Raw genomic sequence first — 217,842 nt, 5'->3', positions numbered from 1 at the left:
CAATTTGGGTGGGCATGGGAGGGAAGTCCTGTTGCGCAAGCAGAAGTCTGATGAGACTTGTCAGGTGAATCCCACCTAGAGCAGACCCATTAAAATTAATGGGGTTAACTTAGTCATGTTCATGAATTTCAGGGGGTCTGAGTAAAAGTTAGTTCAATACCATTCATAAAAAGTTTTTTGTACACATTAAATTATAGCAGTGGGCACAAAGTACAACAGAAGCTTGCTTTCAAATGGATTTACACCCTGTAAAAGGAGTATGGATCAATCTTTCATGGCCTCTTATGTCTCTCTGCACCCAATGGAGATGGAGAATCTTGGGATGATGTTTTGTGCTTTTCCAGTTCAATGTGTTAGTGTTGAATTATGCTGTGTTGTATGTAGTAGCATTTTGAATATATTTCAGACATTTAAAGATAATTCTTTCTGTCATATTCACTTATCTTAATTTCATTTTAAGTATATTGGTTTGGATTGAGAATTAATGCTCCACTGGGTTCTTGTGCTGGAGGAAGCAGGGTAGCGGGGGGCAGGGAGGTGATTTACACCAATGCCATCTTCCTACTGTAGCCCCCTGAAAATTTTCTCTGGAAGACAGGGAGACCCTCTGGAACAATCCCCTTCTTCCTCCAGTGCTCTTTATTCAAGTTTCCTTCAGCTGTCAGGGGAACAAGTCTGGATCCAACCCATTATCTTTTACAAAAATACTTTTCAAAATGGTTCAGAAGCACAAATTGTCATTACTTCTAAATTCTAGGGTCAAGTACCAAAGAGTTCTGTTCACACACTGAGACTTTGTTGATTTCGCTGCTGAAGCTTTGGACTGTATTCTAGATAGCCTCCAATTTCTGGGGGAATGAGGGGCTGCAGTGGGAGAACAGGCTGCTCCACACAGTGCATGTTTGGCCCTCAGGATCTCTGCCTTGGTCTCCCTTTTTTAAATAAAGAGACATGTCATGTAGGATTAGCATGGTGATAAATTACCTGATTTGGGCAAAGGAAGGCTAGTTTAAACATTTGCAATAAGAACAATGACTACTAATACGAACCTGAAAAATAGGAGTGACATATGACTGGGTTCATATTATCCAAATAACTGTTTATTTGGTGAACATATAACCTTTAGCTCTCAGAGAAATAAGATATTTTTAGAAGTGAACTTGCAGGAAGATACTGGGAAGTAACATCTTGTGCTGTTCAGAAATTTCTCATGCCAACTTAATTGATTATTGAATGCCAAGATGTGCAAATAAAATTTTCTTAACAAGAAATGCAATGTTATAAACTATAGAGCTATTTTTCACCTGGAGTAGACCCACTGAAATTAATGAACATAACTCAGTAATTTCTAAGGTCTGCTCTTGAGTAAAACTTAGTTACAAAGTGGAAAAGGAGTTCAAAGGCAGAATTATCTTTAGATTAATTTATTATAGGTAATTTTCCAGCTGGGAAGACTTTTCTCTGTCCAATTTCTATAACTGAAAACCAGTTATTCTTTGATATATATTGTCTCAAAACTGTAAAGAATCTGCTAGCTACTAGCAGTTTCACAAATACGGTTCTTGTCTAAAGTTTCTGAATCTCTCCATGTTGAATAAATATCCCACTGTTCCTTAAGGACCAAAGAACAACATTAATTTGTGTTCAGTGATCCTTTTAGCAAAGCAGCAAAAGAAAGATTAAGAAATAAGTGGAATAGGCATTTCACACCCCACCCCAAATATTTATGAGCAAAAATCTATTTTGTAAATAACTGACATGTTCTCTTCCATGAAGATGGAACATGTGCAGGGTTCTTTATATTTAAGGGACACTTACATTTATCACACAGATTTTCCCAAACAGTAAAAGGGCTCTTGTTTTGTTGGTAGTTTTCCTACATGTGAGGATGTAGCTGCTTATCAAGAGATAGGAGAGTTCATTTATTGCTAAGAGCCTATGGCTGGACATAAATGTTTTCTCATGCTGCCATTCACATGCTTGACTATATTATGAGCAGTAAGCTCTTTTCACATGGGGCACAATCTAGCCAAGGTTAAGCACTTTTAAGTTCCTTTGATTTTTTTTTTAAAGGGAGATAAGCTGGACTTTCCATTGGAATCTGTGAAACTAAATGTGTTTAATGTTGGCAGGATTGCACTCTCATTTCTTTTATAAATGCTGAGTATTTATAGCCATATTGGTTGTGTTTGAAGGTTGCTATGAGTGGGGTTGCTTCAGTTCCTGAAAGCTTTGTACTGTAGATAAATTTTATGTTGGTCCAATAAACAACTTTCCAATAATGTTATGGCCTTCCATTGATATACATAATAGTTTTAGGACCCAACAGCACATGTAGTTGAGAAGGGGCTTCTCTTAATATAGCACTTTCAATTCTGTCTAAGCAAATACTTATCTTTACATGTTGTATAAAATAGATTTGTGTAGTGTTTTGTGATTAAATTCAGTTTTGATTGGCAGCCAAGATATTTTTCTGTGGTTTTAATATATCTAAGGTCTTTGCATATAGAGGATATGTACAATTGTCTGGAAGACTGTTTTTTTCTTTTTCTTTTTTGGCTTTGTGTGGCCTTAGTATATTTATTGACATTTAGCAAGTGTTTTAAAGAGGTTTTTATAATAGTGTAAACTGATGGGAAAATTTTAAGCCTCTCTGTGAATAATCCTCTAACGCAGTGCATTTCTTTTAGTAGCTGACTGTACAAGCGTATCAAACTGTTAAAGTTATTTCTTTGTAAAACAAACAAATAGTACAATGGAATGCATAGATTTTCCCCCTGTAAAGTATTTTTTTAATAAACAGAAGTCTGATTTGTCCTTAATGAAAACTGCTGTTTGGCAGAAAGACTGTTAGAATATTGGGCAGGGGCAGGGATGGACTTTGGTAATCTTTTGTAATATGGTGCCTTGTGTGACCCCAAAATTTGGTGTCCCCAAGTGAATCTTCTCAGTTACAGATCTTCTCAATTTTTCTCCCCTTGGCTCAGCACCCTGTGCAGGGGAACCACCTGCACTGCCCTAAATCTGGTGCTGACAGGGTGGAATAAACCATTATACTTTAGAACTTACTACTGGCTGCAAATTAGTCCTGACTAGACTGTTCCACTGACAGTCATATTGGAAACAAGCAATATGGGAGGGGAGGGTAAATACAACTGAATCTTTCTGTACGTAGGTATATTTGACACATTCAATAATAACATTCAATAATGAGTCTTTTATAAATCTGAAGAGCACAATGTTTGCTTTTCAATGTGGTTTTTTTTTGGGGCGGGGGGAGGAATAGAACGGTCATCACAACCTTGCAATCTTCCTATACTGTATACCGGTACATTTGAATGCAAGAGATAATGCAGTAGTTAAAGAGTCTCTACCCTTTGTGCTTCCCGCTTACTAAGGGGGAAATCATGACCTATCTACACCTGCCAGTGGAGGAATGGAACTGTCCTCCTGCCTCAACACTGCTAAAGAGGTGAACTTCCCAGATTACCGTACCTGTGTGAACCCTTAAGCCAAAAGCAGTGCCAGGAACAGCACTGAGGAGCCTATATGGAACGTATAGAGCTACTGTAGGGATTGGTTTTTTAAAAATCTCACGTAGTCTGATCAACTGCATTGATCAGGCGCTTATAACAGCTGTGCTTGCATGATCTTTTTGCCGAAATGGAGATTTGTCAGAGGTGCAGCACTGGGTTAGATACGAAGTAGTCATGTAAATGCTTACAGGATGGGCTGTTTAGCCACGCGCCTATGAAGCGGATATTTCTCCCGGACGCTACGTGCAAGGTCCTTGTCCCCCGCCCCCTTTCGCCCGTTTGCTTCTAAGTGCAGTAAATACTTCTTTAAAAACCCATCGGAATGTCAACAGCTACAACTTTTTTGCAATTACAGAGTGGTATTTAAGTTAACAGATCAACTATTATTTTTTTGATGCAGACAAATGATAATGATGAGTAACTTACTACATCTGCATGTATAACTAATTTGTGCTGTGCACCAACAAGGAACCTGGCGGAGTCCAGATGTTGACTCCGCTTTCTTTATCTCGCTCCCTACCCCCCCCACAACTGGCCAGTGCCCCACTGCCCCTCCTTTCCCCGCTCTCACGGAGACCTTCGCCCCTCTTGCGTTTAACGCGCAACTTCGCGCTTCGCCCCCCCCCCCCCGCTTCTGCTGATCCTGGATTCGGCGTTCGGCTGCCGCTGCCTGCTGCCGACGTCCCTTTTGCCGAACGGCGAAGAGAAGATCAGCGGGGGCAGCAGCGCTCGGCTGGCGCTGCCTCGCCCGGAGCAAAGATGTCGGCTGCGGCCTTTCCCCCGATCGGGCCGGGAGCCTGGTCTCTCCCCTGGAGCCGCCGCTCCGCGTTTCCATGGTAACGGTGAGAAGCCACTGAGCGGCGGAGGGCAAGCGCTAGGCCTCGGCGGAGGAGCCACGGGATTAGGGGTGGAAACGGGCGGCTGCGGGGCTCCTGGGGTAGGAGAGAGGCGGGGTGAGTGTGTTGCGGGGTGGGGTAAAGGGTGAGGCTCGGAGGGGCAGGAAAGGGATGGGGGGGGGATAGGGCTGGGCGTCGACGAGGTGAGGCGAAGGAGGGATGGAGAAGAGGAAAAAGGGAGCTCTGCAGCCGCGTGTGGAAAAAGGGAGGTTTTAAACAGAGGAGTGGTTGGGTTGGCTGAAGATTGCGGCTCCCTGCGTGCAAAGGAGAAGAAAAGTCTGGGAAGGGCTGCGTCGCAACCTGATCGATTCTCAGTATTGGCTCGGGAATGCGCATCTCAAAACCCTCCCGAGAGGAGGTTTTTGTTTTGTTTTGTTTTGTTTTTTGCACCGGAGCATCCCTGTGCCATCGCGGCGGTGATTCCTAAGCCGAATCCATCTGTAAAACTTCTTAAGTTTTCCATTAAAAATACAAGCAGCAGCAACCCGGGAGGATTATGATTTAAACGGGTTGGAAAATTAAAACAAGCTGTTCTTCTAAAAGCAACACCTGCATATGTTAATGCAACAGAAAAGATTAGAGCCACCAGCCCAGCTGGACTGTTCTTGGCTGGCCTTGGACCAAGTTGGCCAAGGGCACCGGCTTCTGATGCCACCCTCAGGTTGTCCCCTGGATGATGCTTAAGATCCTAGGCTTGGATAATGAGCTCTCTTTGTTTTATTCAGGTAATTTGATTATTGATTTTGGAGATGCCAGATGGCCTCAAATGGTGAAGATGCCATTGCTTGGTACCAAAAAAAGGTCAGTCTTGAGGCTTATTTTTGTAATTACTTTTGTCCATTGTACAGATGTGTGTGGGTTTTCCCCATTCTGTAGGTTGTAATTAAAACTGTACCTGAAGAGGGGAAAGGAGGAGCATTCTAAAGAATATTCATGTTTGTTTTGAACATGGTACTGCAGACTACATTTTTTGGTGCCTGCTACAAAGTTATTGTAGATAGTTTCTGTGCTTGAGGCTGCAATCCTATACATGCTTACCTAGGCATAGATTGATTTCTTAAGATGGGTGTGTGAAAATTATTATGCACAAAGTATAATTATGTATCCATTTTCCTTGATTATCTTCTTTGATGTATGATGAATTCCAATTCCCCTTGAGTCAGTATTGCCTTTAACTTATAAAATATTTAAAGGTTTTTGGAGGCTTTCTTCATAAGTTAGTACTGTATTGTTTAAGTTTTGGAGATGGCAATACTCTCCTAAATTTCTGGAACCAGGAAAGCATTAGAATTTAACTAAGCCCCATGCTGGATGCAGCAGGGATTCAGTTGCTGAGAATGGCTGTGTCATTAGGCAAAGGCAGGGATATGGGCCATTAGCAGAGGCCCTGCCAGACAGCAAGAGGGTGGGGCTTCTTCTTCTGCCTCCTTCCACTGAGAGATAGTTAGCAAAGACAAAGGCCAGTAGTGGTAGAAGGATTAGAATTATGGTTTTGCCTGATTCAAAATTGAGGGAAAAGGTGTCAAATCTGTAAGCAGCAAGCTGGGACAGGGGGAAAGAGGGCTACAGCTTATTTCTGATGGGATCCACAACTGGTCATGGGAGAACCAGGACCCTCTTGTAGTGTAATGCTGGAAGCCCCTGTATTGTAGGCTCAGGTTGTATATACAGGTGATACTCAAAAAATTAGAATATCGTGGAAAGGTTCATTTATTTCAGTAATTCAATTTAAAAGGTGAAACTAATATATGAGATAGACTCATGACATGCAAAGCGAGATATGTCAAGCCTTCATTTGTTATAATTGTGATGATTATGGCGTACAGCTGATGAAAACCCCAAATTAACAAACACTTGTATGTGTAAATAAACTATACATCACGAAGACACCACTGTCTCTACTGTGGAAATATGAACACTGGGTAAGTGCCTGGGCCCCTGGAATCTCACTTGTGGATATTGGGGTGGCATGGAACAAATATTAAAACATACAGTTTGCCCCCCGCCCCGCATTCCCACAATGCTTTTCATGCCCATAGCTTTAAATAGTGGGATCCTGGGTAATAACTTGATAAATTACTTAATGTCTGTATTGTTAATATTTTGAATTTGGAGATGGAAGTAGAATACAGGAAGCAGTTTAGTTCCCTAGACTCCTCTTTAGCTAACACAACTCTTTTTCAGATTGGAGCCTATGATCAGCAGATATGGGAAAAATCTATAGAACAAACTGAGATGAAGGTAAAAATCTCTTTTGTGAAATGACAGAACTCAAAAGTACATTGCATTTTGACAAATAGATACGCATGTGAAATAAGCATGCCCAAGAGGATTGTGTAGCATGTGATATTTCCTAATTACAGTTGCCCTGATCTGATCCAAGGGCTACTTGTGGTTTAGGAAGTTCTGAAGGTGCACACAAGCTTTCTACATGGAAAGCAATGGCTTTCTAGTTCACTGCAACATTGAAGACAGCTTTGCAGATGCAGCCTCATTGCCATAAGTGATGAAGTCTGTGGTTGCTGGGAATTTGATCCCAAAGGGTCAGTGGAGCTCTAGGTTCAGATTATAGTGTTATGAGAAACTAGAAAGAAGCTGTACTATGCTGAAGAACTGGCAAACTAGGTGTGTTTCATTCTGACAGAAATGAATCACAATAAAGGATCTGATCTGGACGAGAATGATATGAAGATTGTGACCTTTATATTAATAACTGTGTTTTGTGGGAGTTTGCTCATTTTCTCCTGGTTTTATCTTGGCCTGGCTTCTTTTGTTTTGAATAATTGTACTCGGTCAAATAACCTGTGACTGAGAGATTTGCATATCTTTGGCAGATTAGCTAAAGATTGAAATTGCCTATACTTTAGTCTTTTTGAAATACAACGGAATTGTAGAATTAGAAGGTACCCCAAGGGTCATCTAGTCCAACCACTGGCAAAGCAGAAATCCTGCCCACAGCATAATGTTAGTACACAACAAAGTACTAGCTGTAACTGTACAATTTCATAGGGTTGCCATACACCCGGAATTTCCTGGACATATCTGGAATAATTTGGTTGTTAGCAGTGTCCGGGTGGAAATTGGGAAATGTCCAGGAAAATCTGGACATATGGCAACCCATGTCAGCAGTGTAGTTTTTGCCGATTTTCCATAAAAATAGCCAAAAAAAGTCAACAACTTTTCTGTCCAGACTTTCACTGTTTGAAATATGGTGATCCTAAATTTCAGCTATGTGACTGTTGGCCTGAAGAGCCTAACAAAAATGTATATGTGGCATATTTCCCTGGGGGATCATATGAACATAATGAAAACTCTGCTGGATCCGACCAAAGTGCCATCTAGTTCAGCATCCAGTTCTCTGAGGGGCCAACCAGATGCTCATGGAAAGCCTGCAAGCAGGACATGAGTGCATCTATTACATATTTCATATTTTTATTTATATTTCACTGCTGTTGACAGAGAGTTGTCCTTTACACTCACAAATACAAACTGATTCATTGAAGAACTGTATTATTTGCCTTTAGTTATTTTGCAGATTAAGCATAAATAGGCAACCTGAATTTCTTTAAGTGTTTAATTACTAGGTTTTTATCTACAGTAGTGCTGAAATTTTGCAGGAAAGTTCTGGATGGTTTTAGACATTACATGGAAGGGGATAGTAGGTTGTAAAATATGATAGGCTTGAGGTACTGTAGGAAACAGGAACTAGTGCAAGGCACAAAAAAACTCATTTCATGCCCCATGACTCCCACCCCAATGTTCTCAGGTCTGTGTACTTTTAAATATACATTTCTCTCATATTTTCATATAAAGAGTGAGCATAAAATTTGCTTTTTTAAAATAAATAAAAAGCTAGATAAATAAGTAACCTCATCTCAGAAGTCCTGTGACAGTACACAGCCTCTGTGCTGCATATACACGCATAAGTGTAAGGAATTCAAATACCCAGAGGACATGAATGATTATTTATAAGCCAGTCTCTTTGCAAATGAGATTAGAACTAGGAGATACAAGTAGACAGCCTATTATATTCACCACAAAATCTACTCATTCTTTATGATTAAATTTATAGGGCTTCAAAAACAAACCCAAAAAGAAAGGCCGCATTCAGCCTGATCTTATAGATGTTGATTTAATCAGAGGTAGGTATTGTGTGAATAACTGCATTTGTGCTCATCATCACTATTTTACATGAGTCTGGGAGGTCAGGTAATTATTTCATCTTTTGGATAGGTATGACATTTAGTACAGTTTTAATTTTATTTATCCACAAATTTCTGTCCCACCTTTCGGACCAGTGGCCAAAAAAAGCTGCTTATAATAATTAATAAAATAAAATAAAAATAGTAAGCAAATAATAGCAGGAGAGAAATCATAAAAGCTCAACACAATCAAAAAGTGTGTTGAAATCATGATTTCATGAAAACTGAAAGGAGTGGTGGGACCATTAGTGTAGGAAGATGTAGGCACAGTAAAAAATCATTTTGCAGCATCTCTGCACTTCTGAAGTCAATAGGACCAGTGATGAATGCAGTGTACAGGCTGGATTAGGTTGGGAGAAAATTGCCCTGTAAGTAAACTGGTCCCAAACTGTTTTCAGATTTATAAGTAATAAAAAGTGTTGTGAATTGGTTCCGCAAGCCAATTGGCAGCCAGTATAAATTGCTTTCTAAAGTGTATTACTCCAATCTTGTTCAAGTGATAAATAATGGCCAGGCTGCTCCATTTTGCATCAGCTGAACTTTCCAAACACTTCTCAAGGGCAACCCTATGTAGAGTGCAGTTCTCCAGGAAATGGCACTCCTAGTGCACCAACCAAAGCTGTGCAAAAACTCTCCTAGCCCCAGCCGGTATCTGACGATCCAGCAGCAATGCTGTGTTCAGGAGCACACTCATAAGGATCTGTTTCTTCAAGGGGTGTGAAAACCTCAACCAGAACAGACTAGACACCTAATCGTATCTTTGTTTTCCTACTTACTGATAATAGCTTTGATGAAGCCTCGCTTTGTTAGCTTGCACCTATTCTGATGTAATGGAAAGGGAAATGTGGGTGAAATCAGCATGTTGATGGCATGCAGTCCCGGTGTGATCTCCCACTTCATGTAGATCAGCCTTCCACAGCCTCTAGATATTTTGAATGCCAATTCCCATCAGCCCCAGCCAGCATGACCAATAGTCTGGGATGATAAGTATTGTAGTCCACAACATATGGAGGGTACTACGTTGGAGGAAGTTAATCTATATGTTAAATAGAGTAAGATGGAACCCTTCAGGGACCCCGTTGGCTAAGCAGGTGAACAACAGCCTCCCAATAGTATATCCTTGAACCACCCTTTCAGATAGGATTAGAACTGCAGGAGAGCATTCTAAACTCTGCTAGCAGAAGAGGTTTACACTTTACATCTTGCTGTCTATAGCAGGGGCAGGGAACTTTTTAATTTTTATTTAAGAGCTGCATTCCCATTTGGCCAACCCTCCAGGGGTTGCATGCCAATGCTTGACATGGCCACACCCATACAACCCATGCAGCACACAGGCACATGTTCACTCTCCCTGCTAAGCAATTGGCATGGAAAACCTTTCAAGCCAGATTGCTGGAGGGTGGGTGATCTTCCTAGAGATTGCAGTGGGGGAGGGAGGGTTAACTGCAGAAATGCTACCCTTTAGCAACAATTATTCAGTTACATGAGCTCCCACTTAGTCTGAAATGATACTTCCCTGGTGCAGGTTTCACACTTTATCTATGTATAAGAACTAGTCCTGAGCGGCCATGAAGTTTTGCAAATATTTTCCTACATCCACAATTTTAAAGGGAGTCTTGGACTGAGTAAGGGAGGAAAAAAGGTCTAATGGATTTTCCCTTAATTCCCAGATAAACTACCTGTGTTTTTCATGTATGCTTTCTAGGTTCCACATTTGCCAAAGCTAAACCTGAAATCCCTTGGACATCTCTGACAAGAAAAGGGCTTGTGCGGGTGCTTTTCTTCCCCTTTTTTAGCCAGTGGTGGATACAAGTAACTTCCTGGCGTATTTTTACATGGCTGCTAGCTCTCTATCTCCTACAAGGTGAGTAAAGATTGAGATTATGTTAGAGTAGCTTGAAGGGAAAAAACAAGATGACCTATTTTAGGATGGTATAATCAATCTGATCCATCAAATTTAACAGACCTGCTCCAGGCAAATAGTTGGAGGAAAACTTTTGTAAGCAAAAAGTCAGGAATGAATCGTAAATCATTCTTCACTTTTACAGCTTGGTGGTGCATTTGCTCCTTAACATCTTGGAAAAGAAGTGGTTTTAAGAGAGAATCTGTCCCTGTAGCTCATCTTCACAGACTTGGCCTGGTAGAAATAGCAGTCTAGGATTCTTGTCTGCTCGCTTTTGAGCTTGCTTTGCAACACTCTCCTCATTTCTGTCTCCCCTTCGTATCATTTCCCTTCTATTTACATTTTCTGTTTCCTTTCACTTTCCTCTTTGCCATCACTGACCAGCTTTAAATGGACTTTGATCCAATGAGGAGGAAAGATCAAAGCCGGTCATGGGGTAACCTTATGATTGCAGAACCCAAGCTTTGTTGTGTGGACTGCAACAGCACTTGATAAACACATTGTTACCTGATTTTCATCATTTATCCAGTTCTTTTTAAAGTGAGAGAAAAGTCATGGAAATAATTTTGTTGTAAATTATCCGTCTTAATAATACACCAGCCATGGTGGGAATTATGAATTAGAAGGAATCTTTATTTAGTTGGGAGTCTTTTTCCTAAACATTGTCGTCGTACCAGACTCTACTCCATTCAGGGATTCCACTGATAGAGTGTAATGCTTCAGAGTGCTTATCCCAGCTAGATTAAAGGTTTAAGTAAACACTTTTGTGGAGAGCATGTTGTCAGGTATTTGCTTTTCCATTAAACAATTCCAAAGCTGTGTGCTGTTTGTTTGAGACTTAGTTGAGAATATAAGCTTGTTATATTATGTGCCATGTGAATGCATATATGTTAGAACTGGCTAAGATTAAATTTTAATTGCCACACAATTTGTACAGCCTGTGGTAAGATATATTAATAGATGTTTTGTGGTATAGCTAAGATTATAGGATGTGATTTCACATATAAAGTTCCTATATGGACATTGCAAATGATTCAAGAACAATTAGGATTATATCAGGTAATTACTCCCATTTTGTTAGGAAATGATCTTACAGATTTACAAGATCTGCTATCATACCCTACATTTCAGAAACAACTAGAAGTTAAGAAGTTGGGAGAACAGGCCACATTAGAGGTATACTATAGAAACCACATTATGACCAGCTAACCAGGTGAGGGTAGCCAATGGGTCTCAAACCTTCGGTGAGTTAGGGACTTCCCCTGTTTGCAAGTATCTATGCTTTCCATTCCCACTTGAAAAGTAGTCACTGCTTTGCCTTGCAGAAGTATTCATGTTTAGTTGGCTGGAGAGAAGCTAGTAAAGGATTTTTTCCCCTTCCTTTTGAAGGATGAAGCCATCCCTTTAGCAGCACCTTGTTATCCGTTGTGTGCTCAGCCAAAATGAGCAAGTTCAGGTGTGAGAGTTTCCTAGAGAGAGCTCTTCCATGTGCTTGAACCAAGCAGGATTGGCCCCCTTTTGCATCAACTGCAGTGGGGGGAGATCCCCTGCTAAGTGCTGGCTTTGGATGTGTGTGAGAGCTCCCTGTAGATAGTCACCAGTCTTCTAAATCTTCAACCCAGTCAGATGGGTGGTATATAAATTATTATTATTATTATTATTAGTAGTAGTAGTAGTAGTAGTAGTAGTAGTAGTATTCACTTGATTATGGCTCCCAGCATTAACAAAGAGGTGTTTTTATGTTGTATTACTAAAATAAAGGTTTGCCTGGCAGACAACTTACATACATTTTTTCTTCTTCAGTCATAGCAATTGTGTTGTACTACATGATGCCAGTTGTGAGTGCAAGTGAAATTATTGGGCCATTGTGCCTTATGCTGCTGATGGGGACTGTACACTGTCAAATAGTATCTACACAGTTATCAAAGCCATCAGGAATTGATGGAAGCGGTGTTGGACGGAGAAGGAGGTGAGAGAGCAAAGTCAGTAGATTGGAAAGGGTCTCAGTTTTTAAGGTGCTTGCTGGAATTAGAACATATGGTTAGGCACTACAGCGGTACCTTGGTTCACGAATGGCTTAGCTGACAAACAAATTGGCTCCCGAATGCTGCAGACCCAGAAGTAAGTGTTCCAGTTTGTGAACGTTTTTTGGAAGCTGAACATCCGATGTGGCTTCCGCAGCTTCCGCTTGAGTGCAGGAAGTTCCTGCAGCCAATTGGAAGCTGTGTCTTGGTTTTTGAATGGTTTTGGAAGTTGAACAGACTTCTGGAATGGATTAAATTTGAGAACCAAGGTACCACTGTACTTAAATGTCACCTTTTTGTGTCCTTGAGTGTATGTGTTATATAAATTCTCCCTTCCATGTTGGCTGGGACTCCTAGCAGAGGTCATAGGGTCGGCCTTTACCCTTGTTGTGATTTGATTCCACTCTTAGAGGTTCAGGCAGAACATGATGACATGAACTCTAGGGTGGATGTATCTGTCATTTCTTGAATGAAGCAGTGCATTTGTATTTTCAGTTCTTACTGCTATTACAGGCATTGTTGGGGATTTAGAATTCTCTTTGAACCCACCCTGCTTCCAAGTTCAATAGGACTGGGAATTGTTGGAAGGAAATGAGATAGGATCATATAGGTGAAGAGTGATATGTACTGCGATAGGGCATATACAGACGAAACAATGTTCATCATTCCAGCCACAGTGGCATTACCAAGACTTCTTGGAACTGGGAATTCCTAAGAGCACATCTTGCTCCTTTGCAAGTATTTCTTTTTAAGAACACTGGAAGGAAATCTGGTATTTTTATGGTTCCACAGAAATGCCAGATTCAGCAATACATGGCTAGACCCTTGGTATTGTCTCAGCCATATCAATCTACTGCTGGGAGAAGGCAGAGAGAGAGAGAGGAAAAGAAGATTTCATATATAATCAGTTCATTATAGTCACAATGGATTATCTCCACTCATTCTCCCATGTGTTTATCTGACTCTACCCATGCACACACAGCCACACACAGTAAGTTCACACTGGTAATGTTTGTCTTCCACCTATGTAATATGTGTCAAGGATTCTGCAAGGAGTGAGAGTTTGACCATCTTACAAAACTCTGATCTGTTGCTAAAACATTTTTTCTAATGTAGGAAAATGCGAAAATTTGCAGGAGGCGATGGCAGCATTCCATACTCTTCCTTAGACAAACTCAGCAGATCTGAGGAGCCGTCAGAGTTTTCATCCAGAATCAGCAGCTTCTTTGACTCAGTATTGCGGAGAAGGAGCAGGGAGGGGTACGGTTGGTAGTGTTGGCTTGTTCAGGAGGTAGCAATTATATATATATATTATCTAATATTTTTCTATCTGCTGACCTTGCCTCTGTTACATCATATTCTAATTTTATGGAATGTTGTCTTTTGTAGGCGATTTAGTTGTTTTTATTTAAATGATGTAAGTTGGCCTTGCTTAGGCATGAGAAGCATGACACTCAAGAGAGTGCAAATGGTTCTCCTCTACCCAGTGCTATTTTTCTAGAAAAAGAGGTGCCTGGAACTCACCATGAACACTTCCCTTGTTCTATTCTAATGGCAATGGCGCATAACCTGAGAGGTGCTGGAACTGTGTTCTGGTGAGTTCCGACTGAAAAAAGCCCCGCCCCTACTGTCATACTTTGCAATCACCCTGTCAAGATAGATTAGGCTGTGGCAGTCCCAAGGCCCTTCATGGCCGAGCAAGGATTGAAACCTTCATCTCCCCAGTGATTGTCTAATACTCTAGCTACTGTACCACACTGTGATTTGCTTCTGAAATGGAGAGAGTTGCATTGTTTTTCTATGTTCTCTTTGGGATAAAAGATGAGGTGTTATTGAGAGGAATTAATACTCTCCCAACTGTTTTTCAGTCAGACAGAGGAATTGTTTTGTTCATCTTTTTTAAGAGTCCTCTTTTCAGTAGATTTTAAAATAGAAATGGGAAATTTCTCTTGTACATAATTATGTCTGGCCTGTTGCCCGTGCCTTCTCCAGGGATTTGAAACTTTGGAACACTTTCTTTTAGTTCCAAGAAAAAGAAAGAAAGAAAGAAAGAAAGAAAGAAAGAAAGAAAGAAAGAAAGAAGCCAGTGAATGTGTGTGTTTATTCTTTTGATAGAAAAAGAAATGGATAATTCTGTAATCCCTCTGCCATTTCTTGATTTTATTATTATTTCTATTATTTCATGTATGGATCACTTCCTATGAAGCATCTCAACTTCGCTTTAAAAATGTGTAGAAAGAAGACATGCTATCTGTAGCATTTCCTTCCTTAGGATTAAAAGGGGAAGACGGGTAGCGGATAAAGGGACTGAAACAGAACATAGCAGTGGCTTGAAACGCCGGATTTCCAGATCTGAGCATAGCTTGCAGCGGTCCAAGGAAACGGTCTTACCTAGTGCAGAAAAAACCCTGGTAAGATATGATATGAGTTTGATGCTTTAGTTTTCCAGATGCAAATGTCAAATGGGTTTTGTAGGAACAATGATATATCACAATCCCCCACATATTTCAGAAAGCGTGGAATACAACTTTGTAAAATATACTTTGTTGCTGCAAGCATGGATCATTAAAATGATTAGCCATATATTTAATCATGGAAATAATATACTCGGCAAAGCAATTTCATCTTGCCTAGATATTGCTCAGAAAGTCAAAAACCACGCAGAGTCTTTTTTTCTTCTGTGGAGTTTAAATCTGTAAATTCCCTCAAGGGAAGAGATTAGATTGAGGCTGCCATCAAACGGCCTTCGGCCCGCGCTTTTGGATTGAGACTTCCCCCTGTTGCAAAATCATCTAGGAAGCTACTTTGGATGAAGAATTGTTTTTGTTACGACATATTCTTATTACTAGGGACACTGGTGGCGCTGTGGGTTAAACCACAGAGCCTAGGGCTTGCCAATCAGAAGGTCGGTGGTTCGAATCCCCATGACAGGGTGAGCTCCCGTTGCTCGGTCCCTGCTCCTGCCAACCTACCAGATTGAAAACACGTCAAAGTGCAAGTAGATAAATAGATACTGCTCCGGTGGGAAGGTAAACGGCGTTTCTGTGCGCTACTCTGGTTCGCCAGAAGCGGCTTAGTCATGCTGGCCACATGACCTGGAAGCTGTATGCCGGCTCCCTCAGCCAGTAAAGCGAGATGAGCGCCACAACCCTAGAGTCTTCCGTGCCTGGACCTAACGATCAGGGGTCCCTTTACCTTTACTTTATTCTTATTACTTACTTTATCATTATTCATTACCTCTCCTTTTTTAAATTGCTTTATTGATTGTAAAACAAACAAACAAACAAAAAGAAACAGTCAACAAAAAACCCAAAGGTTAATACGAATTACAAAAGATAAGTTAATTTTGTACAACACAACTTCTGTTATGACTTATATTACCTCATTATCTCTTTTAATCCTACCTTTCCTCCAAGGATCAGAGGGTGGCACATGTGGTCCCCCCCCCCACAAACTTTATTCTCAGAACACACCTGTAATGAGTGATGAAAGATGAAAGTCAGTTAATGACCCAATGTCACCCAGTGTGTTTCATGACCAAGCTGAGATTTAAAGCCCCTTGATGGTAGGGATACCTGCATTGCATCCAAACTCCTTCAACATGGCAGATTACTTTGCCATGCTACCATGTAGGAAATAGCAATGCAGATTCTTCTGACAGCAACTTAGCCCTCTGTCTCACAGCCTGGAGCAAATGGCAGTGCTTTTAGGAGAGTAATAACCATGCTGATAACCATATGTCACAGAAACTAAAGTTTTGGTTGCAATTCCTCTCCTTTCAGTTGTTTGCTTGTACAGTGGTACCTCAGGTTAAGTACTTAATTCGTTCTGGAGGTCCATTCTTAACCTGAAACTGTTCTTAAGTTGAAGCACCACTTTAGCTAATGGGGCCTCCTCCTGCTGCCGCTAATTTCTGTTCTCATCCTGAAGCAAAGTTCTTAAACCGAGGTACTATTTCTGGGTTAGCGGAGTCTGTGACCTGAAGCGTATGTAACCCGAGGTACCACTGTAGTGTTTAGTTGGTACTATTAACAAGCAGTTTTCTACTTACTGGTAACTATTACACAGATTATGCTACATGAACATGACGAGTTCGATCTGCATGATGTTGACTAGCTTTCATTCTAACTTGTACTCTTTTTAGGTTAATGCCAGGCGCTCTGGGGTTTCTGATGAGCTGTCAAGTGAGGAGGATACAGATGCTGTGAGTCAGAACGTTTTGTTGCGCAGAAGTGTAGAAGGTGCCCCTAGTGAAAATCAGAGCAGGAAACCTTCTGTTACTACTTCTGCTTCTCCAAACCAATCAGTATCACAGGTAAGTTACAGTTTCTGTAACAGTGATTGCTGTCTTAGAGAAGTAATTACTCCACTTCCACAGACCCAGGTTGGGTGTCATCTTTGATCAGAAGCAGCTAGAAAATAAGCTGTTAAATTTTATTTGATCCTAAAGCCCTGGATTAAATGCTGCCACGTTGTTAAATGTATTTCAACTCCTCAGTACTTGGGGATGCCTGAAAATGAAATGAATAATGCTTATTGGGAATTGACATAAAATGAAAGCCACTTTTTCTAGTATATTTAATGTATTGATACGGTTTGTGTTCTAGATGGACATAATAAAATATAAAATAGAATCACAGAACTGACACTGACATCTAGGATGACGCCTTTCTGTTTTGGTACCCTTTGGTACCCAAAGGCCTTTTCTGACTCTCTATCCCTGTAGACTCAGTAGTTTTGCTTGTTCTAGAGTAAACCCAGAACGAAACATGAGTTTAATGGTACTTAAAGAAAATAAAGCGTAAGGATTTTAGACATGAAGATAAAAATAAATCTATTAAAAAGCACTTCTTAGATAACAGTATTTTCAGATGTTAAGGATAGGAGTAAGTAGTTCAAGATTAGAGGCTTCACATTTCTAGCTATCTAAAGTTAATTTTAAAGCAAAACTCATTTGCTGTTGATGAAAGGAAATAACTGTTCAGAAAAGTTATATAAGAAGGTCCCTCTTCTTATATAACATCAAGGTGCCTGCGGTGGCAGCAGAAAAACAAGAGGTGATGGTCTCCTAAGTGGCAGCTAGAGTTTGCAGTTGTCATAGGCTTAAGGGAAATCATTTGGCTATTTAGATGACTTCATACACCTGCATTTTTAAAATTAAAAGTCCCAGCTATTGGAGCCTTATGCACAAGGAAGTAATGCAAAAGTACCATTTGATATATCAATGCTGTTAGCTACTCTTGCCTTTTCATTGTACACTTCAGAAGTATGGATGGCAAGATGTATCTATCTATGGTGGCTCCCCATGGGTTTTAGAACCCTGATTTTCCAGCATTCTACAACTCGCATAAAGACCCCACTTCACTTTCTGCAAGTTGGAAGGCAAGAAGAAATGGCAAAGTGAGGTGGTGATGGAGCAAGATTAGGACTAAGCCCCCACCTCTGGTTATGTTTATGTAGGGGTGTGTGCAAGCACACACACACTTTGGACAAGAGAAATGGGAAGATAAGAAATAGTATGTTCATTCCCACATGTAAAAGTTCTGCACTTACTGTCTTTTGTGGTCTGAGGCAGATCAAGGAGGTCGTGAAATCTATGCAAGACTCTGACAGCATAGAGGAATCGGAACTGGACACAACAGTTATTCATGAGGTACCAGTTTACCAAAAATTTTAGATTATTACAGTATGTCACGTAAGTTGAAGAGCCTGGATGCAGATAATCACCCTTTTCGAATTTGTGGTTATCTTTAGCCCTATGCAAGGAAGTAGTTGCTGATGTTTTTTTCTTAAATGACATGACCCTTTCAGTGCAACTTTAATTGGGTAGGTGATGGTGGAAGATGAAATGAATGACATCTGTTTCCAGTTGAAACATACTACTTTATCTCAATGTCTGCTCCTTGCTTTGTCTAAAAAGGTACACTGAGCAGAATGTCAGCAGAATGGGAATAAATATGTGCTCCTTACTTGAGTATTGCATTTTTTTGCTAAATATCTCAAATATTCGTCATGCTTTGCTATACCCAATGTGAGACTCAGAATGCATTCTTGTTGTAAGGGTAAAATGTTCTTCTGTGATGTACCACTTCTATTTAAAAGTGAACAAAGAACTGGCCAGTTTATTTTTTAGGAATACAAGATTCTAAGGTGTATAGCCCACTTAGTTTTGGGGGTGAAAAGGGAGATCATGACATTTTATATAGCATCAGGAACTCTTCATTATGAAGGAAGGTGGAGAAATGGGAGAACTTTGTTGAACTTTGAATGACTTTTTTCATTGACTCTTCAACAGTGGGGATCTATTGTTTTCACCGCTTAAAAATTGGTTTCTACTGAGAAACTCCATTTTGTTAAAGCTCTCCACTGACAATAAAAATTCACCCCAAAATATCACACAGTGCTCTGTGACTGGTGTTCTTTGGACACTGATCTCTTGTGTTAAAGCAAATATGTTGCTCTTTCCTTTCTAAAACCAAATTTATTTTTGTATGAAATAAAATTTAAATCTCTACCAATCTGGAGAAAATCTTCTTACCTGCTTTCCAGCACTGGCAAGTCATAAAAATGTTGACTTCACTGGTGCACTGGAGCTCCAATGAATCTATTAAAGCAGAAAAGTAGCACATAAACTGGTTTATCTAACACTATTTTTTCTGTTGCAAAATTAAATTCTGGGTAGGTGTAGTCTCCCTGTTCTTCTTAGCTTGTCTCTAGGGTCCTGCATTACATATTGCAATGCTTCTGGATGAATATAGGACACATTTGTCTATTACGTTTGTACTTTGTGGTAGTGCCCCCCCCTCTCCCCCCAGCTTTCATTTTATCCTCACCAAAACCTTGTCAGCAGCCAGTTTGGGAAAACATGTGTTTACCAGGAAACTTGAAGAAGAGCAGGAGAGTGTTTTCAGTCACAAGTACACCACTTGAGAAGCTAGTGATTGTAGCAGTTGCCTGGTATGCATTTCTGCAATCTGTGATTGAAATGCATGCCCTTTCTTACCACTGAGAATACTTATGCTTGCTATCAGCACCCTGTTCAGTATAAGTACATGAGTTCAGCATGATTCTCTGGTCCCTGGAGGGCACGGTTATATGATTCCCTTTGCAGGGGGACTTTGTAGAAAATGCTAAGCTAGCAGACCCAGTGAAAACATATGGCAGACAATTCTAAACAGAGGAGGAATCTGTACATTTTTCTTGCTAGGAATAGGATTGGGCTTGTTTGCTGTGTTGCAGCTTAAATCAGTAAAGCATTGTACAGGGGCAATTTGGGCCTCATTGAAGTGGCCATTTAGTGACTGGTCTCAGCTGAATCAGTTGGCATGACGTTTTCTTGTAGGAGTCCAGATCCTATCATAGTAGTGGATCTCGGAGTGGCAGTGCATCCCACAGAGACTCATCCAGCACCCGCCATGACTCTGAGACGGAAGATGTGCTGTGGGATGATTTGCTTCACGGGCCTGAGTACCGCTCCTCTTATACCAGTGACAGCGAGGGAGCCAAAGGAAAAGAACCAAAGGGAAGCAAACGTGATCTGAAGGAGGATGTTTTCCAGCAGGTCTGTAACATGTGGAGTGTTTCCCCCGTGACTGTAAATTAAGTGAATGAAAATCTCCCCCTCAAGCAACAGGACATGAAACTCCTTTGTCAGGAGTTTCTGTGCACAAAAGTCACTTCTCTTTGCCATTTATCTGGGAGTGTAGCTGGGTTTGTGGTTCAGTTCTGGAGTATTCCCACTCGGCAGGAAACAGAGTGTTAGCTGAAGCACATTCTGCTAGATGGCCTCAATGATACAAGGGCAGGGCTAAGGAGAAGATTTCCATGAATGGTGTGGGAGACTTGAATCCTGGTGCATGGCAGTGATCTTTCAAGTGCCAGAGTCTCAGCAATGGCTGTGGGGCATTGCAGGGTTATATTCCCTGAAGCCTCCTACTAAAGAGATTCATCAAAGTGAAAGGAGTTTTGTTTGTCAAATTGGGGGGAAATTCTGTTATGTACCTGTGACATTAGCACAATTTACATAAGAAATAAATGCACTCTCTGGGAAAGCATAAGTATACAATATTGTGTCCTTCAAGTGCTCAGGAAATGTGGTACTATTGGTGGAAGCCATGCTGATTCAAGGCAGCAAATGATAAAACAAGCGTGTCTTTATTGCGCAAAAAAGATTTTGAGGAGACTCAGCTTATAGGGCCTCATAGATATGGTGAAAGCTTCTTGTTCTCAGAATTACTTCGCCCTTCAACCTGCATAATGTTAAAGCCATCTGTATGTTATTAGAGGCAATGATGGCATCCAAAGTGTGCAGTAAGGATAGAGCCTGGGGCCTTGAAGGGTGTTCATGCATATTCAAATAAGGTCCATCTCTTGAACAGTGAAGTTTGACGTCTTAGTGGCAAAGTGTTTGCTAATGTGTCACTAAAGCTACTGTTTTGAAGCTATTTTTCCCCATGTTAGAGACAGATTTTCCAGAATGTGGCTCCAAGATGCGTTTTCTTCCTCAGAACCACTTGTTCTGGCTACAGAACACAAACCCAGCCTCTACCAAAGTGAGTGCCCTCATCTGGGAGGGGAATGAGTGCAAGAAGGTGGACATGTCTGTGCTGGAGATCAGTGGGATCATCATGAGCAAGGTATGGGTTATGTGCATTGTGTATTTTGGGAGGAAAACGTGACATTTATTTTCTGTGCATTTTGGGTCAGGTTTAAGATGCTATCATATACAAACAATTAAAATTGCTCCAAGTTGTCCCCCACCTTAGCAACTTCTGCTGAAACATGACAGGTGGACTGTGATATGGACATTCAAGGCTGGGGGAGACTGCATCAGCCATTTAATTGTAAGGAGAAATGTGGTCAACGAAAGCTTAACTATAATATATGTGTTCATTTTCAAGGTGCCACAAGACACTGCCCCCCCAAAAAACAGATTAATGCTGCTACCATTCTGGAAATTGCTATGGGGAGAAATGTTGTTTTTTTTTGGGGGGGGGGGGTTAACTGTTACAATGAAACATTTATTGCAGGCTGTGAAATTTTGCTCTTGCTTTCCCTAACCAATAGGTCAATGCCTATCAGCAAGGAGCTGGTTACCAGTGGCTGGGAAATACTGTTACTATTGGCTTAGCTTTCCTTCCATTCCTCTATCGACTCTTCCACTCCAAGACCCTGGAGCAGTTATGGTCCCTTTCTTTAAAAGAACTTTTATATATCTTTTGCGGGGCTCCCACCATCCCTCCGGTCGTCGCCCTTTCAGCAATCATCTTCCTTGAGCGCCTGTGCCTCACCTGGATGTTTTTCTTCATGATGTGTGTTGCCGAGAGAACATACAAACAGGTTGGTCTGAACAATCAAGCCTTGGGGCAACTAGTAGGCCAGAAATGCCATGGCAGTGAAATGGTTGCCACTGAAAGCACCAGCCTAATAATAATAATAATAATAATAATAATAATAATAATAATAATAATTAATAATTTACTATTTATACCCCGCCCATCTGGCTGGGTTTCCCCAGCCACTCTGGGCTGCTTCCAACAAAATATTAAAATACAATAGTCTGTTAAACATTAAAAGCTTCCCTAAACAGGGCTGCCTTCAGATGTCTTCTAAAAGTCTGGTAGTTGTTTTTCTCTTCGACATCTGGTGGGAGGGCGTTCCACAGTGCGGGTGCCACTACCGAGAAGGCCCTCTGCCTGGTTCCCTGTAACTTGGCTTCTCACAGCGAGGGAACCACCAGAAGGCCTTCGGCGCTGGACCTCAATATCCGGGCAGAACAATGGGGGTGGAGGTATACTGGACCAAGGTTGTTTAGGGCTTTAGCACCAACACTTTGAATTGTGCTCGGAAATGTACTGGGAGCCAATGTAGGTCTTTCAAGACCGGTGTTATGTGGTCTTGGCGGCTGCTCCCAGTCACCAGTCTAGCTGCCGCATTCTGGATTAGTCGTAGTTTCCGGGTCATGTTCAAAGGTAGCCCCACATAGAGCACATTGCAGTAGTCCAAGCGAGAGATAACTAGAGCTTGCATCACTCTGGCGAGACAGTCCACAGGCAAATAGGGTCTCTGCCTGCGTACCAGATGGAGCTGGTAAACAGCTGCCCTGGACACAGAATTAACCTGCACCTCTATGGACAGCTGGGAGTCCAAAATGACTCCCAGGCTGAACACCTGGTCCTTCAGGGGCACAGTTACCCCATTCAGGACCAGGGAGTCCCCCACACCCACCCGGCCCCTGTCCCCACAAAACAGTACTTCTGTCTTGTCAGGATTCAACCTCAATCTGTTAGCCACCATCCATCCTCCAACCGCCTCCAGACACTCACACAGGACCTTCACTGGTTATGATTTAAAAGAGAGATAGAGCTGGGTATCATCCGCGTACTGATGAACACCCAGCCCAAACCCCCTGATGATCTCTCCCAGCGGCTGCATGTAGATGTTGAAAAGCATGGGGGAGAGGACAGAACCCTGAGGCACCCCACAAGTGAGAGCCCAGGGGTCTGAACACTCATCCCCCACCACCACTTTCTGAACACGGCCCAGGAGGAAGGAGCGGAACCACTGTATGACAGTGCCCCCAGCTCCCAGCCCCTCTAGGTGGTCCAGAAGGATGTTATGGTCGATGGTCTCTTTCCCTTTTTTCACCCAAGCTTCTCGTATCACAAAATGAGTGTAGTGCTACTGGGTTGCATCTTTCCCCTCTGCATGCAAGTGGCAGCTTGTTGAAAGAGTCTAAATGGGTTATGTTTTCCTCCTCATTTGACACCTTGCAGTAATGTGTTTCCTAACCTGCAGAAATGTTATTGAAGGGTTCCTTAGCATATTGTTTATTAACCTGACTGCAGTAATGGTAAGAGGAGGATCTGGTTGTGAGTCCCAAGTGACAGCAAAGTGCAGTTTGTCATGACAGAAACTTACTTTTCTTTTACAGCGGTTTTTGTTTGCAAAACTTTTTAGCCATATCACTTCTGCTCGGAAAGCCAGGAAGTATGAAATCCCTCACTTTAGACTCAAGAAAGTTGAAAACATTAAGATCTGGCTATCACTCCGGTCCTACCTAAAGGTGCGTCAAAAAGCATTGGCATCTCAGCCTAAACAGAAGATTCCAATTGCTACTGTATGTTTTCAAAGGAGTGAGACTAGCCCTGCCTCCTTTGTACAAAAACTATGAAAGAGCCTGCTGCCTAGGACTGTGCGGCTGTTTTCAAGTGAGTGCTTGTTCCACCAAGCACAGAGTGAGATCAGCCCCATCTCCCTTGCGGCAAAATCTAAGAAAGGACCTGCCACAAGGGATTGCATGTTGCACTTGGTGAAGAGGTCTCTTCCCGGAGAGAAGGCATCAGCTGGCAATGGGCTGGTGCTTAGCAGCAATTTTTGATAGCTTTGAATCATGAGTCAGTTTTGAACTGCATTGTTTGCTGAGTTGTTTATATGCTATTGTGTTTTTATGATTATGTTGATAGAAAATGTATGCCATTTTCTCAACAATTTTGAGCTCAAAGCAGCTCACAATAACAATAGCACTAAAATTAGCAAATACTGAATCAAATTGAACTGTTTCTGTTCTCTTTCTTGCACACTTTCCTGCTTTTATAATTCAATTTTTTTGTTGTGGCAGAGGCGAGGCCCACAGCGATCTGTCGACGTGGTTGTATCTTCCATCTTCTTATTGGCTCTTTCCATTGCTTTCATTTGCTGTGCACAGGTAAGATCTCAATAATTATTTGAAGATACAATGCTGATAATCGAATTTATATATCAATACAGTACTAATACAAGCATCTGAATTTGGGTGTATGATGCAATGTGAGGAGTGTTCCACCTCAAAGGGAAGAGTTTGAAAATTTTCTATTTAAAGAACTTGAACTAAAAAGCTGGACCTGAATTTACTTGTTTCTTCCTCCTTTTCAAACATTTTTTCAAACATCACTTAAAAAAATTGTAATCCAATGGGCAGGAGTCGTCGTCCCCCCAGTGATGTGTAAGCTGTTCCAGAGGAGTTCTTTGACTGAATAACAGGATAAAAACAGTTCTCTCTTTTTTTAAAAAAGTAGGTTTATAGCTAAAATTTCTTTTTGATTTGGTACATTTCCTCTCCACAGAGGAACGACCTTTATAGAGCAGGTGTGGGGAATCTCTGGCCTGTGTGCCTAATTAGGCCCAACATACATCTTGTTAGCCTGAGAGGCAGTTTCCCCCAGACCCCGGCCACTTGTTCCACCCTGAAATTTTATGTGATGTCAGGTGAGTGACAGGTGAAGACACAGTTGCCTGTGAACAAGTAGGAGCCTTGCCACCCGACCCTACCCCACTCACCATTCCCCCTCCCCCCTCTTTTCTTCCTAACCTAACACTGTATGTAACACAACAAATAAAACTAATCTGTAGAAAACGCATCTTGAAAAAAGAGACAATGCACGTTTTTTCTTAAACTAAGAAATCTTTAATAAAAATATATTTTAAAAAACACAAGTGGGAGCCTTAAAGTGGCAATGCACTCCCAGTGGTGACACCAAGCCTTCCTTACCAATGTACTACCAGTCAGCTGGGATTGCTTATGCTAATAACTTCCCCATGGCGGAACTCCATAGTACAGCTCATCCTAGCAGAAAACACAGGTTGAAGTCAGTGCCTATCAGCTCCCTGGGAACTCTGTAGTCAGCTGATCCTTCCAGGGGCTTGCAAAGAGCAGACCAGGGCTCTTTGGAAGCTCCTTTCACCTTGCAAAGTGCCCTGTTTGGTGCTTTGAAGAGCCCATAATCAGCTGATTGGTGCTTCAACTATGCAGGGTTTTTTGTATACTCCCATCACCTTACATGTGAGGTGGTGGCTTCACCCAGGCTTAGGGGAGTTAAGGATCTGGCCTGCTAGCCTCATCCAGTTCTCCACCTCTGTTACAGTGGCTGCTTTACATGCACTGGAGAAGAACCGAGCTGTTCTTTTATATAATGCACGCTGTTCTAAATGACACTATAGAGAAGGTAGCATCTAAACTCAGTTACAATAATTTCAGCTTTTTGCTTCCTTTAATAATCTATTTCACAACTGACAAGATATCCCAATACAACTGAACACTGAACTCAAGTGACCAAGCATGGTTTAAAGCACCAAGTTTGTCCAGCTAACAACTTAAGTCTTTGGTGCGGACACTTCCCACTCTGTCAGCTTTTTCTCTTCCCATAGTTTAGGTTCCTTGCTAGACTGGAGACAGTCATCTGTTGCAAGATACAAACTCACAGGGGCATAATTCTGCCCTTGCTAAGCCCTCCGCTGTGACATATGATTAATTCAACTGAGAAATAGGACAGGGAAGATGCTATAGAAGCTAATGGGGCAGGTAGGAGGAGTTATTTACATTTTCCTCACCTGCTAATTCTTTCCTACAGCCCCCTTGCATTTCTGTTACTTTAGGAAACATGTTCGAGATTATTTTTTGCTTTTGTGTGAATGATAGTGGTGTTCTTGCTGTGCAGGCTCTTTAAGTGCCCTACAATTTTTTCCCTAAAGATAATCAGAGAAATATTTAAACAGGTACACAATAGCATTGTGAGAAGAAATAAACGAAGTCCCCATTTTGTGCTATAGCAGCTATAGTAAAGGGCAGTTTGCTGATTTTGTTTTGTTTCCCCCCCACAGGTTTTAAAAGGTCACAAGACATTCTTGAATGCTGCTTACAACTGGGAATTCCTAATCTGGGAAACAGCCCTGCTTCTCTTCTTGTTGCGTTTGGCATCCCTGGGCTCTGAGACCAACAAGAAATATAGTAATATTTCAATTCTACTCACTGAGCAGGTATTTTGCCTAACACGTACCCTTCTTGTGATAATAGGCTATCAAATACATAAACTAAAATTGATAACCTGGGGTCTGTTCACTAGAAATTATTTGCCACTTTCAGTTTGCCATTCATGCCTGTAAATTGTTAGAATTCCTGCTCCATGATTGCAGTCATGGGATTTTTGTCTATCACATGACAGTGTATGTTTTGACTCCGCAGAGTGGGAAGCGACGAAGACAGGATGTTTGTGTTACTGTGTTCCGTGAAGTGGGACTACTGTCCTTTGTTCTTTTTCTCTTTGCTGTCTGATGCTAGAGAGAGAGGGAGCCATGTTGCAATGCTCCGTGTGTGTTTATATGTAAATAAAGTAGATTAGCCAAAATGCTGAGTTGCTGAGGTCTGTCACGCAAGGTGCGCAAACTCTGCGGATCCCTAAGTGTACTGGTGTCGGTTGGCATCGGTCGCTGTGATGTTCGGGCTGAAGAAAGCTTTTGAAGCTCCCGAACAATCGACCAGGAGGGAGGGAACATGCCAGTTGGGCATGTTTCTCTGCCAGGGTACTACTTGAGTGTAGGCTGAACTTCTGACATAAATATCCATACTCTGATCTAGATCTTTGCACAGTTCACAAGTTAGTCTGTTACTTACCAACTTAAATCTATATAAAATGAATTTATTAGTTTTGAAGAACAAGCTGGTTTTCAAGCCAGGTGCTTGAAGATACTGGGGTCATTTTGTTAATGGCTACAAAGTGCCACACTTGCACATTTAAAATGTAACAAAATTTCAGTGTTTAATTTTCATCTTTCAGACCCAGTGCATGGTCTGAAGGCTCATGAGGCTACTGCCTTGCTGAAGCTAAGCAGGTCTGGGTCTTGTCAGTGCCAGGATGGGCGAGTCCTAGGGTACCAGATGTATGCTGCCTTTAGTTCTATAACAAAAGGCAGGATATAAATGATGCTGTATCCAATTCCTTGTATTCCTGCCCCACTACTTTTCCTGCTACATGGACTCTTAAAACATACCCTTCATGAAGCACCTGTCTATGCAGCCAGGATTTGTTTAGACACCTGTCTTCTAAGTCTATCATCTCCCTTTCTCTGAGGTACCCATGTTTCTGGTAGAGAGACTAGCTTGTCTCTCATTTTGGTGCTAGGGTGTATTGTAATTTGCTGACCCTCCTTTGGTATGCAGGCAAATGGTTGATTTTTTTTGGGGGGGGGGTAACTTCAAGCATTTTGTGGACTGCATCTAGGTTTGTGTGTATTTTAAAGCTCCTTGTGGGGGCCTGTGTTTCTGCTGCTTTGCTTATGAGTTGATGAAAAGCACCATGCTAATAAAAGGGCAAGTATTAAGTTACTTCCGTTAATAGTGCCTAAGGCTAAGGATGGGTGAAGGAATGTTGCTTATGCTGAGCATGCCTCCTATCTCTCCTATAGGTGAAGGACAGACTTGGATCAAAAAAAATGTGAACTGTTGTTTTTTTAAATCTGTTGCAGATAAACTTATATCTTAAGATGGAGAAGAAGCCAAACAAGAAAGAACAGCTCACACTGGTGAACAATGTCTTAAAACTTTCTACCAAACTCCTGAAGGTGAGCAGTTCAGAACTATGTAACTCTTTGCCTATTTAATACTTGATAAAATGATGTTTGACCATTTGAAGGGTATTTTTGTGGTGCCCATTTGGGAAGGGGCAGAGCACATACTTTGCATGAATGTCTCAGGTTCAATGCTTGGCATTTCTAGGTAGGGATGGGAAATGTTGCTGTCTGAAACCCTGAAGGGTCAGTGTGGACAGTACTGACCTAGATGGTCCACAGCGTAAAGCAACTGTCTATGTTCCTAAGCAAGACTAGCCCGTTAACTTTCCTTTTCTGATGGCAGGAGTTAGATACTCCATTTAGACTGTATGGCCTGACAATGAATCCCTTAATCTACAACATTACTCGTGTGGTGATCCTGTCTGCAGTCTCTGGTGTTATAAGTGATCTACTGGGATTCAACATTAGAGTAAGTATTGATGTGTCTGCATGTAGAGTGGCTAGTTCAGTTCGGTGTTTTTCTGTACTCAAGTTCATACACTGAAGTACAGCCTTCCCTTCCTATGGGCTTGGTGATGCTGCAATAGATACTGTTACCAATGAAACCAGTAATTGGGCCTCACAATTCTGGACCTTCAGTTTGAAAACAAACCAAACCAAACCAAATCAGAGAAGGCTGCTCAGTTTAAATCATTGGTTTCTGCTTCTTCATGTGTGTAGCCTGCAAATGAACAATGATCTGACAGTTGCTTGTATATGCTTTAAAAGGCTTAGTTTTGAACTATGAAACTACTGTTTTTTTAGATTGATTTTTAAAAATTCAGTTGTTAAGCTACTCTCCTGATATAATGCCTACTTAATTTTTTAGCTGTGGAAAATCAAACCGTGACTTGAAGAAGGAAGAAGCTTGGGCCCTTGTCCAGTGCCACAAGAGTTATCAGCAGTCCTGCATGGGCTTGGAATGGCATTTGAAGGTGCTTCTCTCATTTTAGTAGTCGTCACATCTTATGTTTTTCATACATTCTGTCAAGACCAGAATAAATTAATTTTATTCTCAGTGAGGCCATGGCTTGAAGAAATGGTTAGATAAACCTTAGTAAACGGGCTTCTTAGAATAAAGTTATCAGACAAACCTGCAGCTCCCATGGAGTGCAGTAGTATGAAATCATACAACAGATATTTGTTGCATAAACAAAACCACTGCATCAAGCCAGTCATTTTCCGACCTGAAAAGGCTTGCTGTTAAGTCATCTGTAAGGGGAACAGAACTTAATGCATACTACGAACATGTTAAGGGACATGTTTTTAAAATGAAGCGGCTGAGCATGGTGCTATGTTCTAAGTTCAGAGAGGTGCTTGTTTTTGGCAGAATCGCCTCCTTTTGGTAGCTTGCTCTTGACCTACTTTAAAGTGCCTCCAATAAAATTTTCTTGAATGACACTAGACTTAGCAGCAGAAGCTGCTGGAGGCCTTGCCTACTGATGTTGATTTATAAGAGAAGGAAATTATATACTCAACTTGTGGTGATGGATTTTTATCTCCAGGCATGCAGCGGTTGCTTAGGAACACACAAACAGCTCCAGAAGGTGGTTTACAGTAGGCCTGCCACACACACCAGGAGAGATGATAGTTTTTATATGATTAGCATTCTTCAAATAACTCATTATGTGAACTCAGACTGATCTGAACAAGCAAAGCAATCTCTCCATGAGAGAATACAGCAATGTTTATATGCTTCCAGAGAGAGCAGATATTCTACAGTATTTAAGAGGCAATTAGAACCAAATTTCTGCTGGGATAGATTACAACACCCATTGCTGGCATTTAGCTGCACGGAAAGTGGGTTGGACCTGAAAATTTTCCCACTGCAGGGAGCTATTGATTAAAGAACTTTACACACAATCCTTCCCAAGTAGGGCAAGTATTAGGGCTGTGGACAGCTTCACACAAGAAAATTTTCTATAGCTGTACTGATTTTCACATATGGTATACATATGGTTTACCATACATAAATATTTAGAACCTACATGGCAGCTTCTGAATGTACATGGCAGCAAACCCATATTTCTATGTTTTTCTATATGTGATACTATAATTTTATTCCTAAATCCACATGCAACTATGTGAAGTAACTCTAAAAGGGCTTACCAAATTATCACTGAGTGGTTGGTTGCTGTCACTAGTATGTATGGAATAGTTGAATATTTTTAAAATCAGCACTGCCTGTAGCATCTTAAGCAAGATATACTTTGTATATGATACTGTTTATACAAACAGCTTTGTACGAACTGTTTATTGTCATACAATATTCTTCAAGTCCAACTAAATGTTAGTAATCTGGATGAATAAAACAAGTAATGTAAACATTGAAGTTTTGCTATGTTCTTTTCTGATGACAACCACTGTGTTTACAGGTAAAAGGGCCATTTGTGAGAGATTTGTTGGCTGCAGGTGGAAGGTTAATTTTACATTGTGCTACAGCGGTGAGAAAAGTAAAATTAAACCTTTGAGATGTTTCCACACAAGCAGAAGCATGAACAATGCTATTGAGCCTATGTATTTTAGAATTTTTGAACTTGTACCATCCTGCTGTTCATGATCTTTTACATCCAATCTAGAGTTATAATGTAGCAGGTGGCTAACACAGTCTGACTCTGCCCAATAGTTTTTTGTGGCCCTGCAATCCCTCCCAACCATTTCTCTTACTCTACATAATTTGATTCTGCAATGCCAAACAGTTTTGTGATCTCCAAAATTTCCCCCTTTTGAAAAATGGTCATGCCCACGTTTACAGTGTTAGCTGGGGCCAATGCAGCCCTTGGCCTGAAAAAAGTTATATACACTTGTTCTAATGCATAAAATACTGAAGAGGTGATATTTTCATAAAGTACAGTACTCCAGAAGCCATGAACTAGAGTCTCTTTTTAATGTATCTATATAAAAAATAATGAGCGATTTACAGGTCTCTTTCTAATCAGAACCTTAGAAGTATATATAAAGGTGCTGTACAATATATAAACATTTACATCCAGTACAACCATAGGTTTCTCAACATTCCAAGGCCACATTGCTAAAGTCATTTTATGCAGTTAAGTACAGATACAAAGTCTCTGGGTAGAAGGGCTCACATCAAACAGAGGACAACAAATTAGGTCACGCCATTAAAGGTTAAATTGCATATGGATAATGATTACTTACTGAATAATGGAGGGGGGAACCATTTTAGTTTTACTAAGTCATCTTGATATTTCTGCAGTTTTCATTCAACGCTATTCTGTGACAGAGTATAAGAGAATCTTGAAGGGATGTTTCATGATGTTTGTCAAGGTATTTAAACTACATAGGCTAACTCAAGTATTAAATATTTTCACAGTAATTTTCTACAATATTTGCACATACGTCCTACAGCAACTTGAGTTCTTAAATGAGAGAACAAAAGACACTTCAAAAAACAATTTTCTTAATATTAAGAGTTTAACCAGCTGTCTTTTAAAAAACAATTTCCTCAAGAACTGGTTTGTCTTGGTAGCATCACACCACAGAAATGCTTAGGAAAACCAAGTCCAAAGAATATAGGGCTTTTAAAAACCTCCTGTTCAAAACAGGAATTCATTTGAGCCACATTAAACTTTTAAAAACTCAGGGAAATTAATAAGCAACACAGATATTGTTGGGATGGGAAAACACCATTTAAAAATAAAAAGCACAAACCCATGTGGAACTGTAAGATACTGTAAATTCACAGCCAACATACATACACCTTGCACAAATTTTTAAAAAGGTGAACAGATGTTCTGACATAACTTAAATGTGCATCATCACACCAGTATATGTTTCTGGGTGCCACATGAGCAAATCCATCATGAAGGTGCAGGACTATTGCACAATAGACAACCTTGCACCATGCAATTTCCCATTCTGACCAATGCCATCAGGCATCCTTTTGAGGCTCTGATTACAGGTACGTTTATGCTTTCAACTTTTCCTTCTCAAGCATTTTCACTGTCATTGCAATGGTCAGCTTGAGAGGTGGTGTTGAGGAAAGGGCTAATCAACAGCTTTCTAGAGACCTAGTGCTTTTAAATGGGCAATTGGATGTCACTTATGTCAGTTGCTTCTGATCAAGCTAGCAGGATAAGCACAGCAACCACACAGGGATAGTCATACAAAACCAGTAACAATAGCACCAAGCAAGTACACCTCTTGAAGTAGTATTCCAGGCTTCAGTGAAATCATATCTCACACAGACAGCATCTAAGGAATTTCATTCTTCAGCAATCAAAGTCCATTTCAAGAGTTCACAGGATTACCACTATCCTAGATATCTTCACCAATCTATTCCCCATCACACTCAAAGCATTCGGACCCAGCAGGGCTAGGTGAAAAGGGTATGTCAGCAATCAAGTTGAATGCAAAGCAATAATCTTCTGAAAGTGACATTGCTAAAGCCCTCAGTGGCAAGCCTGTAGTTACTACGGCACAATGCCAACTTCAGCTGTTCTCCAGAATAAGGCTGAGCAGTATCATGCAAAAGTGAAAATCGAACAGAAATGGTAAAACCTTGAGCAGATAGATGGGCTCTATACATATAAATATTTCCAAACAGCAATGGGGATGACTTTTCTCTTCTTCCTACTGGCTCAGGGGAAGTGCCACAGTAACAGTAGTTACTGCACATGCAAAGAGCTACACATGCAAAGGAAGTGGAGAAGCTTGTCTCATTCAGTTCAACAAAGCAGTAAAACTGACTGCCAGACTGCCTAAAGTAGAGTGCAACTGATAAAAGGAAAGGGTTAATATGTCAGCAAAACAGGAATGCCACCATTAGATTTTCTTAAAAAAATGCTTGGACATTACTGTGCAAGAAAAATAGTACTGTGCATTTCTCCCCCCCCCCCTTTAGTAGATAGGGATTTCACAAAATAGAGGGGAGAGGAAGGGAGAAGAATGTTAGCAGTAGTAGAGTTCTTAAATGGCAATATTAACAATGTGTCCTTAATTTGCAGACATCCATTTGCCACAATGCTGCTATGCTGGAAGGAACTTGTTTTGTCCCATCTCAAACACACACACTCCCGCGCAAAAAGCAAAACAAGCTTAAAACACTAAAGAACTTGCAGAACTTATTAACCAGACATTGCATTAAGACATTCCCAAAATGAAAACACTCACACACACACACACACACACACACACTGAAAGTTCCATTACAAAACATTCTGCATGTTTGAGAAATCATCACTTATACACTGTAACTAACAGAACAGGTAAAAAAAGGACTGGAAGAGAAACTAATGGATGAAGGAAAGAAAGTAAGTTTGAGAAGAAAGGGGAAAGAATAAAATATGAGTTGCCTGGGTGGAACCAGAAAAAGTCTTGTTAAAAAAATAAAACTAGAGAACAAGACTTGAAAGCTGGAAGAAAGAAGTCTACTACAATTAAACAGCCTACTGGAAGAGGAAGCTCCCTGACAAAATGTGGAAATCTTTGATTTAGGGTAACATAAGGGATCAAACTCTTTGCTGAGATGGATCAAACTCACAAAAGCTTATTCAGAGGCTGCCAAATCCATTGCTAGAATGATGTAAAATTCAAAGTCTCCATTCTTGCAGCTTGCCATCTCCTGAAATCCCATCACAATTAACTATGTGTCTGAGGTGCAAATGTGCTCCACTGTTAACATTCCTCACTATCATATTTACACTCACACAGAAGTAAGAGAGGTACGTAAAAAAAATGGAAAACAAAGTGAGGTCTTCTAGTAATAGCGATAAGCAAGGACAATTGTTGAGAATTTGACTTTGGTGGATCGGTTTACTCTGCTGTGTTTTAAGATCTTGAATTTTGAGCCAAGGCAGGAAATATTCAAGTGTTTAGACAGCATTAAGCAAAAAAACAAACAACAGATGGGAGATGCTGACAAACAGCATGGCAGTAAGCTTGAAAGCATATGCACACTCTGCATGTTTAATAACTAATGTTAAAAGTGCTTGTTAAAAAATAATAATCAGGATATAATTTCATGGCAATCCTGAAGCCACTTACTTCAATATAATCACGCTGAAATTAAGAGAACTGTTGTGATTTTAAAACTACTCAGCTTTCAGATTTAAATTTGTATCACATATTTTAAAGTTGGAATGGACAACTCAAACAAGGTAGTGAAGAGAGCAAATGACAAAAAAGCACATATAAAGGGGCACTGTCCTGTTTAAAGTTATTATGCTGGTATTGACAGGTTTGAGGAGGGTGGAAGAGAGCTTTGTGAAAAAAGGCATTTGGGGCATGTTTGCTCCCTGACTCCAGAGAGCCAAGAAAACCAAGCACATCTAACTTCTTGCTTGAGCAGCGAGAACTCAGAAATATTCCCTATGTAAACATGCAGCATGCTTGAGTAAATACTCATTTTTAAACTTTTTTTCCCCTTTTCTGTGGCAGTGGAAAATGCAGAAGATTCAACAGGATACAGTAGATAACTTGGCACAAGAACAAGAGTAGTGAGTCATGATTACACTGATAATAGGCATTAAATAATTTTGTTCATTATCTCACAATACTATCAGAAAGCCTTAGCAGTGCAACATCAGGAGCAGCAGGACACCACCTTCAAAGGGACCAAAGGACAGCAGCTTTTGAAGAGTTTCATATATGCAATCCAAAAGGTCCTTCATGCAGCCTAATTTAACTTCCAATCAAATGTACTTTCTGTTCATCACAGTGTCTGAAAAAATGACAGTTTTGTGAAAAGAAAAACTGTTTTAAGTGGCCACATTAGAAACCTGATTAAAATATGTTCTAAAAAAGTTTGTCAGTCAAACCCGTTTGTCAGTCACACCTGTTGCTTTTGTGACTCTGCTTGCACTTGGTACCTTCCAAGGTCCAGGAGTTATAGCTTTCTTTACAGGAGATCTGCTCTCAGTTTTGAAAATTCCATCCTCTTTGGTTTTATCAGCTGACTCCAAGTCATTGTCTCTGTATTTGTTCAGGACAACAGGCTCTTCTGCTTCAAGCCTAGTGTTGTTATCTCCAGAAAGTACTGAATCATCAGGAAGACCTGCCATTTTTAATTGGTTAGAGCTTTTGATTTTTTCATCTTCCAGTGTTTTCTTTCTAAGTTGACTAGCCTCAGAAAGTGAAAGAGACTGCTCCTCTGACTTGTAATGTGCTGTCTCTGAAGGGCATTTCTCATCCTTCCCAGATATGTTTTGCTTTGTGACTTCTTTTATGCCTCCTAATTTCACTTTTTCTATTGGTAGCACAGTTGTGTGCTTTTCACTAACAGGTGTTCCACTTTTAAATTCTGTTAATCTTTGCTCTGTGTTCAGATTATCTCTGCTTCTTTCTTTCTTTGGATATTTCTGGGGACTGGCAGATCTGCCTCTCTTTTCCTTGACAGGGACTTTCCCAATATCTGCACACTCAGTGGTTCCCGGGTGCTTGTTTTCGCATCTTTTGGGACTTTCTGGCTGGTCTAAGCAACCCTTGGTGGTTTTTTTAGGTTCACCCATTCGAGGGCTGTTGCATGGTGCTTGATTATGGCCTTTGGAAGTACTATTGCTCAACTTTTTTGGGCTGGCTGATCTGCCTCTGCTGGTTGCATTGCCCACTGCCAACTGTGCAGTACTGTGTACCACCTTATCACCTTTACTGGAGGGGTGGTCCCGTTTGTTCACATTCTTTTGTGCAGAAGTTGCATTCTTAATCTCCAAGTGGTTTTCCATTAAAGTGCTTTTCTTTTCAGGCACAGTTTTCTTCAGCTCTTCCAGTTTCTCAGGCGTCTGGACTTTCACTAAAGCTTCTTCTGGTCCTGGCAAATGAGATGCTTCAGATGTGGAAGCAGAATGTGAAGATGAGGGAAGTGGTGTCTGTTCACCATGTGTTACACTTGAGGATGTTGGATTCAAACTATCCAGATCACCTGCATCAGAACAAGGACAAATATGCCGCTAAGCAATAAGGATGTGTTCTTGACATTTAAAGCCCTTCCAGTTTTAAGCTATGTAAAAACACAACAACTCATACAATGAAAAACCAACTTATGTCTTTATATGGCAAGACAACAAATTAGGTTTTACAGACTGCAGGTCATGTATTCTTTTGCTAATAACTGTATTTAACAAGTGCTGCATATCCCCCATATGTGCACATCCTTCCCTGCTTTGCAAACCTGATTTCTGTGCATGCTCAACTCTTCCACTACAACAACAAAAAACTGCAATCTACATTAACTCACTTTCCTGTTAACCACAACACTGCACGATAATTAAAACAAGAGTCTTATTATTCCTTTACATTTCAGGGAAAGAATTTCTCCCACAGGGTCTAGGGAAGTGTATGCATGGGGTTTGCAGAATGGGCTGGAGAGAGAATAAATGAAAGGGACACAAATCTTCAAAATCGTGCTGAGTATGTAGGGCACATTTAATTCAATGTAGCTTATAACAATATTCATAAGCCACCAATTCAAATAATAATAATTCATGGTGGTATACAATAAAACCATGAAATCACAAAATACACAATTTTAATAAAAGAAACAAAATGTCCAATGCAGCTTGATTTCAGCCTTTCTCAGAGGCAAATACTATAAATGAGTAGAGAACTTCAACAAAGCATGATGCCTTTAACCAGTTATAGTCCTTGACCCCAAGGAAAGTTGAAACTGAAATGTGCTGAGTATTTCACATCTTTCTTTAGAGTACCCCACATACCTTTGCACTGTTTTGAGGCTTTACCTCTTTTTGTTTGTTTGTGTTTTCATGCTGCCCTCTGCTGTTTTTCTCAAGAGAGAGTAACCACCATAGTGCATGTTACATAGAACAGTTGGGAAAAATCACTGATTTGGAGGATGTGCTAGGAAGGACAATGATCTCTGCTGACACATGGAAAGGCTTTGGGATTTATTTAGCTGGTAAGACTTGTGAAATGCAGGACTCCTAAAACTTATTCTTCTGCAGCAGTGATAGACTACACTTAAGCAATACATGCCAAAAGAAAACTGAAAACAAGGAGAGCGAAAAACTACTGTTTGAAGCAAATAAAAAGAGGTCAATCACAAGACATGCAGATTTACCAAGTCTTTAAGGAAAGACCAAGAAAAGCACTGAAAGCTTTAATGCTGCTCAGGTTTCACGTAGGAGCACAAACTGGAAGGAGCCAAACCTGAGGGAGGAAGAGAAAAAGCCCAGGACTATATACCAAAATCACAGCACACAGCAAAAGACTTCATCAGAAATGTACGATTCACAAGCAGAGTGCAAGAGCTGGCATAGTGAGAATAAAAAGAATCACGCTATTCCTTACTGTCCTGTGCTTGCAAGACCTGCTTGAGTACGCTCCACCAAGGAAGCCTGGTAGTCACAGTGTCTTAAATAAACAGACCCTCAGGTCTCTGTGGTTGCTCTTGTATGTGTGTCCTGAGAGAAAGTGCTGAAAGATGCTGAAGTGTCCCTTCCCCCCTTAGCCACTTTCTCAAGTTCCCATGTCTGTTTAGAATGTTTGCGCCCCAAAGGGATCACCTCAATTTTCTTAGGGTTATTCAGTTAAGGGGCGAAGTCTGTTGCAAACTGCTCCACTCTTGTGGAAAGTTACTTTCAGACTAATACAGCTCAATATAACCCGTTGATTGATGTCGCTTTCAGAGACTATTTGGCACAAATTCCTGTAAAGTAATGAAACAAAGGGGTCCACTCATGGGAAAATAGACTGATCTCACAAGATCCTCTGGGAGCTGAGACTTCTGTGTCTTTTATCAGTCCTTCCAAATATAGTACCCAACATGTTTCTTTTTCTCTAGTGCTGCCTTCCCTAACCAGGTAAAGTCCAGAGCTTGTAAGACTACAGCTTTCACGATCCCTGACTACTGGGCTATACTGAAGGGGTGCTGGCAGTTGTAGACCATCTGGAAGGCACCACATTGGCTACCCTTGCTCTAGTGCATTTGAACATTATTTACCTTTGACTGGGGGAATTTAATGCCTCTACATTATTCAAGTCAATTCCCTCTCTCTGTGTGTCTGCCTGTATCACCTCTGCAAAGACTTCAAGGACTGGTGGGTGTGGATGGCAAAGGACCTACATCACTGTTTCTCTTGGGGGATTGCTGAGGAGGGAGAACAATGCCTGGGCCTTGGGGATATACCTCATTTTCCTCTAAGTGATACAGGAAGACAAGGAAGAAAAAGAGCATACAGTCAGCACAGAAGGAGCGGGAAATGGGGAAGATTATTTCTAGGCAACTAGCTGACTCTGGCAAACAAAGCTCTCATGAAACTCTGATCTGCCTTCAGGTATGAAAGCAGATATAGATGTAAGTCTGCTTGACCTTGTCTCTGGAGGAGATAGCAGAGTTAATGCTCTTCTAACACTGAAGAACAGCAGCATCTGCAACATACAGAACAGGCTAAGACAGTCACTCCCTCTCATTCATCAGATCCATAAACAGGACAGAAGTACCATATTACCATGATCTGGTATTAAGCCGGTTCCTGGTCGCAAAAGGAGGAGAACTTTATTTCCTCCAGACTGAATCAATTCAATGGCTCGGGTATGGGTGATTCCTTGGGTTGGCTCCCCATTGATCTCAACAATCTGGTCCCCAACCTGAGGAAAGAAAAGCATCCATATTAAACACAAAGGGCACTTCAAATTCTTGCCTTATACATAGAACCTGCTTAAGCAAATCCTGTTTTGTCGCATATTCAATTCAAAGTGGCTAACAATATTCATACTGTTATAAAATCTGCTGAACTCACAGCACCACCCATGAATAGCATCCCAATTATCACCTGGAATTCCAGGTACTGACCTACTCTAGATAACTTCAAAACAGCTTTACATTCTGTGAGCTGGCACCTACATATGACTGCTGAAGGACAATGCTAAAGGCCAGCTGTGGAACTGGGGGCAGAGAGAGATGGAAGGGTTGTCATTGAGGTGTGAAATGCAGCCCAAGAATTACAAAGTGTATATTGCAGTGTTGTTAACTGACCAGCAGATGGCACTGTTATATACAAGGTGCAGTCATTCCACACAATGCAGGGCTGGATAGAGCCTGACACCTCGGGGAGTAAAAGGGGGAGGGAACAGGTTCCATTTAAGGTGGGGAAGCAGCGTCGCATTCTAGTCGTTTGGAGCAGTTTCTTGCTTGAAAAATAGAAACAACTCACAGTGCTGTGAAAAACTCCCTCTAGATATTTACTGTGTGGTTGAAAAGACATTTTGAAGGAGAAAGTTCAGTGAGAACATTCATTTAGGCAAGAAGATCTACATTAGCAGGAAAAAGCATGGGACAGCTCTTGAGGCTCCGATTTGTAACTGGTTTCAAGTTTTATTAGCTTATGTGTATTTTGTCCAATTACAGGCAAATTCATCACTCCCTTAGACTTCTGCAATAAAAAGTGTGGAAGCAACGCCTTAACAGCCATATACCACAAGCAGCACAGCTGCATCTAGGTTCCTATAAACAAAATATACCGTGGGCCACAAGAAACATCCTTGCAGATATAATTTTATGGTTTGCAAATTGATTCTAAAATGAAAAGTGGTATACTGCAGTAATAAAATTTACATCATTAAATTCGTTTATAGCATACATCTCAGTGAACACTGTAGAGTCTTGAGAAAGAGTCTGTTCAAAACTGCAACCAGCAGGGAAGAACTGTAAACAAAGTCTTCATTTTTCTCAGTATTACCAGGTGACCAATGAGGTTACTCTGGGCAGATGGGCCTTATAGAAAATGGAAAGTATTTGTTTTATTTTATTTGTTTAGAAGTGTAAAGAAGAGAGTATGATCCAATGAATAGTGTGTTGGAGCTCCAGTGCCCTGGAGCTACTTTTAGAGGCTCCTGACGCACACCCTTTGTTAAAAACAGTATGCCAATATGCTAAGCGGGACATATGCTTGGTAGTAGGAAAGACATGGCTGTTGAGGTCGAGACTCTTGAAAAAGCAGCACTGACAAAGTCATATAAGAGCTCACTCACCTGCTCATCCTCCAAAATAATATATAGCAACCTCTGTCAACATTGCCCTTCTGTTTGTCACTAATTCATGCATCTGCTCATATGCTTTTGACACCTACTTTGGCATTTGCCAACATAAGCTACTTATTATTTCATGATAATAGAGGTTATGTCTCCCTTTTCTACTGAGTCACCATTAGATATATTAGCGTCTGGGTGCAACTGTATAAATTCAAGATTAAAGGGGGCGGGGAGAGAGGAAGGCGGGAAACATGAATATGCGATTCAGGTTTGGGGCTCTAGTAAGGGACACTACTTGAGATGAAGCCCATGGCATATTTCTGGAAAAAACAAGTACACCCTTAGAGCAGGGACAGACAACACAGTGGCCTCCAGATGCAGTTGGACTACAATTACTATCATTGCTAATTATTGGCCATCCTGGCCAACAACTGGAGACTGCCACATTGGCTATCTTTGCTGAAGAGCCCCAGCAAATACTCTGGTAACTATTTGGGAGTTGATGCAAACAAGGGAGAGTGGCAATGACAATACTTACTCTGTATAATAATAATAATAATAATAATAATAATAATAATAATAATAATAATAATAGGGCCTGAAACACCAAGCAAGGTCAGCCAATTTAGTCTTTAAGAATCTTAGGTGATTAAGCCCACCCCCACCCCCAAAAAACACCTATTAGATACTCACATGAATTCTCCCATCTTTAATGGCAGGGCCATCTTCAGCAAGCCGAAGAATAAACAACCCCATGTTATACTCCTTTCCTCCACGAAGGCTAAATCCAAAACCTCGAGGACCTCTCTCCAATTCTACAGGATAACATCCAGGGATCTGAGCAGAAAACATAGAGCAGAGTTAGATCACATTGGAGAGAGACCTTCCTTACTATATTGTTAGAGAAAGCTTCAATTTCTTAAATTCAAAGGATGATCTAAGCAGAAATGAAGTTCACATATCAGGCAACGTACACCGCCCCCCCTTCAGCAATGCACCCAGGAAGAGCTCAGGCACAAGCTTAAATTTCTTCATTCAGTGAGATCATGAATTTGGGGTCTCCCACTTCTGTTCTTTACTTCTCCATACAGTGAAGAAACTGGGGAAGAAAGTGAGCCTAAGACAGATCCTGATCTCTCAAGCACAAGCTCAGGGAGAAAAAGTTGACTCAGGCAGATCTTAACGTAAGATTGCAAATGAAAAGTGGCTTTCCTAAAGATCATCCTGATTTTTATTTTGACTGAGAGCCAATCTCCCATATAGGGGCTGCTGCAAAGTGCTTACCCCACTTTGGTCTCCATGCTGCAGATGTAGCATTTAAAAGTGTTTTGCCCTGTATATTAGCTGATATGCATGCATATATTTGTGCCAGCAATAGCCAATGACAGGGATATGCAGTATAGTTCAATGCTTATTTAGTCATATTGGGTGGAATCCAATGAAGTGCTAAGTGAACAGTCTGTCAGCACAAGGATTTCTGCTTGTGCAACGGAACGTTCTTTCCCTCTCCTCACCCCATATCCCCTACGTATATTCTAGGGTTCTCCTAATCCTCTGGTGCAGATTTAGTAATTCCTCAACTAATTCTACATGTAGACTCTATTTACTTTAAAACTTACAAGGCCAACATAAGTTCCGAAAAAGGATTTCTTTAGCACCAAGTCTAGGTCAGAAACTCTGCACAACTGTAATAGCTATGCCTCCCCCCCCTCTGTTACTTTTAGAAGTATGAGGATTTAGTGAGAAAATTATTATGAGTCCCTGGAAATACAACTATTCTAGCTTAACCAGTTAGGGATAAACTGAAGTTGCAGTGACATTTTAAGTTCTTTATCAAAAGTAGCCAAGGCTTCTACCACAGATGTAACCCAGCAAGCTTTATGTAAAGCATAGCACTCCATCCTTAAACAGACTACTAGATCTTCCAAAAATATCCCAATTTCCCACTTCATATTGATTCTAGTCACCTGAAGATTTTAAAAACCCTGCTAGTTTAAGACCAGAGTTCAGACTGTCTCATGTTGGCTCAAGCTCTACAAAGCTGAGAAACGAAAAGCTAAAGTTGACAGTTTAACATAAATGATGCTGTGCAATGTCACAAATTGTGCTTTATTACAACTTACCACCCATGCACCCACACTTGTTTTTTTCAGGCCCAAATCCTGATGTGGAGGATGGAGTGCCTAGGACCAGCAAACACGTCCCATATTGTCCTAGTCCTGTATTGTCTTATGAAGCACCTGAGCCTTACTGTAATGCTAGAGGAATTCTTCTGCAAGTTGTGGTTTATTTTTAAACACTACATTTTGTTAAATGTGGTCATGCATAGTTGTGGGATGCACAGCTGCAGGGTGGCTGTTCATATGTGTTTATGGTGCCCATGGCAGTTTGTCAGGTTTCCAAATGTGCCCAGAAACCTACGAAGATTGGTGACCTCTGGTACCGTCAGTGTATTGCACTGCTACAAGCATTGCACATGGCAGCCACCAGGTGGCTCCTGAATTCAGAACAATACATTCTATGGGGTCTGCTTCCAAATTAGCCCATCTCCACCCTCAAAACCACCAATGGAGTTCCTGCACTTTAAATATTCCAATCAACTATGTGGAATTATGTTCTGCACAAAATGTGGCTGCTGCCTCTTTAATTTCTAAGCTCCAATACAGTACATGAAGCACTTGACATTTATAAAGTTAGAAGTGATGGTAACATAGAATAACAGAATCGTAGAGTTGGAAGGGACCTCGAGGTTAATCTAGTCCAACCCCTTGCAATGTAGGAATCTCCACTAAAGCATCCATGACAGATGACCATGCAACCTCTGCTTAAGAGCCTCCAAGGAAGGAGAGTTCACAATCTACCAAGGGAGTCTGTTCCACTGTTGAACACTTCTGCCTAAAAGTTCTTGTTAGATTTGAACCAGTCCTTGGAGTTCAAAGCAAGGAGTTTCATGAATGTTGCTGCTTTTATAGCGTTTGCAGAATATCCACTGCAGTGACTGTGACACAAAGTCTTACCTATCCCTATATTTGCTATGGGAAGTTTCGGCCTCAAACAATAGATACCAGTTTAACAGAGCTGTTCTCCAGATAAGAGTTTATACCTGAGATAGTTTGCTCCCTGTGACAGATGAAACACCTTCCGATGACGAGAAGTGCTTGAAACTGTTGCATTGTTCTTTTCCAGTATCAGCTTCTATAGCACTCCTGAAATTAAAGGAAGCAGAGGGATGTTTGTTTATTTATATAAACTAAGGCAACCCAGTCAGATGGGCAGGGTTGTTGTCGTTTATTATTATTATTATTATTATTATTATTATTATTATTATTATTATATAGATATATCTCTCAAGACAAATGGATACCACCAACAACAATTGTGGTCTTCAGTGGCAATGTAATCATGTCCTACATGCCACTGCTGAAATATGAAATAGCTCTAGATGAAAACTGGAGAGCATCCATGGCATCATTAGCTGGCAGGACAGTGGCTTTGGCAATACTGATTCTCTGCAGTGCTTTGAAGGGAATGGGGGAGAGTTTTTCCATGCTCTGCCTTTGCTTGCAAAATGCTCCCTTTAAGATCAGAGTGAGATGGGGACTTAGAGCAGGAGGGAGAGGGAGTCTTGCAAAGCCTTTTGAGGGTCTCCCCCTCTTCCCTTTTATGTCCCTAATCTTACACCAGCCTTTAATCTCCACTCATGGGTTGATGAATGGAGATTAAATCCTGCTGCCTACAGTGAGTGATTCTGTTCCCTGCTGAAAACAGGAACATGCAACCAATGTAGGGAGGTGCTGAAACCGAATGGTTCCTGGAAGTCTCCGACTGGCCATGTTGGAGGCTTCTTAGTGACAATAGTGTTCTGCTTAACAATCCTAACATACCATTGTCTTTTTTTATTGCAGCTTTTGCCTGCCTTCTAAATAGAGCCCTGGGGAAGGGAGGAAAGACAACAGAAAAAGCAAAGCCAGAAAGGGGGCAGGTTGGGGGGGGGGAGGGAGAAGAGGTTGGGGGGAGGGAGACTGACAATGATTTTGAACAAAGGGGAGAGTTTGATTCAGAGAAGCAATGTGGGGGGGCAGTCTGCAGAGACTGAAGAGGAATAACTGGAAGACAAAGCTCCATCTTGGGCAGGAAAAGAACTAGAGGAGGTATCTTGGGTTATATGGCTGACCCAGGAGACTGTCATGAGTTTCCCTGCTTTCCTAGGCATAACCTACCCAATGAAGAAAAACAAGCATGAAGCAACATACATACTGTATTTTCCTGTGTATTGGATGAGGTTTTTTGACTCAAAAATCACATCAAAAAACTGGGGTCGTCCAATACACAGATAGTGGCAAGGGGGTGGGGAGCAGCGCGCCGCCAGCCAGCTCGTTGGCGGGAGCACGGCTTCCCCCAATGCCGCAGCAAGCGGGGAGCGATCTGGGGGGTGTTTCCTGCCCACAGCTACATTGGGGGGGGGGGAGAGAAGCTGCTCGTTGGTGGGAACACACCTTCCCCTAATGCTGCTGCATGCTTCAGGCGCTCCGTGGGTCATTTCCCGCACACGGCGGCATTGGGGGAGGTTGCGCTCCTGGGAGCGCAATCTATGGAGTGTTTCCTGCGCGCAGCTGCGTGGGGGGGGGGAGAGGCTCAACAACTTTGGGCCATCTCCCCTCATTTTCCTAAAATTGAGTCCCCCAAAATAGGGGGGTCTTCTACAAGGGGGCGTCCAATAGGCAGAAAAATATGGTACTTCATATTTTATATAACAGGGTATGTTTCTCCAGTGCTAATTCATGCCTAATTCATTTGGCCCATGATGCTGGGATCTATGTCTCCTGGAGCAAAAAAGGTTTCCCACCCTTGGTGTAAACATAACCCTCAAGAAACCAAAGGTGAACAAGTCCTCTGCAATGGGACTAGATCAATTCCTGAGTTAAGAAAGTGTCCCAGAAAATTAACTTGTTTTGACCATAGATAGAAAAGACAAAAAAAGTTACCTTCTTGCTTCCCTTTTTTCTAAGTGGCCTAAAAATAAGAAAAAAACAAAAGTATTTGTACCTGTCAGTAGACAAAGAGCTGGCTGGCACTGTTCCCATCGGCCGATGCTGTAGGGCTGGACTCTGCTTGGCAGAGTTTGTTCCTGATGGGGGACCACGATGCTCTGATCAAGACAGAAGAGAGAGATTAGAAGTACCCTGCACATTTTGACAGTATTTAAAAAAGGGGAAAATATGTCAAATATACTATTTTGTGGCTTCTGGTTCTGCTCTGCCTTAATGCACTGAGTATAAAAGCACTTTGCCTGCTGAAAACCCTCTAACGCCGCCATTAAGAAGCAGAGGTTCTCCTTTTAATTAGAACTTAATTGGACCAAAGTACAGACATGTGCTAGAAGAGATGAGATCACAAACTGTGGAACAAACCAACTGCAAAGACTTTAAGGTTTGAACTTGAGATAAGACTTCATTTGGTGCAAAAGACGATGCAGGGAGGGAGCCTATGGTTTGTTTATTTAAAGTTTTCTTCTTTACATTTATGATTCGGCAACCCTCCTCTGAATGTTAGTCCAAATTGTATTTGTACAAGCAAGGATGGAAGAAATTGGATTATAAATATGGAATATAACATCAAACAGAACTGTCTCTGTAAAAAAAGGAAAGAGGGAGGAAAGCTCTATTTTGCAAAAGGTTTATGATGGAAACTTAGAGCTGACTCTTCCCCATCCTTTATTATTTACAAATTGAACTGAATAACACGAAGAGGACTTGGAATTCAATTTAATTGGAAGTATAATTGCTCATATATCTTCAGTTGGAAGGAAGGATGAAAGGTGTCTGTGAACTGCCAAGGAACTGATAAGGTTCTTTATTGAGTTATCTGCAGTTTGACAGACCGCTCTTCTTCCCAGGCTGAAAAAATGGTGACAAAAGGTTATTCACAGTCATGCCTTGAGTTGCGTTTGCTTCACGTTGCATTTTTTCAGGTTACGAACATGGCAAACCTGGAAGTGTTTACTTCCAGGTTCGCCGCTTTGTGCATGCGCAGGAGCGATCAGCGCACTGCCCTACATGAAAACCCCTGGATGGATCTGCTTGACTATTGGCAGGCTTAAGGACTCTGGAGGGGCTTGTCTGCAAATTTCATCTACTTATGTGAAAAGGAATAAAATAAGTTGCAGCAGTTCTTAAAATTCCACATTATATTAAATGGAGACAAAATAGGTTCAGTTTTAACAGATCTGATTTGGACATGGATAATGAATCAAAATGGAAATGCAGAGTGGATCCAAAGCAGATCAGGCTGCCTCCAAATGCTACCGACACAAGACCAAATTTTGAATCTTAGCAGAATTGTCTGAATAAGGCCTTACTGGTGCCTCTGCCTCCACCACAGCATACACAGTGATTAGATGAGGGGAGGCAAAACCCTCCAAATGTTGTTGGATTCCAACTCCCATCAGCCCCAGACAGCATGGCAAATGGCTAGGGATGATGGGCACTGGAATCCAGCAACATCTGGATTAATTTTCCTGGATTAGATGCTCACAGTAAGCCCAGCCACACTTACAAAAACAATGCTTTCTGAAACATAAGGCGCCACTCAGAAAGGAACAAAGCATATACTAACAAAACAATCTCCCTCAGTGAAAAACCTTAAAGAACAGATTTTAGCCCAGTATGAACTGGTAAATCTTGGAAGAAGCAAAAAGGCTTGGATAACTTTTAGTCTAATGACACTAGGTGTGCCGAGTTAATGCTTTCCCTCCTTTAATGCAAATTCATTCACATCTGCAATACTTTGTGGTAAGATTAATGGCCTTAACACTATTCCTTAACACAGAGTTCTGCATTAGGTTCCATTTTCCCAGCCATGCATGAAAACCCTGTAGAGTTCAGCACAGAATTGCTTGGCCTTATTACTATGAAATGCCTTGAATATCCCCGCCCCCATAAAGACAAATGTCAACATTTTCTCCTGTTTTACACTCAAGAGTTTTAATTAATAAGCACAGGTAGGGAAAAGGCCATCTGTCTGTACTCATTCCCCTCTCCACTGCTCATCCTCTTCCGCCTGCATTTCTACTTTCTACATGACTGGGGCTGACAAGCTTCTGTTTTGAGCAAAATGCTAACATAATGCTTTGTGGAGCATGAAGCACAATTTGTTTTTCTTTAAATTAAAGAGACTATGGGAACAAAAAAACAGAGAAAGTTACAAGTTGGCATTTCTAGATGCTAAAAAGAGTTTAATAGTGGGTTTTTAATTTCTAGTTTAGGATGTTTCAACTAATGGAAACAACAGGGAAAAGCAAAGCTAGTAGTAGTTAGTATGCTATGGTGATGCAGGTTCAAAAGCTGTTTTTCTTTCTTTGATTATAGTCCTACTGATCAGTTAATGGATGGAGGTATAGATCATCCTTATGAAACAGAACATAAGAAGAGCCTGCTGTATCAGGCCAATGGCCCATCTGGTTCAGCATCCAGTTCTCACTGTAGCAGGACCCATGCACAAGTCCACCCTCCTCTCCATCAATTTATTCCTACTACTGAACCAATTCCTGATCCACAAGGTCCTTTTATTCCATGGCTGCTATGCTTACTTAGGAATCTTTGGTGAACTACCTTGTCAAAAGCGTTTTGAAAACTGAAATACACTATGTCAGGCATCCCCAAGCTGCTGCCCTCCAGATGTTTTGGCCCACAACTCCCACGATCCCTAGCTAACAGGACCAGTGGTCAGGGATGATGGGAATTGTAATCCAAAACATCTGGAGGGCCGAAGGTTGGGGATGCCTGCACTATGTTAACCATTTCACTAATGCTTGTTGGCACTCTCGAAAAACTCTAATAGGGTTGTGATATGGGACTTGCCCTTGCAGAAGCCACACTGGCTCTGCTTCAGCAAGCCTTGTTCTTCTATATGCTTGGTTATTTAATCCTTAACAATACTTTCTGCCAGGTTTCCCAGGACAGATGTTAACTTAACCTGCCTATAATTTACAGGATCTCCCTGGATTCAGTTTTTAAAATTGGTGTTATGTTGGCTAGTTTGCATTTTTCAGGTATGGAGGCTGATCTTAGGGACAAGCTACTTATTTTTGTTGGAAGATCAACCATTTCACGGTTGAGTTCTTTGAGAACTCTCTGGCTGCTGCCATCTGGACCTGGTGACTTGTCAGTTTTTATTTTGTCCGTTAGGCCTAAAACTTCATATCTTGACACAACTATTTGCCTCTGTTCCTTAGATTCCTTTCCTGAAAAGAGAGATGCAAAGAATTCATTCAGCTTTTCTGAAATCTATTTATCCTCCTTTAACACACATTTGAATCTCTTGACATCCAAAGGTCTAACCACCTCCTTGGACTAGGGTTGCCATATTTCAAGAAGTAAAAATCCAGGTGACCAGCAGCTAAACAAAAGCTATTTAGCTTTTTTTCTTTTTTGGAAAATTTTGAGCTTTTTTATTTGTGAGATTGCTCGCAGGGCCACCGCCGTCTGCCTCAGCTGATTGCGCTAATCCCCCAACAGGGAAGAGGCAGAGGGCCAGGTCCAAGCACTTGCTGGGTTCTAGTAACCCCAGTCCCAGCTATCGTCCTGAGTCCCTCACTCTAGTGCTCCCAGCCCTGGCACTACTCACAGACTTTGGGCTCCAGGTGGCCCAAATGGAGCAGGAAGGGGAAGCAGCAGTGGTGGTGGCTTCCTTAGTGGCTGCTGCCAGCCCAGGCTGGGAAAGAGCCACGCAGGCCTGGTAGTGACGCTGGTAGCATGCGGGCCTCGCACACATTCACCTCCGGCCAAAGCGAACGCTTCCGCTTCTGGGGCACAGTTTAAAAATAAAATAAAATAAAGCTCCCCACAAACCCAGGTATTTCCTATAAAATGCAACCCCCCCAATGGGGATGTAGGCCCCCCCAAAGAAGACATGTCTGGGATTTTCAGACATACGGCAAGCCTACCCTAGACAGTCTACTATGGATGTATTTAAAGAGCCTCTTGCCATTGGTTGTAATATTTTCAGCAATGCACTCCCCCAGCATCCCTTACTGTTTGTTTGCACTCACCACCCCACAAAAGTTTGAGTTCACTTTTCTTTTCATTTGGACAAAACTTCTATTTTTTGAAAGAAGCCTAATAGCTTCTTCAATTCTGCTCTGTAACCACACTGGCATGAACACTAGCTCCTTCCTCAGTGATATAGTTGTAACCACCAAATATTTTGTGATCTGGATGCTTGCACATATTTCAAGTACACCTACCTGAACTCAACTTTATATTAAGCAATTTTCTATAAATCATTAACTTATGTAACCCACAAGAAAGTATCCTCTGAACCATGTAGATGTCTGACTGCCTAGTCTTTATTTTACAATCAGTTATTTTTTTTTTTATGTATTCTTGTGTCCTCATTTTACCTTCAATTTTATCTGCAAAACTCCAGGGAACAGAAAATTGGGTACATCTCTAAATTTCTGCAGTTGCCTCACTTCTCAAGCATTTAGAGAAAAAAGCAGATTGTGGTGGCAAAGATTCAAAGATCTCAGGGACGAGACCATCACGCCGCAAAGATCTCAGGGACGAGACCATCACGCCGCTCCTATCTGCCATCCCGGGCCACTCTTGTGAAGCCAAACTGTTCTCACTCCTAGCCGACCAGAACAGCTCGACAACAGAGAAGGTTGCCAAATTTATTGAGAGAGCAATGAGACTGAGAGCTGCTATCTGAATGACATTAGTGTCGTCACCTGGATTCCTCGTCTAGGATCTTATTATTATTATCATTATGTTTTACTACTATTATTTTATTACCTCTGCCAAGTTTTAAGTATTGAGATTATTGATCCACTATTTGACTATTGATTCAAAACCCTAAAATGTATTTTATATAATTGACTTTTTATTTCTATTCTTTGTATATCGTATTGTTGTTTTATTGCTATGGCCGATGGCTGACGCAAATAAAGATTCATTCATTCAAAAGGTGGCAAAGATTCAAACTGAAAGACAAAAGGGACTACCATGAGTTGTTTTAAACTGTTTTTAATGTTGTATTTTAAATTGTAGTAACCTGCCCTGGGGGCCTTAGGATGAAGGGCAGTAACAATAACAAGAAGAATCTCAATGTCATCTTCACTGAGTAACCATTCGCTCCCCTTTAATATAAAAAAAAATGAAATTGGGAGTGGGGGGAAATGTGAAAGCATTTCCTTGAAAATAATGGATGTTATAAGTATAAAAGCCTTGACAAGTAGATAAATTATGTCTTTGATATTCTGTCACAAGTCATAACATGTGAAATCAGTGGAATCAATATTGTGGCAGGTTGGTTTTAGGTGACTATTATTCAATATTGTAGAAAGCCATCTTTCTGGCAAAATATCAATAGCAAGTTTAATTACATGCACAGGCAGTAGTCTGGAAAAAAGCATACCAGTAAATTGAGCTAGAGAAGAGTTTCTTTTCAAGTGATTAGATTTTACATATTTATACTGAGCTGTTTGTGTTGGGAAAATACTATATGGGGACAATGCTACATCAGCAGATGGGATTTCAGAATAATAAAAAGTCATTTTGTTACTTAGAGGACTAGGTTGTTTTGATGTACAGTATGTTGCATCAGCCTGGCTGGTTTGAAGGGAGAAGTTAGATGTGACAGGAGGAGATTGCCACCCAATCCCTGCAAAGTGAGATGGGAAAAAATTAAAAACACAGCCCTATTCTTACCTCATTCTCTACCCCCTCCCCCAAAGTTGGACTCTATGAAGTAGCCTCTGCTAGAGGGATAAAAGTAACTTGGTGGGGACTGACAGCAGATCCGTGGTTTGTTTCCCACTCCTACTTACCCATGTAATACTTTAAAATCTTCCTTGCCCTGATTTTCACTCATTTTGTAAGGACTTAGCTAATGTCTGGGTAAGTGAAAATTTTGCCAGATGCAAAGGCAAGTTTCTTTGGTGGGGAAATTTCAAGTGCAAGCAACCACAACCCATCTAATTTCAAAATGGTGGTGGTGGGGTTAGAGGAGGGCCTTCAATGGAGATAATAAGGTTTGGGAAGACTCATGGGATAGAAAGCTCCAGGCAATCAGTCTCCAAACTGCTAGATGCTTTTTAGGTAATGGTCAAGTCCTTTGCCCCAAAATGGACTGACAACTAGTATGACCATTTAAGAACTGCGACATATGCATGCCACAGATGCTACCTGAGTCTACATGTAATACTGGTCTGGGTAGGAGCACGAAGTGCAACTCCATCTAAAACAGGTTGATCACCACCTCCCTGGCCTACACCACCTACAAAAAGCACCTCTGTCTTAGTTGGATTGAGTTGCACTTTGATGACCCTGATCCAGTTCATTACTGACTCTGGACTATGATTCAGTATCTCCACTGTCCCATCCCATTCTGAAGAAAAGGAGAAAGGGAGCTAGGTGTCACCGGTCTGCTTATGACATCTCAATGCAAATCCCCAAAATATTTAATTAAGCAGCTTCATGTAGATGTTGAACAGCACTGGGGACAATAAAGAACCCTGCAGGACATGCCACAGGGACCATCAGAAGTTCTTTCATACCACTTTCTGGAATTGACTGTCCAGATAGGAATGAAACCAGTGGAATACATGACCCTTCAATCCCAAACCCATTCAATTCATTCAGATACAGTGGAACCTTGGGTTGTGGACGTAATCCAATATGGAGGCACGTCCACAACCTGCAGCGTTGACATCCTGAAACGCCGTGTCTGCGCATGCGTGATTTGGCAATTCTGCACAAGCGTGATTTAGTGCTTCTGCGCATGCGGCAAAAACTGGAAGTAACCCGTTCCAGTACTTCCGGGTTTCCCACAGTTCGCAACCTGAAAACACATAACCTGAAGCGTCCGTAACATGAGGTATGACTGTAGGTAATATTGAAAGCAGCTGAAAAGATCCAGATTGTGACCAAGTGGCAGCTGAATCTTATTGTATCTAGAAAGTACAACAATAACATTCTTACCTTCTTCAGCAACAACAGTGAGTGTGACAGTGTTCCCTGCATCTTTGATTAACTGCACAATGTTTTCATGTGAGAGGTCTACGATTGACTGGCCATTCACTGCTGATATTCTATCTCCCACTTTCAGTTTTCCACAGTGATCAGCTGGACTCCCTTCAATGACACGCCCAATTTTATGCGGAATCACTGAAGAATGAACAAAAGTCATATCAATGTCTCTACTACACACTGTTATATGGGCACTGTTCATCATTATTTACACAAACCACTGTATGAGCACACAATGCTTAGTCTACGAACCATGAATCTAAAAAGTCTGTACCTTCTGGAAGGATTGGGGTTATAGGCAGTGCTGGATTACCCAAAATGCAGATTAAGCATGCGGTTAGGGAACCAGCAAAGATAGGGCAAAAATGAAAAAGAGAGGGTTAGTTTTGTTGGTGTTGTTTAAATGATATTTGATATTTCAGAAAAAGGCAGTTTGTGATGAACTCATTGGTCTAATGAGTGACGAAGTTCATTCAGCTGTTGTGGATGAAAAAAGTACTGCTGGGTAGTTCAATTTATCTGTCGACTCTACACCTGGTATTTCACCTACTGATCGGTTGTACTAAGACATGTCTCTCACACAGATGGAAAACCTTCCCCATGTTAAAGGTTGCTTTTAGAAAGGGGTTCGAAAGCTTTCTTAGCTGCAACCATGTCGGGCACAGGAAGGGGAATGCATGTAGGGCTGGTTCAAACGGGCCCAGTTCCAACTGAACCCAGGGGATATCCATTGAGTCTTTAATAATTCAAATCAATTGTTTTAATTCCAAGACCTCATAATAATATTTAAGATGCAACATCTCTGGGCCACCCCACTCTTGGGGGTCTATACAGTGCTATGTTCCCCCCTAGATATAAAACTTGAATAAGGCTTGCCACTGAATGAAGTAAGGTTCTCTTTTCTTATTCACTTGTTGGTCAGCTACACAAAGGGGAGCAAGATTCCCACTGCCATGTGGTGGAAATAGAGAAACTGCCCATTGAATTTGAAATCTCCTGTCTGGCAACTTTATCTTACTAGATCTTCCCTTTAACTGCTTAACTATTATTTACTATTCTCCAGTTTTTTGAGGGTGATCTTATTAGCTCTCCAATTATTTTGAAATGTATCATCAAGTGATTCTGAGTTGCCCTCCTGCTCAGCTTATGGGTCTGTGGGGGGAAATTATTAAATCTACATGCATCTGTTTATTTTGCCATTATTCCACTTTTCTGAAACCCTGAAGGTCTAAAGCAGAAAGAGACTGAATTCTGCCTAGATCCTTGCAGCTGCTCATACTCCCTCTGTGATTAGCTGCTCACACAACACTGCACATAGAGGCAGTTTTTGTTATGATTCCATTCCCAAGATCCCAAGTATCCATCCATTTTTTATGCCTGCTGCTTTTTCCCACACATGTTGTTAGCACCCTGGGTGACATCTTACATACCAAGTAAACTAGAATCACTTCAAACCTTGCGTGGTAGCTGGAAGTCTGAACTGCTTTGTATAGAACTGATGCTTTATTCTAAACTATGCATCACATGAAGGAAACAGATGGGACAGAGGTGTGCTGAGCTGTACTTAGCAAAATTACCAAATGGCATTTCAAACTATGACAGTAAATCTCATGCAGTTTCAGAAAGCCACCAGCAATTTGAGATTATCTTATTCAGGCTTGTAATTAATGAAATGGCTGTCACAAAGAAAATGACAGATATGGCTTCTAGTTTTTAACGCTATTTGATGTCTAACATGTTTTGTTTTGTTTTGTATTTCTTCTCAGTTTTAATCTAATTAATGTCATATTGTGGCTATAAATGAAAGAATAACGTGTCAATATAAACATACTACACATTGCAAAATCACTACTACTGTTAAGACTTTTAACTCAAGGTAACACAGAGTGGGCTAACTTTCAATTGTAAAAAAGTATCAAAGTGCAAATTGTAATGAAACGAACAATACTTTGAAAGTATTCCACAAACCCTAGGCCTGATATTATTGTCTTTATGATGCTGGAAAAAAATGTTCATTATCTTCCAGAACTTTCTACCAAAGCTCCCCATTTTCTGTGCCAAACGATACTTCTTCCATTGGGTCTGGGTTTTGGTTTTTTTTCACGGGGGGCACAAGAATGTTTTGCATTATGCAGCATCAGGATTACACAGAAAAATTGGCTTAGTTATCAAAAACAATTTCCTTTCTGATGTGGTCTAAGCACTGATTAGGCAGCATGAAAATAGTATTTCATATTTCTAACACAGGGCACATAATCAACTCAACAGCATCAGAGGGTGACAGCTCCAGTTCTAATAGTTTCCATAGCAACTGCCTTTTAAAAAAGAGGATGACTCTCAAAGTACTGACCTAGTACCATCGCAATAGCTATTTTTTACACTGCTCCTTGCTACTTCATGAAGTGTACTGTGAGAAAACAGTTTACATACAAATCATTCTTAAAAGCATAGTCTCAGACAAAGCAATCTGAAAATAACGATTATATTCTTGCCTTTTTTCTGTGCAACTAAGTGGGGAAAGAGTCAACTATGAAAATAATCCTAAGTGTCTCTTTCCCTCTCTCCCTCTCTCGCTCTCACACCTTAAAAAATCACTCCATTAACAGCAACCAAAAGAACAGCTATTGAGAAAATAACAGAGTAGGATTTATGGTCAATGTACCCAAAAGGAATCCAGAAATGAACATTTTTCAAAAAAAAAATTGGATGAGTTTAAACAAATCTGCAATTTCATTATCTGTATTTTGTTTTAATTTTATGAACAAATATTACTAAAACAATATTCTGGGAAATATATAGAATTTTTTGTCGTAGTTATTCATATGAGGTAGGGAAAATCTGAAGGTGTTCAGGAGAATATAGCTGAGAATTTGTTTTTAAATATATTCTTAATGAACATGAAATGAACATTTTATTGTTTTGGTACTAGAAGAATAAGGTTCCTAAATGTATTTTTGGTTGACATTTGACCAGAAAATGCCAGGCTTACCTACTCTTTTGCCTTTAACAGAAGCTTAATATTAATAAAACAGGTGAAACTCTTCACATTCACTATTCATCAGATCTGATCTGATCAAGTCTAAACATATCCAACATGTTAAGATATCTACAGTCAGTTTTACTGACAAGACTATCTTGGTTCAAGTGTCAAGTAAGGATACAAACCCACTATTGCACACATGGACTCCAGCTTGATTTGTTTTCCTGAGTTATGTCATATTTGTTGTTAAATGCAACACACTATGCTTTCCCCCCAAAAAAGAAACATTGCAAAAATCTTCCATCTATATTATATATGCCACAAATCTATGTCTGAGGCACAACTAGCTTTCTGAGACTGCATTTAATTTACATAGGGTTTTAAGATGGATAACTATAAAAACAGCCAGCAGGCTAAAACAATACTAAGAACAGTAAACTGATTAAACATTTCCAAGTTAAAATGCCATGGGCCTAAGCAATTAAAATGTTTTCACCTGATAAAGAATATTCATTGGGATTGGTTTTAGGAGGACTGCCCCCAGAGAACGCATTCCAAAATCAGGTGCCACAACAGAAAAGGGCAGATCATTGGTCACCACATGGATTAACTCAGTAAACTGAGATGCATGAAAAAGAGCCTTACCAAATTACCATAAAGAAGGGGGAACTCCTTGGGATACCTCAGTCCCATGCAACAGGGGCCCTGATAAGCACCTCAAATTAAGCCCAGAAAGATACAAGAAACTAGTACAGCTTTTTCTTAAAGCTAGGAAGATATGCTCTGAATAACCAGGGTCAGACAACAAGGCCAGCTGCTTGTTTTTGTACAAAATGAAGTTTCGGAGATACCTTCAAGGGGTAGCCCCTAACGCAACATGAAATAGTCAGTTATGGATATTACCACAGCATAGGTGACAACAGCTAGACCGTTATTTCTTTCCAGTTGACAGCACTGGTTGTACAAACACAGCAAATGTATTACTTCAGAGGAAACAACTCTTAGGCTGTGTATGCTACAGAACAGGGGTTGCCAACATGTTTTGACTCATGGGCCCTTTTACAAACTTGAGAAACTGCTGAGGGCTTTCTACCCATCCACCCATTGTTTTTAGGTAAGGAATGACTGTAAGGAAGGAGTGGGAAACCCTCTTCAGCCTGAGGGCCATATTCCCTTTAGGACAACCTTCTGGCAGCTGCATGTCAGTGGTGGGTGGCGTCAGAAGCAAAAGTGAGCAGAGCAATGACTGCAAATTACACCTTTGTATGCCACTTTGGCTGTTTCCCCATCCTCCATTCAGACCTTATCATGGTCCAGGGACACATTACGGGCAAAGCAAAAACAGGCAAGAAAGGTGCAATGCAGGGCTGGTGAGGGGTGTGGTCTAGAAAGAGGGGGTGACTCTGGGGAGGAGATGTGGCATAGGAAGAGTCTCAAGGGCCATATAAAAAGGCCTGGAGGGTTGCACTCAGCCTCTAGGCCAGAAGTTCCCCACTCTTGAGGTAAAGCCTTAAATTATTTGGGGAGTAAATGTTAAATGGTTCAGACAATGGAAGGATGCAACTCCAGCCCAACTCCCTTGATAAGCAAGGCAGACAACCATTTTTTTAGTACTTACCACCAGGTGGTGGCTTGTTTTTCGAGGTAAGAATCACAAAGCCAAATCCTTCATTCTCCTTCCGTTGCAGCACAACATCATAGGCTTCTGGGAATTGCTTGGTGTGTAGCTCTACTCGGTTTAGCCTAGGAGAGCCGTTCTGCGAGGAAATGGGAACTTGGGGTGATGATTCTTCTTCCAGTTGTTTATCTACTATTGAATACCACAGAAATAGGCAGAGGAAGGAATCAGGAATGATGCTCAGTATGTAGCTAGATGTATTAACAACATTTACATGCAACCAATACATTGAAAAGGTATGTGCAGAGCAGCTAAAAGCAAAAAATAGATTCAAAAGTGCACCCCAACACATTAATATTTCAGATCATTAAACAATTAAAGAACACATGCTATGTTACAACTAACAATATAAACATTAATTATGTGTTTAGAAGTGTTTCTCCATGTTTAAATCAACAGCAAACTGTGCTTGTAAACATACTACAGTAGGCACTGCCCCAGTTTTTAGCACAGAGAATGCCAAGAGGTTATTTTAAACAATTTTTTATTCATTCGGAAAATCATAATCAGGGCTGATATTGCATAAAGTGCTCTCCAGAAATGTAAGCTTTATAAGAACAATGATCTCATGTGCCCCTGAGTCCTGGAAACAAGGGAACTGCCAGCAAATTATTGTGCCTTTTGAATGGGTCCCATTCATGAGCAACTTAAGATTTCTTTTTCTTTAAGTAATCTCACTGAAACAATAAGCACTAGTACTGTAAAGTACATGCAGCACTGTCAAAATCTAGGCTGGTCATACAGGCTGAGGTTCAAAGACAAAAAGTGCTTTTCTTTGGTCAATCCATTCATACTTTTCAGATGGCCTCCCCACATTCTCAGTCAAACTGATCTTCTCATTCTATAAGAGAGGCTGAGAGCAGCTACCAGGTACAATATAAACCTATTTGTTACTTAACACATCTTCATTCTAAACAGGAGACAGAGAAGCTGCCTGTCATCTTTCTTTTCCCTTTCTTATCGCTGACTTGTGTCCATAACAGGAATCAAAACATATCATAATATTAATACATTAACAGCTTCCAGGTATTCGGAGTTGGGAGGGCAGGAATCAGCAAGATGCTGCTGAAAACCCAACTTTTGCAAATGCTGGAGGAAGGACTGGCCCATGACGATGGACAATATGAGCTGATCCCGCTAACCATACCACTCCCAACCTCTAGCTGTGAATTCAGTGGGAGCTCAGCCTTCTGTTTCTGTTCTAAGCCACGACCCTAATCTAGAGCTATAATACCAGTTGCAACAACATAACAGTAACTGCCACCATCACCACCAGTAAGAAAAAATACCATTGCCATAAGGAAGGCAACAGTCCACATGGCAAATTGCTGGCATTCCTAGCCACCTCCATCAACTGGATTTCTTTCTTTTTTTAAAAAAAGATTTGAATGCATATACATTGCATATAGCAATATTCAGCAGTACTTCTAATGTACCAGATACAAGAATGGCTGGGTAGGCAAAGAAATAAGTGAACTTCTCATGGGAGGTCTTTTTAAAAAACAGACTGGAAGCTGACTAGAGGAATACAATTCCCACTCGGGCTAGTTCAGCAAGCCCTACTACCAGTCTCTTAAATGATGTGAAGCTTTCCCAAAAGCGAATCAATATTAAATATATCATATTTCTATACTGAAAGCTAATGTGGGACTACTTAAAAAAACCCTGAGTATGAATTTCTTTAAAACCTCAATTGCGGTATTAATTCTGAAGCATTAAGAATCTATTAGTATCTTACATCGATACATGGTTGTTTTTACTTCATCACTTTGATTTCTTTCTCACAAATTACATAAAATTGATCATAAGAAGAGTGGATCATCCCTGTAAGAGACATGGAAACACACTTTGGCACTAAATCACTGCCAGGACAGGAGGCAATACCAAGTGCAACAGACAGGCTTGACAGATGTGGCACATACCACCAAAGAAGATCTTTCTGCGGACAGTCAGCAGCACCTGGCCATTTCGTGCAGCACTAGTCATTAAATCCAGAACCTGCTTGTGTGATTTCCCTTTGACCAGGATACCATCAATGCATACCAGCTCGTCAGCAGCACGGAGTCTACCATCTTTTTCTGCTGCACCCAGTGGGATGATGGCTCCAATGTAGATCTAACAGCAAAGCAGAATAGTTATGCAGGATAAGGAATGCACATACATCATAATATTTAATTGTTCTGGGTTCACCCCAAAATCCCATGTTCCCACAACACTTAAGGGTGAATGTGTGTGTAATCAGTTTTAACAAAAACGAAAGCACCAGGAAAAGTAACATCTGCATCTCGCATTGCAAAACTATGTCCTCTATGGCTGCCTTGAAGCACAGAAGCATCAGCTGGTGCAAAATTCAACAACCTACTTTCTGTCTGGGATGTGTCACTCTAAGCACATTACACTAGTGCATTAGAGTCTTAGATAATGTAAGAATGAACTCTCAAGACCTCATCCTAGAATACCCATTCAATTTTACAATCTATGTACCATCAAGACTTCAAGAACACGTAGAGAAGTTCACAGTTGCTGCATCTCCATTATGGAATACCCTTTCCCTGAAAAGACTGAGTCCTGAAGCTTTCAGAAACTGTTAATGTGCTTTAAGCTAAGTTAACTTAGATAGTGGCTATGGATAGGGAAAGACATGTTGGTCCAGGCACCACAATTGAGAGTACTACAGTTTTAACTCAGTTATCTACGCTTAATCCCATGGGACGTGGCAGAGTATGTCAAACTAAAAACAAACAAACGTGATCAATGGGAGTTTTGATTCACAGCTCTGCTTACTTGCCTTTATCACCACTTACAACCCTAAAAATGACAGGATGAAACATTGTAGTCACCCTCTCCGATGCAGAAGGGTCTTTTTATACTGAAGAAGGATCATGTGGGGTGTTCTGTGGGTGCATTATGGCTTTTCTAGCTTCCCTTTCCCACTGCAGCCCCTTATATCCAATGCAAAACTGTTCCTGAGCATCAGGAGACCTTCCAGACCAGTGTCTAATGCAACATGGAGGACATGCATTCAGAAAACAAACAACCCCAACTCCTCCCACACAAACGCACTGAAGTTATTTCTGCTCACGTACTGGGCTCTATGGATCCCGGCCCTAATGTAGGAAGCAGCCCAACAATAAGCACGTTTGGGTGTTCCCATGCAGAACAAGAGCAGGGGTGTCCAACTAGAGGAAACAAGGAATGCTTCAGAATTTGTCAATAAAAAGGGCCAAGACTGGTAAAGTTTAGCTAAAGCATACAGATGATGTCCTTCCACTCAGCATTTCCCTACTCCAGCTCCACTGGTTGCCACTTGTGAGGAAAGGGGCAGTGTGGAACATAATGACTTCACTACAAGTATATGCATGAATTCAACTTTACTGGGAGATGTGGATTGCCAACAAACAGGCTTTTAATTGAATCACACAATTTGGCCCTTCAAGACTTCACATTCCATCTGAAATTTAAACCCATCACATTTTCAGTGTAGCTGTTAGTTGTATTGGTACTGTAATCTAATCAAGACACAGTTTTTGCAATGATAATTTTTAAATATATATTTTCAAAGAAAATTGGCTTTTGCAGATAAATAAAGAACATGCTAATCGTTAAATATATTATGTACTTCTTGGCAGTTTTCTGCCTGGATAAAATAATATCGCCTTATTCAGATTTGACCTTAGCATGTCTATTCATATTGTCTCTCATCTATTGCTAAAGTTGATAAATATCACCTCAGTGAGGACTACATTGTTTTCTCAATTTCACTGTTCAGTTTTACTTGAAAAGCTATCTTCTGCCTTGTGGTTGGTAAATGATAAAACTCCTTCCAGAAGTCTTTTACACACAGTGGTATAGATACCCTTCTTCTGATTGCTTCGATAAAAAAATGTGTGCAAAACTTTAGGGCCTGGAAATTTGATGCCTTTCATATGGAGAAAGCCAATAGTTCTCACCCCAAATCATCTTCAGAGGTTTAATGAGTTCCCTATCAATGAATCAAGCCATAGGTAAAAGTATTTTTTTTTTAATTTTAGCCACTGATTATCAGAACTTCTGTAAAAATTCTGTTCAAGCACAGTTACACTAACATGAAAAAGAGCAAAATATTCTATCAGTGGCATAAACAAATTGCAACTGAGATACAGATAACTTAGTTACTTTATAACTGTGGATTAGCGAAGACAATATTAAGGACAAATAGGATTTACAACAGCTAATGTCTTTACTCACTGACTGATCTGGACCATCTCCTCCAAGAACACGGAAGCCAAAGCCAGACTCTTGCTTTCGAAGAAAAACATCCAAATCTTTTGTATTTGGAGCTAGTTAAGATAAGATGGGGAGAGTTATGTTTGCATTGGGCCATGCTTGCACATTGCAAAAAAACATAAGCAAAAATAAAAACTTAATCGTTTTATAGATTTTTTAAAAAAAGAAATGCTCATTTCTGAAAGCATTTAAAATGTTAAGACACCTGCAGTATTAACTCATGAATTAGACTAACACCCCAGCTGCGGAATATACATACAAAAATATACATACTGAAAAACACTTGAGCCCCAACTAATACACTCAGTGAACTAAACTGCCATGGGTTAAAATGGCAGCTTGGGTTAAAATGGCTGCAAACTATTTACAAATACTCTGTTAAAGCCTCAGAAAAATCAAAAGAAAAGTTCAGAATAATGTGAGTTACAAGATTTGGGTAACTTTAGTTTTAGGCCCTATTTAGATGTTATTACACCCTTCAGACTGTTACCTGAGAAGAGGCTGGGAGTGGACTCATCTGCTTCCTCCCCCTGCTCCTCTCATCATGGAGACAAGTGAATGGCCAAACAACTTTCTGGGTTCATTCACTTCTCCCATGGTAAGATGGACAGGGGAGGGAGTGTACAATCCTGAATCTTGCTCCCAATATTTCCCTTAGTAAAATCTGGGAAGAGAACAAGACCTCAGAGAGTGTAACTATAGTAGGCTCTGGTGAAGATGATATTTGAAAAAAGAAGAAGATAGGTATTAGCTTTTAGACAAATTCTTTATCCTTTTCACAAAGTTAGTAAATGGCACTTAGACATTCCAAAAGGTCTAGCAGCTATAAGAATCTACCTAAGAACTGCTAAGAACCAGCTTAAAACCAAACTCTTGGGGCACACTTTACCAACTCTCTCAAAACTTTCCCACTTAGCCAAATTATGTAGATCAAAAACAAATGTTAAGTCAGACAAGTGAAGCAGGTTCAGATTTAACCTTTTAACAAATTTTACCGTAAGCAAATTTCTTCAGCTGGTAGAGAACAGTGTCTTGCAGCACCTTACAGACTAAAAAATGTATTATGGCACAAGCTTTTGTGGACTAGAGAAGTGAACGGTAATCTACAAAAGTTTATGACATAATACATTAGTTAGTCTGCATTGTTTTTGCTGCAGCAAGCCAACATGGCTAACCCTCTGAAAATTCTAGTGATAAGCCAGTGATCTGGCTGCCTTTGACAAAGACTGCTTCCAGGTGACAGGGCAGATTTTTTTAACAAAGTTCTCTGTCTTTGAATCACAAATAACTTACCTAGGTAAGTGTGGGCAAGGTATGCTAGTAAACAACTGAATGACTGGGCTTCAGGTAGGACTATCTTCAAGGCAAACTTATCAAGGTTATTAACAAGCCTTCCAGAATTTACTGTAATTAAAATTATGTAATTCCTTGTAGGAATATGATACATATATTAGTATTAATCCAGGATAATTATGATTTCTGTAGCTGTCTTCATATAATTGCCACAAATTTTAATGGGAGTTCATACTTCCCAGCTGAATATTCTAAGCCAGCTTCATTGAGACTTTTTCTTACACTGACTGATATTATCTCTATATACAGGGAGTGTAAAGTGGCATGAAACAAGACCATATCAATTTATGTACATCTTTTTAAATATAAAATAACTATGATTTGAATAGGGACCACTGGGTGGTCAAAGAGAATATAACAGAACCTGCTTCAACTAGGTTGTCCCCTCCTGTGATCATCTACCACCAGCTGCCCTCTGGGAAGGAACTATGAGAGAGGCAGACAAAGATAACACCAGATGTCTATTTCTGCTTCAGTTGGACTATCCTGTGGGAAGGATCCTGAAGAGTTGTGCCTTTGTGATTTTCTTATTGTATTTTTATTTTTATTATTACTGTTAACAGCAGGATATAAAATATTGTAAATCCAATGTTTCCCCATAAATATTTACAAGCTGCACTAGGTTGTGGTGTTGAAGCACCACATTTCAGCTATCATTTTAATTCACAGTTTATAGTTAAAATTGGTTTTAATTGTCAAAAGAAATTTGTCTAATCACATAATAATAATAATAATAATAATAATAATAATAATAATAATAATTTCTTATTTATACCCCGCCCATCTGGCTGGGTTTCCCCAGCCACTCTGGGCAGCTTCCAGCAAAATATTAAAATACAATAATTCATCAAATATTAAAATCTTCCCTAAAGAGGGCTACTTTCCGATGCCTTCTGATAATATGCAAACCTGATGAAAACACAGCTTAAGGACAGAACTGGCAGAGTTCTATCATCAAGCTTCTATTGACAAAATTAGGAAAAACACTGCTGAAGATGGAATAGAAATGAGAAGTCCAACAAAATCTTAATGACAGTTACAAAACAGTAACTAGGTCAATGTCAGAAGCTGACTATGGATCTCCCCTGCTTCACATATGAAAATCATTGCTGGCTAATAGGTTTCTGAGGGGCAGTGTTAAGATATTTGCATTAGTATCATCTCTACTGAGAGAAAGAGTAGAATATTAACAGCATTATGAGACACCCTTCTTCTGAAGAAGAGATCTGTGTCTGTGGTCAGGAAGGGTAATCGCATGTGTTCCAATCCTCTATAGCAAGCATAGGCAAACTCGGCCCTCCAGATGTTTTGGGACTACAACTCCCATCATTCCTGACCACTGGTCCTGTTAGCTAGGGATGATGGGAGTTGTAGTCCCAAAACATCTGAAGGGCTGAGTTTGCCTATGCCTCCTCTATAGGTACCAGAGGAATAAATTTTAAGGTCCAAGCTCAGGTGGTTTAGAGAGATGGTGACTATATGGTGACCAAACTAATTTTATAATTCGTACAAAAAGAACCTTCTCTTCCACTCAGTTTGTACCATATCCCTGATCTTATCTATATGAAAGGATTTTAAACTCTACTGAAATTTATTGCATATATACTTGCCTACCAGTGATGCACCTTGTCTTTTCTAATGTTTTAGTATGAAATTTAAAAACAGAGGCAGGCAGCCAGCCATATAATTGCATCTGTTCATACAAGCTGTTTTAAAGCAACAATAATAAACAAAGATACAATAAAATACAAAATACACCTCTTGCTAAATTGAAATAAGTGTCTTCAAAAATCTTACTTTATTATTACATAAGTTTTCACTGGCTAAAGTCCTCTTTGTCAAATGCTGAATTGCAATGTCTAGGAACTAGAAGTGACGCACCAGAGCCTATAATAGTTTAGCTTTAGGTTCAGTTCTGTAATGCTATTACAGTGAGGGCAACATTTATTTCCTATTCCTGATGAGCTTTAGCTAGAGTGTGTTAAGACTTCTCAGCTGTTATGGTCGGGTGGTCCATCATCCTGTTTTTAACATACTGAAGCCTGGAATATCTTCCTCCTTTTGGACCATCCATATCTCCTCCACCACCAGGGCTAGTTTCTGCCCACAAGTCAGCTTTCTTTCCTATGTCATATACTTTCTTGTCATAGCTTCCTAATCACCTATACATTAGGGATGAAAGTGAATCTGCAATGGGTTACTAAAAATCCACATCCAGCTTCTTCTTACTTTTCAAAGGCCTGAAACATTTTGGCATTTTTCACACCACTCATTGGACATTTCAATAAATGATGGGCAAAATAGCTACTTTGAAAACAAATACAAACAGCATTAAATAATGCTGCTGGTTGCTCACAGCCGCTGTCTGCTGTAACAAGATGGCTGGAGAACTTACTCAAGAAAGTTCTCCTGGCTGCAGTGTGGTCTTGGATTTCTCTGCAACACCATCTCCTCTGAATATTTTAGTACTTGTTCTAAGTTACTTTTTTCTTGTCAGTGCTTGTATTTTATTTCATTGTCTCTGGATCTCTCTCTTCAATGATTTGTTGCTTCATTGTATGAGCTCCTACTATTTAGTTCCCTCTTCTTCCCTTTGCTTTCTTGGGCTTATTGGCAACTGCAGCCTACTTCCTCACTCACATCTTTGTTTGCTTACCTACATCAATTAAACTCCTGAACTGAAAAATGTGTATGCAGTTATTGATTCAGATAAAATGGCTGTCATCTGGGTGTTTCTGGTGTTTCCCATTTGGGGACAGGGGTCTTAGGTCCTTTAAAATTTGTTTCAGTTAAAATACAAAGGGCTCAATGTATGTGGGTATCTGGTGGTAAAAGCAGTGCCCTAATTTATAAAATAGGAGCTTTTGCTCAAGTGTACATGGTCAGTAAGTGACTCTGGAACTTAATCACCTGTTCTGAGAAACTATTTTACCTCTGTATTTATTGGGAGAGAAAAGCACTCTGTTAATGTTTAGAGATACTATTTTCTACTGCACCTCCTTTTAGGACTGAGCTTGACAATTCTCAGATCAGAATGCATTTCCGGTAGCTTTGCTGCAATATGTATCTTAAGTCTATGTACTCACGTTTTTCTTCAAACAATGTTTTAGACTTCAGGTAGACTTCTGAAGGGTCTAGCTTTGGGGACGCTGACCTTAGAACACTGGGTGGAAAAGGCATGGGTTGTGGGGCTGATTCACTGATGGTCTCTTGGCTTCCTGAATTTTCTTGCTTATCTAGTTTCTGCAGAGGGTGGGGAGAGAGAAACCAGAAATATACACTTGTACAAAGTTGCAAGAATATACCAACTCGCTTAAACAAGTGGGAGAAGCAGTAATGAGCACCGTAACAACTCAGATCATAACAAGCATGCTTCAATTAATGCTTTCTAAAAGGATTATTACTGCTTGTGGTATTTGAAAGTGTTTTCTAATGAAATGTTAATCTAGAACTGCAAGTTATTGAGTTTATGGCAGGGGTCAGCAAGGTTTATCTTGCCTGGGCCGGATCGGTCCTGCAGAGATCCCTCCATGGGCCGGATCGCGTGCGCGCCCATGATTTTCAGCGTCGGTGCGTGTGCGGACACGATTTTTGACACTGCAGAAGTGAGTCCCCGCACTGCAGTGCGCCAGTTTAGCGCAGCGGGAGAGCAGGCGGCTCGGTTTGGGGGCAGCTCGTGGGCCAGTCAAACGACCTCCGTGAGCCGCTTCCAGCCCATGGGCCTTAGGTTGCTGACCCCTGGTTTATGGTCTTGATCTGAAACTTGCAAGTTGTTTAGTTTATGGCCTTGATTTGAAACTTTAAATATGAGTACAGTGGTACCTCAGGTTACATGCACTTCAGGTTACAGACTCCGCTAACCCAGAAATAGTACCTCGGGTTAAGAACTTTGCTTCAGGGTGAGAACAGAAATTGTGCTCCAGCAGCGTGGCAGCAGAAGGAGGCCCCATTAGCTAAAGTGGAGCTTCAGGTTAAGAACAGTTTCAGGTTAAGAATGGACCCCCGGAACGAATTAAGTACTTAACCTGAGGTACCACTGTAGTTAACTCATGAGGTGAAAGCAGTAAAAACAGTGGAATAAAGAATGATAACTTCAGAGAACATCACGTGGCCATAAGCCCCTTAAGATTCCACTTACCAATGTCCCTAAAAAATTCATCACATCAAATCTACTTCTGCTTTACTCTCTTTAGATAAAACCTCTGCTGCAAGCTCAGAAAGTATGTGCCACTGAAGCTCACTGGATGGCATTGAGCCAGTCCCTTTTTCTCAGCCTAACCTACCACACAGAGTTGTGAGAATGAAATGGCAAGTGGGGAAACCATGGGCAAAATACCAAAATAATGGGTTGCATCCCACGAAGTTGTCCCTTTTGTGAAAGGGCTTCATTTGCACAATATGACTTCCCTTCCATCTCCTCTCCTCATGTGCCCCCAGCTTTGAATCTGCTCCAGAGGGTTGGAGGAAAACCCAGAAGGATTATGGATGGCCTGTCAAAGATTACCCTGTCCTTATCCTGTAATGTTTTGTCATGCCCTCCCCACAATAGGGGCATTTGATGCAGCATAGTTGTGAGTTAGGAAGTTCCCAAATCTCCCTTTAGCCCCGAGCTCACTATATGGCCTTAGGCAAGCTGGTATTTTCTCTGCCTCAGCCCACCAACTATAATACAAGGGAAATAATAGTACTGAGCTACTTTATAGAATCAAAGCTGTTGCAATAATTACTGAAATAACAGGTGTTAAACTGTTGCAATATTTTAAAGCATTATATAGTAAATGAAACCAGTTACAATACTGATAGCTTCTACAAGGGAAAAATATGGATTGGTTACAGTGGGTTGTAATGTTGACATTTTCATTTAACTAATTTACATGCAAGCTACGGCAGTTTGTTTTTCTATACAGTATACTTGTGTGAATAGCTACACAAGTTGCAGGTGTTCCCCTTGAATAACAAGGGGAAATCATTCACAAGGAATTAAATAGCTGAAAGTAAAAGCCCTCTAAAATTCCTCCTCACTCTGTGCAGAAGTGACCGCAAAAATGGCTGCTCCAGATCAAATGTACGTTTTCAGTGTTTCATAAAACTAGTTGATTTTAAGATGTTTGTTCTAGATTGAGACAAAGCCTGAAACGTGTCTGCAAACGAGCACATATTCATCTGCAGAAGCATTTGAATAGATTCATGGCTGCCAAGAGAAAATCCCTGAAGGATTTTACAGTTGGAAACTTTCCACATGTTTATAAGCATAAGAATTTGCCCTTTTAAAACCAATTAGCTGACAAAGTAGATGTCACTAAGCATTCAGTTTATGTTTAGTGAAGTTAAAACTGTCTGTGCATTTTAATGCATTCCTCCAAAGATTTCAAAAAGTGACCTTAGTACATCAGCTAGTGTGTTCCTGTTCTTCAGAGCTTTACTCAAATAAAATTAGTGATTCTTCTAATCATTTACTATACATAATTTCCTAGTTTTAAAAATAGTTGCCGAACAGTATTCTTGTGCTAATAGAAAATGAACCAAATGCATTCACATAAGAGGACAAAAACATAATTTTTGTTCATCATAACTCTGAAATTACTTTTTTGAGTATGAGAGAAAAGGCCCTATCAAGTACCATTCATGAAAGTAATCTTTCAATGCTTCTTACTCTAATTTCTGAGTAGATATAAGAAAAAAGTACATTTAATCAACCTGAAAGATATTGATTTTTGTGAAATTTAATCATACTCTTCACTGGATGAGTATTTTGCCAGGAGTGGTAACAATAAAAAATGGAGTCATGACAATTATGAAAGAACCCAGTCTCCCTACTTAAACTATATACTTGAGAGGAACAGTTTTTCATGTCTCATTCAGCACTTTCATTAAAAAAAGCAAAGAAAAATGTGTGCTTGTGCATGCAAGCATATCCTACTGAAAACCATAAACTGAAGACTATGGCAAAGCAAATATGAAGTATGTGTTTCAACATCACATCTTATCAGTTTGCACACAAATGAGATTCAGAGACAGGTAAAAAAACAATGAAGATTAATATACATGGTACACTGAAAGATAAAAGAAGTGCTCATAACTCTTTTTTGGATTAATCTTGGAGGGTAATCAAGCTGGATAGTGCTTGCATGAGTTATTAGACCACACTCTTCTACTAGGATGTTGACATATATTTTATATGTGTTAGGGCTGGGCGATGTTAGGTTTTCAACACTGTGATGTATCACCAGCCAAATATTGTGGTTTGGCGATAAACCGTGATGTTGAAAGAAGCTGTATTGGCCCCACATGGTGAGGGGTGAAACTGTCTCAGCTGTCACTGCAGTCTGTTTTTCCCTCAGTGCACTGGAGGCAGAGGGACTTAGGAATGGTGGTGGTTTCACCAGCAATATATTGCTGAGTGGAGCTGCCATTGCGCTCTGCCCTTCATACCGGTCCTGGGCGATATACTGATATTGCTAGGCCTAATATGTGTACCCAGAATTTTTAAAGTAAGAGTTACCACTGTGCACTGTAAAGAGTTCAAGAAGGGTTCATAATCTCTTTTTCACAAAAATTGTTTTAGCGATACAACTGTTTAAAACTTTGTCCTTAAGTGGCATAGCTAACATGCTCACCAACCCTTACCTGTGCTAGGCCTTTTCCTATTCTCTATCTTGAAAGGAAAACAACAAAGTAAAGGTTGTTTTCTAATGCAGAAAGGCAGCTCATTGATTCTATTCAATCTACACAACCTTTCCTTTGCTATTATCTACTCCAATGAATAACAGAGTTTGGGAGTTATTAATGCAGTTGAGGCAACAAGCAAAATTCATTCTCTCAAATTAATACCAGAAAGTAAGCCGATGGAGGGGATTTTTACTACACTCAGAAACTTAGGAATAAGTTGTCTTTTACAAAAGTTAAGGGAGATATATAAATAATTTCATCCAAATTTAAGAAACACCAGTGGAGGCTAGCAGCTATTGTACAACTTAAATTTTATGTAAGTCTTCCACCACAAATCCTGAGCAGAGAGAGATGTTTTTTGCTGCACACGAAAAGTGAGAGCAAAACTTATACCTCAAAAGGAACCTGGAGGCAGGGCCGTCTTACCCATTGGCGCTAGGGGTGCGGGACACCCGGGTCCTGGGCTCTCAGGGGCACCAGGCCAAGAGTTGAGTCCGGGGAAGAGCCCGCTCATCGGTCGGAGTACTGTGGCAGGCTCTTCTGCTGCTGCGAGTTTGGGGGTGACCGGGCCAGCGAGACGCTGAGGCAGCCGGCCAGCTCCGCCTTCCTGTGCACCTGGGACTGGGCAACCGGGGGTGGCACTGGGCAGATCTTTGCACCCCGGCACCGCATATGCTTAAGACAGCCCTGCCTGAAGGGCTCTAAAAGAGCTAATCTGAATTATCATCAACTTACTTTATGAACAAAAAAATTGCATTCAATTCAAACAACTCTGATCAATACTCACATTATCAATACTCACAACATTGGAACTTTTAGTAGGTGAGGAAGGGCCTAAAATAGAGAATAAATATTAATATAACCCATCACACCACTATATTCTACAGTTTTCTATATCCGGTATACTAATCTGGCGGGTTAGAACTCTGTATTCTAGAGGACTTGTCCAAGCATTCACAAATCCACTTGTAAGCTTGCCAAGGAGAAAGTGTTCCAGGTTTCTAGTGAGCAGGCCACCTATAACCTTACACATCCCTACCAAAGAGGTCTTATTTCTACTGCAGTTTTTAAGATGATAAAGAACAGCACAAGTTCTTTCCAAGAACTTGAAGATACATCCTCTGTTTTGGTTAATTTTACATTATAGAAAAATCCGTTCTATAACTTAATTTGTTCTCCTCACAAAAAAGCCTTCTAAAAGCCTACCACTAAAATCACAATAGTTAATGAATTCTACAGTAAATTCAGGTGTCCAGCTAGTATTATAACTTGAACCATGACAGTATAGCTCAGATAACAAAGTAGATTCCAAAAACAGGTCAACAGTAACATGGCTTAATTGCACTTTAGGTAGCAATTAATCCCAACTTCCTGAACATTTTGAAAACAGACATAAGAATCCGTGAACCTACAAACAGATGGCATTATAAACAGGTTGTTTTCAGTAAATCAGAATCTTTCAATTTGTTTCAAGAACCATGGAACAAGTTCATCTGCCCCAGACACAGTGATATAAATTAATACATATATTTTCCATTCTCACAGGGGAATTCAAAATCCTTTTATTCCAACATTTATTTTAAATGTTCTAGGTGCCTCATACAATTAAATACAATAAAAATTTGTTTATCTTCTTAGTAGTCAACCATTGAGCTGAAGAGGGACAGGGAGCATATCAGCTTTCCAACAGAAAGAAAAGCTTACAGGTATAGTAAAGGAAGAAAAAAGAATATTGTGGCACCTTTAATATGAACAAATGTATTAAGTTATAAGCTTTTGTAGACTAGAGTCCACTTTATTTGAAGTATCTAATGACGTGAACTTTAGTCCATGAATTTCTTAGTCTTTAAGAAGTCATGGGACTCTCAGATGTTTTTGCTGCAATACAGCTAAACCTCTGAAAAACACAATAAATAGAAATTGATATTTCCACTGGAGTGTTCCCTCTGCCTTCACCACCCACCCACCTACCCAAGGGTGGAGAGGACAACGATCTATAGTTAACATTAGTACCTAGGCTAACCATGTAACAGATGGCCAAAACATCTTGCAAAAAAGGAATTTTCCTTACCACAGGAAAAGTGAATCCTATCAGTCAGTTTTCACACTGAGGGCAATTCCAAATCTGAACTCCCCCAAAAGTTGTGTATAAATATATACAAGATCAATAGAGTGATTTGTATTATTTAGCCACTTTAACCAAGATCTCTTAGAGCTGAACTGACCTGGCAAGGTTAGTCATTTAATAGCCCAGTTGTACAAACTGATATCACAAATAGTACTTTATGACAATGCAGAGCCCACCAGTAAAAGAAAGCTTACACTTATGCTTAACACTTGATTATGTGACCCTCGGCAAGGTGGAGTTAAGAAGCCAAAATAAGCAACCAGAAAGGACAGACAATAGATCAAGACAAATGAAAGGCAAACCAGGAAACCACAAGTGAAGTTCTTATCTGGCAGTACTCAAGTATTCACCTTTCATGTATTATATCTGCAATATATTTTGGAAAGCTGTTTGTTCACTATACATTTGGACACCTCTTAAGATTGCATAATCAAATTTTGCATGTTGGCTCCTGAGAAGCAGGATTTTGTCTGTGCTTGGACAACTGCACTTCATTTTCAAGGTAGAATGAACCTGTCAAAACCACACTGATTTAAACATTCAACATGTATTAAGACAGTGTATGTTGAAAAAAAGATCTTACAGTGTTTCACAATTCTTAGTATTTTTTTTAAAAAAATGAAAAGAGAGAGTATGACATTTTCTACTTTTATTATCACCCATAAATATAAAAATACACAGTGCAAAAGAGTGATAAACTTACATTTACGCCATTACATAGTGCTTAAAAGTGACAGATATTTTAAAATACATAAAAATGTCATTACCTACCTCCCCTTAGGATAAGCAGTGGCACTTCTGCTCCAACTGGAAACTGCTTCAGTACTTCTACCACCTGAAGGTGAGTTAAGTTCTGCACATTCTGATGGTAAATCTCTTTAATTATATCCCCTTTCTGAAGACCATGGCACCACTGGCTATCTAAGATCATCTTCACCTTCTGCCCTACAGGGCTGTCAGCTATTGCAAATCCAAAACCTTTAGGTCCCTTGATCAGAGGAATTGTGACCAGTTCTGCTTGAGAGCATCCTGAAGAAGACACTGAGGCCCTCTGTTCGTTGAGGTCTGTGGATGGGCCATTCAAGCGTCCATTGAGTAAGATATGCCCTGGCTTTCCATTCTGGTCCAAAACCATTGTTCCAGGTATTAACTCTTGGTTGATCATACAAGTATCACCTTTTATTATTTGCTGACCATTTAAGACAGGAGTGGCTGTAACAATATCTACAACAGGGTCCTCATTTTCATCAGGAAGAGGGTATCCACGACACAGAGTCATGTTCACATACTGGTTGACAGGAACCAATTGAAACATCTGGACAACATCAGCATGGGTATGGCCCAAGACACATGTGCCATTTATGTCCACAATGACATCACCTGTTAAAAGCAAACAGGACATTCTTAATACAAATAAACATTATTCCCATACCTTAGCATGATCAGGAGGTTAGTAACCTCTCTAAGGAAAAAACCTGGAAACTACTCAAAATACTAACAAAGAAAGATAGCATTATTTCCTTTTGCTCATTTGCAGCACAAGGCAGGATTTCTCTTGCATGTAATCTGTGTTTTGGCTCTGATAAGATCACACAGTTCTAAATATATAAAGCTTAATCTGCAGCAGACTCTTGCAATTTCAAAAGGGAATCAGTGGGTTTCAAAATGGAAGCAGTGTACATGTAACAGTAAGCATATAGTTTACTTTACTTCATACATTCTAACACATTTCAAAAGAAATAGACTACTCTTCTAGCTTCCATGTATTGTCACTGAAAAAAGTCATACAAGTTTTTTTCCATATTAAACTTATTTCATAAATAATTTTGCCTTTTAAGAACACAAAAGCAAGTATGGAGAACATGCATCTTTGAACTCTACACAAGAAAAATCAGTAGAATCTGATAAATGCTATCATACCATATGCCCAGTCTGATGATGGACAACTTCACAAACAGCCCTCCTTGTAAGCAAGCCAGTAAACCAAATGAATTCTTACTGGCTTTTTTATCTATGACTTATTGCAATGGAATTTCACACGATTCAGATCTAACAATCTAAGACATCTGCCCAGTAATTAGATGTGTGTGGAAGTAAGGAAAATAGATTATAGAGACTAGAAATAAGGGCCACAACCTTCTAAACAAAATATGAAAGCAACAGCATGAAAAGGAAGAACCTGTCTGAGAAAAAAGACAAAAGGTGCTAATGTTCAATGTGGAGAGTGACTCAAAGAGAATATTCCATAAACTGCTGTTTTTGTGGTGGTCAGAAGAGAACTCTAGGAAGGCAGTCACTCTGCTCTGAGCAAAAACAGAGAAAACCAAGCTCTCAGACAGAGAGAGAAAAGTCTGGATCACAGATGTGAAGGTTGAGGGGGGCAGGAATGGGGTGGGTTTTCCTCATTTTTCTCCAAAGCTTTTTAAAGTTTATTTCCAAACAAATGAAAAAAAATGCATTATGGAATGTTTTCTTTTACAATGAAATACATGTTTAGGGCAAGGTGTTCATATGTTTACTATCCCCAAATGATTTCTAAAAACTATGTAGCAGGAAGACCTTTATGTAAGACTTATTAGAACATTACACAGAGGACAAGCAAGTCATAAATTGTACAAATGAAGAGTACAACTCTCAATAGATTTCTACCTCGAGAGGGCACTGTCGTTGCCACAAGAGAAGAAAGCCTTTTGGGTTGGTGGGCACATATGAAATTTTGAGAAAATGCTGAGGGTACCAGTCACAAATGACTGCCACCAAGGGTGTGGCCTAACACAAAATGGCTGCTGCTTCTGAAAGAATCAAATAATTGTAGAGTTGGAAGGGAGTGTGAGGGCCATTTAGTCCAACCCCCTGCAAGGCAGGAATCTTTTGCCCAATGTGGGACTCAAACCCACGACCCTGAGATTAAAAATCTCATGCTCTACCAACTAAGCTATTATACCCCTCTAAGTTCTACTTAGAGTAGACACATAGTAGGACTAACACTAGATACAAACTAATACAACCTGCAAGAAAAGACACAGGAACATAAAATTGTTCAAATATGAACAAATGGATTAAAAGTTCGAAAAATCTTTCTGCTTTTCCAGATGCTATTAAGTCTTGGTACTTATGCCGTCTGCTCCTGGTGTGCTGCTGTAAGTTAGACAGCAAATTAGAACATAACTGAATCCAGTAAACATATTCAATAGCTACAGCCAGCCATACCATGCATAGTCAAGAAAACAAAAACTAATGACCCCTTAATGATAGCTGGCAAGTATTTTTTTTTTAAATCTTTATGGAATAGAAAAGAATACAATACACCTAAAATACATAAAAGTCAACTCACCAGAATAGCAGCTGGCCAATAATAAGTGTGATATTAGAGGCAGAATGTCATATATATGCTTCTCAAAATTAGGGGTGTATGAGATTAAAACAAAATTAATGTTCTCGCCTTTGCACTGTGTTCTCTCCTCCCCAAACAACTTGGGAACAATCCCTCCTGGCAGGAGGAAAAGGTGATCTGAAATGCACCACCCTATCAAACAAAACAACTTGGGAACAATCAAGGAAAAGGAGCTAATGATGATGATAGTAGTAGTGGTAAGTCATAATGGTAATAATGATGGCGATGATAACGCCTCTGCTCTGCCCTGCCCTGCCCTGCCCTTTGGGAACAAGCCGGAAAAAGGTGATGATATTGATAATAATGATGCCATACCACACCCAAGAACTTTGGAACAACCAGGAAAAAGGTGATAATGATGATGGCGGTAATAATGATCATTATGCTCTACACTGGACTTCCGCCCTCCCCAAACCACTTTGGAACAAACAAGCAAGGTGGAGAGCTTAAAAGTTTTTTATGTGCTAGGTAACTCCAAGTGAGCCTGCCGCAAAAAGAGCTTTTAAGCTCTCCACCTGGCTTGGATTTATCTTGCACAATACCAACCAGCCTGCTTTCAACAATGTATGGTTAAAATCATGCAAGTTAAATGAGTGTTAGATGCAACTGTACACAATCTGTGGCTGTACTTACAAAATTATGACTATTCAATGAATGAACTGGTTCTAAAGATTCTGAACCCGTGTTTACCGGTCAATTATATAGAGAAGCATTTATACATTTTTTTAAAAAGTGATTCTTATGTAATTGTGAAACAAATAAATGATCTGGAACACTGGATGTACTTCCTAACAGAATGCACCAATGTTCAACTACTTATTTTGTGGTTCTCTATATTCATTCTAAACATGTATTAAACATCTGCAAAATGGCCAAAGACACAAAAAACCGATTAACAAAATCTCGCACAAGAACTCCTACACCACCAGAATAGCATGCAATAAGCCTGATGTTATGTCATGCATGGCTAAGAATGTAGCAACTAAATTTAGAAAATCCTGAAGGAATCTACAGCAGCTGCAACCTACCCTGGTCTTAAACTGGAGTCTGAAGAGCCAAAAGAATAAAAGACTGAAAAGCACAATTGTTAATCGTTTTAAATCTACTTTAGTCCTTTGAACAGAAGAGAGTAATGGCAGCAAACATAGTTAGATAAGGAGATGCAATACAGAAGACAGGAGCATCCTTTAAACACTTTGTTACTTCATTTTCACTGTTAATGAAACTTTTGAAACACACAGCAGCAAACTTCAACAGTACCATCACTGAATTGTCAGAACCATCTGTTTTCATAATCTTTGTATCGTCATTTGTCCAAACTGAAAAATAAATATGGAGGGGGGGGGGACCTTAATTCACCTGGTGCAATTTTGCCATCCTGTGCAGCTGGTCCATCTTTCAGTACATTCTTCACCTGCAGAAACTCATCTGGTCTGTCTCCACCAATGATTGTGAAGCCAAAGCCCATATTGCTTTTCTTCAATGATGTCCGTATGAGTGCTCCTATCAACTGCGATGGGTCTCGGGTGAAGAGAGACTTCACTGGTTCTGCAGCCAAGCAAAAGGGTTCCCCATATAGTCATTCAATAATTGGGGCTGCAGCTAAAGCTAGCTAATATAGCAGTAATACACAATTTAACAAGGAAAATGACTGCAAGAATGGTCAAATAAAAGCAACAAAGGAGGTGCAGGGGAAAATATAACACTTGGAATAAGATTAGAAATAAATCTTCATAGCAGAAATCAAATGTGAAGTCATAACCAATGAAATAGCAGCTCCAATTCCAGCTCGGGGGGTAGGGGGGTAGCCAAGCTAAGTATGGATTTGCCTTTATCTGGTTAAAAGGATAATGCTAAAAAAGAAAGGAACCTTTTGAGTTTCATGTTAACACAAAAGACAACTGGAGATTATGAATGTTCCAGTTATCCTGTGTTTGATGCCAGCAGTATGGCTGGGCCATAACTGTTTATCAAATGCTGTGATTAGAACTTAAGGCAGGAACCAGAAGACCTGAAGCCACACACTTGCTGGCTCCATCTTCATCCTGTGTCCAGATAGCCAAATCACTGTCTGTCCATCCACACTATGGAGTGGCCAAGCTGATTACACCAAATGGTTTTAGGATGCCTTAAGCTCATTATGCAGCTATAAGACCACCAATTCGTTTCAACTGCAGAGATTGCTTTAAATAAACAGCACAGCAATACTGTCTTATGGGTTACTAATGCTCACCTATGACAATGTGTGTATAAAACATAAAGTCTTCAGATGGAGGCAGTGTCATTTGCATATTTTGCAAATTGTCACGTGTGTTGAAAATGTAATTATTTCAATTTTAAAACATTTTACAGACACGTCATGTCTGTAGGAAACTCAATGTAGCACAAAGCTTCTAAATACAAATGAGGACCTCCAGATAATGTTGGACTCCAACTCCCAACAGTCCCAACTGAGGGGTATTTAGCATGAGGGATCTTTGAATGGGAATCCAAAGCAAGCCTCAGCTTCATCATTCAGCACGAACACTGAGATCCAGCGCCGAGGGCCTTCTGGCGGTTCCCAGTGAGGCTACAGGGAACCAGACAGAGGGCCTTCTCGGTAGTGGCGCCCGCCCTGTGGAACGCCCTCCCATCAGATGTCAAAGAGATAAATAATTACCTGACATTCAGAAGACATCTTAAGGCAGCCCTGTTCAGGGAAGTTTTTAATATGTAATGCTGTACTGTTTTTAACACTGATTGGGAGCCGCCCAGAGTGGCTGGGGAAACTCAGCCAGATGGGCGGGGTATAAATAATAAATTATTATTAATATTATTATTTCAAGCAGCAGTAATAGCAGCAGACGGCACATCCTGCATTCACCAACAAAAGCTTGGTGGCCTGCCTACTAATGGCCCTTAGGTATATAGTATTGCACATAAAGTGCACTATAAGATGGAAAAATATTTATGCTAATAGTTTCTGATAGATAAATAAATAAGCTACAAAAATAAACACAAACCACTCATTGGTGAGATTAATAGAGTAGTAGTTAATGGTTTGAAAATATTTTCTAAAATATCTGTTAAAATTAACTGACAGTTCTTTCCCTGTGTGACAATGAAAGCTAACTATGTTCAACATGTAGTTCTTGATTAATTTACTGCAGATTTCAGCAGAATCTACTAAAAGCTGCCATTGAAACTAATACCTGGATTTGAAGGGCCTCCATCCATCTGTCCTAGCTGTTTTTTCCGTTTGGCTTCCAAAACTGGATTTTCAAACTGGGTTTTCTGGTTAATATGACTGAAAAAATATACAAGACATCATTGAAAATTTAATTGTGAAATATTTTTCATAATTTTCATAAAAAGGCCAACCCAAGTGGCCCATTCCCCTATAGAACAATTATTTTGTTTCTGGAATCAACAATGAGAAGCAAGTATTGAGTATTAGCAATCATGAACCAAAGTCAGGGTGAACTGGTGAAGCTCAGAAGAGTTTGTAATATACTAGAGAGTGGAATAAGACTGCCCAAGTTTCCCTTGTGTTTGTTCTCTTCTTTAGCAATTGTTAGTCAACAGCCCTAAAGGGGGGGGGGGTAATAAATGGAATACAGCACAATGTTAGTGCTTTCACTGATGATATGGAACTTTTATTTAAAGACCCTTTAGTAGCAGTACTGGAAGCATTTGCTACACTTTGAAATTATGGCACAATAGCAGGGTTGCAGTTAACCATTTTTAAGTCTGACATACTTTATGTGAGAGTGAATCTGCTGATGCAGTATCAGATCAGACACCTATGAGGCTTCATGTCCATGGCAGATTAAATATCTCAGAGTTTACTTAACCAATAACTTGTCGCACTTAACAAGAGTCAATTTTGCACCACTGCTGAGTCAAACCAGGAAGAATCTTAAATCCTGGTTGAGGTTAAACCAATCATGGCTAGGGGGGGACATTGCAACTGTTAAAATTTCTTTTTTGCTACACTTCCCTTTCTTATTCCAAACCCTGCTGGTTCCAAACTTATTCCACTTTAAGTCTGACAGTTGTTGTTAAATAGATTTATTCATGGGGACAAGAAGGCAAGGATGAGGAATAAGGTGGATCTGCAATGTGGATCAAGAAACCAATTACATCACTATCAAATTAGAGAAAATTTAAAATTGTTTGTAGATCACCCCTTTAGAATTGTCAATATGAATTCCGGGGTGTGGGTGTGGGTGTCATTTATTCAGATGTAGTGGCTGTGTCTGGCAGTACATGTCTTTTTGGTTTCTGTCCATTCTAAAATAATGCGCATTTTAGGGATGACATGGGTAACGACTCTCCCTCTAGCTCTATTAAGCATTTTTGATGGTCCTAATCAAGATTTATTCTACAAAGAGCTGATACTGTTCCTGATTATTGCAGCTCAGTCAGAAATAGTCTATTAGTGGATTACTCTCTTAGGTATTGTGCTTAATAACTGCTATAACTGAGTGTGGACCATACTGATGGATGAAAAACTTATGAGTCTTTAAAAAACTCAAGGCTAAGCTAACAGAGATAAATTCACTTTTTTATTGTTTTTGTTTATTCCGTATATCAAAAGACAAAAGCAAGAATCAAGACCCCCTTGAACACATGGTCATTTATAAAAGGACTCAGACATTTAACTCATACATGGCTTACATGTTTGTCTTTCTTGTTTGTTATCTTAAAAGCTGTGATATAGGAAGCTGTGAAATTGTTCAGTTATATTTTCTTTTCTCTATTAGTTAATGTAATGATAAAATGTAAATAAAATGAATAAACCAATATTGACTTCAAGTTTAATATCTGCTTCTTCAGGTTTTTAAGGAAATTTAAGTTTTGACCTGGAAGCTGGCTGAATCTCATTATGATACTTTGGAAGCCTTAATCATGTAATTCAAGAGAAAACAGCTAGTGGTTTGCAAAATTCAAAGTTTACTACTTAGCAGTATCTGAATGCACAGTAAAATTATTACAGTAAGATAGCATCTTACACAGGGGTTTTGTTCCAAGGGTTCCACATATACCACATACCCAAACACTTGGAGTCACCCCATGGCTCCTGGGTGAGGGGGAGACAGAAGGAATTGCCAGTATTCCCAGAGTTTGTACACCAAGCGGGCCTTGCCCAGCAAACATGATGGAGAGCTTAAAAACTGTTTCTGCACCAAGTAACCCAAGCAGATTCTGCTTTGCTTGGGGAGCAAGGCCAACTCAATGTGCCAGCTGTAGGAAGCCGGGAATACTCTTGCAGCAACATAGGTGGCCTCGCAAAAGCATCACACAGCCAGTGCGCTGAGTGGACCTTGGAAGCAGGATGGAGAGCTTAAAAGCTCTTGCCACACTAGATAACGCCAAAGGGACCCAGCATAAAGAGTTTTTAAGAGCTTCACCTTGCTTGGATTTAACTTGCACAATTTCAACCAGCTTACCTTTAATTGAGGGTGGTTGAAATCTTGCAAGTTAAATGTGCACAAGATGCAATCGTACTGTGCTGAAGAACCAATGCAGATAATTATAAGTCTCATTGGCAGCAATAATAATAATCTTTGTCTGGAACAGTTATGGCTAGCTTTTATTGGCTTCTATTCAAGTTACTGCAGATTACGATCAATCTCTACCAGTCTGGGAATCAAGTCCCATATTTCTTAAGTAGAGGCATTTTCATGCTACTTTGTACCCGTAGCATACCATGTGCTCATTAAATATATATATAATTATCCTGACACATTAAATATATAACATTGGAAGGTATTACATCAGAACACTTCTCTGTAATTAAAGATAATAGAACTCTTGTGACCTTTTCCTATAAGCATTCAGGTTGAGAAATCCTAGTACCTTAAAAAAAAAGACCTATTGACTACAGATGAACTATTCCAGTCATATATTTAGGAGTGTAGATCACATGCTTTCATTAGTAAAACAAATGTTATAGAAATTTAATCACAGCTTCCTCAAAAGGTGCCATGGAAGCCAAATAAATGAATAACCAGACAATGCTTTCTAGTTCCCATTTATTGCTCCCATTCATATCTCATCCTTCCTCCAAAGACCACATGGTGACATACACATAGCAGTTCCATTTGTCCATACAACTCTGTGAGGTAGGTTAAGAGAGAATGAACTGACAAAGTGAGCCTTATGGCTGAATGTGTCCTGGAATTCATTGCCAGATGAAGAACTCAAACTCAGGATTATGTTCTGCCAAATTCTTAAATGCATACCATGGTTTATTTGAGAAGTACAGAGTCAAGGCAAGAATTAAAGGTACAGCAGGTGAACTGCATGGCTAACTACAAGCTGAAACATTGATCCAACAAGCTACACACACCCTGCCTCTTCTTTTTGAAGATAAGGTGAGCACAAGACTTAGCATGGCAAACAACAGTTGTTTGTGCTCTAGGCAAGCAAATGGGCACATCCGCTAGTGGGTTGGTCCTGTGGGGTTTGTTTCAATGTGCTTGGTGCCAGAGGTGCCAGTTCAGTATCCAACTTACTCTCCTGGAGGAGGCTCCTTACTGATAGGAGGAACCGGCAGCTGCATAGACCCTATAGGAGATGCCTGACTGATCACAGGGGTGAGACATTTCTCTGACAACCTGCTTGAACCTTCACCAGAATCAAACTCCTGACTCTATTGATCACTGCCCCCTCCGCCAGCTCTGACATTCTCAATTTCTCATCCTTTGGGTCATCTAGTTCCAATTCCCTAATTTCCTCACCTCCTCAGGATCTGCCCATCACCTCTGTGACATCTCCACAGGGCTCATGACAGAGTGAGGACATGAAATGTAAGCCAAAACTCCATCTACTCCACCATAACTTCTCTGAATCCTACAATAAAAATTAAATCTATGTCTATGTCATTGGCAGATATTGTTCATAACAGACAACTGCTGCTGTGTTACTTCTGATAACTAGCATCAAAATAAGACACAAAATAATCTGGTCTAAAGATAGTAATTCATAACTTAAAGCTTGCTATGCTTAAAAAGGCATCAGAGTATAATCAGAGCTTTCAAAACATCCTGGGAGAGCCTATTAAAAGATCAACCTCTCCAATGTATATCTCATTTGCTGCTTACAGCCCTTGAATTCCTATGCAACATATGAGTATATCCTAAATCAGAGGAAGTCGTTTGTTCTTGGGCCATGTGTGGCCAAGATCCGCAATCTGACATACACATGTCACCAAGCTTACATCTATGAAAACCCTATATAAACAGAACTCCCGCAACTGGAAGTTGAGATTTTCAGGATTCTTCCCAGAGCAATATATTTCATGCCAGATACTTGTTGAACACAACCACAGCCATGCAAAATCACACATCTTTAAAAGGCTTTTCTGCACTTATATAGCATATCTAATAGGATTGACAGTGACCAACCTTGCTTGATTTGCATCGGTTTATTATTTCTGAATGACATTAAGACTCAAGATCAGAGTTAAACCTTATGACAAATCTATAGATTTGTCCACTAACATTTTGGAATACCACCTAGGATAACGTTTAACAAAAAGGGTCCATTGAATGGATCCAACAAAACATGCCAGAACTGCCTCATTATTACCTGCATTTTACATTACTACATATTTGAGGAGACAGGGCACTCTGTTATGCCAATGACAGGACTAGATCAGGGAAGGGCTACAGGTCACTGGTAGAGCATCTGCCTTGCATGCAGAAGGTCCCAGGTTAAATCTCTAGCATCCCCAGGTACGGCTGGTGAATCTCCTGGCTGAAATCCTGAGAGCCACTGCCAGTCAGTGTAGACCATACTGAGCTAGATGGACAATGGTTTGATTTAGCACAAGGCAGCTTTCTATGTGTATGTGCTTATATTAATAATACTAGTAGCAATTTCATTTTTGAATCACACATACACACACTCTTATCTCTCTATCATGGACAAGGCCTTGTGATATTCTCTGAAGTACAGTACAATAATTAGTGCAATGATTCAATTTACCAAACACTAATCTTCCTCCAAAAATTGGTCTCTGCTCAAACTTTAGAACCTTCCAGACTCACATCTGCACTTCTAAACACAGGCATTTATGGACATATTACGGAAAACACGTTTCTTTTTCCTGTATGAAATAAAGTAGCCTCTAATTATCCTGAATGCTGTTATAGAGGAACACTTTTATAAGGAAGTCAAACTAGAGCTTGAGGAGGAAATATTAACTGTAATAAGACTAAAATGCCAGCATTTCTACATAAAACTCACAATCAGTTTTCCAGAACAGATTACTTTAAAACCGGGCATTAAGTGCTGAGGAAGAGTGACCTGGGTAGTCCTAATACGTCATCTAGCTTTGATTTTTGTTTGTTACTTACAGTGCAGTGGAGATATTGAATCAAGGACACAATAAAAGCATCTCACGATCTGTGCTAAAATAAGCCATGCTTTATCCAGGGTGCTTGTTGTATAACAATTGCAAGATAGTAAGGTGTAGTATTTTGTATTTAAATAGAAACATGCAGAACTATAAGGATAGTTATAAGAGATATTTAAGCTATTTTGAGAAAGACCATGTTTCAGAGAATCAAAATGTGCTTTGGAGAGTTTTAGATGTACTGAAGCAACCCTGTTATTCTTGCCTGATTTTTCAGTGGCTTTCAATGCCAAAATCTAGGGTATTCTCCTTAACTGACTTTGCTTTTCCAATATTGCTTTTGCTATATTTTTGTAGACCATTCAGATATATTTAAATAACAAGCAGTTTAGAAATGCCTTTAAATAAACTAAACCAAATAAGCAATTTAGCCCCCACACTGGAAGTTTCCCATCTCTGTCCTATGTAGTACTATTGACAAAGTAGGGTATTTGTTAAAAAAACAAAACAAGCACTCAGTTGTGGACAGAAAGCTAAGAACACACTACTGCTTCACTTGCTGTAGGAATGTATGTATCTATCCATCTATGGAACACGAATGCATACTATGTATGTGCAGATGTTACTCGATTCTTCTGGGAGATACGTGGATACATTAACTAAATATTGGCCTCCTAATCATGGTTTTTAAGTACAATAAAACTTAGGGAGTTTTTAATGTTTGAAGTTTTATTCTGTTTTTAATGTTATGTTGAAAGCCACCCAGAGTGGCTGGGGAAACCCAGCCAGATGGGCGGGGTAGAAATAATAATTGTATTATTATTATTGTTATTAAAAAACAAAAAGTAGAACTTTGCACTTATTTACATATCATGCTATGCTTCTCTATGGGATCATAAAATTGAGCTATGAAGAAGTGTGAGAAAACTTACTCAACGTAGTATGTTCCATACTGAGGATCTTCTATTTTCTCCCAACCATATGGAAGCTCTGTAATTGGAAAAGAACAATGGAGTTTATTAATTATAGATTATAATTACATTTAAATACCAATAGTTTGCTGTGGATTATTTATTTTTGCCTTATCTACTTCCATTTATCCAATGGGATTTCGTATTGCAGACCTATTTCTCATGCTTCTTACTTGCAAATACTGAAATAACTGTGGCTGGGCATACTGCATTTCCTCACAAATTTCATTGTAGGATTAAAAAAAACCTCATTCTAGAACAAAAGCAGTTCTTGTAGTCTCGCTTTAAAATAATTTATCATGACATAAGGCCACCCTCACGTACCTCCGGCCTATGCCGTCCTTTTATGCTAGAAAATGTTGCATTTATATGTTAATGGAGGAGGTAAACACAGCTGCTACATTACCACTTCCCTCTGATGTTACCAAAGGTGTTAACAATCAACTAACCAGTTCTGCCTTTGCCTTCAGGACTAAGCTTGGGTTAGAAAACGCTCCTTTTATTGTGCCTGGATTATCTTTGTACATATCCATAATGCCTGAGACTACACTGAACTGCATCAATGCTCTGAAGCCCAGGTTTTACACAGCCTTCTCTTATTACAAACTACACTAGGATGATTAGCTAGAACCAAGTTGCTAGATAGTTTTAATTTGTGGGTAAGATAACTTTTCTGACAAATTATATTCAAATGTGCAGTTTACTTGTATGGGCATTAAAACCAATAGCACTTTTGCAATTTCAACCAGAGCTGAACGGAACCCTACATAAGAAACAAGATTCTGAGTTTCTCACCTCCATCTTCACAGTCTTCAGGAGCTTTGGCTTTTTTACAAAGGCGAGGATCCAGCCAGGTGGTAGTTTTGGTGTTGTGACTGTGGGACGCAAAGGATCTAGTTAAAGATTGTTTACAAAAGTCCCCATCACATACAGATTCTTCCCTATTACGCAGTCTAACGTGGATGTGGGTTACACAAACATGCAATCACATAGGCAATATCCCTCACAGCAAAGTGCTAACTGAGAGCAAAAGATCCATGGCACACAGTTGCTCCATTTGTGGAACTGGAGCTTGTATGAAGATAAGTTTTATGGAAAAAAGATTCCTAAGGAATTAATTCCCACTTATACAAATATTCCAAAATAGAAAACTAACTGCAAAACGCAACTGTGTTTTGTAATTGTTTGAAAAATACCACCAATGTTATTTGTGATAAAGAGGCCAAAGAGGGAAAATGATACATTTCGACATGTTTGAATCAGGTTCTTTTGTATAGTTGTGAAGTAACAATTCACGCAAGGAATGAAATAATAATCAGCCACAAATGGTTTCAGGTTTATGTTTCATGGTCACAGATCATGCTGTTATTACTACAAAACAGCAGGCATCTTTTGCGTAAAGGTTAACCTAGGTTACAGTTGTCAAAAAATGCTGGTAACTCAGCATTCAATGCATGATGAATCTAGTGGTTCCATGAAACTGCGTGGGTGTATGTGTAAGTTCAGCAGAGAACAAACAGACCTACTGAAACAAAAATACACATGTCCCTTCTGGCTCTCTTGGAAACAGACATAAAAACATACTCTATTCATCTTGCTTTTAAGAACTTATACCTATGTAAAAATATATAATCTCTTGTGTCATTTAAGATATGGAATGGTGCAATTTTATACCATAAGGGCCAGAAAAGATAGAGATCTATTTTTCAAAATGCAGCACTGTGTTCTCAAAATATTTACATAACTGAAGGCTGTATGCAAGATCTGGGGTGACCTTACTATCTCTAAATTGGCAGACAGGCTAATACTTGTACTAAGAAGATACAACTTTAAGAATGAAAGCTTTAAATTATTTTTGTATGTTTCACTGATTAACTTGTCACATATTTAAATATGGATATTTACGGAAATGCCTCCTATAAAAGGAAGCTTGTCCTGAACAATCTACATAGACCTTCAATTTTGGGAAATGCATTTTTCAAAGAGAGAGAGAGAAAAAGTGTCCTTATAATAGAAAAACTGCAACACCATAATTACGCTTTCCTTCAAATTAACTTTTGTATTAGAGCATAGCAACATTATCTCTTGGGGTATGGGCATAAAAATCCAAGTCTCCCTTAATCTAAACTGAGGGAGTGGGGCTGGATTAGATAGAGGTGTCTCTTCGCCCAGTTCTCCCTCTTGTCAGCCACTGAACCCATGGGCGGTCCAATGGAAGGGGCCAGTGGAAAGTCCTAAAATGAGACTGAGCTCTCTCAGATTCTGCTGGGTCTTGAGTCAGTTTCACTGCCATCATATAATGGCATCAGGCCCAACAGGAGACTAATCACTGTGCCAGTATGCAGTGATCAGCCCCTACTGGGACTAATCATTCCCCCCTACATTTGGGCTTCCATGAGTTGTGGATGTGGTAGTAACCCATCTGCTCTACAAGGCTCCATCAGAAGGGGAGAAGTCAGGATTGTGCCCTAACTTGTAAGGACTGGTAACCCTTTAACAGGCAAATTAACTGGCAAAAATAATATCCTCTTAAACAAACAAAAAACCTTTAGTCACTTCAATCAATCCTAAATTGCACACAAGCATACCAAACTTGTACTCACTCAATGAAGTAGATCATGCCTGTGTCTGTGTATGCCATCTCCCAGTTCTTGGGTAGAGGCTCTAGGTTTTCTTCCCTTGATAAATAGTTTCTGAAATCCATCGAACTACTTGTCTGACTGTAACTAGGAACAGGCTTCATCCAGTCAGAAGAATCTGAATGTCTTTCTTTGTTTTCTACAGCTGTTTAAAAGGAAACTTGTTAGTTTTGTCATATCTTCGTGCTGACTTGCACACAAAGGCACCTTTTTGGCTTGGTTATAAAGCAAATGTCAAACATAAAATTCCATCCATATTGTTATCCCATGTAATTTGCTACTGCAAACTTTATATACCTGAAATCTCTATGCTGAGGATATGAGCGACTAGATCTATCATTGCATTTCCTTTTACCATATAATATTTTCACTGTTTATTAGAAAATGTGCATGTTCTCTCTCACATGTAACCAAACACGGTACATGATCATAATGAAGGAAATGTCAATGACTTCAGTTCTGCAGTTTATCGGCTGGCACATTTAGCAAGGCCTCTGGCCCAAACTTTGGATGGTATATTCAGATGTGTGGAAGTTTGACTTTGCTCTGACTTATGCAGGAGAATATCAAAGGATTTGGTAAATTTACCCTTTCAGACAGTAAAAACTGGATGTCATGCCCAATTTGGAAATTTAACTTTTAAAATTTATTTTTAAAGATGAACAGTGCAGGGCTATAAACCTATATGGGTATTTTCAAGTATCACCTTATTTTACAAATATTTTCTCACAAGTTCCTCATTTTGCATGCCTGCAAAATCCAAGTTCCAAGGATGACTAGGCTAATCAAGATCCAGGCAGCAGATGAGAAACCAAAGCTACATGCAGAGACTTTGCATATCTATTTCTGCCAAGTGCTGTTCCTTTAGAAATTGTTATTCCCTCTCCCAATGTTGTTTGCCAGTGATCTGCAAACAGTTTCACATAATGTACCTGTGTGAACTATAAAGTTTGTATCCGAAGCAGTGCTAACTCTCTTATTCCACTAAAATAAGGATTTTACTTGTGCAATGAAACTCCCCTCCCCATTTCCCTGCACAATCCAAACCCTCTAGAGCATATTTGGAGAAGGTGCAGGGTGTGCCTGGAAGGGGGGGGGGCGATTCCATTGTGCAAGTGTAAAATATTGCACTAATAGAATGAGGGGATTGGTGCCCTAGGATGCATCTCAGAACATGCATGTGGAGCAAATGGAGCAAATTTGGACTCTAAAGCTCTAGCATACCCTGAAACCATGATGCGGCATTAAATACAGAGTTTAGGATGTCTATGCTTTAATGAGTTCAGTAAATCAAGCCCCAAAGCTTTTACAGCTCAGAAGCTACATCACAATGCTACTTAAAGGTCATCTTATGCTCTTTATAATAATCTGATTCATGCAGTCACCTTGAAAATTAAAGACTAAAGACGACTAGCAAACAAAGATGCATGTGGAATGATCACTGCAAGTCACTCTAGCTATTATTTTCTGGCAGTCCTACAACTTCCAGGAGACCCACAAAGAAAAAATAAAGAGTCTCTCTCCTTGCTGAATCTAAGATCATGAGAAATGATTGGGAACACCTCTGGGGTGTACCTTAAAGATATGACTGCCTTACAAATAGACATGAGCAAGCCACAGAAAGCTTCTGGCTTCACGGCAACTCTGAAGGAAGACACATTTGAAGTTTTCACTTCTGCTTTTGTTTAACCATAGTCTGTCATTTCATCTGAATGGACAAACTATGATTTACATTAACTATGGATTATTTAAAACCTAAGGCTCACTGCAGCTCATTCACATCACACTAAATTACGGTTTCCTGCATTGCAGGGGGTTGAACTAGATGACCCTCAGTGTCCCTTCCAAACCTATAATTCCATGATTCCATGAGACTTGTGAGCCTCGCCATGTTAGTAGTTTTGTATCTTGAAATTCCAAGAGAATGTCAACACAGTTCTTTTTCTCTCCAAAAAGCGGGGGGGGGGGGGAGCTTGCAACCAGAAAGCTTCACAAATTACTTTCAGTATATTAAATGAGACTTCATTCAAATGTATTTGTGGTCAAGTTCTTAACTCAAACCCTGCAACCAAGAATAATTGGTTCAATTCAGATATCATAGCCAAACATCTGACTATCAATAACATGCTGTGGGCTCACATACCATGGCAAACCATGGTTACTACATGTTATAAAATAGAGGAAAACAGCATGCACAAGAGAGACAGAATGTACACATAGTAACAAAACACAATTTGGCCATGATATCTGAATCAAACATTGTATTATCTATTATGCTCTGTTGGCAGCAGCCTGAAAAAATAGCCAAAGGATGCCTGAAGTTTGGGTCCCACAAAGAATTATTACTTTCCCCATCTTTTTAAATAAACTCCTCAATTACAAGAGTGTTACAGTGGAACCTCAGTTCCCAAATGCCTCTATTGTTGTACGTTTCGGTTCTCGAATGCCGAAAACCCGGAAGTAAATGCTTTTGCTTTCGAATGTTTTTTGGAACCCGAATGTGCTACACAGCTTCCGCTGAGTGCAAGAAGCTCTTGCAACCAATGGGAAGCTGCGCCTCGGTTTTCAAATGTTTCAGAAGCCGAACGGGCTTCTGGAACAGATTTTGTTCAAGAACTAATGTACCACTGTACTCACCAATGGCAGTTATAATTGTAAAGAATAAAAGTGATTACATGGTTCACAATTCTTGGAGTAAAATACTACCCCAAGTAACATGGCAAGCTGGAAACATTAAGCAATCTCAGGGTAAAACATCCACACCCCTATTTGTTTGTTTGTTTGCTTGCTTGCTTGCATGCTTGTTTGCAATACAATTGAGCTAAGAACAGAGTAAGAAAGGATGAAGATTTGGATCATGGGGCAAACTATACTGTTTGGGGAAGAATCTTTTTCAAACCAGCCCCTGCCCCCGGTAGGCCTGGGCAATATATCAATATATCGCCCAGATCTGGTATGAAGGGCAGACCACAATGATGACTTCACTCAGTGGTACATCATGGATGAAACCACCATCTCCTGAGTCCCTCTGCTACCAGTGCACCAAAGGAGAAACAAGCTACAGCTGGGTGCTGGAGGCAGAGGGACTCAGGATATATAGCTGAGTGAAACAGTCATCACACTCTGCCCTCATATCGCCACAGAGGGAGAAACAAGGTCCATCAGTGAGGCACCGATACAGCTTGTTCCTCTCTCGCTTCTGTAAACTGCTTGGCTGAGGAGCACACCGCTGTCCTTGCTTCAGCCAAGCAGTTTTATGGACCCCCCCGACCCGCCACCGGCTCGCACGAGTCAGCAGCGAGGTGGGTGCTCTGTTTGCACATCTGCCTCATCTGTCGCTGCCTTGACATGGGCGATGGTGGGCACTGGAGGAGGAGGCGCTTTGGAAGAGGCAGAAGCTATGCACGGTGACCGGCAACTGCCTTCTTCCTTCCCACCTCCTTTCCAACATTGTGATATACTGCCATACCACAATGTTTAGCTGGCGTTATATTACGATGTTGGAAAGCAGTTATCGCCCAGCCCTACCCTGGTCATTTTCCCTTCATATACTTTTGGACGCTGGGCCTTTAGGAATGGGGAACATGTGATCCTCCAGATGTTCTTGGGCTTCAGCTACCATCAACTCTAGCCAGCATGACCAATGCTCAGAGACGACAGCAGTGGTAATTGAGCATCATATGGAGGGCCACAGATTCCCCACTGCTAATTTTATAATTTGCCCTGTGTTGCAGGAACAGGTGAGCCTATACAAATAAAAATAAAATTGAGAAGATAAACTACAGATAAAAGCACTGAATTTAATTTGATGTTTAAATATTGAAATGTACTGACCTGTGCCTCCACTACCATTAACTGCTTCCTTTTCTTCCTCCTCCTCTTCTTCAGGAAATGAACTGTCCATTTTTTGCATCTTGCTGACTGATGTGGTTCTTTTTCTTTGAGATTCTGGATCAAAATCATTATCAAAAAGCACTTGGTCTACTGGATCTGGTTGAAATGGGCTTGGCTCGGCTGGAGGTTTAGGGGTACCATAGAAATTTCCTTTTTTTGTATATACAAGAAAGAAAACATATGAGCATTAATTAGGAATTATAATAAAGATTTCTGAGGCATTCTTTTTCAGAGGTACCTCATTCAGCATTAATTGCCAAATTGTAACTTCAGCACTAGTCTAAAGCTCAGCTAATTTATATTTAATTAATATAATTTGCTTGCATACATTCTCAGTTTAGGATGTTAACCAAGGTTTTTGTGGGGGTATTATAAGCTCTGCAATTACTTACATACAATATTCAAAAAAAGACTCTTTGTATCCTTAAAAATCATGACATGAATTAGAAATAATAATCTGAAATAAAAAATGTAAGTCTTAATAAGCTTCTGTGCACCAAGTTCTTCAGACATGTTTTCATAATGGTCACTTTACAGGCATGATTGATGCTGGTGTACACCATTGTTTTCCGCAGGAAATTGTGTGGATGACATACTCCCGATTTTGAACATCTATATATATATACCTTGGTATCTTAAATGGGCCAGAGCTCCCTGATGTGTATTTACAGAGATCTGAAGGAGATGTATATGTCACACACTTTTTGTGTTTGCTATGGGACTCTATACAGTTAGAGAAGCATAGTGAGGCAATCTTGACCTCTACACATAAAGTGGGGTGATACCCTCACTTTAAATATAGAAAGATTGTACCCACTGGAGTCCCCATGGTTGATGGGGTTTGCTTATATGGGTGGATGTGAATGGATTAATGGGGCAGTATGCGTGTATGTGAGAGGAGAAGAAGAAGAGTTTGGATTTGATATCCCGCTTTATCACTACCTGAAGGAGTCTCAAAGCGGAGAACATTCTCCTTTCCCTTCCTCCCCCACAACAAACACTCTGTGAGGTGAGTGGGGCTGAGAGACTTCAAAGAAGTGTGACTGGCCCAAGGTCACCCAGCAGCTGCATGTGGAGGAGCGGAGACGCGAACCCGGTAGGGTAGTGAACATGCTCTATTTTGACTGTGGTCCTGCCCACTGTTGGCTTGAGGGTCCCTCACAGGTTACCTCCAAAGGAATGTGGGCCTCCAGGGGGGAAGCACTCCCCACCCCTGTTCTAATAGAAGCCCCTCCCCAATACACTTAAAAGCTAGAGGTAGACTATTAGCTTCCGTTGTCTATGTGTTTAATTCTCTAAGTACTTGTGTGTTTCTATAGAATACAGAGATTAAGTAGCATATTCTACTTTGCATGAAGTCACCATGAATGGCGATATACTATAATTTTCAAACATATCAACAGAGTAAGTATGAAACCAAAAGTGGTTGCTCTATATGGGCCTTCTAACAAATAAGGGACTTGTTATTTTACTTTGTATTCACTAATGCCCTAGAATGAGACCTGCAAGAGCAACAATGAAAATGAAAACCAATTTCATTTTAACACACAGCACATGATAATTAACTGATCTGGAACAATCTGCAATTTTTGGCAAAGGGAAGTCAAGAGCAAATTTATTTTTATGGAGAAATATGTAACAGCAATTTACACAAAGGCGATATTACACTGCTGGAAGTTTAGTCCCATGCTTTCAAATGGCAGCATGCTCTCCAAATAAAGCTATTAGCTGAATATTGAATTACACCTAAAAATACTTCTATTTTAATATGCTGCCTCACTTGAGGGATTCCGGCAGTATTTTCCAATAAAACAAGTGCTCTGGAACAAAAATTTAAACAAACTGCTTTCAGTCCTTAATTAATCATATGATTTGAATATGGGAATTTTGTGTAATACAGAAGAGATTGCCAGGACTCCAGCTACGTTTTGAAACTAAGCATTTTGCCCTTGCAAAATATTTTAGAAATCCATACCAAATGTCATTATCAGCTTATGCTGGCAAGGCAAAATAGTGCTGGCAAGGCAGAGAAAGTTAATGTTTTGGCAAATGCTGTTACCTGATTAGAAACTGTCATTTGGAAAAATGTTGAAAAGGAAGCCAATTTATGAAGCTTAAAAAGAATAATCAGTACAAATATTTACACAAAATCAGTGTCTTAAATTTAGAGGATTCTTTAAACATTTAAGGGTTTAAATGGCAGTTCAAGACCAGTTTTCAAATTATGTGTAACTGCTCTATTTGTGCATCTGCAAATACACCACCCTCATAAAGCAAAACAAAAAATCAAGAGTGTATACTCAGTTGCTGCATTCATATTATATCTCGGCTTAATAAAACAAGATATGAACAAGCCTTGTCCTGGGCGCAGAATTACCTTCCTTCCTTTCTCAGCTTGATATATGGAGATCTTCAATTAACACTATTTTCCCATTATGTCCAAACAGGGAAACTATGGTTACCTGTTTCAGAATAAGTCAGATCTTAAACCACCTTCAGAAACATGGCTTAAGATCCTGGCATGTTCCAAATCTTGGAGTTCCCAGTTTGCACATAACAGGTAACCATGGTTAATTGAAGACACATGAGCAAAAGTCTCATGTGTCTCTCATTCAAACCAGGCCAGTGAACATGCGAAAAAACTGAGAAGCCCCTTTTAAACCACATGCTAAATTTTGTTCTCCCTGACATTTAGGATTAGAGTATTTTCCTAACAATGCAACAATATACTTCTGGGTGCCTGGCTGTAGCATTCTCTGTCTCTACATTAGGAAAGTCAGCACCACATTTTATCAGATCTGCCCTATTCTTAATAGTGATGCAGAAAAGCATCATTGAATGATAGTAGTGCTCATGGCTAAGAGCAAGGGCAGAATAGGTTAACTTCAGTGTACCATTTTATTTGTCATTTACAGAGGTGCCTGCAAGCACAGGAGAGAGGGATTGGTACCAATCACCCTGTAGACTCTCAAACCATGTTTTCTCCTTGGAAACTGGAGAATTAAACTTATCTGGGGGGGGGCACACACCTTATTGTTAATAATCTAAATTAACAGTACTTTAAAAAAAAAACAAAATTCATTCCTCTGGAATATATAATAAATGTAATATTAAAAAGCAGCATATAAAAACAGGATTTGTCATGGAAGAATTAATCTGTAAACAAAATAATATATTATTGCATCTTACAAAATATGGGAATCAAGCTGGTGAATTGATTTTAAGTTTTTTTAACATACCATCATATGTTCCACTTTCTAGCAAGGCTCCACTTTCTTCTAGTGCCTTAAATTGTTCAACAGGTATAAAATTATAGTCCACCCCAGGGACCTCCCCATCTCTGGGAGCTCTTGTAGTGCCTAGGGGAAAGAAAGAAGGAAGAACAGCTGTAAAATTTCCTAGCACTGTTGGTTTACAAAACACTCGGCTTGTACCAGAACTTGACAAAAAAATAATAATTATGCTACATACAAGGCTGTCGCCTCAGCAAGATCATAATCAGAAAATTCTCATTCAAAAGCACTCTAGTTTGTGGAACTAGGGCAATAAATTATGTAGCATTAATATATTTTAACAAAAGAACCAACATGATTTTATGCAATCTACTGCTATGAAATGCATGCATGCCTGCATTAAAAAAATGGCTATTTGAATATTCTTTCATATTTTAGCACTAATGCACTTCTCTCTCTCCAAACTCTCCCTTGAGAACAGGGATTGCCAACTCCTTTAGCCTAGGGGGCTATACGCATTTGAATTCAGCTGCTGGTGCACTGAAGGGATAACAGAGTTTGGAATTTGCAATTGACTACTATCAGCTAAGCTTTTGAATGATTTTTAAAACAGTTTTTATATAAAAGTAAAAAAAAACAAAGCAAAGATTCTGAGCACAGTAGCCTGGTTTGCGTTTCACAGTAAACCATAGTTACAAACTATGGCTTGCCATATCTGAGAATCAGGCTGGTGCACACTGCTTAAATTGTGCCCATCCCACTCCTTCCTCTATCAACTGGGGAAGAAACAAATGACAGCATTAGTTTAGTATTACATGTGAACTAGGACTTGTATTTTGTTTCTCTTGAAACAAATCATGAAAGGAAGTGCCACAGGATGGGAGTGATTTTCACGGTGAGCCGTGAAAAGTTTGTAATATGGCTTAACATTGTTTAGGAACCGTCCTATTGGAATTATATAATTTTATTGCTGGTGCATCCAGTTACATCCCATCACACTTTTTGCTGTGAACAGATTTAGCATTTCTGACTGCAGGAGCTTTTGATGTCATGCTTTAGCAAGAGCAAAAGTACCTCAAATTTCAGTTTCAGTTATGTTGCCCCCTCTAGCCGGAAGTCTCTTCCAAGCCTGTCATTAACTTTCCTCTTGTTTATGTGCAGTGCTGTATTGGCTACATAAACAATAGCAGTCACACCTGACCAATATTTAGGAAATTATAAGCATTAACATGTTAGGACATTATATTTCAGCATAAATTATTTGTGTAATTTAAAGTAAAATGTAAACATCTGATTAAAATCTTATTGTCATCTATTTAGGGAAATTAACCTATTTGGAGAGGTGTAAGTATCAAAGTTGGACGCAGGTGGCGCTGTGGGTTAAACCACAGAGCCTAGGACTTGCCGATCAGGAGGTTGGCGGTTCGAATTCACGCGACGGAGTGAGCTCCTGTTGCTTGGCCCCTGCTCCTGCCAACCTAGCAGTTCGAAAGCACGTCAAAGTGCAAGTAGATAAATAGGTACCGCTCCAGCGGGAAGGTAAACAGTGTTTCCGTGCGCTGCTCTGGTTCTTCAGAAGCGGCTTAGTCATGCTGGCCACATGACCCGGAAGCTGTATGCCGGCTCCCTCGGCCAATAAAGCGAGATGAGCGCCGCAACCCCAGAGTCGGCCACGACTGGACCTAATGGTCAGGAGTCCCTTTACCTTTACCTTTTTAGGTATCAAAAACACTGAGGTTACCTATGTCACTTCTAAGACCGACCAACTCTTATTGAGGTCCTTTGTCACTTTTGTAAAAAGGACTTTATATGGAAGTATGGGTTGTTGGTTTTTTGTAGTGGTATAACAGAGTCTGATGGTAAGCATTTGTGGGAGATAGTCACTCCTTGGCAATTGAAAGCTACCCCAGGAATATCTGGCTGAATGGGAATTGGAGCAAGGATAAAGGGCGAAGATATAATAAACTTTTTTTTTAAGAGCGCACAAAGGAAAGGAAGCGATGAACAAGGAGATGAAGGAGACCAAAAAACAAAGGAAGACAAAAAATTCTCCACGGAAAGCAAAAAGACCTGTGCTAACCAGCTGGAGGGAGGAAGAACCTGCAGGAAGAGGAGGCAAAAGGCTTTGAAGACCCTGCCTATCACATCCAGAGGGAGACATCACCCTGTTCACTGAATGTCCTCCAGCTCAATCCAGTAAACAGCAATTTTATAACAAGGGTGGATTAAAAAAAGATTTTCTGTTATATAAACCGATAGGCAGTAATTCCAATACAATTTATTACCTCAATAATATTGCAGTTTGGGCAAAATTGACTTTCCTTTCGTGTTTTGTCATGTTTCTCACCTGCATCTATTAAATAAGTCTTTTGATCTACTGAGATTTCTGAACTGAGGGGAAGCATTTGAAGAACAAACTTAAACACAGCCTCAAGGTTTTTTCCAGTTCAATGAACTAATTCAAAACATTCAAATAGTTTAAAGTTAGGCTTCCAAAACACAGCAGATTCAAAATATTACTTTGAGGCCAATATACATTTAGTTTACTCAGACAATAGCATTTTTCAGCAGATTTTTTGTGTTGTTAATACAAAGGAGTACTAATTAATGTTGGCTGATTTCAATCTTTATTGTTTAATAACTTTAAGTAAAAGATACCAAAGCTTAAGAGAGTAAAAATAAGATACTGGGTGAGATCCAATGCTTGTTATACTCACGAGTAGATGCACTGAAATCAATGGATGATTAAAGACTATGACTTAATTGGATATCACCCACTATCTAAATAGTATTTGGCTCTGTGTAGAGCAAGCAAAATCTATGCAGGTCCTGATGACATTCTTTGAAGACATGTCTGGGAAAGACATATATCTTATTGGGAGGAAGTATTAGAAATGTAGTATTTTGGAAATTAATATTGGAACTTCATAGGAATACCATTCCATATGACCTGTTGGCAGGTTTTTTATGTTGTTGTTATGCAAGATCCATGGTATTATTAAATATTTTAGAAATAATTACCCATCTCATGACAGTAAGGATTGCCTCAATCTATAAATGGGGGAAATCCTGGCTTGCCAGTAGAAAATGAAAAGTCTCAGGAATTTTAGAAACCACATTCATGAGCAAGTTAACCAATATTAAAGTCAGAGAATAATCTCTTTAAAAATTGTGCATGGGGGGTATTGATACAACCTCATAGATTATTAGGCACTATGAAGGAGACTTACGTAGTGATTTTATTGTTTTATATTAATGTCCATAATATTTCATTCACTTTGATTTTTTCCTCCTTAATGTATTAATGATTTGTGAAAGTCTAAAAAATAAATTAAAAAACAAAACTTGCTACCAACAGAGTTTAAACAAAAAAAAAAGTGTCTCGGTAGAGAAGGGCACTATATTTTATGGTACTGGAGTAAAAGGAATATGGAAGCTATTTAAGCAAACCTGTATATAAACATTCTGTTTAAAGTTTTACATAGCTACAAAAATAAACTAAGGTCAAGTTTCTTGTGTTTACCATAATCTATTACAATGAAGAACTAGAAGAGAAATGCTGATTAAGAAAGATGCAAGTATGGAAATCGTGTGGTCTAATATAGCATATTGTTCTTCTTGTTATTAACATTTGTTTGTTATTTTACACATACAGAAAGTCTAAGAATGGCATAATAAATGGTTTAATAAGAAAAGACTAATAAAGAAATAGCAGGTGAGATAGAAAACCAAGATACTTCAACATTGCAGATAAATAAGCCCAACTCTCAAACTTGGCTCACAGGAAGCGGTAGAGATAAAGATCCAGCTTTTTATATATTATATATTTTATAATTTTCAATGGCTTAAAAAATGGAAACAGGTTCAGGAAGAGGTGGTATACAAATATCTTAAAACAATAAACCTATTACCTTTTCACTTCATTTCATTCCATATTGTTGAATAAGATGGCTGCGGTCTATACATAAGGTATGTATTCTTTATGGAGTTCATTTCAGATACTGAATGTTTAACAAAATAGTTATGTGAGCATGTTAAAACACTTACATGGGATTGTTCTTAAGTAGAGATTATCTCTGATCACCTGCTGTAGTTTATGATCAATTGAACCTTTCTGGAACTGCAGACTTAGATAGTGACGCAAATCTTTGTTGATGACTTTGCCTGTAAGACAAGAACAGAGCATCTTAGAATACTGTAATCTGTAATTCTACTAATGAATTACATTAAAACACCAAGGACCCATAATTTATAAGAAAGCGCTTCTCAGATAGAAGAGACTTTGAACAAAATAAATGGAAACACCAACACTTTCAATGTTGGTGCAACCAACAATGCTTTTGCAGAGATCAATAGCCATACTCCCTGTGGCAGTTGGGGAACCTGTGGCCCTCAAAATTTCCATCTTCTATCTAAAACAGCTGTAGAGGACAGACAAAGTTGACAGAATAGAAGGAAGAGTTCCCCTAGCAACAAACTGTATTGGAAAAATTTTGATGTCTAACATTTTACAATTTTTTATGTGCTGTGGGCTGCCCAGAGTGGCAGGGGAGACCCAGCCAGATGGGTGGGGTATAAATGATAAAATCATCATCATCATCATTCCTTCAGCCATCTGTTGTTCCCAAACATGGAAACAGGTTCAAACGTGTATGATCGTCTCAAGCAAATGTGCAATGGATGGAGCCTAGCCCATCTATCTATCTCTCTATATCTATCATCTATCTATCTATCTATCTATCTATCTATCTATCTATCTATCATCTATCTATCTATCTATCATCTATCTATCATCTACTGTATTATCTATCATCTCTAGCTATCATCTTTCTTTCTTTCTTTCTTTCTTTCTTTCTTTCTTTCTTTCTCTCTCTCACTCACTCTCTCTCTCTCTCTCTTTCTCTCATAGCGGAAGTAAAACAAGTGCTTGCTAAAATAATAAAAAATGTAAGTATTTCAACAAAAGACAGAGATTTTCTTATGTTTATTGGCTACTGAAAGACTGATTTGTCAACATTTGTTCAAGTGGTTCATCCATCTCCTTGTCAGATATACAAATTTGTTACAGTTCAGTATTAGGACATTTTGCTAGGGCATATGCAGCTTTGTAAACAGTTCAACTGTGTGTGTACAAAATAAAACATGGAGGTACAGGTTGATTTGCAACATATTCCCTATTCTTACAAACTAAAAAAGGGAACTGCGGTAGAATATTCTATACTCTCCAAAAAAAATAAAAAATAAAACCAACCCAAACCCTGTGGATAGAAAAATCAATTTCCAAGTGTTCTGCTTCGTAGGGTGCAGCCATTTTCTAAGGATAATTCAGGAACAACAAAAGCTGTTACAATAAAACCCTGAAGGGAAACAGAAGAAAAGCAGACAAGACAGTGAAGGGAAATAAAACATCTGAAAGCAGCTTGAGAACAGTAAAATAATTAGCTGCTTCAGGGACTTTAAACAAGGTTTAGTGCTTAGTCTTATATAAGAATATTTTCTGTCTTTTCTATACAGTCCATTTTAGCTGTATTTGCAAATAAAACTATACAACGAAGTGTTGTTTAGTAGGTTATACCACGCATGATCTGTGTGGCAGTGCATACAGCTTGGTTACCAGATGTCCCCATTTCCAGGGGACAGTCCTGGGATTTACAAATCAGTCCCCATACAAAGTCAGTGGAAGTTGAAAAGTGTCCCCGGATTCATTGGAAAAAAAACCTGGTAACCCTAGCATACAGCCCAAAAAACTCTTGCTTTGATCCTCACTTGAATAAGTATAATAATAATAATAATAATAATAATAATAATAATAATAAAAATAAAAAATAAATAATTATTATTTATACCCCACCCATCTGGCTGAGTTTCCCCAGCCACAACCAAACCATGACAGAGAAATCTTAGTGTGATGTTCAAACTTGGTATCAAGTTTTTTTACCCTAACAAACTAAAGTTGTTAAACAAGAACAGCCCATGGTTTAAGGCATCATGGTAAGACTTCTACCCAGATTGTGTCCCTGCGCATGCAAGGTAGAAGTGCTTGGACTGTGTGTACCAGCATGCAGCTATTATTAGTATTTAGATTTGTTTGTTTGTTTGTTTGTATGTTTGTTTGTTTAATTTCTATACCACCCTATATCCGAAGGTCTCAGGGTGGTTCACATAAAATATAAAATACTTACAAAATGCAATGGCTTCCTAACCCAAACATTATGGCTTAGTGTTAAGTGCTAACTGGATAATAATAATAACCAGAGTCAGTGTGGTGTAGTGGCTTGAGTGTGCTGTGTCGTTTAATCTTAGTGAGAGGAAATAATGCACATTTTCATAATTTAGTCCTGAGGTGAGTAACCTTACTAACCTTTTCAGCCCCCAAACTGTGCTTCCGTTTGGTAAACCCAGCAAGGGCCACATGCCAGCAGCTGGTGTGGCCAAATTGAGCACAGTGGCTCAACTCACTCACTCTCTAAAACACCCACATAGATAACATTATAATAATCTAGTCTGGTGGTAACAGAATCAGAAACAACAGCCCAAAGCCCTAGGAAAGAAAACTTTTTAAAAAGCCACTCTTAACAACTACCATCATCATACAGAGAAAGTGATGAATAGAGAACTTCCAATCCATGTACTTGCTCTTTCACGGGGAATGTAAACCTATCCAGAACATAGTCTACAGATCTGAAGGGCAACACACGCTGTCCTCAGCCAGAGGGCCAAGGGGCAACCTTGTCCCATCCATTAGTCAGAGAGGGAGTAACTGCAGGAAGCTTGCTTTGTCCCTCCTGGCTAGATTTAAGAATTTTGTAACTAAAAGAATGAATGCAGTGCCTGCGTTTGCTTTTTCCCTTCTTCCTTTTGTGATGTGTTTTTTTTAATTAGGTTTTAAGCCTGAGGGCAGGGATCATCTTATTTTTTATTATTGTAAGCCACTATGGGATACTTTTTTTGGTGAAGAGTATGGTGAAAATATAAAAATTTCATCATACCCCATATAGCATTTTAAATCCATATTAGCAACCTAATAAAAACATTCACATTAAGATTATTTTTTTAATCCACAAAAAGTTCATCTGCCTTAATGATATTAACTCAGGTTCTTATAAGCATTTGTAGCAAATGGAGCCAGGATAGAACTCCTATGACTCTTTCATTTTGGAGCATCCAGATGACTCCAGCACTGTCTCTTTTATGAAGAGCCATCACAGTTCAGCGCCTTGGACATGACTCAAATTGGGTGGGAATTTACAAAGATTCTGAAGAAAGAAAAAAGTTAACAAATCAGGAGCTACATAGCCTCAATCAATACTGCTGCTTCTAAAGCAATTGCTGCAGTTTGCTATGCCACAACACTCCTGGTTTTTATAGAATTAATTTTTTTAAAGACATTTAAGGTTTTTTAAACGCACAGCTTTTTAATTCCTTAACACTTTTAGAATGGTAAAACATTTTATTTTGGCAATCCATGCCAAAACCTTGCAGAAAACAGGGGTTTTTTTGGTCATCTTTGCTTTGTATAAACACAACTCAGAGCACATATGCTACCAAGTCCATTCAATTATGCACCAGTTGCCTTTATGTAATGACAAGCTAAATGCTGAATAACAACCATATTGTGAGAAGTAGGTCGCACAAAGTCATTATCCTGAGTTTAGAACTCAACAGTACATGCAGGAAATAGGCTTGTTTTGAATCTCTTATCAAAATATTAATTAAAAGGGTGTTTAGATTAATGTATTTCAAGAATTAAGAGAAGAAAATGTTAAAAGTTCTCCTTTATTTGACAACTACTACAACTCTAGTTCTACTTTACGAAATTAGCATGTGAAGGCTCTGAGCATGCCCTGTTGAAGCAAAGCTACAGTATTTGACAGTGAAGGAGCATGGTATGATGCTGACAGTTGAGTGTGAATTAGACCTTTGCCAGGATTCAAAGACAGGAAAAACTACTTTTCAACCGCAATCAGTCCAAAACATCCATTATCAAGTGGATCTTACTTTGCCAAGCTATTAACTAAAGAGGACATAAACTATGTTTCATTAAAATCCAAGTTCCAAAAAATATGCTTTTGCGTACAAAATATATTTATATAGAAAAGGCTGGTTTGGACACAGTAGCAAGTCACAACTTATTATTACATTAATGAGCTGCAACTAGCCTTGGATTTGTGCCCACCCCCTTCCAGTGTGGCTACAAGGATGAGAATGAAAGCTTTAGTTTACATTTTAGATTAACCAGTTTTCTGTGTCTATCAGCCCAGACAAACTAAGGTTAATTTTAACTATGGTTAGTGGAAACAAGCCAACTTCAAACTATTATTCCTAGTAACCAATCTCTGAATCCAAGCACTATAGTCCAGTAGCTATAATGTATATTGTTTGGACAAATCCACACATATATATAATGAACACATCTTCAGCACAAATAGAAAAAGGAGATCTGTGGGGCTCATTGGTGGAAGATGTGGAATTATCAAGAATGTTATCATTTAAGTCTAAACAAGACTTATCAGCTAACTTTATAGGGGAATTTCCATCACAAACTTTGACTCAATGTGTGCCGTGTACCCTTTTCAATCTGCCCTTTGCCATTCATTAATAGTTCTGCATTGAAATGTTGAATGTTTTATTTAGGGAGTCTAAAAGCCAAACAAAGTGTGATGTAAGGTTAACATTGCCCACAGTTGTCGTTTTTTTAAATTATAGCACCTGCCAGGGGAGAAGAATCAAATCAAAACAACAGTTAATTTACCCCCCAGTGTCACAGTCTCAATACAATGCCCTTCCTAAATAGTTACTATTTATTTCTTTTAAAGTCACAGGAAATTCTTATAAGGTATCTCCTACACCAGGGGTTGGCAAGGCTTATCTTGCCTGGGTCAGATCGGTCCTGCAGAGATCCCTCCGTGGGCTGGATCGCATGCACGATTTCCGGCACCGCAGAAGCGAGTCCCCGTACTGTGCTGCGCCGGTTTAGCACAGTGCACAAGAAGGCAACTCGGTTTGGGGGCAGCTTGTAGGCCGGTCAAACGACCTCTGTGGGCCGCTTCCGGCCCATGGGCCTTAGATTGCTGACCACTGTCCTACACCATATCTAGTTGCATCCTAAGTACTATCAGAGCTTGAAAAAGCTCAAGCAAATAGAAGTCACACATCCATTATGAATCTTTAATTCATGCATACTGAGGACTCTCAAGTTACTAAAATTAAGAGGAAGATGCCATACATAACTAGATAATTGCATATTTATTAACTGCAAATTTATTAGCTTCATGAAACTTTGCAATCAGGAATATCTTCCGTTTACTTAAGATTTGTTTATAAGGAGCATACTGCACAACCACTCTTGACAGAGAAGCGCATCACAACTATGTTTGATGAACTAAATACATTGTTAAAACCTGACACCACTGCTGTCGTTTATGTCTTAAGAACATAAGAAATACAATACTGTCAGATCAATGTCATTTATCAATGCATTCTCTTTCAGGATGACCCCTTCAGGTGCTTTACAAAAGGTGCAAGAAGCCCAGCCATAGACTATTATATAAATGTCTTACCCTTGTGCCACACGTAAATTATGTATTGATCCTTTCACTTTTAGCTGTCACAGAATGTAAGATTATAGTAGCTATACATTTTCATTCTTCACTCACCTTGACCCATTTCCAATTTCACTAAACAAATCCTAAAAAGCCTTAACTTAAAAAAAGACAGCTGAACCCTTAAGTAGTACTTAAGGGGCTACAAGCACCTACTCTGATGCGTAGGCGACGTTCTTCTCCCACTTCGCATAGTCTGGCACTTAATACCAGTTTCTTACTTTTTAAGTTTCCCCTAGAAATGGAATTTACTGCACGAGAGGCTTATATAACAATAGGGCAAGCAATTTTAATTAAGAAATAAATTGTCAGGTTTTTCTCTCCCTGTCCTTTCATTATACTGGTAGAATTAATTAATCTACCAATGTTAGATCAGAGTTAGCATCACAATAGAGTTACAGGGAAGTTGCTCCAAATGACCTTCAGAACCCAACATCAAAACACAACCAAAGTTATGCTAGCGTAAACACTAATCGGGATTTAAACAGATTCATGCACATTTAAAACAGATTTCAGCTATAGAAAATTTCTATGAAACTGGGAGTATGAGTTTGGTTTAATACTCTGGTTTAGAATCATAGAGTTAAAACTAGAGAATTGTATTCAAAAGTGATCGGCCAACTTTATTAAATTCCTTCATCAGCAAGGGGTGGACTAGAACCCCTATGCTATTGTAGTGTGTAGACAACAAAGGCTAATATAACACTAAATCAAACTTTGGCTTAGCTGGGGTCCCTTGGGAGCCAGTGCATTCACATTAAGCCATGGTTTGGTGAATGTGAGATGCAACTGTGGCCAATGAGGTGTTCAACTTAATATACAGTTGTACATTTACTTCTTAAGAGATAGAATGCTTGAATATCAGCAATGATTGCAAATGTAGCTGCTATTAAAAATAAAAACCCAAAAAAACCCAACTGGCTGATAAAAACCAGGCAGAAGAAATGAATGAGTAAAAAGACACCAACCAAACAGTGTCTTTCAAATTAGCAGTGTTGTTATATATAGAGATAATCTGTTTTAAATTTCATATTTCATATTATTTGCAAGAAAGCAATTGGATCAGAAGGGCAAATTCAAGCTCTCAAATCAATCAACTCTGGACTCAACTCAAAATCAGCTTGCTGACTGCCAACCCTCCTTGCAAATTCCCTCATGTTTCTCAAGTATACTTGCCAATATGGGTAGGGAGACTGGTGGGGTAGAAATCTGGATGGCTTTCACAGAAGCACTGTAGGTCTATTCTATTAATGTTTCATAAATATTTCCTCCCTGACAATCTGAAGTCTGCAGCAAGCTCCCTTGTGGGTAGGAGATGGCAAGTGTAAGTAAAGGAAGTAAGGGAACAAAGAAAGGATTGATACTCAGCTACAACAGAGTGCCTCAATTACTGAAAAACAGTGGCAAAGTACCTTTTCCTGGCAGCCTGGACAAATGGCAGTGGGAATTGTGTCCTACTCTCACCTCCAATATATAGACAATAATATCACCATACAGTTATTAAGTGAAAAGAAGTTTCCATTATATATAATTATAAAACCGGAACAGAAGAAGACTCCCTAAGGCAGTAACACAAACATATTAGAAGCAAAGAAAATAAGTGACATTCAATAAATTACATTTACGAATGGCTTGAGGAGAAATTTTGCCTGGTGTCCAAAGTGCACCAGGAAGATCGTCCTTAGAAGGAGGTTCCATAATCTGGGCATATCACAGAATAGTCCTTCTGTCCAGTCATCACTTGACGTCTGCAGGAAAGGATACCCACAGAAATTTCTCATGCCAATGTCACCCCCTAAGCAACCTTGTACGAAAAGAGATATCTGGTCCCAGCTGGCTGCTTTCCCAGATCCAGACTAGGCAGTCTCTTTTGCAGTTCCAACTCTTTTGCTACATCATGATCCTTGCTCTGAGCATAGTGTGTACATACATTCACCAGCTGCTATGTACACATTCCTAAATACTCTTTAAGGACACACAGTACAACCATTTTCACCTTCCTTTCTGGAAGAGATACTTCAAATAAGTTTGCCATGGAAGTGGGAAACTACTCAATCTCATAAGGATCTCAGAAACCATCTCACTACCATCATCTGTTAAGAACTTAAAATAATAGCTAAGTGAATTCCCTGCATAATATGATCCTTTCAGAGCAGTTTTCCTTGTCATGGCTGAAACAGATACCTCAAAACTGTCTAACCCTAAGGATGAGTTTGTACAAAGATGGACTCTTTAGTTTCTTTCCATAATTTGTATTCTACATTGGTGAAAATTTGTATTAACTCACTTATTTAAACATCCACAATTAGAAATGAGTAGTTGTTCCTACTCCTTACCTGTGCTCCTCTCAGAGAATTCTGAAGGGGAAAGCAGCCTTTTGGAAGCTATGGTTTTTTAATGCTTGTATTTTGTCACTGTGTGCACTACAGTGGCATCTAGTGGTTATAACAGACTTTCCAAAGTGGAGGAATATCATTCTGAAGTGTTTCCCCCCAGTGGGAGGTGGTGCAGAGGATGTGTAATTATGTGGATTCACTGGGTGACCTTGGAGATAAATGCTTAGAAGCAGAGCTCACAAATATAAGCACCTCAAACCAGACAACTGGCCACCAGTTTACATATATTACGTAAACTCACTATGAAGTTCAGGTAGGTAGAATATAAATTTAGATAACTGGGTGTAACACTGCAACTACCCCTCTGGATTCCCCCCCCCCATTTGTATCAATTATTTTATTTTATTTTATATTTCTCCAAAAGAGCAACTCAATATACAACAAACACAAAAGCAAAACACATCGATGATTAGAAACATGTAGAAGCTAGTAGTTAACTAACTCATAGATTGTTGTTAAAGAATTAAGCAAAGTAACTGAAGTAAATTCATCTGAACATAAAAATGGACTGAGCAAGTTGTTTGCTACGTATTATTAACTTCTGTATCACAATAATAATAATTTTCAGTAAGGTGTCCTGAAAAAGTGTCCAGGCTATCATCCACAAAATCCTTCCTCTCATCTTACAAACTCTCAAATTAGCATCAGTCTCCTTGTTTTTGTCTTCGACACCTCCTAGGTTGTGGGTCCTCATCAGTACTCAACTGGCAGTCTCTCTAGATGCAGACAATTTTTATTGGAGAAGGTAAGGAAACGTCTAGGTTTCCTCGGAACAAGAGGACTATTTAGTTGCTAGGCAACAATAAAGTGCTTTCTCTCAGGGCTGAATAAGCTGTTAATAACTAAAGTGAAGTGTACTGGGGTTTGTGGGGAAGAAACAGTTTGCTGGTGGTGACATGAAAGCTTCTAAAGAAGAGGTGGCTAACCTGTGGTCCTCCAGATGCTTCCATCAGCCCCAGATAGCATGTCCAATGGCCAGGGATGGGAGCTATAATTTGGCAACATCCGGAGGGCCACAGGTTAGCCATCCTTGTTCTAAAGGATAGTGCTTTGGAATTGTTTAGCACAGTTTGTATCTGGTTAGGTGCACATTTCTCAAAAGATCCAGATAGAGTTAATCACTAAGAGATATACTGATTATTATTATTTTTTAACTTTCCTAAACATAGCAGTAGCAAAACTTTACAAAAACTTTAGTTGTAATACATGGTTGGATGCCTAATGGCAGTTCTAATGGTATTTTCTTTCATCCTCTGTACTGCTGCCTTAGGCACACACAGCTTGCGCCCATAAATATTTTATTATGATGGAAATGTGTTAAAATTCACTCTTTGCCAAAGCACCCTAGAGGAAACAAAACAAAAAACCCCTCCCAAACCTATTTGCATTTCAGTCACTGCAAATCAATGCAATATAAGCTCTAGAATAGAGCATCCCAAATCTGTGGGCCACCAGTGGTTCATGAGCTTCATTCAGGTGGTTCGTGGCATTCCCTCATTAAATATTCATATTTAATTTTAATTCTATTTTACTGCTTGTATTGTATTGTATTACAATTTGAATTCTATGGAATGCACAGTGTAATGTGAGAAAATACAATATATAAAAAATAAAAGAAGCAATAAAATGCAATTAAAAATCACATATTGCACCATGCAACGCAATTGCTATAACAGGCAGAAAAATCATAAAGTAGACCGCCAAGATCATCAGTTATTTTCAAGTGGTCCATTGGGGAAACAGTTTGGGAGCCAGTGCTCTAGAAGACTGGATTTCAAACAGTCTTTGGATTTAAGCAGCTCAGATTCAAGCAGTTATCAGTCTTCTACTATATTCTATTTTGCTTTGGTTCAACATCATTTGATAAAATTTCCCTAAAGGCTTTTGAATTACAGAACCCCTTTCCTATTAAAAGCATACTATACTTAATTTGAAGCCTACCCTGGCCCCACAAAAAGAAAAGAAAAATCACTGGCAAGAGTGGACTAGGAGGGGAAAGCTCAAGGAAAAAAATAGTAAAGATTTCAGACACAAATATCCATATTAAGCAAAATTCGTCTGACACAATCTGTGTATTTCTCAGATTGTTTAAGGCTGCTTCTTATGGCAGTCAAAGTTCATCTGGGTCAACTGTTGCAAATAGCAGCATCAAGGGAGAGGACATAATTTTCCTCTGATGAAGCAAATAGGAGCAGGGGCCAGTTTTCCTATGGAAAACAGTGCTGGGGAAAAGGTTTAACCTCCCTCAGTACTCCTGCCCCAAACTCATATATCTGCTGGATAAAGCTGGACAGAGGAACACCTCTGCTCCATATAAACTCCCTCCAGCATGGCAGATTGGGGTTTTTTATTGCTCTGTAAACTTGTTCCAGTGCTACACACACACACACACACACACACACACACACAGAGAGAGAGAGAGAGAGAGAGAGAGAGAGAGAGAGAGAGAGCATAGATTGAGCAGGAAGAACTGATCTGTTTTCAAAGTTAAATAGTGAGTCATAAATTAAAAGTTGAATTAGTTATTTGACCAAGCACATGCCAGCTTTTGTATAATAATACAAACTGTAATTCATACAAAGTGGCAGTTTGATCAAACAGAGTAGATTATATTCTGTACGGAAGCTCACTTCCAATTTACATAAACATTTAAACACAAATAAGAAAATATTTGGCACAGAAGTGAATTGGGTGTAGTAGGCATCTATACTGCACTTGTATGCTACTTTCACTGGGACTTTTTTCTTTCCTAAATTATTCAGTATTCAAACTAAAATTCTATTTTGAGGATAAAATGCTGCAACATTTGGATATCAGTCATTAAGAAATTTACATTTACTCAGTTCCAGTTATAGGATGTTTGCTGAAAAAAATACCACTGAAAGTTCAGCTTAGGATGCTGAACAAATGTTGCAGTTTTTACCATGCTTACAGTGAGACTAAAGGTGCTGACCTTTAAAACCCTAAATGGCCTTGGCCCAGTATACCTGAAGGAGAGTCTCCACCCCCATCGTTCAGCCCGGACACTGAGGTCCAGCGCTGAGGGCCTTCTGGCAGTTCCCTCACTGCGAGAAGTGAGGTTACAGGGAACCAGGCAGAGGGCCTTCTCAGTGGCGCCTGCCCTGTGGAATGCCCTCCCATCAGATGTCAAGGAAATAAGCAACTATCTGACTTTTAGAAGACATCTGAAGGCAACCCTGTATCGGGAAATTTTTAATGTCTAATTTTTACAATATTTTATGTGCTGTAAGCTGCCCAGAGTGGCTGGGGAAACTGAGCCAGATGAGCGGGGTATAAATAATAAAATTATTATTATTATCATTATTATTATAAGCAATACTGTACATCTTTATTACTAAAATATACAACGGAAGCATTTCTATTTTTTTTGTAAATATGAACATGAACCTCTCTTTGAATTTCTCTGGAACTTTCTTCACGTGAGCATATCTTAAACGATACAGAAAGTCCAGTGTCTTTTTCAGAAGCAAATCACAGCATGCCATATATACTTCAAAAACATGTTATCTTTAAGTTGGTTGGGACAGTCAAGACACCCTGGTGTTGCTAAACTTTCTGATAGCACTGGCCGAAATATTGGGAAATACTGGAACAAGATGGAGACAAATTGAAATTGCAGAGTTTTGAGAAATTAAAAAATAAAGTGCGAGACTGGCTACATTATTATCAAATAAGAGAGGCCTACAATTTGGATAAAAAAATTGGCTTCCATGTGGAAAAATCAAAATTGGAAACAGAACTGCTAGATCCTAAAACTAAGATACTTTCAAGAATGTATAACTTGCTGTTAAAATGGAATACACAGGATGAAACGGTTAAATCTGCAATGATTAAACGGGCACAAGATATTGGTCATAATATTATGTTTGCTGACTGGGGACAGTTGTGGACCACCGGTATGAAATTTACGGCATGTAATGCCTTGAGAGAGAATATTATGAAAATGATATATAGGTGGTACATGACACCAGTCAAGCTTGCAAAAATATACCATTTGCCTGATAATAAATGTTGGAAATGTAAAGAAAATGAAGGTACATTCTTTCACCTTTGGTGGACGTGCCCAAAGATTAAGGCTTTCTGGGAGATGATCTATAATGAAAAAGGTATTTAAATATACCTTCCTGAAGAAACCAGAGGCCTTTCTCCTGGGCATAGTCGGCCAATTGGTGCCAAAGAAGGACAGAACTTTCTTTATGTACGCAACAACAGCAGCAAGAATACTGATTGCAAAGTATTGGAAGACACAAGATTTACCCACCCTGGAAGAGTGGCAGATGAAGATGATGGACTATATGGAACTGGCGGAAATGACTGGCAGAATCCGAGACCAGGGAGAAGAGTTGGTGGAAGAAGAATGGAAGAAATTTAAAGACTATCTGCAGAAATACTGTAAAATTAATGAATGTTAAAATGATGTTGGATTGAAAATAAGTGGCATTAGCAACGAAGTTAATAAGAATATGCAAAAATGAATTGATAATGGATGAAAATATAGAGTTAAAAAAATGTTAAGATACAGAGTTAAGATATATGAAAGAGGGTAAGGATTTGCTGACTTAATTATGTAAATGGGAATACAAAAAGGGGAGGTGTGAGGAGATCAAAGAAACAAGCAAAGGAGTTTAAAAGTTATGAAAAACGGATTTGTTTTTAAATTTTTCTTTTTTTCTTTTTTTTCTGTCTTTTGTATGTTGTATTTTTTATTCTCATTTTTTTTCTTTTATGTATTTTTGTATTCATGCTTTTTTAAAACTCTAATAAATATTTCTTAAAAAATAAATAAATAAAAATAAACTTCCTGATAGCACTTTTAAGAATTAAATCTAGTATTTTCCAGGAATTCAAAATGTCTACAGTACCTCTCCCTCCACAGGTGTCATCACAGAGCAAAGAGCAAAATTCCCAAACCTTGTAAATTATGACTCTAATTTGATATGGGCTTGGCTTCGGACTTATTAATGTATGAGCTTTGAGTATCCTGAAACTGAGTGAGACAAGGATTTGCATCAGCTTGCTTGAATTCAGAGAGGATCTACACTTAGTAGTAGCCTGTAAAACCTTCTCCTAAAGGAGAACCCAGATTTTGAAAATTGTTTAGTTAACCTTTGGTAGTGGACACAAAATTCAACATTAATGGCAATCCAAAGTGGGGGCCTTCTTTCTAAACACATCTATACACCCAAAACACTATTTTACAAAGAACCTCTCATCCACTACAAGTGGGGAAGGAAATAATCTCTTCTACTTTAAGGTATTTTAAAAATCTATAATAAAAAAACTAGTTAAGGAGCATCTCAGTGAGAACACTCACATCTGATGCAGAACTTTTCTCAAAAATGTTAGGGATAGTCAGAAGAGAAGCTACGCTGGAAGGTGCACAACCCATCCATCAGAGCAGGTGCAGGTGAGCCTTCAGTAGATGAGAGGCATACCAATGTTGCCTTCTTGGCTAAATAATTTAAGTCCCAAGAACTTAACTGTGAGACTACACAGAGATCACAAAGAAAAAATATGGTCGAGAAAGCTAACAGATGTTACAATACTGTATGAAAGCTTGCCAGGGACATTTGACTTCTTCAAATACAAAATAAATAAAGCCAGGGCTGCAGAACCATTTCTACCTTAAGATGAGGCAGTTGTAACTGTATTCTGAAGAACAGATGGAAAGTAGTATTCAGTCAGTAGCATGGCGACCAGCATTTGCTGCTATGGGAAAGCAATTCAAAATATTCAGAGAAAGACAGAATGACTTCATAAACACTTCCCCACCCTTTCCCTGCGCTAATGTACAAGCCAAGTTTCATTATTTCCAGTCTGTACTTCCAAGAATGGTCTTGCCCCTGACAATTAAGATGAAATAGTTGAATCCCCATTTGCAGTCTATACAATCCAGACAGAGGTTTACCATCACATCTGCAATTACCAAGATCTTAGATTTAGCCTGAACAGAGTACAGAATGAAAAATAGCAGACACCACTTTCCCATAATATACATATTGACAAAGCTGAAGCTTTCAGATTGTGTTAAAAAGCCCCAGAAAAACTCAAGATAAACATTTCATCCCACTTTTTCTGAGGCAAACTAGTTTACTTAAAAACAAAGTTTGAGAATCTCATTCAACATAACAAAAGGAGCCAGCCAGGCTTTGGCAAGCAAGATGAACCTTCTTGGAAACCCTCCCCTTTCCACATCTGGATGAAGCCTGGGATATATTTTGGCTCTGTGCCTCACAAACCCTGCAAGGTGACCGGAGGAGGAGGGACCGGGCTTGTTTATAATATTGGGAAGAACTGCCCTCCCATTCAAAGCTACAGCACAAGATCAAGAATGGGATCCCTGCTCATTGGGTGAGGGGAGATTTTGCTGACAACCAACTTTTGGGTTTGCCAGCAAAGCCGGCCAAAATTTGTGAACCCTTGTTTAAAAACATGATTCAAAGATACAAGAAAAATACCATTAACTTAAAAATGAACATTAAAAACACCAGCAAATGTAGTAGCCTAAGAAACATTATTCAACTCTATTGAGATTATCAGTATTCAAGTCTATTGAGATTATCACCAAAAAGATTGGGAGAGCATGACGCCCACTTTATTAGAAGTTTTTATAAAAGGAAAAAGGACATATATTCCAGATATAGTATCTACTCCACTGGTAAAACAAAGAACCAGATACAAAAGAATGGCAGTTGTCATAATCAATCTACTTATTACATTTTTATCTCACTCATGTTATCTACACAATCAGCCCCAAGCAACTCAAGGCTTCATGAAAGGATCAGGATTTGATTTTTGATGGGTACTAGTATTTTGTAAGGCATTATGGGAACTTGTGGATGGATGGGGTATACCTTTCGGTAAATATGAAAAGGTATAAATAGAAGACTAATTCTTTTACTCAGGACATCAGCAGCATTCAATATCCTCAACCATGGTATCCTCCTGGACCAGTTGTTTGGATGGGAACTGGTGGCCCTGTACTTTAGAGGTTATATTCCAATGTGCATGAATGTTCAGAGAGAGTGGTCCCCCTAGGATCTGTGCTATGGAGTCGTTTGGGCACTATCTTGCTCCTAATGATTTTAGCACCTACCTGAAACTAGTGGTCATTAGGAGATTTGGAGCAGCATGTCACCAGTATGCTAACAATATTCTCTGTAACATCCAAATCACTTTCAGTGGCCAAGAGTGGTCCCTCCCCCCCAAAAAATTGAACTGGTATACAAGCTACAGCTGTTCTTGGGAAAAATAGCAGCACCACAGTGATGCAGGCTTTGGTAACTTTAAAACTGGACTATTACAATGTGCTTTACATGGGGCTACTCTTGAGGTTGCTTCAGAAACTCCAGCTTCTCCCCCTGCTGAAAACATTTGTTTCTGCAAGTGTTTTTAGAGAATTAATTTGATTCCGTATAGGTCAGTTGTTCTGTATGTTACAATTCTATAATTTTATATTACTTTATTGTATGCTGCATTGGTATTATTTTATGACGGCAGTTTATGTGTGTTCTTATAGATAGAATAAAAAAATCCACTTCCATGCCATTTATGTCACTGACTACAAAGCAGTGAATACCAGCTCTGCTGCTGGTAACTTCTGACCTGATGGCAGAGAGCAACCCTCCTCAGCCACAAGCTCTTGGGTTGGGGCGGTGTCTAGGGGCTCCTGTTGAGTGCTCTGTTATTGGTTTTACTGCCCCAACTGTTTGAAATTGTTTTTAAACAGCTTTTAATTTGTCAGTTTAAAATTTTGGTTTGGCTTTGTTTTTTATTTAAATAAAGGGGCGTAGGATGTGGCTGGGAAGAGAGGAGTGGGGGAGAGCGGGGGGGCAATCATGGTGGTTTAGAGTAGGGGGAGGTATGGTGTGGGAGGTGGGACAGGCTGGGTCACAGACACATGGGACAGGCAGTTGGTGATTGTGGCTTGTGCCAGCCCCTCTTCCAACTTGGAGAATTACTGTTGTCCTATCAGCCAGTCCTTGGGTCTGCAGCTGCTGTTGTTGAAAGCCAGGTAGAGTCGGAATAAGACCTCCCTCATCCATGATCTGGTTGTGGCTGAGGAGGCTGATCACTGAGACCTGGGTGGGTGAGCAGGATGCAGTTGGTCTCACCCAGTTGTGCCCACCTGGGTACTTGGTACAGCATGTACCAGTCACTGCAATTGGAGAATAGCCTCTACCGAAGGCGTCATGGACTTTGAAGCAGCACAAACTCAGGACAAGAAACTGCTAAGAGGAAGGCACGTTTCGCAAATCCTCACTGTGATCAACTCCTGCCCGGAAAACTATGCCCCCACTATGGAAGGACGTGTGGGTCCAGAATTGGTCTCCACAGTAATTTATGGACACACCATTAAGATCATTTTCGTGGAAGACAATTTTACTGGCTATGATTGACTTGGTGCTGCATCAGGGTAAACTTGAGGGTTGGGGAGGGGGAGTTTGGTTTTTCTGTTCTTGTTTTTATTATGTATTTTGTGTTTTTATCTTATATTTTTATGTTGTGAAGTGCCCTGAAATCTAGGAATGAAGGCTGGTATACAAATTAATTATGCATCTGTACTGTGCTCTACAAAGCAAAGGGTGTTAGCCCTCACACTGGGCTTTTGCAGAAGGTGCAAACAGGAAACAAAGAAAACACCTGTTTTCCTCTCTTCTTCACCATGGAGGAACATGTTGTCTTTCCCACATGTAGGGCTACAGCCTCAAGGCTTTTGGAAATAAAATTCCCCCCAAACACTAAAAAGATTGTAGCATATAGTCTAAAAGTTTCTTTTAGGTTTTTCATTTTAAAGTGAAATGGATGCCAACAGATGCTCATTTTTTTATCCTAATCCTAAATTCAACTGAGCTAAGAGAAAAATGAAGGCTTTGGGTGAAAATGCAGACAAATAGTGCCAGCAGTGGTAAATATGATGACATTTTATTGAATTTTATAACTAGGGAAGCTAACATAAATGACTATCAGTCACACAAAACATGTAGGTGTAGTGTTTTGTACTGCACTGCTACAATAGCAAAGTTAAACATTAAATGGCTCTTGCCCTTTCATTTCCTCATAGCTACATTGGAAGCTAGACAAATCACCCTCATTTAGCAGTTAAGCACATGTATAGTTTTTTTTTATACACATCACACATCAAAACATCAACCACATTGCTAACAATAACAAATAAACATAAGAGCATAAAAGGGAACCTCAAATAAACACAATTGTTATATTACATGGTTAAAAATTTCTATGGCAGTCCCTCTGACCTCAGTATGACTAACATAGTCAGCACTTTGCCCACACAGATGTTTGACTTTATGTTTGCTGCCAATGTTCTGAAGCTCAGAAAATTCTTTTTATTTCCCCATGCTGTGCTTATTGTGTTACATGTGTGCCTGACTGCCAAAAACTGTTAACTAAGCAGTTGTTAGTACACTGCTGCGTACTACAGTGATACAACATCTGTTTTCCAACATCTCTCATTTCTAAAATCCATCATATTTGCGAAGTAACCTGAATAGATGTGATTGGACAGTGGAACACCAGAGAATAAGAAAAGGACCCAATGTATACTTTTTCTAGGAATATTAGAGCTTTCTAGATAGAACATCACTTGCATTGGGCAATGGCTTCAGTTGTTTTAGCAAAACCCGTTTGCATTTTGGCTATTTCTGGCTTTGTCGTTGTGGGAGAAGCTCCCCAGTCTCTTCACTTTTCCTCAAAGCTCCAAGAACTCTCAGACAGAACTCCCACTACAGACCCCTGTGGATACCAACCTTTTATGAAAAGAATCCTAAAATATCTGTCTGTCATGAGTATGAAAACCAAATCATGTTAGACATGGTTTACCATTTAAAATTCACAATACTGCATTAAAAAGAAAATGATGTTCACAGTTCTCATCTGTAAATGGAAAGAGACTATTTCTGTACTAGGCTGAAAAGACATCAGTCTTGGCCTTGCCTAAGCTGGCAAAAGGCAGCAAATACTTACATACATGATTAGTTAAGAATTACAGAAGTCAGTTCACTGTCCAAAATTGGGTTCCGATGTTCGGGGGAGCAGATGGTAGACTGATATTGCTTCCAGGTATATGTTATTTCCAGAGCAAAGAACTTGGAAGCAAGGAGAAAGGGGAAATTCACTCTACAGTTAGCCATTTTGAACTGGAAAAACTCACTTGAATGAAAGGGAAAGACATTCTAATATTCAGATCAGCAGTATCAATACTGACCATTGCACACATTGATTTTCTAGCCCATGACAAAAAAACCCAACAGCCCAGTGATCAGCATCATCTGCACTTTAATTTTCAAAGGCTTATCTGAATAAGGAGGTAATGGAAGGATAACAAAGAGGGAGCCCACAATATGGGCTTTCTCTCATGTCACAGTCAACTGTGTTTCCGATGTTGATTGGACCAAAAGAAGGTACTCACCTGCAGTGGCGTAGCTAGCTGCTCGGGGGCCGGGTGTGGCCCGCGCATCCTGCATCAGGGAGTGAGGCAAGCTAGCCATGAGGGCAGGGCACGCTGTATGGAGCCTCTCCGCCGCCTCCCCCTCAGCTGTAGGGCAGCTGAGGGAGAGGTGGAGGGCAGACGCAAGCCCCACACTGCAGTTTCAGGCAATGTGGAACCAGGAGAGACGTGTGGCTCAGGCATGCTGCAGGCCCCACAGTAAGAGCTGGCGCCCAGTGCCAGCCACGTTTCGTTATGCTTGTTGACTGAACTAAAAAGTTTATTGAGCCCAATTTATTATTGTTTTTTAAAACTCATATTTTTGTCATTTTGTCACTTCCCTCAGTGATGACACCCAGAGTGGCCCACACACACCCTTCCTCCACCACTGCTCACCTGAGGATTTTAGTACCTGGGAAGAATTGTATAGGGCAGTGGTTCCCAAACTCTTTTCTTTGGGCCAAACTTTCGGAATAAAAAATTGCTCATGCCACACTTATTTTTTTATTGATAAGAAATATACTGGAAAACAAAAAGAAACAACTCCTAGCAGTGCTTGATTTTGCAAAGATATCTATCAATATTCTGCAAATAATTTTTTTTATTGATTATACTATACTATACTACATGAAATGTTTAAATGTTTCTTTGATTGTCCTTGAATCTTCCTGCCACACATGCCATCCTCTCCTGCCACACCAGTGTGGCATACCATACCTTTTGAGAACCACTGGTATATGAGAATATGTTTTGTGTAACCTGGGCCCAAGCTACTGTTTGTCCAGAGTAAAAAAACCAGCATGTGTATGTCTGAAAACATACGGTACATAGAAATCTGGAAACCTTGGTCAATAGTCCTCAGAAAAAAATAGTTCACTACTTAATTTCAACTATAAGTGACCAGTTTCACAAATTATAGGTGGTAGAAAAAATGGTTAACTCTTTATTGTACCATAGGACATGGTTCCAAAAGTTGATACAAATAAATGTGCTCAAGACTCAAATTTCAGGTAGTTCCAATCCTACTTAGATGATAGTTTCCAGAGGGTGATGTTTGGGTACTGCTGTTTAGCCCTGTAGAACCTTCAATGTGGAGTTCCTCAGGGTTTGATTTAGTGCTGTTTAACACACAGCTGTACTTTTCCTTTAAATCTGCAGGTGTGGCGGTGGATACAGCACACTGTTGTGTTGCCTCAGTAATGGATTGGATGAGAGCCAAAAAATGGAAGCTCATTCTTGTGGCGATCACACAGGGCCCCCGGACGTTTGACGGTCTATTGACCCTGTGCCACCACTGCGATTGCTTTTTCCGCTGCCACCACCCTGTTTCTCATGGGGACACAGAGTCCAGACAGTTGTTAACATAAACAAATAATCAAGTTTATTTTTAAATGCAGGAACAAGCTTATGGTTTCAGTTAATTTTTCTTGTCAGTTTCTTAGATCTTAGTTCCTAACAACTTCAAACTGATTATTCCCAACTATCTATCTGACTCCACCTGACAATTCCTCTCACTCTCTCACAATACAACTCTACCAACCCACACCTAATCCTCCCTCTTCCTTCTTCAACTCCCAAACCTCAACTGACTTTCCAAACCTCCCACTCTAACTTTTGCTCCTCCCTTGCATTCCCACTGGCCAATCACATCTCACTCATTTAACCCTTTCCTAATGACCCACCTAGGAGGCAAACGCCACAATTCCAAATAAAACTGAGGCACTGTTAGTGGGTGGTTCCCTAGACCGGATGGCTAGACCGGAGGTTGCCTGCTCTTGATGGGGTTATACTCTCTCTGAAATACTCTGGGGGTACTTCTGGATTAACTGCTGTCACTTGATGCTCAAATGACCTTGGTGGTGCGTAGTGCCTTTCATTAGCTTTGACTGGTGGCACAAGTGTACCCATATATGGATAAGGATAGCATAACTTTTGTCATCAATGTTTTCGTCACCTTTAGGTAAGGTTACTGCAATGTGTAGTAGGCTGCCTCTGAAGATGGGTCAGAAACTTCAGCTGCTGCAGAATTCAGTGACCAGGTTACTCCCTGGGGCAAATTGGTTTGAGCATATTATACCGGTCCTGGTCTGACTGCACTGCCTGCCAATTAGTTTCCAGGCCCAATTCAAAAATTTGGTTTTGATCTACAAAGCCAGCCACAAACAAACAAACAAACAAACAAACAAACCCCACCCATCTAGCCGGGCCTCCCCAACCACTCTGGGCAGCTTCCAATAGGGTATTAAAAATACGATAAAACATCAAACACTAAACAGGGCTGCCTGTCTTCTAAAAGTCAGATAATTGTTTATTTCCTTGACAACTAGGGGGAGAGCGTTCCACAGGGTGGACGCCACTACCAAGAAGGCCCTCTGCCTGGTTAAATGGCTCAAGACCGCAATACCTCAAGGAATGCTTCTCCATATATGAACTAACCTGGACCCTGTGATTATCATCTGAGGCAATTGTCATCTGAGCCCCTTCTTTGTGTGCCACCTCTGTGAGGAGTCCAAAGGGTGGCAACACAGGAATGGCCTTTTACTGTGGGCTCCCCATCTATGGAATTCTCTCCTTAGGGAGGCTCATTTGGCACCTCTGTTACATATCTTTATTTGCCAGGCAAAAACATTCCTCTTCTCCCATAGCCTTTTAAACTGGAAGGGGAGTTATTATTTTTGCTTCTTACTTTGTTGTTTTTTGGAGAGGGTTTGTATTGTAAACTGCCCTGTGTTCCTTGGAGGAAGGGTGTTATAGAAATTTATTTATTTATTAAATGTAGAGATTCAGTAAATTGCTGGGTAAGCCAGATGGCTGAAGGGAAATCCCGCTGGCTACAGATAAGTAAGGAAAATGAAGAACTTGATTATGAACCTGGGAAGCTGCCTTATAGTGAGGTCCATCTAGCTCAGTATTGTCTATACTGATGGCAGCAACTCTTGTCAAATTCAGACCTACCTGGAAATGCCAGGGAATGAACCTAGGGTTTTCTTCATGAAAGCCAAATATTCTATCACTGAGCTACAGAGCCTTCTCTTCTGCACACAAAACATATTTAGATACCTCAATGTTTGATTGTGTTTTATGCTATGTGATTGATTGATTGATTGATTGATTTTAAAAAACTCAGTATTTAAATATATTAAATTAATAATTTTTAGAAGCCTGGAGGATATCTGAAGTCAATAGTAGGATGTTTTCCAAACAATATTAACAGTATTATGCAGGAATAATAGAGATATTTTTCTCCAAAGTAATTATCTCCATTGTGCTTCCATTTCATGAAAAGAACAACACACATCTCAGTTGATTACCTCAATTTATCATCATTGCAGAACAAATGCTACTTTCATAGCAAATTATGGGAGCATCTCTATGCTACTCAAGAGCTACATTTAAAGTAGAACTGAATGAAGGGTATCACTACTGTACTTAAAAGTGACAATTTGACCTTTGGGGGAGGGAGAACAAGATGTCCAAAGCTATTTGAAATGGAAATGTCAATAACTTACTTGGTTGTTTCCCTACTAGAGCTCTTTAGCAATGCTGAGGAATTGCTTTTCCATAATTAACTAATAGTGATATCAAAAGAGGTTCCATAAAGCACTTAATACAGTCCTATAATGTCCAGTGATGCCCTTCTCCCAGTCCAAGATTTGTCTATATACTATCTACTCAGAAGTAAGTTCCAATTCAGCAAAGTTTCTTGTAATCTTAAAATTTCTTCTTTGCAGATTCAGGCCATTTTATTGCATCATAATGAGCATGCGTGAAAAATTAGTAATGAATAGCCTATTAATTCTCCCTTGAATCACCTCTCAATTGTTCTAGGTCAGTTTCTGTTTCTGTTCCTGGACTGAGGGAGAGTTCAACTACTGTTTGCACTGTTATCCCCCACCCTGCCAAATATCAGCAAGTGCTAAGAAGTGAAAAGGAAAAAGAGGGGAGCAGAAACGGAGCAGAAACAAGTACTGGGGGAAATGAAAGGCTAGCCCGCGACAGGGTGACCTCCCGTTACTCGTTCCCTGCTCCTGCCAACCTAGCAGTTCGAAAGCACGTCAAAGTGCAAGTATATAAATAGGTACCACTCTGGTGGGAAGGTAAACGGCCTTTCCGTGTGCTGCTCTGGTTCGCCAGAAGCGGCTTAGTCATGCTGGCCACATGACCCAGAAGCTGTACGCCGGCTCCCTCGGCCAGTAAAGCGAGATGAGCGCCGCAACCCCAGAGTTGTCCGCAACTGGACCTAATGGTCAGGGGTCCCTTTACCTTTACCACAGTAGCAGACTAGTGGTGAACAATGTCCTTTAAGATCAATGAACAGATTGCCAGCTCAAGTGAAAAGTACTTAATCAGCCAAGTGCTTTCAGTACTTTTCTTTATGTGTATGTTGCTACTTGCTTATCTTCAGATAAGTGAATAAACCTGTATGCCATATAGGATACAAAAAACCTTTGAGAACCAGTCATTACAAGGTGTTAGTAGTCGGACATCACATCTACTGTCGCTAGTCAGGAAGAAGTAAAATGGGCCGCACCAACAAAGAGAAAACATTTAAAGCCCTAATGGTACTTCGCATGACCACACTATATAAAAACTATTCTTTCTTGCAATTGATTTTGTTACAGCTTCTCTCACCCTGCTACAAATTAGGTTATAAAGCACACAACACACACAATACTAGAATGCAACAAGGCTGGCATCCAGGTGCACCATAATCAGTGAATGAACAAAATGACAATTTCGGGGGGGGGGGGCCTAGTGTGCAAGCAGTAATGCTATGTTTCTTCTTCCTTGTATTTATTTTCATTATATACAGCAGACAGTATGAGGAAAATCCAGGAAAATCCCAACCCAAAAACTAGAAAGAAGTGACAGAAAAGCACCACCATGGTAAAATAAACTCATCTGTGTATCATTAAAACAGTGTTACGTAAGGAAGGAGCAGAGACCCAAGAAAACTGAGTCAATTTAGGGCAACCTTCCCAAAGCCGGTACACTCAAGATTTTATGAACGCCCATCATCCCTGACCACTGGCTATGCTGCCTGGGGTATATGAGCTGTAGTCCAAAACCTTAGGAAGGCATCAGGTTCAGGAATGCTGATATAGGGCATCAAAACCTAAGCAAAAATAGTAATGCCCAAAGAATCCCTTATCTACTGCATACCGATTAACATATGGCAAGGTTTGTTCATCTCTTAATGCTCTTGAGGATCTATCAGTAAAATAATAATCTCAGGAAAAACTGGCAGACAAAATCTCTCTACGAAGTCAGCACTAAAACATATTCTGCTTGTTTGTATGTCAGACAAATATATTATTAAACTAGCTGGGTTTTGTGGTACCTTAAAAGCTAACAAATATTTTGGAGAACTAGCTTTCATTGACCTGAGTCTTTGGCATCTGGTGAATTCATCCCTGGATTGTAAAAGCTTTTATGTCTTGAAATATTTGCAGCAGAACAAAATGTGAATGTTTTTGTTTTAAATAAGATTAAAATTGTTACTGTGATTTTCAAAAAAATAATAATAGAATATTTCCTGTTTCATCATATAAGCTTAACAGCCCTGCTGGTAAACAGTGTTTTGAAATAGACACAATGTATTTTTACTGGACAAGGAATACTGTATAAAACTAACCTGTGCAGAATTTGTATGATGCATTATGAGCTAAAGAGGAAGATACTTTGTTCACCTCCCCTTTAGCAGAGCCAAAGAATGCCTATTCACTTCTGATAGTGAATTTTTTTTTTTATATTCTGAAGCATATCTTGTGTTGTTTCCTTAACACTCCTTTGGAGCTGTAACTATGGTCTTTTCAAAAGTTACAAATACCTGCAGTACTTTAAAGTACACAATTTATGGAACTGGACAGCAGTAGTCTATATATTTTCAGCACAAACCAATCCTATATATACATATGCAGAATGTAGCCCTTTAAGTGCATTGTAAGATGGTTAAGTGGCTCACCCACTAATATCAGCTTTAGCAGGATGACTTTTCTAATGCACAGAGCTTAACATCCAGTTGGGGATTCAGATTCTGATTAAGGTAAAGTTCAGGCACCCTGGAATATTTAGGGTAAGGAGAAAAGGGAAAGACCATTGCAAGCTTTGCATACATTTTAACCATTCAAAATTTAATAAGATGATTGTGTCTCTTTTTTCATAACCACATCTCTAAGTTAGACTCAAACATTTAAAGGGATTTTTTGGCTGCTAAACTCGAAATCATGCACAAGAATGTCATGTATTCACTGCCATATGTGAATGTGACACAATGTAGACATAACATAACACAACATACTAAAATCACTTTGTCACTGATATTTTGATAAACATCTAGTGATTCAGCAGAGCTGATATACTTTGGCACCTTAGTTGTATAAAAAATACTTATCATTACCCTAACTATGAGAAAAAATAAATCCACTGGATTAGGTATTTTGTAAACAAGCTCTATTTACAGAAGCCTGCATTTCACAGAGATTTGCACATTTTAATTATGTACACCCACCCACTCATTGAAGATACAAATGGCTGACCTTCAGTAGGAATGCAGCAACACCCTCCTGGAATGGAGAATAACAATAAACAATTTAGTCCCAAAGTACCATAAGGACCACTTGATTCCTTAGGCTCAGCCTCAATCACTGAGCGCTTCTGATGCAGCACTTTTAGTAGCTCCACATACCCCTAAAATTCATCTGGCCTGTACTAGGGGTTGAACTTTTAGTGTGACAGACCTTGCTCTTTGGAACTCCTTGCCAATAAAGGTCATTCCTGCTCATTTTTAGATGTCTTTAAAACCCAGTCAGGGCTTTGGAACCCAAAATCCTTTGCCAACTACCTTTCCCTGGTATCTACTGCAAGTAGGTAAGGAAATGGAAAATGACATATGCTTGTAGTTGAATTCTCTACACAAAGGCAAAGAGAAGTCCCTTCACTAATGAGTTTACAACCTAATCTCACTGAAAGACAGATCAGTAAAATTGTATAATAGGGTTTTATCTTCTCACTAGTATGTCTGATGAGCTATTTTCTTCCAAATTATTTAGATCAATAAAAAAATGAAACAAGCTATTAAGCATGATTCTACTGGATTAAAATGGGACTCTGCTCCTCTCTTATATAACAGGATTTATAAATTCCTCTAAAGTACATGCATTAGGAGGAAATTACTTTGTGCAAACCTAAAACTTTAGGGTTAGGCTATTTCCCAATAGCGCTCCAGTTTTACAGGAAATCAACTGGATGTTAATCCTCTTGGCATTAATAACTTGCACCACTGATGTCTGATTCAGTTTTTCAGTTATTCTTCTTCTAGGAGAGAGTTCACTGTAACTCTTATATTCACAAAAACAAGATATTCTATGTTCCAATATATGCAATCTCAAAGCTAGGTACAAACGTTTAACTGAATAACCTCTCCTTGTGTAATATTATTACAGATAGAGTGTGTATGTTTAACATGCAAAATATTATTTCAGTGACTGATCATTAGATATAAAATCACCTAAAAATGATAGCTATATTATGCTTTCCAACTATTTAGGTATTTTTAAACACCTGTTTATTTTTAAAAAATACAATAGAAAACACCATCTCTACTCAGAGCCTCTGGATCAGCAAATTCTTCCTAAAATGTAGAGGTGGAGTACCTCTAGAGCAAATTCTGTACTTAGCTTGAGGGAATTAGAGTTATGGAAGTTCTTGCCACAAGGAAAATAGTGTGGCAAATATATTTAGCACTTTCCATAGATGTATTAGATATCAGTAGAATTACTTTTCAGTTGTCACAAGGGAGCTCTGTACATAGAAAGTATGAGAACTCCCACTCTACTAATTACACTGGGTAAAAGTAGGCCTCTCTATGTAAATGAAGAACCAATTTGATAATTTCTTAGATATTAATATTTACATTCAGTCATAGGGAATATGAACAGATAAGAAAGGGAGAGAAATAATAAAGAAATTGCATAAGAGAGCCCTATAAGGATGGGAGAGAGACTTTCATGAAGGTAGAAAAGATTGGGATGCCACAGTGCACCATGAGCGGGCATTTTGAAGTAATAATGGATTTCCAAGTGAAATCATGTTTCTGGATTACTTTAAATCTTTAATTAGAGTCTGCGGTGGTCAAGATAACAATTCTGGTTGATTTAAGGGTTTATATGAGATCATCAGAAATAAAATTTATTTTGGAAATTTTAAAAATCACTTTCAGAAGAAAAAGTTAAATCACTTTCTAATGGGTGCAGAAATCGCCAAGTGTTCATGAACTGAAATATAATAGGTATTAGCAACAGCGCAGAATCAGATTTTTAATTTTTTTTATCATTACTAGTTGTAGCTAATTCATTGTTAATTGTGATATTTAAATCTCCTCCAAGAATTAATTCACCTTATTTGAATAGAATGAACTGGTTAAACAATTCAAAGGTAGTTGGGATGAGCTGACAGTATTAACAGATCCAAATGTCTATTTTTCATTGTTAAAGGTAAAACATGTCTCTCCCATCTCGGTCTCTACAGCCACAGCAGGCACTGTAACCTTCCAACAGTTTTAATTCACCCCACCTCCAAAGGTACACTACTCCATTGCCTCTGAAGACAGACATGCCAACTGTAAATGATCCAGCTCCCTCCTCCCTCCCTCAGATTTACTGGTCCTGAGAGGAGTACCAGGGTGGATCTACACACAAGGGGGGGAAATGCTATAAATAAGTCTGAAATTAGATCATTTTAACAAAATAAAATAAAACCCTATGGGAAATCGCATATAAAACTTTCCTGCTCTCTGGCACCATCTGATGTTGCATGTTTATAGCGCATTCAAATGGTTTCTTTACTAATGTAGCTGAGTCCCTAGTTTCCTACTTTAGGCGGCAGACTAACTTTTTCTTTTTTTTAAAAAAAATATAGTTTTTATTGCAACATCTCTGTTCTCAGTTCACAGAGTCCTTTCTATAGGTCAGTTACATTCAGTGTGAGACACTGCTGTCATACACATTGTGAGGTTGTTGTGGGGAAGACTTTTACAGGTCTGAGAACACATCTTCTATCAATCTACAGCTGCTTCAGTCATTCCAAAAATTCATTAACCACAGAGACTTCATTTCTCAAATCTATCAAGTGATTAAATTATGATGAAGCTTAAGCAGGTTTTACAGTTCATCCACAACAAATTCTGCAGGAAGCAGGGCAAGTGGCCTAAAGGAAGACTTGTGAAGGTGAGGGCGGTGATTTCATCTTTGATAGTTGGGAGCTATCATGAATTCCCAAGGCTTCGAGATCCTGGGGAAGAGAATTAAGCACCATGCAGGTAAGGGGTATATTCCCCCTGCAATCTGTTCTTTGATAGGGCTCTGAGCTCAGACTAGCAGTTAAAGGTATTTTTAAATGCCAAGAGTTTTTGTAAAATCATTCAGTTCTTCATTTGAAATGCACAGGATTGCATTACATTACAGCTGACATTGTGGGCTGGATGTGTGTTTTTTAGTTCTGTTCTTTTTATTATTATTCCTGTATTATTGTTGAAGCAGCAACTTTAAACTATGTAAGCTGCCTTGAATTTTACCCTGAAAGGCAGAGTATAAATATTTTAAAATTAAAAGAAATCAAGCAACTAGCCAGTTGTTTGTTAGCAGCCTTGTATTTAAGCAGTAGCTTGGTAGGTATACGCAATCAGGAATTCTAGCAATGAGTGAACATGCTGGTGAAGGAAGCACAGGTTGCTCTATTCCTTTTCTCCTAGCATAATTGATTTCTGGGCTGGCAGAGGAAGGAAATAATCTTTCTCCACAATCCACCCAGACCTTCAGTGGCTACTAGGATTGGTTCAGTCCTCCACTAGTCCACTTGGTAGTTGGCTGTTTTCTACTAGCTTCCTAAGAGCCTACTAGCGCCTGTGCCCATACAGAACGGGGGGGGGCTTTTCCTCCTGTGGCCAGCATGGGAAAAGCGACTAGTAAAAGAAATGTTTTCCAGGCTAATAACTTCTGTGGCTGGATGTGTGCTTTTTTGGTATCTCAAGGATGATTTTAGGTGTGATGCAAATGAATGTTGACTTAGAATCTAGTGCCACTACGTATACCCTCAATAAAATGGGAAACTTGCTTTATTGTCTGCATAAGGGTTAAGAAAATGCTGCTTAAAATCATTCCAAAGGTCTTCTAAAATATATAAGGATTTCTGGTACAGTATGTTAGGAGAGGGGTAGCACCTCTGATAGGGGACACAACATGCTTCTTCTGGGGTAGTTTCTCCACCTTTGCTCCCCACCCTACACTCAACTCTCATTTGTGGCTCCTAGAAACTGTCAGCATATGACAGTGGCCACAGCCTGGGAAACGGCTTTGACTGGTCGGCTAAATCAGGTGAGGGTAGTCAATGGGTCTCAAACACTCAGTGAGTTATTAAAGAAAGGAAGAAGGAAGAGCCTGCTGGATTATGTTTGTGGCCCATCTAATCCAGAACAAAGTCATCATGGTTTGCAGCCATTGATCCCCCATGAATTTTTCTAATCCTCTTTTAAAGCCATCTGGTGGCCATTCCATAGTTTCATACATGAAACAGTACTTTCTTTTGTCTGTCCTGAATTTTCTAACATTCAGCTTCATTAGAATGGATTGTTAATTTGTGAGTGTGTTAGACAGACCACCTTAAACAAGAACAAGAAAATTCAGATATGTGCACTCTGAAAATCAAAAGCTTCCAGAATGACATATCCAGAACAATTAGCTTGTAACAACTAAAATATCCCAGCCTAGTGGTTTACCAGAAAACTATTAAAAACCAGTTGGAGTAGTTTGGTCTGTTGGGACACACATTAAAGGCTTGCATTTACAAGTTTGCTGCACCACAATTTAGTTTCACATCAATGCAGTCATCTGAAAATATTGTCAAGTACAGCAAAGTCATTTGAAAAGCAGCCAAGTCTTTGGATATATGGCAGAACACTAACACAAGCCAACCACTGAAAGCTATTGAAAGTAGTGCCCTGTAATCTATTTTTTTCCACACTTGTCTCAAAGTGTGGCCAATAAAATGAATGTGAAATTGCTTCTTTTTAAAACCCCAAGAAACTCTCAGGATCCTTTTTAATGTCTACTCAGGTGTAATGCTCACCAATTTCAATGGTACTTACTCCTAGGTAAGAGTTAAGAGTTCTATTTGTTTGTGTTATGCTTCAAAATGATATGGCTCTAAAAACTACAACACAAAAGCATGCAATACCAGGAGATCCTCTGAGGCCAGCACAACCCAAACTAAGCTGCCTGGAATCTCCAAGATGATTACCTTTACAGAGTGCTTTAGTGCTTACAACCACAACACAACCAGAACCAACATTAAATACTAAGGGCTATTTATCAGTAAATTTAGGTTATTTATAAACTGCCTTTTAGGTCCAAACCCTCCCAAGGAATCTTCCAAAACATTAACAGTATAGAAGACAAATTTAAAGCCAATCAACAATAGTTAATCAATATCACAACCAACAATGTTAAAACAAAAAAATCACAAAAAATTGTTAGAAGCAAAACAGCATCAAAAATATAGCAGCCCAATTGAAATCCTTGGTCAAAAGCAGCAGAAAAAAGAAGTTTTTAGGGCAAGATTAAGGGCCTGCAACAGAATTTGATAAGACCACTTCCACCTATAGGAAAGCTATTTTAATACATGAAAGGGTTTTATTCCAGTGGACAGATCCCAAACCCAGGGGGAAGGAGACTTTTGCTGATTCCCCCTAACCCTGCAGGCCCCAGTGCCACCTCCAAACTGCTATAGCTACGACTGGAAAAAGATGCAGACATATACACAACTTCTTACAGTCCCATACAATCTTCAGCATATTTGCTTCTTTATTTATATCCATTCATATAATTTTAATGAGTCAATTAAGAACATACTCAAACTTAGCATGTATTATCTTTGCAGCAGCTTATCAACTTTCAACAGCACCTTTGTTTGAGAACATAACATTTGTTGGATTTTAATATGTTTTACACTCAGCTTTCAAAAAGCAAATCACTTGTTTGAACAATCCTTTTCCCCATCTTACTCATATTTCAAAAAGAAATATATGAAATAACGATTCATTCTCAATAAGATGAGAAACTTGCTTTATTGTCTGCATTATATAATCTATATAAGGTTTAAGAAAATGCTACTTAAAGTTATTTCACAGGGTTTCTGAAATATATAGGGATGTCTGGTGGTATATTAGGAGAGGGGTAGCACCTCTGATGGTGGACACGTCATGGTCCTTCTGGAGTAGTTTGTCCACCTTTGGTCTCCACCCTGCACTCATCTCTCATCTGTGGCTCCTAGAAACTGTCAGCATATGACAGTGGCCACAGCCTGGGAAATGGCTTTGACTAGTCAGCTAAGTCAGGTGAGGGTAGTCAATGGGTCTCAAACATTCAGTGAGTTAGGGACTTTCCCTGCATACGAAGACAGGCTGCAGCAGATTAGGTAGACAAGACCAATAGTGGGTGGGTCCAATGGCCAAGAAAGTGGTTACTACACGTGCTGTAGAGAGAAATGAGGGGCAGCAGGGGCTCATCAACCTGGGAAGGTAGCCCACCTAGGAGAAGGAAAACTGATCCTAAACCTCCACTTCCTTCCAGCTATAAACATTCATTAGAAAGGCTTCGGGAGTAAACACTGAGGAAAAATCCATACCCACTGCCTTGTGGGACATGTTTGGGAGAAGAAAACGCTAAGGAGTAAACTCTACACAAATCCAGAGTGGAGTCCCCAAGGTGGTTGGATGGCATTATGGAACATCTCCTTCCATCAACTGCTTCAGCCAAGCTGGTGCCAAATGTATTGTATTGCTCTGCTTTCCTTTGAACCATTTCAGTGAGGTCAAGAGGGGAGTCTTGTCTTCTGGGCAGCTCACGACCTCCATACACATTGCCCAAGCTTGTGCCCAAGGAAGGGGACTTCAGTACTGCTAATGCAGCAAAAACAACATAGGAAGCAATAGTTATGAGTTATTGGTCTCTGCAGTCACAACAGGTGCAGTGACTCTCCAGCAGTTTGACTTCACCCCCAGCGGCACACTCGATTGTCTCTTGAGACAGACGGATGCCAACAACAGAATCCTAGAGAGAAAAGGAAGGAAGCCCGGCAACAGCACACAAACGTACCAATATATCAAATAATATTTAAGCAGCTTAGTAGAAAGTATAAGAATCTCATGTTTCGAAAGCAATTTCTCTAGTTCAACTACTAGACAGCAATGGTAACAAAATCCCCTTTCATTTAATACACACACACACTTAAAATGTGATAGAGATTATACATACATATAGATGATGACTTTAAGAGTCCGATACTGCAGCATTCTGCTACTCTGAATGGATGAAAAAATATATTTGCATGAGAAGCCATACTTTATTTCTAAATAAAAGACCTGGTGGCCACTCTCTTTAAGTTGGCTTTGGAAGCCTTCTTAACAAGAAGAAAATTGTTACACTTCTCTGTGAATCTTTGTTCCAGCAGTCAGACAGTCAAAACAGTTGGTAATCAATCCTCTGCCCATAGGAGGAAGGCAGTCATGCCCGGGGCTGAGTGTATTCTTTGCTAAATAACAATATATAAATTGTGTGCCCAAGTAACCCACTGCCATATTATCCATTCAGATCCGCAGGAGACCTTGTTTTTTAGTCCCTTTACTATTAGGACTGAAGGTAAGTCAGAGCAGGGAACTTTTCACTTATAACTTTGATTAAAATCACCCCAGATCCCTTCCCTAATTTTTTTTTATAGAAGATTACTCTGTACCTGTGTGTAATTAGTATATTTAAAACATCTTAACTATGGCTATTTCCAATATTCTTTGATATTTGGCTTTGTGTAGATAGTAAACAGAAGTAATATAAATGATGGAGGTAAGAACAAATAGTCTTAGGATGGTGAGGGAGCAGAACAGATTCTATCTAAAAGTTATCTGTCAAAATGCCAGGGCTTTTTTGCAGTTATTTACCTTGGCAGAATGAAAGACATTAAAACTTTTATCTGAGAAGTCTTTTGATATGCAAGAATGTTAATTAGCACACTAAACACAATGTGGTCTGCTTAATAAGCCTACATGGCAGTGCTTTTTCTAATGGCTTCCTTTTGACTCAGAGACTCAGAGAAATTATAGTTCATCTACTTTTTGAAAAGAGTGCATTCCAAAGTTCCTAGACTACTACAGTAAATATCCTGCTGCTTAAAAATGACAATCAGGCATTCATAAGAATGAAACAAGGCTATTTTGGAAGGGAGAGTTTATACGAGTGAGTCTTTGAAGTGGGTTTCAAAAACAAACTAGATGCAAGTTTGTTTGTTTTTTAAAATGGTGAAATGTGGTAATAGATTTTACCACTTTCTGTAATCAAACAGCTGTGTTCTGTACCTGTTGAAATTTCCAAACTACGGTATATCTAAAGGGGAGCTCAATATACAGATGATCACACTCTATTGAAATACTACAGTCTTCCAAACATTTAAAAGTCAATGGTGCTTGCTTAAAGACAACGGTGAAGGATTTCTACAAGCTTCCTAGTCAAATTATATGTTCAGTGAATTAAATCTTAACAAAGTCATTTATGAACTTTCATATGTATAGATACATACACCTCTACTTATTAGAGGGGAAAAACACTAGCATATTTGACTCACATTCCTGAAAGGAAGCAAGAAACTCAAATTTGGGGTTGCCAAACATTAAGAGGCTGAAATATCAATAGCTATATTAAAGACACCCAAGCATTTGCATAAGATTTTACATGTTTATGGTCTATTCTCAAATTCCAAAGGGAGGTTTGCAATACCATATCTGACACACTAAGGCTTTTTGTCTGCATCACCAATGTGATGGTTTATTTGCACATCAGTAAAAGGAGTGGAAATTATAGTGGGGATTCAAGATTGGGCCTTCTCAATAGTGCCACCCTAGCTATGGAATTTCCTTTCCCTATGGGCACTGAAAGCTACATCCTTGTTAAACTTCTGTCAGCACCTTAAAAAAAAATGTATTCACCTAAGCATATGGTAGATTTGTTTGGTCTGCTTCAATTTATGGGATTGTTTTGTGTCCTATTTATATTTGACATTTAATAGTGCCTTATCTGTTTTACATACTGTATTTTTAACTTTGTTGCCTGACCATTACTGTAAACCACTTTGTGATCTTTCTGATGTGTAGTATGTAAATACTTAAAGTTAAAATAAAGATGGATTAACATTACATTACATAATGTTTGCAAAAGCATTGCATTGAAATATTCTACTAAGGAATGCTAACAGCTGCTAAGTGGGCTGAACAGAAGTGAAAAACAAACTTTTAAAACTGCATTACCTTATTTGTTCCAGTAATCCAGACTAATATTCTCTAGAATGGAGTCCAGACAATCCCCACAAGAAGCCTGCTCCACTACATAGATGATGGATTGCTATTTTTCAGTCTAAACTTTTTCCCAGCTCCTGTCTCTTTTGCATGGGGAGGAGCTAGGAATACCTGGAAACCCTAGTCTTAGAAACCCTAGCCTATTGTCTGCACAGTGGAGCTGACTGATTGGGAAGAAGTTTTCTAGACTCCACTCCCAAAAGAGATAGGGCAGCTGACATCATCACACATCTCACCATCGGCCTGAGTTTTAACAAGTATTAAAACTTGTTTATCCCAGATGAGTTATTCAACATGCTCCTTTGCCTATGGGTTCTACATTTATTTATTTAAAGATTTCTGCACCATCTAGTCTCATGGCAATTTAACTATGGTGCTGGCCAACTGTTGCAATTTGAACAAAAAATCCTTCCTTCCTTGTCCTGTCTTCAAAAACACTAGAAACCAAAGACTTGTTTGATGACTGTGTTTATGCTGCTAGGGATTAGAACCAAATCTGAGAAGCACAGCAGCTTGAGGCTGCAGGTGTCTGCTCAGCTGCTGCTCCCCTGAGCCATAAGAGGCCTGTGCAGGGGAACTAATGAATGCTTCCAGACAGCATGCTTGTGAATTGTGACTGGGAGAGAGAGTAGGCTGGTTTCTATGACATCATGCTAATATTCCCTGCTGCTACCACATCTTGATTGGTGTCCTCTCTGCACAGCTAGTGTGGAAGAGCAGCAGGAGTGATGCAATTAATGGGTAGCTAGGGAGGCTGTAGAAGCAGCTGGTGCCACTACACTTACTTTCTGCAGCAGGGGTGAGAAACATTTTCTGGGCAAAAGATCAGATCCTTATCTCCCCACCCCTGTAGGGCCAAGATTGATCTGTCTGAATGCCCTTTTGCAAAGAACTCTGCCTTCCTGCCCACTGGCCAACCTCACTCAGTGGTGTTAACCCTATTCTATCACAATGACTATTACATTCATTTTGAGGTTATATCCCCTTCACCTACTAGGCAATATTATGCAACTCAGCTTCACCTGATTCTTTTAACTTCCTGTACACCATCCAAACATAACCCAATAACCGCCCACAATCTACAATCTTGCCTCTTGGCTGCATCCTACTTCCCCACCCCCTAACTTGCTGCTTTCTTTAACATCTTGACTAAGAGTTCTGGAAAATTCAAAACTTGCCACACTTCTGTGACACTTTGGTTGGCTCCAAAAAAGGCGTGGTCCAACTGTGGATTTTCAAGTTTTTTCTGCTTTTGATGTTGCTGCTGTAGGACAGTGTCCAACTAATTATGTCCATATAAGCGCTTGCATAGCAGTGAGAAGCTTAACTGGACAACAGGAAAATTCTGCCTAAATAGTCAAACTTTCTAAGGACATTTCTGAAAACTGTTGTATACAGAACTTCACCACACATTTCCTTGAACCAGAAACAGTGCAAACTGCCATACTAAGTGATTCTAACAACTCCACATTTTCACCTGACAGTGTTAATTGATAAAACGTCATATCAACAGTCCATCCGTTATTATAACAGCTAATTTGAAAGAGCAATTCACTACAAGAAAAAAATAGACAATGTAAAGTGTTCACACTGCATTTTAACATCACAGAATTAAAAATTTAGCAAGATTTTAAAAACAATCATTAAGCTTATCGTATTTTTCGCACGATTGGACGCACCGGACCATAGGGCGCACCTAGTTTTTTGGGGGGGAAATAAAGGAAAAAAAATTTCCCTTTATTTCCCCCCCCAAAAGCAGGTCAGGGAAACCGAACCAGGTCGAGGAACAGCGGGATAGTGGCGCTGCGCCTCCCTGCTGTCCCCGAGCTTGTGGGGCTGGCTGATGTCTGCCTGGCGCGAGGGGCGCTCTGATTCAGGGCGCCCCGCCCGCCGGGCGGCAGGCTGCTATCCGCAGCTTGGGGAGCCTTGCAGGGAACTCCTGCAGGGCTCCCCACCCTGCGGATGTCTGCCCGGCGCGAGGGGCGCTCTGATTCAGGGCGCCCCACCCGCCGGGCGGCAGGCTGCTATCCGCAGCTTGGAGAGCCTTGCGGGGAACTCCTGCAGGGCTCCCCACCCTGCGGATGTCTGCCCGGCGCGAGGGGCGCTCTGATTCAGGGCGCCCCGCCGGCCGGGCGGCAGGCTGCTATCCGCAGCTTGGGGAGCCTTGCAGGGAACTCCTGCAGGGCTCCCCACCCTGCGGATGTCTGCCCGGCGCGAGGGGCGCTCTGATTCAGGGCGCCCCGCCCGCCGGGCGGCAGGCTGCTATCCGCAGCTTGGGGAGCCTTGCAGGGAACTCCTGCAGGGCTCCCCACCCTGCGGATGTCTGCCCGGCGCGAGGGGCGCTCTGATTCAGGGCGCCCCGCCCGCCGGGCGGCAGGCTGCTATCCGCAGCTTGGGGAGCCTTGCAGGGAACTCCTGCAGGGCTCCCCACCCTGCGGATGTCTGCCCGGCGCGAGGGGCGCTCTGATTCAGGGCGCCCCGCCCGCCGGGCGGCAGGCTGCTATCCGCAGCTTGGGGAGCCTTGCAGGGAACTCCTGCAGGGCTCCCCACCCTGCGGATGTCTGCCCGGCGCGAGGGGCGCTCTGATTCAGGGTGCCCCGCCCGCCGGGCGGCAGGCTGCTATCCGCAGCTTGGGGAGCCTTGCAGGGAACTCCTGCAGGGCTCCCCACCCTGCGGATGTCTGCCCGGCGCGAGGGGCGCTCTGATTCAGGGCGCCCCGCCCGCTGGGCGGCAGGCTGCTATCTGCAGCTTGGGGAGCCTTGCAGGGAACTCCTGCAGGGCTCCCCACCCTGCGGATGTCTGCCCGGCGCGAGGGGCGCTCTGATTCAGGGCGCCCCACCCGCCGGGCGGCAGGCTGCTATCCGCAGCTTGGGGAGCCTTGCAGGGAACTCCTGCAGGGCTCCCCACCCTGCGGATGTGTTCCCGAAGCGCCGGGCGCTCTGCTTTCAGGGCGCCCGACGCTCCGGGAAGCAAGCTGCTATCCGCAGCCTAGACATCCCTGCGGGACCTCCCGCAGGGTTGCCTAGGCTGCGGATGTGTTCCCGAAGCGCCGGGCGCTCTGCTTTCAGGGCGCCCGACGCTCCGGGAAGCAGGCTGCTATCCGCAGCCTAGACATCCCTGCGGGACCTCCCGCAGGGTTGCCTAGGCTGCGGATGAGTTCCCGAAGCGCCGGGCGCTCTGCTTTCAGGGCGCCCGACGCTCCGGGAAGCAGGCTGCTATCCGCAGCCTAGACATCCCTGCGGGATCTCCCGCAGGGTTGCCTAGGCTGCGGATGAGTTCCCGAAGCGCCGGGCGCTCTGCTTTCAGGGCGCCCGACGCTCCGGGAAGCAGGCTGCTATCCGCAGCCTAGACACAGCTAGCGGAGCGCTAATCCCGAAGCTTGGGGCTGCGGAGCTCAGCGCACCCCAAGCTTCTGGGTGCCGGCAAGGTCTAGACGGCTAGCGGAGACCTTGCCGGCACCCAGAAGCTTGGGGCGCGCTGAGCTCCGCACGCCCCAAGCTTCGGGATTAATGCAGCGCTCCGCTAGCCGTGGGAGAGCTGGGTCTCCCACGGCTAGCGGATAGCTTCCTGAAGCCTGGAGAGCGAGAGGGGTCGGTGCGCACCCACCCCTCTCACTTTCCAGGCTTCAGCGAAAGCCTGCATTCGCTCCATAGGACGCACACACATTTTCCCTTGCTTTTTAGGAGGGAAAAAGTGCGTCCTATGATGCGAAAAATACGGTATTTGAAAATTGGCACATTCAAAGTGAATAAATTGTAGAGTTCTTTAACTCGAGATAACCTAAAATAATGTGCTGTTTTCCTGTGCCAACTACCAGAGTATAAAACGGACCAAATGCATCATAGTAATCATTTATGCAAGGGGTGAGGAACCTCTGGCCTGCCAAGCCACTTGGCACAAACCACACCTGGCTATCCCACATCCAACATCAGGTGCAAGAAACTTGAAGCCAGAGCTGAAATGTAGAAGAATCTAGCTGCATCCCACAAAGCAAAAAGGTTTCTATGGGTCATCTGTCATCAAGTGATTAACAAGTGGGCAGTTTCACGCACTTGTCAAATTGGTCTACAACAGGCATAGGCAACCTCGGCCTTCCAGATGTTTTGGGACTACAACTCCCATGATTCCTAGCTAACAGGACAGGAGGTCAGGGATGATGGGAATTGTAGTCCCAAAACATCTGGAGGGCCGAGTTTGCCTATGCCTGGTCTACAAGGTGAGGGAATTCTGGATATGGCCTGATAACCAGATCCTATTTCCCACAGCTATATCATGCTAACAGCAAATTCATTCTAAGCATGGATACTTATGTGGCTAAAACAGTCATATCCATGTATAACAGACAAATATCCACAGACCTGGGGGAACTCCCAACATTCAGCACTTGATTGATATTTATATAGCACCTGTAAAAAGGTAACTTAAAAAGGTGAAACTGCCAGGCTCTTTCCACAAAAGGTGTTTATTGTGGGAACGGTGCTCCTCACACATTTATTTTTATTTTTTATTTTGCAGCATGCAAATGATGACACTGGCATCAAAATGCTAGCCCATATTTCCCTCCATTTACTTGAAATTTGCCCTTTCTTGGGGAAATCCAGTCTTTTTAAACAAAACAAAAAAAAACAGTTGCCAACACTCCATTTCCAATATCTAATTGACTTGTTTGCAAATTAAGTCCCTGCCTGGAAGTACCCCTAGTGTCAAAATGGTCAGGATAGCTATTTAAGAAAACTGATGCAGTTACTTATTTTAAAATTCAATATTATGGACAATGTGGTCTACTGTAACTGGAGACAAGCACACTGCAGTTCACCTTCAAACTGTAATCACCTAGAAATAAAAAGACTGCAGATATAAAATGAATTGGTAAGAGTGCCTAAGATATATAATGAATCATAGAATCATAGAGTTGGAAGAGACCACAAGGGCCATCGAGTCCAACCCCCTGCCAAGCAGGAAACACCATCAGAGCACTCCTGACATATGGTTGTCAAGCCTTTGCTTAAAGACCTCCAAAGGAGGAGACTCCACCACACTCCTTGGCAGCAAATTCCACTGTTGAACAGCTCTTACTGTCAGGAAGTTCTTCCTAATGTTTAGGTGTGTACCATTTCAGATGTGAGAGTAATTAAGAGTGTGCCACCACATAAAACAGTCTTGTGCAAGCAACAACAGCAAAAACAGCTGGCTGGGTTAGAGCCTGTTTCCCAGAAGCCCTAATATTTTATGCAGAGTACTCAGAAATGCTGCCTAAACTGGTGCATTCTATTTATGCTACCTGAGGATTCTACCTCCACATTCTTCTGCATGTATAGACCACCCCACCCTCATTGGGTAGTTTTTAAAGAATAACAGGTGCTACAGATGTCACTGTTGCCTATACCGAGAGCTAAACTGCATGTTACATGCAAATGCATAATGGCAGCCTAACAGCCCTTATAATGGGGAAGAGCCATTTCAGGAGAATGTTAGAGGAAGAGGTGTGCCTTTCCTACGCTAAATCACATCCTCTCTGTAGTTTGGCCTTAATATGCAGTACCTGATGAATCTACAAATTCACACTGCTGCTTAGGAGAGAGCAATGATTTTTCTTGAGAACAGAGGGTGCTAGAAGACAAGGAATTATCATAATCTTTCACAGATGTATTACATCAGATTGTTCTTAGCAGGCAGAACATGCTTAAAGTTAAGGCCCCTTAAGACCAGCAATCTACAGCATCGACTGCCTCAAGTTCTCCCTCCTCACATTCAGGACTCCCCACATCCATCTTTTGATCAGAGAATGTTCAGCTCTTTGGTGCCACTTCTCTCCCTCAGCAACAACTCCAGTGACTCCACTTCTTCCCTGCTCTGCAGAACATAGCCCCCATGATGAACTTGCGAAGTTGTATATTTTTAATGCTGTATCTCCCCCTCAAACCCCTCCACCCCACCCCACTAGGCGGCTAGGTAGACATAGTGAAGTTAATGGCACTGTAGTAGCTAGGCCACATTGCATCATACACTATTGCAGGAGAATTAATTGTTTTCTCCAGTAATACAACCTGTCTTTTAAAGACGACGGTCAGCCAACAGAGTCAAAGAATCTGCATAGATTGCCTCAATTCTCCATGACTGTGGAGAGTAGAGAATTGAGTCTGCAGATAGGCCTGCTGCATGAGAATCAAGAACACTTCAGCAAACCATGTGTAACAATAAAAGGGACACTACAAGGCATGTACGTGGGTGGAACTTCCGTCCTCAAAACTGAGAAACTGGAACTCCATGACCAATCTTTAATCAAGCCATAACAACTTCCTTCCTTCACAAATATTCATTACAACTAAAGAAGCCTGTCGTGTGTCTGGTCTGTAACCACAATATATATATAATTCCATGACCTTTCGGTTGCATCAGTACACTTGCTGGACTTGTCCTTGTAACACACTTCGGCTTTTGGTGGTCCAAGACCACATTTACAAGAAACTTGGGTTTTATATCCCTGAATATGATTTGAGCCCCTCCAAATCCACACTACTGGAAAACTGCCTGATTTGAGGTGCCCTAGCATAGTGTCCAACACAAGACTTCATTTTTTTGCAAAATGAATTATTATTATTATTATTATTATTTTCAGTAATACAGGCAACTTGTGTTACAAATGCTCAAAGAAACTTTGGGCTATCACAAATTATAAACTGACACAAAGAGGAGTCCCCTTCTAGAAAACATTTAGCGAGGAAGTAGATTGCTCTTACCATGGTTTTATCAAGGAGCATGTATTTTGAATGGACATATAAAATATGAGCTCTTACTTATAGAAAGCCCTGGCTCACATACCACATGAAGTGGTCTAAAACTAATGATGATTTAATGTGATTGGTCAGCATGTTGATGCACACTGCTCAAAAGTTACTTCAGCACTGCTCCCCAGCTGTGTCTGTACCAGAGTCTGGTTTGTTGTGTTGTCTGAATCTGGCTCCTGGTTCCTCTCCAAACAAGCCAAGTACTATAAACCAAGAACAAACCTTGGTTACCACATGCACCTTTTTTAGAGAGAAACAAATCACAAACCAGGGGTCGGACAGCAGCCTCCAGCTTCTTTTGGTGTGGCAGCATCTGTGAGGAACATAGATTGTTTTAAACTATGTTGCATGTGATGTGTGACCTAGCCAATGATTTGCATGAATCTTCATAATATGAATGGAAACAGTTTCTTCCCCCAAATGATCTAAATAGAAAAAAATGTAAAACACCCTTAATTTGTGATCAAATCTAACCACAATCTCATTTCAATAGAGCTCCTATGCAGAATCCAAAGCAACTCAATTTTAATTGAGTTCCCAGACACCTTGGGGAATCAGGAAAGCAGTTTATGCATCATTTCCATCTTTCCAAGAAACATTCATCCACAGGACAACATTTAGTGCATATTCTCCATGCAAGGTAACAGCTAATAACAGCCTGGCTGGAATGTCACACAAGACAAATGTGGCCTAGAAACATATTCATCAACTTCCCCATCTCATCAATGTGTGAAGGTTGCAAGAGAGATAGCTCAGGGTAAAAACAGTTCAGTGAGAGTAAAAGATTTGAACTCCACTGATCCACAGGATCACAGAACAGACCTTGGAAAGCTTATTGTGTGGCATTAATTAGTTTTTTGCACAGGAGTCACAACATTTGCAGAACCCAGGAATACAAAGCCAAGTCAATTCCACAGCCAAAACAAATACAACTCCTCTCAACTGTACAAAATGTCATACAGATAGACACTACCAAACAAATAACATAGCATTGACTATAATCCTGCCAGGTGATGTTAAAAGTGAAACTCAAAAGGTTTTTCTGCATAGCCAATAACAAATAAAACATACTGAAGCAAGCCAGCATCGGTTTCCACAGAAAAATCTTTCTTGAGTTGCACAGAAAATGCTAAATCAGGGTGGTCTAATGCATGGCCCTCGAGGCCTTTTTTGGCAGCCTTTGGCAACATTTGACGCCCCAGCTCTGAGGCAAACCCAACTCTTGACAAACCCTAGAGTCCTCCTGCCTCCTTTCCAAAGCCTAGTTAGTGCTTCCCCAGCTTTGGGAAGGAAGTAGGGGGGCTTTGGGATCCTGCCAGAGCCTTGTGCCTCCTTTCCTAAAGCCCAGCATCTTGCTTAGCTAGCTTTGGGAAAGCAGCTCAAGGGTTAGGGGAGGGGCTCGAATTTTGGCCTCGCTCCCCTGCCATGTGACAAAGCAGTGTGCAGACTGTGGGTTCCATGTCAAAGTACTCTTCTGGCCCACTTGGTATGAAATGTTGGACCACCCTGGGCTAAATTGTTTGTTAGGCAGTGCAACAAAAGTAAAAGGTATTATATGCAAGATTCAGAAAACAGCAAAAGAGGAGTGTGGATAAAATGAGGGAACCTTTATCTTACCTAAAGCTTAGTTCCAGCAGTCCACATCCCTTGCTCTCCTTCTCTGAAGACATATGTTTGAAACTGCTGTCCTAACCTAGCTTGGCCCTTAAGCCACCTGAATACATTTCTATACAAGTGGGTCCATTTTCTAATGCATGCTGTATATGAAGCAGGTCAGTTCATTTAGATCTCTGCTTCTCACCACCTCAAGGTTATATTGTAACCTAATATGAGTCTCTGTCTCACTTTACCCCGTGAAGCCCATTATTTAACAAAATGTGTTCTTATGTGCCAAGAAGCTGAGTGACTGATGGCATAGTAGCAATTTGAACTTGGGTTTCCCACACCCAACCATTATATTCTACCACTGCTTCATATTTTCTGAAGTTTCACTCATTTCCACAATAAAAAGGAAAGGAGTTAGAAAACAGCCTGGTTATTAGAAGAGTCTTGCCATTTATGTTCAAACTACAAAAGTCTTACAGTTAGGTTAAAATGAATACTTCACTCTCTTATACTGTATTGGAAAGCAATCAGAAGTGTCAAACAGCTACAAGAAAATCCACAGAAGGCCTCTGTAGCAAAACCAAAGCCAAACACAATTCTTACTTGGAAACAATTAAGGTTAATACTTGCAGCCCAACTTTTCCATATTCAGCCATACACTTTAAGAGGAACTTATACACACATTTCTATATGCCAGTGAAAACATCTTTTTTGAAGCTGAAAAGTCAACAGTTGAAGTTACTTTGCTATTATTTCCCAAGTAAATTCATATATGTGGCAAGACAGCTATAGAAATAGATACTAGCTATAAATGAAAAGCACACAGGAGGTACATTTTGCCAAAATTGAGTTGTGTCACGTAACGAAAGTTCATCATAATTGTCTACTTAATATTCATATTTGTGCTGTACTAGAACAGCTATAATTAGCTTCAAATTTACAATTGTAAATCATCAGACTCTATGATTGCAAGTAACAGTGCTTAGCAATAACTTGACATTTGAAATGCATACTGGCAAGGAAGCTAAATAATTAACACAATTATTTGATATCTCCTATATATACACAAATTAACACCACCATGGCAAGATGAGACTTCCATTAGAAAAATGAAGTTGACAGAAATGCAAGACAGTCTTATGAATCACTGTAAATACTTTGCACTAGGTTCCAGGCCATACACAAATATAATTATGTAATTGCATAACTAATGCTTACTCCACTTCATGTTAGCAAAGGGTATTTTTTACATTTTGCATAAATTTCTGCTGCTGAAAGCCAGGACATTTCTACTACATGACTATGAGCTTTTACTTTCAAATTTCAATTTCTTTCATGAAGCAAGCACTCTAGGAAAAAAGCTTAGACAGATCGCTTGCGGGAGTAATAGTAATTTTATCAGTCTCCCAAGTTTTCCTTTATGTCCTCTTCTACTGAAAATTACACTATTTCACTATCAATTTACATATTGATTATGTACTGATGTACATATGCTGCCGTAGATCTGAAAATAATCACCACAAATCATCATACTTCAAGGTTAGCCTCTACTACTATATTTTGCTATGTCAGACTGAAGACAAACATAAGCAGAAAGCTTTATTTCATAAGCTATTATAAAAACTATTAAGTAAAATAATCCCATTTCCTGTGTAAGTCTTAAATAAAGAACAGAAAGCTGCACATTCTTTAAGTACAACATTAAGCATTCAAAACCACACATTAAATTCAGTATAACACTTTCAAACTTAAACAAAATAGAGAATTATCTTGTTGCCCTAGAGACACTGTTACATTCATATGTTACATTCATACTGTATTCCACACAGACAATACAAGTACTAATTTTAGATATTGTAAACTTTCTCTAATTCTAGAAAGGAGTATGTTAACTGTAAAAACCTTGAAGTGTGAACAATGGCAAAACACAAGAAGATCAGAGTAATTTATAACACTAACAGCACAGAGAAGTTTTCATACCAAAACCTATGTTTGATATGTTTTGTTCCTCAGGCCAAAATATCACTGTTCTGTGATGGCAAATATTCATAGGAAATATAACAGCTTGTGGGGCATAATCTGAATGCAGTCAAGTATTGCTCCCCATACAGCAGGAGGAATTATAGGACAAAATAACACAGCTGAAAATACAGAAAAACCCATGATGAAAGGCTGTCCTAAAAACAAACTGCTAAACTCTGGCATCTGGATTTACCTTTGCTTATAATAACTACAGTGGTACCTCTGGATACGAGAGTGCTTTAAACAGGTATGACCAGATGCGTCTTACTAAATGAACAGTCCTTTCAGAAAACTGACCAAAGAAAAGGAAATCACCTTTCTTGCCTCTCTCTGCTGTTCATGTTTCTGCCATACAGAAATACTAATTTTATATGAAGAGATAGTGAACAAGCCCACAACTAGCCTAAATGATGGCTTTTAATAATGCTCATTCACTAATCTTCCCCAAGAGTAACATTAGCTTTCAGTAAACCTCAGTGCTCTATAAACTTTATTCTCTCACACAGCAATATACAAACAACTAGCTTTGCGGAGGAATCACTGGATTATGAATGCCACAGGGAAGGCTGAAACAAAAGGTTAATCACAATTTCACTCATAGATGAAAATCAGTTCAACAATGTTAGAAATCAAATGTAAGGCTTGGAGTCTATTGTAACATGAATCTGTTCCACTGAAAAGAGCTGCAGGGTCTACATCACAGATACAACATGCAAGAACCTGTTTGCTCAAGCATGAAGAACAATTACAACAGCTCCCTCCCCCAAATATACATGCAACTAAAAGCTTCCCCCTTCCATTGAGAATGAATGGCACAGAAACACAAACACATAAGAATCATGCATTATGGCAAACCCCAGCCTATGCAATGTTTAAATAGTTATAAGGATTCTTTCCTCAACATAGATTGCCAGGATAGTGCATAAAAAAATCTTTATTGCTAAACACCAAGGTTACAAGTAACTATGCCAAAAGTCAAAGATTTCTTACTATTCTGCCTTTAGCAATAGTGTTATTTGTAAAAGAATAATTAATCCACTGTAATGAAAGTCAGACACCTTGAAACTACTAGGATGACAACCATCTCTAACACTGTGCAAAGCAGTAGACCTTACTGGAACAAATCACATACAAACCCAGCTAAGGTTCTTTGCTACCACAAAGCTTGCCAGCCCCTCTCCAGGTTAAAGCAGGTCTTGCAAATGGAAGCATTTGAATAATGACACTAATACTGGGGCGGAAGGTGGATACTGGAGTAAACAGGAAGGGCCAAGTCTGCTCAGGGAAGGGATTTAGCAGATGTGGAGGGGGGGCTTGGAGAGAGAAGATATGTCAGGGTCAGGTTTGCTTTAGTAGGAAAACAGTGGTGGAAGGCAGCTGTACAGAAGGCAAGGAATAAATCAGACACAGGGAGGCCAAATATGCCAAGGAAAAATGGGCAGGCAGAGATTAGTGCTCCAGGAAGTACAGAAGTCGGGTGACACAGGTAGGGCGATGTGTGCCCTGAAGGGTAGGAGATATGATAGAAAGATAGCTTCGTGATAAGGCGGCAAGGCGAGCGCAGGTTAGGCAAGCTAGATGCGCCAACACGAACGAGGGAAACATAAGTAAGGGGGGAGGAAAGGGAGAGAACGGATGGAGGAAAGCGTACTTTGGCAGAACAGGCAATGGCGAGGAGGACACTGCCCAGAGTAGAGGCTGGAGGGCGGCAGGGCACTGTGTTTGGGGCGGGAGAAGAGAGCAAAAGAAAGGAAAACGGTGGCTGCGAGATGAGCAGGGTGGCTGCAAAGGTGAACCTTACAATGGAGGAGACCAGGAAGGGACCTAAGGCGAGGCGGGGGGGGGGCTGTTTGAAGAGGGGCAGGTGCGCCTGGGTGGAGCCGAGGGCGGCGACTCGAGAGGCCAGGCTCTCCCTCCCACCGAGAGGTTAAAAGGGTAGGGTGGAGGGGGGGAGAGAAATAAAGAAGCCTCCTAACCTCCCCCCCCTCGCGCGCAGCGGACGTTTCTCGCGACCGACCGACCGCCGGACGGACTGACCTGGCCGCACGGTCTTGAGGCGCACCGGCTCCCTGAAGTGGCGGATGACGGCCAGGGTGTCTCGGTGCGTGAGGCCGCTCACCGGGGTGCCGTTCACCTCCAGAAGCACGTCCCCCGGGGCGGGGGGCTTCCCCGAGAGCAGGACGGGGCCACTCCCGCCGCCTCCGGACTCGGCCAGCGTCGGCAGGCGGCCCCCGAGGTAAGGGAACTCTCCGCGCTCGGCGCCCCCGCGCAGGAGGTCGGGGTCCGGGCCGGGGCCGCCCCCCCAGGACACGGCGCACTCCTGCACCTTGCTCAGCCAGTGGCGCTTCCTCCGCAGCGTCTTAGACATGAGGCCACACCATGGGCGCCCCTCCGCGCGCGCGCTCTGCCCGCTCCCCGGTCCCGCCGAGCTCCCCTCGCGGCCGGCCGGCCAGCCCAACCTCCCGCGCGCGCGCCCTCGCGCCTCCTTCGGCCACCACCGGCCGCGACTGCCTCCCAACTGGCGCCCTCAGCGCGGCGGCGGCGGCGGCAGGAGCACGCCCCCTCCTCCCCTTGGACACACCTCTTTCGCCTCCTCCCTTCCCCTCCCCGCCGTTGTCTTAAGCCCCGCCCGACATTCCGGGGGGTGGGGCCAAGTGGGTTGACGTCAGGAGATAAGAACTTTCAGGGACCGGGAAGGGGGGGAGGGGTTTGCGGCAAGAACTTCGGCGGGGAAGGGCAGGCGCGAAGCAATGCAACCCTCGGCCTTGCCCCAGAGCAGCTCCGCAAACTCCGACCTGAAGCTGCTTTTTCATCGAAGTTCGCAGTACCCGGGAAGCGTGCTTGCAATTGCAGCAGACACGGCCGGAGCCCCTCGTGGTCTTCCTCTCCACCAGTATGCCCAGAGGGAGAAGTCGAGGTAGCTTCCGGGAGGCGGAGGCTCCAGCTCCTCCGCCTCGCCACTGCCTTTCGTCTCTGCTCCCTCTGGGCATTCTGGATCGGGCCCATCCTGCCGTCTAGAGGAAGAGACCCAAGTGAACCGAGGCAGCAGTCAGAGGCAGCTGCCTTCTTGGCTTCTCCTCCAGAGCAGGCAGCCAGGCATGAAAGAACAGCAGCAAATAGTATGGTGCACCTTAATGAATCATTAAAAAGGCATTGCAGTGTAAGCTGCAGTCTACTTAGTCAGGTGCATGAAGTGCTGCAACGGTGAGAATCCGGTCAGAAAAGTTGATGAGCTTCTATTTTTTTGGCGAAGTTGTGTTGTGCAGGAGATGGAGCAGTAACTTCTGAGGAACAATGTCTTCTGCTATCCTGCTCACTTGCTCTGGGCTGCAGAGGTGGGCCCAACTCCCACCACAGACCAGAGGAAGAGTCAAGGTGGCTGCTCCTATAAATTGACACCCACTCAGTCCCACTTTGGGTAGGAGAGAGAAAGGAGTAGGTGCCCCTCCTGTCAGCAGTGGTGTCTTCTGCTCCAAAGTGTCAGCTACTTATGCGTGCCTGAGGGGCCCTCCCAAATTGCTAGGACCTCAACAGTTGCCTGATGCTGCTGACCTCTGGCCCCTCCCCCAGCTCTGGTGCCAAAGGAAAGTGGTTGTGGGCTGCTTTGAATGGTGCAGTTATAAGCCCTTGTATTTGACCTTAGCTATTTCATACACAAATCCAAAGTACTTTTACTTGAAATTCTCACGTGCCAATGGAATTTACTGCCAAATCCATGTTCTCAGCTTTGCACACTGTGAGCCTGAGCAGATGCGTGCTTACTTGAAAATTATTCGGAGTAGCGTGGGGCTTAGCCCCAAGCATGCATAGCAATTTAGCCTCTGAATATTTGCACACATAAATTGTGAAAAAGAATACAGAAGGTGCTCAAAGGTACCCTGTTCCCATTAAGAACAAGGACAGTGACTTAAGCATTTAATGTGCAAAAGCCATACTAGCTTCCTTTTCATACTATATCGGATGCTTACCATAATTACAGTAAAGCCCAAAGCCCCTTTTATTCAGAAGTAAGTCTCAAAATAAAGAACCATCAGAAGAGAGAGCAGAGAGCTTGAAGATGATCAAGGGTCTGGAAACCAAGCCTTATGAGGAACTGTTGAGGGAGTTGGGTATGTTTAGCCTGCAGAAGAAAGGATTGAGATATGATAGTCATCTTCAAATATCTGAAAGGCTGTCACATGGAAGATGGAGCAAGTTTCTTTTCTGCTGCTCCAGAGGGCAGGACCCATACTATTGGATTCAAAGGAGATTCTAACTAAACATCAGGAATAACTTTTAAGGTAGCAGGAGTTGTTTGCCAGTGGAATAGACTCCCTTAGAAAGTGATGGACTCTCCTTCATTTGAGGTTTTTAAACCAGTTGGATGGCCACATGTCATGGATGCTTTAGCTGAGATTCCTGCATTGCAGGCAGTTGGACTAGATGACCCTTGGGGTACCTTCCAATTCTATGATTCTGTGAGAAGTACCGTAAGTCTTATTTAATTATGCTGGACTTACTTGCAAGTGAACAGGGCTACAATTGCACTGCCAGTTTATGAAACATAACCTTTGTACATTTCTGCCTATCACCAGCTACATGTCCCCTTCTATCCGTTTTCCCTATTAAAACAAATGCAATTCTATAAGAACCATTGTTGTGTTAACAGCTCTCTAAGTACAGATTGCAATATTTTTCTTCAGATATATTTGATTAGCATAGGAGAGAAGAAAGAAAGGAACATAAGATGTAAGATTTTCTGTACACACACCTCACTGCCACAACCTTCAATATTTATTTTATGAAATTGCGACTCCTTGCTCGACTGCCACAACATATCAAGCCCATTGCCATTCCCAGGAGCGTCACAGCAACGGGCCTTTGTTTGATACCTGCACATTTTTTTATAGCAAGAAACTCAAATCAGGCACAAAGCACATGAGAGCAGCAGGACTTGCAATACAAGACGCTAAAACCATTCCAAGTCCAGCTCTACTAATCCACCTCAGTATAACGTGCCTTTGCATTAATTATTTGTTTCTTTACCTTGTTTACTCTGGCCTGCTATGGAGTAGCTTCCCGTGTACAGTCTTTCCCTTGCCTGGTGCTCTCCAGGTGTTACTGGACTCCAGCTCCCATCATCTCTGACTGTTGTTCATGCTGGCTAAGGCTGATGGGAGTTGGAGTCCAACAGGCACCTAGAGCGCACTAGATTGGAAAAGGCTGCTATGTAAATCTCTCCCACTCCTTCCCTCAATTATCACCCAATATTAACAGTGAAGCAGGGAAAACAGTGACAGCAAAAATCTGCTAGCAGGCTTCTTCAGAAGTGAAGTGTCTTGGTCTTGCCCCACATTCCACATCCACTTCTCAGTAGCAGCTCCTGGATTCCATAACTTTCTGCCTAACTGTGTGCACCTAGCTCCAACTTTGGTAGTATTCAGAAGACAAAACAAAAGTTTTCCTTTTTACCCAGGCTTTTGAAAACTCTTGTTTATTGTTCAGCCTCTGTTAATTGTTTTACTTGATGCATTGATTATTTTTGTATTGAATTTTCCTGTTTTATTGTGATATAACACAATCTGGGAGTTTTCGCTGAATGGTGGAAAATAAACGTATCTCATAAATAATACCTTCAAAATCGCTCCCAAGTGGCTTATTAAACAAAATGGCAATAAAAATACAATAGTAATAAAAGAAAACAAACTTTTAAGAATTGGAACAGAAAACCAGTAAAACGAACATAAAAATCTTATACAAAATGCTTATGCAGCTGAAAAAACATCTTTATATGGTACTGGCAAGATAACAATATAAGCAACAGACAAGCCTTTCTGAAAATGTGTTCCACGATTGGGGTCCTACCACTGACAAGGCCCAGTCTATAGTTGGCATTCACCATAACCACAACAGTGAAGGAACCTGATAGGGCTCCCACAATGATCTCAGGCAGGTTCACATGAAGCTAGGTAGAATTTTATGTATTGGTATTACAGGAGGTATTGCCTGAAATTAATTAGGGTTTTCAAATTTTAAATATAACTTTTCTTATGTGGATCCCCATTCCAGACATATGGCAGACACTTTTTATTAATTGGCTTTTAATGTGCAAAGTGCTTTATGAGTTTCCAGCCCCATCTTAAGCCCCAGTGAGCACAATGGGATTTACTTCTTGAGAAGAATACCATTCTTCTCTGCACCTTTTCACCAACACAGCCATCTTGAGAGGTGGGTCATTTGTAATTACCATTTAAAATGGGTATTTTGTGAGTGTCACTTGCTCAAAGCGACCTACATATTTCTCAGATTCATGATCAATAGTCACTGGGTACCATATAGGAGAAAGGAGTTTTGCGGTATTTTTTGTTGTCTGATATTCAGGCCCAATTCAGTTGTACAAGATAAACAGGCACAAGTTTTATCTTAGTTTGTTATTTAACTGGCTTGAATAAAACAAAGTATCCTGTATTTGGATGTAACAAAAACAGAATCTATGAACTGTCTCCCATTGTGTGTGGAATCAGGAAGGTTCATGCCTACTTGCTTTCTGAATGCTAAATCATAATTTAGAGTTATGTCTGAACTGGATCTTAAACATGGACCCTCAATACAATATTTTACCATGACATTTCAGTTCAGCTTTAAACTGAAAAACAGAACAAACATTTTTCAAATTTAACTAGGAAACTTTCTCAGTGGTGCTATGGACATGCATTCAATTGATTAAATTTGTACTTCAGTGTAAATGCTGGATTCTGTACTTAAAAAGGGCCATGTTTGTCTTGTAGCTTGTTATTTGCATTCAATGTGGAGTTACAGTGGTACCTCGGGTTAAGTACTTAATTCATTCCGGAGGTCCGTTCTTAACCTGAAACTGTTCTTAACCTGAAGCACCACTTTAGCTAATGGGGCCTCCTGCTGCTGCCGCGCCGCCGGAGCACGATTTCTGTTCTCATCCTGAAGCAAAGTTCTTAACTTAAGGTACTATTTCTGGGTTAGCGGAGTCTGTAACCTGAAGCGTATGTAACCTGAGGTACCACTGTATACCTAAAGGGTTACATTACATTTGTGTTATGTTTTCTGGTTCTAGTGCTTTCATGAGAAAAGTCCATCCCATATCTCCATGGATCTAACTACTACTCTAAGACTGTGAGACTGTCCCTAGAAAGGCCTGGACACAATTTGAAGGCCAGTATCTCTCCCCATTGCCCCCGCTCAGTCAGTTCCCTTTAACATACACACACACACACACACACACACACGTGAGCATAGTGCCAATGCATCTTCTTGTGTTGGGTTTTCTATGTTATTTCCCATTGTAAAGATTGTGGGGATAAATCATCACAGCTATATGAAATGCAATTAAGAGAAAAGAACATGTTTAATCCCATATTTTAATAATTGGAGCTTTGGAGAAGGAAAATGGAAAATATAATATGAAGAATAATCAGATCTGGTGTGTGTGTGTTTGAGTGAAGCAGGGAACTAATACAAAAATTAACCATGTTATGGTTGCACCATAGCTGCACACAGCAATTGGCAGATCATTAGTGCAACCTGTCAGTCACTGAAGCAGCGCTATCAAAGGGAGAGGGAAATTCCCAGCCTTAGTGGCAACCTCCAGAAGGTGATGAAGGCTGAGGCACCTCAAGTCAGTACTATGCAAGTGTGCAATTACTGACAGGCTAATTACCTCTAGCCCAGGCTCTTGCAATCACCTGTGGCAGCCAGCCAATTCCCAACCATATGCTTGCCTCATAAGGGTAACCAATAAAGGTGAGGATTCATCTTCCTTCTTTGATCACTCAACAGTAGCAGCCAATGGCTCTTACTAGAAACCCAGTTTTGGGCTGCTTATATACCATACATTTAAAACACATTTTTCTCTTCGATGCATACTGGGATCTGTAATTTAAGAGCGCTAGGAATTGCAACTCTGTGAGGAGCAGAGTATACTTCCCAGAATTATTTGGGGAGGGGGACATGTGCTTTAAATGTATCATGTGTATGCAGCCTTAAACATCAGCAGGTAAGCCTAGAGTTGAGCATGATGGGAATGGAGCATCTCCTCTTCCAACAGACCCTCCCCACTCATGAACAGCCCTCAGCTTGGGGATTCCCTGACACCAAAACAATGGGAAGTGGTCTATTGAGTTCACTACTAATAGGCTTACTCAATAGGAGCAAGAGACATGGTGTCTGTCACCACTAGTTTAACACTTAACCCAGTGATAGCTTGTCTCAGGTGACGTAATCATTGAAGAGGGGGGAGAGATGAGGGGGACTTGGAAGTAGTTGCCTAGGAACCATTCAAACATCTATTGGTTCCAGGTTTTGACAGGAAACAATAGGGGATATGTGGGTGGCTGCCTATTAATGCCTACAAATGGACTATTAACACATTTAGTTGGAAATAATTTTAAATGTCTTTTAGAAGTTTAAAATCTGACATGGCCTTTCTTTAACGGAAAACACCCCTCACTGCCTTGGATACATTTATAAAAAGGCTATTAATCTGTTTATTGCAATTGTGATTTTTAATTTGCTTCTACTTTATGTCACTCATATAACTTTAGTTAACGGTCAGCTAATAAACTGAACCAATTAATTAATAGCTAGTGTTCTATTTGGTACCTCAGTTCTTGACCACTGGGGGTGAGGAAGGAATATTTTCCTCTGTGTGTGTCCCTTCCTCAATAGTTACAATTACTGACACTATTGCTGTGTATGCATATCACCAATGCTATTTTTCTAGAAAAAGATGCCGGAACTCACCATGAACACTTCCCTCATTCTCTTCTAATGGCAATGGCGCCCACCTGAGAGGGGCCAGAACTGAGTTACAGCAAGTTCCAGCTGAAGACCCCCCGGCATATCACCATAATTAATCATAAGCCAAGAACAAACCTTGGCTTCATATCATGGTTTATTTGGAGCAAAGCAAACCATGACCCCCACTTCAGACATAACAATAAGCCAAGGACCCTTGTTTGTTACTTCTGTTCACTAGTGGGGAGGAGTACAGGGGGAGTAGTCTGGGCATTCACAGTAAACTATTAACTGTGAGAGAGCCAGTGTGGTGTAGTGGTTAAGAGCGGTAGTCTCGTAATCTGGTGAACCAGGTTCGCATCTCCGCTCCTCCACATGCAGCTGCTGGGTGACCTTGGGCTAGTCACACTTCTCTGAAGTCTCTCAGCCCCGCTTACCTCAGAGTGTTTGTTGTGGGGGAGGAAGGGAAAGGAGAATGTTAGCCACTTTGAGACTCCTTCGGGTAGTGATAAAGCGGGATATCAAATCCAAATCCAAACTATCATTTACCACAAGATATGAACAAACCCAATGTTGGATGGTGTATGGTTGCAGGTTCCTTGGAAGGCCTCAGTAGGTAGGTTCTCTTTGATTGCAATTTTTGGTACTAGGAAGGAAGTTCTCCTGGGAAGGTGAGTTGGGCTGTCTTCCCTTGTAGGCATGACTAGGGTTGCTAACTTAACAGCAAAGTCATCCTGTTTTACTCCCGTGCCTGAACAGCAGATATTAGATTAGAACATGTTTCGCAGCATGGAGATGAGCACTGTCATCTGCTAATGTTTACAAATCAAGCTGCTCTCAAAGACACTGGAGCGTTGACTGGTAGAAGTGTTAGCAACACTGCATGGCTTGACTCATGTGTTTGAGTCATCTAGAGCTCCATAGCCATTTTCCTATTGTACAGCAACAAGTCTGCCTGTGCCTACTGCCGTCTGAGTTGAACAAGGAGATTGAAGGGTGTGTGGGAGGTGGATGGTGTTGTCGTACAACATGAGCGGGATGATAGCTTCTTTGTCCCTTCCACTCCGATTTCAGTTTGATACATGTGAATATGAAAAATCATCTTTCAGAAAACTTCTCTTTACCCTATTTTAAATTCTTATGATGCATCCTGCCGTTCAATTATTTAGGTCCTCTCTTCGTTACTATTTTTCGATCCAGCTCAATAACATTTTCTTTTAACGCACTTTGAGTTCTATTTCTTTTCTTAGATGTAGGACCTTTGGCTTGTGGCTGCCTGCATACATTTGCCTCTCAAGGCTGAAATAGTCAACTAGAACTCTTTTAGAAACATCATGTGCTTTAAGAATACACACAATGGTTCAGCTCAATGTATCAGGAAGGCTCAATAGCACTATTGTTTGCAAGCATAAAAGGGTGTGACATAAGATAGTTCAAACACTTGCATTCCTTTGTAGATCTCAACAGGAAGAGCAGGTAGCTGCCTTAAATCCCAAAGGAGCTGCATTCTCTGCTGTAAAACAATGATAGTTTTTGTTTCAATGACCGTCTCTTGAACTTCATGTCCCAATATTCTTGTTTTATTACACAACAATAGACTCTCCAATAACAGCTTTGAACCCTGAGCTCTTTTACATGGTTGATAAATCCAGGCAGATTTAGAAAATGTCTAATTTCTTTTTAGTTTGGAAATGGCTATAAAACCTTATCCATGACGAACTGGTACATAATGTCTTTCTGTTTTCCAAGGCACGCAATGCTTTGTTACCTATGCAGTGCCTTCATTTCTTCACCTCATATAATATTGTCATAACAAGCTGCCTAAAGATTGTAATGATATTTTAATCTTGTAGTAAAATCATTTTATAAGGGCTGCTCGAAAGGAGGAAATAACAATGTTTAAAACTTGCATGGGCAGCTAGGGGGGGAAATAAATGAGTGTGTCGGAGCGGGTGGTCACAATGAGTCAAATACATTCATGTTGTAATTCCTCCCTGAATCTATGATGTTACTCCGAAGGCGGGTTTGGCTCACTGCATTCAAGTGGATTTGGCTGGCTGCCAACAAATGTGAAAATAACTGTCACAAAAAATATATGCTTTCTTCACACCTACATGGCAGAAGTGAGAAGACTGAAATGTTGTAGTATTAAGAGTCTTGGACATTAGAGGTGCACTAGCAAGTAATTTTAGACCAGAAATCTAATACTTTACATGGAAGCTGTCATATAAAAATAAAGGAATAGTGAACTATATTCACAGAAATGTTTTTTTACTGCTCAGGTTTGCATATGACAGTAAGCCCAAACTATGGCTTAATTTAGCATGGCTGTATGAGCATGTGGGCTCCTGGAGAGCCACTCTCAGCCGCTTTGCTCCTTCCTGGCGTTTTTACTGTTACACCACACTGAGCCTAGGCAAGGATATGCTTAGGTTAGGGGTGGGGACCTCTGGCCTGTAGGCCAATCTTGGCTCGCCAGGGAATTCAATTTGCCACATGTGGCCATTTCCCCCAAATTGGTGATGTCAGCTGATGGGCCGGGGCACAGGGCTTAATCCTGCATTGGCTGTGCAATCCTGTTCCCAGTTCCTTGGGCCAGGAGTTAGCCACCTGTGATGGGATGATGAGCTGCTTGTGCGTGAATTCCTAGTCCCTCAGAGTTTGGCTAAGTCCACAAACCTCTGTCTGTAACGGAGCCCCTTAAGCATGGCTCCGTCAGTCGCTGGTAGAATCCGACAGTGGGCGTTTACGGAATTTCTTCCAGCATAAAAACTCCTTAACGGAAACGCGCCTTCTGGACTCTCGGCGCGACAGTTTCCGGCGAGGAGTGGGTGTCCCTATAGGAGGTCCTGAAACCTCCCCACTGTTTTCGCTGGAAGTGTCTCTGAGCCATCCCTCCGACTCACTTTCCCTTGGAGCTCCTTCTCTCCCCCTGCTGGTTCCCTCCTCAGCTGATAAGTCTCTCCCAACCTCTGTGAGCCCTTTCACCTCCTGTGCTTCCGATGGCAGTTCCCTGACACCACCCTTGCTGCAAATGAAGGCAATAGAACTAAAATGTGGATAATTATTCTGCTCTAACAGTTAAACAAGGGACGCGGGTGGCGCTGTGGGTTAAACCACAGAGCCTAGGGCTTGCCGAGCAGAAGGTCGGTGGTTCGAATCCCCGCCACAGGGTGAGCTCCCATTGCTCGGTCCCTGCTCCTCCCAACCTAGCACTTCAAAAGCACGTCAAAGTGCAAGTAGATAAATAGGTACCGCTCTGGCGGGAAGGGAAACGGTGTTTCCGTGCGCTGCTCTGGTTCCTCAAAAGCGACTTAGTCATGCTGGCCACATGATCCGGAAGCTGTACGCCAGCTCCCTCGGCCAATAAAGCGAGATGAGCGCCGCAACCCCAGAGTCGGCCACAACTGGACCTAATGGTCAGGGGTTCCTTTGCCTTTACCTTTAACAGTTAAACAGGTAGGTAAACAGGCCAGAGAACAAAGTCAATCAGGATTGCGTCCTCTCTCTGACATTGACTAGTAACCAGAGATGATTATAAATGGCAGAAAATATTAAAAAACAGCTGAGCTACAACCATTGGTCAAGTTTTCCTTCTCTCCAGATGTCGTAGAATGCAGATTACTGAAAACTATGCTATTTCTTGGATGTCAGTTTCTTTTTGGTTGTTTCCCTTTTATTTTCTAAAATGTGCACAATACCCAATGGCCCCCAAAATAAATAAACAGCTCCCCCAAATCAAAGGTTTCCTTCATTTCCTGATGGTGAGCAAATACAGATTAATGGAGCAAGTGGGGCAAGCAGTTCCATAGACTTCAATCCTCTACACAGGGAATATTTTATTTCCAGATTCCTATATTTGTTCTGATTTCTCCAAGATATACAAGGTGAAATATGATCTCCAAGATGAACCAAAACTTTCTGGTGGATTTAGCTGGAGATAATAAAGCAGTTTTGTAAAAAAAAAAAGCACTGTAGCTTTGTAAGGCTTAGTCAGCGGATTAATTCTTGAAATATTAGGGCTAATCTGATTCACTTCTGACAAAATATGTGAGTAGATTTGACAATGTCATGAATAAGTCCTTGAAAGTGTATTCATGCTTCAGGGTCCTCAGAAATAATTCACTGATTTTTGATGTTGAACAAACTAAAAGATTTATATTGCTCACAGGTATCTTTATGGACAGCTGTCATTGCATCAGCTTAAATACTGTCTGCAAACTCATCTCCAACACAGTCCTGTACCTTGCACCTTATGCGTGGTGCAATGGTTTTGGCTTCCCTCATTCCAGCTCCACTGCTGTAACAAAAACAGAATATTGTTTTGAAAACAGGCTGCCAACATTAATCTGACTCTCTGCCATTGTTGGCAGAAGATATGCAGACTTTCCTCCTCCTATGCTGATTTCCTTGTTTCACCTCACAAGCATGTAAAATATCTGAGCTCATCTGAAGATAACCAGAAGGAATGTGTGCATTTTAGCTATCTGGCTACCTAATGCACTGCAGAGCGAAGAATTATGTATTTACATATTGCTAATGCGTAAAATCTCAGAGAGTTAGAGCTCCATCACACCTGAAAACAAATGTATTTAGTTGAAAGGGCAGCACAAAGAAAAATAAATTGCTGCATTCACAGTGGCTATCAGTATTCAATACATGTTCAAACTCTACTCCCAAAAATGCATTCTTTATTGGTATTATAATTAGAGGAAGATGCAGGTTCAAGTCAATAGATCTCTTCAGTAGGCAGGGAAACAGTTTGTTTATTACATAGCTGGGACAAAGAAAAAAAAATCTAAAGATAGAAAATGCATCATGAGACGAAGCATCTAATGACAATGTTATGATTAGCTTTTTGCAAGGCAAGATGGGGGGAAGCTTTACAAATACAAAGGACTATTACAAAAAAAATTAAAAATAAGAATCCTTTCCAAAATACATTTCTCACACCTCTTCAGCTTCCCTAGGAGTACCATTTTTGATGTGCCCGAGTGAGAAGCAAGAGAGGTGAGGAAGAAAGGAACAAGAACAAAAAGAATAGATCTTGTTAACAAGTGGAGCAGCTTCTTAACATTTGATCTGAAACATAGGGGTAGGAGCCACCTGCCTCTCTGCTCCAAGCAAGTAGCTTCCCTGTGCTTTCCCCAGCTCTGTTTATAAAGTGATCCTTTATTTCCTTTTGTCTCCACCATTCTGTGACTCTATAGAAAATTATCACATGGCCTTGGTGAACATACTTCTCTGCCAACAACCCAGTGATGGAAGTTCCAATTCCTAAATGAAAGAATAGACTGTTCACCTCTGCCCAATCCCCCATCCCCAAGCCTGGTGCAAAGGGGAGTTGGACTGGCCTGTTACCCAGGATCAGGTTAGGAGACGAAGCAAGTTTATATCCTTCAGGAAAATATCTGGCTACCATTCTCATATTATTGCAACATCTCAAGTTAATCCGGTTGTCGCCCCTGGCCTATTTTTCCTCTTATAATAACGGAGATACTTTAAAGAATTCAGAGGCTGGAATTGAACGTCACACTGTTACAAATGTTCTGTCTGCGCAAGCATCTGCAAGATGGAATGATCCCCCTCCCCCTGTGTGCTGCTCTGGGGGCTTCCCCAACACCCCCCCCCCCGTAAATGTAGGGTGCATGGGGAGAGAAGAGAGAGCAGAAAGCCCCACTGTGCCAACAGGGCTTGCTGGATTAATGCTGCCTGACATTTTCAATTATTTTAATTCACAATCATGTAGAGTGCCAATGCTTTTCTTCTTCTTTGCAATGCTTCTGTGCCTTTAACAGCCATGAAGCTTTCCTGATATGCAGCTGCAGTGACTGAGAAAGCTTCAGTTCCTGTATGTCTGCTTGTCATTCAGCTGTCAAAGAACCAGGAGCCCAGCAAAGAAAAATGACAATAAACAAGCATTTTAAAAGGTGGAGGGAGAAAGACATCAAATATTACCCCATTCTAAATACAAGACAGAGACTATGTAATGTGTGGCTTTCTGGCATATTTCTTGCATTATCTTAGTATTCCTGCTGTTAGCATGATGGGGAGATTTTTATCCAAGGGCTAGCAAAAAGCAGTGATACAGAACACAATCTGGGCCAATTCTGCTTGGTGGCAAGCTCCTATATATAGCTGAGTACGGGTCTGGCCCTTCATAACGCCCATGGTCAGTACACACACAAGTGGCAACATTTGTAGACCAGGTGTTTCCATGCAGTTGTACACGATTCAATTCTTCGGCAATCAGCCTTCTGGACCATAAAGAAGGCTGGTCACCGAAGAATTGATGCTTTTGAATTATGGTGTTGGAGGAGACTCTTGAGAGTCCCATGGACTGCAAGGAGATCAAACCTATCCATTCTTAAGGAAATCAGCCCTGAGTGCTCACTGGAAGGACAGATCCTGAAGCTGAGGCTCCAATACTTTGGCCACCTCATGAGAAGAGAAGACTCCCTGGAAAAGACCCTGATGTTGGGAAAGATTGAGGGCACAAGGAGAAGGGGACAACAGAAGATGAGATGGTTGGATAGTGTTCTCAAAGCTACGAACATGAGTTTGACCAAACTGCAGGAGGCAGTGGAAGACAGAAGTGCCTGGCGTGCTCTGGTCCATGGGGTCACGAAGAGTAGGACACGACTAAACAACAACAGGATTGCAGACATAAGGCATATGAAGCATATATATTGTTATGTTGTGGGCGAACATATCAGACGACACAGCGATTCTTCCAAAGCAGCTCTTTATTTGTAAGCTGGAACAGAACTGAACTGAGGAGCTCAGTCAGCCTGCTTATATAGAGCTCCAGAACAATGTAACTGTTGCAACTTTCTAAAACTATCCAATCACTGAACGTCACTTTCGATCCTTCATTTGCATACAAACTATCCAATCACTGAACGTCACTTTCGATCCTTCATTTGCATAACTATCTACAGTATCCCCCTGCTGGCCCAGGGTAAGAACTTCAGTACATAACATATATATGCAATGTTCTGTTTTCATACAATGTGTTTTGCATATGTTCCTAAAGTCTGCACCTGTGTTTCACCTATCAAAAGGAAGCTACCTCAGACCATTATTCCATCAAGCTCAGTATTGTGTATATCGACCGGCAGTAGCATGGGGCTAGGGCAGTGACTGGGACTACACTGAGCCCAATGCTGTCATATGATGGCAGCAGATTCCATGCTGGCTCAGGCCCTCCTTCTCACCATCCCTGGAAAAATCATTTATAGGGCTTTCTGATGGCTCCACTGGCTGGGCCCCACTGGTGGCTTTCCACACATCTGCACATTTGGCAGGAAGCATCACTACAGAGGGAACAGCAGCCAATGAGAAGCCGGTGCAGGGATAACAGAGGGATACCTCTATCAATTTCCCCTTCCCCAGTCCTGGTGCAAAAGGGACTTTGGATTTCTTTGGATTTAACCAAATGTTAAGAGAAGATAAGGGTGCTGGAGATTTTAGCAAGAAAGCATTAAGTGCCTGCACACATTGCTCCCCTGGTGGAAATGAAGAGTGTCTTTACAAAGAACATAACACAATATTATTCCAGCACTTGAAGCTCCTAAATTCATGTCAATTAAGCTCCCCATACCCAACCTCTACAATATTTTCTGGTACTCTGTCTATATGTTTCTGCCCACGTTCCTACTGAACAATATTTGATTAACATTTCAATTTATATACTGTTTTGTTACCAGAAAGATATTCAAAACAATTGAAACCAAAAGAATGTAAAAAACAACAACATAATTACCCTTTCAACATTTCATTTAAAAATAGCAGTTCAAGACAACCATTAAAAACAGTAGTATTGAAATGAGAATTCATTCAAAAAAGCCAAGCAAAACAGATGTGTTCATTGAGCAAATAATGTTCAATAAACTGAAAAGCTAGCGTAATGAGGGAGAAGGGCAGTTCAAAGCCAGACATTAAGTATTCTGTAAAGATTAGTTTCTCGAAGGGTTTTCCAGAGCAGCATATGACCCTAGCATAAAGATAATTGAAGATTATAACTTTAAAATGCAAAATAAAGTAGTTTCATTGCAGAGTTGAGTGTCACATCCACAGATCCTTGCCACAGTTTTCATGAACCTCAAGAGAGTTTGGAATATAAATGCAAAGTCTTAATGATGATCTGTGTCGGTTTGGGCTGATGGAGCTTCATTCTCTACAGATTCCGTGTAGAAACTGACAAGACATTAGACCTCTGCATCAGCTCGTACTAACAGATACAAAAACTGCCATCTGTGAGTCTTTTAGAAACATCACTGGCATTTGGGTGCCAGTTAATATAACCAAGAATAGCATGCGTTCTGGCATATAAAGACACTTGAACATTTGTTTTCCTATTTAAAACAGCATGCATGATATTCTTAGGGGGCAGTTCATAAATAACTGTTAACCATAACTTGGAATAAAAGTATGGACAATAGTTACAAGTATCCCCAAAAAGTTTTAATAAAAGTATGTAAGATTTAAAAGGTGTGAGGCAGGAGTGGAAGCCAGTGCCAGTATAGGGTGGGGTGGGCGGTTCCCCTGCACAAGGGGGCACAAAACTGAGAAGATCAGTAATGGAAAGGATCCGTTTGAGGATGCCAAATTTTGGCCTCACTCAGGTCACCATACTACAAAAGATTCTCTTACCTGGTGGAAGGGAAGACTATTAGTGACCAGAAGGTGTGTCTTCATGGACACCATCCAATATAGCATTCAGAAGCTGAGTTGGGGCTTCATCTAGGGGAGGCATAGGCAAACTCGGCCCACCAGATGTTTTGGGACTACAACTCCCATGATCCCTAGCTAACAGGACCAGTGGTCAGGGATGATGGGAATTGTAGTCCCAAAACATCTGGAGGGCCAAGTTTGCCTATGCCTGATCTAGGGACTCCCATTTAACCATACCCTGCACTCCTGCCACTAATTTGGGAAGTGGTGCACCCACATTATCTGTCATCCAGGTCAATTCTGTTTTTTTCTTACAAAATACTGTGTTTTGATACATTTTCCTGCAAACCAGCTTTTATCCAACTGAGAAAAAGAATGACCTAGCTGTGCTTTCAGCCAGTAATATGTATACAGCTTTTTTTTTTATAGATTTAACGTGTATTCCTCAGCTCCTACAAAAACTTGAAATACAAGTTTGAGTGTAACAGACGCACTGTGGGGGGGAGGGGTGATACACATACCACTCATTGCAAAAGAAAGGCAATTTGTCTACCCCTTCCTCTCCAACTTGTTTACTTCTTAATGCACAGGAAGCATCCTATGGAGGGAGAGGCACAGGGAGAAAAAAGACTAAGAATGCTGGGACTGCCTAAAGCAGCCATTCTGCAAGATTTACTAGTGATGGAGTTCCTGCACCTTAGAAACTATGTCAGAAGTGAAGTAGATACAAGACAGGACTTACAGAAGCCACAATGCCACCATTCAGGTAAAGGTAAAAGACCCCTGGATGGTTAAGTCCAGTCAAAGACGACCATGGGGTTGTGGCACTCATCTCGCTTTCAGGCCAAGGGAGCCAGCGTTTGTCCACAGTCAGCTTTCCTGGTCATGTAGCCAACATGAGTAAACTGCTTCTGATGCAATGAAACACTGTGACGGAAACCAGAGAGCACGGAAACGCCGTTTACCTTCCCACCACAGCGGTACCTATTTATCTACTTGCACTGGCATGCTTTCAAACTGCTAGGTTGGCAGGAGCTGGAACAGAGCAACAGGAGCTCACTCAGTCATGGCAATTCAAACCGCCGACCTTGTGATCGGCAAGCCCAAGAGGCTCAGTGGTTTAGACCACAGCACCACCTGTGTCCCCTTGCTGCCATTCAAATTAAGGGCCAAAAGCCTGGGTAAAAATAAAAATCTTTGCCTGGTACCTAAAAATAGATAAAGAAGGTACTAGACATGCCTCCCTAGGGAGAGCATTCCACAAGTTGAGGGCCACCGCTGAAAAGGCCTGGTCTTGTGTTCCCACCTACCAAAGGATGAGAAGGGAGTCAGTCAGCTGTTGATCACAAGGCTCTGGGGTCTGTTCATAAAGCAAGAGGTGGCCCTTGAAGTACTGCGATCCTGAGCTGCATAGAGCTTTATAGGTCCAATGGGAGGGGTCCCCCACCCCATGTAAACCGACATGTGTGCTTCAGTCCAAAATTGGACCATAGCAGAGAGCCAATGGGTTAGGGCAGTGGTTCCCACCTGATGATCCACGGACCCTAGGGGCTCCATGCAAACCACCCAGGAGGTCTGAGGCACCATTCACCTAACAAAAACTACTACAGAGATATCAAAATTTTGAAAAGGCATCAATGGCTTGGCTTTTGAAAAACAAGGAGTCCACTGGGTTAGTTCCCATGAACATCAGACCCACCCTGCTGGGTCACACCTAAGGCCCATCTAGGCTAGTGTCCTATTCTCACAGTGGCTACATAGCTTCCTATAGATGCCTGCAAGTAGGACAGCAGTGCAGCAATGCTCACAGCATTAGCATCCAAGGGGGGGCTTGCTTCTCCCATAGCCACAGCCTTGGATTCAAGCAGAAATCTGGCATGGCTCTTTCTCAGTTGCCCAGCCTGCAGTCTGCTTCTAGCTTCTTACTCACATACCTCAACTCATTTTTCCAACCACCAAACAGCCAAGGGAGGGGGACCCACCCATTTGCCCTCTGACCCTCCTTTGTTACCTTAACAACCCATACTTAGGGGTCAGAGACTGCCTACCCCCACCCCCATATGATTATGCTGCTGGTGTGCAGCCAATAGACTGTTCGAACTTGGGGAAACAATCTTTTTTAGTAGCCTTTAGTTAAATATATGAATGAATGTATATCCTACGGTAAAAATATTGTCTTGAAGTTTGTCGTTCCGGCACATTGCAAACATTATCCATTACTCAATGTGTTTGTACCTGAGCTGGATCCCAGACATCAGTTTTAAGTTCTACGGCTCATTAGCTTCTTAAACCAATCAGACACATTTGTATCCAATATGAAGTTTTGCATACTTTCACAGTGATTAACAAGTACAGTATCAACTCTAAATGAGTAATATCAGCCTCTTTCAGACAATATAACAATGTTCTTTTAAGTATCCTGTCATCTTGTAAACTGTTGTAATCATAAACAGTTCAGTCAATAAATCTGTAAGCTCTCCTGAGCCACTTTGCCAGCTTCAGTAGTGTTCACCATGCAGAGTCAGATAATAGAAATTGCAGTGACTGTTTGACATCTCCCTATCAGTGAGGCTTTGACTTGTTGTTGGGGCATGTGCTATGCCACAGCTTAAAAGGAGGAATTAAATGGCTTGTCAAAATGAATGAAGCAGAAACCCAACTATAGCCCGAGATATGTGAGTTTTTTGAAAAACGATGAACCAAACATTTTTGAAAGTGATGGTGCCAGGCAAGGTTACTGGTCAGTCCTGAAAAATACACAAATAAATGTGGGCAGTGCTTTAATTAAAGAGCAAGAGGTAGGCAGGGTATTAATGAAATCCGTAAGCTCCGATTCCCTCCAGTTTAGCCAAATAATGGTCCTTCTGCCCTCCTTATAAAACCATCATGAAAGTGGATAATCCCAAAAAGTATTGGGATTGGGTCACTCTGCCCCCTGTAATGCAACCATGGACTGGTCTCAAGTACATTTATACATTTAATTTTAACCAAAAGAAATGCAGTTCAGTTAGTACTTGAAGTTCCGGTTGTTTGGTGACCCTTTATCTGCTTCCAACAGGCAACAACAAAATCCTAAGGATTTCAGCAAAGAAGAACAAAATCCTCATGTCTGATGGGCAGTCACCATCTGCAGTCTCAGGATACTAGAAATAAGCCAATAAGACCCTTGCTTAAAGAAGGTCTGTAGCCAGAAAAGTAAATGAGTTAGCATGCAGCCCCTTCCCCACCCCCCACCCATTCACCTCGTTCCAGGAGAAATCTTCTAGATACTCTCTCGCCAAATAAAAGAACCTTCATTCATCTCACACAGCCAACTAATTAGTTAAGCAACTAATCTACAAGTTGACTTTGCCCACTGATAATCCACATACATTTCCACTCCAGGCATCTCTATGCTGCCAGTTGCCTCACTTCACCTTGACATTGTGTTTTTGTTTGTTCTCATCTCTCTTTGTATTATTTTCCTTTGGACATGAGTACGATCTGTGTCTGCTTTGTTTAAACGTCTTTCGTGGGATTTCCAAAAAAGCTGTAGTTTTAACAGCTGCACAGAAGGGAAAATTCTACCACTTGCAGCTTTCCTTTATCTCTGCAGTGTTCAGATAAGAAAATATGCATCTACTGCTAGGGATTGATGAATATGTCAATTTCAGTTTCTCTCTGTTCCTCCTTTTTTCCATCCTTCAGTTCTCCACATTTCTGCACCAATTTGCATTTTTAAAAACAAAAATCTTAACCAAAAAAATTATCAGTATTTTAGTCCTTTGTAAAATACACATTTTTACAGAACGCTGCTTGTACACATTTTTACAAGCAATTTCCCCAGTGCATAAACATGCATTTCCGTATGTCATTTTCATTAATATATACAATTGTATGCAAACTTTCCTCCGATATATTCAATTTGGACAGGTTCTTTTAAATCTTAGAACTAACTGCATTGCAAAACCTCCTGTAGAAGTGCATATTTCTAATCAGGGATGTTTTGCAGTTTGCACATTGTTCTGGGAAGTGTGGATTCATAGAATCATAGAGTTGGAAGGGACCATAAGGATCATCTAGTCCAACCCCCTGCAATTCAGGAATATGCAGCAGTCCCATACAGGGATCAAACCCGCAACCTTGGCATTAACAACACGCTTTAACCAACTGAGCTATTTCCCTGCTGTTTGACTCAAACCAAACTGAATTTTCTCCTCCATCCCTGCTAGAGTGCAGTAGAAAGTACAGGATACCTCCCATGATCTGGACATGGCTATCCTGCCCCCTACAAAAATCACACCATTTAAGGTTGGCAGGGGACTTCTGGATTGCAGGAGGCACAGAAGCTGCTTCACTTTGTTCATTGAAAGGAATAAACAATAATGCTTTACCATGGCTTCTATGAACACATGAAAGTGAGGAAAACCATTGCAACAGCAAGCTCTGTCACAACTTATTTGCATTCATTAGAACACAAAAGAAGAAAACTGTTGGTGACAAGGAAAAAAATAGGTATAAAAGGAGAATTCCTGGGTGTTAAGATCCAAGGTTGGGGCAAGTACTCACTGGTGAGAGAACCTCAGCAGAGATTTTAAATCACAAGATACGCACAGAAATATAGACTGTTAGACCTTTAAAATATGCCCCTCTTCCCCTAGTATAGAAAAATACCACAAATTTGGAAAGTTAAAACCGGTTTACTTACAAACTCTCCAAAGGTCAGATTCATGTGCTTTTCCATACAGCTGCACCAGCAGTAAAACTTGGCTTAGTTATAGTGGTGAGAGCTACTAAATTATCAGTATAGGAACTCAATAGTGGCTTGTGAGTGCCATGCAGTCTGAATTTGGAGCAGCCAGTTCAGACCTTTGCAAGAGAGCCCTTCAGCGATTTGAAAAGTGCCTCCCATTTTCTCTTCTTCAAGCTAAACGTACTCATGTGCTGCTTTGCGGCACAGCAAGGAAGTCTCAAACTGATTGTAAGGGAAGACAGAGCCGAGAGAAAAAGTGAGGTTCCGCGAGAGCTCCAGGAAATTGCCGCAGCAAGGAAGAAGTGGAAACTGAGCTCTTATATAGCAGCAGCAGGTGCAGCCTAATTGCTAGCAGCACCTGTGTTGCAAAATGCTTATTTACTTAAAGGAGCCCACCTTTCCCTAGGAACCTCCTATGGCAGCAGAGTAGGGAAGTCTCAGGTCTTCCTGGCTCTTCTGGAGTCCCTAAGTCAGAGGAAGGAAATGCCACATGCCCGGGCTTTCTGCCAAGCACTGGCCTGACCACCTCATAGCACTATTTCTGGTGCCCTTCCCCATCAGCTTTGGAGTCCTAGCCTCAATTACCCAATGAAGAGGCATCTGACTCCTGGGCCCTGACACCCCAGTTCTTTGTAAGACTTGCTTCCACATTCCCAGCTTTCTGCATTCTTCTGAACCTGTTCCAAATTGTTAGTATCTTTCCTAAAATGTGGCACAGACTTCATGTTACACAAAACTTTTCATCATATCGAAAGTTCATTTTGTAAAACTTGAAAAGCTGAACATTCCTATGCAGGCATCCCCAGACTCGGGCTTCCAGCTATTTTGGGACTACAATTCCCATCATCCCTGACCACTGTTCCTGTTAGCTAGGGATGATGGGAGTTGTAGTCCCAAAATAGCTGGAGGGCCGAGTTTGGGGATGCCTGCTATAACAGCATAAACTGTACTCTTTAATGGTATCTACCCACCTATCTTACATCTCTCACCTTCCTTTTTGGTTATAATTTATGCACCTGCTCCTCTCAATTCATATTATAGAAGTTCTTGTTCTAAACTTCCATGTTTAGTTTGTGGTTGCATATTTTGTGGAAATTTATTGCAGCTGGCATTTACAAGGTGTTAATAAAGTTGTGAATGTGTGAGAACTAGTCATACTTCCCTTGAAAGAGCAGGTTCATCGCATGAGGATGTTCCTGCATCCATCTTTCTCGCTAGAGCCCCAAGTAACTTCAGTGGCTAGGAGTACCTTCAACCAGCTTTGACTGGTATGGCAGCTACAGTCATTTCTGGACCAGGATAGCCTGTGTGCTGGTAGCCTCCAGGCTGGATCAATACAATGTGCTTTATGTGGGGCTGCCCTTGCAGTTGGCCCGGAAGCTGCAGCTGGTGCAAAATGTGGCAACCTGACTGCTCAGTGGGGCAAGAAATCACCAACACACTACCTCACTGTTGAAATACTTGAAATGTCTGCCAATTAGCAACCAGGTTAAGTTCAAGGTGCTGGTTTTTGCTGCATAAAGTGCTATATATCTTGGAACCCAAAGACAAACCTAGACAGCATCTTAAAAAGCAGAGACATCACCTTGCCAACAAAGGTCTGTATAGTTAAAGCTATGGTTTTCCCAGTAGTCATGTATGGAAGTGAGAGCTGGACCATAAAGAAGGCTGATCGCCGAAGAATTGATGCTTTTGAATTATGGTGCTGGAGGAGACTCCTGAGAGTCCCATGGACTGCAAGATCAAACCTATCCATTCTGAAGGAAATCAGCCCTGAGTGCTCACTGGAAGGACAGATCGTGAAGCTGAGGCTCCAATACTTTGGCCACCTCATGAGAAGAAAAGACTCCCTGGAAAAGACCCTGATGTTGGGAAAGATGGAGGGCACAAGGAGAAGGGGACGACAGAGGACGAGATGGTTGGACAGTGTTCTCGAAGCTACTAGCATGAGTTTGACCAAACTGCGGGAGGCAGTGGAAGACAGGAGTGCCTGGCATGCTCTGGTCCATGGGGTCACGAAGAGTCGGACACGACTAAACGACTAAACAACAACATCTTGGAACCAGGAAACCTGAAAGATCATCTCACCCCTTATGTACCCAATCATTCACTACACAATCAGGGTGAGGGCCTCCTACAGGTACCATCATATCAGGAAGTCTGTTCCGCACAATGTAGGAATTGAGTACCTACCCTTTGGAATTTCCTCCCCTTAAATATTTAGACAGGAACCATCACTGTTGTTTTTTCAGCACCTATTTAAGGTTGAGATCTTTCCCTGTCTGCATCTGTACTGGTATTGTTCTAAAGATGTTTGATCACATTTTGTTTGCTGCCCAGGGCTCCTTTGGGAGGAAGGGTGGGATCTAAATGTAATAAACAAACAAACAAACAAACAAACAAACAAATATTTGTCCTTGCCTTACTCTAGGCAAATCCTAAGACTGTGTATTGCAGAGGGAAGAGTCCCAGCAAGCAATCTGTTCCCTCACAGGCCATGACACACGCTGTATGCAAGGATCATAATGATTAAATATGCATGAATGCCTTACCTTGCCTGCTTATGAATATTTACTGCCTAGGGTATAGGCAATTCTGCAGCTACCTTGCCAAAACATTCTCCACGTTTTAACTCTTACAGCTTTCTTGATCTCCTGTGTTAATATATGCTTTTCATCAATTTAATCTCATTAGCCATGGTTCAATCTGCCAGCACTTCTCTTCCTTCTGCACGTGTTTTTCCTTAGCAATATAAGTCCTTTCTACCACACAGCTGTAAACTTTCATTGTAGCAGTTCAGTGCCCCTTCTCATCTTCTCAGTAATATGGGTGCAGGTATTTTAGTCCAACTTTGAGAATCAAGCCTTTTAAAAGATGCATTTTCAGGAACTGGTTCAATCCTTTGTCAGATGCATATCTAGGGTCCTTTGTGCTGCTGGCAAAGAGTTATACTGATGCCTCCCTCCCCCGTAACATTTCTTGCATTTAATCTTACCACTACAGTGGCATCACGTGACCACACATATATACGTCATACAATCCACTGTCTCCAGCGGTCTGCCTTCGTAGTGCCTTGCCATTTCTCCTACTGCTCAGCTCCCAGCTCTTGTCTAAACTCATAACCTTATATATATATAACTGGAGACAGATTTCTGGGGTGATTTTGTGCCCCTTCCTGGACCTGGGCCCCCAGTGGGGGCTGGTTTCGCTAACCCCTAACTGCACCTCTGTCCTTTGTCAATATTGCATCAATAAAAGCTGGCAGAAGCTGACAGCAGAGTCTCAGATGCAAGTCATCATAGAGTGGTTGCAGCAGGAGTCAATGTCTTTCTTTGCACTTAACATTTTCAAAGCAATATGTCTCATTGTCTCTTTAATGGGGAAACGTAGTTGGAGAGTTTTCATTTTGCTAAATCATAGCATAAAGGCTACAGATATCGTTATTTGCATGGATCTTCTGAACTTGGTATTCTTTTAATCTTCCTGTTCACAAAAGCAAAACAAACAAACAAACAAACAAACAAATCAACCCTGTGAACCCAATCTTTTCCACCATTAGTTCCAATCTCATTTGCATTGCAGACTAATGGTGTGGTGGTCATATATGTATTAAACAAAGATAGTTCTGTCCCTGCCTCTGACAATAGACCTCTAGAAACTAAAGGACAAGCCTGCCAATTTCAGGTTTGCATACATGAATAATACACTAAATAGGAATGCTTATATTTTCCAGTCTCTGATCATCATTTCCTAAAATCCTCTTTTCCAGCTTCCTTCTCAGTGATGGCCTATTTTCCAGCAGTATCTACCTGAAGCTGGCTTGCATTTTAAGCAGTTGAGCCATGTCACTGGTTTTACATCATTAATGGGATTCAAGGAGTCTTTGGCAGACTTGTCAGGTTTCGTTGTCATATTCACAGAGATTAGGAATGGATCATGTGAACCTTTAAGTAAATGCTCATTTCTTCCCAAGAGCTGTAATCCACTACACGGTCCCGATGGGAGGCCACGTGTTCTAGTTCCTTAACGTCCCTGCTTAGAATTCATTCCGATTGTCAAGAAAATATGTGGGCAAAAGCTTTCAACAGGAGCAGCCAATATGATGCATTCCATGTATTGATAGATTACTACTCCTGTCATCCCCAACCACTGGTCAAGCTGGCTGAGGCTGCTGGAGTTTGGAATTGGACAATATCTGGAGGGTACCATGTTGGCAGCTGCTTTGCACATTATCACATTTCACACATTTCATTAAACTAAATGAAATAAACAGAACATATATGTGCATGGCTATCACAGCACTTTCACAAAAGTTACAGTGCAGGTCAGTCCGATGTATATTACAAGAGGGACATCTGAATATATGCCAAATATCAGAAATTCAGTGGAGCCAGTGAAACAAACTGGGCAATCCCAAAAATTTAAATCCAGAAGTTGAAGATTCTGAATAACTTTGTACATTTGGACTTATACCATTTTCCTTCGTAGAAGTCTCTGGCAGTGGTTCTCAACCCCCCCCCCCCGGACACACTTTCAGAATAAAACAAGAAGAAACAACTCATGGCAGTGCTTTATTTAGAACACGGAACACAACTATTTTGTAATACGATCATAGGACATCCAGAAAGTATACTATAAAACAATGCAGCTACATAAGAACATGAATCCTTCCCAAAATCTAACTATAAATGAGCCTCTTATATATGTACCTTAAGTATGTATTCAAACTCAATGAGAGGTGTGAGCCTGCTTTTGCCAGGAAAGCTCATTTCATCATCAACACAAAAAGTCTCTTTTCTTATCTTTCATATTTGTCAGAGTTGAAAATCCCTGTTCACAACAATATGCCACGGAGAACTGCAGAACAATAGTCAACACTCTTGAAGAGAGGCATAGATACTGCTTCTGATTGTATATCCAAAAAGAGTTCAGTGGCATACTCCCGTGTTTCATCTTCAAGGTGCAATCACTCAAAATGCAGAACATTTCCTCCTCCTCATTCAGTGTCAGTCCTGAACAGCTGCAATTCGCAAAGGGGTCTCTAACCCAGTCAAAATTTTATGTAGACAACAATTAGAAGTAATGATCACTCTTTCCTACTAGTGTTGCAATATGTTCCTGTATGAGGCCATACAATTCATTGCTCATCTTAAAACTTTTTACCAGTGGGAACATTTTGAGGTTATGTTGCATCGCTCTTCTACACCAGAGCTGAAGCTTTTTAAAAATGCAGTTTGTCTCATAGCTGTCAACCTTCCCTTTTTTTGTGGGAAATTCCCTTATTCCAGTGCCATTTCCTGCTGCTTCCCGCTGATATCCCAGATTGTTAGATATCCCATAGACTGTCCCCGGGACAGGTGAGGCTGCTGATCCCTTATTTTCGAGGCTGCTGATCCCTTATTTTCAAATCTGAAAGTTGACAGCTATGGTTTGTCTGTATCTGTGAGAATATTGTCATTGCAGCCCTGCATGGCAAGAGCTCATCCAACCAGGTAAAGATATTGGCCAAATATGCCAGCTTTGCATGCCAGTCATTGTCACCCAGTTGGTGGTACAACATATTCTCTTCTTGTTCCAAAAACTCTCTTTATTCGTTCTTCAGCTCTAACATCTGATTTAAAACTTTTCCGTGGGACAGCCAGTGAACCTCAGAGTGCAGGATTGGGCATTGATACTTCGATTCCATTTCTTTGCAGAGTTGCATGTTCTTAGTGGCTTTGCTTTGATGAAATTCAGGAAGCACAGTCTGATCGAGAACCAACTTCAAATCAGCTTCAAGGGTCTTAGAGATTAATGACTCTCTGTGTAAAAAAACACTGAGTTGATATTACATCTGGATTTTTCTCTTTGATGAGTGCCACCAAGCCTCTCACACTGCCTGTCATACATGGCACTTCATCCGTACAAATTCCAATACAAGAATCCCAGGAAATCACCCCCCCAAAAAACAACAACCCTCAGACATGGTTTAGAAAATATATTGTCCTCTAATGTGTTTTACTTGTTTGTTGTAAAGTAGAAATTGTGTAATTCTTTCATCATTGTGGATGAATCTGACATAGGCAAGCAACTGTGCTTTTCCACTAAAGTCGGTAGCTTCACCAACTTAAATGGCAAATTTAGAATTTTTCTTCGTTTCAGAAACAGACTTCTCAATATTAGCTGATATATAACTATTCTTCTGTGAATTATATAATCAGACAAACGAATATCCATAACTTGTCACTCAGCATCACCACCAAACAACATTTTCACAATCAAGCTGCAGGCAGGCTTAATCAATTTTTCAGCTATTGTATGTGGTTTTGTCTGTTAAGCAATCAATTCAGCCGCTTGGTAAGATATAATTTGCATCTTATCTGAGACTCTTAATAGCATTTCAAAATATGACCATTGGCATTTCTGCTCTTCCAAAGCCTTTCAAAATATTGAACATTATTGTTTGCCAGATTTCCATGTTTGACAACAAGACGTCTTTTCATCTTGTTTGGGGACATATTGGAATTGGAAAAGCTCCTCACCACAGATCAAACACATAGATTGAGGGACATTTTCACCTCCAGTCCATGTGACAGCAAAACCCAGATAGCTATCCACATATTCTTGACTAAACCTTTTTCGGGGGAAGGTTTGCTGGGGCCTGCTACTGGTGTCGAATTAGATGAGTCCTCTCCAGCACTCAGTTCAAACAGCGATTCTAGATTACAACTAGGATTGTCTTCACTTTCACCTGGTGCTCTTGCTCTCAGATTTCCATTTTTGGCAAAATAAATAAATAATGATATTCTACTACGCTACACTGAAATGTTTAAATGTTTCTTTGATTGTCCTTGAATCTTCCCACCACACTTGCCATCCTCTCCTGCTACACCCTTTGAGAACCCCTGGTCTATGGACCAGATTTTGCAGCAAGATTTGGGATCAAGCAGTAGATTGGTCTTAGGTAGGAATGGCTAACTTGTCTCTGTCAAGGGTCGCATTCCCTTGGGGATAAACTGTCAGGGACCACACGCTGCCAGTGGACAGGTCCAAAGCCAATAGTAGGGTCACAGCCACAAGTGGATGGGGTTGCAGCTTTTCTCTCTCTTGCTTTCGGCCATCCCCCTCTCGCTCTTTTCTCTTCCCAGCAGGCCATGGAGGGAAGGAAGTTCACTCTTGCTAGGGGCTGCTTTGATAACTTACAGAGCGCTTTTTAAATTAGTGAGGGCTGCATGAAATTAGTTTGAGGGCTGCCAAATGCACACCCTGGTCTTAGGCAAACATATAAAATAGATATGGAAAACCACAACTCTGTCAAATGGATAGTCTCCTCCTGATGCATATCTGCATGAAAGTGTCTCTTCTTTATGAAGTTTAGATCTTGTATGGCCCAAACCACATTTCTCTTATGGACAAAAAGAATATGGAGAATATGTTGGTATGAGGTTTCTTCTCTCTCAAATCTGTGAGTGAGGGTCATGGCCTCTGGAGCCCACCTATGGTTTTGAGGGTCCTTTGAACTTGGGAGCAGAAATATCGCTGTCCCTGTCTTCTGTCCCAGAGAGAAAAGACTTCCAAGTTACTTCAATATATTCTCATATCTTGATTGATATTCATTACTATTCATTCTTCAAAGACTTGAACCTGTTACTATCTCTGAAGCTCTTTGGACTAGTTCACATAAAAAGTTTGTCTTTGAATACAAGCAGTCCTTGGTTCTCTTTGGGCACATAGCAGATAGTAAAATATGCCCACACATTGTCCATACATGAATCAAGAAATCATTGAAATTTCTCATGTACAGTGGTACCTCGGGTTACAGACACTTCAGGTTACAGACTCTGCTAACCCAGAAATAGTACCTCAGGTTAAGAACTTTGCTTCAGGATGAGAACAGAAATTGTGCTCCGGCGGCGTGGCAGCAGCGGGAGGCTCCATTAGCTAAAGTGGTCTTCAGGTTAACAACAGTTTCAGGTTAAGAACGGACCTCCGGAACGAATTAAGTTCTTAACCCGAGGTACCACTGTATATAGGAGAGAACCCTGCAATAAGCCCTGGTTGCCTCTTCAAGGAGTCCCCACTTTCCCATTGCCACGAACTGCATATATTGAAGCCAGTGACGAAGTGGATAAATTTCAATATCTGTTCAGCCCTTCCAAATGAGCGGTTCCAGTTGGCAGAGAATAGAAACACTGAAGGATTGAAGGCAAACTATGGTTCTAATTTGCCAATTGATTTTTTTTTTTATTGCTGCAAAATAATTGCTAGTCTTTGAAGAAGAGCAAACCAAAGCAAGGGTTTGAAATGGAGCTGAGAAGATAAAAAGCGGCTGAAAACACATCAATTAGCTATTCCATTTTATTAGGAGAAAGTGTTTTATATGTAATCAATTGTTAATTTGCAACCAACACCCACTTGTATTGCTGAAACTATTTATTCCATAGCACTGTAATAGGATGAATGTTAAGTTCTATCCCCTCCAATGAGTAGCAGTATATGGCTCCTCTTATGCTGAAGAACAAACATTTAGAAGTGGCAGGGTTTTTTTTATCGTGCTGTTTGTAATTTCCTCTGAGTTATTTTGTTGGTTTCAAAGTATTTTCAAGCTGCAGCCAGTGTCTGAATCTGACAGCTGCTTCTTGCAGTAGAACATGCATGTCCTAAGGCAGTGTTTTTCAAAACTTTCTACCTTTCGGGAACCCATGCACCACTCTCAGCAAAAGAACCCATACAAGTCTGCCATGCAATCCCTGCATGTTACAATAGACTGTAGGGCAGATAGAAAACAGTTTTTGGCCTCATATTCACCTTCGGGGAGGGTTTACATGCCAGCAGTGGGTGTAGCCACCTGTCCTGTTCTTACTGGGCTCCTGAGTAAACATGAGGCTTAGTAGCAGCAACACCAATGGGGCAGCAACCATAGCAGTATCCAAGGCAAGTCCAAGGTCCAAGCAAGCAGAGTCCACTGCAAAGAGTCAGACAAGGTCAGAGCAGCCTATGGCCAGGTTTGTCATAGACAGGAGATCTAATAGTAGGCAAGTGACTGGGACATAGACATTGTTCCAGTAGCTCTTCCAGGCCCAGCACTTGGGGAGGGGGTTGAGCTAGAGCTGCTGGAACTACCACCCAACCTCATCTGGTTCCTATCAACACCCATCTCTCCAGAAGTCTCTCTGAGAGGAGGGTCTTATTTTTGAGACCTCTACTCCTGGTGAATCCTTGTTTGTAGCTGGGTACTTCCTGGGTTGGCAAATAAGAATCTTGGATTCTGGGTGTGGACAGCCACATTGCAGGCACATCTTGTTGCTAAGCAGGATTCCTTCCCCATCAGTCAGTGCAACAGGAGGGCAATCCTGCTTGATCCAGGTGTGTGAGACAGCTCTCTGCAGGGAGCTCTCTCATGCACCTGAAGCTGCTCAATTTGGTTGAGCATGTAGTAGATAGCAACATGCCTTTGAAAGGAAAGGGAGGATCCCCTCCCTTTAGCAGTGCCTGCTGCCTACTTTGAAGTCCTGGCTTTGGAACTCCAAAGCACCAAATCCCACCCTCCACCCCTGCACTGCAGAACACAAGGGCGGCAGTGCAGTTGGACTCACATCCTGTTGGTGGGCTTCTATACACATCTGTTAGGCCACTGTGAAAACAGTATGCTGAACTTTGTGGCCCTTTATAGTCTGATACAGCAGGGCTCTTCTTACCCTCTTATGAACCACAATTAAGCAAAGTCTTACACTTTGCTGTCAAAACACACACTCCATAGTATGAACAAATTTATTCTCCAAGTGTATTGATGATCAGGTCAAAAAGGTTTGTTCCAATTGCATCTACATATATCAAGGAAATCTACTCTGATGAAAGACAATAATTTGAAGAAGGAAAAAAATCCTTCCAGAACCAGGAAACATTGGCTTTTGGGCTGATGTAATCCTACAGTAATCCTACTTGCTCAAAAAATAAAAAATAAAAAATCAGGAAGGAAACAGGGTGACAATTCCCACGCCTCTCAAATGTTTATCATGCAAAGTTTATTTTGCTTTCCTACCTGTTATTATCAAGCTTGCAAATGAATAAGCTACTTGAATACAGCTCTTAGTACTTTTATTGCTATCTAGGGTGAAATGAAATAAATAATAATAACAACAACAACGGCATTTTAATCATGTACCTTTATAGGAAATTGTGTGACTGGGATAATTGATACCAAGAGGAATAACTATAGAACATAGCTAGCAACATTCCATTACTTTAATGATTTTTACATTTTCAACTGCAGTGAAAATGGCTTTTATATTAAACAACCTTGAAATATATATTCACTGCTCTTTTCTGAACTATTACCAATTCTGACAGTAAGAGCTATTTGACAGTGAAATGGATTCCCTCGGAAGGTGGTGAACTCTCCTCCCTTGGAGGTTTTTAAGCAGAGTTTGGATGGTCATCTGCCATGGATGCTTTACCCTCAGGGTCACTTCTAGCACTACAATTCTATGACTCTATGTCCCACTCAACGTATCTTCATGCATTCTAGTCACCATGTGCATGTCTGCAGCAATTACAGATTACACACTCAGGGTAACCCATCACAATATGGGTCAAATACCAACAGTTTGTGGAACAGAACACTTTGGGAGGCCCAGCTTTTCTGAAACTTGCACCACTGTGACACCATAAGATGCAAATTTCTTCTATTTCTTCACAGCTATTAATGGTAGATAAATGAGTCCTGTTGTCATTTGCATTTAAATCACTTTACATCTGAGCAGGGGAGTACCTAGGGGTTGGCCAACTTGACCCCCGCCAAGGGCCCACGCCCGGCGGGGGGGGCGCACAAAAATTGTGCCTCTCCACTCTGGCTTGGAGTAGCAAGGAGCCTACCAGTCCCTCTACATACTCTGTGAGCTGCTCCTCCGCTCCTCCGAGTGGCTGTGCAAGGCACACAGAAAGAATCCAGTTGCTGGTGTGGGCCACTGAAGCAGCACTGCAGGCCCCCTCTCCATTCTCCTCTCTGCTCTGCCCTCCCCTGCTGTCAACTGGCCACTTTTAGACATCCATCTGCTGATGTGGTTCTTCTTTCTTTGACCACAGACCTAGGCTTCTAGGCAGAGCATCACAAGCCCTCTAGGTGAGCCAACAAGAAGAAGAGACAGAAACTGTGATCTAACCAATCTACTCCCTTCTCTACCAGCTGTGTCTCTCTGTTCTCTGCCTCTGATCTGTTTGAACGTGAGCCCCAACAGGGATGAATGAAACAACAGAGAAGGGTAAAGTGTACTTTGACTGCCTAGGTCAAAAGTTGTTCCAGACACTGAAGACAGATTTTCAGTTCTGCTACTGTTCAGGTGAAAAATGAGTGAGCGGCAGCTGCTCCCACTCACAAATATAGCATGCACACATTTAGATTTGCACACACATGGAACTAATGCAGAGAAACACAAGGACATGGGACTCATTGACAAATATGCTTTGACTTCCCCAGCAGCACATAAGTAGTTCCCTTCTCCTCCCAGCCCACTTTTTAGCAACTGACAAGATGAAACAGCAAGAGAGTGGGAGGCAATTCTTGAGACTCAAACTTTTACAGCTTTAACAGCCCCAACAACAAGGACCTTGCCTTGAATTGAACCTGGAAGCAAATTAAGCAACGAATGTAGCTGGAGCAAGGTTTGTGTAGCATGATCTGATCACCTGGCTCCCATCAAAACCCTTACTGCCACATTTTGCATCAATAGAAGCTTCTGGGTTGCCTTTAAGGGGAACTCCATCTATAGTGCTTTACAGTGGTCTAACCTTTAATGGAGCAGAGTGCAAGGTTGGCTAATGTATTGCCTCCAGAGTTTGTTGAACTCCAGCTCTCATTATTCTTGGCTATTGGCTGATAGGAGATGGTGTCCAACACATCTGGAAGACACTACATTGACTAGGCTAGAACATGAATCTTTAACCTAGACATGCTGATTATCTATCTATCATCTATCTATCTATCATGATCTATCTATCTATATCTGTATTCAGTCATGTGAGCCTTTGTCCACCAATAGTGGTACAACCCAGACTATAAGTTTACTATTTCAGTGAGAATTAGGCCTTCACAATCCATGTAACAGTCATGTAAAGCAAACTGCTGGTATCGCCATATGATGAGGTACTAAGAGACTTGTGTCTATCCTAGTCCACCTGGTGAGTTTTTAAGAAAAGATGACATTTGAACCTCACTCTTAAGTCACTACTTACTCTCAGTTTAGATCTTATTATGAAATTGTTCAGTCTTACTAATGCTGTTCTTCTCCGCTAACATGATGGAATATGACCTTAGTTTCCACCTTGTCCTTAGTTTGTGAGCAGTGTGGCATATGTATCATTGTTGAGTTCCTTCAGACCAGTTAATTCTATTAATAATTCAGTGTTTAATCATTCAATTAAATGCATCATTGTCCTCATCTAGAGGGCAAAACATAGAATATTATCCAGTTCAATTAGCATCCCAGAATATTCCTTGATAAAGGGGTTGTTGTATTTGAAGGATTAGATTTAAAGAATATACAGTGGTACCTCAGGTTACATACGCTTCAGGTTACAGACGCTTCAGGTTACAGACTCCGCTAACCCAGAAATAGTACCTCAGGTTAAGAACTTTGCTTCAGGATGAGAACAGAAATCGTGCTCTGGCGGCGCGGCAGCAGCAGGAAGCCCCATTAGCTAAAATGGTGCTTCAGGTTAAGTACAGTTTCAGGTTAAGACAGGACCTCGAGAACAAATTAAGTACTTAACCTGAGGTACCACTGTATAGGCAGAAGGTTCCAAGAATATCCCCACACTTTGTACCACATAATCATTATTTGGTAGAGCAATTATCTACTTCATTTGCTAAAGCCTTTATTGAATTTCAGAGTTCCACATTCCACACTGTTGTCGCTGGGACACTTACCAGTGGGGGCCAGTCCAGAAGTGGATTAATAAGTTGTTTCTTCCTGCTACTGTGGAACTACATAAAGGGAAGGTTCAGTGAACTATAGTTACCATAGAGGTATTGCACCATCACAAGAGGGAGGTCAAATGGTCATGAGCTGGCCTCTTGGGATGTGGCCTTCACTGCAAGAAACATGTTCTTAAACACAAAGCTTGGAGGATAACCCTTGGGAGCTCTTTCTGTATTCTGGCTGTTCTAACGCAATTCAGCACAGAAAAGCAGCTCAAAAGTACATTGATTAAATTATTAATGTTTACTTGATGCAGCCCATTGAATAATTAGGAAAGGAATGCTTTGCTTATTTTCAGAGATACTGTCAGATTTTTTTTTAACTGTGTGCTAGTGCAGTGAAGAGCCCATTAGTACAGAAAGATGAGAGAGCATGTTTGTTGCCCTGATAGCTTTTCATTCAAGCATCTCCAGGGCTGAATTGGAATACCTAGTTAACACAAGCACTTGGCAGGAATTAACCCCTTCAAGCTAAAATTCCTGCTGATGGGCATTGCTTCCATCCAGGTCCCAGCAGAAGGGGAGAGGAAAGGCAATATGGAACCTGGTTGCTGCATTGGAGACAGGTGATCCAGAGAAGGGGTGGGCGTTCCATGACCCTCCAGATGCTGCCAGACCTCACCTCCCACCACCCCTGATCAATGAGCGTGCTGCTTGGGACTGATTGATATTGGGAGTCCAATAATAACTGTAAGGCACCAGGTTCCTCTCCCTTGAACCTCAACCCTACTATGGCAAGCTTCCAGTTTCCAGTAGTTACTGCACATATACCTTTACTGTTAAAGTAGCTACATACAAATATGACTTGTCTTCTTGTGCCATTAATAACTGTGAAGAAGAAAGAATTTCAATGGGTGCAGTATCTCCCCCTCCTTAGATTACAAAAAACGCACCTACTCCAATTCCCTCTTTCAAAGAACAGTTGACAATTCAGGGTGATATCTAATATTAGTCATAATCTGAGCATACCCACTGCAATAAAGAGGTCTGCACTGAGCATTACTCAGTTGGATATCAGCCACATAGCACAGGCCTTCCGTGCATTTAGTCACCAGTTTGTGCATCATTTTGTAAGTGCAACTGCCTCCACCTCTGTAAACTTGCCTCATTAGTACAGCCTCCAGCCATGTACTCCTTTCCAATGAGCGTATACACTCTCACCTGGAGTGCTCACCAAATGGCTCATCTTCCAGAGGATTTATTTCTTTATCTGTAGGTGCATCTACTGGGAAGAAGCATGGAGGGAGCATAATAGTAACAACAGACTTCTAACTGCTTTCAGTGATCTTTCGTTGCACCGTAATCCATCTTCATCTCTGGTTAATCTGCCACATCTCTTTTGGCTACGTACTTATGTGAAATAATGCCGGAGAAGTCCACATTTGGCCCACGTTGCCTCTGAGCAGAGTGTTTGAATCCTGTTCCATTGCTGCCTGCCCTCTTCATTTCTTTCATAGCTACGTGGTGGGACCTCCTTTTGGTGTCCACACAAGCCATCTGTGGAGTAACCATCCATTTTTTCAGGGATTGCTAACATCAATGTGCCTATTTGCTACAGTGACCTCCTAAGTGGGAAACAACTGTAAGGTCTCCGGCAATGACTTCCACCTGTTTCTGCCACATACAGTCTATGGCTAGCAATACCCTCAGCACATTTTTGAAAGATAATGGCCTGAGCACTTAGGTCCAGATCATGGCCTCAGACATTGGTTTCATGCAGATGCTAAGACCTGTTTGTGTCAACTGAGAAGTTGCTCTGCAATGAGAGATGTCTCCTTAATTTGGTTCTCAAAAATATGCCCTATTTACAATTTGGTTTAAAAATAACCAAGCACTTGACAGATATTTTCTAGACTGCTGCCACAACAAAAATGTGTTTCATGCCTGTAAAGCAACAATGTCAAAGCAGTATTGTCGCTTCTGTTATTTGTTATCACCATAATAGCAAAAGAACTCCTTTGGAACAAATAGAATATAATATGCATTTCCAGAGTTTTTTTATGGTTATAAATTGCCATTCTGTGCTGGAGTCACTTGCAGTCATTAGCAAATAATGACAATATAATGATAATCTTCAATGCTCATGAATCTCGCACCAACCTTTCTGCTGAGCTTATAATTAAGATGTCAGAATTAATTTGTCTTGGAAAGCTGAGGCTTTTTTTTGTTTTTAAGGGGGGGGGCAAGATTGATTCCAGCTTCATGTACAGATAACAGCTGACTCTTCTGCATTGGCTGCAAGGATTCTCCATAGTGTGAAGAACAGTGCACTGGAGTGGAAATGAAGCTCTCTTCCCTACGTTGATAGATGTAGATGTCAATTTTTGTAAGTATAAGACGTAAGGAAGAAAATAAATCTGCTTTGCTTAAAAAGAAAACATACTTTTGCAAGCAGATAATCAGGGATACCAAGAAGCTTCATCAGCGGATGCATATGTTTGTGGCAGGGTAATGCTGTATTGTCTCCTGGGTTTAGTCTTCTGTAAATAATTCCATGTCCTATATTTCTTTCTCTCTAAGATACACGCTACTGTACAGAATATTGAGAATGAATAAGAGAATCTAGGTTCTGAGCATATACAACAAAAACCAGAATAACACCAACAGAAATACCCAAACTCCGTGCTTAACTGTCCTAGCTGCTTATGCCTGGCTTCTTAACTGACCAGTTTTACAATCCATCTTCTGTAATTTTATTATGGTTGATTCTTAGGTATTGCAGATGAGCTCATCCATCAAACCAATTGCCTTGAAAATTAAACCTTTTTAAAGTGCTGCTTTACAATTTGCAAAATATATCAGAATGTGGCAGTGGGTATTATGGGACAAGTAAACGTCACTTAGCTTGTATTGCCCAATATAAAGAAGTTGATTGTTAAATGGGAAGGCTGCGAGGCAGGTTGTATTTGATTGCAAAAATCTAAAAAAACAAAAAAAAAAGGAATGATAAATTTGAAGGAGGGAGAAGTTGTTCCACTTTCTATCAATTTAGTGTCTATCTTATTTTGAAATAACCGAGAAATTCTGTGACTCTCAGATGGGAGCCAGTGTGGTGTAGTGGTTAAGAGTGGTAGTCTCGTAATCTGGGGAACCGGGTTCGCGTCTCCACTCATCCACATGCAGCTGCTGGGTGACCTTGGGCCAGTCACACTTCTTTGAAGTCTCTCAGCCCCACTTACCTCACAGAGTGTTTGTTGTGGGGGAGGAAGGGAAAGGAGACTGTTAGCCGCTTTGAGACTCCTGAAGGGGAGTGAAAGGCGGGATATCAAATCCAAACTCTTCTTCTTCTTCTTCTACAGGAATTGCTGTACATATAAATTCCTTACCCATTGCCTGGTTGTATGCAGCCATCACAACCACCAAATATAAATTATATTTTTTGTCTCTCACTCTAATCTTCACCACCTTTTTTGTCATAAAACAACAACATAGTTCCCCTCCCCCCGCAAGTCACATATGTAGGCTTTAAAACTTAACAGCTGCATATGCTGCACATGTGAGAGTTGGCATATGAAGGAATTCATAGTGGGCAGCAGGAACCTAGTGGTCATATAAATCAGACAAAAGTCAATTTTGTTGGAGGCTGTGGTCCAAATGGAAAGCAGATCGCACACTTTCTGTAGCCAGCACAATATTCCATCTTCCCAATGTTTGTTACCTGTTAATTTTCAAATATTATGCGATTATTCACATGATCTAAAAGCCACTTCTGGAAAACCAGCAGAATCTTGTGGAAGTTTAGTGCTCATGTCCCTGTTATTTGCTTCCAGGAAAAAATCTGTTAGCAATCCAGTTAACTTAGAAAATCACAGGCGTTTTGCATTGTAATTTCACATGACAAAATTTGGGGTGGTATTCTTCCATACAGCTTTCCCCCACTATTTAAAATTTAGCATGGCATGGTGATCAAAAGGCCACAGTTCTATAAATTCAGGTAATGCGGTGTAAAAGGAATCTTTGAATTCTTATGTTTTACTGTTAATCTGCTTTATTGTAGGTACTTTAAATTTGTTTTTAGTTCTGTTGTATGCTGCCCTGAGAAGTTGTTTTTACAGAGTCTCAAAGATGTGCTCCCAAGCCCACATTCGCAGCATGTTCACATTCTTGTCTCAGTGACATCTATGCTGACTTGGTCATGTCCACAGAATGGAAGATGGCAGGGTCTCCAAGGACGTGCTCTATGGGTAGCTGGCTTCCGGCACCAGGCCCATTGGCAGACTGACTCTGTGTTACAAAGATGTCTGCAAATGAGACACGGGGGCTGGCAACATCAAACCCACCATGTGGGAATGTCTTGTGGATGACCTCAGTGCCTGGAGACCAAAAGTCAGGTTTGACTTCACTCCCGAAGGTGCACTCTTCCATTGTCTCCTGAGGCAGACAGATGCCACCACCACCACCAACTCTTTAAACATATAATGGGGTAAAGGTAAAGGGACCCCTGACCATTAGGTCGAGTCATGACCAACTCTGGGGTTGCGGCGCTCATCTCGCTTTTTTGGCCGAGGGAGCCGGCGTACAGCTTCCGGGTCATGTGGCCAGCATGACTAAGCCGCTTCTGGCGAACCAGAGCAGCACACAGAAATGCCTATAATGAGGTAGATTACCTGTAAATGAGACTTTCTCTCTCTCCAACTTCTAAATACTGGCTTAGCTTTCCTTCTGTTTCATTAATTTGTTCCTTACAAATAATGATGCTTGCTTTTTTGAAATACACATCATTGTCATTATGACACCTCTTTCATGTTACTTTTGAAAACACACTTTCCATTGCACAGCATATTCTCTAACAAAAAACTGCCACAGTCCACATTGTCACAGATGTGGCTGTCAACCATTTTTCTCCAGATGGAACTGCACTGGCCCTATAAAACTTAGCATTATCAAGCTTAAAACACATTATTCCCTCTAGTGGATTCCAAATGCTGAAAAGCTTGTAGCAAAATTAATTAAAACAAATTATGTTTGTGGAGTAGTCAAGGATGTATACTCTCCCACCCACCCCCTTTATCAGTCAACTCACACTTAGAGATGATTCATATCTTTCCCCATTGCAGCCATATGTCTGGAGCACAACTCATTAGTACCATATGGCCAGGGGCTCCTATCGTTATAGCTGGTAACTGAGCAACATTGGGATTCAGAGCTGGGCACAATCAGGTGATACACCATCCGGATTTCTGGGTGATGCTTGTGTGAGTAAAGGTTCCCACACAGTCAATATGACCATGTGGTTAAGCTTCAGAAACTCCATAATTGCAATCATGTGGTTGAATTGATGTCTCCCTCCCCTCCTGCAAATTAGCTTCTTTTCTTGAGCAATAAAGAAACACCATACTTTAAAAGTTCCTGTTGTATGTGTCATTCAGGAATTCCTGTCCATATATATATATTTACCTCCGGTCCATTCTGAGATTTGAACCTCTGATTCAAATACTGAGCTCTGCAACAATTCTTACTGTAGCATTACTGGAAAGCAGAACAGCTTCCTTTTAGAACTGCTTAAATGTTGCAAGAATAAGATTTCAGAGGAAATTTACTGTGTGTTCTTTTTTTAAAAAAACACACAATGTCACAGAGTTCGAGATACCATTTTCTCTCTGGTTTCATGAGGTGTGCTAGGATTACCACAGCTAGGAGTCCAGGCAGCTACTCAGGTTTTCTGTTTCCTTTGGAAATGAGACACAGCAGAGACTGTGGTGTCTCTATGATATATGGTTTATTTACACAAATATACAACCTGAACCTAGGATGGAGGTTCATGGCCACAGTCATGGATTCAAACTGACAGTCCACATTGTTCTGACAACCCTCCTCCTCCAGCTTGCAAACTGTTTGTTTCAGCATATGTAAGGCAAAACTCCTGAAAACTCTTCGTGGTTGTTGTTTAGTCGTTTAGTCATGTCCAACTCTTCGTGACCCCATGGACCAGAGCACGCCAGGCACTCCTGTATTCTACTGTCTCCCGCAGTTTGGTCAAACTCATGCTGGTAGCTTCTAGAACACTGTCCAATCATCTCGTCCTCTGTCATCCTCTTCTCCTTGTGCCCTCAATCTTTCCTAACATCAGGGTCCTGAAAACTCTACTACTGGCCTTTCCTCTACTTAACTCTGACCTCAGGGAGGGCTTCACCCATTTCCCAGCTGGTACAGCCTTAGCTTTGCTGATGGCTTTCTTAGTAGGCCATCACCCATCCGTTTTGTGTTATTTTAATGGCCCATCTCTGCAGGGGATTACTACATCAGGAAGCCAGACTGGCTGATATTTTAACATGCAAGATTCTACCTCTGGAACCCAGAAATTAGAAGCAGAGTCCAGAAATTAGAAAGGGAGCCAGGACACCCCACAAAGATATAACAATACCATACAAAGACTGTTAAGGACTCTTCACACTGTCTTTGGTCTTCTTTATACAGATTCATGGCTGGCCTGTTAACACTCCAGTTGGAGAACAGCCTTTACCGAGGGTGTCATGGGCTTTGAAGATGCTCGAACTCAGGACGAAAGGGAGAAACGCACTAAGAGGAAGGCACGCTTGGCAAACCCTCACCAGGATCAGCTGTCCCCACTGTGGAAGGACGTGTGGATCCAGAACTGGCCTCCACAATCACTTATAGACCCACTGTTAAAACCGTGTTTATGGAAGACAATCATACTCAGTGACAACAGAGAGAGAGAAAAGTAAATACTGACCTTTCCTCACTCATCATCACATATCAAGCACAGGGAATAACTCCTTGTGCTAGGCAGCTACACAAGAAGTGGCAATAACAACAAATTTCCATGATCCTGGGGGTCTTTGTTCTTGTTCAAGCCTGGTCATTTCTACTATAGTGCACAAGCAAGTTGCCATTCTTTTAAAAATTCAACGGGGCATGAAGGCTATTACCCATATTAGTCTAATGGGGTGTCACTAGAGTGGGGGAAACTCCAGTGCCTTTAATGGATAATAGGCTGATAAATGGAGAGTTTCCCCCATCACTGCATTTTCCTACAAGGAAAAGCCACAGCCATTTAATATGTTCTTTTTATGCATCTTTTCAAAGCAGCACTGAAGACAGGGGAAAAGGTTGTAACTTTATACAACACAACTGAAATCTGTCATTTTCCTCTCTGCATGAAGCTCTGGCACTGCCAGCGATAAGGTAGCAGGGATAGATAAGAAAGAAGATAAAGGCACAATGCAAAACCCCGTATTTCTAATTTTATGGGCAGTCTGATCCAAATGCCAGTTTTCTGTTGGGAAGACTAAATTGGCTCTAATCCAAGTACTCCATCTTCAATAGGCTGCATAGGCTGCAGCCACAAAATCCATGCTTTCAGAGCACTTTATTTAATTAAAGTGGATAGTCTGAACTTACAAATGTTCTATTCTAGGAGAAACAAAATTCTAGCAGCAACCAATTAAAATGTATCTTGAATGAAAACTACTTTCAAGTATCCTTATAAGGATTGAAAATGGAACTTGTATAAAAAATAATCTTCATTACCAACCCTTCAGGACTTCATTTTTAATCCATTTTTTTTCAGCTCAACCTGAGATTTTCTGAAAATGGTATTTTGTCAACATATTTTTTAAAAATATATATACAGTTTAGTTTCCAAAAGCTCGGTTACTAGAAAATGTAAAGTCACATCATTTTTCTGTGTTTTTGCAAGATGTTTTATATAGAGAGAAAAAGAGAGAGAGAAAGAGAATGAGTCTCTTATTTACAAGAGTTTTCTGGAGGTTACTATTGCAACACAATCCTAAACATATTTACTCAGAAATAAATTTCCCATTGTGTTCAGTGGGGTTTGCTCAATCTAGGATTGCAACCGAAGAGTAATCTTCATTGAACATGCTGGGACTTAATTCTGAATAAACATGCATGATACATGATCATACTATACTTATGTCAACCTTACCAATATGGAACTGTAGCATATATGGCTTTTGCAAAGTGTTTGTATCTGAGTACGTCAATATTAAAACAAAATCACCAACTGTAAATTTATGGCAGAACTGGAGAATATTCGCAGTAGTTTTGGATGTGCAGAAACAATATTAAAGATGTGTTAACTCATTTTATTTGACACTACCTGTAGTGCCTCCTTTGTGCTTACTTGGGGTAAGTATATAGTACACCTTTATTGCACATTTGAAGCGCTGTAGTAAACTATAGTGCAATCTACTCAGAAGTAAATCCTAATGAATTTGATGGGAGCTTACTCCCAGCTGAGTGGCATTAGAATTACAGCCTTACTAAATTTTTGACAGAAATGAAATTTGAACCAGGGAATTTCCCCCCAGATCCTACCCCGACCCCCAGCCCTAGAACATGTCTGAAATACGAGGGAGTGAGATATGCTTTTCCCCCATCTCAAAATATACTGGTGAGAAGTAAGTGCCAAGGCAGCAGTTGTCACCTTTTATAATGCAGAGGAACTGCCATTTATTTTTCTCTAACATTACACCTGCCTGTAGCATATTAATATATATATAATTGTGTATATGGAAAATATATATACTATGCACACATCCATTTGGTGTGGAGCAAGTGTTGCCCAGTATTCTCCATGTCAAGCAGTTAATTTAATGTAGTGTCTGTCTCCAGAGGTTATCAGAAGGAGCCACAGTCACACCAAGTGCAAATCTCTTGAAATTTCTGTCATATGGGTGCTTTTATTGAACATGTGTTGTATAATCAATTTAAAGTGCTCTTAAAGTTGGTAAGAGAGGTGCACTACAACAGTCTTAAAGATGCAAAATCGTCTTGGAAGCATTTTTTTAAAAGCCCCCCATGCAACACACACAAAAATGTTGCTGTAGATGCATAAGATTCCCAGTGACCGATTAAAAAGGACACACTTGACCTCACTAGCTGTTTAAAGGTCATCACTGAAGCATGCCTAAAACAACCCATTGGCAGCATGGCAGCATTGCCATTTACAGGAGCCCTGAGCAGGAACAGCTTGTTTTAATTTCTTCATTTTAAAAGACAAGAAAATAAATCCCTATATGCATTCCCACCGCTGCATTTGCTTGCTTCCTAGCTAACAGAGGCAGTGAAGGCTAGGTATATTCTAAAGGATGCTTGGGGCCAATCAAAAATTCATGTGCACTTGCTTCTCCATATGTGTTTTTATTACTAACAGATTTTTCAGCTGATACTATACCAGGGAATAAATTATTTAGCTGAACTTACTAACTTCTGCTACTTAATTTTTCCATTACAGTTACATGCTTCTAAACGGAATACCATAGCTTCCCTCTATATCTACATGTTGGCCTGTTAAAATGATGCTTTTACGTTGAAGGCAAGATGCAGAAGTAGCTTTAACTCAGGTCATGGTACAGTGCAACTGCTAATCAGCCATTAAGAGTCTTGAACAGAGATGGCATGTTCATGCAATCGCTTGTTATTGGCTCCGGAAAATGTTATGGGCTGGTCAAGTGTTACTGATGAAAAGATATGTGTTTTAATTTGATACAGTAACTCTGCCACATTTATTTTATCACATCCTATACACCCTCCCAAAACAGGTTCCCTATTCTTTATTTTTTTAGGAACATGGGGATAATTTTTTAATTGTCATATGTTGCATGTGGATTATTTCCTTCTATATTCCCAAATACACAATTTCTCGCCTCATCTCCATGCATATATACCTCTGCTCAGTGCTATTTTTCTAGAAAAAGAGGTGCCGGAACTCTCCTTGAATACCTCCCTTGTTCTCTTAGAACAGCAATTCCTGTGAGTTCCCCCTGAAAAAAAGCCCTGCCTTTGCTGAAAATGGTAATTTCTATCAAAAGGTATTTTGCGCGGAGGGATCCACTTGAGCAGTAATATTCCTGGAGGAGAAGTATTATTAAGCAACTCCAAAGCACCTGTCATCATACACTGTTATAACGTTTGTATGTTGTTCACCCTCACAACAGTCTTATGAACTAGAAGTAACCTATTTGTCATTGTATGGGTGGGAAACTGAGACTTACGGCGCTTCCATACTGTTGCTATTTTGTGATGGAATCCAATCACATACCAGCAAATTCAGGTCACACAATTAGAGTTGATTGGGAGTTATTGCACTACAAAGCCACTTCCCAAAATATTGGACTTTTTGCTATAATGAAAGACAGGAAAATGCATGGGAAAGTTTGGGGCAACACTTGCTTGATGCACTGTTGCCTAATCTTTCTGTAACAAATTTGACTGAATGTTCAATAAGCAGGTTGGAAAGTCCTATTCAGAGGATCCATGCCAAAGATCCATGTCAGATCACTGCAGTGACCTGCGGCTTTTCGACACACATTGACAAAGATGGATGAACAGTTTGGCTACTCCAACAGGAAGTTCATTAACTTCAATGGGTCTACTCTTGAGTAAGACTTCGTTGAATACAACCCATTGTCCAGAAATGGCCTCCGGATTCCTAGGCTGCATCCTGGAAATTCCCCACCCCTCGGTTTCTTGCTTTTACTATTTAATTTTTAAAATTTGAAAAAAGTTTATAATATAGTTTCATACTGTTGCTAGTCATTTTGCCCTTGAGGAAGTGAAGTGGAGTGGAGTCCCTAATACGGTTGGATGGCACCTTGTCCATCTGTCTCGAGAGACAATGGAGTGTGCCTCTGGGAGTGAAGTCAAACTGCTGTGATAGCAGGAACTAAGTGACCCCCTGGGCACAAGCCTGGTCAGTGTGTATGGAGGTTCTGGGCTGCCCATACAACAAGACCTACCTCTTGGCCTTGCTGATGTGGTCCAAAGGAAAGAACAGCAATACCTTTGGCACCAGCTTGGGTGCAGGAGTTGCTGGAAGGCGATTACAAGTTGCCATTCAAGAATCTTTGGGACTCCACTCTGGATTTGTGTAGGCTTTACTCCTTAGCCTTCTCTTCTCCCAAAGATACGCCACAATGCATCAGAGTTTTACTTTTCCTAGATGGGCTACCTCCGTATAGTTAAAGCCATGGTTTTCCCAGTAGTGATGTATGGAAGTGAGAGCTGGACCATAAAGAAGGCTGATCACCGAAGAATTGATGCTTTTGAATTATGGTGCTGGAGGAGACTCTTGAGAGTCCCATGGACTGCAAGAAGATCAAACCTCTCCATTCTGAAGGAAATCAGCCCTGAGTGCTCACTGGAAGGACAGATCGTGAAGCTGAGGCTCCAATACTTTGGCCACCTCATGAGAAGAGAAGACTCCCTGGAAAAGACCCCGATGTTGGGGAAGATGGAGGGCACAAGGAGAAGGGGACGACAGAGGACGAGATGGTTGGACAATGTTCTCGAAGCTACCAGCTTGAGTTTGACCAAACTGTGGGAGGCAGTGGAAGACAGGAGTGCCTGGCGTGCTCTGGTCCATGGGGTCACGAAGAGTCGGACACGACTAAACGACTAAACAACAACAACAGATGGGCTACCTTCCCAGGTTAATGGGACCCATCTGCCCCTCACTTCCTTCTACAGCATGTGCAGAAAACACCTTCTTGACCTTTGGGCCCCTATTCATCTCGTCTGCTCAATCCACCAAAGCATGTCTTTGCATGCAGGGGAAGTCCCTGAGAATGTGAGATCCATCAGCTACCCTCTCCTGGTTTAGTTGGCCAGTTGAAGCTGTTCATGGGGTGTGTCACATGCCAACAGCTTCTAGGAGCCACAGGTGAGAGCTGAGTGCAGGGTGGGGACCAAAGGTGGACAAACTACTCCGGAAGGAGCATGGCATGTCACCCACCAGAGGTACTACCTTTCCCCTAACACCCCACACACCCCAATTCTTACAATATTCTTAAAATAACTACCTCCTTGGATGTCATTGTTCATTGTTGTTATTGTTAATATCAAAGAAGCAAAGTAAGAGAGTTTAAAAAAAGAATTTGCCCTTCGCTGTACACATCAGTACTGAAGTCGCCTGTTGTATGCCCATACTAATGGCTGGAGACCGGGCAGTGATGTCTTCACCAGATGGAACTCCCTGGTTGATTTCCCTGCCCCCCAAAAATCTGGAAGCAAGGCAGGTTTCTCACATGTACACACCTGGGATTCAGTGTGACTTGAATAAGGATACGGTGCTCAAGTTGGATTGAAACTAGCATGGAGAGAACTGCATCAAAACACAGTATTTCACTAGAAACTACAGTATAGAGCTGGGACCCAGGTAGCTGTGTGTGTACACAGATTCAAAAATGAGCAGTGGGAATGCACTGGAACCAGAGTACAGTGGTACCTCGGGTTAAGAACTTAATTCGTTCTGGAGGTCCATTCTTAACTTGAAACTGTTCTTAACCTGAGGTACCACTTTAGCTAATGGGGCCTCTCGCTGCTGCTGCACCGCCACCGCACAATTTCTGTTCTCATCCTGAAGCAAAGTTAGCGGAGTTTGTAACCTGAAGCGTATGTAACCCGAGGTACCACTGTAAACAGTAATGTGTACGCAGCCATAGCCTAACTTTTCACAAGCTTTGTGCAAGCAAATCAGGGCCAATAATCAGGTCACCTGGAGGAGTGCCTACATAAATCGATCTGCTCTGTCTGACAACAGCACTTCAAGGTCTCATGCGGTGATCTTTTTGCACTCTGCTGAGAGCACTTGTGGGCTCATCCATACTTTTGCTTCTTCGGTTTCCAAGCACAGGGCTGACCAGTTTCTTCCTTGGCCAACTCCCTTCCCAGGAAAAACCTGCTCTTTAGCTCAAAATCAGAGTAAACATCAATCCAGAGAAAGCCCCAATTGCCCTTTGCTCCGATTGAGTGCTAAAATGGAGTTTCCCTGGGGGGCAGGGGGAGCACAGGTCAAGAGGAAGTGTGGATTTACTGAACACTATACAGGGAATTTCACCCTCTGAGTGAGCATCCGTAAGAGGGCAGTTCTGTTACTGTGCCTCACAAGCTCATCTAATTGTGTCTTGACTTTCGCAACAGCCAGCATGACTGTGCCTGCCATCAGCTCTGGCACCGTTAATGGAGCCACCTACACCAGACACGACTAATGCAGAATCATGGCCTCTTCAGGCATGTGTCTAAAGCTGTGGCCAATTCTGATTTATAAAGAAAGAAACATTTCTTCTCCACCCCACCCCCAATTTCTAGCATGTAGCAGCTGTTACTAGCACTCAAGTTTTGTCTCCACTTTACAGAGCTACTTGGAACATTTGTTACTGCCTGAGAGTAAAATAGGCACAGAGAGCCTGGTTCCAGTAATGTCATACGTGATGGGAGCATATGCATTGTTCTGCAAGAGCTCTCTTAATTGAGTTGCTCTCAAGCACTTTCTGGAACAAGGTCAAGCACTACCTCCTCAGGCCAAAATGTGTGTGGCTCAAAGCTCTGAGTCTTTGGGCTCAGCTTTGCAAAGTAAGAAAACCCTACCATTAGCTTGTCTTCTCAGTATTTTATAAATGTTTAGGCAGGGGAAAGATTTCCCTGGGCTTAAAATACAAGAAAGTCCAATTTTTGAGAAGCTGGAGCCTGTTTTTCTACTGTGGGCAGATACCTTATAAGCATGACTTAACACTCAAGTCTAGAGAAATGGGAACCAAATATTTTTGGATATCACACCACATCTCATCCTAGTTCCCTACTTGGTTTTTAAAAATGCTGTTGCTGATATCATATCACCCTCTTTTGTATCTGCAGAATGTTATTCCTCCCTTCCTAGGAGCTGAAATAGCAAGCAACTGCAGTATGCTAAAGCTATTGCATATATAGCATAGCTGACTGCCCTTATAGCCTTTCTTTTACTGAACACTATACAGGGAATTTCATTCATAAACTCAGTAGCTGGCACTAATCAGCACTCGTCTTCTGCCCTTTCTGAGCCAGACTATAAGATGCTCTCTCTTGGTACTTTAAGATACTGATTCTATCTTTAGCCATTTTCAGAAGCTTTGCAGGAAAAACTAAGGAGCAATTTGTGCCCCTTCAGTTACTATCTGTGTCAAAACACTTTTGCAGAAGATACTGTAAGACTGCTCTATGGTGCTGTGCCGTTTCTGCTGAAATGGTCTGTGGTTGCCTTTTGGGGAAGAAGCAAAGGGGACAAATAATGTGTTCTCAACCAGGAATGGTGGTTGCCAAGTTAGGAGGATTTATTTCAGTATGTGGACAAAATCCTTTGTATCAAGTATTTAGCACTGCCTATTTATTGGGGAGGAAAGCTGAGCAGAGATGTAAATCATTAGAATGATGCCATGGTAAAACCACAGATATCCCATCTTAGTTGGACATACAAGCTTCTTCACATCAACCTCAGGACCAAAGGATCTCCAGCACAAATGACTATGTACAGCATAGCCCTGATTAGCTGGTGCTTCTGATATTGTGCTTCCACTTCTCTCTCCCTATCTCTCTGGAGTAGCTTTTTCAGCTTAAAAAAGGAGACTGATAGGGTTTTTGCTGAACAAGTGTTTCGTGAGTAAGCTCGCTAGCAGCACTTTAAAGGGTCTCTAAAAAGCAGACACTCTACCTGAAGCACGGAGGAAGGGCAAAGGGAGAAGAAATTTGCAGTTGATTCAGAGGTGTACAAATGACATTTTAAGAGCGTTCATGTCTGCGTTTTATGTTAGAAGCAAATATAATAATATTAATATTAATAATTTATTTATTTATACCCCACCCATCTGGCTGATTTCCCCAGCCACTCTGGGCAGCTTCCAACAAGAGATTAAAAATACATTAAAACATCAGTCATTAAAAACTTCCCTAAAAAGGGCTGCCTTCAGATGTTTTCTAAATGTCAGATAATTGTTTATTTCTTTGACATCTGATGGGAGGGCGTTCCACAGGGCAGGCACCACTACCAAGAAGGCCCTCTGCCTGGTTCCCTGTAACTTTGCTTCTCGCAGTGAGGGAACCACCAGAAGGCCCTCGGCGCTGGACCTCAGTGTTTGACAACATTGCCAAAACACAACTCACATGTTATTTGCCCAACCTCAGTGATGCTACCTTGTGGAATTGCAAGCCAAGATCATTTTCTGATCACACAGCGAGATGCTTTTTGAGATGGGCAACCAGAACCATACACAATATGCCATATACAGTCACACCATAAATTTACAACACAGCATTATGATGCTGCCTGTGTTGTTACACTCTTTCCTCAAAATCCCTCATAACTCCATAGTTACAATTCCCTGCAACCCTTATTTGGGCTGTTGCTCAAATACAGCATTTTCACCTGCTATATCTGCCCTAGGAAGCAGGACTCTAATTTTACAAGGTCTCAGCCAAGAGGAAAAGTTGAGCAGTTCAATCAAGCATGCTGACAGGAAGTAACCGTTGCTGTCTACTGCTCTACTACCCTAGAAGACTAAAAGTTGTTTGTGGATCTGCATCTGGATCTGGAATTGTTACGCAAATTGTCTTGGTCAAATTTAGTTAATATTCTCAGAAGGTTGCTTATTTAAATGTCTAGTTCTCATGGTTGCACCAGACAGCCAACATGCCTCTCCTATAGATGTTCTCTGTCCCTAAGACAGGCATCCCCAAACTCGGCCCTCCAGATGTTTTGGAACTACAATTCCCATCATCCCTGACCACTGGTCCAACTAGCTAGGGATGATGGGAGTTGTAGTCCCAAAACATCTGGAAGGCCGAGTTTGGGGATGCCCGTCCTAAGATTAGGAATAAATGCCCTCCTTTACAGAGTTCAACTATTCCATATATTGGCTTCAGCCTCTCAACAGCCTTAAGCAACAGCGAGCTGAAGAGTCAATTAAGGTCAATGCACATCAAATGTGTTTGCATACATATTGATCCAGCCAACAATTGTAGGAAGACCAGCCATGCAGTTATATTGTGGGTCTGCAATTATAGATCCACCAGTGCACCATGAATAGCCCTTTCATAATAATTTAGGAAATGTAGCATGCGACCAAGAGCTTGTAACTTAGCAGCCTTACTAGCCTTGTGTGTGGCATTAACCCATCCTTTCCCAATATGAGCTCAACTAATTACAGGCCAGATACTGGCTAATATGCTATGACAGCTATCCTAAAATATAACTCAATGGATTTTGCCACAGGAGACTTAAAACAATGAATGCCGTGCACATCTTTATCCTCTCCATTTTTGCCTTCATCTTTGCTACAGTCAGCATAGCTTAGAATAAAATGTCCAAACTGGCAGAAAGCCAGCTCTAAGCTTTATATGACAATACTATGTGTCAGTAAGGCATTGCTTTCTTAAGGTGGATTGGTTAAGGTGGGCTGAAGTTACTAAAATTAAACAGGAACTCTAATATTTAAGGCTGCAATGTGGCTCCAGATGTTTCTTTCTGTGATTAGATTTTGCAAGGTGCTGAGAATTATGACCCTTTGGAAATTATTTAGACATTCCAGTCTGCCCCATTCCACACCATAGCAGTACAAAGCTATCCTTGAAAAGGATGACTTCCAATCTTCCAAATGCATAGGGAGATTGAGTGGAATGGTGTATGAGGATGCAATGCCTGAAGGCAATTCTGAACCAATGCAATGCTTCCATGAAGGCAGCCTTCAAGCTGAGCAGCTTATTAAAGACCTATCAAGACAAAAATTAAACAGACCATTAAGCAGCACTCCAGTGGATTAGCATTGGGCTGTCTCCCTTACACTGTAGATTTCAAAAATTCCTTTGAAGTTTAGGCATTAGAAAATCACTTTCCAAACCACATAACTACGAGCCTTAGATGTTGCCTAAAAGCTCTGTGGTTGAGGCATAGCTGAGCTGACTAATCTTTTTGGATTTAATGAGGTTAATGAACGTGCATAATTTTGCATGGGAGCCGTAGGTGGCCTTTTGGTAGGAAACATGAAAACAAGCAACAATACACAGTGTTGAATGGAAGCCAGCCAATCTAGTCAGGCGAAAAGAATGGCTGGCTAGTGTCAGTCATTCTGACTGACTGATTAGTAATGTTCTTCCCTTAAAAGAGTATTTTCAGCAGCTTTATTCAAAACCCCATTAAAACAATTACAAGTCTCTGTGTAACAAGATCACACACTGAAATTCAATGAGTTCATCTTCAAACCCATTCAGCCTCAAAAGGAGGTCACATTTTAGCAAATCATGAACAAGATTAGAGGCCTACACCCAAATATTTGGCTAGGAAATTCCAATCAATACATGAAATTCAGCACGCACCAATGGCAGTCTAAGTCTCTGAGTTCCTAGGCCTAGAGCCCCCAACTACCAGGTATCCCCTGGATGTCTGGCATATGAACACAATATAAATGAATTAATAATAACAATAGCAATGATAATGTACCAACAATGTAGAGATCCTCCTGTACCTAGGCTATATACCAAAGATTATTCAGCCCTGTCATGAGTCCCCCTGGAGTTGTCACGGGGGTGGGGTGGGGTTAGGCCCTGAGGAGTTGGAAGAGATTGGGGAATCAGATCTGCAGGACCCTGACTCCCAGGGAGGGCTCCAGCAAGATGGAGGTGGACCAAAGTTTCTCCCATTACCTTCCTTCTAGATCCCTGCCCTCAGCTTTTCCAACCAAGAAGTTGCGTCCAGCACCTTTCCCTTTTACACAGGTGCACACCTGCCTTAGAGGAGGCAGCTGAGAGGAAATCTGATACTGTGCCAGCATTGTCCCACCACCTTTGTTGCCTAGGACATGGAGACATCAGAGCTGGCATGCACAAACATCACCAAGCCAGCCTAATAGAAGGAGTGCTTGCTTGCTTCCCAGTCTCAAGACTAAGTGCTTGCTGGACTGAATGCTATGCCTACCCCACCCTTCAAAAGGCAAGTGCAGGTGACTTGTGCCTTGCCCTGTCTTTGACTTGTCATGTAGCTGCTGATCCTTGCAACCGCTGACTTGCCTTATGTACCATTCTAATCTGAAAATAAAAGTCTTTGGCAAAACCTGAGCTGTGAATTCCAGTTCCTCCATGAAGAGTTTGAATTTGATATCCCGCTTTATCACTACCATAAGGAGTCTCAAAGCGGCTAACAATCTCCTTTTCCTTCCTCCCCCACAACAAACACTCTGTGAGGTGAGTGAGGCTGAGAGACTTCAGAGAAGTGTGACTAGCCCAAGATCACCCAGCAGCTTCATGTGGAGGAGCAGGGAATCGAACCCAGTTCACCAGATTACGAGTCCATTGCTTTTAACCACTACACCACACTGGCTCTCATGAAAACCCAGGACACTAAGCACAGACCACCAAAACATCATCTCTCTCTCTCTCTCTCTCTCTCTCTCTCTCTTTCTTTCTTTCTTTCTTTCTTTCTTTCATACAAATTATTAACAGGAAGGCATATAAACATTGCACAAGTCTATCAGGATGAATGCTCATTGTGTAACCGCCACACAAGCTAATCAGAACAAATGCTCAATAAGATCAGACATAGGGCTTGTCCACACTGGAGTTTACTGTATATTGACAGTTGTTTCTGCTCCCATTTAATTTGTGTAGTCCACATGATGTTACCCTCAAACAACAACACTCTTCATGCTTTCCCCCTGCAAATTTGGTTTTACCCAATATGAGGATAATCTGATAAATTGGGGGAAATTGAGCTCCAAACCACTCCACTCAGGGCCACAGATTACCCATTTTGGTGTTTGGAGAGGGGTAGATCAATTGCCATTTTCTACTACTTTTCTTTCCATGCCCACTTCCTCAAAACTTTCATTTCCCTTTCAGCTGTGCATATAACTATTTCTGGTGTGCTCCTGAATGGTTCCCTTCTCCTTTTAATCTCTCATATTCACACAAAACCAGAAAACCTCACAAGCAATCCACATTAAAAATGTCTAGACCAGATATATTAGGCTGAAGTCTAAAAAGTGTATGCTTGCTTTCACTTCTTTTCCAGTGTGCTAGTAAGGATACACCAGGAGCTTAGCTTTTTCTATATATATATATTTCTTTTGATCCCTCAGATTTGAACAAAACCAGAAAACCGCACAAGTAAATTTACAACTGCCTGTGCACTTTTGCACATTTCCTGAGCAAAAAATAGTAATAAGGTGCATGCACAGCTATCTGCACTCAGTTTTATAATTTGTATCTTTGAATTGCTGCAGGAGAAACAGAAAGTTAGATTCTTAGCAACTCTAGCTGAGCGTCTGTTTTGTTCTCCCCATAGATATACAACTTCTTTGATTTATGATCACTGCACTTTAGGCTGTCCTTGAGGTGATGGGCCCACATGAAAGGTCCCATCTTAATCTATTCTATTGGGCTGACTTTTCAGTGGAGTTCAGAAATGTTGCCTAAGCACTTTCAAGTTCATATAACTTTTTTTCATTATCAGAGTAGATATTAAAAATTCCAAAAGGACACACAGGGTGGGGAGAAAGGGCCATCATCCTTTGAGGTGAATTTATCTGCATCTGCAACACACTTTTTTAAAAAGGGAAATCGTTTGGCTTTTAGAATTTTAAACAAAACCTTGTTGATTTTCCATTGCTGTAATCTGGGGAAGGATTATCATACTAAATCAATCACTTACTGTTTTCAAGCACACTGAGAATGAGGCAAAAAAGTACATGGAATATCCGATATCTGATTCACTGCTTCCCAGGACTTATTAAAACTTGCATACGCTTCCCAGCAGAATTTTGCCTCAAGGTGGAATGAGACTTACTGATGAACATGTGATAGCCAGAGGGGGAAAAGCAACTCTATGTTGATCTCTACTTACTCTCCCACAACCCTGCCCCTCTTGCATTTTTCTTGATCTTGGCTCCAGAATTTTGGGGGGGGGGCATATTGGGAAAGATGTCTTCCAATACCCCCACAGCCAATTCTGGAGACTACAGGGAAGAAGGGGGGTGGAAGCCCCATCACGCAAGCGGAAGTCCTTTTGTGGGAGTTCCACTGATGGGGTTTTTTAGGTGCATCTCGCCCTTAAAAGTCTTTTAAGGTGCTGTCTCTTTATTCATTCTGGAGGAAAGAAAAGAGGGAATCACAATGAGACAGAGCACTTTTAATTCTGGAGCCCATTTAGCTTGACACTGTTAACAAGCTGCTTATTTATTTATTTAAAGCTCCTGTGTGTGTACTTAGACAAGCTCATTAGATACAGGCAAGACATATGGCAATAAATAAATGAATAGCTGTCTATGATAGGCCTAGAAAACAGGCAGTGCTACCTTGTCAGAGAAAAATAATGGCCAGATTGGCTTGCATTCACAAGGGACAACCCAGCATTAGGATCTTGCTTACAACCTGCTTAAGGAAGGCTACAACTGTGTACACAACATGCAGTTAAAAGCACATTTAAAGCACATGAGTTCTCCCAAAGAATCCTGAAAACTGTATTGTGCTGAAGGTGCTGGGAATTGTACCACTGTGAGTGGTACACTACATTCCCCAGGATTCTTGGTGTGTATGCATCCAAAAAGATTGCTGTGCAACTCGTTGAATCTTTAGATGGCTGAGGCTCTGCAGCAGGAGTTCAGGCACCATGCCAAGCTGACAAAGAGGCTGATAGTGTCAAACACAATCTGATGACCCAAAAACATTTATACAAAACACAGCTGTCTGGAGACAAATGCACTGTCACAAGACAAACTGTCGAAGATCTGTAGGACCATCACGTTCACTGCTGTAAATCACTGCATCCTTTCTGTGTGGCTGACGCTGTCATGCAGTTTCCAATTATCCATTCCTCTAACAATAAATTGTAGCTGATTGTCATGGTTTCCTCTATGCCTTCACCTAACAGCCTACGTCCTTTGAAAATGGCATCATTGGGCAATTTATTAGGATTTCCAGTGACCATTCAAGATACAGTATAGTAGTCCTTTGGTTCCATATGAACTGCACACAATGTTGGTTTAAAAAATAATTTATGGTAATAGACCAACGTTAATGTGAAACCACCCTAAATAAGGTTAACGACAAGTATTTTGGCTGGTTATAAATAAAAATCACACATGAAAAATGGGACCACATAACATAAACAGCAAGTGTTCAGTTGTCTGCCAAGTGCTATTGACAGGTTGCAACTATCCTACTTATCTGTACCAAAAACGTGTTACTCAAAATTCTGTGCAGTCTATGAAAAACCTATGCAGTACAATTAATTAAGCTTGCTCAGGGGTGTTGGAATTCCAATTCTAATGTCCACTAATCCCACCCTTCAGCACACAGTGGCCTAATCCAAGATTGCCCAGGCCCTCTGTGATGTCAGAGAAGTTGATCCAATGGCACCTAAGTGAGTCACGACATCAAATGGCATCAAGTGGTCAGTTGGCAAAGATTGAGAAAGAATGTTTATGGATGAATTGTTCAAAGGACAAAAAAAAAGAAGCACAGGAAAAAAGTAAAGGTAAAGGACCCCTGGACGGTTAAGTTCAATCAAAGGCGACTATGGGGTGTGGTGCTCATCTTGCTTCAGGTCGAGAAAGTCAGTGAACTGCTGGCCTTCCTATTGGCAAGCCCAAGGGGCTCAGTGGTCTAGACCACAGCTCCACCTGCATCCCCTACAGGAAAAAGTATATACAGCCTGTCATAATGATGAAGCTGTAAATAGTTGGAAAAAGAAAGAAAACTGGTAAGATGATCAAACATGATTTATCCCCTCATGTATTTAAATCCTTAAGCCAATGGTTCCCAAACTCCACCCCTCTGCATGGACCACTTGGAAATTGCTGAGCATCTTGGCAGATGATTTGTTTGTCTGTCGTAGCAACTGTAGTGTAGTGGGCTTGATGCTGTATGATTTTTAATTTGATATTTATTTCTTATGTATTTTATTTTATTGCATTACACTGTGAATTCCATAGAATTAACAATGCAATACAGCATTAAAAAAAATGGAATAAAAAATACAATTAAAAATCAGTATGAATATTTAATGCAATGGATGTGCCATCTCCTATTTTCGACCACAAATCCACAGACACTCTGTGGATCACCTGGATGAAGCATGTGGAGCACTGGTGGTATGCAGACCAGTTTGGCAACCCCCGACTCAAACAATGCCGTATATCATAACATAGTATACTTTAGACTTTTTAAAAGGCTCTGTAGCCTAGAGCAAGCTTCCCCAACCTGATGTCCTCCAGATGCTTTGGACTACAACACCCATCAGTGGTCCCCACATACTCCCAGTTCTCTAATTTGAAGGTGTCCTCTGCCTGAATACTGTTGGGTCTAATTTGGGTTTAGTAGCACCTGGTCAGCAGACTGAGCAGGCATACAAGTCACCTGTTGCCGTCCCCATTATGGTGAGATGTTTTGTTTTTCTATTTAAATCTTAGACATTATTTCAAAACCTGCACCTATACATATAAATTACCAGTTGTGGATTTTATGCACTCTGGTGTCCTCTTTGTTTGATGCAAAACCTCCTTTTTGCCAGTGGATAACTAGCCACCCCTAGATGGGAAAAGCTGGCCTGTATATAATATCATTGTTCTTGTTTGAATGCCTGGTATAGTACATCCCCAAAACATGTCACCATAACATCTGTATCCATGTATCAGGCTAGCCCAAGGATAGGGAACATTTGGTTCTCCAAATGTTGCTGAACTGCAACACACATCAGCACTAGCAAGCAGTAACATCTGAGGATGGAAGGTTCATTACAACTACGAAAGAGGAAAAGAACAAAGTGTGTCTGGATCCATCTGTCCACCAGCTTTTGTTTTGTCAGGATTGTTGCTGTAATCATACTTACTGGGGTGTAAACTTTCTTGACGTTGCAGTGAACTTCTTTCATGAACAATTATGGAAGCATTCTTCAATGCCGAATGAACTAAATGGGTCTAAACCTTCACTTAAATAGAGGAATTCTCAATGAACAAAGTATTATTCTTACGATCTGAGTCACATTCATGTATTGAATGACAGCACAGAAAGAATTAGTGAAAGGAAAAGATGGTCCAAAGACTTCTTAGCAGTCTTTGCTAAATATAGCTCAACGTCAGGCAGCAATGACATAACGAACATAGAGACTGAATGAGAAATGGTATTTGATATTTACTAGGGAAGCTGAAGTCATACACAACAGGCTGACACATAAATTCATTAGGCTGCAATTATGGTGATCAGAACTTTAGGCTGTCCAATTATTTTTTAGCAAGTGCAGATAATTAACTGCAGGTTCATGTCAAACCCTGCATGGTGCCATGAATCAGGTTCCCAGGATCAGTGGGAGAAAGTGATATTTAATCAAAGTATGTAGACACTCGCTTGAGCAGGAGACTTCATAGCAAATTAATGGGAGATCAGAGAATGCTACATATGTTCTAGAAAAAGAAAGAAAGAAAGAAATGCATCTCTCGCCTTGGAAGTTCCAAAGTAGGAATTAGCAACTTGTTCTGCACAGAAGGTGACATAGGGAGCGGTTTAATCCTGATCTGAGGACCCCATCTATTGTTGCTCATGTTATTAGCAAAACATATTGCCATATGTGAACTCTTGGGGCAACCCAGTGAGATGGGTGGGATACAAATATAATAATGATGATGACGATGGTAAACATAATAACAATTACTGCTACTACTACTATTCTGCATATTTGTACAGATCCTGAAACTTAAGTGTTACCAGGTTGGCTGGTTATTAAAGTTATTTTGTAGTCTTACATCCTCCCCTTTTATGTAAAACACAAAAAGAGCAAGCTGATTAACAATGGGATGAGTACAGTGGTACCTCGGGTTAAGTACTTAATTCGTTCCGGAGGTCCATTCTTAACCTGAAACTGTTCTTAACCTGAAGCACCACTTTAGCTAATGGGGCCTCCTGCTGCTGCCGCGCCTCCGGAGCACAATTTCTGTTCTCATCCTGAAGCAAAGTTCTTAACCTGAAGCACTATTTCTGGGTTAGCGGAGTCTGTAACCTGAAGCGTATGTAACCTGAGGTACCACTGTATAAGAAAGCAACAGGATAACAACAGTTTAAGTTCCACCATAGATCCAAGAATTAAAAGCTATGGGGAAATTAAAAATACCTAGTACTAAAAAGACATCAAAGACAGCATCAGGTAAGGTTCCCTAGGGAGAGGATTCTACAAGTTTGGCACCACCACCAACAAGACACTGCCACCAATCTCACCTTAAATATTTGGGGCACTTTGAAGAAGACCTTAGTGTTGGGGTGGAGAGCCAGGTGTGCATTGGGATCTAAAGTTACAAGAAGCCATATGAGAACGGATGTGCAGACTGGATGCTAATTTCTTCAGGGAAGTCAGAAAAGTTATCCATGCACCTCATTTGAAGTAGCTCCCAGTGACCACCCAGATGCCCCCTTAATGTGGAAGAGCTATATTGCTGAACAGAAGCAGCAATTAGAAGAACTGTGTAAACTGTTATTGAGGATTGCTCTGTGTATACTGAATGCAGAATAAACCAGCCTTTTACGGTTTGCAAGGATGGAAAACGCTGCTGCAGCTATTGTGAAACCTTAAAAGTAAGCATAATGCAGAAATAAGAATATATTTTGCTACTGTGGGTTAAGGGTTCATTGGCAAAGCTACATGGGAAAGAAAAGGAAAGCTGTGTACTTTCTGGAAAGCCCTAATTAAGGATCCCCTCTTGGCTCAGACACGGTAATCACGTAGTGTGTCTGCATATTGAATGCAGGGTGGGCTGGCGCTTAGCAATCTGCAGGGATGCGCAGCTGGAATAAATGGCTGTAATTACTGTAAAATCTTAAAAGCAAAGAAAATGTTTTCTAATTAAACAAGAAGATGGCAACAAAAAAAATGTACAAAGAGCTCATTGAGCAGCGCATGGTGAGAAGGGCTCTCAGCCACAACAGACTCCGTCCTCTACAACCTACTGCTGTGTGATTAGTATTTTAGCAACATTTCAGCTCCATCTCACGACATGGATTCATGGCAGATATGCATGAGTTTTGTGGATAAAAATGCAGAGCTTATTAGATAGGAATTCCTAATCTAATTAAAAATAGGGGCCTTTCCAGACAACAGCTTCATTGCACAATTCGGATACTCCAAATGCCTCTCCTAAGTTAAGCACTGTGGTGAGACTGCAGTTTTCCACCCCCCCAAAAAATCAGTATTCATACACTGGGAAAATGTGATCTTCCCCCTCAACTCTAGCCCCCACTCCTGTTTAGACTAGATACCCATGGACATGAAACAGGCACACTCCTCCCCAAGGCCTGTGCCTTTTTGAAAAATTATATTCTGAAAGCTATTCTAAATTTATGTTTCTGGCTGTTTAAAAGGTGGAATGGTATCTTGCTCCACCAATTTCAGCAGCAGCCCTTAGTAGAATTTTATAATCAGAAAGGAAGGAAAAATTATGATGAATACCAACTATGTCACTCCGTACCCATAACCCCAGGCCATTCTGTGAGACGTTTTTCCTTTAAAATAAATCCTGGCAAAGACATTTGCCCTTTTTTATTTTTATTTTTAAATTATCCCCATATGCAGCATGCCTACAACCTGTACAGAAAGATCACACACCCTTCCATTTCATGAGAACAGGATGTCTCTGTGACATTTTAGTACGAAGGGCCGGGGGGGGGGGGAGAGCACAATCCAGCCAAGGCTAGGCACTTTTAAGTCCCATTGATTCAAATGAGAGAGATTTAAGCATATAAATTAAAGACATTTAAATGCAAGTGCGTAGTTGTGGCTGGACTACACCCTTGGTTTGTTTGTTTTTCATTACCTAGAAGGCCCTGAAACAAAATGTGTATGTAACGTATACTATATATGCATGGGCATAGCCCGGGGGGGGGCGGGCAGGGGCCAGCTGTCCAACCCCAAGAACAAGTAAAACAATAGAAATACTTAACTGACCAATCACATTGGTTCTGCCCCCCAAACAAAAGTCCTGCCTCCCAAACAAAAACCCTGGCTACGCCCATGTATATATGTGTGTGTGTGTGTGTGTATATATATATGTATAAAGACAATCCTAGACCCAGAACAAGCCTCCTGCCAAGTCTGGCTCTCTGCTATGGGATGTCTGTGAGTTTCTTAAATTTGAAGAGTACATCCATCTTGCTCCTTGCACAAAGAAGTTCCCTGGAGTTCAGAACATGGTCACTGTTCCATTACTGTGTGACAGAAATAAAGTCAGTGTTTCTATCAAGAGAATTTAGAACAGCCAGTGTGATAAGTGGAAAATGTACTGCACAGGTACTTGAATATGAGGCAGATAAAATCAAGGGGCATCTGCAATTGTGCATTTGTTTGCTTCCAACTTTGTACACAGGAGCAAAAATCTGGGGAATCAACAGTGATAATGAAGGAGCTATTTCTTAATTCTATAGGCACTACAACAATTTTGATGTCAGATTTTATACTAGTATATAAAAATGGGGTTGGGACAAAGAAGATGGGATTTGTTGGGAATGTAATTCTCTTCATCTGTGCTTGTCTTTCAAAGCACCAAGTAGCTTTCCTAAATTTCTCAGGTTACAAAGAAATTATTATAAGTGTGCAGACCCCAAAAGTTGGTTAATCGGAGAGCCACAAGTTCTTGAATAAACAGTATGGTACATAAACACAAGCTGATCTACCACCCGTTTTCTTGACACCCAACACAAGGCTCACTTTCTCTATGCTTTTTGCATTAGTTTAGTTATATAACTGCCTGATGAGCATCCCCAGACCTTTTATAACTGACAGATGACTCCTGATGCAACATGTGAAAATCACTGATTTTCAAACTTTCTCCCTTCAAGGGGCCTTTTCCATATCAGCCCGCTAAGTCACACATTGTAGAGGACATGCTCTGGATTGGAATGTGCAACTACAGTGGTACCTCGGGTTAAGAACTTAATTCGTTCCGGAGGTCCGTTCTTAACTGCTGCCGCCACCGCCACACGGTTTCTGTTCTCATCCTGAAGCAAAGTTCTTAACCCGAGTACTATTTCTGGGTTAGCAGAGTCTGTAACCTGAAGCATATGTAACCTGAAGCGTATGTAACCCGAGGTACCACTGGAATCCTGAGTGAACATCCCAGAATCCACACAACAATTCCCTATGGTTGCACATTGCAGGGCAAGACCAGCTATAGCGGGCAAGCTGCTGTTTTGGGTGTGTTGCTTTTAGCTGTTTAAGTAGAAACTTACTACAAGATGAGTTAATGGTTAACAAACTTTATTTCTGACGATGCCTGGAAGCCTGCACAGAAACATTTCCAGTCCAACCACACCTCTGAGTCAGCTCTCCAGGAGTTGGCCTCCTGGGTCATAACTGAGAGTGGGTGAGAGGTCAATGTGTGCCCAGAATTCACTGGACTAAATTCCTGTTCCCTTACAGCTTTGGCAAACTCCTGTTCAGCTTCCTTCCTGTTCCCGCTCTTCTGTCTTTGGCTTTGAAATCTTTTGCTAATATATAAACTGGAAACTCTGGCAAGTGAGCATCGCTAGCCGGGGATGGTGATCTGAGAAAAGCTAAAAGTAAAGCAGCTCCTCTCAGAGCTGATGCTCAAATACATTTTCTAAGTAGCACGATTGCTGCCAATTTGTGGAAGTCTGCATCACTCTGGAAAGCATAGCTGCTTTTCTCCAAGGGGACAGATGCCAGATATTTAGTTGCTGATGCATATATTACGTTGAGAAGCTTATCTACCATTACTGATCTCCCTGAGAAACATGTCCATAGAATCCAGATTTCCACAGAACACAGTCTGAAAAACGCTAGTGGAAAAAAGAGAGAGGAAAGATGTATAATAAGTAGTATAACTAAGTGGAGAGAAACTCAGGAATAGGGATGGGGGGAGAAATTTGATTCTGTTTGCATTTAAAGCCGAATTTATCAAATTTGCACTTACCTAAACAGTCATCCTTCAAAATTTGCACTTTTCCAAATTTTGTGATGCATTCCCCAACAAATGTTTACAAAAATGTTTTACAAGAATATGTATGTTTACAAAAATGTTTTACAAAAATATATTAGTGATGATAACACAAAAATGAATTTTATTAGAGAAACGTATGCAAAAATGTGTACATTTGTCAAAACTGCACATAAAAATGTGTTTATTAGGAGAAATTAACATGTTGAATAATTTTCATGAGGTTTTTTTTTTTAAAAAATCACAATTGCTGAATGTGAGCTGAATTTGAGATTAGAAAAATGAGAAACTGAAAGGACTGAAATTGGCAGATCCTTTCATCCCTTCTCAGTACCTTGAAGGGAAATAGACTGACTGTGCTCTCTTTGCAACTTGCCCAGAGCAGACTGGCATGTAAGTCCACAGAACTCAATAAAGATCTTAACTCTATTCCGAAGCCTGCAAGTGCTGTGTCTTAAATGAAACAGTGTACATGCATCAATCTGGAGATTTTTTTAAAGAAGATGAAAGGAACTTCCTGGATTACAGTCTATTCATCCATCACTCTCTGGTTTGCATGGTGTGAATTTGAATACTGCTGTATTTTGTTTGTGCTTGCATCATAAAGCACCTTGGATTTGAAGTGGTGGGTTACAGTTTCAGCTGCACAGAGGCAAGCTCGAGCATCAGTGTGACAATAATAATGTTTATTTGGGGCATCAGGTCTTTAAAAGCATTTGTATCTCTTCATATGCTTGTCCCCTTTCCCGTTTCATACTAAAATGTTCTCTAGACCCCTCATTTCAGGTTAACAAGGCTGTTCAATTCCGACCAGGTTGTTTAATCCCAACCATTAAATAAGGTTGGCAAAGAGAAGATAATTAATCTCAGGATGGATCAAACTGAGTGATCACTGTGTCTGGGGATAAGTGATTCTTGATGCAGTCAGCAGCCCAGTGGCCAAGCTCTGCCATGGCCTATTTGAGTGAGCAGAGATCTGACAGCAAGATAATCAGCAATGGCTACTTAGAACGAGGATCTCCAAAGCCCTCATTTGGCAAAAGGCAGGCACGTCTTCATTGCATCCTAACTCACTTCTATTTTATGTAATTTTGGTTTGTGGTGCTTACAGCAGCACACATCTATAGTTGACAACAGACTTTTTGGGGTATCCCAATATTGGAGGTTTAGCCTCTAAGCATATTGTAGTCACTTGGCTTGGAGTGGCCAGTAGATTTGGCGAGTTTCTGCAATGCCTGGAAAGTGTCTTTTCTCCATCCCTTCCCTTCCCTGCCTTCCCAAACACGCGGCAGAGCCAAATATTTTGGAAAGGAGCCACCAGCCTGTTTCCCTCGAACCTGCCAACAACAAGAACATTCTGACTCAGATAATTACCCAAATGTATTGTATTTTCCCTTCCTGCATTCTTGCACGCATGTGCACGGAAAAGAAAAGGTTTTTAAGAAACTTATTTCACATTCCATTACTTGGCATCATAATGCAATGCATCGTAAATTTAAAAGCAAATTGCTTTCTACAGTGATGCAGGCTTTCCCAAATTGGCAGCAATCATACCACTCGGAAAATGTCTTTGGGCATCAGCTCCAAGAGGAGCTGCTTTACTTTTAGCTTTACTCAGATCACTATCCCTGGCGAGCAATACTCACTTGCCAGGATTTCCAGTTTGTACTGTAGCAAAAGATTTCAAAGCCAAAAACAGAGTTGCTGGAATAGGAGGGAAGCTGAATAGGAGTTTGCCAAAGCTGTAAGGGAACAGGAATTTAATCCAATATTCTGGGCACACTTTGACCTCTCACTCACCTTCTCTATCAAAAGTTTTTGATAAGAATATAAAAGCAACCAGGTTGGATTCTGGTCCATAAATCGCAGCATCTTGTTTCTCATAGCAGCCATATCACATAGAATTATAGAATTTTAGAGTTGGAAGGGACTATGAGGATCCTCTAGTCCAGCCTTTCTCAACCTATGGGTCCCCAGATGTTGTTGAACTACAACTCCCATCACCCCTAGCTAGCAAAGCCAGAGCTCAGGGATGATGGGAGTTGTAGTCCAACAACATCCAACCCCCTGCAATGCAGGAATATGCAGCTGTCCCATATGGGGATCAAATCTGCAACACTGGTGTTATCAGCACCATACTCTAACCAATTGAGCTATCCAGGCTCACTGACTCTGGAAAGCCCACAAGTAATGCATGACAGCAAGACTTCTCATTTGTTGACAGACATTGTTGCCTGAAGCAAAAGACAAAATGGGACATGCCTATTGCACATATAGAACTTTACCAGACTGAACCTCAGTCTACAGCCTGGCCTCAGTTGTCCAAGATCCAATGACCTCCTGCTGAGACTACGGTGATGTATGTAGGGCTGCCCTTGAAGGCAGTCTGGAGGCTGGCATCAGTGGAGAATGCAGCTGCGATGTTGGCAAGTTGGGCAGGCTGATGGGACCCTGTGTCACCACTCCTGAAAAGTCTGCACTGGCTCCGAGTGAGCTACTGAGCCAAGTTAGGATATTAATACTAGCATTCAAAGCCCTAAATCAGGCTTCCTCAACCTTGGCCCTCCAGATGTTCTTGGCCTACAACTTCTATGATCCCTAGCTAGCAGGACCAGTAGTCAGGGATGATGGGAATTGTATTCTCAAAACATCTGGAGGGCCAAGGTTGAGGAAGCCTGCCCTAAATGGCTTAGGACCCAAGTATCTCAAGGAGCAACTTCCCCAACATCAACCATCTCAGGCCTTCTGCAGGAGAGACCCTCTTGGTGGTGCTGCCTTTGGTGGTGATTCCCTATTTGTGGAAAGCCCACCCTGGTGAGATGCATCTGTCTCTCTCATTATTGTCATTCAGAATAAATTTAAAAACATTCTTGTTCACCCCAGACATTTTATGGCTGATAGAAACTGGCTGTGGCAACCATTAAATTAATAATTGTAGGGGCAAGTAACTGCTTTTACATGTTTGTAAATTGATTTAAATTCATATATATATATAGTACAGTTTTGATGTTTGGCATCCTGGGCTTTTTAATTCACTCTAACACTGTAAATGGGACAACACCCTCCAATGCACTTGAGGACGGCAGGGAGCACATAGCTGTCAATGTTTCCCTTTTTTTAAAAGGGAAATTCCCTATTCCGAATAGGATTCCTCGCAAGAAAAGGGAAAAGTTGACAGCTATGAGGGAGCATAGGGCTGGATGCACAGCAAACATAGCTCTGTTGCCCAACAGAAGAGAAGGGACAGTTGGTTCAAAAACAATGGCAGTAGGGTGGGGAGAGCTGTCACTGCCTCCCACTGTCCAGCATTTGCTATCTGAGGCAACTGCCTCACTCTTGCCTAATGGCAGGGCCAGCCCTGCTAGTGACTGGTATTCAGGGTTCTTCTTTTGATTCTGGATTCTATAACCATTATAACTAACAGCCATTGATAACCATTATAACTAACAGCCATTGATAACCATTATAACTAACAGCCATTGATAGACCCAACTTTAATGGATTTATCCAACTCCCTTTTAAACGGGTCTACAGTGGTACCTTGTGTTACAGACACTTCAGGTTACAGACGCTTCAGGTTACAGACTCCGGTAACCCAGAAATAGTACCTCGGGTTAAGAACTTTGCTTCAGGATGAGAACAGAAATCGTGCGGCAGCGGGAGGCCCCATTAGCTAAAGTGGTGCTTCAGGTTAAGAACAGTTTCAGGTTAAGAACGGACCTCCAGAACAAATTAAGTTCATAACCCGAGGTACCACTGTAATTCCCTTTTGAAGTTATGGCCTCACAAGGCACTGTGGCATGATTCAGTGTCACAGGAAGGGGTGTTAACTTAATGGTAGAACGATTCCTTTGCATACAGGCAGTTGTGAGTTCAATCCCATGCATCTCCAAGTAGGGATGGGAAAGACTCCCTGTCTGAAACTCTAGATAGCCACTGGTAGTCAAAGAAGACCTTGCTGAGCTACATAGACCAGTGGTCTGACTCAGTATAAAGTAGCTTTCAGTGTCCTCTATTCAGCTGCCTTATGCCCAGGACCAGAACAATACTAAGGCAAAAGACAAGATGGTGGTTCTCCTCTCCATTTCCATGCGCAGCCTGACTGAACATGCAGTTGAACACTGGTGAAGGGATAGCATCCTCCACCACACCAGAAGGTGGTAGACAGGCTTGGAGGATGCCGCACACTGGTTGGTGTGTTGAGACTGTAGTGTTGCACTCACAGGTGTCTATACACAGCCCTAACGAAACACTCATCATGGGTGGGTATTCTCCAAACAAGACCCTCCTTCTGAAGATGAAAGGATGACATGTTGATTGTGATCTTGTATGCTAGGCTAAATCACTAACAAGAGATGCCCTGCCAAGAGAGGAAAACAGGATTAAGAATTCTGCTCTTGCGATGCGGAAGAAATGTACTTTGGGTTTCAAAAAACTTTCCCACAGATATTTTAATCTGATGAATTGCTATTTACATGAGATGAATGAAATGCCCCAAGCTTCACATTGTGCTGCCTGAAAATGCACAAACATCAGACTGAATCTAGCTGTGATATTGCAACAGCTGATTTTTCAGACACCTGTTTCAGGGCTGACAGGTTCCCTGGTGCAGTCTGACTTTTTATTGTCTAACAAGCATTTAAAACGTGTCCCTTTCCACTCTTCTGGATGACCCCAAGGCATCTCCTGTTGTTCCCATCTCCTCAGCTTCCTGGCACTTCTCAGGCTTAAATGCATTTATCTGCACAAGTCCCTTCCACAGTATAAACACAGGGCTATGAGTCCCATGGCATTAAGTCAGAAGAAGCTACGGTGGTGTTCAGATTTTGTCACAGTAGGACTTTGCAGTCAAGAGTACAAGTGCCCTCGCACCATCACATACAGGGCAAACAAATAGACTTTACTCTTGTATTGCAATAAACCAGCGGTGGGGAAGTTTTCAGCCTGAGGGTTGCAACCTTCTGAGGGCTACATGCTTGTGGTGGGTGGGTCCAGATGTAATAGTAGTAGGAAAAGTAAAAAGTTAAATTTTAAACTGTTATACAGTAGGCTCTTTTCTACATAGGGTCATATACTCCGCTCTAACCTCCATCCAAACAAGCAAAAAACAGTAAGAGTTCAAGGACACATTCCAGTCAGGCAAAAACACTTGGGGTGCAAGGCACAACCAGTGAGGGGGGTTGCCTGGGGAGAGCCTTAAGGTCCAGAAAAAGGGGCTTAGCGCCCTGGTGTGTGGTTCCTCAGCCTGCAGTAAACCAGCTAGGAGTTTGCATTCTCAGCTTCCAAAACTGCTGATCAGCCATTAGGCTGGGAGAGAGAGAGAGAGCACACGCACACAGATTTTTAGATTTGACGCGGGCACCTTCTTTCCTTCCTCTTCCTTGATTGGCCTTGTTCCTCTTAGGCAACCCAAAGAGGGGACTGGAATCATCCATTACAGGACACACAGCTTTCACTTGTGCTTGCAGCCCCCAAATTGGGGCTTGTGCCTAAGATGTGTTATATATGCTCTTCTGGTGTTTCTTTTAGGCCTTTATGTGTCTGTGTGTACTTTTTCATTATTTTAAGTGTTTTGAGTGCTGTTTTTTTGATAGGGTTACGTATTTAGTTTTTTGTTTTTTAAAAAACATATTCATATTGTTTGCTTTTAGTTGCATTTGTTTTAGTCTGTGCTGTGAGTTGCCTTGGGTCCTTCACTGGAGAAAGTCGGGATATAAAATAAAGAAATAAATATTTTCCCTACAGACTGCATTGGGCCTGAAAGAATGAAATGCTGTTCTCTATTTTGGCAGATCTGGAAAGGTCCTCCGCCCCCTATTGTATAAATTCAAAATGCCTTCAGCTCTGCAATGACGCACAGACATTTCCTGCTAAACTTTAATAATCCCTTACTGAACTCCTTTGTCACTTTGACTCAGCCTTTTGACTACTATGAGATGGAACTGAAATGCTTTTGATGGGATTGATGGGATCACCTGACTTATGATGCTACTAGCTGTAGCTAAAAACGCTTTTCACCACTAACAAAGTGCATCATTTTTACTTAGTCTTGAAAAATGGGTGGGGGAATACCTTTTGGAATTCTGCTTGCCAGATGCTGAAATGTTTATTAATAGTATTTCGTTTCATTTTATGCTAGACACCTTCTAGATATGGCATTCACAGCTCTGTTTTTTAAATGGAGCTGAGATTCATTGGTGTCTTGCATTCCAAGTTCTGTCCACCACTCCTAAAGGGACTCTCCCTTTCCCACACTGCAGCACATACTCATTTTCTTTGTTTGACAGACTTCCACTTCATATTCCTTATTTGCAAAGAGGGATTAGATGTCTTGGAGGCAAGGACTATGGAAGACCTATTCAAAGCGGAGAATATAAAAAAAGCAGTTCCAATCTAGCTGGGCTGTATGCCGACTGCATCATAACAGGATTGAATATTATTTCTCCTGCACCATTGCTGCTTTGTGATTAAATGCCATAAATATTTATGATTTATTATAGCTTCTTGGGAAGGGCTTTGCTTGTGATGGCTCATAGATCAGAGTAGCACTAAAAGAAAATAAAACTATGTAAAATTCTTTCCCAGCTGCTCATTTATAACCTACTACTACAGTTTATAGAAACCAGAAGGGAGCGACAGAAATGGAGTCATCTTGCTTCCTTTCCTTAACCTGATAAATGATGCTCCACGAAAGATGCACTTAATAGGAATCTTAGCTTCTACACATCAGTTACCACCTCCACTTGGAGTTACCGGAATAGCTCTTATTAAAAGATCCTATAGAATGGTAATCACTTGGGAAGCAATTTCTGTGAGCTCTTCTCATATATTTCAGCAACAATGTATGGGGAAATATTCCATAGGAAAGACACACAAGGGATACCCTGAATGATGATGAACTGAGAAGGCAGAAAGTACATCTATGCAAGATTCCTGCATCTTGAATTACCAGTAGTTTTAGCCACAAGAAGTGCCCTGCAGGATCAGTCCAAGGGTCCAGGCTTCTGTTCCCACAGTGGTCAACCAGATCCCTATGGGAAGCCCCTGAGCAAGACCTACGGGAAACAGCACAACTGGTATTCAGAGGAATACTGCCTCTGATACTAAAATTACCACATGGACAGCATGACTAGTAGTCATTAATGGTCTTATCCTCCATAATTATGTCTAAAGCCATTTTTAAAGCCATTCAAATGCATGGCCATATCTACAACTTGTGGCAGTGAATTATTGAAGAAGAAATTTATTTTGTGTGTCCTGAATCTTCCAGCATTCAGCTTCATCAGATATCCTCAGGTTCTATTATTTATTCATTCATTCATCATCATCATCTCCTCAGTCAGGGTTGTGGATTTGAGCCCCACATTGGGCAAAAGATTCCTGCATTACAGGCAGTTGGACCAGATGACCTCATGGTCCCTTCCAACTCTACAATTCTATGGCATCCTAACATTCTTGTTATCATGTTTATTTGTATTCTGCCTTTTTCCCTGTCAGAGACCCAAGGCAGTTCACAGGTAAGAAAGGAGCAGCTAAAAACAGAGTAAAACAAAATCACGAAAAAACAATTAAACATTAATACGATTCAAACAGTATATAATATCTATTAAAACATACTGATAATTACCATAAAAACATCAACAGCCCCTTCCTTTAAAAGGAACAGTATTATGGGAAAGGGAGAAAACCTCTCTAGCCACATTCTCCACATCATGCATAATTTTACACACCTCTATCATGCCACCACTTACTTGCCTTCCTTCCCCAAACCTAACCCCTCAAATGTTGTAACCTTTCCTCATAGAGGAGTTGCTTCAGTTCTTTAATAATTCTGGTTGCCCCTCTCTGAACATCTTCTAACTTTATAATATGCTTTTTGAGGTGCAGTACGCAGAATTGTACATATTGTCCCAAGTGTGATGACTTCACCACAGATTTTTATAATGGCCTTGTGATATTGGCAGTGTTATTTTCAGTCCCTTTCCTACTGATCCCTATCATGAAATCCACCTTTTCCCTTCAGATGTTCCAACCCTGCTGTAGATGTTTACAATGCTGCTCTACCTTAAAGGAGAAACTAGTAGCACCACTGGACATTCAGGAAACTGTTACCCTCTGTAATTTGAAGGGGAAGGTGTCCAAAGCATTACTGAAGAAAAATACAAGGAAAATTGGAGACACAGCACAATAAATCTCAAATACAATCACTCCCAAGGGGAGTTGCACAAATACAAACTCTAAATTTCTGGAGAGTCTTATGTGGGTTTCTTCCCTGCTGGAAGGCTCTGTGAGGCTACGCCAGCCTAGTTCAGGAACACTGAAAGCTAGATTTCATTTTTAAAAGAGATACCCCTGAGCTAGGCAACACTGTCGTTCCAAGAGAACCAACACACTGCTAACTAATGTATCTTGCTGCTGCATAATTCATGGCCTTTTAGCAGTGGGTAAAAAACTTTGCAATTGCTAATGTGTGAGTGTTTATGAAGGCAGAGGCAGTCAGAAGAACCTGAGATTTGGTTGGCAAAATCTACTGTGAAAGAGCCAAGTTTTCCTTCTATAAGCAGATTAAAAAGTCTCTTCTCCCTCCACTCTCATATAAGTGGATGCACTTGGCACATCGTAGCTAATAGCCTAGGTTGTTCTCTCAAGGCAGATGTGCTAATTACACATCCTGGAGAATTCAAAGAAAGATGATAGAAGGTGGTGCTGGGGAGGGAAGTGCTGGAAGGTGTCATTTCCCATTCTGGCTCAGAAACGCTACATTTCTCTTGAGGAACTAAAGCTTTGGATTGACATGCCTGTATATCAATAACCAGCAACAACAAAAATTAAGCGAAGCCTTGTAAAATTAGATTGTTCATCTGCTAATATGAATGGAAGCAGCGTCTCCTCAGAACTGGATAGTTTCCAGAAGAGAGATGTTAGAAGTCAGTCCTTCTTGGAACACTTGCTCCCTAATCCGAAGTGTGTGGACTTGAGACAAGGTTGTGTTTGCAACAGTGAATAAAATGTGCCCTGCACATAGTTAGAGGAACTTGCCTTAATTGTTACTTCACATGTTCCCAGATTAAACTGTGGCACAAAAACACAAAACTCAAAGCTCAGTGAATTCAAGAGACAACCTCGGCACCATCCACATGGGCAGAAAACCATAGAACAATGGGGGGCAACACAGGGTCGTTTGAGAACTTTGCCGCTTGTCACACAACTTACATTATGCCTTCTACACCACACGTAATTAAGCAATGCATTTAATGTTAATCGTTTTCCTTTTACCTCACATGTTTAGGGTCTTTTAATTTACAGTACCTTTTAGTTAATTCTATTCATGGTATTTAATATACCGTTTTCCAGACAGGCCTCACAAAGTAGTTTATGGAAGATTGTGACAATAGGCATAGGGCACCTGCTCACACCACAGGATTTCTCCTTCCTCTCCACCCCACTGCAGCCCCCTACATACCTCCCAAATATTCTCTGGAGGGGTGGAGGACTGTTCAAAGCAGATTTGAGGATGCACAACGGGGTGGGGGAAGGGAGGGAGAAGAAAACCCCAAAGTTCCATGGCGCAATCTGACAGGTAGAACTGAATGTCACCCAGATGTTTTTAAACTCTTGCACCCAGTTTATTTTCCCCTAACAGGTTTTGTGCTGGTTTTAAATTGATACTCTTTCCTGCCAAGGAAAATGATCTAGGAAAAGGCTTTCTGCCCTAGATGGTTTTTACTGGTCCGGGAAAGCAGGAAGCATGAATTAATGAAAGAGTTAATGGGTGACATATAAATGTAATAGGCAGAAATACATTTTTCTGGTTGGCTTTCTTTGGGCACATCATTCAGTCTTGGCCTAAGTCTGTACAATGGGTATATTAACATCCTATCTGATATGAGTGTCATCAGTATGAATGACCAAAAGTTGGAGCTATCTGATCCTAGACTGGACAGGCTTTGATACCTCCTCTGTAATAGGAAGTAGTGCCCCATGATATACTGCAATACTGTTAAGGTGCTTCTACCCTATTTTCTCAAAACTACTTTGCTCTACACTTGCGCCTTCTCCATGCTGCATTAACCACCTGCTCCTTTTCAGTCTGACTGGAGCAGCACAAATTACCGCAGGACACAGTGGCCTAGTATTCTTTGCAATGCTGCAGGGGATTCTAGAGAGGCATCTCTCAGCATATTCTGGCAAACCAAGCTGGATGATCAGAGTTAAATTAAATTATGTACACTATTGCCATTTTGTTTGTGCAACCATAAACTAAACAGCCGAACCTGTGAATGTCTCATGCAATTACAATTTGAATAAGCAAGTGCAATCCACTGCAATATGCTACAAATTAATGAATTGGTTCTCAATTAGAATATAGTTATGCTTCCGGCTCGAGAAAATGGACTTTGCCAGAGGGGTGATTAAAACTGCTCTTTACTGCAGCAGTGAATATCAGATGTGTAGAAAGCTATCCTCAAATACAAACTCTACATTTCTGGAGAGCCTTGTGTGGGTTTCTTCCATGTCGGATGGCTCTGTGAGGCTACGCTTAACATGAGCCTTAAGATTATTTAACTAACTGTACAATTCAAGGTTGCACCACTAGCCTGCTGTTCTGTAATATAACTACGGCAGGGCAACAGGTGCCCTTTTCCTGAGTGCAGCCTAGGCAGGGTAATACAGTGGTACTTCAAGTTACAAACGTCTCAGGTTACAAACGCTTCAGGTTACAAACTCCGCTAACCTGGAAGAGTTACCTCGAGTTGAGAACTTTGCCCCAGGATGAGAATGGAAATCGTGTGCCGGCGGCGCAGCAGCAGCAAGAGGCCCCATTAGCGAAAGCACGCCTCTAGTTAAGAACAGTTTCAGGTTAAGAATGGACCTCTGGAACGAATTAAGTTCGTAACTAGAGGTACTACTCTCTCTCTCTCTCTCTCTCTGTGTGTGTGTGTGTAGTCATGCTATGTTGCATATCACAGTCATCCCACTGCCCAAACAGTGTGAGATTCCAGGGGTTCCAGGCGCTTACCCAGAGTTTGTGTTTCCTTTGGAAATGAGGCACAGTGGAGAATGTGGTATCGTTAGTGTATATGATTTATCATAGCACTGTAGAGTTGGAAGGGACCCTGAGGATCTAGTCCAAATTTATTTACATATACAGTGGTACCTCGGGATGCGAACGGGATCCATTCCAGAGCCCTGTTCTCATCCTGAATGGAACTTAAGACGCGATGGTCGCATTTTGCTATGGTCGCATTTTGCCACTTCCGCGCATGCACGTGATGTCATTTTGAGCGTCTGCGCATGTGCAAGCGGCAAAACCCAGAAGTAACACGCTCTGCTATTTCCAGGTTGCCGTGGAGCGCAACCCGAAAACACTCAACCTGAAGCACCTTCAACCCGAGGTATGACTGTATATACAACCCAAGCCTATGACAGAGGGGATCACAGCACTAACACGTCAAGTGCTGATTAAATTCTAACACACCCAGCAATTTAGGGGAATCTGGCACCCACAACTCATAACAATACATCCTACAATGTTTTCTGTTCTGTATGTAGTTTTTCAGTTGCCTTTGAAGGTGGTAAATGAAAAGCCAGATATTGGTTTGTTCAGAATCTTAATATGGGTGGCAGGACCAGGCGGAGGGGCAGCACTACAGCCAGTGGCGTACCGTGGGTTGTCAGCACCCGGGGCAAGGCAAGTAATTTGCGCCCCCTAACCCGTGGATTTTAGCAGGGGGCAGAGAGCTGCGAGTGCGAGCGCCCCCCCAGATGTTGCGCCCGGTGCGGCCGGCCCCCCCTGCATCCCCCACGCTACGCCACTGACTACAGCCTCTCATTGACAGAGAGTCAACACAGCAAAGCATGCTGTGAAGAGGTTTTTTTAAAAGGTCAAAACTGGTAGAATTAATCATAAACTAAAAGGTTTTTTTAAAAAAATACCCATGTGTTCATCAACCTACATAATGCCTGAATTACATAACTTCAGCAAATTTTATCAAACAAATTAGTGTTAATAAATGCATATACTGTAATAAGATTTTCACTATCACAAAGGGACTGGACTTCACAACTGGCTAATGGAAGCTAATGCCCGATTACTAATTTCAGCACAAAAATTAGATCCTTGGTTTTATACTAGAGTTACGCAACCTACTTCTGGAAATAGCTGGTTGTGTTTATAATTTTAACTTCTACTTTGCCCTGGGGACTGCAAGTCTGTTTAAGGAATCCTATTGATATTTTAAAATCTGAGAGTTAAAGGGCAGCTTATCCCCAAGAGATATCAAGGAATGCTACCTTGAAAGGTTGAGAAATAAGAACAGACAAAGATTCTTGTACCTGCAGGAAACAGCCCAAACTAGGCCTGTTACAGAATTCTAGAACTTTGCCTGGATCATCCATCTGGCATGGGTTCTGATTTACACTTTGGGATAAATCACTTCTATAACAGCTCACAGATCAAGAGTACAAATATTTGACAAATACGGTATTTAACCCAATCTGTATTAAACTTTTCTCAAATGTTCCTGGCCAGGGCAGACCAGATTTTAAAAAATAAACTAATAACCACCTCAGAACAGATAAAAACAACATTGAAAGGTTTGGGACGGCATGAAACATCATTCCAGGAAGTGGCTTGGCTTTCTTCCTTCTTTCTGGTCCAGTAGCGTTGTGAAATGTGTTGCATCTTTGCAGCTGAGCTAGCAGCCTTCCCCAATGTGTTGTAAAATTAACTAAATGGCCTTCCGAAGCATTAAATAGAAGACAGCTTTTTGCAAATTGCCTGTAGCCCATCAAAGTGTGTGGGGCCTGGAAAAACGGATTTGCCACGCTTGGAACCAGATGTGTGAAAGAAGAATGCTGCATAGAAAACCCCAATACATTATCCAATGCCAAGATATTAAGAGATAATTTTCAAACACACCAAAGTCCCATTAGCTGTTACTTAAAAACTGCAGCAATATTTACCCGAGGGGTATTTTTTCTCATGAAATCTGTGACTCAAGATGGATCAAATTACAGTCACCACAATTCAGCACAATCTAGATCAGGGGTCAGCAAACTTTTTCAGCAGGGGGCCGGTCCACTGTCCCTCAGACCTTGTGAGGGGCCAGACTATATTGGGGGGGGGGGATGAATGAATTCCTATGCTCCACAAATAACCCAGAGATGCATTTTAAATAAAAGGACACATTCTACTGATGTAAAAACACACAGATTCCCAGACCGTCTGTGGGCTGGATTTAGAAGGCAATTGGGCTGGATCAGACCCCCGAGCCTTAGTT

The 217,842-nt window shown here is 41.0% G+C and overlaps 2 protein-coding genes across 13 annotated transcripts; one reads left to right on the top strand and one right to left on the bottom strand.

The window, feature by feature from the left end:
• The first annotated feature begins 4,159 nt into the window (after positions 1-4,159).
• On the top strand, positions 4,160-30,249 carry PHTF1 (putative homeodomain transcription factor 1). 9 transcript variants are annotated; one of them, XR_008331169.1, is made up of 20 exons: positions 4,190-4,378; positions 5,158-5,233; positions 6,617-6,673; positions 8,505-8,574; positions 10,340-10,498; positions 12,341-12,506; positions 13,678-13,821; positions 14,834-14,972; positions 16,706-16,876; positions 18,137-18,214; positions 19,904-20,122; positions 21,069-21,197; positions 21,628-21,900; positions 23,495-23,626; positions 24,182-24,268; positions 26,200-26,355; positions 27,841-27,936; positions 28,229-28,354; positions 28,754-28,859; positions 29,430-30,249. XR_008331169.1 is itself a non-coding variant. In XM_053393527.1 (19 exons), the coding sequence occupies exons 2-19, from the start codon at positions 5,199-5,201 to the stop codon at positions 28,772-28,774; spliced, it is 2,259 nt and encodes a 752-aa protein (XP_053249502.1). In that variant the 5' UTR covers positions 4,160-4,372; positions 5,158-5,198; the 3' UTR covers positions 28,775-30,249. The 9 variants fall into 9 exon arrangements, 8 of the variants coding, with proteins under 8 accessions (XP_053249502.1, XP_053249501.1, XP_053249499.1 ...); XM_053393527.1 differs by having other exon boundaries at positions 4,160-4,372; positions 5,158-5,232; positions 6,615-6,673; positions 28,754-30,249; XM_053393526.1 differs by having other exon boundaries at positions 4,160-4,378; positions 5,158-5,232; positions 6,615-6,673; positions 28,754-30,249.
• Positions 30,250-32,782: 2,533 nt separating this feature from the next.
• On the bottom strand, positions 32,783-144,225 carry MAGI3 (membrane associated guanylate kinase, WW and PDZ domain containing 3). Of its 4 annotated transcripts, none has more exons than XM_053393517.1 (22): positions 143,767-144,224; positions 97,496-97,612; positions 93,455-93,574; positions 90,156-90,365; positions 86,286-86,466; positions 84,478-84,557; positions 83,644-83,701; positions 77,559-77,653; positions 75,727-75,915; positions 71,745-72,353; positions 69,633-69,679; positions 65,263-65,419; positions 60,785-60,876; positions 58,480-58,672; positions 56,498-56,686; positions 51,852-52,037; positions 44,917-45,019; positions 42,974-43,076; positions 40,564-40,707; positions 38,349-38,487; positions 36,959-37,047; positions 35,696-35,803 (listed from the first exon to the last, which is right to left on the bottom strand). In XM_053393517.1, the coding sequence occupies exons 1-21, from the start codon at positions 144,095-144,097 to the stop codon at positions 36,998-37,000; spliced, it is 3,393 nt and encodes a 1,130-aa protein (XP_053249492.1). In that variant the 5' UTR covers positions 144,098-144,224; the 3' UTR covers positions 35,696-35,803; positions 36,959-36,997. The 4 variants fall into 4 exon arrangements, with proteins under 4 accessions (XP_053249490.1, XP_053249488.1, XP_053249492.1 ...); XM_053393516.1 differs by having other exon boundaries at positions 56,498-56,689; positions 143,767-144,223; XM_053393515.1 differs by lacking the exon at positions 36,959-37,047 and having other exon boundaries at positions 32,783-35,803; positions 143,767-144,225.
• Between the last annotated feature and the right edge of the window lie 73,617 nt (positions 144,226-217,842).

This window comes from Podarcis raffonei, chromosome 6 (genome assembly GCF_027172205.1).
Source record: "Podarcis raffonei isolate rPodRaf1 chromosome 6, rPodRaf1.pri, whole genome shotgun sequence".
Taxonomy (NCBI): domain Eukaryota; kingdom Metazoa; phylum Chordata; class Lepidosauria; order Squamata; family Lacertidae; genus Podarcis; species Podarcis raffonei.
This window is presented reverse-complemented; position numbering and strand designations above follow the sequence as displayed.

Excerpts from the sequence above, each read along its gene's own strand:
- PHTF1 (XM_053393524.1), top strand. The coding sequence starts at position 5,189 with ATGGCCTCAAATGGTGAAGATGCCATTGCTTGGTACCAAAAAAAG. Across the intron at positions 10,499-12,340 it reads AGCTCTCTATCTCCTACAAG|TCATAGCAATTGTGTTGTAC; the intron begins GTGAGTAAAGAT and ends TTTCTTCTTCAG. Across the intron at positions 12,507-13,677 it reads GGTGTTGGACGGAGAAGGAG|GAAAATGCGAAAATTTGCAG; the intron begins GTGAGAGAGCAA and ends TTTCTAATGTAG.
- MAGI3 (XM_053393513.1), bottom strand. The coding sequence starts at position 144,097 with ATGTCTAAGACGCTGCGGAGGAAGCGCCACTGGCTGAGCAAGGTGCAG. Across the intron at positions 97,613-143,766 it reads CCTCAAGACCGTGCGGCCAG|GCAAAGTCATCAACAAAGAT; the intron begins GTCAGTCCGTCC and ends CTTGTCTTACAG. Across the intron at positions 56,690-58,479 it reads CAGAAAGATCTTCTTTGGTG|TAGATAAACAACTGGAAGAA; the intron begins GTATGTGCCACA and ends GGTATTCAATAG.